Genomic DNA, 275234 nt, shown 5'->3' on the forward strand with positions numbered 1-275234 from the left:
GGGAAGGTGGGTGAATGGCTCTGTTAAAACTTCCCCGAAGGTGGCTGAAGGCAGGGCAGAGCTTTAAAGCACAGTCACACTGTAGGGCTGCCTTTTCCTGTTTTGTTTAACAGCTGCTCGGGAGGAGATGGGTTGTGACCATGGTTTCTGTGCCCTCTCTGCTGGGGAGCACTCAGGGTAACCTGGAGCCACAGATGTTACAGAAACCAGATCATTTCCCTTTTTTTTTTTTTTGAGCAGAAGTCAAGGCTCTTATTGGATGAAAAGGATGAAGGCAAAAGGCTTAAATGCAGGCTGTGCTCTCATTACACAGGGTGAAGCCCCTCTCTTTGTTTCTACATGTAGCAAACTCCTACCCTTACCTGGACTGGAGCAAATCCAGCCTTTTGCTGTGAGCTCCTTCCAGGCAGCTGTGCAGCAGCACTCACCTGCAATGCCCAGGGCACCCTTGGATCTCCAGGTACTTCCCATGCAGGTGGCTGCAGTGCAGGCTGGGTGTGAGCAGCCCTGCTCATCCTCAGAGGCCAATTCCCTCTGGATGGGCCCTGGAGCTGGCTGGGTGGCAGGAATGAAGGCAGGATGCTGTGAGTGTGGGCAGCTCCTGTCACGGCATCCTGCAGGGCTTCAGAGCATCCTCCTGGCTCAGGAGCATTTTGCCACTCTGGTTTGATGGAAGTGCCACCCTGTCAGATTAGCTCTGCTCCTGCAGGGCCCCAGCTTTTCTGTCTTAGCAGATAAACCTCTGCTGGCCAGATCAAGGCGTCTCAAACTCAAGCATAACCCGCCAGAAGGCACTGAGGGCTCGGATCAGCACTGAGTTCAAAGGGGCACTTTGGGCTTAGAACTCACAGTGAGCCCTGATCATGACTTCGACCCGGGATGGGGACAGCAAGGGCCCCAGATGACCAGGGCAGGGCAGGGCTGCAGGGAGAGAACTGGGTTTGTAGGTACAGCCCTGGCTGCTGGCACAGCACAGCATCCTCCTGCATGTGGGGAAGTCAGAAAATGCTTTCATGTTTGGATTTTAAAAAATGAAACCATCATGGTGCATGTCTCCTAATGAAAGGTGATATGGAATGCAATAATATAGCAACCCTATCAGCTTCTCAGGTTGCTATTCCATATTAATGTAAAATGCATTCACACAGCTCCACATGCTAAGACCTGTCTTTGTGCACATAATTACAGCTTCTTGCATAGAGAGTGTGCTTCTACTTTAACCCTGTATTACAGTGTCTTCAATTCAATACAGAGCTCACCCCAGCTTGATTCTCATTCTTCACCTCATCATGGGTCACTGACTTCTGCTCTCCAGAAGCTCAAGGGACAGGGCAGATTATTTGACAGTGGACTACATAAAGTAACTGCTGTCCTAAGCACCAGTTTTCCAAACAGCTCATTCTGGGATCCAAGTACAGTGCATCACATGCCCTTGGTGTGTCCCCACAAAGCATTGATCTTTCCATGCTCCAGTTTGTGGGTTTGCAGGGGTCAGGTTCTGTTGCTCAGGGGTGAGGTGTGACCCTGGGCCAGGTCTGAAGCCCCCGTGCTCTGCTCTGCTCTCCCTGTCCTTTGCTCTGCTCTCCCTGTCCCTGCTGCAGGCAGGAGGTTACTCGAGGTAATTCCATGGGATTGCAGTGGAAATACCCAGGGGTGGCAAGAGTGCAATGCAGGAGAGATCCAGGCTTGCACAACCACCATTCCTATTTGGCTGCCACACTTCAGAGCCTTTGTCAAGCCACAGCTGGGCTGCTGGATGTGCTGCCCCAGCTTTCTGCCATCCCTCCCTGCTTTCACATCCAGCTCCTCTCTTACTGTTGGTTTTCACACTCATTTTGTCACTCTTTGTACAACAGGACCACTAATTGCTGCAGCTAATTAACTGTTAAAAGAAAGTGTCTTGGTCCTGAGATCCAGCTACGGATCTGAGGAAAGCTTTCCTGTGAGACAAAGGCAGTTACAGCTCTGAGCACCCTAAACTCATGGCATTAGAGCTGCACCTGGGACATTCAGCTCCTCACTTCGTTTTTCCTTTGAGGGCCTCAAGCAATGTTTTTTCTTAGTCAGAATTCAGGATGCCTTGCAGTGGACAGATGGTATTTTTCAAGTGGATATGGGATGAATAAAATCAAATATTTGTTTCAATTTGAATAAAAGTAATTTGTCTAATCAGTCTTCCTTCCTCTGGCATCTATCCATGGAAATACAAACCACAAAGTTGCAAACAACAGCTCTGGATTTTACACTGGAATTCCTCCCTAAGAGACTGAATGTCCTGTTCAGCACAGATCTCACTGGGTTCCCAGGGCTTTCTTTATTCAAGGTTTGGTGCAACAGCAAAAACTGCTGCTTTGTTTCTTTTGAAGACTTTAGAACATTCCCTGAGTAACTTTGCATCTTCAGACCTGGTGCTCTATGGGTGTCACCCCACAGAGCCATGCAGAGGGGATGTGTAACACCACTGTGCCCAGCCAGGGCCAGCTGCTGGTAACCAGACCCTTGTTTTTGTCAGCCCAAGATCCCATTTCAGGCAGATCTGTACACAAGCTATAAATCATCAGGTCTTTTCTTTCACTTCCTTTTGCATGTAAGGTAATGGCAGCCCTACTTTCCTTTAACATGCAGTAATTTATCATTTGATGGTGGTTTAATGAAAACCCTGCTGTTCTTCTCCCTGGAATCTGAGAATTGACATTACAAAGAAGTCCTTCCTTGACCTTTCCCTGTTGGCCACTCCTGGAAATTAGAGTGTCTCCATGTTAATGAGCTCAGAGGATTGGGGAGTTGCAAGAAAAGAAAAATCAACTTCAAAAATACCTCACCTCCTCTTGTGAATATGTCAGGACATGTTTTTAGATACAGAACTCTTACCTGAACAGGCTTGTTCTCTCCTCATTCTGTGGCTTCTCCAGGTGAGCTGTTTCTTGGCTCCAGCCTGGGCTTTATGATGCAAGGCCTTGTTTACTTTGCATGAGGTTTGTTGCAACATATAGAGCAGATCTGTAAATCAGCCCAGCTTTTGCTCCTCTCTCTGCCACTTCTGCAGGCAAGTCTGGGTGGCAAAGCAAGGGTGAGCTGCCTCTGTGTGTATAAATCCATGTAAACACACACACAGAATAGAAGAACAATGTAGGAATATATAATTATACAAGATGCAATATAAGAACATCTTTGCAAGGCTTCCAGGAGTTGTGTCTAATCTGGCAGGGCCATCCTACAACTGAAATGGGAGAAAATGAACTGAATGGAAATGACTGAGAATGGAATGAGGTCAGGAGATGCTGATTTTGGGGCTTTCCTCTGCTTGATTCCCTCCCTGTGTGTTCACTCCTTGGCCCTGTGGGTCTGAACAGGTTTGGTCTCCACTGTGCATTTGGGGTTTCTGGTCCTGGAGGTGGTGTGAGCACAGCTGTGGGAGATTCTCTGCAGCTCCATGTCTTAGAACATGTTTGCTGTGGGAACAATTAGGAGTTGTCAAGGTTTGGAAGCTATAAAATTAATAGTCTTTTTTTAGTACTGCACAAGTGCTATCTTGCATACATATTTATTTAGTAGTAGGACCAAAAGCTTGGAAGAGAACTGTGTTTGCAAAGGGCTGTGATGGCAAAGATTTCCTTCTTGTGTCCATGTGCAGCACATAATGGAAACAGATATATAATGGAAAATATGCGGGAAATGTAATTTATTCTATCAATGTCAAATACCCACACAAAGCAGTCCGCCTCTATATTTATATTTGCAGAGTTTAATAGCACAAAATAAACAAAAAATAAACCATAGTGAACATAAACTAAACCACATTGGAATATGTCCTTGCTGCTGCTTCAGTGCATTTATCCAACATTAGTGCTGAGCACTCCCAAAGCAGCACTGAACAGTTTGGCTTCAAGGTGAGCAAAGCAGGAAAAGACAGGGATTGCTGGTTGTGAAATCAGGGTAGAATCTGGAGCAGCCATATGTAAACATGGACATGGTTATGGGAAGGATGAATGTGCAAATACAAAATACCCTCAGGCCTTAAATCACAAGAGTCTTGCAGTGCTGCTGCCCCAGGCCAGGATTGCTCTGCAGGGCAGGACCTGCCACCAGCCAAGGGCTCCTTGATTAAGGTTGGCTTTAGCCTACACTGCTTTTAGCCCATTTTTAATAATAAAAAAGATGAGCTTCACTGCCTCACCTGTGGGGCAGCAGAAGACAGGGTTTGCTCCTCCAGTGCTGCCTGAAAAAAGAATTTCTTTCTTTGTAAGAAAAGTGATTGTAATTTCCTTGATCCCACAGAAAAAAAACCCCAAAGTTTGCCATAGCTGATGTTTTCTCACTGTGGCCTCTCTGGAAAGCTGGGTGGCATTTTTCCAAGTGGAATGGTGAATGGATCCCATCTTTGCCTCTACAAAATGAGAGAAACAGCTGTGGTTTTTGCAGTCAGGTAAATCCTGAGCCTGAGCACGGCCATGCCCGAGTGGGGAGCTGGTGCTGTGGCACAAATCAGCCATGGCTGTGGCACAAATCACCTGGCTGTGACACAAATCAGCCATGCCTGTCTCCCCAGGGATTTCACAGCCACAGAGCTGAGGCACATCAATCACCCTGCCGTCAAAACAAACCTTTCTCCTGCGCTGAGGACAGCGCTGCTGCAGGGAGCTGGGCTGAGCTCCGGAATGGCAGGGCTGTGTGAGGTCAGGCTGGAGGTGAGCTGGCACAGCTCCCCGGCAGGCATGCAGGGTGGCTGCCCACATTCCCACGGGCTTAGCTCAGGCTGTGGCCCCTGCTGGCATGGCCATTTCTGACAACAAATACCAGTGCCTTTGCCACCTCCTCTGTGGGATTGTCCACAGCAGGATGGGCATTGTCCCATTCCCCTCCAAGCTGTGAATTTCCAGCTGACAGACACATCTTCATGATGTTATTCTCCATCCCTTCTCCAGCAAACCCTCAGTGGGTAAATTGTGACCAAAGCAGAGACTCCAAACTGCTTGGGTGTTGTTTTCACATTTCAGGTTAAAAAGCAGGATTTGGGATGGAATAAATGTCCAGAGAGCAGCCCAAGCTCCAGCTGGCTCTGCTGGAGTCACAGCTCCCAAGGCAGGCTGAGGATTTGCCCCCAAGCCAGGCAGAATGGCTGGGTCATTCCTGCCAGGCTGTGTTTGGTGTTGAGGGCAGGACTGCTTTGGGAGGCAGCCACATTCATCACCCACAGCAAAATTTAATGAACAGCCAACCTTTCTTGGCAGGTTTTTATTGCAGGGAGGGCAGAAGGTTTATGTGAACTGGATTTGTGAAGGCAGTTGCACAAATATTTGTTCTTTGCTCCTTAGCAGCGAAGGGATGAGTACAAACAACATCCTTATTTAAGGTCCCTCGCCCTTGTTTCAAAAGAATTGATCCAATTTTGGTTGTGTTATCAGCCTCCAGCTGGATCTGTGGGTTGTGTAAGGTGTAGCTCAGCCTGAGACAGAGTTGTGACAGAGCAGTGCTGCAAGGATGGAAATCCTGCACAAGGATGGAAATCCTCCTGCACAAGGATGGAAATCCTCCTGCACAAGGGTGGAAATCCTCCTGCACAAGGGTAGAAATCCTCCTGCACAAAGATAGAAATCCACCTGCTCAAGAGTGGAAATCCTCCTGCACAAGGAAGAGCTTTGGCCTGGGCAGTGGAAAGAGCACCTTTGGGATCCCCAATTCCTGGTACAATTCCATCTATAGCTCATGTTATCTCAAGCATCCATCTGCTCCCTGGGAAGCCAGGATCAAACCACGAGCATCCAGGTGGTTATTTACTCAGCCAGGCTGTTACCTCCTGCAGGCATTGCAGCAGGTGATTTGTTCTTGCTGCAGGAAAAAGGAATTCTGAAGAAAGAAACACAAGAATATTTTAGCATGTGGATTCGGTGCACAAGTTAGATTAGGGCTGCTCTGAAAATGACCCAGGATCAGATCAGATTATCAGGACTGCAGTGGGTAAGACCTTCTCCTCTCAGCTTGGAATAAACCCTGTGCCACATATGAAAACTGAGATACTGCACACCTGCTCCCAAAGTGAATATAGTCCATTCAGTGTGTCATTTTTCCCACAGGAAAAATACTCTTTGCTTGGGCATTAAATGCTCTGCAATATTAGACAGATACAGACAGGCAATTTTGGTGCTCCCTAATGTCAAGGTCTTTGATTTTGCAATTTCAGTATAACTCTTTCATAGGTGGAGTGATTCTGTGCTTAAAAATGTTTATTTTTAAACCCCTCCTCATGCAGTGGAGAACAAGTCTGTGCTGTGACCATAGAAAAACTGTGAGAAAAAGAGCAGTTTGAACAAACTACCTTGGATGATTCCAAAACCATTTAGACTTGATTTCCTTTGGTGATCTCATATTGGACTTTTATCATCACTGTAATTTGATATTAATAATTTTAAATTGAAGTGCAGGATCATTTCTGGCAGTTGTTTTTGGTAGGTTCCCCATTAATGTCTACTTAACTGGAGACAGAAAGAGTCAAGCACACATTTAATTATGGAGATGTCTGCATGACAGCATAAAAACTCAAATGAAAAAGAAACACTTTTAATATGAATAATCAGCAGACTTAAAAGTCTCAGTCATCTTTAAATAGCAATATATTGATGACTAAAAGCAGCACTAATGTGCAGTGCACTCTACAGCCTGGAAATTAACAACCATTTATTTTAACCTTCTCTGTTGCAGGAGTGCAAGTGGGAGCTCAGCCCATCCCATCCCTCAGTTTGTGTGGGATTAATGTCACCATCAAAAGTTGGGCTTCTGTCCCCCCAAAACTCCAGAACAAAAGGGGAGAGATGAGCTCCTCTGGAGTATCACCTCTGCTCTGCTGAGGGGCATCTTTCCTCAAAGGAGGCATTTTCCCTTTTGTGTCTAAGGGCACTGAGGAGTTTCTAAATGGCTCATATTAGTGCAAATGGACTCAGTACAGCTTTACTGCCAAAATATGGAAATTTGGACTTCCACTGAAAGATTGAAAGTGCCTTTATAAATTTCTGATGGAGACTTTTGTCATTTTGACTAAACCTCCACAGAGGTTCTCCCAGTGCCAAGTTGCTAATAGCTTTGGGGTTGTTTTCTACAATTGAAGTAAAATGCTCTTACAAGACTCCAGTAAAGTTCCAAAGAACTGGAGGCACTTCAGAAACCACCATTCCTATTTATATCAGCTATGAGGCTGTTTGAAATGAGCCTTGGGCAGTGGGCAGGAGCAGGACAGGGCACAGCTGCCAGCAGGGTCAGCCCAGGGCAGATGCCACCAGGGTGGTTTGTCTGGGACACCTGCAGCACTGTGCCCTCGCCATCCCCATCCTCACACCAGGGCTGCATCTCCCCCTGCAATTTGTAAAATTTGGAATTTGTAAAACTGATCCTGCTAAAACCAACCAGAAAGAAGGAGAGTGGTGTGAGCTCAGCCAGGTCTGAGCACAGTGCAGGAATTCCTGGGCTTTGATCTGCTGCCCTGGCGCTGCAGAAGCTGCTGAGGAAACAGAGCCTGAAAGCATGGACCTTCCTCCAAGGCCCTGGGTTGTGTTCCCAAAAATGTGGCCTTGCAATTTAGCACCCACAAGCTGCAGATAAGGAGGCTGTGATGCCCAGTGCAGCAGAACAAGGTCAGGCCATGGTGAGGATTCCTGCTCCCCTCGATGGTAAGCAGCAGCAGCTGAGAAGTGAGAGCCCCAGGGAAGGAGCAGTTTCTGCAAAGATCCAATCTGTGCCCAAAAACACCTCTATTTCAGCTCTTCATCAAGAGCATTGTCTGTTTATTTCTTGATTTTGTTCAACCAGCCTTTCCTTATAAATATTGCTATTGAGCCTCAAGACCCAGGAATCTGGAGGAGAGGAATTTGCTGTCTGAGGGTCCAGTCTTGAAAAACAGGTTGAGGGACTCCTGTGCCCCTCTACATTGTTGTTTACCCACTTGCTGTCCAACTGGCTCCTAAAAACTTCTCAGGTATTAGGGTTTTTTTTCTCCTTTAGTCCTTCCAGCAATTACATGACGGGTCAGAGTCTCATCTATGTCAGTCCAATCCCTCAGTTACATCACTGGAATGCTGCAGACTTTCATCCACCACAGCAGAAAGAGAAGTCAGGTCAGAGTCTGTCTGCAAACTTATCCCTTGCATCAAAGATAACACAATTTATAACTCTAACTCAAGGACAGACTGAAAATTAAGTGGATGGTGGATGTAAGGCCTCACAAAGGTTGCCAATAGCAGGAACACTTGTTTTGCAATCCCTCTGTTTGGAGCAGAGTAGACAAATTTGCACTGGAATCAAACTTCTTGATGTCTCTGTTGCTTGCAAGTCCTCTGACCTCTCAGCAACTTGGCTTGGCCACCAGTGACTAAATGATACATCCCAAGAGTTTCCTGTTGGCCAGAAGGGTTATGGTGAAACAGAACTCCCTTTACTCTTTGTAACACATCATAACCGAGAAAAAGAACATTCGGATTTTTGTCCTTGAATGCCAGACGTTATTTCTGCAAAAGCACTGAGAAAACAGTCTCAGACTTATCAGGGGAATTGCAAGTTAGACGATTGCTCAGATCCTCTTGTCCCTGCCAGACCCTCCTCTCCCTCACCCCAAGGCTAACAAGCATTATTCAGATTAGGAGATACAGCAGGGACAGTGTGTCTGATGTTTGCTGGGTTCTATTAAAGAAAATATCCATTTTGCTCCTGAATTATATCTGTAAACATTTGCAAGCAATAGAGAAAAATGGATTAATATTTTATTGAATCTCTTTACAAAACCTAGAAAACCTGAGACGATGCTGTGCATTGGAATACAGATGTTTTCGCTCTTTCCAAATGTATTTAGGGAACCTAAAAAAAAATAAAACCAAGAGGCTGTCAGCAAGCTGGCAGGAAGGGCAGGGTGAGTTCACAGGCTCTGTGCAGCCCCTGCCAGCGAGGCCAAGCTCCTGTGCAGAAGATGCTCCTCTTCAGTTTCACTGACTTACACTCATCTTGACCTTTCTCTCCTATATTTGTTTTTTTTTAACTATTGAGAAAACTAAGTACCATTTTAAGCTAACTGAGAGACTATCCAACCAGAGTAAAAATTTCAACCATTTAACAACTGACAAGAAATCAATTTGTTTTCTTTTGCTAAATATGCTTAAAATCTCGCAGCAGTCCAAATGGGATGTAGGAATCATTTCCTCTCAGATGACAAATGAGAGGCTAAATTCCATCCACTCTGTTCACTTTGGCCTGACCTAGGGCTGATAGGAAACAATGAGCGTCTTTCCGCTAACTTAAATGGATTTTGTGTCAGCCCCATTAAGTAACAGCTTATTTCCCTTCATTGATTGTGATGTCAAAGATGAGGAATTAAGAGTGATTATGGATGGCAGACACGTTCACAGAGCGAAAACCCAGTGGTGGGGAGAAGAAAGGAGGGGAACAGATTTTGTGTGTCGATTCGATGAGCATCGATTACAGATGGTCCACTCTGGGCAGGGATTCAAACACAGGACTGCTTTATTCTGGCCTTGCTATAAGGGTGAGCATTTCTCACTTGCTTCTGACATGGGAAGAATTTGGGGATATGTTAAAATATTGGGTCCAAAGAGAAATAATTTTGTTCTGCATGGGTAACACACTGCTAAAAAGATTTTGAAAAGCTTCTGCTTTTGGGTGCTAACATCCAACATCTAAGAGAGGCCAATAATGGTCTTTTTTTACCCAAGAGTGGGGTGCAGCTGGTGCTCTTCTTTGCAGGCCACAATAATGAGACAACTGGAGGATAGGGTGAGAGACCTCATCTCCTAGGATCTAATGACACTGAGAGTATGCACTGTTATAACAGAGTAATTCTTTATCCTCTGTTGTAGACATCCTACAAGCAGGCTACAACACAGATCCTCATGACTCTTGTCCCGTTGGTTTAAGACACTGTACTGTGATTTTTCAGGTGTTCTTCAATCTGAAGCTGAAGGCAGTGGCAGCTGCTTAGCTCCTGAGTCAGGTTGTCCTGATTTGGCCTTTCATATAAAATTCTCTTTATGAGTGAATTTTACCTTTAATGACTCCCTCTTTGCCTGTCAGCCAAAATTCCATACTGATTTCTGCTAGAGGAGCTGATAGATGTTCCAAGGGCTATGGGCCACCACCTTTTTTATGTACAATTACTAAAAGCCAAACCCCTCTGACATTTTTTATTTCTAAAAAAGCCTTGAAATCTGGCACCTTTATGACTAAAGCGCCCCAAAGGAAGTGCTACAGAATCGATATCTGAAAGCAGGATTCTTCTGCATTTTTTGAAGTAAAAGTTCTCTGCAGTCATTAACAGACTTGATTCATCTGATGACTCAGAATTTGTGCAGCTGGTCCAAGGCCATTTCAGAGACTGAAAAGTGCTGCTTTTCTCTCCTTCTCTAAAGATGTGATCTTTTCTCAGTTACATGAAGCACCTCCTGCCCTCATGTCAGCTTCTTCGTCTAAGGAGAAGGTTAAATTCAGAACATGCAACAACGAGGAATTTGATTGAAAAGATGAATTAATATAAAATTTGACCTTCTTTGGTTTACCCAATATGCATTTTGAAATCTTTGAAATGTCCTTTTGTTTATGGAAATGCAATACATGGCAGGACTATTGTGATACACAGGCCAAATGACTGTGAAATAATATTTCTCCATTATTTTACTGTAATTAAACTTCATTAGTCACGTAGATAATCATATTATAATTTCATGTTTGTCTCATGTTTTTAGGAGCTTAATGCTTATTGATTTGAAGCTCCTGAATCAGATACATTCTCTCTACATTCTGGTTCAAGTTTTTTCAATGATCAGAGCTTACGTTTTCTATGACACATTTAGATTTTATTTTCATTCTAAAATTCCAGTCTTATACCAGATTTTAAAATGTTAATAATGCAGCCATTGCTTTTAAAGGGGTTCAATGGCTCAATTCACTAATGATTTAAATAGTCAATTTTCAATCATCACTTTCTTCTGTGAGTTTATAGCTGTGCCATTCCTTTCCCATTAACTGCTGTCACAGTAAAGATTCCTATTGACTGGAAGTACTTCCATGTTATTCCCCATGGTAACTCTTTATTATCCTCACAAAATCTTGTGGGTTTGTGGGACGTGAAAAGTACACTTTCCTCAGAAACAGTGACAAAAGAAAAACCTTCATCAGAATTTGACATTTCATTATCCAGGCTAATGTAGTCTAATGCAAGGCCATCCCTGTAAAATCCCTTGTTTCACTTGCAGGAAGTCTTTTTGTGATGTGAATAGCAAAGCTGTAATCCCATGGCAGGTTTAGTGCTGGCAGCAGGAGTTGGGACATCAGGTAAATATTTATGTTTCGACATTTCTGCTGGAAGTGGCTGTCTGTGCCAAGGAGCCAGCCCTTCTTAGATACCTGTGTCACCCTGGAAAAGTTGTCCAGGCCAGAACTAATTCCATTAGTGTTTGGAAAGCTATTTATAAGCCTGCCTTCAGTGGGATGACCTTATTAATTAGATTGAGGGAAGGCTGAGGGAGGGAGAGATGCTCATTTCACATGACCATTGACATGCATTTCCATAAGTGATGCTTCTCCTTCACACTATGCTCAAAAAGACTGTCAAATAAAGTAGAAATCTGGGTCAGTTTGCAGTAAGAAAAAAAAAAAGCTGTATCCATGCTGTCTGCAGGACCCAAAGCATAACTTTTTACAGAGCAGCTCTGCTGCCACGTGTCCTTGGACAAGCTAGCAAAGGCCAAACCCTTTGTTCTCTAAATCCAAGGAAGGGAAAGGGCTTTACCACTAAAGCTTCCAAACCAAACCTTAATGAAAGCACCACCTTCCTCCATTACCATGCACATCCCTAAGAAAGGAAGGCTAAGTCCTCATGTTCTGTTTGTTATGAAGTCAAAAGAAAGCAGAAGGGGCCATTTCTCCACCCTTATTTACCTGAAATGCTTGATTTATTCTCTGGTGTAGACTGGGAGTGGAGTTTCACCCGCCAGACTCGTTTCCTGTGCCTCACTAAGGTCTGTGCTGCTCTGCTCCCTCCCCAGAGCACTGAATTGGCTCCCTGAGCTGTGGTGTCCTGCTCTGCTGCCTCCAGGGCACCACTGCCAGCTCCAAAATTGAGTACCTGCGAGCAGGAGCAGTGTCTTGTCACTAATACATCCGTTCTGGCTGCTGAGGAGCTGCTTCTGTTATCTGTTTAACAGATCAGGGGACTGGTGATTGTGCAGGCTTATTATAAGAACTCATCTGTGCCAAGCTGCCAAAAGAAACTCAGCTTTTGTGTGAGATGTTTACTTTTATCAATATAACCTCCTGACAGAACCTCATTCACCGCTGGCATCCCAAGTGGCAATTAAATTTTTCATCTTGGGTGGGGAAAAGGAAGCTTTCAGCAAATCCTGTCTATTGCTTTGATGGATTTGTGCAACTCAAGACAATTTTGCAATGCAGAGAAAACTCCAGACCCCACTCCAGTGTCCCTCTTTGCATAATCCTATACAGGTATTTAATGTCTCATTCAGAAATTACGTATGTCTTTATGTAACAATTTAATGAAATTACATATGTCTTTATGTGACAATTTAATGCTCATAAACAGTCCAGGAGTACAAACTCTTCCACCCCTGGACAAGTAAACAGAGCTTGTGTAGGGCTGGCAAGAGATTATTTTTAGGTCAAATTTTACCCACATACAATGAGGGCAAACCACATAGCTGATGTACTCCTGACAGCCAAGAATTGTCATTAGTAACAGATTTGCTATGCAAACACCTCGTATGAGATGTCAGATGGGTATCACACTGGGATTGCCTGGTTCACTTTGGACAACCCATTTTCTCTTTGCCCAATGGAAAAGTAATATGTGAAATGTCTTATTAATCAGCCCTTGGCTGTTTATTTTCAATACATTGCTCCTTCCAAGCACACTACATGACTGTTCCCCGAGCAGGGATGCATTCAGTAAGAAAAGTTCTTTCACCCTTCTTGTAACCCTGACTCATTTATTAAAATACATTTCTGGCTGAGTACATGATGACATATTTCTAGTCTTAAGAATGTTTTTAATCAAAACTACTTCAGGTATTTGAAGGTTCTGTTTTTTCTTACTTTGTAAATATGAGTAATCAAACTAACAAGGTTTTTGCTTCCTTGATCTTGTATGCTGAATGCCAATTTTTAGGATTTAGACTTAATGATTCCTTGGTCCACAATAAAGGGTTTCTTTTATTCTGATCTTTTTAAGGCACTCTGATTCATTCAATCATCAAAAGCAATTACAGAGATGAGTTCAACAAGAGTCACTGGTACTAAAATTATTTTATTGGTCAGGACTGCTCTAACAATACCTGTGCTGAGTAATTTAGTGCTCTCCATAAGAGACACAGACTTCCAGTATAAAAATCTTCCAGTTTCATCACCACATGATGGTTGAGGTCTTCTTAACCTGGTTCCAGTCAGACAAGCTTCATGATATGAATTTTCTTATTTTCATTCAAACTGAACAAGTTTGAAGAGTGAATTTTTTTTAACTGTATCTTGGATCTGAACATCTTTGATGCTCCAGCAACAGGAAGTTACACTGGTTTGAGATTTGTGTCCACAGAACAAAGGTGGAAAAACAGGCTTTGAAAACTGAGGAAAAACTCTGTGACGCATTTGCCAGTAGAGTCTAGATCAAATGTCCAAGGCAGCAGGAAAGGAAATGAAACCGACAGTGGCTTGGGAGGAGGCAGAAGAGTCAAAGAGGAGCAGAGGGAACAAGAGGAGATGGAGACAAGATGCAGCACCTCTGTGTGCACCTTTGAAGGTGTCAGCACAATCATTTTATAGGAGTCAGGCCAGCTTTTGGCAGAACCACAAAGCAGCCAGCCTTGCAGTCATGGTGTCCACAACATCACATGTTCCTGATCATCTCTACAACCTGGAAGTGCAAATTACTGGGGCAGTTGCAGAGGAATGCAAGGATGGGGGTGTGGGGCTGAGCAGGAAGGCAGCTGCATCACCACGAAATAAAGCCAGGATATTGGGATACTGCTGACACTTCAGCTGTTCAAATGCAGCTGTGTGCAGGTCTGGGCTCTGCAGCAGCATCCTCAAACTTTGCTCCTTTTGGATTAACAGATGACATGAGCAATATAAAACTTTATTACCGGTGACACTGTTAAATCAGATGACAGATTGTACCAATGTATTAACAGTGATACCTCACTGAGATTAATGGGTGTATTTCTCAGGGAACTAGCTTGGCTCTGCATTTCAGGAGCTCTCCTTTCCAGCAACAAGCTCTGCCCTCCTCTTTCAGCAAAGCCAAGTTGCCAACTGCAGAAGTCTTCTGGCCCAGCCTCAGCTGTGCAAGTCCCTGCTGGAGACCAAAATCTGCAATTTGTACCAGAAGAGCTTATTCTCTACTGGAACTACAGAAACCAAGGGGCAAGTCTTGCCATGGCAGTTTACAAAACTGTTGCCACCTAATCCTTTGCTCACTACAGCACTGGCATGGGGGAGGAGTTGGTAAATGGGACTGAGAGCCATGAAAAGTCAGATAGAGCCTGACATGCAGCCAAGTCATAACTCACACTTCCCTGAGCTGCCTGTGCTGGAGGTGGTTACCTGGCAGAGGTGACACGTTTAGCTTGGGAGATGACTTACAAACCATGGCACAGCTGCCAGCAGATCCCATCTGCCTCAGCCCTACCATGAGAGATGTTGACGCCAGGTATGGTTTATTTGTCTAAACCCGTGGTTTGCTTTGGTGTGCCTCTGCTAATCACTCTGTTGAGGGCTGGAACTGTTCAAAATCCCACTGTAAACAAGATATTACATTAGAAGAATAGTGTGAATAGAACTTAATATTCCCTAATCCATGCCATGATTTCTACTATGCAGGCAACACCACGTTCACCTTACAGAACATGCTTGGCATGGCTCCTTCACTTAGTGAAACAACCCTTGCTTGGTAAATTTCGGTTTTAGCAGGCAAGGTTAGGGCATAGAGACGGGGGAACTCAGGCACCAGGTTATCACAGTGTGGTCACTGTAACTCCGATTTGGAGCGGAATAAATGATGCCATGTGCGGCTTTATGTGCCAGCAGTGCCACATAAAGGCATTTTGCTGAGCTCTCTGTGGGGTGAGGCCCAGGGTGGTGTGCCGAATCCCTCGTGGAAAGGCTCCTCCAGCTCCCAGCCTGGGGATGAGGCCACCGCCGAGCGCTCCTGAGGAACGAGCCGAGACAAGGGCGATTGAACCGCTGCCTCCAGCAGCCACCCAGGGCTGCTCCATCCATCCATCCATCCATCCATCCATCCATCCATCCATCCATCCATCCATCCATCCATCCATCCATCCTCCTGCGGGGCGAGCAGCAGCCGAGGCCTGGCACGGCCAGCCCGGCATTTCCACCGCCGCTGTTTCCTTACAGCCCCCAGGGCAGCCAGGCCGCGGCTCCGCTCCCACCCCGGCGCGGCCTCATCCCCATCTCCCGGCCCACCCCGGCGCTCTCCCCGGCCCCATTCCCGCTCCATCCCCGCTCGCAGGCGGCGATGCCGCGGAGCCCGCGCCGTGCCGGCTCCTCCCGGCCTGTCGGCGGGGCCGTGCGGCGGTGGGCGGGCCGGGGCGGGGGCTGCGCGGAGCCAGGGCCGGTTAAAGCGGCCGCCGCCCGCCCGGCTCCGCGCTCAGCCCGCCCGGCGCCCGCCGTCCTGCGCGCCGCGGCCGCTCGCTCGCCAATGCGGGCCCGGAGCCCGGCCCGAGCCGCCCCCGGAGCCGCCCGCAGCCCCCCGGCCCGACCCCCCGCCCCGGACCCATGCGGCGGCTCCGGGAGCGGTTCCGGAGGTGAGCTCTGCCCGGCCCCGGCGGGGATGGGCTGGGATGGGATGGGATCGCCGTGCTGCCCGAGCTCCCCGCGGGATGGAAGCCCCGGGCGGGGCTGGGCGGGGTGGGGGAGCAGCCGAGGTGTCGCGGCCGGTGCTGGGCGGGAGGGCGGCGGGGTGAGCAGGGGGTGAGCGGGGCTGTGCGGGGTGAGCGGGGCTGCTGGCTCTGGGGTGAGCGGGGCTGCTGGCTCTGCGGGGTGAACAGGGCTGCTGGCTCGGGGCTCTGCGGGGTGAGCAGGGCTGCTGGCTCGGGGCTCTGCGTTGGTTTGTTTCTCGGCGCTCAGTGGGTGAAGGGTCGCGCATCCGGCCGGCTGTCCCCGCCGCTGTGGGTGACCTGTGGCTCCGGCCGGGCTGGGCAGCACCGCCGCTCCCGCTGCCCCGGGGCGATGGAGCTTCTCGGTCTGCTGCCTCCGGGGCCATGGAATATCGCGGAATCTCACAATGGTCTGGGTTGGAAGCGCCTTAAAGCTCATCTCATTCCAACCCCTGCTCCCTTCCACTATCCCAGCTTGCTCCAAGCCCTGTCCAGCCTGGCCTTGGACACCTCCAGGGATGAGGAATCCACAGCTTCTCTGTGCTGTGGCCTCAGCAACCTCACAGGGGAGAATTTCTTCCTAGTATTCAATCTAAATATATGCTCTTTCAGCTTAAAAATCAACCCTCGTTCAGCTTAAGGTGCTGCTCGTGTTCATGGCAGGTCAGTTGGGTAATTGCAGTCGTGGTTCTTGGATAAACATCTGTGGGCTTTGGTTCTTCATTGCCCAAAGTCCAGATGCCAGGCTGATAACAGTGATGGACAGTCCATCTCCTGGGCAAGGCCAGTTTCTACAGTGCCTTCCCTGAGCAGATACCTGCTGTAGGGCTGCCCAGCTCTCCTTTCACCAGCTTGCTCAAGAAATTAAAACCGAAGGTATTAAAAGGGAAATAAAACTGAAAGAGAAAAATACGAATGCGGTCGGACGTGGTTTCTGTGCTAGCCCACACCTCGGCTGGCTGGTCCTTTGCTCCTGAGCTCAGATGTGCTGCAGCACCTGGGATGACTTGTGATTGCTGCCCACTCCTCGCTTGAATTGCAGCCTTTTGTACTTGCCAGAAGGCTGGGGAGGCTTTGGGGAGGTCAGTGGGGTGCACAGACACTTTTTTCCATGACCTGATCTCTGTATGATACCAGAGTTGTTTGTGGATTCTCAGAGTATTGCAGGTTTCCTTTTATCTTTGGTATCGTGCTGCAAGTACATGAACCTTCGCACAGCGTGTGATTCCACTGATATTTCCAAATAAGGGAACTGCTTCTGCACCCATCTGAATTATTTCTGTGCCTCAGACGTTCAGTGATAGTAAAGATTATGTGAGCAGTTACAAACCACAACTAGATACTGTGAAATCCAGGAAGGAAGGTGCCTAGTGCAGAGAAATATGGATCTATTTTTCACTGAATGAATTTGTAAAGAGGAAATATCAGCCAGTTTGGTCAAAGCAAGCAAGCTTTTTATAAACCCTTTAGTTTCTCTTCAAAATCTAATCTAAATGGTCATCATGAAAATGTAGTACAGATCTGTTTTGACCTGCTTGTAATTTTTTTTTTTTTTTGTTGTTTTCCTCTCAGAAACAAAGAGCCCAGATATCATCCTAAATACTGAAGCATATATTTAGATAATGAAGCAATTTTTAAGCCCATTTAATGTATGCTGCTGCTGGTTTTGTGGAGTTACGCCCACCTTGTTGCAGTTTCTCATATGCTGTTATTTGCGGTTTATTAGGTCTAAATGGCTTCTCCTGCTGCTGGAAAGCACAAAGAAAGAAAGACACAAAAAGGGGTAATGTGCTTTTAAGCTGGTCGAAGGAAGTATGAGGCCTTTTGAGCTGAATAAAGGAAATATGCTTCCTGAAAAGACTAAAAAAAATCCAGATCTTCGAGGCCATTATCAGTGCTTGCTGTTTTTACTGACATTTTGCTTCGTGCTTAAAACAGTAATTAATTCAGCAGATGGGAATCATCAATAAGGCAAGATTTGATTTCCCTTCTGCAGTTTGGGGTCTGAGCTTGTTGTGATGCCAGACAAATGCCATACAGATACATGCAATGGATTCAGGATTTTGTAATTTATTTTTCTAAGCTGGATTTGCATGCAAAGACAAAGCATTAAGAAGCCTCGGATTTTCCTTCTGCTTTGTCTCCCAAATACTATCTTCTCTTAATTCCGGAATCTCCATGAAACATATGGCATCTTGGAAGTGAATAGGAGCTTGAGACTGGGGTCTGTCACAAAGGATGGATCAGTCTGTATGTTTAATATTTTAAATATATTTGAAGTATTTCAAGATCAAAGATCATGAAGGGAGGGGTGTCAGTTTCTTCCCTCTGATTTTAAATTGTCATCTGTCTCTCTCAATACCTCTTTTTTGCTTATATTGGCAATGTGTTCATCAAAGGTTGTTTGCTTGCTGTGAAATTCTGAGTTTTGGACTTCCTTGGCCTTGAGTAGATCTTGAGCATTGATAATACATTTAAATTGTAAAAAGGAACTCACAGCTCAGTGAAAGCATTCTGCTCTCCTGGGTGGCTGCAAGCAGTCCTTAGTCTCTTAATTTCAGAAATTTCATATTCTAGTATTAAAGGCATTAATATTTTATCTTGGGTATCTTGGATTGTCAGTATCTTAAATGGAGGAGTATTTGTGCATCCTTGTGAGATGTGCTGCATATCCCCTGATTAAATGACTCTGGTTTCACCAGATCTGCTATTAGAGAATGCATTAGAGATTTGTTAGAGCATCAAAAAGCTTCACTTACAGACATTTCCTGTAAACTGTAGGCCAGTTCAGTTGGACTTTATCAGACTGTCCTGCATCTGATAATAACCTTAATGGCTGTGCTATAGAGAGCCTTTGTTTAGGAGTAAACAGCATCTGAATGCTGTTTATTGAGCTTCCACTTTTAGGAAGGTGAGATTATAATTCCCACAATTATATTTTCCAGAAGAGGCAAACGTGACCTGTAGATAGGAGGAGGAACAATGTCCCTGTGTTGCAGCATTCATGAGGCAGGAAATAAGAAGCATCTATTGTTGGTGGTGGCATGGGGTTTATTTGTTTATCTTTAAGAAAAGAGCAGAGCTGTTTCTGTCTCTTGAATGTGAATAAGTCTTCAACCACATTCTTCTTCCTTGGTGTTGCAATATCATGGATGTCTATAACTACAGGAGTGTAGGACTGACTTTAACAGTATGTGTCAAAATAATGTTTTGTGGTTCTGATGAGCACATCAAGCAGCTCCTTTCAAAATTCATGTCTGTTTCTTATGACATTAAACCTGAGCTGTCAAGCTGGAAATGAACAGAACTCCAGAGAAGCACTGGCTGGCGTTATTGCCCTTTCCACCACCTCGTTAATGATCCTCCCTCTGAAGTTGTTCCTGATAACGTTTATAAATAGTTAGTTATCACAAGGCAGAGGGAAATAACGGAAGGTTTGCTTTACTAAGAGCCTTGCCTGTGAGTAGTGACCTGAGCAAATGTTCTCCAGCCTTTGGCATCAGGGTCTGCAGCCTGTTGCAGGTGGTCTCTTCCAGAAGGGAGAGGTGCAGGTCCATCAGATGGACAGCAGGGTTGGTACTGGAGTGTTGTGAGCCCCATTTCTTCAAGGCAGAGGTAAAGCTGAGCTCTTCCCCTCCTGCCAAAACACCCTGGTGGTGTTGGTGTTATTGGTATAAACACAGAGCTGAAGGGGATGGGTGAGGTGTTGCTCCTGCTGGAGCTCTGGTACAGAATATTTGCATCGTTCCTGTGCTGCCACAAACAAAACAGGGGAAAAAACCCAACTCTTTGTGTAGGTAACAGAGCAAGGAGAGATTTGTTACTGTCTTTGTTCTAATAACTGTCTTTAAATTAGTGAGAGTAAGAGGTCCTAAAGTGTTTGTTCATAGTTCTGTCTAAAATCAGACATTGCCCCTAGATCCAATGTGATTGCTTTAGAAAGATGCAGTGTGTTCTCTACTAAAAAAAAGGAAAAAAAATTAAAAGTAGTCATCTGTCAGATAATAGAAGATCCCATTAGGAAGCTTCAATTATTTATAGATTTTTTTATGACCTTATATAGAAATTTGGAACGACAGGAATTATAAAGCTACTACTAAGTATAAGCATATTCCTTTTGGTTCTTCAGGTTTGGGTTTCTTTGGTTTTTTACTAATTTTGGTTCTTGTGAGACTTCCAAGGTACCACCACAGAGAAATGCAACAATATTCTAGATGTAATAAATGAAAAGTTTCCCGTGACTTTGAATTTATGGAGTTGGACAAGGGCAGTCCAAGCCTGGCCACTCGCTGAGCCAACAGATGCTTTTATTTTTAAACGTTTTCCTAACTTGGAAGCAGAACTGAGTAAACTGAGTGTTCCATCTTTAGAGGATGCAGAGATGGTGTTCAGCAGCTGTTGAAGACCTGTAAGCACTGGGGAAAGAATAATTTTCCAAATGTTCTGCAAGCCTTTGTGATGACAGTGTCATTGTCTTCCTGGAGAGGAGAGCAAGGTGCCATTTGTCAGTGACAAAAGAATTGCCATTTTTAACCATGTATTAACTCCTGCAGGGTTATTAATTTGCTAACAACCATTTATGTTCTGTGCCTGTGAATTAAATCCACATTTTTCTTAGCCTTTGTATTAGTAACAATTGAAACTGCTTCTTGAAATTGCCACAGTCTGGGGAGGGATCATGACACTATTTTCCCAGTGCTGCTGCATTTTCATATATCAGTTTAGAAAGAAATAGTTTACAAGTCACTTAATAAATCAGTCAAGCAAACCAAGTGAAATATGCTAGAAATCTGGAACTGCTTCTGCCAGCTGTAAGATTTGGGTTGGATTCTTTTAGTTGTTTGTTTGTTTTCCCCTGGTTTGAGGTCAGCCAGTATTTTATGGATGTCATAAAAATAGGACTCATTTTGGCTTAAACCATGGGAGACATGGGGAAGGACCTGAGTTTGTCTGACAAGCTTTTTGTATAAATCTAGGTAACAAAGCTGCTCTCAGTTCTGACCATACAGACTTGTTCTGTATTTGTTGTGAAGCTGTTCCTGGCTTCTTGAATACCTGACTAATTGTCAGTGCATAGCTTTAGAGTAGTCTGGAGTAAACTGGAATTATTGGTGAAAGAGAATCACTTTTATAGGACAGTCAGCAGTGCTGGGATGACAGACTGGAGCTGGAGAAGTTCACAGCTTTCATCTGACTGTTGCCCATAGGTGTGTGCTGTCTCGTACAGGTGTTCTACACATTCAAATTGTTGAGTTTCACAGAAACAACTCAAGTGTTTGGGTTTTTTAATATACTTAAATGAAACGTTCGCATTGGCAAGTTCTTCCAAAACTTTCTCAGGTTTCATCATATTCTGTGTTTGGCTTGCACGGACTGTGTTTGATGTGATTGTTTGTTTGTTAGAATGTTTGAAAATTCTTAGAGAAAAAGGTTTCGGAATGCCTATGGTAAACCTCTTGAAATGTTTCCTCTTTGGAGTTGACCATTAGTCTCCTGCCGTGATCCCTGTGTAGTTTGGGTCTTGGTTACAGACACAAGATTGAAAAAAATGAGCCACTTCATGCTCCAAATATTGCTTGCTATAGGAGTCACAAAGTCAGTGTTCAAGTTGGTTTATTCCAAACTGGAATATTGCTTCAGTTTCAAGAACTTAAAAGAAGAGTAACCCCTGACAGCTATGATGAACTCCATATTTCAAGAGTAATTTGAGTTCATGGTATGTAATTTAAAAAAGGAAATAGTTCATTCTTCATCTGACCAAGCTGTCAGAAAAGAGGGAGTCTGACTGCTCTTTGTGAAGTCTTGAGTAAAGATAATCATCCCCTGCACCAGGCAGTCACAGGAATTTATTCAACATGTGCTTCTGGTGAGAGAATTACTGGGCAGAACTCGAAATTTAAATCACAGTTACTTTGAACACGTCTGTTCTTATAATTCTTAACACGACTAGTTTGGAGGTATTCCTTCATGACACTTGGAGAGCTGTTTTAGTAACTTTCCTAAAAATACCTCTTAATTATTCAACAGGTTCATGAACCACCCAGCTCCAGCCAACAGCCGCTACAAACCCACTTGCTACGAACATGCTGCTAACTGTTACACACATGCAGTAAGTACAGCTCTGCTTTGTTTTTCTTGTTTTTTGGTTTGTTTGCTTTTTTTAACCAGATGTTTCAGTAAATTCGTGTGGGTTTGGATTGCTAAATGCTTACCTTTGCCCCTGCTGTGTTCATATCTACAACCTCTCTGGTTTTGTGTATTAAGCTTTAGCTGTAACAGTCTGGAAAACTGGATGTTTCCTAATGTTCTGAATCTCTTGGAGCTCCAGGTACTTCACAAGATTCCTTTTCACCAAAATTCTAGGTCTTTAACTTGATATTTTCCCTCTGTCCCAGTCCAAGGATGCCTGCAGTAAAGGGGGTATAGGCCATTACTAGTTAGCCTGCAAGGTGGATTTCCCAGGTCTGTGCTGACATAATGTGCAAATTGTATACTGCAAGTGCAAGACAGATTTATCCATGTGAGAAGTGGAAGGCTTCATCAGATTCTCATGTGGGTACGAGCTAGAAGAGCTGGAATGGCTTCATTCTGATACTGATTCTTCAAGAAATCTGCTGTTTTGCAAGAGGCCCCAGTGATGCTGAAATTCCAAGTCTGTCCTTAATTTCATAATGTAAGGACTCATTCTAGCTTTGAGTATATGATATACAGAATAAGGAAAGTACTCCCCTTTGATTTTTTTTTTTTGTTTTGTTTTTTCTCTTAGTAATTAGGAAGTTTAATTTGCTGTCTGGCACTTTGAAAAGGGCTTAAAAATGTGTTTGTTTGCTTTTTAAGATAGCATTTGCCCTTTCATAAAAGCAGCTTGTGCTTCTCCTCAATCCCTCAACTCCAAACATCTGAAGTATGTTTGGCTTTGTCCTCAGTCTCTTATCTCCAGCGTGTCTGAGTGAGCTGCAGATAGGAAAACTCAAGGTGGTGCCCAGGACTCTTCAATTCTAGAAGGAGCTCTGCTCTTGAGGATCCTTCATGTGTATTTCATAAATAACCAACACACAGCTCCGTGGTGCTGGTGAAAAACAGAAATCACCTTGGTTTGCATATAGGAAAGTTGACTGAAGCTTCTCTGTTCTTAAGCCAAGGGTCTCATGTACAGCATTATGTAAATATATGCTTATTTGCCTTGGGAATGAAGCAACATTCTGTTAGTTAGCACAAATATGTAGTTTATCTCATAATCCCTGTGCAAATCTTGTTTGCTCTGGCCAAAAAGTTAGGTTTCAAAATATCTGGCAGAAGTTGCTGTGCTCCTTAGCAATTTCAGCTTTCACCTAGTTGAAAAACAGGCATGTCTGACTCCTGCCTGTTAGCAGGAGGTGACAGCCAGGATGGATCAGTGTTTTCTGGTCGGCTGCAGTTTGTGGTGGAGCTGTCTGGTTATTTTCTGAACAGTCAAACTACCTGCTAAAACCTACCATGAACTGCTAAAATAAATATGCAAAAACTTTTGATCAATATTTAAAGCCTTGAAATGGGAGTCTAAGGTGGGAAAGCACAGAAAAAGCTGGGGGGCATGTGTTCATCTCCTTTGTGTTGCAGATTTAGTAAATGTTAGATAGTCAAATGGCTGAGTCTTTGCTGCTAGATTGCAGTGTGAGCTTTCAGTTAAACAGAGTTTAACAATGGTTCTCCTATGTATTTTTATTCCAAACGTTTATTCTTAATTCAGGAAGCAGTCAACTTGTACTTTGAGTGTGGCTGTATTTCTCAGTGGGTATCCCATCTGGTTTTGGATTTGAAAATACACAGGAATCAGTTCAGGCAGCTGCTTAATAAAAAACCAACAAAACAAAACAAAAAAAAAAAACAACCCAAGGATAAAGAAGGGTATAGAATTCCAGGCACAGATTCTTGATGCAATTCTCAAAAGGTAACTTTGTGTGGCATGGTAAGGTATCCTCGAATTTCTGACTTGTAAGGCTATTTTAAATGTCTTTAAATTTACCTTTTTTTAACTTTAAATGTAGCACTAACCTGCCTTCAGACCCTGCGAGACAGGAAGGGCTCAAAGTGGTTGGAAACAGACAGAAAAAGCTGTTCTGTGTGTTTAGAGGAGCAGGAAGGAAACAGTGCATGAGAAAAGCAGGGGTTGTAAGAACTGGGGGAGAGAGATGGCTCTTTCATCATGGAGCTTTCTGCTGTATGTATGGTTTATCACACAAAAGATAAACCTAGTTGGGCTAAAACCTCACAACTCAGACATAGCTTGCTTTGTACTGATCTAAATGTTTCTTCCAGCTGCCCTAAAAGGAGTAACTATTCTTAAAATTTGTTACAATCTGTATTCTGGACTGGGTTTGTGAAGTGCATGGAAAAACAGAAGTAGTATAAATATTTTAAAAAGTGACACTTGGAGCATTTAGCAGGCCATTTGAGCATGGAAGAAGGGGATCATCAAAATTTCAGAAGGACTCTGCTGATGAAGATGTCTCCATTCCCACTGACTGGTGTAAGCAGTTTCTCTGCTCTCCTAAAATTTGGGGAAAACTGAAAAGTAGGGAGAGATGGTAACAGGAGTTCACTCCTGGAACAGGCAGCTGGAGATAGATGCAGTCCTTTGTGGTTTCCTCTGGGTGTCACATGCATTTTTGGCAGTTTTGTTGATCTTTCTGTTGCCTGCCTTTCCAAAAAGGAGGTGCCTGGAGCATCTTTGTGCCTTTAGTGTTTCCCTCATGGTGAGAGGCACGAGAGATTGCAGCAGTGACACCACACTCTGCTGCAGTGGCTCATGCATTGAAGGGCATCATTGCTGCCTGCATGATGTGCAGAGAAATTAACTTCATTTTCCATTAATGTTATATGCAAAGGCAAGATTTCCAGCAGGTTTTTAAAGCTGTCTGTGGCACAGAGAAATATGGAAGAAATGCAGGTAAAATACTGACCAAAGAAGCAGTATCCTGAGCAGCTCCAGGCAGGTGGAAGACATTGTATACTTTGCTGGAAGTTGGTAACCAGAGAGTGGAATTTCCCTGAAGTGACCCTGACAGGTTCACAGCTTATTGTTTCTGCCTCTTCCTTTGTGCTTTGAGGCTTTTTGCTCCTTGTGACAGCAGTTTGTGGTGGTTGGTTTCCCAAAATACATCACACGGGGGTTGAGCCCAAATCTCTTCTGAAAGATTCCTGCCTATAGCTGGAAACAAACATTTTAATCCTTTATCCTCCTCCTTATTTCAAAGAGTTGTTGGCTTCATTCTCTCATTTTGTTCTGGCATTTCTCTAGAAAGCTTCAGGAACTGTTGCCTTCTCTCTTGTTCTGCAGATCTCTTTTCCAGCCCCACTTCTGCTGCAGCCAGGATTAATCAAGGTGCTAAAATTAGTAAATTGGCATATCACAGTTCTGGGTTTGCTCACAGTACATTAAGTTACTGGGTTTGATGATATTCCTTTGGAAGACTTGCACTCCATGATGAAATAGGCAAAGATTTTGTGACTTGTAGCTGGAGTTTTTTTACAAGGAATATTGGCAACTTAGAAATGCTTTGTCATGCTGTAAAATGACACAGCACAATCCCACTCATTCTGTTCATTCTGATTCTCTCACTGCTTTTTTTGGGAAATTCCCCTCCTTTTAAAGGGCTGATTGATGGCTTCTCTATTCTGAAAATTGGAGATTAAGACACAGTTCTTGTGCGAGTGATTTTTTTTTTTTTTTTTTCAAATGAACATGGGAAAATCTTTTTTTTATGATCTAAAGTTCTGTATTTGTTTTGTAGAATGGATGAAGCCCATTGTACCATATGTTATCTGTTATGGCACTGCCATCTAAAGAACTTTTATCCAGTTGGCTGGAACAGCAGGGTATCATTTCTGGATTTTGTATTTAATCTAGCTATTTTTGGCAAAAAAAAGTAATAAAACATCTCTTGTTTCGTCTGACTGTTCCCATGGCGCCTATCAGGCACAGAGGGGAAAGTGTTTCCAAAAAGAACACTCAGAAAATACAATCAGTCCTTCCCATGGAATACAGTGCTGTTCCCTGGGAGAGGTGGAATTGTTCTTTAAAGCCAGGACAAGGCAGAAAAGGGATTAAAGGTCTTCATTCATGCACTTCATTCTGAAGGTGCAAAGGAAGAGGTGATAAGAGAATTGCTTCTTTGTTTTAACCCTATCACTTTATACACAGTAATTACTGGGAAAAGTGGTTGACACTGAATTTGAGCATCTCATGTCACATCTTAGCTTGGGAAATATTTATTTAGCAGATGAGTAAAAAGCAGGGCTATCTGTGTAAGAAAAGCAAATTACTCTGTTTAATATCTAAATCTTGTTTGCAAAGAGGGCTCCCTTCCTATGAAATGGTCACTGTCAGAGTCCCTGAGCAGCTCATGCTCAGGCTGTTACAGGGTAGGAATTTGCTATTTTACATGTTGTTTGTGGGTAGAAATCTGTCTGAAACCTTTTAGTTCTCTGTCAAGTTTAGTCAAAACTGAAATTTGCAAAGAAATTGGGAAGGAAAGTGAAGAATGTGCTTACAGCAGGACTGCACAGCTTAGAGCCATGGCGACACCAGCACTTGTGGAGCTGAGCATCCTCCTGGTCCCTGCAAAAACTGCATCAAACAACTGTCACATCTCATCAGTTCCTGGCTGTCCCAGGGGCTTCAGCCACACTTCACAGTGTGTCATGTGTGGAAAACAGGAGGGATGATCTCCTGAAGAGTGACACACTCCAGCCTTCCCTGGGTTTGAGGCTGGCCAGGATGTGTGCATGGAAACTTAGGGCTGCTGATAAATGACAGGCCAGACTGGCAGCCTATTCCTGGCCTTAAAGTCAACTGCCATAGTTTCATTGCAAAACTCAGGAAGTGTTTTCACCTCTACTCCCATTTCTGGGGATGTATCAATGCCATACTTTTAATTTCCATGGCTCTACAGCTTTTTGGCTTAAATACACTAAATTATGCAAAACATGAGGAAATTTAAAAGAAATGAAGCTACAGCTGATGTGCTTCAAAGCCAGAAGGAAAAGCCACTTGGTTTTTTTATTATTCTCTGGCTCAACCAGCTACTTCTCAGATCCATTCAGTTTGCTCTGCATCCTCTGCCCTGAGCAGAACCTCGATTTCTTCTGCTCTGTAATTAGATAAAGGACAGACAGGTCAGGCTAGACCAGAGCTTTGCACTCTGAGCTATCAAACCTGTAATGCAAAGTGCCCAGATTTGTTTAAACATTGCTTGTTCCTGGCTTTATTGTTTAACATATGAGACTTGGCTTAAATTACCAAGAATTTACCCTAAGAAGCTTATTTGCAATTCAAGGGAACAAATTAACATCTTAAAACACACTGTAGGGCCTGGAAGGGAATTAATGTAACTTAGAAGGCTGACGAAGATGGGCCTTGAGAGTGGAAGGAGATGAGTAGAAATGTCTGAGTCAGTGGGCTCTCTTCTTTAAATACTTGTTGGACATGGGGTGCTTTTGGGGTTTTTTTTGGGTTATTTCCTCCTTCTCCTCTTTTTTCCTGAAGGAGATAGAGATGCATCATGTATTTTATTGTGGAAAGGATTGTAGTTTTAAATGTGTGTGAAGCCAAGATGCAGCATGGTAGCTCCATCATGATGTTTGAACAGGGCTTGTTTGGGAAGAAGTGAATTAAAGATACTTGAGAGGGAAGTGGGAAGGAAAACAGAGTTGGATATGCTGCATTGGAAAAACATCTTTGTGCATTAAAAATCTATTCTTGAGAGAAGTTTGTGGCTAATTTATTTATGATAGCTTAAGCCCAAGTTCTGCGAAACTATTGCTTAATTCTCTCAACTGCACTTTGCTAAATGCTTTGTTTTTTCATTTGGGATTCAAGTTTATTTTGGTCTGTCTTTTGCTCTGTCTCTATGCACAAGAGGTGGCTTAAATCCAAGCCTAGAGTAAGAGCAACATGGTTTTAAAACATGAGGCAGAATGTGAAAATAAAACTACTGCTAATATTTTCAGGATTAGACAAAAGAATTTGCTGTCATGGCTAGAGGATCCAGTAACCTTCCCTGGTACCATGGAGGGAGAAATTTAGCAAAACAGCTCTAAGAATTGTCAAATTCTTGCTGCCAATGCATCAACTCACAACCAAATGACAAAACTTTCTGTGGCTGGGGCCGAGCTCTCTCTGCCTGCTGGTGCTGCTCTGGGGGTGACACCACGGCAAGGAGTGACAATGGCCTTTTGTTCCCCAGTTCCTCATTGTTCCTGCCATCGTGGGCAGCGCCCTCCTGCACCGGCTGTCTGACGACCGCTGGGAGAAGATAACAGCATGGATGTACGGCGTGGGGCTCTGCGCCCTCTTCATCGTCTCCACCGTGTTCCACATCGTTTCCTGGAAAAAGAGTCACTTAAGGTAGCAGCAGAAAGTGTTTCACTTCCGTGGTGTGTTTTCTCATCGTGTTTTGCAGTTAAAAATGATTTTACAGGAGGTTATAGTGGTGCTTTCTGCTGAATCATGAAGACAGCACCCTTGGTTCTGTTGGAAGAAATAGTGAGCCAAGCTCATGTACCGATGAACTTGGGTGTTTGCTGCTTTGTCACAAAGAAAACGTGTGTTTTTGTAAGCTCTAGTGGCTCTTAATCCAGAAGCAGAATGGGAAAAACATAATGTAAGTGGTTGATGGATAATATCCCACTGCAGAAATGAGGACACTGTCTGGGACCATGGCCTGCTCAAATGCTTTGAGGAACACAGCTTTTGCCAAGAGAATTACAACACAATAGCCAGCTAATGAGCAGGAAACCTCCTTGGGAGCAAGGCAGCAACAGCAAAACTGACATGTGATTTATTATTTTTTTTTTATTTTATTTTTTGGTCCCATTTATGACCCCTAAATAATTCTGGGCCATAAATTGGATTTAGCCAGTGGTCACTAATTAGTAACAGTGTCTGGATTAGGCAGAGTTGGTGTGACAGGATGCAAGGTGGGGTGGAGAAGGGGAGAGGACTGGAGGAGTGCTCAGCTCTTTCATGTCTCAGTTCTTCCACATGGTTTTAAGAGGTGTGGAGCTGATGGTATTTCCCCAGTGTAATTGTCAGGAAATGAGGTGATGCAAAAACCTTTCCAAAATGTGCCACAGTGACCTGTTGTCTCTCTCTCTCTCCCTAGGACAATGGAGCATTGCTTTCACATGTGTGACAGAATGATGATCTATGTCTTCATTGCAGCATCCTACGCACCATGGTAAGAATCAGATCAGAATCAAAGCTTTTCCTAAGTAAACAGTTTGTCATTGCAGCTTTCCAAAATCCTTAGGTGCCTTGTTGGATGCAATTGACCACATTCTGTGTTGTGACAGACATTGTAATGTCATCTCCTGGGACTTGCTGGACAGAAAGTGGTGCTAGAAAACATCAGAGTAGTTTATTTGTATTGCAGACACCTCAGTTCATCCTTCCCACCCATCAATGCAAACACCTTCTGCCTCTCTGTGGATAGAGTGTCTGTTCTGCCCTCATGCTGATTGTAAAGCTCTGAGTATTTATTTGGTTCTGTCAAGCCCTACTGTGTTTGTGTCAGTGTTGTCTGTTCAGTCATCACTTTTGTCTCTTGAAATCTTTGTGCCTCCAGGTTGAATCTCCGTGAGCTGGGACCTCTGGCATCTCACATGCGATGGTTTATCTGGCTGATGGCTGCTGGAGGAACCCTTTATGTATTTCTCTACCATGAAAAGTAAGAATCATTCTTTGTGTTTAACTTTAACATTATCCCCAGGGAACAAGACCAAACTTTCTTTGTTTTGGAGATGAGCTACCAACGTTCTCATCAAATAGGAGAATTTAAGTTGCCCCAATATTCTATTCTCACTAGTATTTAATGCAACTGGAGGCACCTAGGCACTATTTAGAGAAGATACTCCCTGTGATGTACAATGCAGAGATAAACACTAGTTTTAATTCTGTCATAAAACATTGGTTATCTATATGCATGAAAAGCGTTTTCAATAGAGTAATGGATGATTAGCAACACATAATTTAAAATATTCTTTTTTACTGTTGAAGGAAGTGTTCATCCTTTTGTACACACCTCCTGAAATGACTGAAATTATTCCTTTTTAGGTATAAGATCGTTGAACTCTTTTTCTACTTAGCGATGGGATTTTCTCCTGCTCTGGTAGTGACATCCATGGTAAGGAATGTGACTCATTAACAGTGCAAACAAACAAATTTGCCTTTTACAACCAGCTTAAATTCCACTGCAGCTCTTTCTTCTGCAAAGATGTTCATTTCAGTACACTGTAATTGTCAGTGTTCTCTGCAGAACAACCAAACACAATCAGTTATAGTCTGGATTTATAGGTTATATTTCAGTGAAATGCTGCCTTGTTTTGTTCAGTCTGGGCTGCATTGTGTAGATAAAGAGAGCTTGGGTGTCTTGGTGCATCTGAAAAGCATCCTACTCCGAACTTATTTATAGTTACACATTTTAAATAATGTTGATTAACCCTCTCTGCTGCTAATATAAACCTGACACCTTTTCAAGTTAATGCTTTAACTGGCTATATCAAAGCCTTGCTGATGGTTCATCCAACTAGGGGGAGTTGCATTAAACTCACATTTCCACAGAGTAATGTGATTTTCTTTGTGTCTGCTCTGCTGATGAAGCAAACTATCACACTTGTTTTAGTTCTTGAGTTATACTGGGATAACTGCTCTAGTGCTATTGGGACAGACTATGTAAACACATTATTGTGCATTTCACAAACTGTGATCCAAATACTCTGCACTTCTCACTTCTCCATCTGTCCCACCCAAGATTTTCTGAGCTGCCACACCCAGCTCCCTTTGCCTGGGGGAGCAAAAGCACTTTGTATTTTGTCCATAACCACCCTTTGCCCCCTTGACACCCCAGCCCTGACCTGTCCTTGTTCCCTGGCAGAGCAACACCGAGGGACTGCAGGAGGTGGCCTGGGGAGGTTTGATCTATTGCCTGGGCGTGGTGTTCTTCAAGAGTGACGGAGTCATCCCCTTTGCCCATGCCATCTGGCACGTCTTCGTGGCCACAGCAGCTGCTGTCCATTACTATGCCATCTGGAAGTACCTTTACAGAAGTCCTGCAGACATCATTCGTCACTTATGAGATGATCTATATCTCTATATATCGCTGTCTGTAGATATATAGATATATAAAAGAAAATAATCTGCATTCGGCCTCTGTAACAGTATTATTTGACTTAAGGAATTTGGGGGGAATTGGAAAAATTGCACAGCAAAACTGCACTGACTTTGGTAGTTCTGTGAACACAATTACTGTGAACTGATGTTTGTGTCCTGCCATTGCCCATCACATGGCAAGTGCTGTAAATAACCAAGATACTGTACCTGCAGTAACCAAGAGTCCATTCCACATTAGCAGAACTGGCTACCTGATGTTTACAAACAAATTTTGTATCCTAGTTTAATTTTACAATTTTTAACTACGTGAATTTTTCTAAATTAGTGATTCAAATGGTGAAGTCAGTGCAATAGTGAAAACGTAATGCTCTTGACCTGAAATTGGTTTCTATCACCTTTCCACGAGTCATTTCTTAAACATGAATCAGAGACAACTAATCTACTTTTACCACCCATTATCTTGGTATAATGTGACTTTTATAGAAACTTTTTTGTGTTTTTTGTAAACTTTAAAAGTACATTTATTGAACTGAAGACACACAACTGTCATCTATGCAGCTACTCATGTTGCAAAATCTTGCAAGAAATGGTTACATTCCACACCCTGTCCTGACGAGCGAGCTTGGTATCTCTTCTGAAGGTTGTGTTGCAGGTGTAACTGTAATAACCACTTTTACCAACTAAAACCTAAATGTGATTCTGCTGAGTTCTAATGGCAGCATTCTGCTCATTTGCAGTACCACTGAGACAGACCTTAGGGTGGCTTTATTTGGGATGAAGAGCTGCAAAAGGAGTAGCTGAGGTGATTTTCTCCTCCAGGCTCCCAGTTGCCCCTGTGCTGCCCAGGGTGAGGACTGTTGTGGGAATATCCCATCCAGCCCAGGTCACTCATTTCCCCAGACCATGAAGCTTGGATTTCCAAAGGGATTTAAATTGACTGATCCACCAGCTCTTGGTGGTTCTGCTGGGAAGTGCTGGTGGCAGCAGCAGGCAGAGCATTGCTGAGCCCCTGCAGCTCAGGGTTCTTCACAAGCACAGCCTGGCAGGGAGCAGAGCTTGGAGAGCTTGGCAGGGTGTCCTTGTCATCCTGGGACTTCCCACCGAGTCCAGCTGGTCTTTCTTGCTGGCTGTCTGTCTGCCCAGGAAATCCAGCTGTGGTAGAGTCTTGATTGTAGAACTTGTGCTTTACTGACCAGTGTAGAAGAGTCATTGTAACCCTGTTGGTCCAATAACTGTATCCTGTCCCACTACGTAATGAATGTCTTATATTAAGATTGACTTTATCCTTTTTCTAATTTACTCAGTTTTTTCATGTCAGTATTTAAAAACAAAACCAAAATGTGTTGCCTTTTTCAGATTTTGTTCTGGATATTGCCTGTCTGCAAACAATAAATAGCAAGGTAGGGATGCTTTAAAGGTCCCATTCCACTCAGATTTGCCAGAGGGTCGCAGGTTTTAGAATATTTACATTTGTGTAGGGAATTTACCAGAGGGACAGACTTTAAATTCAAGACAGGGAAGAATTGCTGTGTGGTGTTAGCAGGTGATCAGAGTGGCAGCACCACAGCAAACTCATGAACTGCCCCAAAAGTGAGCCAAGGGAACAGCTGGGCAGGTGATTCTGCTACAACAGTCTCGCACATCTGGATGCCTCAGTTTTTTAACATTGTCTATTTTAATATTTTCCACTTTTTGTGAGTTCATATATTTTGTTGAAATGCAGTACTGTTAAAACCACTAAAATACATGTAAAGGTTTTCTTGTAGTCAAAAGTGAAATTATTGCTTGACTATGTTTGTTTTAATTTTAAGTTAATTTTTCATGGCATTTGCTTTTTGGAGTGTTTGAAATGGTTTTTAAAAAATTTCAATTCGCCAAAAATATTTTGAATTACTGTATTCTAGTCAATATGATACTGAATGTACTAGACTAACAATAAACATTTGGTGCAATTTGGAAAGTCTTGTATTCTTGGTGGTTGTTTTTTTTTCCCCTCCATCACTTGTGCAGGGCAGTCAGGGACTGACACTGTGGCCACTCTGACATGAGGGATCCCAAGTTGCAGCTGAGGACCCTGCAATCCAAATTATTCAGTTTTTAATATGGAGAAAAATATATTCCTTTCTAAATTTTGGTCAGTATTTAGAACTTGCTTCTTTCCCTTTTGCTGTTCTGGATCAATTTTCTTATACCGTTATATATTAGGATTTCTTTTTTCAGCTTAGAACACTGAAATACATAATTTCATGCCTGTCCCTGGAGCAATATCATTGCATAAAATATAGACAAGCTGAACTAAAAATGTGTTTCTGTCTGGAAAACAAGCATATCAATTAGTCTTTTTTCCCCTTCCATCTAATTACAGCTCTCGAGGCTGATTCCTCTCAGGAGTTAGGATAGTGCTTTTTCCAGTAATGTTTGCTGCAGTACAGAGATGGGATTTCTTTGTCTTCCAGAGCCAAATGTTTTTAAAAGCTTCTGTATTTTCTGTGCCTCTAGGTTTTAGAAGTGCAACAAGTAGGCAGAGTCTAAGTGAAGCAGTGATAGCAAACATTTGGGTTTTGCAGATGGACTTTTCCAGAAGATGTCTGGGCTGCAGCAGGTGCTCTGAATGCTGGAGATACTCTTAGGTCATGTTTTTATAACACAATAGGCTGTGCATCTAAAAATAATTCTATTAAATGAAGGGCTTCATTTAAGGATTTATTTTAGAGTGCTCTGGTTTGAGTTGTATTGGTTTAAATTAAACTGCAAGGAATGCACAAGGACAGCATTAATTTTTCTCCCTGTTAACAAAAACAGGTCTGAAATCAGGCTGCTGTTCCAATCTTGTCTGCTTCACATTCCTCTTAATTATTTGTGATTATGGTAAGAAATTGTGTTGCCATCTCCCAGTTCTAGGTAAGTAAGGAAGTCCTTTCTAAAGAGGCTTGAATAGCCCTGTGAATCCCTTCTGGCTCAGAATATTCTATAAAATGCACATTGTGGGGTTGGAATGAGCAAGTTAAAGAGAAGACACATTTTTCATAGGTTTTTTCCTTGCTTAAATGCCCCTCCTGCTCAGAACCTCTACACAATTCTTTACTTGGGTCTGTTTAGCCATGAGGTGTCCCTGAAGGCCAAGGCTGTCATGGTCACATCATGTGCTTGACTAAATCTTTTCTTCATGCTTTGCTATTTTTACAGAGCGCAGGATGCTGGGCTGTGCTGCTGATTGCTCTCACCCATCAATAGGTGCCATGAGGTTAAAGCTAAAAATAGTTGACAAAAGAGTGATCAGGATGGCACAGCAGGGATGGCTTCAGGCTCTGGGTGCTTTGTGCCTTTCCTTTCTCAGCCTGGGCCATGGAGCACTGAGCTGTTGCTATTCATCATTTGTCTGAATAAATCCACCAACTGCTGCCAAAGCGAAGGGAATGGACTCAAGACACCTGAGATGTTCTCTAGTGGCTGTTTGGAAGTGCTGGGATGCCTTTAGCTTGTCATTTTGGGCTCTCCCCAAGTGGCACAAGCAGCAGGGGTGTGGGAACATCATCTCTGGGGATAAACATCACCAGGTTACTCTGCCTCGAGTTGGGGTGAGCTTTGCTCCTGCTTGGGCAATTCAGCACAGATCATCCATCCCAGGTGCCAGCTGAGCCCACAGCAGTTCCACTCACAGCTCCAACCCCCAGGGAAAGCAGAGCTCTCTGCACAAAAGTTTTCAAATTCCTGTTTGGGTGGTGTTTTGTGGATGCTCTGCTGCTGGAGGCATCTGTGGAGAGCAGTGAGGGTGGGAATTCTTGTGCCCTTAGTAGAACCAGGGTGCTTGCTCCTAAGGAGGCGCTGGGGAACCAAAATCCTGTTGCAAAAGGCTGGCAGAGAGGCCAGTTTTATAACAGAAATGACATCATTGGCTTTTGAAGCTCGTGTGCTCTCAGAGGGATCTGCTCAGATGTCTCTGTTGCTCAGCAGCCCCAGCCCTGCTGCCATGGATTTGAGTGCCCAAACCCTTCAGGTGTCTTTGCAAATCTCCCTTAAATTTTCACAGAGGTGAAAAGCTGTGGGTAGAGGCTGAGTGAGTGGGTTTAGCTCCAGAGGAACCTCCTCACTGCCTGGTAGGTGGTGTTGACCTCCAGCAGAGGCCCAGAGGTGTGGCCAGGCATGGCATGTGGCTCTGTGACACAGCCATGTCCCCAACAGGACACTCAGAGCAGCCCACAGGATGTTTGGATGGAGAGCTGAGTTATTGTGGATGTTGAAACACTGAAACCCAACCCACACCACCTACTGAACATGGAGAACCTGTGGCACTTCTGGCTTCAGCCAGCAAAGATTTAGCAGCATCTTAAATGCTGAATTATTGAACATTGTTGCTGTGGGAACTCGACTGACTTCTCTAATCAGAACCCATGCTCTGGGGAAGCTCAGCATTGATCTAGGAAGAGAATATGGTTTTCATTTGTTTTTAATATGAGTCTTAATATGTGAATGTGTTTGAACGGACATGGCTTTTGTCTTGAAGCTGATGGTGGTGCTGAGGAGCTTCATCAGCCTTCTGCTAAAACAGTGAACAGAAAGCTAGAAGGGACTGTGTGAGATATTTTTAGCCCCTCCTCTGCCTGCAGGCAGGATGGACTCTGCCTGTCATTCCTGACAGGCTTGTTCTGAAAAGCCTCTAACAATGGGCATTTCACAATCCTCCCAGGCAGTTTATTTCAATGTTTCACCCTCTGCCCTCTTGATTTTTATTTTTTTTCCCTGCTGCCCAAGCACTGTTTTCTTTGCTGTACTTTAAGCCTCTTAGTCATTGTGCTCTGCAGCAGCTCAGAGAAGAGCCCTTCCAGGCACTTTTTCTGGAGCTGGAGACTCTCACTTCTTCCTTGCTCTCGTCTCCCCTAAACAATCTCAATCCCTTCACTCTTGATTCCCTGCCACCTTGTTTGAGAGAGCCACGAGGGTGTTCCACACTCCAGACACTTTCCCCAGCTGATGTTGTGACACAGGGACATGAGGAATTAGTGACAGCAGGAGGAGGGAGAGGTGAAAGCAGGAGCTGTAATTCCATGTTTCAGGAGAGAAAATTAACTCTACCCCCCAAACCAGCACACACGGACAATTACTTCATTTATCAAGTTTCTGATTGGGGGATTTGAGACAGATATACTAATTTACAAAGTCCATAGGATTGTATACATGATATTCAGTGTGTGTACAACTCGGTGTGTTCCACCTTTGCAGAGCTGTGCACCTAATATCCTATTAAATACCAAAGTAAAACCCTTTTAGCCCTTTTAACTGTGTCTGCATCATATTTCTACCAACTGAAAGGCAACAATGGTTCTGTCTGAAGGCTGTGGAGGTACAGAGGGAAAAGCAGGAATGAAATAGAGCTGAGAGGAAGGAGCTGCTGAGCCAAAGTGGCTGCAAAAAATCACCTCTGGCTGCTTTCACCCATCCCAGGTGAATCCTGGCTGCTGGCTGCAGGTGGGGCGAGTTCTCACATTTTGATTAAAATCGGGGTTAATTCTCACATTTTGATTAAAATCGTGGCTAATTCTCACATATCAATTAAAATCGGGTCTGTGGATGTGCGCAATGAGGAGCATCACCCTTTTAATCTCGGGTGTTTCACACTCCCAGAGCATCCCAGACACCTCGGCACTTCCAGCCCCCCCGGCACTGCTGGGGTGACACTGACTGTGTCCCCTGCCCATTGGTGACTTGGATCTTCACCTGCACCGAGGGAGAGACGCCCGAGGGAGGAGGATGGAGGGGATTTGAAGAGGAAAAGCTGGCGGAGCTTTGCTCGGAGCTCATCCAGCGCTCGGCTGCTCACAGCTCTTGCGTGACCTCTTGTGTTGGCTGGGAAGGAATTCGGCATTCCCACGGTGGATCTATCTCTGCCTCTTCCCCACCCACATCTGCGTTTAGGGAATGATCCCATGTAAAAATGAAACGCCGATATGTTGGGGACGCAGCCATAAATCCTATTTATTCCTCTTAAATGTAATATTAAGGGTTCTTTTTGCACTGTCCAGGCTCGCCGCGGGTTCGGCTGCATCTTTATTTTGCTCCTGAATATTTTTTTTAAGCAGCTGGGCAGGGGTGATAGAAGATTTAAAGCATCGTAAAGATTCTTAAATTCTCACAGGTTTCATGAAATTAGGTGTTTGAGTGAAAGAAGTTAAAAACAAACAGCAAACACAGCCTAAGGTGACCTGGGATGCTCCAGAGCTGCCGGAGCTCTGCCCAGCCAAGGGAACACCTCGGGAATGGACTTTTCCAGCCTTTTTTTATTTTTAAATCATGGATTTTCTGGGATTGTTTCATCCATGAACGATCCCAGAAATGTTAAATCCACCACATTTATCCTGAGGTCAGAGCAGGTGTATTATTAGGGAAGTGCTAGGATGCCAAAGTGGCAAAAACTCTGGAAAAATTAACCCGAAATGTGACCTTAGCTCCTTATCAAGATGTGTTTGGGGTGGGGTGCAGCTGGTTTATTTTATATACTTACATATTAAATATGTAGTTATGCTATTAACAATGCTATAATAATAATATTTTTAAAAATTTTCTCTGCACATGCAAACGTGTGCTAATAAATACCTCATCATATGTGAAAAATCTTGTCATGTAGTGTATATAAAAATAAAACATCCCCAAAAGCATGTTTTATGTATTATCTGTTCTATACTTTATTTAAAATATAGGAATAAAAGCTGCTGTATGCACACACAGAGGCAGTCCAGGAGGGTTTGGATGTTTCTGCATTGTAATAACAAATTATATCAGAAATATAAATTTATGAATTATTTCTATAGTTACAATTATTAAACTTGTAACTATATAAACCAGAGAGAGAGAAGGAGCCACAAGGATGTGTGTGCCCACACTGATTTGTGTATTTGTGTTTTTATAGCAACTATAGTTTGTGCATAACAGATGGAGCCAAACCAGACCATTATAGCAATAAAATGTGTGTAAAAAAACACAACCCAAGATATAAAGATGCATTAATAAGTGCTGTTAAATATGATTTATTAAAGTATAATTAGCCAATGTATAGCTCTATGGATGCACAGATTTTTGCTTGTGCAGGTGAACACCTGGGTGTGCATTAGAGCAAATATACTTCTGTCTCGTGATCTATATAAAATATTAGATATCAGGGAGAGTAAAATTATTGAGTTATGTTGTATATTATAATAAAAATTACTCCTTAATTTGCAACATTGTAATGAATTTACTGTGTGAATTTACAGCAAATACATGTTCACATCTCATGATATATAAAGTGTATAATGTATATATGTAAATGATACTTACATTGTACCACTTGTTTACAAACACACGTATATATGGATTTAAAATATTCTTGTTAGAATAGTAAATAGCACTAAATAATAGTAAAATTAAAATTATTTCCTCTGGTATAATTTGGTGTCCATTTGCTGTGGTTGTAGCCAACCCTGCAGGCAGCTGGGAAGGTTGGGGGACTTTTGCCAGAGGATGGGGGAGAAAAATCCCCTCCCCAAATCCCCCCTGCCCCAATACACCAAAACAAGCACACAGCTGAGAGAAGAAAAATTTAAAAGTTTATTAAACATTAAGAATAACAGACAAAAAAAAAAAAGATTTGGGCTGAACAGCATACAGGATGCAAACCATTTCTTGTCATACAGATAATTTGATCTATTTGTTAAACTTGTATTTAATGCAGTCTTGTGGTGTTGCCAGAAATACGATGGTTGATCACTTGTAAGTTTTAATATAATTTTTTTTTTCTTCACATAAAATAGAAAGTCAAAAAAATAAAAATAAACTGCACATCTCTATTGTAAAATTACATGCAAAAATAATTTTAAAGCAATAATTAGGGGTATTACAAACCCACAGAGGCAAGATATTCGAATGAGAGGGTCTGAGCCAATCCCACCCCTGCTGCTCGCCCTGACTCCTTCCCTGCATTCCGAATTTCTTGCTTTTGTGGATTCAAGTCAGAACTTATTTCCATGGTGCTTGCTCTAGTGACTTCAGCACCACTCAGAACAGAAAAAGAAATACCCCCTGCCTCCTCTGCCATGGGCTTTCCACAGAGAGCCCCAAGGTGCTCGGATGCACAAATCCATCTGCAGTCCCACTGATTTCTAGAGGGCATTCTTTTGTAAAAAGAAAAAAAAATCCACTCCTAAGTTTCAGCAAAAAACAAAAGAGAAGACAAGCATTTTACCAATGCTTATAGTGTAATAGAGGTCAGTGAATTATTTAGATAAGCTATTAATTATTCTGCAAATATATATATTTCTATTTTTATAAAATTACAATTTCTTATACCTACAAGCTCCTTCATGAGCAACAAAGCCATCAGAGGTGTGATGAGCCCAGCTGAGCTATCCTTGGGAACTGAAAATGAGCCAAACTTCCATTTATTTATTCTTACTGTTATTTTGGGGAGACAACCTGGATAGAGAACCTGGGGATTTTCCAAGTTTTAAGACCACATATTTTGCCTTTTTTTTTTCCCCATTTTTTTTTCCAGGTGAGCTTTCCAGAGCAGCCAGAGTACCTAAGTCCCCCAGTGAGTGGGGAGTACCCAAGTCCCCCAGGCTCCTGGGGAAGTGCTCACCCCAAACGAGAAGCTGCAGCCTGCGACATTCCCAGTCCCTGGGTGGGACAAGGAGGCACCAGAGCAGCTCTGGGACTGCTGGGCAAGGAAACCTCTGTGCTCCTCTGTGGCCATCAATAAACTCTGATATCCACTCTACAAAACCAACCAGCTCCCACCCCTTCCCTGCCCAAAGAAACAAAACAATTCTTTTTTTTTTTTTTTCCTCCAAGCTGCCTTTTGCACGTTATATGAAGTTTTGTGCTCACAACCCACCCTGGCAGTGGCACCACGGACCTCACCCTGCTCTGGGTCACCCCAAAAACCCTCCTGGGGGTTGATTAGAGGCTGCTGCAACGTATTTTGCTGCTGCTAAGGTGTGCTCACAGCATCTCCAAGCCCTGCCAAGGCCACCCTTCTCCCAGAGGGAAAATCAGGGTGTTCCCTGCAGCTGCAGCAGAGCATCTTCTCCTCCAGTGTCTGCTGCTGACCTTTAGGGAATCACTAATTCTTTAGGGAATCACTAATTCTTTAGGGAATCACTAATCTCCCTGCACTTCAGACCCTGCTGTCTTTTAGGGAATCACTCCCTGCACTCCAAACCTTGCTGCAGCACATGGAAACTCAATTTGCTGAACAAATGCTCCACGGGCAGCACTGCATGTGAAGGGACATGGACAAGCCAGGTGTGTTTGTGGAAAAATACTGGGGAAATGCCATCCATGCCAGGGTGTTTTTAATGCTGACCAAAATGCTGAGTTCTCTGCAGCCATCTCCTGAAGCATGAATAATGATTTAATGGAATGAACAACCTTTTTATTTGAAAATAATGTCAGAACGCTTAAAAACCTGTGAGCAAGACATGTAGCACCGTATTTTCCTCGCATGTTGCTAACTGTGTGCAGTACACAGAGCTGTGTACAGGATCTGAGCTGTTTATTAAAAAACAAAAATCAGCTGGAAACAGATTGTAGCAGCAGCAAATGGGAAATGACTATGAGTGGTTTTGTGTTATATATTATCTTTCTTCCGTTACAAAATGTTGTTTTGTCCAATCAATAGTTGACTAAAATCCATGTTGTGCTTTGTCCCTGTTAAACAGTTTCTTTATGTGTTTCTGATGGAAAATAATAAAGTCTCTCTTTTTCAGTAATATGGAACATCCTGGAAAGCCACATTACTCCCATAAAAATTTAATTTAAAGCACTGAGCATGCCGGTGTGCCAGGCTTAAAATATTAAGGATTTTAAAAAAAGAAAAGAAAAAAACAACAACCAACAAACCCCTAAGCATTTCCTTTCTGTACAATAATGGAGAATATATATCTTTGCTATATATTTTAAACATGGAATAGCTTTTCCTTTTTGCTATATATATGTCTTTCAAAATACATTGTCAGTATTTGTACTTGAAAAATACTGTACAAAACGAACATACTATAATTATTCTGTATAAACTTTATACATTTTATAATATCTATCCTTTTGGTCTAGAGTAAACACTTAGATTGATTGGATTAACCACAGTATATGACAACACCATCCCCTTCTGAAATACACCAGTGTCTCTTACATTCATTTTTCAGAAGTCCACTTTATATTAGAACATACACGTTCAAAAGCAGAGAGTTTAAAACAATAAAGTTCAGAACCATCAGTTCATGTCACACTCAAAACAACAATCACTATGGAAAAAACGGGCTTTGCAAACCAGTGACTTCTTCTAACTGAATAAAAGTGATTTTTCTTTTTTTAAACAGCAAGATATAATCCACAGAAAAATATATTACAAAACATGGGGGAGAAAACCAACTGAATTTAGGTGTTTATTCAACTTGTAATCACAAAGTGGAGTAACTAACTGAAAACAGAAAAGCCCCTCTGATTTCGACATCGGATCTGATTTGACGCTACAGAGTTTTGTCCTCGTTGTCCAACTGCTGACCCTGCTCCTTGCCCCATGCTGGGGACACCTCAGCATGCTCTCACTGGGACTTTTGGGAACTCCTGGGAAAGCCATGGAGACTCCTGCAGGGAGGGAATCAGCCCAGGCCCAGGGGAACATCCGGGCAGCATGCAGCAGGATTATTGCTTCGGGGCAGGAGGAACACGCGCTGTGCTCTACCGACAGCTCCTACCTACCTACCTACCTACCTACCTACCTGGGCTCCCTGGGGAAAGGAACCTTGGGAGCTACAGAAGAGCCTTTATGGGATCTATGGTGAGGATAGCTAAACTCAGGCTAACAGCACTTTTATAAATCTGAAGACAATTATCACCAAAACTTAAAAATACAACGAAAGCGATCTATAAATTAATAGTTCTGCAGTGTAGTACTAAATTATTATTTGTGCACTTTATTAGCATGTTAACTCTTCTGATTAGACAGACTTAAAACGATAGCTTGTTACTCTCGGAAAAAAAAAACTGAGATCTACTTTTTTTTTCTTTTTTCTTTTTTTTTTCCTTTTTTTTTTTTTGTAATTTATGCCGGGATCTTTCCAAGTAAATCAGGAGGATGGAACTGATTACGAGAACATAAAAACCCTACTCTGAAGCAGCACTGAAAAAAAAAAAAAAAGGTAATAAAAAGCTTACTATGGCGGTTCTCAACAGTCCAGGTAAAAATGTGGCACCCTTTGAAGAGGGCTGATAAAAATGGGAAGTGCTGAGATGCACACGCACATCCACACCCACATGCACACCCACAGACACAGACCTGGGCACACACGTGTGCACACACACACGCAGGGACACGCACACGCAAACAAAAAGAGAAAAAAAAAACAAACCCAAAAAACAACAAAAAAACCAACGTTAAGTCAGTTTTGTTTCTGCTTCTGGTAAAGTGCTGAAGACAGAAAGGTTGGTTTGGGTGTGGTGCTATCAAACAGGAAACACATTGTCCATCTAGTCAAATGCCAACCCGCGACAAAGAGAAAAAAAAGAAAAAAAAAAAAGGAAAAAGAAAAAAAAAACCCAAAAAAAAAAACCCCAACAAACCAACAAAAACCAACCCCACTTCCCCCCAGCTGGGATTTACAGGGGGCCGTGCCGAGCTTCGTACTTGGCCAGGACGTTCTTGCACTTGCCCAGCTCCTTGCGCAGGTCAGCCACCTCCTGGCGCAGCGCCGAGTTCTCCTTCTCCAGGAAGGATGCGCGGATGGCGATCTGGTTCTCCTTCAGCCGCCGCGCGTCCCGCGAGCGCTTCGCTGCCATGTTGTTCTTTCTGCGCCTCGCCCAGTATTTGTCGTCCTGCTCGGGAGACACACACAGGCCAACAGAGGTGTTAGATTTTGGGGGGAAAGCAGAGCTGCTCCTGCCTGCCCCGTGGCACAGCAGGCTCGGAGCGAGGGCTTTGCTCAGCACAATACGCCCTGGCGGAGCAGATGCCTTCGCGTGTTTCTGTCAAAATGTTTACACTAACCCCCTCATCCTCCTGACAGGGAATTCCTCCAAGGAAAAGTGAAGCAATGCTCTGGAGGTACAACCCATCTCCCGTCCAGGCTGACCTAGTTAGCACATCCACCTTGCTGTGACTCACCCTGCACAGAACAGCATGAATTACCTCTGGCCCTGCTCAGCGCTGCCAGCCAACACCTGGTTCACTCTCTGTGCTGCTATCACCCATTTCATCTACTGCTCAGCTCTTTTTTTCCTGTTCAAAGCACTCTACAGAGCCCCAGAATGTTCCTTGGCTGCGCCACTAAGTCACTGGAAGAGGATTCCTTGGCACAGCGATGATGGCTGCTCTGGCACCAGCCACAGAGATTAGTGCAATAGGCTTTGATTGGGGGAAAAAATAAAGCATTGCCCAGAAATAGGTCCTCTGCCCCCTGAGGCTTCGTAAGCTAACGCATTCCCAAAGTGTTATCCCTGAAGACTTGCCTCTAGGAGATAACCTTACTGCATTGGTGCATCAAAGGCTTGAAGTAACTACTGAAGTTCACCTGATTTTTCCACTCTTCCAAGTGGGGGCTTCAGCAAAATGGCAGCTTTGATATAATTGAATTAAAGTTCTAGAACTTTGGAACAGCTCTGTAAATACAAAGTGGGCAGAACCTCTCATGAAAAGTGAAATTCAGTCCCCTGCAGAGTAAGAGTGATGCAGCCACTCATCCCTCAAACTGCCTGGTCAAGGCACAGAGCTCAAACTTCCTCTCCCTTCATGTTTACATGTTTCCATTTCCCTGTGTGGCTCCCAAGGACCAGTCCAGGGCACTCTGCACTGAGCAGACCCCACCACTCCTGGGTCCTTCAGCCCTAATCCTGCTGCTCTGCACCTTCTGCTGCTGCTCAAGGCAAAGCAGGAGCAAAACAACTGCTGCCAGGAGGGCTCTTGAAGTGCTTTCTATCAGTTTGGCTCAACAGAGTGTGCAGGAATGCTGATCTGGAGCCAGTGTTATCTCTAATGGCTCTTCACCTGTACTTAAATGGGACCCCCCAAAATCCCCCCGCAAAAAACAAGCACGCAGCAAAAAGTTATGACCCAAATCTTGTTTATAATTTCCCATCTCATTCCACTCCATAAAAATCAGCTTTAAGCAATTTATTAGTGTGCCACCTAGGCTTCATCCCTCTTTATTTTAACAAATTGCTATGGCAAATCCCTTAATCCAGGCCTGAAAGAGGTAAGGCTGGCATTTCCAAATCACATGCAGCCCAGAGACGATTGACTGGTCTAATCTGCTTACCCTCCCCCAGAACCCAGAGGCTGCTCCACATGCCAGGGCAGAAGTAGCCCTTGGGTCAAGTGCTCTGCAACGAGTCAAGGGCAGGCGATGGGATTATCCTCAGGGAATGAAGGACCCTGGATTTCTGCTGCACTCCTGTGCTGCACTGCTGCTTCACCCCTTGGCCAAAAGCTTGCTTGGGTGGATAAGGGTCCCTGGGACATGTGACAAAGAGAAATGGCAGCAGGGAGCAAACTCCAGCCACTCCTGGAGGGAACACCTCTCCCTTGGGCACTGCAGCCCATCACAGGCAGCAGAATTTGCCCAGGAAGTGACAAGGTGCAGGCGAACCTCTGCAAAGGAAAGCTGAGTGACAGCAACCTGAGCACGACTGGAATTGTGATTTCTGTGCTTTTCACTTGCACCACAGCATGCTTAGGCATAAAAATAGCTTCTTTCCCTAATGCTATCAATCTGGTGCAAACACATGGCATCCCAGGCTCCCTGCACGTGCAGCCAGGGATTCCCACTGACTCCAACAGGCTCTCAGGCTGTGTCTCGGGGGCAGCAGCAACAGCAGAATGAAAATTCTGCACTGACTGCCTCTGATAGAAGAGATCCTCTTGGAAAGCACATACCAGGAAAACAACTTTGCAATTAATGCTCACAGTGTTTGGTAAACTGGATCAGTTGATCAATTTTCCTGCAATCTTCATGCACTTTGCTCTTCACATCTCAGAAGCAGTGAGCACAGATAGGCTCTTTCTTTTTAAATATTGTTGTAGTATTGCATTTTACATATTGTATTAAAACACACCTCTCAGCAGAAAAATTCTGTTTTCTTCTGTTTTCCTACCACTTGTCTAGGTGGTACCACTTTCACCTGGACCAGTGAATATATACTGGTGAAACACAGTTTTTACTATAGTGTTCTCATTCATCTACACAGAGCTACAGCAACTTCCAAACAAGACAAAATATACTTGTCTGTCATCACAAGGGTTCTCCATAGACTCTGTAAGAGATGGATTCTTCCTTGAAGGATTCACAGCCTACGCTGGATAGACAGAGGATGAAGGAAAACAAAACATGAATAGACAGAGGATGAAGAAAAAGGAAACATGATGAGGCTGTTTCATAAGTGGGAAATATGGGACAAAGCAATCTTGTCCAAGGTCACACAGGAAGTTTCTGGCATACAAAGGAAATGAATATTGAGCTCATGAATTTCAACTGTTGCATAACTAATAAGGGACATCCTCCCATCAGTCTCATTCAGAACCCTGAACAGTTTTATTCCACAGCAAAGTCAGATTTAGATTGAAAGATTTACCTCACATGAGAAAACAGATTCATGCTCCAAACCTGTAGCTCAGAGAGCAAGAGTCAGAAACCCTGCAGGAACCAACTCGTCACCAGTTCCAAATTACCTTCAGGTCATCTGGGATGAAAACTTTGCGAGCTTTCTTAATCATGGGCTGGGGTTTCAGCTCTTCTTCGGAGAACTTGCGCTTGCGAGGATCGAACATCTCCTGGCCAGGAATGCTGGACAGAGCAAGATCTGCAGGGTCAGGTTCATAGCCAACAGGAACTTGGATAGTCTCAGGATCAATGGGGCTCGGCGTGTTCCGGTTTGCTGGCAAGATCTGACCTGCAGAAACACAGGATAAATACAGCTGGGTTAGAAAAATATGTCAATTGTACCAAAGGCCATGGATTTTAGAAGAGCTCTACATACTTTAGGAGAAGTAATTCTTTCAGCTTTCCCTTCAGATTTGGTATCTACTTTTGCTAAATATTAGATGCTCCATTCTGCAGGATGCACATTTGGATCCAGACAAGTTCATGGCCTTTATATTCAGAATCTGCTCCTAATTCTGGTTGCTAGTCTTAGATGCCCATGTAAGATCAGTGAATCCAACACCAAGTTGCACTGGGCTGCAGGTAGAAGATATATTGCTCCAACCTGTGCCATTTCACTAGGATCCCATCCTCAGGAACAAATCCTAAGTACTGTCATTTAGTTCACAGTTATCACTGTAACCTCTCACAATTATCTTGTGTGGATTTTTTCTTGTGGATTTTTCACATATACCTCTGAGGGTATGTTTATCTTACAGTCAAACAATGTACAGTACCTGCCATGAATAGCATCTCATGAAAATATACCTTCAGCTGTGCTGAAGCACTCCAAGGAGATTGCTATTTATTCCCTATGAAATCCTACCAGGGATATTCTAAAAGACAGCGAAGGAAACCAGCAACATGAAAGGCTGCAAGAATTCCTTAAAGATGCTCTGCAAAAATGAAGAAAACACTTATTGATGCTGCATTTCTCTTTTATGGTATATAAAATCTAATAAAAAGGAGCCTATCCCCAGAAAGTGAGTGCTATCACTCCCATTTTTCTTTTTTTGATCTTAGATACAGCCTTCAAGATCCTACAGCATCGTTGGGCACCATTCCCACTTAAAATCCAATTTGAAATCTCAACCAAAGGCTCTAAAAATAGGATCCTGAAGTCAGCTGCCTAAACATGGACTATCCCCGGGGGCAGAATTTTCAGAAGTTTTCACATGCCTCAGAAGTAGAAGCCTCACAGACTTCAGAAGGAGGACTTCTGATTGAAGCAGATATTCTTTTATAATTTTGGCTATTTGCTAATTCACTTTGACTTCTGCGATCCAACAGCTTTCATGATAACTACAAAAACATCCTGTGGCTGCGTAATATTTCCTTATTCGTGTCCACATCTGCAATATTTAGGGTGTAAAGCAGTAAACATTATATGTCATTTCTAATTCCAAGGCCAGCATTAACAATGTAGGTTTTATTTTAATAATATGCGAACCTCACGGAAAACACACCGGGGAATTGCACTGCGCAAACCAGGGAGAGCTTTTGTAATTCCTATTTTAAACTTGATAAAATCAGCTTCCAGGAAAGGCTGGTGAGGGCCGGGGAGAGGAGAAAAGGAGGATCAAAGTTGTTAAAATACAAATGGGGCTGCAGGAGAGGGAGGGAGAGGGAAGGATGCTGCTGCTCGCATTGTGCCGCTGCGGAGCGCTGCCGCGCCTGGCTCGGGATGAGCTGCTGGGAACAGCTTCCCGCTGTCCCCCGTTAATCCAGCCGGGAGCCGGCGGTGCCAGCGGCTTCTCCCCGCTCTCGGGGCTGCGAACGTGACGTTTGCAGCTGTCCCGCGTTAATACAACCGGGAAGCGGCGGCGGCATCCCCGCTCTGCCCGCCCGCGGTGATGGGTGCGCATTGCCAGCGCAGCGCTCCGGGAGCGCCGGGACAGCCGGGGAGCTCTGCCCGGCCGGCAGTGCCTGCGGGGAGGCTTCTCACACCTGCATCCCTCCTGGAGACGGCGGGGCTGAGTCCCCTCCCTGCCCCGGTGTGCGGGGCTGAGTCCCCTCCCTGCTCCCGGTGTCACCTCCCGGCAAGGGACACACAACCCTGCACACCCTGCAGCCCTGCCTTCCGATCCATCGCGGATGGAGGGATGGATGGGTGGATGGAGGGATGGATGGATGGATGGATGGATGGATGGATGGATGGATAGGCTGCCACAACCAGCCTCGTTTAAAGGATGAAACACAGTTTTTCAAGCTCCCTGGGTGAGCGCTTGCTCTTGAGCAACCAGGTGTTCCTCACTGCAGACAAATACACAGATGAATGCACCTACAAATGGTGCACATTCTGTAGTGCAGTTAAAAATGAAGAAAGATATGAGATCTGAGTGCTTTTATAATATTTCTGGTGAGCCTGCAGGGTGTTTCTAAGAGTCATATGGATTGTGAAATCTGGCCCAGCTTTCTAATTGCCCCACGCGAGAGAGCCTGTATTTAAATATTGCTGAAGTTCCTGATATGCAGTATCAGTTTGCATATTATCATTTATCTGTAATGTGCCATATTACACAATCACATGAGCCCTGTAGTCACTTGTCTCAAGAAATGTTACAATATCACTCAGAAAAAAGGCAAAAATGCTCATTTTAAACATGGGAAATCAGTGCATCTCACCTTAGCAATGCAACAGCAAAATAAAGAGCAATGCACCTTCATGGCGATCTGGGAGAAGAACCCATGGCAGCCAAGGTCCTGCCTTGCTCCTTCCATGCACACATTTCCTCTTCCCTGCTCTAGGAAGCTCTCACAGCCACAGATCTGGCCCTTCAGCAAACACAAGATGTCCCAGTGCCAGCGAGAAGCTGCTCACTAAAGCCTGAACAAGCCATGAGCCTAACCACCCTCACTGGGAGCCCCAAGAGTGCTGCCCTGCGAGATACCAACACCCACACGGCACACACACCTCTGCCAGCCTCTGCTCTGTCATGCTCCTGCCAACAATAGGCAACTCCACCAAGAACAACCGAGTTAACAAGGCTGTCTCATGCCTCAGCAGAAGAACCAGATTTGCTTTGTCCAGCATTCTACACTGGGCAACTCCCGGCACTCGGGATCTTTTTATTTATTCTCCCGAGTTTTGCCAACAGTGCAAGCCAGGAACCTGTCTTCGTTAGTTTGCTGGCCAGTGGCCACGCCATCTCTGCGGTGCTGGGGCTTGCGGTAATCCAAGCCGACAGCGTGGGCTGCGCTGGCCTTGGCACCGCTGTCCCTGCCGAGCGTGGCCTCGCGTCACATCGCTCCCCGGGCTCCTCTCCCCGGCTGCGCGCGGCACTTTCGCTCCGCATCCTCCTGCCAAATTTGTTCGGGGTGTTATTTTTATGCATCGAATTCCTCGCAATCAGAGGTAGGTCAAATAAGCACAGCGAGCTGAACGTCATGTGCCCGGCAGCCGACTAATCCTCGCATCAGCAAGCTTCCCAGCTGTCACAACAGCCTCGGCAAGGGCTGCTCGGAGGCTCTGCTGCACGAGGGATCCTCCAAGGAGGAAGCCCAGGCTGCAAGGTGAGGCCCCTCAGTGCCCAGCATCGGGAGCCAGCTGCCTCTGCCAGGCCCTGCATTATTTAAACACTCTGTGCTCACAACGGCAGCCAAATTTTCACAAGAGTGAAGTGGCCTGACTGTTTAATGTGCTTAAGCTTTGTTCTCAATGGGGGCTGACGACTGCCAAGTGTTTTGGAAAGAACTTAGCCCCTCTATTTAAGTTGCTGAAATGAGAGCTCTTGAGCATTAAGCTCTTTTGGAAATCCAGCTGCAGAGCTGCACGGTGGTAGTGGTGGAAGCAAGCCGGGAACAATTGTTAATGGAAACTTCCCCTCATACCACCCCAGTGATGTGTCTCAGCCATGGCCTGGGGAGACCACAACTATGTCAACACTGGCCTTTTGTCTGGAGCCTTTCCCATTTCAGAGCTCCACTCAAGCAAGGAGTGTGCCAGGACAGACACAGCTCCAGGTGTCCCCTGGCAAAGGGACCAGCAGGTTTTGACAACCCCAGCAGTTCTGCTGCCTCAGTATCTTGCCTTTGCTAATGCTCTTGGTGTTGCTCTGGCAGATATTAGCATAGTGGAAAATTTTCCAGAAAGAAGGACTTGAAAGAAATTTGGCTGTTCTAATCCTTTCAGTCCTCCTCCTCCCGGCAGAGACTGCCAGTGAGGAAGTCCAATGTAATGACAATATTTTCAGTGTGGTTCCTTTTTCAGAGAGAAATGGACTGAGGCCATTCCCTTGTGTCATCCAGGCCACCAAATGGCTGGTAAAAAAAAAAATAGCAGCTTTTAATTGCTTGCAATAATTAAAATCCACAACTCAAAAGTATAGTAGCATTTTTATATACCTACAAAAACCCCAAATGCTCATCTGGTATCATGGGGAGTTCAATCACCATATCCTGACTCCTAATTTCCCCTTTTTGAAACATCCCACCTACCAGCTGTGCCTGGGAGAGTGAAGACGGAAATAACCTCTTCAGCTGCACCACTGCTTGGCAGACTTCTTATCTGAAGATAAGATCTGAGAGATCCCTGGTAAATTATGTGGAACACAATTCTGAATCATTCAACTCACAGAGAAATGTGTCTGATTTTCAGAAAATCTCCCTTCTCACAGCCCTTCTACACTCATCAGCTCAACAGCTGGCTGGAGAACAGCACCGAGAAGAAGAAAAGGGAGTGAAAATGTTCTAATCAAAATATTTTTCCCTATTTTTTACACACATTGGAGGGAAATAAAAGAGGAGTTTCTTACTCAATTTATTAGCAGCCCAGAGATAAAACATGTGTTTGCTAATCATTTTTCTTTCTATAAACTGAAGGCACTTTGTGTGTGTCAGTCAGGCTCTGCAGCACAGTGGTTAAACTGACAGATAATCCTCACCCAGAGCTGCTCCAGAGCTCCCTCGGTATGTTTTCCAAGCTGTCTATCCCCTTGGCAGCTGGCCAGCTATTTGGGATAGTTCCCTTACTCCAAATCACAGCCCATCCCAGACTGATCTGTCATCCAGCTCTGCATTAACTCCTTCAGCCTCCAGGAAAAGTTGTCTCACTGCAGAACACACAGCCAAGAGTGCAGGGATGCAGATAGGCAAAAATCCCCACAGGCAGCAAAGTTAAAGGGGTAGTCTGGAGGTCAAGATTTATCTAAGGACAGCATCTTGTCAGGTTATCATTCCTCACTTACAGTATTAAAGCAACCTTTTATCAATCCTATCTTATCCTATCTCATTTCCCTGCTATTAGGATTGTAGTGTCTTCCAGAAATCAAACCTTTTAAGTGCATTGGACTAAAGGCACATGCTGAGATCCTCCTGCCCTCAACTGGAAGGACAAACCCAACCACTCTCTCGGGGTGAAGAAGACACTTCACCTCTGGGTGTGTTTATGCAAGCAGTTATTAGAGCAGCTTTATTTTCTTCCCAAGCAACAGGAGATCTGTGTATTTTGACTCCAACCCGTCACGGACATTCCTCTATTCCTTATCTAACACAAACTTGATTCTGCTGAACATGGGGTGACTGCAAACACTTCCTGCGGAAAGAAGGATCTCGATCCAGCACAACCACAACAGAACTCGCTGCTTTTAACACACGCTAAAAGACTGGCACACGAAAGTGTTTTTAAAATGTGTACTTTTAAAAGATATCGGCATTGTTTACAAACCTTGTGCATTTAATTATGAAAGAATTGTCATTTCCCCTCTCAGCATTGTGTGCCTCCCGCTCCAGGCCTCTACAGTGTTATTCCAGGCAGGACTGGTAGTCTTATTAGGATTGTCTGACACTTCCCATTAGAGGATGCTGTCTTCAGTTCCTTCGGCCTTTGCCGGATTTCAACCATTCTGTTTGGATTTCTCGTGCGCCAACTGCGTTTCTGCCAAAATGGTTCTACAGTTTCCCGACAAAGGTTCCGCAAAAAATACTTTGTTTTGAACCTGTTAAGAATTTCTGTCAGCCTTTTCACTGGAGTGTGCTAGTGGCCTGGGCAGTGGAAGAGAGGGCAGCTCCTGGGTCAGTGTTACTTCAGAGAACCACAGTTTAGATTGGAAAAGCCCTCTAAGATCATCGAGTCCAAGCATTAACCCAGCACTGCCACCTCCACCACGATTCAGTGCCACACCTACACGTTCTTTAAAAACCTCCAGAGCTGTGATGCAACCACTTCCCTGGGCATGGGGGAGAAGGCTGGGGGAGAAGGGGACAATTTCAACAAGGGATTAGGACTCAAAGCTGAGAAGGTGGCAAGGAGGTGAGGAAGGTGAGGATGACAGACTGGCAGCCAAAGATGAGAGGGAGAGGGCCTGGAAGGCTGTTCCAGCTAAGGCTGGGATTAATGCATTCAGGAGAAAAGCACTGCCAAAGGGAACAGAGTGCCTGTGCTGATGGTACAAACACAGCTCTGGATTCCCCAGCCCCACAGATTCCCTTCAACAACAAAACACTGGCAAAGTTCTCTGTCCTCCTTCAGCTCCTTACAGCGAGGGAAAGGTGTCATCCTCGACTCAGTCCCAGCAGCAGGACACTGTGGGCTGCTGCCAGATCCATTCCTACTCATTCCCAATGTGCCTGCTGTAAGAGGGGCACATGAGAAAGTCTAGGTTGTCTTCTCCATTTGTTTTTAAAATTAAGTGCAAGAGCTGTGTTAAGAAGCAGTCATGGCTGCAGCAATATTAAAAGTTTCAATCACAAACTATCCTACCCAGATTCTTTCCTCCTGAAGGAGATACTTGTTTCACTCATTTTGATTTATCCAAATAAACCCATATACTATTTGCCACAAATTATTCCAACCTCCCTTAGAGGAACAAGTTCAGGAGTTTCCTCCAGAACTGACAACTACTGCATCTGTGTGCTTCAGAAACAGCTTTTTCCCCGCAAGACTCCCATGGAAGAGGGACAACACTTCTTTTTGCAGGTAAAGGATTACAGACACTTTGAACCACTTTCCTCACAGAAAAGGAAGCAAACACGTGCTGTGACACATCCACAACATCAAATTAATTGTTCAGAATTCTGCTGAAACTTCATGCAAAGTCCAGTCTCTCCAGACAAAATCCTTCTGTCCTTCCTGCCAGATTTTCCCTTCTCCCGCCGTTCCCTGCATCCTCTCACATCTGCAGCAAATGAGGTCAAGATCCAAGATCCTACAGACAACCACTTCCTTCCTGAAACGGCCAGAGTCAGCCCAGAGCCGGTCTGAGCTCTGCAGGCAGAATGGGGAAAGGGGAAAGAGAGGATATAATGTAATTAAAGCCTGCATTTCCAAGCAAGGGGGTTTGTATCTGAGGCTGCACATGTGTGTTTGCAGATCTTTGAGGGCTTGACTTGCAGCCTGTGGTTAGCATGGAGTGCATGAACACACTGTGACTGCTGGGGCAGCCACGTTCTGCTCTTCAGAAGCAATAAAAAGACAAATAGGAGGCGCCAGCAGGTAGAATTTTTCCACCACGTCTCCTGGACGAAGACTCTCCTGTAAGATCCATACTCTGAAAGCCCTTCCTTGACCTTAGCAGCACTCAATGAGCTCAACAAGGCCCCATCTCTGGAAACAACCAGGAAATCTAACATTTATCCCCTCCCAAACTACCCCTGCAAGATGCCTAACAGTAGTTGCTCCTGTTCTGAACAATTCCCTTGCAGAAGTGCTACATGGAGAAACAGAGGGTTTGATCCTGCTCCCTGGACACTGCACAGGGATTTTCAAACTCTTCAAAAGCATGAAATTCACAGCATTCCTAAATGCCTTTCTGCTTTTTTTTTTTTTTTTGTAGGATGCTGCTTTCCTTACAAAGATTGGCCAAGATGGAATTCAGTGGGGACAGGGCCTGAAGAGGAGCTGCAGGGAAGAACATTCACACTGATATTTAATTTAAATTTACACTTGGCTTAGAAGCATGTCTCAGTTCAAGATGCTCATATTCTCTGGTACACTGGAGTCTCTCGGCATCCTTTGGCACATTTTCATTACCTGGCAATTCACATACAGTGAGGTTCCTTGAAAAGTATTATTAGTTCTTTCTTTACTCAAAGGGAAGGTTCCAGAGAAGCATCAGAACTGTCAACCTGCTCTGAAGGAGACAAAAACATCCATTTTGGACAATTATGTAGTCAGCTTTAACAAACCAATCACCAGAGGGTTATAGATAAGCCTCTGGCATTAGGTAACAGCCTCATATGGCACAATTATAGAATCATTTAGGTTGCAAAAGCCCTCCAGAATCATTCTGTGCTTCATCCCTACCTTGTCCCCAGCCCAGAGCACTGAGTGGCACAGCCAGGCCTTCCTTGGACACCTCCAGGGATGGGGATTCTAAACCTCCTTGGGCAGCCCCTTTCAATGCCAAACCACCCTTCCAGTGAAGAAATTCTTCTGCCATCCAACCTGAACCTCCCCTGGTGTATCTTGAAGCCATTTCCTTGTCCTGTCCCTTGCTCCCTCACCTTGCCTCAGTCTCACCATCCATAAACGTGCCCTCACGTGGAATTCTGCTCAAAACAAAGACAACGCTTGTCCTCAAGACGTGTCTGTGCCACTGCCAATGTGCTCTGCAAGGCTGCAGAGCAAGCCAGTCCCTGTGCCATTGTTGTGTTTATTTGCCTATCTAGGACAGCACACTGCCAGTAAACAGGTCTTGCAAAGAGCCCTCCTGCAATCCTGACAGCACATGCCACCCGTGACTCATGGATGTGCTACCCATTGCTGGTACCCCAGCCCTGCTCTGCCTGGGTGTGTCACCAAAACACGGCCAGGGAGGTTTCAGCTGGCATGGAAGAGCCACGTGAAGCAGGTGCATTTCCTCTGCCTCCCCACGGGCAGCGAATGGGGAGCCCGAGAGACAGACAACAGATGCTATCAGCAGCACTGGAATACATCCCTGAAGGAAAAGAGGTCACTGGGCAGAGTTACAGGAACTTGCAAATCTCCTCTCCTCTTTTGATCTGCTCTCTGCACACAAATCGGAACTGGTTTTATTTTTACTTTTTTTTTTTCCTTTTTACACTTTTTTCATTTTATGTTTCATTGAAACAAAGCACACTCTTTATGTGACAATTTATAGAGGGTGATGTGTATAAAATAATCACGTTTTAAGAATCAGAGCTACCAGAATGGGAACACACTGTTCCCATAACCTTCTAAGGAAGCCTGAGTACATTTTATTTTCTCCCTGCCTTAAATTAGGATCCTCTAATATGTTTTGGAAAAAAAACAACCCCAAACAAACAGCAAAACCTGAAAAATTATACTTGGGTTGTTACAACCCGATAACTGCAGAGGTCTAACTTGCTTTTATATACTAGTTTTATTCTCAAGGAGCACCACAAAGGGTGTGTGGTTGTAGCTTTTTCTCTGTTGATGCATTTATCTCCCTTTATAAACTGCAGAGATGCATCAGGCCTGGGTAGCCTGAAAAAGGGGTCAGAGGAAGGAAGGGAACACATCAACACTCAGGGAAAATTCCAGGAGAACAGGCTGCTGAATATGGATGTTACCTCTGTGTCTGTAGCTACTTCCTTACAGCTGCTGAATAAAACAGGTTTTGGTGGCACGTGAGACACAGGCAAAATCAGGTAACTTCAAAAGGCAAGGACAATGAAAAGAAATTGCAGCACTGAACACTGGGCAGGGCACTGATAAATTCACTTCTAAACGTGAGGGAGTCACTGAGCACCAGAAAATGGCAAGAAATAGCTCTGGTGAGGAAACTCCAACCCCAAACTAATGCCTGCAGAGATTTCTGTGCCTCACAGCAGCACTCACATAGACCAGACAGAGTAACATGCACCAAAACCTGTGGGTTTATCTTTTAAAAACAGAGGCAGTGAAAAAGGATGGTGATGGAAAATCTCTTGAAGAAATCCTGGAATTCTAATACTTATTTTCCTTCTTGTGACCTCCTCTGCAAACTGCCCACAGCCCTGAACTAAGCCTCTGAACACACTGCTATGCATGTTGTCAATGCAACAGGCATGCTGAACCTGTGAAGACTGTGAACTATGTCAAAAATTACATTAAAATGCCCCAAGACACAAAAAGCAAACCTCCTCTCATTTATTAAGCAGTGCTTTACTCTGATGCCTTCAGGAGGCAGCTCAGCAAAAGGGATCAGAAAGACTTGACTCCATATGAGACTGCCCTTTCTTCTAAACTTTTCCTCAAATCCACAAGGAATAAAGATTTTACTTTTGCTATCACACACAGCATGGCTCTCCACTGCCAATTAATGATAAAAAACATTAACATATTAAACTCAATACATTTAAAATTAAAAATAAGAACATATTTTGGTGAAACCTCTAGGCTAATGTGCACTGGCCAATCATTGATCAGTTCACTGCAGATGGGAGCTTTTAACCATGGAAGTCTGCATTTTGTAAATGCAGAGGTATGGAGCACCACTAATTTGGATTTATTTGGGAGGGGGGAAAGTACCCTTTTACCTGAGACCTTCTGTGTCTAAAATAACAATTCATATCAAACACACCAGTGCTTTACAAGCTGAGTCTCACAGAGGTAAACTGACTGCTTGGTTTCCTTTTTACACTGGTGGTTGTCCCATTCTCTGTGGAGACAGCACAGACCTTACAATGTATTGTTGCCCAGAGCTTTTGAGAGGATTTGAGGGAAGGACAGGACAGAACAAAATCCTTCATGTTCTTTCCCTCTTATTCCCAGGTCACCTGCAGAACTCCCACTGTGTGCCCTGCTCAGCTCAGGATGGGCTCTGCAGGAGTTGGCCATGTGGAAAAAGGTGATTATTCTGTGCCCACATGGAAGGAGAAGTACTGGAGAGCTGGAAAGCACTGCAGGCTGAGGGCAGCAGCAATTCATAGGCTTGGAAAATTATGTGGGCTTTACCTTTTACACTCCTGTTAACTCTGATTTTCATGAAGTAGGTGGTGTTGCTACAGCAACTGTCGTATCACATCATTTCTGCTGTCTCTGTCACAGGGATCATCTTATTTTATCTTAAACTCAGATATGCAGCTTTTCTTCATCTATTCTAAAGCCCTCTGTATTTTGGATATGAAAAAATTACACAAAATAGAGCTGTGTCATATAAATGGTATTTCTTTAAAATGTAGCAAAGCTTACAGAACACTTATTTGTTCTTTTACAAATGCAGAAGGAATAAAGAAAACGGCACTGACAGATTTGTGGTGCTCCAGATTTTCAGAAACAAATTAAGAGCTGGTCTCACATAAAGATGTTTCACACCACCTTTAATGTGTCCTCTCTACAGGAGCTAACCCTGTGCGCTTCAGCAGAACTAACTCAGCTATTCATAGGTGAAAATATTTTGCTTCCTCATGCCCAGGCTGTGTGTGCACCTGCATTCCACACCACTCACACCCAGCTCAGGTGCTGCTGCCCACCCACAGCACAGCCCCAGCCCTCACCTGCTTTACCTGCAGCCTGGAAGAATCACCTACTGAAGCAGAAGTCCCAACTGACCCCTACCTGGTCCAGAGGGTTTGTCCAAGCTGCCAGGGACAAGGTGGTCACCCAGCTTTGCACCTGCCGTGCTCAGTAGCCCCAGAATTTGGCTCTACCTCTTTTGCCTCCATTTTGCTGCCTGAAAAAGGTCTTTGAGAGTTCAATGCACCAGCAAAACTCAATAAAATCCTGATGATGGAAAGGCTCTGCTCAATTTTTGTTATTAACATGCATTCCAACTCATGCACTCATGGATCTTCCTTAAAAAAATATAAAAAGCAATGCAGAACAGTAGTAAATATTCAGTTAAACCCTCAGGCTACTCAGGGAACGAAAGAAAAGCCCTACCTATAGTCAAAGGTTATTTCACAGACCTCTGAGCCAGCACAGCTCAGACATCCAGATCAAGCTCTGCCACAGCCTAAGCTGATGAGTATTTTGATCTTCTTTGATACTTCTTCCTGAGCATTTCCAGCCACTTCCAAAGCAATCAGTGCAGTCACCAAATTACACTTCAGTGCTCCAGACAGGTCCTGGGCAGATGGAATCTGCCAGTGTGGATCCAACCTGTGGGCAAGGACTGTGCACCTGGTCAATGGCCATGTACAGAATTAAGATATCAAATGGCCCATCAGTTCCTTCTGTTGCTTTGCAAACCTCATTTCAGTGCCCCCAGTACTTGACAGTTGCTCTTTAGCTCAATTTCCCAAAAATTGGGCACATCTGCCCAGCCCCCTCCCAAAAGCTTGGGAAATCATTGGCCAATTCCCAACAAACCTGGCAGCGAGGCATCCACACGTGCTACCAACAAGCTCTGTGCAAACAATGTGGATAAAAGAAGCTCTTCCCTCCCTGGCTGCAGGAGCCTTGTTACACATGAGAGAAACCATGGAGGTTGTGCTGCTCATGGAGCCAATGCCTTGGGCAGGAGGTAGGAAGGAAAAAAGAAAAACATTCACCAAGTCACTGTTTGTTAATGGCAGTCAGGAAAGCCATTGAATCCTCTTGTTCCCTACTGGAATTGAGAATATCTCTTCACTTTATCCTACCCACTCATTTACTATATTCAGTAATCATGAGCAAAATTATTTGTTTCACAACTGCACTGTCACTTGACAATCCCTCTGAATTCCAAGCAGCCACATCTGGTATTGATAGCCAGCAAGCAGCCATGCACATGGCCTGTCTTAAAAATCAATGCAGAAGACAGTCAGATGTGGACAACCCAGCTGTCTGCTATCATCTGAGCATTTATTTATTCTTATATTATGTACTGAAAACCAGAACTCTACTAGAAAGAGCTTTTTTTATATTATCCCCAGCACTTATTATGCAAGCAATTTAAGTGTTCCAACCAAGACACAGTAGGAGTGTTTGGGAATCAACAAATTTGCTCTGGCAGCGATGAAACATTCATTATTGGGTTTGGAGTAGGGAGGGGCTTGGTTGGAGGGGGGAATTTCTTTTATTTTCTTAAGATTTTGTTAAAATGCGAGACAAAAAGCTGGTTGAGGGACACTGGGTAGGACTCAGCTAAGAATGGGAATGCTGTAGGTTTATGCTGGAGGCTGTCTGTCTGTCCCACCTGAGGGATGCAATCCTGGTGTGTTTTAGTGTGCAAAGTCAGAGATCACCTCTCCCCCAACTCTCCCTGCTGCTATTGCCACGTTACACACCCACAGCTCCTCAGCCTTGGGGAAAAACGCGTTAAACTCAGCGAAGAGAAAACCACAAGCAAGACAAACACCTTTCCTCTTTCTGCTGAACTGGATAATTGGTGAGCAGGAACCTGCTGGATGAGTTTCAGCAGCTCCTCGAGATCAGCCAGGGCTGTTTCTGAGAGCGGCTTGAGCTGCAGAGTAGATAAACACCAACAGGGCACCCCTTGCTAAGCCTTCTGATAACTAAAAATTTCCAGAAGGCAATGAAGCAGTTTGTATTCCAAAGATCCATCCAAACCCAGTAAGAGCAGGGAGATGAAAATGCAAAGTATTTAAGAGATGTTATATACATAAAGATGTCTTATGGTGAGGATAAATAGATGAGTTTAAAGGAAAAAACAAAGACTAAATAATTTTTACTGCAGTGCAGAAAGTGCAACAGTAAAATTAAAATTAATAAATTCACAGGTTCTGTCCTAATAATTTAAGGGGCCAAGAAAATTCTAGTCCTGCTCTGTACAATCCTCTGGGTTTATTACTTGATACCATTTATCTGTAATGCAAAGATTTTATTCAAGTACTTAGTGATTCAGAGTCCAGCTGGCTGAAATAAAAGTACACAAGGATTGATTTTCACATGAGGATTATCTTGTCCTACCTGTATCAGATGTGTGTGCAAGCACGTGAGTTAAACAAACCAAAACAAACAGAACCAAACCCTGGTAAAATCCTGCTGTAATTTCAAACCAGTCCCAGCTGTACAATCACCAAAGCAGACTTATGGCAATCACTTTCCATATTATCTCTTCATTTCTATTTATTCACAATGATGTCTCAATTAACTCAACACTGCAACTGGAAAATAGGCATTGAGACATGCTGAGTTTTCAGATCAACACCCAAAGCTCTGCCTTGCTGAAGCTCTGCCAGTTGACTCCAGATGAGAGTCTCACCACTGGGCTTTCTCCCAGGTTCCCTCCTCTCTGAGGATGCAGGAAAGACTAAGAGGAAGCAAAAACATATTTAGATGCTAAACAACAATGTACAGGTTGGGGAAAAAGTATTTCAGCTTTGTCAGTGTTGATCTGTTCAGAGACAGCTCAAAGTTTTTGATAAAGTCACCAAAACTCCACAATTCAAGGCTCAATACCATCCATCTAAACCAAACTCCTCCACACAAACTGGAAGAGTGATGTCCCTTTGGAAGATGACAGGAACATTGCCTCTTGCCCTCGTGCTTTGAACCTCCTCCCCAAGCATTATGGCTTTTTGTACTGCTTTTTCACACAAGGGTGCCCTCAGAGATGTTGGGGTTTCAAACCCAGAGCCAACTTTCCAAACCACGCTGCACTTTGAAAAGCCCGTTTTTGTTTCATAGAGAAATAAAGGAGTTTGCATCATAAAGCTTTTATCCCCCCAACCCCAAAGCCTCCCATACAGTTAAAAATCAAATCCAGCTTTATTTTCCTGCATGAGTCAGGCTGCATGCAAACAGCTTCTGAGGAAGGCAACTTGGGGTGGAGAACAGAACTGAAGGAAGAAATCCAGAGAGGGATACTTGTTCTTCTAACAGCACACTCCTATTTTCCCAAGACATTTGCGAATATTTTCATTTTAAAGCTAGAGGAAAGCCACCCCCTTCCACCCCAAAAGAAGTTTTAAATATTATAAAGACACACAAGGACACACTTTATTATTTTAACAATTACTGCTATTTTCAGGGCTCCAGCACAGTTACTTCCTTCCATAATTGGACTTCAATCAAACCCTAGTGAAGCTTTTGATCTTGGAAAGAGTAACAACACAGCTCTGTTATCGGCACAGAGGGGGCAAAGAGTAGGACATCCAGCATTTTTCAATAAAAGAAAGTTAATTGCTTTGACTTATATTTATCAAAGGTCACGGCTACACGTTCTGAGTGCACACACATAACGGTGCACACTGAGAAATCTCAGGCAGGCTGGACAAAGTGTTGGGATTATACTATCTGTGTGCATTAAAAAAAAAAAAAGAAAGAAAGAAAAGGAAAAGAAAAAACCAGCAAAACAATGCTAGATTACTATCCAAATATACCCCAGTGGATGTCCTGCCAAATAGCAAATATGTGGCTGTAAGCTCCAAACTGAAATAAAAGCTTGGCCAGCAGCCCAGAGCTTCACTGTATTTTGCTCAGCCAGCCATAATCTGGCAGAACAGAGTGAACACATTTGCAGCCACGTGATGGAGAAGCTCGTCGGGCCAAGCTGATTTCCTTGTGTTGGGTAAATGTGATCTTCAGACTGAGCACACCAGCGGCTTGGGAAAACGTGAGAAAGTGGGAAACAACAAGCCACGGGCTGCTAACTGAAGGGCAGCAAAGGAATTGCTTGAGGAGTTTGCTCAAAGGTTAGAATTGCCAGTGGTGGATTTTAATGAGGTGTTAACTCCACTGGAGTTACACACCACCAGCTCCTGCAAGGATCTGAGAGAGCCTGGTTTGGAAAAAGCGCTGGAAATTCTTCATTGGAGAGGATTGAGAGCTACCCATCAGTGTTTCAAAAATGCAAAATGCTGGGTGATTTTGAGGTCCACACTGAGGAGACTCAGAGGTGCTCAGGCCTGCCAGGATGTGGCTCAGTGCACATCCTCCAGGGTTCAGACTGTGAGATGTGGCTGAACTGTGCAGACAGCCCTGGAACAGCCACTGCTGAACAATGAGAAACACCCATGAAGTGAGACACAACCGGGATTCAACCTGAAAAACGTGGGATAACAGCTGCCCCGTGATCAGGTGCTGTATTTTGATAGCAGTGATAATAATGAAGAGACAAACAGCATCCCCAGAGCTGCACATGATCCCTGAGAGCAGGTTACATGTGGGTGCAGAAAGAAAAGCCCCCAAACACAAGACCTCAGGAGTACATCCCTGCTGCAGATAAGAGCAACTCGTCTGAAGCAGTCACCAGAGTATGTAGGAAAAGTGAGATTTGTTTACTTTCTAACAGAAATAAATGGATAAAGCAGACACGTGCAGCACCTGGTGAAATCAGAGACGCACACGAGTTGACAATTACACCTCCAGCTCTTTCCCTCTCCTTGGCTAATGACTCCTTTTCACGTGTTCAGAACAGCTTCCAGACAGAGACTACCACAATTTCCAACAATGACATCAACCGTGTCGCACTGAGAAAATTGAGCAGATAAGAGACTCTGGAAAAGTGCTTCTTAAACCTGGTGATGAGCCTGGTCCAACTGAAAGGTCAGCCACGTGATTATGGGTGCATCAACACCAGCCCTTGGAGTCTGGACAATCCATGCCCTGATTTTTTAAGTGCCAAGGCACCAACAGCCAAAGCGTTTCAAGCAGACACCCAAACCACAGCTGTCCAACATCTGTTAGTGAAGGCTTGTGGTTTAACCTCCTCAGAAGGTAGATATGCAGGTTAACTTGAAATGTGCTGCACTCTTCCCTAATTCTCTCATGTAAGTACAGAGCTGAGCGATGCAGGTGTTCACAAGGTCAACTTCCTGCTCCATTTTACTGCATTGCTGTTGCTCTCAAAAAAAAGTTCTATCACACCAGAAACAGTTCAAAAATGCTCTACAACTCCAGAAACACCTTCAGCTCGTGAGCAAGCCCTGGGGCTTTTTGCCTTTGTGAATTACTAGAGTAAGGCACGGTAATAACACATGCCTGAGGAGCATGACACAATCTAGATATGTGATTTATTAACCTCATTTGCTATTTACACTCTTCTCTTCCAGGAGAAACAATCTTCACTACAAGCAGAGACAGAACTCCTCAGTTGTCTGTGGACAACTCTTGAAAGAGGGCAGGCCTTGGACAGCTGGTGACAAAGGCCATGCTATGGTCAGTCCCTCGTGACTAACCTGCTCAGGTCCCTGGAAAAGTCTGGAAAACCAGAGTGGGAATTAAACAACAGTGCCCCAAGGCATTTGTAGTTTCACTCCCCAAAATCTGCATGCTCTTTATTAATCAGAGCAGCGATCACCCAGCTGGACAGGGCTGGGATTCTGGCCACCCTTCTTTAGGACTCCACCCTCACCCAGCAATAAGCAGAGAGAATTGGGCTGTTTCACGGGGCAAGCCCAGCGTATAAAAAGTTTACACCAAACTAAATTATCTCAGGATGAATGCAGCACCAAAAACCAAACAAACCCAAAACCATTGAGCAAACAGATACCACTGTGAAAATTTTACTTTGACATTGATACGCTGCTGTGGTGTACTTCAAACAACAGTGAGCTCAGCAGTTGCAGTTATTTCAGATCTGTATCTGCTTTTTCATTCTCCAAAAGCTAAGCTGAAGGCACTGTTTTAGACACATCAGGGGAAAAAAAGGCAGACAAAAAAAATTGCAACATTTCCCAACAAACTTTCTCCAACTTAATCCTGAGGAAGCAGGAAGAGACTCTTGAGTGTCTTTTCAAAGAGTTTTTTTTCTTTTTTAAAGATATCCTCATATTGCATATGCCATGGCCAGACTAAACAGGCTCTTGGGCCTCAGGTAAGTGTTACTTTATCAGAAACGGTACTGAAATGTCTTCATGCTGTGCTGAAAACAGAATGTGGGGACACAGAGATGTTCTCTCAGGTTTGTAAATGCCCTACCAAGGATGTTTTGGGGGAGAGGGAGCAGAAGGGTCCACCCAGCAGTGCTGCATTACACCAAGAGCGAGTTGTGTCACTGCAGCTCCATCCCGACACACCCATATTTTACAGCACACAATGTACTGTACAATTCACAATGCCAAGAAACTCAACATATCTAATCTGGCAGAAAAACAAAGTCATATCAGGTTAATCCAATTCTTAAATTGCACAACTTTGAAAAGCCAATAGGAAAACAAATCTTCCCCCTCGCCCGTGCTCCCCCAGCCCTCCTCCCAGCACTCGTACCCTGCCACGACCTACTTTTCCTCCTTGATCCCTCAACATTTTTAGCCCACTCTCACTGTCCCCTGTTCCTCTGCCACTCCTGACCTCCCTGCAGCCCAGACCCTGGTGGCAGGGTGGAAAGTTTCCCAGATTAGAGGCAGCCAGCTGGGTGTGCAGGGCAGGATGAGCGGCGGGATGCGTGCACAAGGTCACTTGGGCAGCTGCCCGCGTGTGACACTGCAGGAATTGTGGTCAGAGCCATCAAATCTGGAGTCAAATCACTGCAAGGTAGCTTCACACGAGGCAGCAGAGCTAGGGTGGCTCTGCTGCACAAGGAAGAGGATAGAGCAAGATTGCATAAAAGTCCTGAAATTTTTTCGGTAAAATAACTGTGCTTGGCTTCAGAGAGGATCAAGACCATTCCATCATCCAGGATCAGAACTTCCAAGATCTTGCTTACAAACCGCAGAGCTCATTTTCTAAATTCTCTTTTTAAATGAAACCTCTGAGTCTCATCTAATCACTGAACCCGAGAAACTGATGACTTCCAAGGAAGAAGAATGATGGAAAAAGTCTGTGACCCCCTCCCTCCAACACACACTAAACCAATTAAATTTGGTTTCTCACAGATTCTTTTCTCAAAGTGAATTGGCATCTCATGGTGTCTAAAAGGGTGTCAGCTTTTCTAGAAGCACTTCACACAGATCAGGCATTTTAAAGGTCTTATGTAAATTTTCTGATGTAGAAAACGCACATTTGCATTACTCTTCCTGCTCAGCAACACATCCCCATCCTATATCCACTCACACATCCACTCATTTATTTCCATGAAATTTCAGGACTGTAATTATTCTCCAGAATCACAACTTTTTTGCTACACTTCGTTAAAATCAGCCGATATACTCAAAAATCAGCAAGCAGAAACAGGCAAGAGGCCATACACACCTAGCATGACCAGATTTGGGTTGCTTCCATAGAAAAAACCAGGAAAAAAAAATACCCCCCTGTTCATCTCTCCCAGCAAGCAGAAGCTGCAGGAGTTCCATGCCCAGAAGAGTTCCAAAGCCCCACTGAAAGGCTGGAGCTGCAGGGCCCTTCAAATTCAGTTTAACCCTCTCTGTTTTGATGAGGAACAGGATTTGGGGTTGAGTGCTTAGATCCTACTTACTAAGCATTACTGAGCCAAGAGCACAGCTGGTTTTTTAAAGCAGACTTCTTGCTGGAATAAGATTCATTTCCAAATGTTGCAATGATGAGTTTGTAAAAATGACTGAGATGTTTTAAGTCATCTCCTCTGCTTCAGCACTGGCCTTGAGTCTGTGCTTTATGTTCTGCAGCCTTGTGCAATGTGCTCTTCTACAAGAGGGTTTAGGGATGTTATTTCAATAATCTTGCTGTCCAAAAAATATTGATTCCTCCATTAAATGCATTTCTGCAGTATTTTGTGAAGTTTCATGTTGTTCCTTCATTTTTTTCCAAATGCAATTTAGTTTCCTTCCTCTCCACAATTAATTTCTCCAGGTCACCTCAAAGACATTGATGTCCACATAGACATTAAGTGAGCAGGGAGATCTTGCAAGTGTTTTAAATAAAACTTAAGATCCAATCACTGCCACACAAATTAACTGATCTTGCTGTGGACAGAGACCCCTGTTCATTCATTTGTTTATTAAATTCAGAAGGACCAACCAGTTCTGTAATGAATTACTTAATCTTTGACCTATTGTCCATAGCCATGTTCCAGAACAAAGAATTTACAGCAAGCTGAGCTCCCTAAGGCTAATTGGAAAAGAATGCTTTTTTTTTAAAAACCATTCTCCCTCTTCAACAAATCTTTGCCAAACTCTGCATTTTTGCTTCTCTGCCTACACACCTACATTTCTGAGGATGATATTTGGTTACAGGTGAGTTATTGCTCCAGTTCACTGTAGCTTCTGCTTGTAGGAAACACATACTGATGCATCCATCTGTGGGTTCCTGTTTTGAGTAGTAATCTACATTTGTGTTCCAGTTAACAAGGAGCTGAGTTTTCTAGAACCCTAATGCAATTTGGATTTTTTAATTTCCTCCTACAACAGCCACACACCAAAACAAAGAGCTCCAAGATGTTCAGTGCCTGTTCTCATTAAATCCCAAGTCATATGAACAAGAGAATAATGCCAGTGGGATGAAGAGCTAGAGCTGTTTCTCTCAAAGTTGAGCAGAGACCCCCGAAGCAAGAGATTACCACATCAGAGGAGCTAAGCAATGGTGTTGGATGGCACACAATGAAAATCTGGGCCAAATTTAGCCCTGGCAAAACTCACTTGAGAGAATGGGACAGGGGAAGCAGAACTGTACAAGACCTTCAAGTGTGTCAGAAATGTGAGAGCTTGAACAGTAAGTAATATGCATTTGTTTAAAACTTGATGGATAGCACCTCAGTCATGCAAAGCTGAAGAGCTGTGAAGAGCACCAGAATAAAAGAAAATTTAAAAAAAATGTTGCAACACATGATGCCTAACCTACCTGTGTTAGTTCTCCATACTGCAGCTCTCAAGTTCTCAAGACCAAATTCAGCTTTGTGATAAACAGAGAGCTTCTTTGTCACCATTTGTTCATTAAAAAAAAAAGATAAGCTAAAAAATATCTGTTTGTCACACATTCATTTTAACACAGTTGTGCATTTTACACTCATTTTCTATACCAAGTGATTATGTATAATTTAGTCAATTAATTGGAGGTTTAAGGAAATGTTGGTTTTTTTTTCAGAGCTTTTATTGTCTACTTGATGTAGAAGAGATCAACCCACAGTTTTTCTCGAGTATAACTTATTTTTTTCTCATCGCCAGTCTTCTGTGAAATTCAGACAAAATATTGAAAATATACTTTATTTGTTATGAAAGGAAGACTTCAAAAAAAGAGGAAACCTATGCTCATGTTTGTGTGATATAAATACTAAACAGCTCCATAGAGTACTGCCAGGCAACCAAACTTCTGATTTCATAATGCTCTCTACAGTCCTTTTTACTGATGTTGACTAAGTCCTTTCATCCTATAAAAACTCCACCAGCCACTGAGAGCTGCTACCCCCTTTAAAAAAAAATTCCAGAAAGATGAATGACAAGAGAGTGAATGGTGACATTTTGCTGCTCCACCTGGGAGGTGACAGAGAGTAGTCAACAAGCTGCCTGCCTGCTGAGCAATACAGAAATCAGGGAGACCACATGAGGAGCAAAGTACTTATTGCTGAGATTAATTGGCAGAATCTGGCCACTGCAGCTCCCACAACTGCCAATTTGCTGTCATAAGAATATGTAGAGATTGAACAATTTAATGTGTTTCCTAGTAGCTCCATCTAATCAGATAATATCAGTGTCTTTGTATACATCTCCTGATGAGGTCTTCTCTCTTCACTATAATGTATTGTTTTATGAAAGACTTCAGGGTGTACTCACTCCTTAAAAAAATCAGATCACTGCACTGAGAACCATTCAATCACTCTGCAATGCACTTTCGAGATGGGAAGCAAAGCTCTGAAAAAGACATTGTATTTTTCCAAGTAATTGTAAAAAACTTGGCACTCAAGAAATCACTGAAACATCTTTAAGGGGACAAAAAAACCCAAAAACAAATCCTAGTTGTTTCCTCTTCCTAAGTATGGACATGGAGTGAAATGCACTAAGAGATCTGGAGAATCAGGCCAGGGATATTTAAAAGTACAGCCTAACACCCAAGACTATTTCACGCTGTTTACTGTTTGAACTCTGAACTAACTTCAAGCTCTTTCACGCAGTCAAGCAATTATTTAACCAATAATCAACATTTAACTGTGAATATTAAAATTAGCTCTCTCGAAGGCGACACAGTGTTCTTGCTTCCAGCATTAACAAGCCTGTGCGTTCAGCACTTTTTTCCCCCCTGTTATCATGTGACAGGCTATTTTTAATATTTGCCTGAATATATTTCGCATCTTCCTTTGATCCAGAAAGCAGTTTTGCCTGCAGATCGCACTTCCTTGGCAGCGCAGGGCGCAGCTCTTCCATCTCAGCGGGTTTGGGGCGGCAGGAGCGGAGCTGGGCTGAGCTTGGCTGCACAGGGCGAGGACACGTGTGTGGAGCACATGGTCCTGCAGGCAAAGCCAGCCTCACGTGAGGCTCAATGTGAAGAGCAGCTCCTGGTACCAGCCTGCGGATGGTGGAGCTGGTCATTGCCGCCGGCACGTGGGAGAGCAAAGGTCGGGAAATTCCCAGCGCCCTCCTGGTGCTGCAGGTAGAGCGCCCTTGGCCTCTGGGAGACACGCAGGGACTGCTTGTAAACAATGATTAAAGCTTAGGAGAGGATTCCACGCACAAGCTGGCAGCTGGGAATGCTGCCCTGCGCTCTGCCAAGCTGCGCTGGAGGAGGAGCAGGAGGAGGAGGTCACGTTAAGAAAGCAGGGAAGGAAGGCTGCAATCCACACACACCCTTTGGGGGCTGCCCCGGCACCAAGTCATCCCGGGATCAGCCTGCGTGGAGCAAGAACGAGCCTCTCCCAGCTGCTGCTGTGCCTGTCACAAACAAGAGCTCCAAAACCCACCCAAACCCATCCAGTGGTGCCTGCTGTCAGTCACTGCAGCCCGGTGTTTGTGTGAAAAGCCAGAGGTAATGGATACTGCACTCTAGACAGAATATCTGGGCTGATCGAATAAACCGCAGCATTTCATAAAAACATTTCTGTTCTTAGTGGGGTGGGAGGTTTAAGTGCACTTCACATGCAAGCAATTCTCAGCTTTTTAAATAATGTGTCCCTAACTTATGTTTTTTAAGGGAAGGCTTGCAGATATTGCACATAGGTGTATTTCTGCAGCAGATTACAAAGTCTGTTTTTCTTTTTTTTTTTTTTCTTCCCTTAAATGATCTTTGGCAAGTAGTCTAAGGCACCCAGCCATGCAGGCAACCCAGACAGAAAACCACCATCAGAGAACACAAAGGAGGGAAATCTCTCAGAGCCCCCAACAGCCCCATCCTCCTTTGAAGCAGGGCAGAAACACCATCAGGTTATCACAGTGCCAGCAGCATCCCTGTGACACAGCCCCACGACCCAGGCTCTGGTGGCAAACAGAAAATTCAGATCTAAACCGCAAAATCCCCAAAACTTTCTAATTAGGGTCCTCCACCAGACCTAGCTGATGCTTCTCTAATTCCCACCTTTCAAACCCTTCACAGTACCTGCCCCAATCACCTCCATCAGGGCTACACACAGAAAGAGCCAGGTAAAAACCAACTAGTTACCTGCAAAATATCAAACCTCCCTTTACACACAAACAGCGAAAAATTACTCCAAATTTCCTTAAGGACTCCACAATTAAACAGAGATTTAAATTCCACCAAAACACTACACAAGGTGTGCAACAGATGAAGAACCAAAAAATTGTGTTTGCACTAATGGGTTACTTCAAAAGCTTCATGAAAATCTGAAAACCTTTTTCTGAGGAGACCATAGATTTCAACCAACCTACCAACATCCGATACCAAGACAAAACAGAAGTTTTAAATGCATCTGCATGACAATGAATGCTGGTCTGCAATGCCAAAATAAATCAAAATACTGTTTTTATTAACAAACTCAGCACTGGGAAAGATGAATACATGGTTCCACTCTTGCAAGCCATTACCCTGTGTCCCTTGTCAAAACAAAACCAGAAATTGCTGTAACTACATTCCCTAAGCAGAAAGGTCTGGGAAGTAGATGTTTGTTCTTTGGGATGATAAACTGGTGAGCTTGAACGTTTTTCCATTGCCCAGACAATCTGAGCTGGAAATACAGAATTGAGTTATATTCATACAGATCCTTTTTGTTACCATTATATTTTTTTAACGGCGGGGCGGAAAAGAAAAATCAGTGTGGATTTTGGTAACGTCAGGGTCAGCACAGCCTTGCTGAGCCTGATGACACACAGGGAATGCCAGTGCAGATCTCCTGATCCCTTCCAGACACGGCACAAAACACGTTTGGGCAACACCACTCACTCCAACGGGCAGATAAGGCTTGTGCTGGAACACATGCACAAAATTAAATCTCCTTATGCCTCTCTCCCACGGCCCAGCCCCGCTCTGTCCCTGAGTCACAGAGTCCCAGCCGGGGCTCCACGTGCAGGGGGAATGTCCCCCCGGGCAGAGCACAGTCAGGGTGGCACTGTGACCACCTGCAAGTGACCCCCTGGTGCCAAACTGCACAGCCATCTCCAGAGGGGCAGCAGCACGGGTCTGACCCTTCCTGCAGCCCCACAAGCTCACAGAGGCTCCCAGTGCAAGGGAAAACTCAAAAACCACAGCAATGAAGCATTTTTCGGATTGCTACCTAAAACATTCCGTTTTCCTGAAAGTAGTACGGTCACATGGAATTAATTTGTACTGAAATTGTATACTTGCTACTACTGGTTCTTTGCTTTGTTACAGAAGCACAAATCACAACACTATGCATACTGGAATGATAGCTCACTCCAAATAAAAACCTTTCTTTATGTGACAATAAAAAAAAAAAATCTATTTTAAATGTCTTAAGCTATATTAACCAACAGGCTCCATTACAATGATTTTAACATATACCTATTTCAAAGCAGCATCTTTACCTTGGCACTTTCACAACAACTCTTAAGTGCTCCTTTTCACTTTTAGTAAATTTAAAAAAATATATATACTGTTATATTCTCAAACTTGCTCAAATGCTAAACTGTGAGATGATCTCTTCAGCACTGATTGTCAAAGATATTCACATGACAGCACAAAAAAATTTCAATGACCTGATGATAAACCAGACTATTGTTAATTAAGTCACAATTTCTATCTGTAATGGGAGGCAAGAAAATATTATTTAAGAAGTGGAATGAGCTCCCTTTAAAAAAAACCCCAAAACATATTTAAAAAAAAAATTCTATTCTTGTTAGGGCAAAATGGTGGTGGGAAAAATACCTGGAAATGTAGATGTTTTATCCTGCCCCAAGAGACATAACGTCCTTTACAACAGTAAAAAAGTGCACAGCGAGATAAGTTTGTAACCCTGAGCTGCAAATGGCTCAGGAAAAACTGAAAAAAATCAATGAGTTGAAAAGTCACACAGACAGCTGATTACAAATAAATTCTGACAGGTGATCATTAAAAGCCTGGCTCACTACCAGGCTCCTCTGAAAAAAAAAAGAGAATGAGGACAGATTATCTGCTTTTAATTTTGTGTGTGCACAAGCGACAGAAAACGGTGTAGCACATATGCACTATTTTTAAAGCTGGCTCAGAAAAAGCAAGGGGTTTCATGTTCTGCTCTTGCCGACTCCAAATATATTTTAACTTTGGACACCCTTATGAGTTATTAGTTAACCATGAAAAGCCTTGAAACTGAAACACAAAGCAAAGTCAAATCCACACAAAGTAAAAGTAAGTAAATGAAATCCATGACTAAACACACACTTCTGATGGGGGGCCAAGGAGTCAGTTGACAGGTTTGGGGAGCTTTGGGGGGTGTTTTATTTCTTTTTAACATGACAGCAATGTTGCAAACTTGTAAGACATTTCTATTTCATGCTGCTCCACAACTTTTGTCCCTCTATTTATTTATTTTGCCTCCCTATCAGATGATTCTGACAATGACTTCGCACGCTGAGCATGGCAAACGATCAAGCAGAAGGGAGAGGAGTGGTTTCCTGCTGCCAAAAGCACACTTTGCTCCAGCACACCTCGTGTGAGCAGAAGTACTTTTTTTTTTTTTTAAAGAAAAAAGGCAAAGCTCCATGTTTCCCAAACTTCAATGCTGACACTCTTCCACTGCCCATGATCTCAGCCATGCTGGTGTCAAGCCAGAGCAGTTCCTCTGGATTCAGACTGGTGTCTCTAAAGGGATGATCTCAAGTGCTAATAAACTAATAGAAAACTTCCACTGACATCAAACAGGCTGGAATTGTGCATTACAACCAGACCTTGGACTCCATGGTGTTTTCTTAAGCTTAAGGTGACTACAGATGCAAGTTATGAACTCAGGTCAGAGTTACACTCAGTTTATGCCAATTTAAGCAAGATTATAATGTCGTTCCAAAACTCAGTTCCTGTGGCAAATTTTACTTTGCTCAGTAGAGAGTAAGATTACGGCCAAAATTTCAAGTAAGAAGCATTAACCTTTAACTCCAGAATAACTGCCCATTCCTGTGTTCTCACATCAAATATTGGCTGAAGGAATATTTTCTTTCACAGTCCCTTTCCCTGCTCATTTACCATGGCATCTTTGCCATTCTGGCTGTGGTCTTTTTACTTGTTAACAGCTAAGATACCAGCTAAGATACCAACTAAGATAGCCAAGTTTCCTTGGAATTCCCAGAGCTTTCCTTAGATCATTTAAACAAAAATCCTGGTGGAGCAGCTTAGCGATAACTGGAGCTATTGTTTTTATTTTCTGGAGTGTGAGTGACAGGAATCCTCTGGGCTCTAAGCTGCCTGTCAGCTGCACAGGGAGAAGCAGTGATTTACAGTGGGGAGGAGGGGTTCATGCCAAATTCCACAGGGATGTTCTAAGGGCTGATTTACCTGGTCTGACCGGGCTCTGCATGCAGTTCTGAGACACCATGCCTGGATGGACTGAAGTAGAAGCCCTGCTGCTGAGGTCCATGACAGAAGGTGATGCTGAGGTAGCTTGCTGGAGACCTGACTGGTGTGGGCTAGGCTCGTGCTGGTTTGGGCTGGGTGGAATGCCATTTTCTGAGAGGAATTCTTCCAGGTCCATGTATTCCAACTGGAAAGTGTCTCCATCGTATGGCAGTGTCTTGTCCCATAATGTTGGACCCAAGAAAGCTGACTGAGGGACTGTGGTACCGGTGCTGTCATCATCTAACTTCTTCTCTTTGTCTTTTTCTTTACCGAATGCTTAAAACAAAAACACATAATAAAGATGTGAGAGCTCTGTAATTAAAACTTTAGCTACTACAATTTCCATTGTTTCTGCTGTACTCTCAGGTTTAAGAAAGGAATATTCCCTTCAGAAAAATAACTCCTTTGACTCACTCTACTTGGAAGAGAACATAGGGGCCATGCCAGCTGAGCACCTTTACTGGATCCAACCATATTTTTGAGATTTCCCTGTTTTTAGTTACCAATTCCACCCCATGCACGGCTTTGAATGTCAGTTTCAATAAGTACTCAATAGACTTAAAAGCAAACATTTAAGTACTCCAGCAAACTGGAAGCTGTTGATGTATTCTGTTGAAAAGGAACAGTCTTAGCCTAAAATCCCTGGAATCTGATATCCTGTCATTCTTCTAAACCAAGGTCCCGATCTTGCTAGTCTTTGCACAAGCAAAGTTGTCCTCAAATTCTGCACTTCTAAACATTACTAACATACAGTGGCAAAGGCTGACAGAATGCAGTTTTGATGTGCACAAGAGGCAACAAAAAATTCAAAGGCAGAAGCAAAAAAAAAGTTAAACTGAGGCTTCCTCATTTCTACAGCCTCCAGTGATTTCAATGCACAGTTTTGAAGGGAAACGCCTGATTTCTCTGCAAGATCTGCAAGAATCTGAACTCATAAAGCTTCCTGTCAGCTACCGAGCATTGGCAGCGTTTTATTTTTAACCTCATACAACAGCCCCGGTGAAATCCTGCGAGCCGCTTGGCAGTGGGCTCGGAAAGCCGAGGAGACAGGAACTGCCAGCCCTTCGCCCGGTTTCTGCTCTCCGTGCGCGCTCGCTCCGTTCGCGATTCGCGGTGCGGGTATTGCCGGGCTGCCTCCGCTTCCCGGGGAAGCCGCAACTTTCTCCCGTTGAACCGGGGGCCGCGGGCCCGGGAGGGGTTTGCTGTGGGGGCTGGGATGGGGACCCCGGCCCCCTTTACCGAGCCCGTTTACCCGAGGCACCGAGCGCCCTTGGCGTCCCTCCCGCAGGACCGGCGATGGGAGCGCCGAGCGCGTCCCGTTAGCTCGGGCCGGGGCGGCCGCGGCTCCCCGCAGAGCGCTCCGAGCGAGCAGTCCCGGGGCTCCATGGCCGGGGGAGCACGCGGGGGGGGCAAGGGAAGGGAAAAAGGGAGAGCGACGCCGCGGTCCCCGAGTGACGGCGGGACCGGGGAGCGCTGCGAGGGGTCCCGGGGAAGCCTCACCGTCTTCGTGAGCGAGCGGCAGCTTGAGCGGGTTTTCCAGCAGGGACTTCAGCACGCCGTAGGTGGGCGGCAGGAACGGGGGGTTCAGCGGGAGCGGCCGCGACATGGTCGGTGGGGGCTGCCCGCGGCGGCGGGGAGGGGGGCCGGGGGGGCAGCTGCGCGGCGAGCGGTTCCTTCCCCCTTGCTGTGGCCGCTGTCGCGGCGCGGGTGAGCCGGGCGCGGGGCCGGGCCGAGCGCCGGTGGCGAGGGGCGCTGGGGCCGCGGGACAGGCGCGGACCGGGCGCGGGTCGGGCCCCTCCGCCGCGCAGCTGCTCCGCCGCCGCCGCTCCCGCCGCCCGCTCTGCGCCGCTCTGCGCCCGCCCGCCCCGCGCCCACGTGCAGCCGCCGCCGCCGCTGACGTCACGCCCGGTAACGGCACCGCCATTGGCGCGGCGGCCACGCCCCTCCCTGGAACGGCCACGCCCCCCGGTGCGCCCCGCCCCGGCACGCGCGCGGCCGGTACCGGTGGGGGGACCCCGGGACACCCCCCAGCCCCTCCCCGCGGGCCCGCAGCGTCTCCCCGGTAACCGGGAGGAATGTGTTAATGAGATGTTGATGAGCCTGAACGTTTGACCCCGCTCGCGGCATCCGAGCGTGGCAGCTCCCCCGGGCAGCGGGACCCGGCGCTGCCGCGGTGTGAGGGGTCCGGGCTGCGGGGCACGGCGGGCGGGCGATCCCAGAACCGGCCGTGGGGTCTGCGGGTGTTTCCCACGGAGCTCCCACCGCCTCTCTGCCGGTGTCACCCGAGGTGACAGCGCTGGCACCACCACGAGCAGGGTTCCTGCCATCTCACAGAATCCTTCCGGATGGAAGGGATCTCTGGAGATCACCCAGTCCAAGGCAGGGCCACCCGGAGCAGGTGGCACAGGAACGTGTCCAGGTGGGTTTGGAATGTCTCCAGAAAGGGAGACTCCACACCCTCCCTGGGCAGCTGTTCCAGGGCTCTGCCACTCGCCATGGAAAGAAGCTTTTCCTTGTGTTCAGGTGGAAGTTCTTGTGTTTTAGTTTGTGGCCATTTTTCCTCTTCCTGTCTTTGGGCACCACCGAAAAGATTCTGGACCCATCCTCCTGGCCTTGGAGCTATTTATGTGCATTGATGAGATCCACTCTCAGTTGTCTCTTCTCCAGACCAGACAGGCCCAGCTCCCTCACAGTCTCCTTGAAAGAGATGCTCCAGACCCCAAATCATCTCTGTGGCCTCCGCTGGACACTCTCCAGCAGCTCTTTGTTGTCCTGAGCAGACCAAAATGGGACACAGCACTCCAGATGTGCCTCCTCAGGGCTGAGTAGAGGGAGAGCTCACCCTCTTCCCAGTGCCCCCCAGTATCCCATTGTCCTCCTGGCCCCCAGGGCACACTGCCAGCTCATGGTCAACTTGTCCTGCACTAAGACTCCCAGGCCCTGTTTTTTCTTGGAAGGGATTTTCCTCCCCTCTCACCAAGATCCTAATTCAAGCACAGTTGTCTTTCCATCTGCTCAGGCCTTCAGCCCATGCAGGCTGTGCAAGAACTGCACTCTTCCCAGAGTAACTTCACCCTTCAGATGCCTGCAGGCATCTCTATCTCCCTTCTTCTCATCTGGGTTTTTTTTGGGGGGATGGCATATTGCAAAGTGTTACCATCTGTGTTTAGTCATGACTCTTTCTTCAAAAGTCACCTTTTTACCATTAACAAATATAAATAATCATAAATACTCACTAGAAGGAAATAATAGTAAATTATGTGCACAAACTGCCCAGTATTTAGGAAAAAAAAAAGCTGCCTGAGGAACAATTCTTTTCTCCCCTTATGTATCTACTGTATCTGTGTGTATGACCAGGGTCAGGACTCAGGGAATGGCTGGAGCTGGGCCAGAGGAGGGTTAGCCTGGATTTCAGGAAAGGTTCTTCCCCCAGAAGGTGCTGGGCACTGCCCAGGCTCCCCAGTGAATGGTCCCAGCCCCAAGGCTGCCAGAGCTCCAGGAGCGTTTGGACAACACTCTCAGGCACAGGGTACGATAGTCGGAGTGTCTGTGCACGGCCAGGGGTTGGACTCGGTGATCCTTTCCAACTCAGGATATTCTGTAATTTTATGATCTACTATTAGGTGCACTGACCAGTGTCTTGTTAAACGATCTGGCTAGAACAAGCAACTGATGAAAGTCCAAAGTACATTCAAATCAATAAAACTGCACTGGCACAACCAAAAACATGAACAGTGGGGATTGTGACTGTCAGGCATTGCAGAACCAGAAACAAGTGACAGGAACAGACTTAGGGCAGGGCTTGGGAGAACCTTGGGATGCCACAGATGCCACATGGTTCACGACTGGAGCAGGAGTGCGATAGCAGCAGCACAGGAGTTTTTAAGTGTCACCAAAGCCAGAAAAAAAAGCCCTGGATTATTAAATGACTGTACACGTACTAACGTTGCCTCAGACGGCCAAATTGCTGGTTAGTGGAAACCTTTAATTACAGAGCTCCATATGAGTGACACAAAGATTAGGGCGATTGCCAATCCATATGCAGATCTGGTACAGAATGTTTCTTCTATGCTGCATAAAGAAAAATAGATACATTTAGGAGATATAAGCAGCAAAGAAGCGTAAACAGAACAGAAGAGGTAAAAGTACTGGGGATACTGGGAAACACCAACAGCAAGATTAGTTTCGGGTGGAAGCTCAACTCGAGCACAACTATGCGGTTTTATGATTATTGACCCAACTCAACAGAAAGAAACAGCATTTTCAACACCACAGAGGGACAGGAAACCTGCACTGCTTCACTGCTCGACACTGAATGGGGTAAAGTACGGGTAGATCAGTGCAAGTGAGGAACAAAAGGAAGTAACCAGACACTGAGCACTGTGTGGTGTTACAGACCCTGCATTCCCAACACGAAGGAACTGGGAATTTCCTGGATGAGAAAGCCAAAATGACTCTTCTAGATTTATAGAGCAGCCAGCAAGGCTGAGCAGAGTACCTGAGCAGGGTGCTGAAGCTGTTATTTTCAGCCTCACACAACAGGAGCAGCAATTTAACTCCAGCCGTGCCACAGAGGCAGGTTCCATCCCAAATAACCTAAAATCCAGGCTGTCAGGACACCATGCTGTTGTCTATACCTACAAATTACTGATTTTTACTTGCTACACTTTTCCAAAGGTGACCCCCAATTCCTTCATGCTGTTTTGACCACTGGCTGACCCCACATGGTGCACTCCAGGTAAAGCCAAGACAAAACACACCTAATGATACACTACCTGAATTTCTCCATTTTCCAACTCAAATACACTTCTTTTGGCATGTGTTCTTAGCTTCGCATTCACCCATAAATTGTGTATTTTGTGGCTTATGAAGAGCTATGCAGCTGCTTAGTTTTTGTATTAAAAAAATCTTGATGGGTGCCTTACTAAAAAAAAAAAAATTATCTCAGCCCATGTGTATGTTTCTGCTCTTGCTTGTTTCCATCACCGGGATCAGTTACATTGCCTAAAGGTCTGATTCTTTTCAAACCAAATACCCAGTGGTTAATGTACCTTTTTTTTTTTTTTTCTTTAAATGTGATTATTTTCTTTAGCAAAGACAATCTGAACGGCGATTTTAAAGTCGAAAAATCTTCATACTTTTCAGGGGTCCTTCTACCAAGGTGCATTAAGGACATGGCGACGGTCGCCCCGGGGCCATCCCACCCGGGCAGGCTCTGGCTCGGAGGTCCCCGAGCACCCAGGGACACCGATGGCTGCAGCGGGCTGGGCTCGGGGGATGATCAGCCGGAGCCCCACGGGCAGGGCCCGGCTTGGAGCGCTGCGGGTGCCGAGCACCGCGGGGCGGACACCGGGGAGGGAGCCGGGCACCTGCATAGCGCTGGCCGCGGTCCCGAAGGCTCGGCGGGGACGTGGGACCGGCGGGGCCACGAGGAGAGGACACGGACAGGGACAGGGACAGGGTCACGGAGAAGGACACGGACACGACCCCGCTCCCTCCCGCTCCCCTCACGGTCCCCCCAGCCCCTCCCGCCGGTCACGCGGAGCGGGGGGCAGCGCGCGGGGCCGTCACGTGAGCGCGCGCGCCGTGACCTACTTAGGGCCAATGGCGGGGCCCCGCGGGCGGGCGCGCGCTCAGCCCCCTCAGCGCCCTCAGAGCCCCCAGCGCCCCCATCCCCGCCCGCGCCGCAGAGAAACGGCGGGGTCCTGGTGGGGAAATGGCGTGTCCTGCCTCGAGAAGGGATTTCCTGCCGAAATGGGAGGTGTCCTGCTGGCAGGGGTCCTGCCAAGGATGCTGTCCCGCCGGGAGGGATGGGGGTCCGGCCGGGAGGGGTGTCAGGGATGTCCTGCCGGAGGAAGGGGTGTCCACACTGGGGCCGTTGCCCTGCCGTGCGATGTGCTCCTGCCGCCGAGGCGAGCGGCGGCTCCGCTACCGATCCCATCATCGTGTCCCGTGTCCCGTGTCCGGCCCGGGGACCCTGCGGGACGTGCCCTCGGTGTGGCAGGAGCCCCTCGGGGGTCCCTTTGCCGCAGGAGCCGCGCACGGGGCGCTGCGGGTCACAGGCGTGGCTCGGGCTGTGACCTCCCACCGCGGGGACAGCGGGGACAGTTCGGGTCACCCCTGGCCTGGCATGCACCCGCTCCTGCCCTTGGGTCAGAATCTGCTCGTGCCCCTTCGCTGAAAACTCAATAAAGCTCCCCCCGCTCCAAGTTAGTTAAAATGTGTTTTACAAAGGAGGCACTGAAGGTTTTGGGTGAAACTTTCCAGCATGAGATACATTTCCTTCACTGTTCTGCAGCAGTTCTGTTCTCCTACCCATTGCCTTGGCATAGCCTGTAATGGAAACTGGGAATTCTGTTCTGAAATATCTCCTGGAAACATGACTGCAGAGTTTTTTCCTTGTACAGAAAGCTGGAGTGAAAGTTGCTTTTTTAGGGATCCAGCTGACCAGTATGTTCCAAGGGACCTACTTGTGTTTTCTCCATAAACGTGGATAAAAGTGGGGCAGGAAGGCAATGCAGTAATCATGCCTCAGCAGAAATGTGGTCACCGATGGATGGAGACACAGGTACTGTACAGTCAGCTTGTGATCTAGAACTATTTAAATACAGACTGGTCTGAAGAATTCAGGCTTTTCTCTTCCTGTCTCATGGAGCCAGTGCTGTATGTGCAGTGAGAAATTTCTCAAACCTGAGTAAAGTCACAGCTGGACTGCTACTGTCACTTCATTCCTCTGTTAAATATGTTCTGTCTGGAGAGAAGAGTTGCAAAAGTAGGCAAACAGAGAACGAGCTACAAGATGGAGAGGATAAATAATGCAGAACAAGTGTTCGGGTCAAGGCACAGGACAGACTGAAAAAGCAAATGTTTTACAGTACCTTAAATACCCACTGGTTCATCCACTGAGTGGATCTCCACCTCAGCCCTTGGGGAGCCAAAACAATGGATGAAAGATTGAGTGAGATGCACAAAAAAACCCCCAAAAACCCAAACATAAAAAAACCAGAGGAGAGAATTTGCAGAGGCTCATGATTCAGCCTTTGTTTGAGTTCTTTTTTGTCCCAAAGCAGTACAAGGTTCCCCGGCTGGCCTCCTTGCAGGGCAGTGCATTTCCAGCTATGAGGCAGAGCGCCGAGGTCCATGAAAAGCCACATGAGAACGCTCAGATCCCCACACCCAAGCGAGCTGAGAAGCAGCAGCTTTTGAAGAGGAGGTCGAGAGGCACTGAGGAGCAATGCCTGCTCCCCACTTCCCTCCCCTCCACAGAGGTTCTGGCCGGAGCCCTCGCTTGGCTTTCCAAGTGAAAGCTGCTACCCACGGCGCTGAATTACTGAAAAATGGATGTTTATTGTCCCCGTGGGGTGCAGCTGAACGAGCTGCTGCGGCTCCTCACAAGAGGAAAAATGCCTGTTGAATGAACCATGAGCTGCCCCCACCTTTTCTTTTTCATTAGTTTTTAATTTTTTTTTTTTTTTAAGTTTAATTGAATGTGGGAGAGACAGGTTTGGAACTGCTTTTGGGTGATGGCAGAGGAACTTCTCTTAAGTAATCTGGGGTGGTTCCAAATGGCATTCCAATTCTCAGAAAAATAGGCATTACTAGTCATTGCTTATATGCTGCGAGTTGAAAGATTAATAATTTTCTCTGCCAAAGTTTACAGTCAGCCTTTACCATGACAGGGTAGATCAAATGCATGTTCTTGCCTGGGCAGCTGACCTGGTTTGAACTCAGCAAGTGTGGCTCTCAGTGATGACTACAGTTTTGGAACAAATACTCTGCTCTGCTTTTTAAAGCAACATTCCCCTTGTAAAGCATTAACCAGCCTCTCAAGGCCATTCCAGGCACCTCGTGCCTTTGGTGCCTTGGCGAATTATTTAGACCCAGTAGGTGTAAGCAGCCAGATGACAGAACTGGATTGAGACGAGAGATAAGGGATAGCTGGCCTGTTTTGCAGTCAGACCTTCCCCTGAATAAGGACAACTCCCAGCTGGTGCCAATGGGAAAAACAACTTGATCCTTCCATTTATTCCTCTGCACTCCATTCCTCTTCCTTTCTCACTCTTGGCTTGCGTGCAGCAAAAAGACAGTTTAGAAATAGCTGTTCTTACATGCTCAGGCTGTTTGATTTTGGAATTTGGCATTGGTTTTACTGGAGACAGAAGAGCACCCACGAGCACAGAATAAAACAGCCCATCCCCAGGCAGAGCTGCAGCAGAAAGGAGGAGTGAAAGGTGCGGGAGCTGAGCATCCCCTCCTTAATCAGAGTTTCTATTGAAGTCAATGACCCAGATTTCTCTGACTTCAAATGGCTGCTTTCAGAGAGCTTGCCGGAGGCACGGTGCTGGGGAAGGTCAGGCAGAATTTAGCCTGAAGAATTCCGCATGCATAGGCTTATCAGCTCGGGATCTGTACAGCTTGATACTGCAAACCCGTGTTCTCCAACGAGCTCTCTCAAAGTCACTGGAGTGACTGCTGCCCTGGGCTTCAGCCTTGCAGGGCTGCCCTAAACCCGGCATTTCTTCCTGTGATCAGTTCTGTGGCATCCACCTTGCTCACAGGTTTCCCTCTTAAAAAAACAAAACGCAGAAAGCACAGACTAGTTTTTAATCCTATGGGTTTCGATTATTAAGAACCCAGAAATGTGATAAACCTTTCTTATCTTTGGCAAGAAAGCCTGACCTTCTGCAGAAGCCTGGGAAAATTCCCACTGACAAAAATCAGGCTTCTAAACATAAAGGCATTAAAGTCATGCTATGTCTCTTTATGAAAGAATTATTGTAACAGCAGCAACTAGTGCAGAAATGCACATTATTAAGCATATGCAGTTTGTCCTGCAGCTTTAAGTTCATTAAATCTTGTTGATGAGACTGGGGGGTTCTTTTCCCCCTCTTTTTTAATGCACTCCCCCTCTCAGTTCTGTGCAGTACCTGAGAGGGTTCCTGGCACTGCTACCAGCCTTTCCTGGGTACCCCAGGTACCCCCAGCCAGGGCATTCTGCTAAATCCCCACCTCTCTTATGGCCCATTTTATTCTATTTAAATCTCTCATCAGGAATTTCAGTTGGAAACTAGTTGCCATTTCATATCAGAATATGTTAAATACCAGCCTACCAGGCTTCCCAGGTTTTTGGAAACCACTTATGCAAAAGTCAGTGCAACACAGAGACTGAACACTATCTTAAGAGGCAAATGCACCCTGGATTCTGTGTGTGTTTGTATCTCCCTACTTTATTTGATACAGAAAGTCTGATTAGACCTCTAAAGATTACAGTTTTAAAGGGCTTGGAAAAATAGAGTATTAGTAAGTTGGATTTTTTTTTAATGTATATTCCAACCCAGAATCAGCTTTACTGACAGACAGCATCCCAAAGCTGGATTTCAGTGGCTTGGCTGGGTGTTTATCAGAAGGAAAAGGAGGTGGTTTCCCATAATCATATGTTGGCTTTGTCTTACCAGTGTCCAGGGTGACGCAGGACGGAGCAGCTGCACACTGAGGACTGTGCTCCGAGGGACAGGGACAGATCAGAGCCCTCCTGCCTCTCCTGTGCTGGAGCCAGCAGCTCTGCAGAGTCCTGGTGGCTCCTCTGCAAGCCCAGGCTCACTGCTCGTGTCTCCTGCGAGGACAGATGTGCACAGAGACAAAGTGCACTGAAAGAGACACCTCGTGTTTGCCGTTTCAAGCAGCTCTCAGCTTTGTAAAGTTGTTTTTCTGTATTAAAGTGAAATGTTGAAGTTAATTGAGATGAATACAATGATAGCTGGCAGCTGTATCATAACAACCCCTCAACATACACAGGCACAAGGAAGCAGAGCAGCCTTGCTATTGTTTGTTGTTCTATTTTGCCTTTGACTTTTTTTTTATGCCATGATTTCTTTTAAAGTTATCTGCTCTGATCTGCAGCAATGTGGGTGCATAATTGACTGTATTTGGACTAAAGATATTCTTGTCTGTATGTTTGCCTGGCCAGGCATTTAGACTACAAGCTGTATGGAAAGCATCAGGCAGAAAGTTATGCAGAAAACATCAGAGAGAACTGGTATAATATTAAGCCAACGCTGTATTATTTTTATTCCTATTAATTTTTAAAGCCTTTAAAAAACTCTTTGTTTAATTGGCTTGCAGAATAAGTTGGTTTTGAAGGCTTACAGCTGGCATTTTCATAAAAAGTTTCTTGGATTTGGGGGTTTTTGGTTTGTTTTTTCTTTAACTGCCAAAGGACAATAAACATACTAAAAGTTTTCTATAGTACCTGACAGCATTTATGCAGGGAAATAAAGATGTCCTCCTCCTGTATTTTCCCTTAAATGGCTTTGACCTGGAGAATACATTATGTTGATTGGCATGAGAAAGAAGGCTGTGATCTTATTTTTACTGTTTGTTATAGCGGCTTCAAACTTATCAAAGAAAGAAATAGAGGCTTTTTAGATGGCTGCTTGCCAACGGCACTAATCAGAATTTTAATGAGATTTTTCGAGGCCTAAATTAGGTCTAATTAACAATATATAAAGCTAATGTATGATGCCATAGAAGGATGTAGCCTACTGCATATAGAACGGGTTCCGATCTCTTTGCAAATAGAAATGTTGAACAAAATGCACTTTTTTAATGAAGGTTTACATATCTGCAGCTCCCTGGTATTTCTACTGTTATGCCTTAATTAACAAATTGCCTTTGGAAAACGTGGCCCTCGACTTCATAACAACTTTGGCATCCCTGCAGGGGAATAATGCAGGTTCTTCTGGCTGAAGCCCTGTGTGGTTTCCACTGGCTGACACAGACTCCTGGGTCCTACAGTGCTCCCTTTGCCGTGGATGTGTCTCCCTGGGTCCCACGTGTTCCCATTGTTTGTGGGAGAGAACTGGCCTGGGGCTCCCATTTCCCAACCAGCACTAAAGGCAGGGTTATATTTAGTCCACACACACTGTTTTTCTCCAAGCATTTAAGACAGAAAATGATTAACAACTCCAAAATGTCATCCTCAAAGCACAGCCTTGTTTCTGCCCCCAAAGGGTATTTTGTGCAAGGAAGGATGAACCCAAAGGACTTTTCTCTTTCCTCTGTGCAGGAGTTTGTTGTTATTTATGGTAGCACAGTTCAGTTCTCTCCTTGTCTGGCTGAGCTGTTACATACAAACTGTTAAAAAAAAAAACCAACAAAAACTTGAATCCCAGTTGCTCAGATGCAGCTTAATGCAATTAAACACCTCAAAGTACAGAATTTCTGCTCCTGCCTAAGTAAACATTTTTATTCACATACTCAGACCATTAACTGGGAACCCTCTTACAAAGCCTCTTTCCAAATTTCCTGTTTAGTAAACAAATCTCATTTCTCTATGCCAGCTAAATCAATACCTCTTCTGATTCATTTGGCTCATGAGAGATGAGTAACAATGGGGGCAAAGAGCCTCTGAAACAGGACAGAGTAGAAGGAATAGAAACCCCAAAATAAACTCTGCCCCTCTCACAAACTCGAGGTCATCAGTTCTGTGCTGCTGGGCTGAAGTGTTCAGAGTACTTGAGTGGGGCTTTAAGTGTTGCACCAGAACAGGTTTATCTGCAAAGCTGTAACTAGAGCTTACACTAATTAATGGAATCTGTAGTTAATGAGGCAGTCTGTCAACTGACCATCAGCTTTGAACCAACATCACACACACTCCAAGTGAGCTCAAATAGCCATTTCAGATGTGTATTTCTTGAAGTGTTTAAATAAATATATTCACATCAAGTCTAAGGAAAGAGCCAAACCACAGGGCAGAGGGAGCCAGAGTCATTTTGCATCTGTTACAACACTCAGGATAATGTTTGGGTTGATTTATAGGGGAAATATTTGTTTTTGAGCTGGAATTTTGGTAACTCGGAACAGATGTTCACAGCAATGTTGGAATGCTGTCTGCCCATGCAGCTCTGTTAAATCAAATGTTGTTACACATTTAAACTAATCTAGGAAAAAATTAATATACTGTGAAATTGCTAATCTTACAAAAGGAACCTACTAATGGGGTTCCAATTTGATTATCTTTCCATTTTGCAATACACTAACACCTGCAAAAAATTACCAGAGCACTGAGATTTCATCTGTTTTGTGACCCTGAAGGGAGAGGAAGTGCTTGTCTATCCCTATTTTTCTCAAAGAGTTATTCAAAGTGTTGAACCAACTCCTCTTTCTGACTTTTTTCCCACCTTCACCGAGCCAGGGAATATTTAAACACGGGGAGAGAAAGTAGTTCTTGTAATGAGAGTTATTTGTGCCTCCTAAAAATCATCAAGAATTCAGTATATTATTTTTTTTAAAGTCCTATTTCTATCTCTCACAGACCTCTGACTGCAGAGCAGCCGTGAGCGCAGCTCTCTCTCCCCAGCGGTTCACTCACATCCATCAGCACTCAGCCGGAGGAGGAGCGGGAGGACATCTCCACCCTCCTTCCCTTGGCCGGGGGAGCAGCGCTGTCTGAAACCCACAGACGGCTTGTGTTTGCCCAGGGGCTCTGAGCTCGCAGCTCCGAAGCAAATGGCACTTCTCTGCCTTTGGAGAGGCTGCCTTTTCCCCTTTTTTCCTTTTCCCCTTTTTTCCTTTTTCCCTTTTTTCCTGGGGAGGCGAGTTGCAGTCTCCCCGGCAAGCGCAAACATCCAAAACTATTCGCTGATGCGAATTCCAGGCTGCCAGCAGAGCTCTGCCTGATGTCTTTACCTTATGAGGGCTGCGATTTCTTCTAGGAACTTTCAGACAGTCTAGTGCAGTGTTCCTCCTTCCCAGGAGAGATCCAAGCGAGCTGGCACGCAGCTGGTTAATGGTTATCCCATTCGCAGCCACCTTGTCCTGCTGTGCCACCGCTCTGTTCTCAGTGGCCGATGGCACTGCCCGTGCCAGTGCTTTGTTCCTGACTGAAGCAAACCTTTTGAATTACCACAAGCTGAGCTCTTGCAGATGTGCCCAGCCGTGTTCTGTCCCTGCTTTGGTGACCTCACGGCATGGCATGATCCCTCCCTCAGCATGTGCTGCCACTGCCAGGGTGCCATGCGCCTCAGTGCCACCAGCTGGGACAAGGGGCACTGTGGGGTCTCTTGGGGTGTCACCTGCTCCACACCTGAGGGATGCACTGTTAACGCTGGGAGAAGTGGAGCCTCAAGCTTGTTGTGCCAACGCAGTATAAATGCCGATTTTACTCGAGTGTGCTCTTTGCAGGAGAGTTTGTATTTATAGTGGTGCCATGAGTCACTGCCTCAGGTGCCATGGATACAGAGTCCCATCCCTGGCTCCATTCAGCACAACCAGCCTCTCACAATGCTCTGCGTTTGGACTTGTACAACTCGGGATTGTTCTTCTCCTTGGGGAACTCCTTTCTCTTTGTCCTGGAGCCATCGGCAGGGCAATGCCTGCATGGCCAAGAAGCTTCCATGCAACAGAAACAAAGCGTCAGCTGCCGCAGACTTTTAGACCAGATTTTTGGAATATTTCTCTGATGCTTTGCTCAGACATCCAGCATCATTATTTTATCTTGGTCATTATCTAACTGGCTTGTTGACTATTCTGTCATGTAAATTCTTCCCTGGAAAATCTGTCCCTTCTGCAAGAAGCTCATATGGTCTTATTATTTTTATTTTCTTGAGCAGGAGATGAAAAAATTAGCAACCACTCTTTTTTTTAAATATTGTGTTTGAAAAATAAAATTTTCTTATAAAATAAGAAGTCAGTTCAGTGCAGTTTGGTGCTAAATGCAGCTGCTGCAGGTCCAGCCTGAGACAGGGAACCTGTGAGATGCTGTCCTGCATGAAACCACCTTGACTGCTCTGTGTTGTGATAGGTGAGACTGCTTTACTTAGGAGTTGCACTGAGGTCCTTTGGAAGTCAGTCAAAGGCTTTATTATGCCCAGATTAGTAGCTCTTGAGTAATCTCTACTAGAACGATTCACTCTCACTAGGCTGTTGAAACTTCGCAGGTGCTGCAGCTCCCTGCCACACAGACTGGCTGTGAAATTCAAAGAAATCTGTGGAGATGTCATTTTTCTGGCAAAAGGGTCAGAAAAGGGTCCATGGTGGCCATGGCTTTATTATAAATATAGGATTTGTTGTTGTCTGAGTGTGCTGGTAAATTTGAATTAAAAGTAAAACATGCATGAGTTCCTGGGAGAGGATCCTAAACTAACACAAACTGCAGTTGCAGACACAAAATGCTGTGGTTTTGGTTCGTTTAGAGAACAAACTTTTCAGCAGAGACCCCCCTGTGATATGGCAGCAGCACAGACAGCACTGATGGGAGTTTGAAATAAACTAAAAATAAAATCTAAGCTTTCCAGTTTTATAACAGGTAACAGGAGATGTGATTTCTTTTCAACACTTTTAACACTTCCCCTCAAAATTACAAAAATCAGACTGATTTTTATTCCAGGTTTTGGTGCTCCAGGCAGAGGACATTGCACACTAGAACTGAGTACCCTGGCAGGCTGTCCCTGGCTGTCCCTGCTCACGGAACAAGGCTGTGACAGAGGATGGCAGGAGCTATTCTGAGCTCACAAGTCCTCCCCGATGTCCTCCCTAATGTCACTTTCCTTTCATTCAGGCATGGATTTCTTTTATCTGTTCCAATAGCTGCTATTCCCTTTCACAAAGAGAGATCTCAGCTGGGTTTTCTGTAGCAGAGCTTGCTCTGCTCGAGCCATGTGTGCCAGCAGTCCCTGGTTTTTAGGTGCTGTTTTACAGCTGCTGTAAGGACCAGAGGGACAGCCTGGCACCAAGCAAATCCATCAACATATCGCGTTTTTCCAGAGCAGTAAAATCTCACTCCAGCTCTGGATCTCACCAAAGCAGATGAGCTTTAGCGACTTCTTGAGCCTCAATGTTTGGCCAATAAACACAATGTTTGCCTGCCTTGAGAGCTGCAGAGGAACGACAGCATTCCCGTGAGGATCAGCCTGCTTGTGAGCACAAGCGAGGCTTCCCTGGAAATGTGGTACCATTTCAAGTGGAGACTCCGGGGAGAAGTCTGCCAGCAGCCTTTTCATCTTCCCTGCGCCCTGCCTCATGAATAAACATCGGCAGAGAGGGAGGAGATGAAAAGCAGCCAGGACCGTGCTGCTGCAGAGCTGTGCGTCTTCCCGGGCAGTGCCTGTAAAGGCTCCTCTCTTTGGGGCTGCCCTGCCTTTGAGCAGAGGTGTTCCGGTGTCTCTCTGAAGGGAGGCAGAGCAGCCCATGGCACCCACGTGCTCCAGCAGCTCCCACCGATTTTAGGTCACATTAGCAGCAAATCTGGGGATTTGCTCTGCTCCCTCTGCTCCCGCGGCTCCAGGCATCAGCCGCGTCTGATCTACCTTCAAGGGAGGCTGGAATCTGTTTGAATCCCACTGTTATCTACAATTCTAACGCGTACTCCACCTCCCGAAATTGGGTGAACCGGCACAGGGCTATCATGTGCAATAGTCTTAAAAATCTTGGCAGGTTAACTCTGAAGAAAATCTCTGGTTAGGCAGTAGTCCCTGCTAGCAATTACCAGGCTTTTATCTGTAGCTGTCAGTGCACTGTAAAAAGTGGCTGTTACTCCCATTTTATAGAAGAAACAGATGTTCTAGGGACGTCTGAAGAGATTTAATGCAGAAACTGCATGCCTAAAAGGTGTTCTAGAAAATCCCATCATTATCACATGACTGATTTTATTCAGTGCACCCAGGAATTCAGATCTGCTGCCTGTGCTTTGCTTCTCTTCTTGTTTGTTTTAAAGCAATAGTTCTCAAGTTTTCATTTTGCTTCCCTCCTGGGGCAGAGGAGGAGCTGGAGTGAGACTATAGTTGGTTTTTTGTGGGTTTTTTTTTGAGGTGAACTTTCAGGTACGGATTTATTCAAAACTTCTTGAGGTTTAATTTGGTTTTGTGATCAAGAGGCACAGAAGTCACATTTGTGAAATCCAATTAGGCTGCAGCCCTGGCAGAGACACATGACATGAGGCACGTACATCCATCCGAGTCCCTGTGCCTCGCTGCTTTTAAAGCCCTCAGCCTCCATGGCAGAGCTGTGCTTCTTATCTCAGGTATTTGGGATTACTGCAAACTCAATTTACCCACTTGGGAGCTGTCAGAGCTGCAGTCCTTCCCTTGGAAACGTGGTAGTGACAGGGAAAGCTGCAGAGCCCTGTCTGCTCCAGGGAGGGATCAGAACTGGGTAGGGCAGGAGAGCTGCAGATGGATGGATCCAGGAGCGATTTCTGTGGGCACAGAGGGAAGAGGCTGAGCCATGACATTGGCTTTGGCCATGAATTCCAGCCTGCTCTGCAGGCTCTGCTCACTCACCTCCCTGCCTGCAGCTGAGCCTGTCAGTGCCTTCACAGGGCACAGTGGTTTTTGGAGTGAGGGCTCTGCACTGCAAATAGCTAAAAGACCCTGGTAACACTCCCCAGGATCCACCTAGGATCCAGCTCCCGAGCTCAGGGAGGTGGTGATGCTCCTGGCAGGATTCCCCTGTCCTCACTCCAGCCCCAGGGCTCTGGGCATGCCTTTCCCTTCTGGCTGTAGCAAAAAAAGGAACTCAATCATTTTCCTTACCTGGAGAGCTGTAATTTCCCTCAGCCACATCAGAAACTGAATTGTTAATTCCCCTGTGCTCCAGGCAAGTCCCAGGCCTAGAACAGCCCCCTTGGAGCACCCTCTGGTGCTGTACAAAACTTCAGTCATGATGGCTTCTGAGTTTTCTTAGAAATGGGAACCTGCATTTTTATGACTGTGGCCAAGTTACCAAGGCCTTTCCCTCCAGTTCCTGTCAGTGGGTTAAACTGTGTACCCAAAACATCAGGACAGACAACAATAACAAACCTGGTCTGAAACAGACTTCAGGGGTTTGTTCCAAACAACCTCTGAGCACAGCAGTAAAACACTTTTCTGTTATCCTCAGCCAGCCACAAGACTTCCCTGTTAGTGAACATTTACTATTGATTTGGTTTTTGGCTTTTGTGTCATTCACTGTGGGACTCTAAGTGGTTACTGGAAACAGCAGAGCTGCAGGACTGTGCTGCTTCAGCATCTACAGCCACAATGGGTTAAGCACATCCATGGGGAGTTTAGGCTCAGGGGCTGGACTGCATTCCCAAAGGTGAGCAGAGAAAGGAGTATATTGCATTTACACATTTTTAGTTAGCACCAAAATGATTCCTTTTTTTTGCATCTTTCAGTTAGCCAAGTGACAAGAGAGCCATACTTCATCAATTAGGTCCTATTTCCTCATCCTGTGTATCTTCATTATTTTCAACACTTCTGCATGTAATTTAAAGGACTAATATGGTCTGAGAGTGCCAGGCAGGTTCTCACTGGGCCTCTCTGCTCCTGCCCTGCCATCAGGCTGAGCAGTTAGCAGTCTTTGGCCTGGAACATGTAACCCCACAGTGACTAATTGCAGTTCCTAACGAGGAGTCCCCAGGGGCTCAGGCTGGAGATTAAAATGTGCAGCTCAGCCAGTGCCTGAGATCTCCCCTTCCCTGGAGAGCCCTGTGCTCCTGCTGTTCTCAGGAAAGGAACAGGGATGCATCACCAGCCTTTGCAGTGAAAATGAAAACAGCAGGAACCCCAATGCTTTGCTTTCCTGAGATCCTTTCTCTTTCCCATATAAGTGCTGTTATTGTTATATTTCTGGTTTAAGCCACAAGCATAATTTTATTTCTTTTTCCATTTCAATCGTGTTTTAATGAGTTCTCTTCACGTACAAGAGCCAGGATAGTTCTTGATGATAATAATAATTGGACCACAGGGAAATCCTGCCTGTGAGTAGCTGACGGGCAGGGTACTTAAGAGGAGATTAAGACATTTCTGATCAGTGTGTAGCTTTTGGGGGTCAGGGTGAAATAGTGACTTATCTGAAACAGCAGCAAAGCTTCTGATTTTTCGTGGTTTGCTTTTAGAAGCCTAATAATGAAATCAAAATTCCCTGTGGTCACTGTCTGGGTAAACTGGATTCTTCCTCATCAGGATGAGAGATCATCTCAGCAACCTCCCTCCCTGAGCCCTCAGTGAATTATAATGATCATGTAGCTGCAGTTCAATGTCTCCATCTATCAATATCCTTCTTCAGGTGAAGGCAGAACACAGCTTAGGTGTGCTTTGGAAAAATGCTGGACTGAATTCTCTGGAGTCTCGAGCACTGCTGTGAACACCAAACTCATCACTGCCCTGCTGCTGTGCTGAGAATTCCTGAGCTGCGAGAGACAGGCAAGGAAATATCCTTAGACAGCAGTAAACCCTCACATATTTAACCTCAGCTAATCCTGGGAGTTGTAAATGGAGATCCTGATCCTGTTCATCAGATCACACATGGCCTTGTGGCTTCAGGGGCAGAATTTGCAGGGCACAAGCCAACCTCCCAAAATGTACCTGGGAGATTTTCTTACCTACTGTCTTTAAATGATAGTTTAAATTAGTTTGGGTTTGACTGATACTGTACCATGGGGACAGAATCAGCATTGGGTATCAGATTTCAACTTCCCAGCCTCATATTGGGAAACCTGGGGCTCTACTTGTGACAGGTTTTGCCCCATGCCATTTTTTAAAACCATATGACTTAATGAATGATACAAAATTCATTGCACCTATGTGGGAAGTGAATTCAATATTATTACATTGTAATCAAATAAGTTATCTTAAAACAGTGCTGTGAAAATACCAACCTATTAAATCTATGACACTGTTTGTGGAAAAAACTCTAGACTGAGCAATAAATAATGAAGCCACCAGAAGATGAGAGCAGAGCGTGGCTGGCACAACCTGTGAGCTGGCTGGTATTTTTAGTGTTACATGGGAACAATCCCCAGGGAAAGGCAAAGCTGGTTACAGAGGACAAAGGTGAGGCTTTAGTCACTGGTATTTGATTTTTGGTCCACTATCACTGCGAGCAGCCAGGGGAAAGATTTACTAAGGTATTTAGGTACCTAAACATGCCTAGCAGCATTTATAGCAGCATCTAAGTAGGTTAGGTGCCTAATTCCCATTAACTCCACGAAGATTTTTAAGCTGCTAAACATCTTTGCAAAGCTGGCTGCAGTGCCTGGGCTGCCAGGTGCCACTCTGGGCTGGTGTGACTGGGCTGACTCCCTGCAGCCTGGTGGAGAACACACGAGCACCTGGAGCACAGAGCTCAAAAAACCCTCCTGAGCTGACTCAGAACTTTGCTACCAACTTAAAAGTAGAGCCACACAAAAATCACTCAGAGCAGCACTTGCAAAAGGCCCCTGAGTTGTGGTGCTTGGTTTGGGGTGAGCATTAATGCTCCTGCATGGGTACCTTGAGCTGAGGGTTAAGAATCTCATCAGTTCCCAGAAAATGAAACATTTCACAGGCCAAGCCAGAACAGCATTTCCTGAGCTCCTGGAGAGTCTCTCCCACAGTCAGTCCTGCACAGCCCAGCCTGTTCCTCAGCCACAGGTATTTTTCTTAAAGGATTTCCCTTTCCTTACCTCAGTGGCACCAAGCACCTCCTGAGTGTTGGAAACAGGCTGAAATAAATGAGGCATATAAACAGGCATTCCTAAAGCAGCCTGTTATGAAATGCACTTCAGTGGATGGAGAATGTTATGTGATGCAGATTAATTCCTACATAAAGGTGCAGTTTCATTAATCCAAAGGCTATAACATGCACTTTAATATATTTTCCACTTGAATTCTTTAATTCAGGAATAAAAATGGAAAGTTGCTGTTTACAGTGTTCCACATGTTGACAACTGCTCTTTACAAAGTCTGTTCCAACTTACCCTAGAACCATTTTCTCAATATACACAGTTCAGCTTAATCAAAATAATTTCCACAAAACTATTTCACAGAAAGGAAGAGACAAGGGGAGATCAAGAGAAATAACCTAGGAAACAAGTATGCCAGTGTACAAAAATAGACTGGAACATTTGGAGATTGTAGGTATGAAAATGTATTCTCAACCCTGGAGAAAGTGGATTATCTGAGGAGGGAAATGCTCACCGGAGCAGCTGAAGAGATGCAGAGATCTATTTCTAACATCTTTAATGTCTAGGCAAGTTTGTAAGAGAGAGGCAGGAAGAGGCTGCAGTTTGTGCTGGAATCAATGTGCAGGTTGGATATCACTGAAGTATGAACAGAAAGTGCTGTTACAAAACATCCAAATGACTACTAAGGCTACAGCAAACACCACAAGGAATTCAGAACATCACCTGTCCTCTGTGGGTGATGAGTCTGTGCCATTCTGACAAAAGGGATTGAAATAAAAATGCTTCTGGAGTGTCACAGCCTGAAACTGAAGCATTGGCTCTGTCCCTTCAGCCTGGGCTCTCTGGAGCACAAAGGAGGCTGTGGAGCACACAGGAGCCACTGGAGCAAATCTGGCTAAAACATTCGTGTGTTATTGCTAGGAGGTTTCTTAGAAATGAAAGTTACTGTGGATCTGCTGAGCAAGCTTTGCTCTCTAATCCACACCACCTGTGTAGATTCACAGATAATTTGGGTCTGACCTAGTTAAAAGTACAAAACAAATTTTTCCTCTTTGCTTATTCAATACATCCTGACATCCATTTCCTGCAAAGCCTGCAAAGGCCTCTTTTGTGAGCTGCAGGAAGAACATTTGGTGATGTGCTCTCTCCAGCTCTCAGGCCAAGCACAGGAGGTTGCTGGGCTGCTGTTCAGAGACCTGACTTGGATTTCAAAAAAAGGTGAATTATTTTGGTTCAAAGGGATCAACAGTTCCAGTGAGCCTGACCTGGCACAGCTCTGCAGGGCTGAGGACAGAGAGTGGTTGAGGCACCAGAACTGTGAGTGAGTCTGGTTTTGATATTCATTCCTCAGAGGACAAGGATTCTTCACTGCAAAGCCACACCTGCTGAAGAGAGAGCTCTAAAAATGTGATTGCAGCCTGTGCCTTCCTCACACTGCTACAATCCCTTCTCCCTCCTGGCCTGCAGCACAGAGCTAGAGGTTTCCTTTGGCATATCCATCAGTGCTCCTGCAGGTTCAGGTCTGTCTCATCCATTAGCAACACCCACCATTATACACACAACACACACACAAAGAGCCTCCAGGAAAATGCGGCACAGAATCAGACATTTGACAAAGCTGACATCAGGCACTGTGCTGTGCAAAGTGAGATTTAAAATATCCTGTGCTATTGAGGTACACAGAAACCTGTTCATTAACTCGTACCAGCACCCCCCATAATTTTCTTTATCCTCTTTAAAACATCACCAGTGTGTACAAAATGATTTTGTTCTACTTAAAAGACCGCTTCTGAGGAGGTGACTGATTTCTGCTGATCCTGGAGGTGGTTTCACAGGTTTCATTGTACTTGAAACTTCACAGCTTCCACTGAAGTATTTGATGTGTGTCTGTATCGGTTTAGCAGAGTACAAAAGTAGAATAATTTTCATTCTTGCCTCATATTGTTGTCAGAGTATGGTGTCCTCTACCAAAACTTTCTTTTGACTTGACAACTTATCAATGACACATTTTTCTAAAGCTCAACAACCACTCTTAGTGTTTGTCTGAAAAGTGATCAGGGCTCCAATATTTGTAATAATCACTAAATTTCTACTAAAAAAACTGATCTGCAGATTTCTCCTATAAAAATAAGAATTTTCAGTTAAGTCATCTGCATTATACTCACTAGCATTGGTTCAAAAACCAATTTGCATTTCTCAGCCAACCATCAGCTGGAATGCACCACCAATGGTCCCACCTTGAATCTCATGTTGGTCAAAGCTGTGGAAATTTCACTCCAGGTCAGCCAGATCCCTGCACACCAGAATGGGGCAGATGAAGGACTTGTGTGGCAGATGAAGGACTCGTGTGGCACCTGCATCCTTTGTGGCACCCATCAACAAACCACCTCCAACCTGGCAGAACCTCCTCCAGCTCGATGGGGACAAACATCACCAGGAACTACTGCATCACACTAGAAAGGAGGGAGATGAAAACCTGTGCATCTGCTCACTAAGGGACTAAAACCACACAAACTACTCTGTGTCCACAGCCAGCCTCAGCTCTTGGGCCTGGGCAGGTCTCTGATGCCATCCTCCTCCTCCTCGGGGCACAGCAAGCTCAGTGCACTTGTCACAGGGTGGATCCAGGACGTTGTCTGTGTCACATGGCTGAAAACAAACAAGAAATGCTATCAGCAACCCAAAAGAGGTTCCCCCATCCCAAAACAGGGAATTCCAGCTGGAGTCTGGAGTTGAAACGATCATTACAATGCTTTCAAACACAGAATTGTCTTGCTAACTGTGAGATTTTTAGAAACAAGATGTGGAGCCTTCTGAGGGCCAAAACCTGGGCTGGAGGTTCCATTTCCCAATGCAATAAAGAGAATGTTTTCATATGAGACTCCTGATACAGACTGGTGACATTTCTTGTTAATTACTGGAGCTGTAGACAATTAACAGCACAGGGTATTAATGAAGCCATTGCAGCAGTTACAGCCTGAGGGAGGCAGGGTGGTCAAGAGGAAGTTGAGACAATGTGGAATCATCACAGAAATACATTCAGCTCTTCAGAACATGAACCCTGGAAGAGACCAAGGCCAGGGACAGGGCTTGGAGCAACCTGGGACAGTGGAAGGTGTCCCTTTCCACATTCAGGGGGTTGTTCAGGGTTATTTAAGGTTGGTTCCACCCAAACTCTTCTATGATTACTATTCTAGCATCATTAAGTAATTCCTATTCTTGCAGAAAGAATAATTTTAAAAATGATGTTTTTTACCCATCTCCTAGCCCAAATCCTAGATGTGCTCCCACAGCCTTTACACACTAATAAAAGGGCATCAGTGCTGATTTTTAAGGTTTAAACCCCACATCTGACATGCAGGCTAAGCTGCTTTACAGTTTCTGGAAAGGCTCTGTGTGAATGGAAGGAGCCCAGGCAGGGCTCAGCAAGGACAGGGTTTGGTGTCTGTGGTGAGAACAGTGCACACCTTGTGAGTGGTGTGTGCATGTGAGCCATACTGTGTGTGGGCAACACACTGCCTCTTCTCCCTTCTGGAATAATGTGTTCTTGGGAAAGGAAATAGCTTCTTTTCTCTTGAAAAAAAGAAAAAAAAAATCTTGCTAATAAATTCACAGCTTTTATAGTCAAGTCAGTGCAAAGATTAATTTTGTAATATAAGTTCACGACAAGAACAAGTAGAAAAATATTATGTGTAATAAACAGCATGAAGGACAAGCAGCTCTTCTCACATGTTCCAACACAGTGTCCCTAAAGGCCAGGTCTGTTCTCACTTTCCAGGTGCATTGGTTTAATTAAATCTGAAGTGCCATCAAGCAACTACTCTGGATTTACCTTTTCAAGTGAGAACAGGTTTTGTCTCTTTCTGTCTGCAAGAATGCTCTCTTGAATAAGTGATCATGGGAATGGACTATTGAAGTAGGAATTCGAGTCAATTCAGCACTGAGTGATGGGTTTGGGATCACTGCTCCCATCAACAAGATCATCCTCTTCACACCTTCCAGCTGAGTGCACTGAGCTCAGAGCCTGCTGGGTGTGCTGGGGAGGACATTGCTCAGCAAGGGGTAAATGTGATCCTGATGTAAATCCCAGCTGGAGCTCTGCACAGGTGACCTGTGAATTCAGGCACTCCTTCCATTAGAACAATGCCTGAGCAAGGACCACACAAGGACAACAAAGCGTGGAATTTAAAGGGCATACCCTCAGCTCTCATCCATAAAAAGAAAAAAATCAAAGCCCCTGTTATGCATAAAACCAATTAAAAAGTGCTCTTTTGGTGAGAGCAGCACTGGATGGATTCCATTCCTTCTTTTGTTACAAAAATGTGCATTACTGGGGTTGTAGGATGAGTTTCACAGGAGTTAAAACAAAAGGATAAATGAAAAACATGTTCCTACAGAAAATACACTGCAGCAGACACTGACCACTCTCAAGGACAGTAATTGTTTCATTCTAAGAAAGCAAATGTACCATTTTTACCAGGAATAAGAGCAACTTGCCATACATTTTCAGTGTTTACCATTAGAAAGTCAGGTGACAGCCAACATGAAGAACATGAAGAGTTGTTTTACAATGTTTTATGAGAGACTTGTGAATAAAGTCTGTCTAACCAAGAACATTGTTCCCATTATTCCACAACACAGGGAAATGTATGCATTCACATTTATATTATGAATATATTTACATTTGTAAATATACTCAGAAAAATATCTTTGCTGCCTATTTCTGCAATGTTTTCTATAGTGTCAGGAAATGCTTTCTTTCCCAATTAAAATATTCAGTCCATAAGGCTCAGTACTGGAGATGTGTATAACAACACAGAACTTCTAATACCTGCAGAATTACAGGAGCTGAATGAACTGGATTCCATCCATTCCACCTCTGCCAATGCAAGTTTTATGGCCTCCAGCACTATTTTGTGTTTATATTGCCTACTTTCATCAAACCATTTTGGAGCAATCCATTGCTGAATTTAAATAAGAACAAAATTATTTTTTAATTCATTTATTTTCCCATTTGACTGCCTTGTGCAGTGTGCCCTGACCTGCTGCATACTTAACCCCTGATTCCATTTTCTCCTGAACATGCAGTATCAACCCTGTGAAATGGGAGAAACTGCACAGGAGCAGAAGAGCTACATGGAAAAGCATCTACAGGTCTTTGATGTATCTGACTAAAAAATTCTTTGTAAAGTGTTTTTTCTTCAGAAGATTTTCCTCCTACATCCTCCAGGGCCAGGAGGCAAATGACAGCACGCCCAACTTCCTGCTACTGCTGTAAGAACTTCAGTTTGCTCTCACACAAATTAAATGCAAAAAAATTTCTCCAGATCTTGAACAGCGCAGAGTTGTGGCTCTGAAATCTGGGTTACAGATCTCTGCATTCAATGGAACAAGATTGTTTCATCACTGGTCAGAAAGAAAGGAATCAGTTTTCATCCATTTTCAAAACACATGGGGGCCAAACTTGGCTCTGATGTCAATCTGCTGCTGCAAATGCTTCTGATTTGAACCCAGCTCCTTTCAGCTCGCTCTAGACTTTATCCCACGGGCGATTCTCCTAAGACAGTTTGGTTTAAACCCTTTGCCAAAATCCTTCCTAGGAAAAGAGCTCTTATAAATAAACATTAAGTCCAGATACCATGTCTCACATTGTAGACAGACACACACAATACGCGCAGATTATTTAGGTAGAGAATAAATGTATAAACCCCACTGCTATTTATTTTTAGCACTCCAAAAGTGCTGTGACTAAAGAGCTTTGACATAATCAGTCCGAAGAGATAATCCCAGATTTACTGGTTTGCAGAACATTCTTGTATTAGAAATACATCCTCTCTGATTTGTGTGTTAGGGCCAGCAATAAAAAGTGAGAGGGAGTCCAAATCCACCTCTAGGTTTTGCTTCATTGATGCAACTGGTTTGAATATTAAAGGAGTGTTTGGGAAGCCAGCACTGCAAAGTTTAAATGTGCAACGTTTTCCATTTGCAAATGTTCCTGTTCAAAAGTCTAATTTAACATTTTTCAGAGCAATTAGCAACACTTAAAGATTTTTAGGTTTTCAAACAAATCACTGCTAACGGAGGGCAGCCAAATTTATTGTTAGAAAACAGAAACATTTGATCTGGAAATATGTCAGTAAATTAGTCTGTCTTTTTAACATTAGCAAACTGCAGGACAAATTTCAGAGCTTGGGAAAACAAAACATGAGAACAGAGGGATGTTTTGGCAAAGGAACAGTAATGGATTATTTCAAATGCCATTATAATTACTCTCCTTATGGCTCTTCCTTCTTCACATGGAAAATTATTTCTTGTAAAATGACAACCTCAGACAATCTTTTAGGAAAAGAATAACTCAAAGAAAAATTCAGAGAACTAATAATGGAAAAAATATCTGTACCATTTTTTTTGATTTTAAGCATTATCAAGACGTGCTTTTAAATCGTGCTCTCTAGCCAGGGCCAAACTCTCCAGGCTAAAGGGAATTGCAAAGTCTTGCAGACACCACAAATACTGCAGGTCCCAGTGCAGGATGTTGAGCTACAAACCTGTCATGCAGCATTCTTGCAAGTTGGGTTTTTATCCCCTTCTGACATGGGATGACACCCATCACACCTGGCTCAATGCTCCCACTGCAGCAGGGCTGCTGAGCTTTGAAAGAAGCAATCTTGTGCAACACCCATTGGTTTGAGAGCAGCTCAGCAGAGGAGATGCAGCCTTAAGCAATCAGTCAAACTCTCCTAATGAATAGGGACCATTACTCAGCAGGGGCCAAAATGGATTTAGTTGTATCTGAACTTAAAAAGCCAAATTCTGGCCTCAGATAAGCTCTGTTCTTCTCTACCAAACCGAGCAGGGTGGAAGAGGAAACTCTGCTTGTGTAAAACAACACAAACCCCATGATTTCCTCCTTAATGAGCACACCCCATACACTAAACCCATGTAATCCATAGCAGTAATTTTGCTAAACTTTTAATCTGCCCTTACTTTTTGATTTTCCAATCTTCTCCAGCCCTTTAACACACCACAGTGCCCAGCTGAAGAGTACTGATGTTTGGTGGAGCTGTTCCTGACCTGGGCACTAAACCTCTGCTTTGCACACTCTGAGAGCTTCACCCTTTGGAGCTTTCAGTGTTGGCAGTGAAAGTATCATTAAAAAACACAGCAAACAGCACTGCTAGATGGAGATGCAGTGGGTTGGAAGGGGACATGCTCTACATAGAACTCCATTCCACGCTGTGCTTTGGTAGTTTTTAGAGTCACACGCAGCTCCCAGTGGGAAGGTTGGGAGTTCCTGTGAAAGGAGTGTTTGCCATCTGCCAGAGGATCAGGAATGCTGAGACTCCACATCCCCTCCCTCCCCACTGGCATGCAGGCCCTGGGCACTGCTGGCTTGCAGGCTAATGAGGGCCAGAAGAACAGGAAAATAAAGAACAATGCCCCTGAATGAAGATCCTGAAACTTAATCCTTCCTGCAGAGGCTCTGCCATCCTCCCTGCCTGCTCTTGCACAGCTCTGTGCTGAACTCCAGAAAGCTTCACAAGATTTGCTTGAATTACTGCCTTTGCCTTTTGTTTCCAGACCTTTCTGTTCCTGTTCCCCTTGTGCTTGGACAAGAATCCTTTTCTCCCTTTCAAAGCCACTGTCCCAAATCTCACACCTAGCAGAAGGTTTTCAGCTCTTATTTGACTCATGCTGCTCTCACTTGTTAAAGCAACTCTCTTGAGCCATGATCAGTGTTCCTTGGGCTCGTTCGGAAATGGTGCATAATTAGAAAATATCCCCTCAGATATAGATCCTGCACAAAATGGAGCAGTCCCAGCTTGCACCAGCACCTCAAGAACCTTCCCATCCTGAAAGGGAGAGACACAATCACCCTTCCCCATCAGAGCAGGTGGCAATGGAGCATCTGCAGGAGTTCCAGGGAGCTGCTGCTCCCAAAGGCAGCCCATGGGATCATGGCAATAGCTGGCCTTTAGTTACAGCCAGGCTCCCTCACTTGGCTGTGGAATTTAGATAAATGCAGCAAGATTTGGTAGGCAGGATGGTCAAAATGCTGGAATTAGGCTAATTCTGTTGCCCTCAAATCCCCACCTGACAGTGCTTCTAAATCACTCAATAATTCTACTAAACACAACGTGCAGCTGCTGGTGCTGCACTTCACACCTTTTGGAAATGCACTCCTCACCTGAACTATTTCTCAGCTTTCCAGTGCTTTTAGCACTTTGCTGTTGCCCTTTATGAATTTAAACTTGGTATTAATTTTTTGTTTCTCCAGCTCTTGGAGGCAGCAAGACCTGCAGAGGCAGCCAAGGTGTGCCATGGTTGGAATCCCCTTTGGAAAGGCCAGGGGGTGGAAAGCAGATATTAAATGCTGTCAAGCAATGGAGAACTCTTGCTATTTTGAAGAGCGAAGGCTGGGAGGATCTGCAAGGAATAACTTATTCTGAGCTGTAACTAAAGCATTTTAATTTAGCAGGTAAGCAATTAGAGCAAAATAAAACAACTGAGTGACATTGATGCAAGTATAATCTATCAATCAATCAGTCAATCAGTCAATCCTGAGAGCATCTAAGGATGACAGTTTCCAGACACGAATCCTAAAGGCAGTTTGGGAAGGGTTTTTGCACTGCATTTATCAAGATCAGATTATTTGAACTGAAACATTCATTTTTTTCCTTTTCCCTTTTTTGTTAAAATTGTTTGAAGCCTGTGCCCTCTTTCAAGACATTTCAAAAGGAACACAGAACATTTACCAGTACCCCAGGAGATGCTGGGCAGGTCCTGGAAGATGTCATGACCTTAATTTTACTGGCTGTAATAAGATCAAGAGCACTTGTTACCTCATGGAGCTGTGTCCTGAGGCAACATAAATGTTTCTTGTATTTCCCTCAGGGATGGCAGATTTTGCTTGAGTATTAATTAAAGATTGAGGGATATAAAGTGAAACCCCAGAAGACAGTCTTGCTATTTATTCCTTGATTAAACCGATTAAACCCTTGTCTACTCAGAAAAATCTGTGAGCCATTTCGGAGGGCAGTAATCACTAGGAAGAAGATTTATCCAGCCAAACAGTGTGTGCTGCATCATTAAAAACTGTCAACAATAAACAAACGGCCTGAACTAAAATAAAATCAGCAATAACAGCAGGAGCTGAGCCAAGGCTGAATCAGCCCTAAGGTTTGAGTGAAGCACAGGCAGTTTTCAGTCTGAAAGCTCTACCTGGGATGTCTCCCCAGTCCCAGCCAAGTGCTGCTTTGGCCTTTAACAAGTGCAGTCACTCCCAGTCCTGTCTCTAAGTGAGCTGCACAAAAATTCAGGTGCTGTGCATTTGCAAATTCACCAGAGTGTGTTCAGGGCTTTTGTTTAAACTCCTCTTGTACTAAACTGACACAAACCTGGAGCAGTGTTTTTGCTCCGGATGAAGCACATCCTGAAAAACCTTGCTGTGTGCTTTGATCCGCTTCCGACAGCCCTCCCAAAACCCAGGGAGCAGAAATAATTTCACTTTCTTGTATTTTCTCACAGAAGGGATTTTAAAAGCTGCCTCCTGTGACAGGCCAGAACCTGGACAGAGTTTGCAGTATCTGTGGAAGCTGAAAGAATGTTTCTCCATTTTGGTTCTTGATATTAAAAAACAAACAAACCTCTCAGGAAAAAAAAAAAAGATTGCCCAACCAAAAGCAGCTTAAGGTCTTAACATTCTTGTATTACAAGCTCATGTTATCATAAAATCCAATGCCAAGTTTCCTAGTTCAACATCTGAGATTATTTTCCTTATAGTCATGCAAAATGATTTCAGTGAAAATCAGAGAAACTGAACTCCAGAAATCCAAGAGAAACATGTCAGGACTACCCAAATTCACATGGTTACATCTGAAGGTGTGTGAACTGATGCTGAGCTGATAGATGGAGACAGCTTTGGATCCTTATACATTACAGAGAAAGAATTAGTGCTCAGCCAGTTCTATCTAAATATTGCCACTTCTTGTGACTATAGAACTATTCTTTCTTTGTTTTCATCCAGGACAATTTGAGTGTGACAGGTAAAAAGAAACATTTTCCAAAATAACCTCCATTTTTAAAATTTTTTTTTTTTGGTGACATGTGAAATAGGAAAGGCCCAAATTTTAAGAGCTGCAAAGTAACTGCAGCATTCTTTGAACTCAGCATAACCAGCACTGCATGCCTCAAATTGCCCATTCCTACCCACAGAACAGCAGAGTTAAGTTGGGGACACCTACAAAGATGGTTGGTAACTGCTAATTTTGGTGCAATAACTTGCCTACTGCTTTGCAGGGAGCTGGGAGCAGAGCTGGCACTGGATCCAGTCCAGGGGAATTTCAATTCCATGCTGAAATCAGGATGGAATATCACAGGCTTGCTTAGCTTGCTGCTCTGAACTGACTGGAAATTCAGTGGAACATACAGAAGTTTACTTCTGCATCAGCTCTGCTATGATTTGAACTTTATTGATTTCTTCTAGGAAGGGCCACTCCAACCCATGCTGAGATAACCTGCAGGATCAGGATAAATCAGGATATTTTGGTATCAGGAATCAGCTGAGCACACCTCAGTGTGTTGGGCTTTGGGTCCTTCATTTATAAAGCAGTAGAAGTGTGCAGAGTACACTTATAAAAGGAATAAATTTGTTTCTCCAAGTTCCCATGCAGCAAGTAAAATCAACTGTGATTTCTTTTCCTTTTCTGATGATACCTTTAACTCTAGTGCTGTAAAACATCAGTGTTTATACTACAGGAGTTCTTCCTCTATCACACATGCTCTGCTATTCTTAGCTCAGCTGTAAAATCACAAGGAGTTTCTATGAATGCCCAGTGCTCAGTGAATTGAATGGTGGTTCTTTCCCAAGCAAGAACAAACAAAATAGAATTTTATAGAATATCTAAGTGTGATGTGTCTGCTTTCCAAATAGAAACCTGATTTGTTAGGCATGATTTCAAAATCCACCAGAAAACACCATGTGTGGCTTTTATTAGTCTGTATTCTATAAGTATTGACTTCAGGCTTTTACTTAACCTGGAGCAAATTCTCTACCTTCCAATGGAGGCTTCTTTGTCACACTGAAGCACACAATGGGAAACTTCTGAATTTTAGACAAATTGTTGAAAGATAACCCTAAATTAAACATTACTGTTTCCCCCTTGTTATAGGATATAAAAAAAATCACAGGCCCTAATACATTTAAGGGAAAAAAATCAGTTTTAAAATGTTTGGGAACTTCTACTTGTCTTTCACGACAATTTAAGATAAATGCTCTTGAGGAAAATAGCTGTTAATGTGGAATATTTGGAATCTAGTCCTATTAAAACGCTAGAAAAGCAGTGTTTACAGGGGCAAAATTCACAGCTGGTCCTTCCAAACCACATACATATGCAAGGAGTGGGTGGGAGTGGGAGGGAGAATAGCAAGGCCCTACCTAATTTTAGGTGCCAGTCTCATGCTACAGAGCTGCCATATGTTAAAGGTGAACACCGTGGGAGGATGGAGGAGATTAACTAGAATGGGTTTTCTGGGGAAAAATTAGTGTGTCCCAGCTCTGGGGTTTGATGGTGTGTGATTCCAAAGGAGCAGGATGGAAGCATTAATTAGCAGATATGGTGCCTCACTGGGAGGGCAGCTCTGCACAGGCTCTTTCTCCTGGTGGAAAATCAAACGCAGAAATTCCCAATTCACAAAACCAGATCAATGACAGGATGAGCAGACACTTTGCACTGCTGCATTCTGGTGCTGGAGCACACAGCAAAAGTGAGATTTTGTTCTAGTGGTGGTTACAACACTTGGTGAACTCATTCAACACCTAAACCAAGTCTGGGGAAAACCAGCCTCGTGAAAACTTTAAAAGAAGTTGAAGAACATGATGATCTTTCTCTTATTTACAAAACTTTTCCCATCCTAATGCCTCCCAGCTGAGTGGGAAGTGTTCTCACACTCATCTGGCTGTAGGTGATACTTTCTGAGGGCTCATTAGCCCCTTTGTGTTTCTGCAATTTACAGATAAAATGCCTGTGTGGGACAGGAATTTCCATTAGAAAATCTGTAATTAAAAAAAACGCCCTCATCAACCATCTAATAAGTACAATTAATTAATGAACTTCTTTACCTTACTATGTGGAGTCTCTTCAATATTCTGCTCCTCCCAGTTCAAGACAGAGAATGGAATAATGGGGGATGACCCACTGGAGAGTTACCAGGATGGTGAGAGGGTTGGAGAACTTGGCATGCAAAGAAAGGCCAAGTTTCTTTACTTGAAGAACTGGGTGTTTCAATTTCTTCAAATTACTTGAAGGAATTGGGTTTGTTCAGCCCACTCTTCTCACAAAGGTGTTGGGAACAGGCAAGAGGCAATGGGCACAGGTTGCTTCAGGGGAAATTTTGTCTAGATTAACAAAATATTCTTCACTGTGAGAACAACTAAATGGGACAACTGAAATGGGATGCCCAGTCAGTATAAAAAGGATTGAAATTCCCCATGTAGATTGGTGAGGGAAGAGGCACCAGTGCTGTCCTTCTCTTGATGGGGCAGGGATCATGTCTGAATGACTGATTGCCACAGGAAAATACAACAGTGCTTGCATTCTCTGCTATTTTAAAGCACACCAGGTTATCTCAAAACATATCTGGGCCCAAATGCCACCTTTTACTGCCCAGCAGGAGGAAGGTTACATTTGCAATGAAGCTGATCCCTATCTACTGGGGAAACTTCTGTCCTGAGAACTGTCAATTTGTTTTGTATTAGTAAACACTTGAACTTCCTTTATTCCCAGTGCACACTGAGCTTTAACTCAGAGAGGCTTCCATTCCAGTTTCCTATTCCATGGTAAACCTGTACAAATGCCCAGCCCAGACTCAGATCACTTTTTAACAGCCTAAAAGGTGGTTTCTCACACTTGCAGCACTTCGTGACCAATCCTGACAACCTGGCTGACTGAAAATAATTTACTGAGGCTGAAATGATTTGCTGCATAAAAGTGGTGATTTCAAAAACTATCCTGAGGTCAGGATTCATGGACAAGATGCAGCTTTCCCTGGTAGGCTCAGGGAGCTGCTCAGCCCCATGTAAATGTTTTATTCATGTCACTTATTCACATAAGTGGGTTTCACTTTAGTGTGTAACACAAGCCAGCTGGTTTGCTTCTTTTAAACTCTGATTTCTCATGCACCTCATATTGCTACACCCCTTCAGAGATATTTATGGAAATTTCACAGCAAGCTGTCTCAAGCTTATGTGCTATTAAGATTCCATTCTGGGGTGTTTACTGCATTAGATTTATAATGTATAGATTTATGGACTCAGCTACTTGATGGCCCAATAAAGCATGTTGGAACTGAAGGCAACTGCTAATTAAAATAATATTTGATTGTCCTTAGCATATGGTAAAGCTGCTGTGGGTTTAAACAAAGCCATTGCAGCCTCTGTAGATCCTCACAGCTTCAGTGCACAGTAAGAAAAATGGCAATTCACCTGTAGGATCAGTTCAGTTGTGGCCCCACTTTGGGAATACTAATGTTTTCCTGTTTGTAGACAAGGAAGTGGGCTAGTGTTGAAACACTCTTAAGCCCCACATGGCTTTGGCTGGGCTAAAAATGAATGAAAGGATTCTAAAATAGAATAAAAGGATTGACATTCACAGCCAAAGAGAACAAGCAGGTTACAGCATTAGTACTGGGGCTATGAAGTATCAACTATTCTGATAATCCCCATTTAAACAATTAAGATTAAATCCTGCTGGAAAGGATCAGCTGATAAGATGCCCCTCAAGACAAGGTCTTCTGAGAAAAAGAGTATTTTCAATGTTGGTTCTCACCCTGAAATCCCCACCATTTGGTGTTAGAAACAAGGGATTTGTGCCCCAAACAGTTAACTCTGAGAGCTGATTTCATGCCCACTGCACAGTGCAGTCAGAGGTATGGATTGCCAGGCATGCAATCAGCCTGGCTTACCTCTGCAAAGGCACCTGGAAACAGTGATGAAAGCCATCCAAGGAAATAGTTAAAAATAATATTAATTACCATGACGTGGTATTGCAATGCTCAGTTAATTCCATTCTAACGAGCTGCATTAGGAGCTCTAGCACCACTCCAGGGTGGTGACTCCACTCAGGAGAAGTTTTTAGCCAGTGGTCATAAAGGTGGTTTCACACCCTTCTCTGCAATTAAAGGGATAAATTTTCCTTGCCTGCCATGTAAAGACTGACAGGCAGAACTTTTTAGGACAGATTACAGAAGGCAATATCCATGGAAAACCTGGGCAGCATGACCAGGAGCACATGAAGAGAGTCACTAACAATGAGATCTGCAAAAATCCCTCAGAAAGCTTTTCCATGTGAACTCCTGAGTTCCAATCTGTAGTTTCAGCAAGTGGGGATAACATGCAAAACATCTGATGCTTTCTGCAAATTAGGCTTGCACCACCTAGAGTAGCTGAGATTCTACTGTTGCTAATAAGCATCTGCTTGTCACATCTGCAATGGTTCAGCATCCAAGAGCTCAGAGAGAAATCTCTGCACACATCCAGCAAACCCAGCTTTCTGCTGAGTCATTGAGATGTGTCTCTGTATGAGAAACACAGCAACAACCCCAAAAACCCCAGGGGGATGCTTCGAGAATATGACATTTCTTCTATTCTGATTCTAAATTTTATTTGCTGTTATTGATAATGCTATCTTCGAGCTCAGTTTCCAGTTACACAGGCAGAAACCCAGAGTATTACCCAGAAAAGAATCCTGCATCCACCTCAGCTTCCCAAGTGTCCTGTGAAGGCTCCCTGCATGAACAGACAGAGCCCAAGGGAACAGAGCTCTATTTTAATAGTAGCTCTTGTAGTTATTTCCATTGCTATGAAATTGACTTTTAATTCACTTTCATTTCCTAAGCTATTTTCCTACAATTTTTTTTTGTATAAATCTCACGTAGTAACCTACATCTGTCTGCAAATAAAAGGCAGCCTTTGATTAGAGCTGGAATGCAGGATCATATAGAGTGTGTTTGGAAACCTCTGCAGAAAAAAACATGTCTGCTTTAATACATCTCGCTCGAGGCAGCACGGGGTGAGGCAAGGACAACTGAGCAGTGTGCTTGAAAAAAAGGGGAAAAAAAAAATCCCTGCTTTTCTTGGCCAGTTAATGCATCAGCTTCAGTGTTATTTACGTGACTTTTGTAAGAGTTTGGGATAAAAATAATTTATTTGCTGCCTTTCCTCTCTTTTAGGAGACTGCAGAAATCCACCTGCAAGACCCTGTCTTTCTGGCACCTATGAGAATTAAACAATGAGATTTCAGCAGCTACAATAACTTGCTATTAATTAGATCATGATATACATGGAATGGAGATGAATTGTATTTTTCACCATTTCCTTCAATCTTTTAGGGGAATAATGCAATAAACCCCTATTATATAAATTAATTTTCACTATTTTCTAGAAAAAAGCAAACAAAAAACCAGCATACAGTACCACATGCGATAAATTTTCCCATTAATTCTAGGATTAAAAATGTGTTTAGTTTGATGTGCTTCTATTTCAACTGTGCCCCAGAGTTTTCCCCAGATCTACTCACTTGATAAAATATTTGATTCCATCAGCTGTATAAGCTTCTTCCCATCCGTAAGGCAGACCTGAGAGGAGATAAAGAAATAAGAAGTCTCTCAAAGCTCATGTGACACAGAGAACACGGTTTTGAGATAGTGTAAGTTAGAATTTTGCAATTTCAAACCATGTCATCAAAATATTATGAATTAATTCCTGTCTTTGTAACAGGTAATAATACAAACAATACAACTTAACAAATACTTGCAGTGCTACAAAGCTGCTAGCTTTGGTGATTTGATGACACATTTATTACTGGATGATACTTTTGGATAAGTATCATTTGGTGACACTTCTATTATTAAAATGATGAGTAATACTTTTAGTAGGGTACTAATCTATATTCATTTAAAAATAAAATTTCCAAGCGAATCTTTACCTTTTTAATTACTATTTGTTCAAAACTAACTCTTGTAGTGTCTGAAAAGTGCTGGAGAAAGAAGCATCAGTCTCTGTGTAAAAACACTCCTGCTTTTGTGATGCTGTATACTGAATAGAATGGCAAGTGCAAGGTCCTGAAAAACTGCTTTTTTTTGAGACCAGGAATATATATTAAATTTAAACACACAAGAAAAATTGTTCATGAAGTGTTTTGCCTGAAACTCATCTCGAAATGTTAGTGTCTTAGGAGTTAAACTATTTTTGTTCAAGTCCCAGTGTATCTCAAAGACCAGCTCATTAGAACCATCTGTGAGCCTGCTTTGGATTTAAAACTTTTATTTGGAAAATGTGCTGGACTGCACGCACCATCTGAGCTTTGAAAGCTGCTTCCTCCCAAGGACTGCCCTAAGAGAATTTTTTTTTTTATAATTTCTTTTTTAAAAGGCTGATTTTCTTCTGTCGTCACACCTTTGTCTCTAGTGTGGTTCTTAAAAATCTGGAGAGGGATAATGTCAGTTCTCCAATACAAACAGAGTTTATTCCAGCTACTGACTCACTACTGGGCACAGTGGAGCTGGGAAAAACCTCCTGAGAAGGAATTATACCTGCAGGCACCACATGAAGAGCAACAAGCAACCAAAACTGCAGAATTCAGGAAGGGAACTCGAGAATTGGGAATTAGAACAGCTCCATGATCAGTCAGTGCAGCGTGACAAAGAAAAAGCCCTTTGCATTGATTTTTTTTTTTCCCTATCACTTTTACCCCCATTAGTCACTTATCTCAGGCTTCTTCCCTTTTTCAGTTTGGAACAGATCTATACAATCTGTTCCTCAAAACATGCCACCCACCACCTTTCAGAGAGAATAATCCACAGCTACTTCCCTTTAAACACCAGGGAGCTGCTGCGTAGCATTTCTCAGGCTATGACTCCATGATGAAGGGAGGAAGAGATGGATGTTTTAAGTTATAAATATGCTAGACATGCTCACTGGTTCTTCCTTCCTCTCCCTTGCAAGATGGGACTTTTATTCAGCAGGGATATTTTCTAGTGATTTCAATGGCAGTGGGATTCATCCCCCAATTGCTTTCATCTGCCCTGGACTCTCCTCATTCCCAATTTTGTCCAAAATAAATGACAATGGATTTGCTCAATTATGAGTGAAAGTCCAGCACCTGCTCTGTGCTCACATGGATCCCCTGCATCACCTATTTATCAGTGATAATTACACTTTTTTCACTAGTGATTTGATTAAAATTGTGGCTTTTTTCCTCTTCTAAATGAAGAGCTGTACGTAGGTAGCAATAACTGATGCTCTGTATTCTTCCCTTACCCACTGAAGACTTTGCTTTTCAAAAACACTGAATACATTTGTCACCTAGAAGTGAAACTCTGGAGATACCTCCAGAGCTTTATTTGCCTTTTTGACTTTGTGTGCATTAGATTGTATATCCTATCCATTCTTCATATGCTTCCACATTCCACCTACATCTGTAGGTTTTTTAATACTTTTATTTTCCACAGCTTTTACTCACTCTCCACTGGTTTTTCAGTGCTGTTCCTTTTATTACTTTCCTTCCCTTTCAGATTTGTACTTCTATTTCTTGCATTTCCCCTGGTAGCCAGGAGGCTCTCATGTTTTGCATCCCATTTCCCCAGACATCATCTCCACTTCCTCCAAGCTCGCTGTCTCCATGAATCATTCATAAGTTGATCCACTTCCTCCTGCTCTATTTTTTCTCACCCTCCAGGGTCAGATTTGTTGTCTGTCCCAGGACTTGCTTTGAAAGGCTGCTAAGCTCTCACCTGGAGTAAATGGGGGGTAAAGAATCTGAAGAAGTCAGAAAAACAGTCTGAAATAGCCAGGATTTAGCCTACATAAACTCCAGCAATCTCAGGTTTCCTGCATATTTATAATTTCTCGTGTGAACTGCTACAGTCTTTGATGAATCTTCATAAATAATATATTTGGCTGCAGTTGTCTGCATAGATCATCTTAAGCAATGACAGATTTACAGTATTTAAAAACTAGTTCATTTCAGCAGAAAATCCAGGGCTGCTTGCTATTCAAATATTTGTGACTATTTACCTTCTGCAAGGTAAAGAAAAGGTAAACCTGCAGAAGCAATTGTGCATGCAAGAGGAAGAGCAGTCTCCAGAGAGAGAGCACTTTACTCAAAATACACAATAACCCACCAGCATTTTGTTCTGAGTATATGCATTTGATTAGGGTTTTTGCCAAAGAACTATCTGTAATTCCCTGTGAAAAGCACAAGTAAGACACCAGTTGCTTTCCAAACAGAAAATAGAGCTGTTTGTGCCCCAGCAGTGCTGCAGCCAGGCAGAGTCCCTGGGGATTGCTCCTCCTTCCCTGAGGTGCCTGCTGGGATAACCACAGCTCTGCAGTTATATAAAGCTGAGAGGAAATGAAGCCCTGGGGCAAACAGAACCTTCCTGATCCCTGATAAGTGTGGAGCTCATCGATCTTTATCACCTCCTTGGTTTAACAGGACAAAAACCACCAGCACTGACACTGTGGGTTCTGGAAAAAAAGAGATGAGCATCAGCCCGAATTATAAACTTGTAGGAAGTGACAGACATGGAAGATTTTGCCTGCAGCTCCCCAGAGAGAATTGTGTGTTCTCCCTCAGTAACTCTGCACATGGCAGGATCCCTCCTGGCCCTAAAGGAAAAAGGGGAAATACAGGTATTAGGGGAAAGCCTCATGTTCCCTGGCAGTTATCAAAACTAGAAACTGAAGTAATGTAGCTGGGTGACCTTCCCCCCCTCAGTAAGTTAGTTAATAATGATTAAAGCAAAGGATATGTGGAGAGCAGCAGATGAATGCAGTAAAGCAGATACCACAGCAAAATACTCAGTTGACTCAAAAGTGCACTTATTTCTCTAACATGGAAATACTGCAGTCCAAAAATATTCTATATTGCTTATTTTTTTGACAAAATTACTCAAAGGAAATGAGAGATTTAGAAAGTATAGTAAGCATTGTTCAAAAAAATGCACTGTGCTTTAGGATTCTATCTAGATTTGGCCTATTTAGATGCTTCAAGATGGGTTTGTCCTCAAGTACTTTATTTTGGCCTTGAGATCAGAGTTTAAAACCCTCCTTCCTTTACAAGCAGGCACCAAACATCTCTGATGAATTTGGAAGGAGTGCTCAGGGCCAGCTGCCTAGCAGAGGTGCTAATCTCACCCCAAGAACTCTTCTGTGAAGCACAAACTAATTTTCAGCATTGCTCACACCTCTGTTCTCCACCATTAAAAGGATCTCTGGCTGCAATTCCCTTCCTGTCAGGGGTAAACAATCTGTATCTGGAATTAATATCAAGCTGGAATTCTAAAGCCACATTGGACAAGTATTCTGTTTCACAATGAACCATTCTTTGACCCACAACAGAAATAAGGATGTCCTTTTCCCTAGTATGACTTGTCTAGTTGTACATATATTTTTTTTCATATCAAAGTATGGGTCAGCTCATACCCTTTATTTATCTCCTGATAATTTATCTGTATTTAATATCAGAGTCTAAAAATGATGGTTATTTAAGAAACAGGAATTCCCTGCTAAAAGGTTTTCTGACGCAGAAGATTTGCTAAAGGACATTAAACCCAGTTTCCTCTGTCACTTGATAAATGTGGTTTTGAATTCTGATCTCTTTTCTACAGCTAAGGATTTCAGCTCTTATCAACATTTAAACCTTCCCCATGTGCCCTCAATAGTAAAGGAAAATGTTTTAAGATCCTCAATGCCTTTAGCTCTTCTCTCTGAAGCTATTTAGGCAGTGCAGAGGATGGAGGGCTGAAGGTCTGATTTGCTGGTTCTAAACTGCCTGGTTTGGGACTCCTGAGTGCTGCTGGAATATGGGAATATCCTAGAGATGACACCAGAGGGATCCTGGTGTGAAATCAGCAGAGGAACTCCTCTGTGACTTACATAATTTGACAGAGCTAAAGCAAAAAAATTGCGGAGAAATACCCACCCTTGTTTGTTCAGTGTGTTCAGTGGGGTGCAGGCACAAAATGGTCTTTTCTTTTTTGAGGCTATCAATAATATAAACTGTACTTGGCTGCTTTTTTGTGAATAAAATTATAAACACTCAGGTTCAGAAAAACAGCTTTCAGAAGTGAACATGCACTTCTGGCATTTGCTTGTGTGTCACTTCAGATCATTTCAAGTGCTCTTCCCAAAACCAAATATGTTTCCTTTCACAAATAATACTCTACTGAGGGGACATTCCATTCCTTTTTTTTTTTTTCCTTTTCACATATCAAATTCCATTTAAAAGAAGTTGTTCTTTTCTTTTGTTGTCGCTCACTTAATAAAACAAAGATGGACTCAGCAGTCTTCAAGTGGAGACATCTGGGAAATAGTAGCAACTGAAATTTCTGCTAATTTGGGGCATGGCTGGCAGATTGGCTGATCTCCCTTCAGCCTGTTCCTAGAAACCTTCAGGCTTCAGGAACAATATTTGTCTTCCTTTGGACATTAAGGACATGGTGAAAGATGAGCTTGTATTTTCCCCATGCCTATTAATCACAACATATTGACCCATCTATGTAGGCAAACTCATTAATCTTGGATTAAAACAATTACAACTTACAATTTAGAACTGGTTATTAAATAGCTTGTTTTTCATGCTGAAGGATTATATGAACAACTTTTAGAACTGTTTGGTAATTCTGAAATTACAAATTGTTATAAATGTCTTTCTTCTATTCTAACAGTTGTCTGTGAAAAGCTTGGTACAGTTAATTAGAAACAGTTTGAATACAACAGCAATTGCAATTTATGAACAATGACCACTCAACTGACTAAAATTTAGGGAAATAAGAATGACCTCAAATAGCACATGTGGTCAGACATGAATACAGACATTTTCCTCTCCTACCTAACAAGGAATGGAATCCAAAGTTAGAACAAACTCTGCCCAGTGTTAAGTTCTTCAGAAAAGAGTGAGAGCTTCAGTCACCTGAGCAATAAGGTTCTTACTATGTGTCTTTAGGAAGGATAAAGAATTAGCTTTAAAACTGTACCTTTTCAGAAGCTGAATATTGGAAATACAACAGAAAAAACTCTCCAAACTACATATTTTTCAGATAAAGACTAATTTTCTCCTTTCACATAAACGTTTAGGTGCTGCAGGTTCCAAGAAGTTTGGACTGTTATTAAGATGAGAAGCAAACAGATGCTTATTTTAATCAGTGCAGGAGGTTAGTAGTAGTGAAAATAATACAAAATAATCACCTTTCAGAAAATAAGTAATTCTTTAGCAACTTGCATTGAAAAAACCAAGCTTATTTCAATATGCTTCTAATCAATTGGCTTCCAAAGTCTTTCCACATCACACATTTGACAGTCAGATGGTCAGCAAGGGATTTTGAGGAGGCCAAGATCCCACGGAGCTGCTTGTCCCTCAGCATTATCTCATTCCAGTCATGGGTGCAATCCATTTGTTGAGGCATTAGCTCAGGAGAGCACAAACCCTCCCAGGTGAGGGGGCAGGGAAAGCTGGGAGGTGTTTCAGACAAGCTTGCTCTGACCAAGCACTGGATTTTGCAATCTCCTGGCTCTTATTTGCTTTTAAAAATGCATTCAACATGCTGATTATCTGACACTGATTTTTGTACTTTCCACCTACGCTGCTTCTTTCTAAAATGCTACTGTCTGTCCAGTGCAAACACAAAAGGATGCAGTGTCCACCCCCTGCAAATTATTTGGCTTATTGTGGATGAGAATCTGTTGATAAGGTGGAGGTGACAGAGAAAAATCAGAAAAGTGCAGAAATCCATTTCTTTCACGGAAAAGGCTGCAAAGAAAAAAATCCTACCAGTGTTCCTTATCCTCCAGTGGCTCCCATCTGTTTAGTTTGCCAAGTCAAAGATGTTTTGTTTAATTTCAGTGTTAAAGGCTGCAATAGCTGAGCCTCAGTCAGTGACACAGCGAGAGAAACGCAGTACCTGAGATCACAGAGCTGCCAGTGCTCCCTGCTAAGGCTGAAAAATGGTAAAGCATGTTCCCCATTACATTTTCCTCAGCCCTTTCCAGATTTTTAAAAAAATATTCCTTTCTATGAATTAATCACGGGCTTTTTTTGCAGTTTCCCACTCTTGACTGTTAACATGATGCTGTCCATTTGGGATGAGTCAAGAACACAGTATTGCTTCCACTGCTGACTGAACACACTGCAAGTTATAAAGTAATTTTTGAGGAATATTTGCCTATATTAAATTGAAATTAATTTTTGTTTATACCTATGAATCTCGAACTGCTGAAGAGAAGACAGGAAACACATTATTAATTCTCGAATTAGAGAAACACTCCATCACTGGGGAATTTTACACCAATGCCATGTAGGCTAAAAAAAGTTAAATTCATGGAAGTAAGTACCCTCTGGGGGCCATTCTTGTTCTGAACTGGTACAAGCCACTATCAGCTGATTAAAAAGAATCAAATAACCCATTCTTATTCCAGAAATACAAGGCTCTGCACACAGGGCGTTCACCACCAGGACTTGGTAATTAGGAATAACTCATTATATGGCCCAAGAAATCATTTCTTTTTCCCCCAATTTCCCTCCTTTCTTGCTCTCCTGATTCCTCTGTTCCGGAATTCATCCATCTCCTTTCCTTGCTGGATCAAATTCTCTTGTCAGCATCTATTGTGCTTTCCACCCACTTCCATCACTGTCAGCTCACATTGCTCACTGACGCATGTGATCGTTAAATGCAAGTTTAATTAGAAAGCATTCATTGGTAACAAATTAAAATGACTGCCTAAAATTAGAATTGAGCAGAAATTGTCTGAGACTTAAAAAGCAATAGTATTGCATGATATGCCTTTCTTGCTAAGTAATATTTCACTTTTTTTGCACTGATGATGAAATGAAACTGCGCAAGGGGCTGGCATGAACCACCCACAACTGAGAGAGAGAACCACTCTGTGCTCTGCTCATCTCACACAGTACTGACCAAAGTACTTCTTCCTTTTGAAGCAAGAATTGTAAAAATACATCAGCTCCAGCCATCCTTTTAGCCTGAAACAAAAAAGCCTGTAGCTACACAGAAGTAAAAAAAGGGGTTTATTTACAGGAAGGTATGACTTTAAAGGCAGCGTATTTTAAAAGTTCCTAAAATATAGATAGATACCTTTCCTTTATTGTTATAAATCTGAGAGGGGGAAAAAGAATCACAAAGTGCCTTAATTTAGCATATTGAATTTTACCTGAACTGTAAAGGTAGAATTTACAGGTAAAGGAGAATTTGTGTTACCAAACACAAAACCCACAGCAATCACTAATGCAAGGCAAAAATCTCCCTCTTTAACTCCCAGGTAATGATCCACATGCCTCACGCCACCAGGTGACAGATCTAGTCTGAGCCATCCTTACATTTTGTACCTCCTTCAGGTCTCCTTTAGAAGCACCAAGCTATTGTGTTTTCCTCTGGCAAATTCTCCTCCAAACACACATTTTAAAAAGCTTCCTCTCTCCTTCTTGGCAATCAACTTCCCCTGTACTTCTTCCCATTTCAGTTCACACCCTTGTGCACCATGTATGTCTAAGGAACTCTGCTGGCCCTCAACTTCTCACTCCTACCTCCTGAGAAGTGCAAAAATGTGACAAGAGCAGGAGCTGACAGCAAAGCCTGCGAGGCCTCGGAGACAAGATGAGCCCTGATGGCTTCAGCACTCAGTGATTCCCAACAAAGGGCTGTTGTCCCTCTTCCCTTGACAGCCTGGATCCAGATCTCTCCGAGGAGATGAGCTCAGCCCTGGCTGCCAAAAGCACACGCAGGGCTGTGGCTCAGCTCCTCAGCAGTGCTCACTCTGGGTTTGGTCACCTGGAATTGGGACACAGGTGCTCCCTGACACCCAGAGCCACAGGGGATGTTGGGGTATCCAGAGGAAATCTGAGCAAAGTCAGGCTTGGAGCTGGGAATGACCCCTCAGGGTTCAATTCCTGCCTCACCAGGGGATTTTTCTGCCTTTCAGACACTGACTGGGGCCAAAATCAGCTCCTGCCTCTCCTGGGAATTTCCTCCGACTTGGGAGCAATTTGCATCTCTGTGCCACAGAATTTCAAAGTTTATTTCCTCCCTTCTGTCAAAACACCATGCTATAATGAAGGATTAATATATCAAAATTTTAAGCATTATGTCAACAGAAATTAATAGAAAGACAATTCAGGAAGTATTTACCATCCAGTAAATTGTTGAATCTGGAGAGTTTTGACTTCTGTCTCCATAGTTACCAAGAGCAAATAAAACTTCTATGGGAAGAGGCACAAAGTCAATTAATTTTTTCATAGAGGGCCCATGGTCTGAACTAAACAAGTCCATAGACTTTTAAAGGTCTGCTCTTTAATGAAGTTTTTCTTCAGAGATGCTGGAAATTATCCTAATGAGTCTGCACTAATCTTGTTAGGTCATCTGTATTTTAAGATATAATAATATCACTTGTTTTTTCATTATTGAAATGTTTTGATTTGAAAGTCAGGACAGGCAGTGCCTATTCAAAAGCTGACTCATCTTTTCTCATTAAAGGTAAGTGAATGGAGTGAGAATAATTTGCTTTTCTAGCAGCAACAACAGAGTTCTGAAATCTAGGTCACATTAAAGAACTGTCTTGAAATACAAGCTTTAGACACCGAATTGTGTTTTTCCTTGCTGTGAAACGCGGGGATTAACATGCATATTCAACCACCAATAAATCAGCATGCAACTTGTTCATAACTGATATTTAAATATATTTTCTGATTTGATCAGGCTCTAAAATGATTCTGTCCTTATTAGTGTCAGCTTTTCTCTGGCTGCTCTGCTTGTCCATAATTACTGTGATGTTCTGATTCTCGGACACCAAATTAAACAAGCAGGGTCTCGTTCCTTAGGAGAAAACAATGCCATTCCTCACTCACACTCCACAAAAGGTTGGTTTAGTCCAAGGAAGGGGATTTTGGGGATAACTCTGGATTTAAAACCCACTGGTAAACGAACCTTTCTTTGAATTGCCATTGAAAAGCAGGATGAGAATTTGGTAATAACCTGACTGACTGGATCAAATGTCTGAAATAAACAGGGTGCAGCTGAATAAAGACAACAGCCAAGTGCTGTGCCCAGAAGGAAGTGGAGCAGAGGAAAGCTCAGACTTCACTAGGAACCAGAAATGTGGAGCTACTGGGGAAAGGGAACTCCATTTGGGACCTGGGGTGATTTCATATTAAAGCAAACTAGCTTATTCCATTTTGGTCTCCCACAGAAACTCTCAACTACAGAACTCAATACACCTTTGATGAACTGGAGAGCAGTCAGAGAAATACAAAGGTGAGGAAAGGGCCAGCAGAGATGTGGTGGAGAGGAAAATTCAGCAAATTGGTATCATTTCTTTGGGAGAACAGCAAACAGGGTGGAGATGCTCCATGGCTTCCCAATAGGTTAAAAGCTGCCACTAAGAGGAAGCAGTGGGGAGTTCTCCATAACTACAGGGGTCGAGACAAGTAGTAATGGGCTTTTACAACAGTGAAGAGGATTTAGGGCAAAGGAAAAGGTTTCTAGTGGCAAAGATAATCAGAAATGGGACTAGCCAACAGAGGCAGTGGGATATGCTAGACAAATACCTGTTTGAATTAATATACATATAACTGGTGCTGCTGGAGGCACATGGATTCACAACCTGATTGCTGGAGGTTCTTTCCAGCTAAAACTTTTCTGATTCCTTGGTGGCAAAATACTTAGTGCTCCTTTTCTAAACTTTTCTGTAATTTACATTGCATGCAGAAATATTCTGCTTCCCATTTGCAAGGCATTTTTATGTCTCATGTTCACAGAAGTGATACATTTTAATTATATTATGCACCAAAAAACTCTTCTCTTGTCTCCTACTAAGTATTTCTTGTAAACCCAAGGCAATCCTGGCCAGAGAAAGAGGGTTTAGAGAATGTTTTTTGGGCTTGTCAGACAGCACCTGTACTCACAGCCCAGTAATAACACTAAAACCAAACAAAACCACAGCCAAAGGTGAAACAGCAAAAGGGGTTTTTTTGTCTTGTTTTCCTTTTTTTTTTTTTTTTGCTATTCAGCCTTGATTTGGCCACACTGGCATAACTTATTTTTGTAACATTATAGGCACTGCTTTTAAGTACAGATAAGCATTTAAACATTACTATTTCATCAGTGATGATGCTGCAGCTTAGCATACTCTTTTTTTTTCTGAGTCAGGGATCACCACCCAACCTCAAAACCTCTCCCAGATTATCCTAATAAATCTTGCAATTGAAGAGGACATAAAAGAGTCCAGGTTTTGCAGACAAGCTGTAAATCAGTCATGAGAGTTTTGTGGTTCAGTGGCTGACGGCCGAGAACAGCCTGGAAACCACAGCTATAAGTCTAAATTACCTAGAAATATGTGCATAACCAAGCATTCAAAAATCCACGTGGATCCAGCACACAGCACTGAAACTTTGCATCAAATATACACAACCGAACTGTAGCAATTATGATAAAAAAAGGCAAGAAACTCAACCCAGCAAAATGTTGTCAGACTCTGTCAGGGAGGCTATGGCTCTCTCTGTGTTTCCTCAGGAGTCATTCCCTCTCCTAAGGAAGATTTCCAGGAGCTCAGACAAGGAAAAGTTGCTCCCTGACATTGCTCCACAGCCCAGGCAGTTCTGCTCAGTGAATAATCACTGCATAGACATCACACACAGTAATGATAAACCAGAAATGAAGTATTTTTATAAGTCACTAACAAACCTGAGAGTTACCTAAGGATGCTGGGGAATAGCATCTCTAATGTGAAAGATTTTAGTCATTGGAGGTTGCTGTCCAGGAAGGAAAAAAAGCTGCTTTCAGGGTTTCCCACCAACAAGACAATCAGAAAAAAACATAAATCTTAAATTCAGAATACTTTTGTTATATCCTTGCCTTTTTGTCCTTTTTTCTTCTACCTATGAATGAGCAGATCAGCTGCTTCATGACTCAAATTCCTTTTTAAAATTGCGGTAAATATTTTAATCAAGGTGTAGAAATCATATCAATAAAGCTGTTCATATCAGGTGTACAGACTGGAGAGAGAATGGACTTGTCTCACAGGTCTAGTGCTCCCTTTTAAAATTAATTTTTATGCACCCTCATTTTAATTTCATTTATACTGGAATTATTTTCAATACTGTACAGTATTACATTTCTTAAGGGGAACATTTATTTTCTGTTGCAATGAAACATATTCAAATTCTTGGACATTGTATGAGAATGAAACTACCTTCCAAAAACGAAATTATCTTCCCATTAAGCATTTTTGTTTTGAGGGGGAAAAATTCAACCTTCAGGGACTTCCAAAATTGTGAAAAAAATCTTCCTTTGAATAAAACAGTTGATAAATTCTCTTTTGGGAAAACTCACCTATTTTGTTGTGGTTCAAAGTTCCAAAGGAATAATACATATAAATTTCACCAAAATAATATTTTCTAGTGGAAGCACTGTCTCAGCAAATGTTTAGCTGACAAACACAAGTTTTTTACCTTTAAAGCACACAGCACTGATTTTAATTCTTTTGCTTGCAAAAACTATTAAAAAGGGAGCTGTACAGCTGCGTTCAGGATATACTCTGTATAATTTATCAGCTCTCTTCCATTTCTGATTTCAGCAATTCGCTGAAATATTTATGGCCTTGCCAGAACAATGAATACACAGAGTTATCTCTTCAGTTATCATTATGCTGCTCCTTGCCAGGGAGGAAGGGAAGGTACAGTTCTAGTTCATCAGCAGAAAGAATGTCAGAGGTATTCCCTCAATGCAAACTCATCCCCACAAAATGGACCTTGGAGGAAATAATTCTGCCTAATACTAAGAATACAAGAAGACTCAGCATCTTTAATATCAGGAGCCCAGCTACCAGAAGTTAACCAGGACATGCTTGTCCATGCCACAATTCCAGCTGGATTTTGATGCAGAGGTACAAAATAATAAAAAAAAGGAGGGGGAACAGCCCATGTGTATGTGGCAGCTTAATAGAAACTCTCCTGAGGAACTGCAGCCAATTATCTGTACAGAGTTACAGCACTGCTGGGTCCATAAAATACAAGATTCAAGAAAAAAGTAGCAAAACTGTATATGGCATTAATTCTGTTGTAATAAACAAACACACCAGGCCTGCAACAAACAAAAGAAATAGGAATACTTAACAATATTGTCTCTTTCCAAAATAGCAAAATCGTTATTTGTGAAGCCTTGCTCTACTCTACTTTAGAGCTTAGTTCCACCCACACTGTCAGAAGAATGGCAAGGGATAACTGACACTTTCCTGCCTGTGGAATGGCTTTGGCAATTGAACTCAAAATAGTTGAAAAACCCCTAAACTGAAGAAATGTATAGATTCAGTAGTTCAGCTTTTAATGGCATTGCCCAAAAATCCAAAGCAACTTAACCATCAAGAGAACAAGCACTAATGGATGCTGAGCAGCACTTTGTCTTTTATCTAGTCAGCATCCAAGGAAAATGAATATAAAATCCAGGCAACTAAACTTCTTCCTGTAGGATCTTCAAAATCAAACACATAGTGGCTGGCAAGATCAATATGAGTAAGGCAAATAGGATTTTTGGAATCTATTAATTTGGAGATCATTTGAGTGAACTCCAGCATGACTGCCATGTGTCAGACCCCAGGCTGAGGACAGATTAAAGGAACATGATGGGATAAAATAGCTCAAGATTCACTGCTCAAGTTCCTGCTGAGTGGAGAACCTGCCTTTAGAGCACTGCCTGGATATGGGTGGCTGGGATTGCATCAACTACAGCAAGACTGTATTTTTGGACAGAAGTTTCAGAGGCAGAGGGAGGAAATTAGCAGCCAAAATAGTTGAAAGCTGTGTTCTATGAGTGCCCATTTCAAAATGCTGATTGCCTGCTCTTTGATGAGGAGATAAGTGTGTTCCAGGGTTAATCAGATTTTGGCCATTACCAGTACCCAGTGTATTCCTTTTCTAAATTTGTAATAGAAAAGAAGAAAATGCTCTCTCTATTCTTTCTAGCATGATTTGCACCATATGGTCTACTAAGTGCAGGCAGCAACTGCTTTTAAATGCTGCAGTTCTTTCACTGAGGCATTATTATCCTTTGCATGATGAAAGTAATTTCAAGTGTTCAGGAGATGCTTGTATTCTGCAAAGCAGAACGGCCTCTCAAGGCTTAGTTTCCAAAAATAGCTCACAGTCTTTAAAGAAGATGAAGAATGGCTCTTTCAGGGGATGAGCTTGATTATTCTGTTTATTACTTTGTTATTTGCATTTCAGGAGCTGGAGGATCCTGGAGTTGTAAGCCCTGGAAAAGGAACTGTTGGGTTTTTTTTTTCCAGAGTCCTTGCTTGAAGATTTGCCAAAGTGCCTTCACAGAGCTGTCACTCAGCCTGCAGAGCTGAAAGCTGATCTGCAGCTCTATCACAAGGCAATATGTATTGAAGATTTTCAGGAATACACTGAACTTCTTCAAGTCTCTTCCCTCAGGCAAAATGTCAGGCTATTACAGAGGAAGGGGATAGTTTTTGCAGATAATTCATAAATATGTCATTTTGACCTGGTTGTCAAGGAAGATTTTTTTACAAAGGAAGCAGTTTTCTGTTGGAAAAACACTCTACAATCTTGTCTTGGCACGCAGACTTTGTTTCACATGTATTGTAAATGAATCAAAGAGGTATTTTGGCTCCTTTACCTCGTATTGTACATGAAAGAAGCAAATAATGAAAGAGGAGTTCCATTTAGAAGGTAAAACGTATCACAGAGGTTGCCCAGCCAGACATTTTGATCCATCAAAAAATATTACCTCCAGTTCTCTCCCTAAGAATTCAATAACAAATTATTAAGTCGTGGACATTTCTCTGGAAAAAGGAAACCCTTCAGTCTGCACTGTAGTGTTTATTACACTTTTCTCTTTGATGTGTGATATTTATGAAATGCCACATACACAAGAGCTCCCTTTCTGTGACAGCCCATCTGCAAGAAAACTTCGGATCACATGGGAAACATTTAGTGAGGAGCTGGCAGAGAGGACTGCAGACAGAATGCTATTAAATAGTTACTTTGCCTTAACCTTTTTTTTTTTTTTGGAGGGAGAGCGAGAAAGAGAGTGAGGTTTAAAGCTTTAATCTCATACCCAAGCTTGTCAGAGCCCAAATCTATCTGTAATGCTCTCCAAATCAGAATGAACTCAGAAAGATGACGTTCAATCTTTAAATCCTTCTCTGCAGACCTATTTTTAATTCTCAGGTTCATAAAATGGATCCCTGCCGTGGCTCCAGAGCTTTCTAACATGTATTCTACCTATTATGTTTGACATAACCACATGTTAGAATTCAGCTGCATTCAGAACTGAAAGTTTTCTTTGCACAATTTGCTGGGTAGTGTAATAAAACCAATTCAGTGTGACAGAACTATCATTGTCACTGGTGGAAAACCAATTATCTCCTCTCCTGGTCACTGTTATTCTTTTCACTTCCACCAGTAACTGTAATTCTAATATTCTGGACACTTTTAAACAAATTTTATCTTCTTATTTTGCTTTCTTTGCCACAGAGTGAGTAATAAATAAATGCTTCATAAATGACGTCAAAAAAGCTATTTTTCATATTTTCTCAATAAAAATCTTTTCAGTCTCTCTCTGAATTAATTCTAAACAGTCTGAGCTATTCAAATCTTTGATACAATAATTATTGGCAACCATAATTAACCACCTTTCCAAAACCTCCTGTAATGAACCATTTCTGTTCCATTTTTGTAAATCAATCCATTTAAGCTGGATTAGAACTGACACGTCTGCTCAACTACAGGCAAATACCATCAAAATACAAATAATTTCCGTGATCTGAACCAGAAATTCTAAGACAAGTCGAAGTTGTTTCTTAGATTTTCAAGTGCTGCAGTTTATTGCAGTAACTCATGAATTACCATCATTTTCAGCAGTGGGAAGAGATTTCTGTTCATGACCTGAGGACATACATGGATGTCTCCAAATGAAACTGCTGCCTACATTCACTCCCTACAGCAACGACATCTTCATTAAAACACTTTGCTACATGTTCATGTAAATCCAGCAGAAGAACATTTTGCAAATATTCCAGTATGAAAAGCAGAGCATTAAAGTAACGAAATTCTGCTAGTTTTACATGATTCTGGTAATCTTCATATTCCTCATTTTGGCATTCATTTTCTGCTTGAAGTTTTCCTGTGAAGAAATGTACTCTGGAATAACTTTATATTCTAATTATAGTTTGATGAAGATGCATCCTGAGCTGACACTGAACCTGTTCTGTCCTTCCGTGCTAGGAATGATTTATTCTGCCAGTTCCCATCCAATTTTAAATGCAATTATCCATCTTCTTGGCTGCTGAACTGATACCAGATTTCAAAGCACACAGAGATGGACACACTCACTCACAATCCACTTCCAAAATGGCACGGACAGACTTGGCAAGGTCCCTGGCTTCTGCTGCAAGAGCTGCTGTGACTGTAGGTCCAACCCTTCCCAGCCGTGCCAGAAGAGCTTTAGTGGACAATGTTGTCCTCCTGTCACTGAGAGAACAAAGAAGAAGTGGTTATTAGTAAGATGATAAAGGAAACTGTTACTTTTAATAAGGTAGATTTGTTTTTCTAAAGTGGTTTTGGTCTCACTGTATAACAAAAAAGATTTGTGCTACCAAAGCAGTGAGTTTGCCCCAGCAGCAGTCCTGGCTGTGCAATAGAAGTATTTGGGAAATTCAATTCAATTTACATTCCCCACTCAAAATGCAGTGTCAAGAACTCAGTGGGTGTCAGGAAAGGAACTTGAATGGAATTTTCACACTAGGATTTAAGAAGGGACACTGCTTCACGGGACCCAACTCTGCTGTCAGTGAGTCAGTTTGTCACCTTGGCTTTGTGTTTGATAATTAATCCATTTCCTGAAATCAACTCTCTGAACTTTCTAGAACAAGCAACATCACTGTTGTGTGCAGTGCCAAAGGCAACTGCATCTCACTGATTATCTACAATATCACAGTTGCTCTGAGCCAGCACAGGTTATTTTTCTTAAATCAAGTTCCAGCTCACTTCACTTCAATACATTTGATTTCCTTGAGAGCTGTACTGAAAAAAAAACTGCAGGAAAGAGCCTGAACGATTTTACTGTTACATAAATATTAATGGAATGCTATCCGGGATATATAGGCATGATCATGCCAATGCTCTGAAGGACCAAAGGCTGCTTAAATCTTCTTGAATATTCCCAGCACCTCTTTAAACAAGCAAAGTAATAAAATGTAAATGGATACACATTTTATCAATTTATTTATATGCTACTGGATTCATTGTGATGCAAAATCACCTAGGAGAATCTAAAAAAAAAATTTAAAAATTATAACCCACTGTTAAGGTTCCATGCATTTTAACTAATCCTTAGTACATTATAATTACTTTATGGAAACATCCAGACAACCATAGCCATGTAATTACTAACTGTTTTAATTTAATTCAGAGGTTTTTAATGAAGCTGTATCCTGAAAGCCTAATTTATAATTCATGCCATTCCCTCTCCTTCAATAAAATGACACTCAGAACTATACAGCAAAAGTATAGGAAAAAATAGCTACAAGGCAGCTTTTGGAGACTTGGAAACAATAGTAGAGTTTTTCATTATTAATATTGCCATTTCATTACCTTAAAACTGTTGAGGAAGTAGAGTTATCTGAAAGTATTTCATGCACAACCTGTTGGTCATAGTCAAGAAGTTAACAGTTTATAAATCAACACAGTCAAAAAGTTAGCACTTTATAGTTTGATGTTCTGTTTGGGGTTGGGGGATTTGATTTACAATTAAAGTGGCTTGTCTCTCCCAGCTAGATGTGCAAAAGTAAAAACCAAAATATTATAACCCCTTTGAATGAAGTAAATATAACAACATCACTTTCTTTGTTGCTCCATAGCATTCCAAAGTATCACCAAATATTAGCTTTTCTGCCTTTTTCTTCTGAGGAGTTTCACAGAAATGGATCGTTTGTGAAAAATTAGGTGGAAAAAAATTATCTGATCATTTTCATTTGTTCAGTATAGCAAAACAAAGAGTATGTAAATCTCTGGATGGATCTGTACATCCAATCAATCTACATTTCTAGGGTTGAAAGGATCTCTGCAAACCACTTTATAGCCATTTCACTGTGCTCATTCCTCACCAACATCAACACAAATCTTTTCCAAATGAGCTATTTCTAGAAATGAAAGGCAAAGTTACCTCTACAAATTGCAGCAGTTTTTCAGTAGCCACCTCAAAGGTTTTCCTGGCCGACTCTGATTTCCGCAGCTGGCAGTCAAGCACTGTAACTCTCTTTCTCAAGTCTTGAATGTTCTCCTGGGAAAGATATTTTAAGGCTTTTAGTCTAATAATTTTCTCCCATGGCTCACACAGAGACATGGTGTGAACGGAGTGTTTGGAATGTTTAACACACTCTTTCCTACATTTCTGGAAAACACAGAACTGGAATGCCTGACCAGCCGGCAAATCAGCTCCAAACTGCACCAGATTTGGGGAAATGATGGAAAGGTAAATTAAAATCAAAGATAACAACAGGGATAGGGCTGAAAATTATGAGAGTTTGAACTGATTTGGAAATGGATCAAAAATACCAAGCTGACAGCATCTGTCAGCAGGGTGGCACAAACAGCCAGAACAAACTCAGCCCTCGAGTTTGCATCCACACATCCTTCAGCCAACACAGTAATTACAGCTCATCTTGGAGGAAATGACCCCCTAGGGTGCCTCTGCATGCACTTGGATAAGCTATTGATCAGGGTTATGCATCCTTCCTCCCTTCAGGCCAGAGGATGTGAGCCCTGCTACATCCAGTCCTGGGCTCTGGGTTTCATTAGAGTTCCTGTGAGAGGACCACGAGTGAAGTCCTCACATGTACGTGGTGTGTTTGTTTGGCTGAGCTGTCTGCTGGACACAGATCTTTCTGGATCTCTCAAAAATTCAGAAAATATCACTATAGTTAAAAATAAACTCTTACATCACACTGCAGGTGTTCATTCCAAAAACCCACGATCTACTCTAAAACTCTTAGCAAAAAATCACCAAAACCCACTCATTAACTTTAGTGGAAGCAAATAATTTGTTTGTATTCACTGTACAAAGCAACAGAACTATCATCACCTTGAATGTCAAAGAATCTTTTGATTCAAACACCATTTTTGGTAATTTCACTGTCCACTCTGGAGGAGGAGCTGCTGAGGGACCTCACTCTTTGACACTAAAATGGATATAATATGGGGTTGGTATTACTTGATACTGCTGCTTTTGGGTAAGAAATGCAGAGAGTCAAATCTCCACACAGGTATTCAAGTACTCAGTCAGAATTTCAGGAATTCTAGCTAGAATCTCTAGAACAAACCTCCAGGAAAGCAACTCACACACTCTGAATTTCTTAAAATTTGGCTATGCAAGTCCTAGAAAACAAACAGTGCTGCTAGAACACCTGACATAGAAGACGGGGCATCTCACCCAGATGTTCAGAAAGAAGAACTTCCAGGGTATGATTCACCTCATCACTCACAATCAGATGAGAGGAATTCCTCCCTGGCAGCCAAAGGGATTTGCTAAGCTGTTCTCTGCAAGCTTGTTCACCACAGGGCTTGGCTTTACCTTCTAATGCCTTGAAATATTAAATTAATTCTCAGGATAAAATAAGGCAACATTTCAGTAGGTTTCCCTCACCAGGTCATAAGCACATCCATTTTTCATGAGAAAAACAAGGTAACCTCACAAATGCCAACCTGCTTGCACTTGCTCAAACTGTGTCTAGAACACAGGTCCGCAGTTGTGGGGCAAAAATTTTAAGTGCCTCAAATATTTTATTTCTTAGCATGTTCTGAAATGCCTCACTGCAGATGAAGTAGGTTGAAAATATAAGGCTCAATTAAAAAAGAACTTTTTTTGGCAGAATTAGTAGCATTTAAATGATTATCTTGATTAAATCTAAATTTACTTTAGAACAGGACTGGGCTTTATATTGCTGCTATTTGCCTAACAGAAAAATAAACCTGAAGGCCATTTTTACATGAGAACAAAAGCATACAAATACATGCAAGGTGTAGTCTTTAAAAACAGTATATCTGCAGCCCAGAAACCATTCCAGGCTTAATGCTGGACCTATGACCCACATAGGCTGGGAGCTCCTGTTTCTCCAGCCCAAAGATGTCTGGAAAAAGGAAGCCTCATACACTTCACATTGCCCCCTCCACCACACACCATCCCAGTTATTGAATAATACAAGACCAACAGTGACCTACTTTAGAAAAGCAGATGAAAAGAAAATGAAAACAAGATACATGACAACAGCAAGGAAACCATGGTAACTCTGACAGGCTTTGCTTACTTTATTTTGGCCAGAATGCTCAGCGAGCTGAGCCTTCAGCTCTCCAATTTCAGCCTCCAACAGGCGAATCACTTCTTCATAGTCCAGCTCCATTCCCCTGGCCTGTCTCTGTGCAGCCTCTGCCAGGTGAATTCTGCTCCGCAGGGCTCTCGTCTCCTCCACAGCTGCCTTGGCTTCCTGCACATTACACAGTTCAGTGGAAAACTTACAGCTCCACAGAGAAAAAAAGAGCAGATTTAGCTCACAAGTACTGCAGTTGGCATCAAGGCTACCTGGTAGGGTTCATGGTTAGAGGGCTCGATTGCTGATTTTTAATATACGATGTGCAAATGAAAAACACATATGTACAGAGACATAATCTTCCTAATAAATTAAATAATGAGTTCTATAATTGCTGAAAATCTACTTGAATGAAAGGTTTCCTTGAAATGCACCAGATGCTGTTGATCTGCCCCGTTGCTTCCACAGTGAAAAACTACCTTAATGAAATGTTACTTCATTTTATTATTATTGCCTGAATTCACACTCTAGTCACAGCTCACACATCATGCAGATGGACTTTTAACGCAAGTATTCAGTCCACACTCTTCTAGAATCAGTGCTTTTTATAAAATTTATTTTTCTGCCTAGCTCCTGCTCCTATATATGCTCCTAATATCCTGTATTGTCACGAAAGACTGTAAGATAAAACTTATCTATAAATAATGTACAGAAAACAGAAAATCAGAAACTGTCAGCTTTTAATATGGCTAACGCAATCCCTAAATACTGCAAAAATCTCGTTTCAAGAAAGATATTGCTCAGTTCATTTTAGGACTGAATACTAATTCAAGTTTACTTTGATTAGTAAATTAGAAAGCCAGACTAAAGGTCTGGACAACAGATGAGTTTACACACTAGGAATAAAACAAACAAACTGCTCATGCAAAATGTACAGGCTCACTGGCACCAACCAGTAAACCATCTCTCCCTTTAGTTTTTAATTAATCTGTGGGAAAAGTCACTTTGTATCAATTTTCTGAATAATTACAGTTATAAACCTTAAATATACAAATTCACAAAGCTGAAAGTTTTTTGTAGCTCAGTTAAGGATACTTAGGTGAATATTCTATTCCTTATCTACCTATTACATCTTATTATTGCAATTATATCCTGGTTGGAAATGGCACTAGAGGGAAAAAAGGTGGGTGTAGAGGAGAAAAACACTATGACTCTTTAACAAGGAGGAAATAACCTTCCAGAAACTAGGTTTGAAATTACTGTTTCCAGAAAACCTAGATGAACAAATCTTCCTTTTCTTTGTGGAAGAAATGGCACATAATATATAACAAACAGGTGTCATAACAGAAATATCCAGAGAGGTCAGTTAAACTTCCAAATGTAGATTTAATTCTTTCCTAACGTAGAAGCACTTCTGTTTCAATATCCTTCAAATCACGTTTTCCTGTACTTTGTGACAATGCTTTTTCTGCAAAACCATCTTCCAATCTCAGCTTCAGATGACTTTTAACCTCTTTTTAATGAACAATATAGTCCAGGCCATAAATCAGCTAATTTCAGTGACACGTAACCAGGACATCATCATCCTTATCTTTGCAATACAACACCGATTTGGATAAAGGCCAGGCACATCCTGGTCTCTCAGAAAATAGAGCAGCAGCAGAAGTAACCACACATGTAGAACACCAACACCACTAGTGAACATTGCTGTTGTATAATTTGGAAGTTTCTGGTATAGGGCACAACAACAGGAGATCCACTTAAATTGGACAGCAAGCAGAATGGTTTTCCTTTTTCCCTTGGAAGCATGAGGTGATCTACACGAGGATCACCTGGGAACACAAACTCATCCCAAACTGACTGCTCCATGTGAGTTACTCCTCCTGTTGGTGTCACAGTGTTTGCAGCCCTCAGAGCAGTCTGAGTGGTCATTGCTGCTCACACTCCCTGAAAGCACAGCAGAACAATCACCCCTCCTGCAAGCTGCTCATGGCCCTCCTTTTTCCCAGAAACAATTCAGGGACTTCTCAGAATTTATCAATCTGCAGAAGTAGGGGTCAAAACTACTGCCTCTGGAGAGGACACTTTCCTGCCACTGTAAGGAACAAGATGAGTCAAGAGCAAGAGGAGCTCAGCCCTGCTGACAAAGGATGAGCTGGGAGTCTTCAGCAGCTAAGGCATCCTTGGGAAACAGGCTGGGGGTGGGAAAAAGACTCTTGGAGACAAAAGTGAAAAGATGCTCTGACGTTAAGTTTGACTAATCCAAGTGAGCACTGAGGCCTTGGAAAAGGGTGGCATCTTAAAAACCCACACTTAGGAATTATTTAAATAAACCGACACGAGAAAAGTGAAGGGAAAATTGCTATTATGAAAAGGGAGGTCTTCATTTTGAAAGAAGACCTCCTTGAGATAAAGGTTTAATCTCTTATAATCCAGCATTGCCTTTACTCCTCCGTTGTTTTTTCAGAGCCCCAGTTGTTGAATATTAATTTCTCTGTAATAGCAGACTAAGTATGACCAGATTTCAACAGTGAAAGACCTAAAGGAATAATTAAGGAACAATGGCTTCTTACATTACAATGAAACAATTACACACACTACAACTGAATTAGTAAAATCTTCTGACACACCAGAGCTGTTTGCTGGAGCAGGGGGGCACAAAGGGAAACAATTCCATCAGCTTTTCCCCAGTTTTCAGTCACTGGAGTTGGCACAGCAGGGACACAGTGGGTTCTCTCACCTGTGCAGGTAAGAGGTCCCTCCTGTGAGGAGCTGATGGGTAACACCCACTGCACCAACATGAGCTCTTGTCCCACTCAAATATGGGAAAAAAGAGTTTAAGGTCAGGCTGGATGGGGCTTGGAGCAACCTGGGGTAGTGGAAGGTGTCCCTGCCCATGGCAGGGGATGGAATGAGATGAACTCTGATTTCCAATCTAAACCAATCTAAGCTACAACAGAAATGAGATCTGCAGCTGCTAATATTTCATTTATACAAATGCCTCATGGGACCAATTGTCCTGATCTGGTATGAAGCCACTGCAATCAGTAAGGAATTGAAAGCTGGAGGAGAGAAGCTGAATCCTCAAAAAAGCAATTTCAAGGTACAGGTTTCTTCCTAAGCCAGGTTCTATTTCTTCCGTGGATAAATTCAAGTGTCAGAAGGTTTTAATCCAAGTTTCATTCCAGCCACCACAAATACCAGAACTAAGACATTCTTTTAAACCACATGAAAATTGTAGTTACAAATCAATCATGCTTACTGATTAACTTTACAAAAATTATATGCCGAAATCACCCTTTAAAAGAACATTTAATATTTTTACTATGTATTAAAACAAAAAAGCTGATGAAATAAACCCAGTATTTCCTCCAGGCAGGGTGAAATGAATTAGACACTGCTTCCAGTACAACAGCCATTCCAAGCCCCATTTTTCCCCTGCGAGAAAATAACCACAGCATAGCAAACCTCAGCCCTGGGAAGTGAGTCCAGCAGTTTGCACACCACAAACACTACCTTATCTTTACAACCTCTCCCATTTACTATGTTTAGCTGAGTGCTTCAGCTGACAGCAAGTGCCCAGGAAAAGCTGTAGTACAGAAGGGATCATTCAGGCTGAAATCAGCCAGGGCTCTCAGGCAGCACAGCATTCAGTCCAATTCCTCCAGGAAGACAGAAGACATCGTTACAGATTTCACATTCATGCTCTTGGCAAGACTTCAGGTGCTCAAAAGTGCCTTTCTGTGCTTTGTGCCAATTCCAGCTTACAGAGGATTTCAAGGAAGCCCCAGAGATGGAATTCTATATCACAACTTCAAAGTGAAAATAGATCAATTGATGAATTTTAATTGTCACATACCAATATTAGAAAATAATTGCTAGCTCACTGCACGTTTAGCAGCATTTCTAGTCTTAAGAGTTTATTCATGCTGTTAGTTACTGAGCCAAGCACTGTTTAATGAATTGGTACTAACAAAGCATGTTCATTAACCAGAATATTTGTAGCCCTGTCTTAATTAATCTGTAATCTCTGCAATTCACAATTAGTAGAGAATACCACCAAATATACCCCAATACATGACTGGTAACCTATATCCTCATTTAAAACCCATTTTTTTTCAGGAAAGAAGTAATTTTAAAAAAATCAAATTAAGCTGAAGTCAGAAGACCTTAAGCACAGAGTTAAATTGGGTTTTTTTGTTGACTTTGGTTGTTTGTTACCTTTAATCAGGCCATTAGGGCTCAATAACGTACTCATTAACTCCTTTCACTAACTCCAGCTGAAGCAGGAATGCACATCACAAGTTACCTTGTACTTTAAGTAGCCTATTTTTAAAAAAATTTGTAACATCAAGAATCTCAGTGCCAATATTGGTTTGAAACAACAGAAATATGTAAATAATAACATGCATAAAACACTTGAAAATGCACTAAGTATAAACAGAAGAATATGTCCATTAAAATCCCACTTATATGTCCTAAAATAGATCACACAGTGCTATAATTATATATAATTTATTATTTCCCGTTCACTTCACTATATGGAACCCTTTCAATGCCTACAAGAAAATCAGTATTTATCCCTGGGAGGTTTGCAGGGCAAAGCTGAACTTCACCACCACACCACAGTACCTGAGAAAAATAAAAGTGGGAGGACCTCGAGTGGTGGCAAACGGGCACTGCTGCCACTTCAAACATCTTAAACCAGCTTTCCAAGGCTGCCTTCTCAGGAAAAAACAGGTTTGTACTGGGATTTGTACTTTGCTTTAATCCAGATTAATAACCTGAACAAGTGCTCTTGCCTAGAACAACACACTCGACCCATTAGAGAATGCATTCCTGGAACAAATCTTCCAGTTAAATTTGATCCAAAATATAACCCAATTTATTTCCCACAGTGTACAGAAGGAAACATCACAATACTAATGGAAAAGGCTTGCAAGCAGCTCTCTTACATTCGAGGAATAAAAGGTGATAATGAAGTCATGCTCACCAAATCTGAAGAGCAAAAATATAAAATTAATCTTAATATAGTGGATTTTAAAACTGTATTTTGCATTTTTACCTATGATATGTGACACGAGAAACCTGCAAGGAATTGGTGCAGCAGTGCAGAGGGAAGGAAGGCAGGCAGCTCGTGAGAAGGGAAGAACTGACAGGGTGTTCAGGAAAAAGAAGGAACAGGAAAGTTCCTTGGCTTCGAATCCTGGCTATAAATGACATGAGACTTACATAGAATTGGGAATTTCCTTTAAGAGACACAAGGAGGCCAAATGCTCTGATTTATTCTCTCATAATTAGAGATAGATTTGGACACAGACACAAGCATTTCCTCACAAAACCCGGACTGCAACTTTTTTTCCTGGCAATTTTTTCACACTTAAGACTGGCTGACATATAAAGTGGTTAATATTAGGACTGTAAATTAGGCACACTGGTGCCTAAGAACAGCAAAATCTCTTCAGGAATATTTAAGACCAGAAAGGTTCTACTACATCATTATGGCACTTCATTGATCCAGCTTGTCTTAGGGTTGCTATCTCAATTCAACAGCAGAGAAATAAATTACTGCTCTAAAAACTGAAGGATCAATATTCTCTGCTTTTAATCAAAAGCTTTGCAGTAACACAAGAACCACTTTGTGTTGAAATCAGTGTGAAAGTATAGTTTATATGAGCACCAGGAGAGAAATAAGTGCTCTCCTCTCCCTTCCACAATTAAAAAAAAAAAATTAAAAATAATTGTAATTTTTAGAAACTTCAACATACTTGCTTGACTGCTTGTAGCTGCTCTGTCAACTGTTTCTGTAAGTTCACAGATTCAGACAATTCTTCCTGTTAGGGAAAAAAAAAAGAATAAATAATTAATAAGTTTGAAAGCGTTTTTAGTCCTAAAACTCAATTAGATGTTTCAAAACTACAGGTAACGATACTTAACTTCTGTCAACAGCTTTTATAAAACCTGTGCTAAAATCATCTCTAAAAGCTAACTTTCTGCCAGGTCACTGATGCTGTTTAAGTTTCTTGAGTATTTTGGGATTATTTACTGAACATTTCTGGGATATGTGTAAAAGAGTGTAAGAAATCACACAGTTAATTGTAGACTGACCATTATCAGTTTTCCACATCAGCAATTTAGGGACTCATGGTCAGCAGTCACTGTGTTCAATGTAAATTGGGTTCTTTCATCTCAGTACAAAGCTTTCAGAGGAAGAATCCTCGTGCACAGAACAGAGAACAGATTCCTGGCCACATTGACCTAATGTTTCTGTAATTTACAGCAAGAATTTTTTTGGACCAAGTGGCAATTTTTAAAATTGTCTTTATCCCAAGCTCAATATTCCTGTCCAAGAACCAGAGTTATATATGCTGAATACAGAACTTTTTTTTTTTGTTTTGTTTTTTAAATAAGAAATTCAGGACCATGGGACTGTGGTTGCAACCTGTGTTATTAAGAAACAATATTTATTGCTTTAGGTCTTGGGAATTTTGTGATGTCTGGGAAAACATGAATTAATTTGCACACAGATTAATTTCTCCTCCAGTTCTGATTCCTTTCAGAAGTATCAGCACACGCTCAGACTCTGCAGTTACCAGGATCACACGTTTTTAAATAAAATTGCATGCAAATCAGTCATTTCTCCAAATGCACTTCTGTGAAATGTCTGCTTAGTCTCATTTCTCTGTGGATCAGATTTAAAAACATGTTAGCATTCAGTGTAACAGCTAAAATTCACTGTCTCCACAAATAAGCAATCTTCAAACATGATTAGTACTGATTGCACTGTCATTTTATTTATCTATGAAAAACCATGTGAAATTCAAAATAACAGTAAATTACTATACACACACAAAAAAAATAGTCTCTATAATAGTTTAAAGCAAATAAAAATTGTTACCTTTAATTTACTCATTTCTCTTAAAGCTTCATTTCTTTCTTTTAAAGCTTCATTCCTTTCTTTCTTAACTCTTTCCACATCATCCTCCAAGGAATCACAGGTTACAAACTGTGTGTATATAAATACATAAGGTTACAATGTATTGCTAATTGTGCCTTCCATAATCTTTAACATCTTATATTTAAAGTTCTTCAAATGAGATAAAATGAAAATAAAATATTAAGACTATTTATAGATCTGAAAATGCTAAAAACATTTAAGAAAATTTTAACCGACTTATCTTCCAAAGGAACAATTATTTTTCCTTTTAAAATGCATTAGAAAATGTGTTTTTAACAGTATCAAGAATACATCACTAATAGCCCCTGTTTTCTTCAATATCTTAAGTAATAAGCCATTTTATTTTAGTGTTCATATGCTAAAAATGCTCTTTTTAAAAGTCACCTCGAGAAAAAAAGGATTTTCACTGTAGCAGCAGTTCAAATCATTGGGCCCAGAGATTGCTCCTCACTCACACAGGTTGTAGCAATACAAATTTCATTTAGAAAACCTCTGTAAATCAATGTCATCCAGACTTACAACAAACCACAATTTAATTACATCAATTGCTTTCTGCAAATTAGGCTGCTTAAAAAAGCTCACAGAAACTTGGTTATCTTAAAGAACCCCATGATATGGAGTTGTTTTAAACATCTGCCCAAGATTTGGAGTAATTTTCCATGCAATAAACTCTCCAATAATCTCCTCCCAGCTGTTAAAACTGCCCAGGCAGTTGTTCTACCTGTGAGTCCTGAAAGCTGGCAACTTCACTGACCCCAAAGGTTCCAGATTTGTGGCCATCATCTGTTGCACTTGATTGCCCAGACAACAGACTCCTTGAAAGTTCAACGAAATCTAGGAAAAAACCCAGATTCAGATTTTGTTGCTGCAGTAAGAATAAAAATGCCCAAACCACAGTGTGCGATGAAAGGACCTCAAATCAAATTGTGAAGGAGAAAAGGAAACAAAGGTGAAGTTCATCTTCAAAGTACCTGTGATGTTCTACATTTGGCAGTTGTCTGTGAAAAATGAAATAAACCTGCACACCAGGTACACACACCTGCCCTTCCCAAGGAGTTGACTTTACCAGAACAGACAGGAAAAAGGAAGAATTTCGTGGTAGCTCAGAACTCATGGTTTCCTTTAAAGGTTCTTTAAACCCCTGGTGGAGGCTTGGCAAAATTGGTGTTGACCAAGCTGAAGGTTTTAAATACAAACACTCCCTCATTCACAAACCACATGGCTTGGATTACCCATCCATTTTGAATGAAAAGATTCTGCTACCCCATCACAGAAAGACAGAAATATAAAGGGCAGTTTGCTCTACATAAAATCTGATAGAAGATCCAGTATCTATGTCTCTGAGATATTGAAAATCCAGAGTCTTTTTGGATGTTTAAGTACAAAATACTGTTTTTCACACACTAGTGCTTTTCATAAACTTTAGGAAAAGTGAAATTTCCATCAGCTTTAGCATCAGAACCATCATGTCTCACAGTTTCTGAAAAATATTTTTAAATTGTCAGTGTCATCAACCAAAATTGTCAAAACCAACAGAAGCAGCTCATTCCCATCAGAATTAGGTTTAGCTGGAAGAACTGTGATGGTCTCCCTGCAAATCTGTTTCTGTATGCAATAGTTGAAATGTTCTTGCTTCCCACATACTAAAGTTAACTGATCCATCAGTTTAGTAGCTTCAAGAAACCTCTTTAACCATAAAAACTCTCCCAAAAAATTCTTGGAAAAATTACAGTTCCCTATTGTCAAAGCAAAAAATTCAGGATTTTGTGAGCACAAAACAAAATTTTCCCAAGGCTGCTCTTAATTAGATAAATTTGTGAGTTGCATTCCCATTACCTAGTTTCAGAATTTCAAGCTTATTTTCATACAGTAAAATAAGGTTCTCGCCTCAAACTATCATTTTATTTGCAGCAGCAACCCAATGCTCCCAGAAAATATATTAATGGTTATTATCTATAATTTCTGTATTCCTACTTTTCATTATTTTCCATGGTAATTAACAAATTATTACCTCCAAAAGACACTGTTCCTTTAGAATCTTTCTGAAGTTGCTGCCTTAGGGCTTGCTGCTGTTCATCTGTGAGCTGAATCCCAAGATAATTCAGTGCCTGGAAGGAAAAAAAACTTATTTTGGAGTGAAAAAAGAAAGGACTAGGGATAATGACTGCAGGGACATGGGGGGAGTAATTAAAGAGCTCCACTTCAAAGAGCCTTTGTATCCTGGTACACTCTCACTGACAACACTTTTATTCCAGAGCCACTCGGTGACTTTTCCTTCTAATTGAGAGATGTTCAGATATTATTTAACCTTGAATACAGATGAGTGTAATAAGCAAAACCCTTTGTCCTTAATAACTGCCTTAAAAATCTTGAGGGATGTTCTGATTCCCAGAAGAGTTAATCAGTAATTAGATTAACAAAAACAGTAATTTGCCCGATATACAAACCGAAATATTGGCCTGCAACATGAAAGAAGTATCCAAAGAGAAAATTTTGTGTGTCATTTATACCTTACAGTTTATCAGCCTAGAAATATTGATTTACCTGCATCATGAGGGGGAAGGAAGGAAAACTCAAAAAATCCGATTTTAAGTATTTACCCTTTCCAGCTTTTCTGTCTTGAGACGAATACTTGGGCTCCTTCCTTGGGGCTCATAATCATCATTCTGGCTGGGGGCAATCACTAGGAAATAAAAAATAAAGCAATAATGATGTATTGTAACTATTGCTTTGACAAATTTGTTCTGAAGCTCTGCTCATCAAGTCGATCCCAGCTAGATACCCACTTGCCAAAAATACATGTCAATCCTTAGATTGACTTCTTTTTTTAAAGGACATAATTGTAATCAACAAAAATTACGGCTATCAATCACTTCCATGATTTTTTTTTTCACATGAAAGAGTGACAAGTAGCAAATGAACAGAAAATAACCAGGAATAACTTTGAGTGATCCATCAAGCATATGGCTTCTCCTGGTGGTATTTTCTCTTCCCTCAGAGCTACACAGTTACTGGGGAAACAGAAGGGGAAACACACTTGTGAATTCCAAGAGAGACCTCCAAGGCACACCCTGAGCACAACTGACAGTTCCAAGAGCACATGGAGTGAGCTAGAAAACACTTTGGAAAAAGAGGGAATGACCTGTTGCCAAGCATGGGCTGTGTGGAGGGAATTTAGCCTGAACTCCACAGGCTCCTCGGTATTTTTTCTGGGAAGGAAGTCTTTTCCAAGAACTCCTGTCCATTGGGCATCATCCCCTCCTCTCCTCATAGTCAGAAATACAAGTTTCCAAGGTTTTTTTAACTATCTCTTCAGATTTTATATGTATGCAAATAAAAAAAAGTCATTGTTTGTATTCATTATTCATAATTTAGATCTCAATTCATCATTTTATTAACATATTAAAAGGTAATGAAACCAAACCCAGCCTCTGACAAATAAAGGATCTTGCAGTTTGAGATTCTCTCTAAAGGAACAGAAGGAATCGCAGAGAATTCTTTTTTTTAATTTTTTTTTTAGTTTCACAGCATATCTGTTTCCAAGCTCAAAGTAATTTACATTCTCTTTACATGCCAAAAGCATAAACCAAAACATCTTGAAAATCTCTGACACTACCACCTCTCACATGCTATATTAAATTCTGAAGACAGTGGGCTAGAACCTCAGTGGAATTGGCACAACTTCCCCTCAGCTCAGAATGAAAAAGCCTCGTGTGTGAGCTTGTGCAAAAACTTCACTAAACTATGCTGAGTTTTTTCATAAAGTGTTAAAAAAAGGAGGATCTCATCTGAGAGATGCTTTAATTTTTCAAGGTTATCTTTGAAAGTTTATCCTTGAAAAAGGGCAGCATGAAAGAAGTGGCAGGTTTGACAAAGGATGTGCTGTTAAAGAAGAAGAAAATGAAACATGACAAGAAACAAACTGGAGCTGCAAGGATTTGTGCTTTCTGCTCTACTACCTACATTATTCAGATGTGTTCAGAGACTGTGGCCTTCTTGCTGTCTTCAAGCAATGAAACTCCTGGGTACTGAATTATATTAACCAAGAGTCTTATATTCTGAATATATTAAAAATTAAGACTTTTGGGCTTGTTCCTTCGATTTAGTTGTGGTGCTTTTCATGGTTAATATGAAAAAAACTGTGTGATAATTAATATCCAGGTGAATCTACATTAAAACTCTTCCAGTTTCAGCAGTCCACATTTGGTCAGCTCACCCTTCAAGGAAGGGAACCAACTGGTCAGATTTGCAATATGGGAACTGTTTCATTCAAAATTTGAATATCTAATATGGTCTATAAAAAATGCAGGTACAATAGAAATAACATCAGTGGAGAGACATCTGGAATGAATCAGATCCTGGGTATTTGTTCTTCCTCTTCTCAGTACATTAGACATGAAGTTGAGAAGCTCAGCTTATGCTTAATTCTACTGCCTGAAGAAAAAGACTGAAGTTCAGGTGTGCACAGAGAAATACAGAACAGAGTCAGCTCTGTCTCTGTGTCAAAGGAGACTCCCATCATTGTGTCACTCTTGAATTTTCACTGTTTCTAAATACAACACATTTGCTTCCCACAGGAATTGCCATTGTTCAGCCCAAGTTTAGTTCTGATCAAATTTCACAAACTCTGTTTTTCCTTAAATATTGTTTTCAAAACAGGCATTTAGAGACGTGATCAAAGTGACTCTTGTCTTTGTTTGAATGTCATGACTCTCAAACACAAATACACACACAGATACTGGATTTGTTATGAACTGAAAAGCTGTTAGGGCTCTGCATGTTATTTCTATCCTTTCAATCTGCTGCCCTGATTTAAGCAAAAAACCCATGCAAGCAGCATACATCCCCAGAATTTCATCAAATCAAGAAAGCACAGTTTCTATGGCAACCTAATCTTGATCTATATGTGAGTCTTCATTATCTGGTTTCTACTGAGCCTATTATCATTACTGCTGTATAGCAAATGTTGTGATCACTCGTTTTTATTTGGTTTCAGCTGTTTGTTAGAGACAATGCAAGTTATATTTGACAGAAGCTACTAAAAATCCATTGATCTCAGTCCTTTATTTGGGAGCATAAAAACAGTGCAATATTTCTTTTTTTTTTTAAAGACTGTTGAATCTCACTTTGCACTGTGTTCTGTATGGCTGTTTTTGAAGGAAGAAGGAAAAGGGTGGCAGGAATTAAATCAGCACTTACCCGTGGCAGACACATCAGCAGGATTGCTGTCTGGAGCAGTAATTGGAGATTGCTCCCCCATCTTGATTCCAGTTTCCATCTACGAGCGGAAATGAAAAGCCATGAAATACCATTTCTAAAGCAGATCACAAGGCAAACTAGAAATGCACATTAATGAAAAAAGGGACAGGAGGGAAGACCAGGGGGATCAAAAAGGGTTGGGCAGATAAAAAGAACCCCAGGAGAAAATGAAAGGCATGGAGGGAGTGGTGCTGAGAAGGAAGAGCATTGGAATAACTCGGATCAGGGCCTCATCAAAACCTTGGGTTTTGAAAATCTTCACAGATTAAGATAGCACAGTCTCTCTAGGCAACCTGCTTCAATGTTTATATCCCTAATAGGAGAGAAAAATGGGCAAGAATTTTAAGTACAAATATAATAAGATTTGAGAATCACCTGTTTTGACTTTGTGTTTGAGAACATTTTATTCTTCCTTCTTCTAAGGTAATACTTTATTTAGCTTTAAAAATATGATAAACTGACAATATCCTTTCAAAAATTGAAATAATAGTTATAAAATCTTCTTTCTCATGGCCAACAGTATTTCTTTACACCAATAGTGAGCTGTATGAATTAAAACAATTGCTGCTTAGCCTAAAGAATGGGGAAAAACCCCACATCCTTCTGGGAGCTTTTTTTTGAGCAAAAAATCTCATCATCACAGAGCAAGTATAACTTGTGAGACTGTACTGTACTCACACATATGTAGTAAACAGGGAGTGTTTTATCTCTGAAATACATAACTATTTATATCTAATCCCAAAACTTTAGAGAAACAGTAAAGCAGAACTTGGTATCTAAGAACACAGCGAATACTTATTTTAATTCGATTTGTTTTCTTACCCCAAGTCAACTAATTCCTCTCATCAGTGTGGTTTAATCTCCTGTTATACAACATGGTTTTTTTCCAAAAGTTTTGACATTCCAAAGACTTAATATTGTGCAGGAAAAGAGACAGTCATTTTCTTACTAAAACGGAAACTCAATTACAATTAGGGAAAAAACAACCATTTGCTCAGTTTATTGCAAGAGGAGTAGTGAGTTCACTCACAGCATCTGGAGGGATTGTTGAGAGGAGCTTCCCATTGGGGGAGGGAAGAGGACCAGGAGCTGCAGCCTGTTGTTCTCCATGGGCTGCAGAAGATGATAAGAGGCTGAAAGGACGTTGCAGATTCTCTGGATGATTGGGGATGTTTTTCTGCCTAATAAAAGCTATCTCCGAAAAATTTTCAAACCTAGAATTTAAGAAGTTTCAACATATTGTATACTTATGTTAGTCGTGAAATTGTGCTTCTGCAAAAATTACCTGTTTCCAAACACTCACTGTGTGTGATTTTACTTAACTGTATTTCTAAAAGGATCTTCTATTCCCATTATTACAAAGGCAAATAGTGTATTTTTTAAAAAACATTAAAGTATGATAATTTTGCAAGTCTAAAAGGTGCATTTGAGTCTTTTCTATGAAATAACATTCCAACTGAGTATTTCAAAAGAGTAATATCTCTCACCTTTCCTCCAAGTATATGACAAGTCATTTCACATTAATTTGATCATAAATGTCATGTATTAAAGCACTTTGGAGGGTTGGCTGTTTGACAGTAACAGATACCTCATCTTTGTTCTGTTGATTATACTTTTGGCCTCTTCATAGGAGACTCCAATCATGGACTCCTTGTTGACAGACACAAGTTGATCCCCAGGCTTCAATCGTCCATCCTAAAAGAACAAACAGAAAACCAAACCCACAGATTTTCCATTAATTGCTAACACTACAGAAAGAACTGATAATCACAGCACTTGGATATATTCCTCTGGATCTGCTAGGATAAGAAATATAAAGAACAGCTCTGCATTCTGCCTGACAAACTTCCTGAAATGAACAGATTAAACATCAGCAATCACCATCATAAGAGTCATTATAAACACATCAGAAGAACAGACCTCAGAAATTGAGTAAAGTGTACAGAACACGAAACATAGGAAATAAGTAAAAAACCTTCACTCAAGACCAGTATAATTTTCCCTTCTTAACACCCACAAATTATATTTTAGCTGTGCTGTTTCAAACCTATGCCAATACTTTGCTACCTTTTTTTTTGTCACTTAGTGTTTTTGTTTTGGTTAAAGAAAAAAAGCTGTAGACCTTTTATTTTGCTCTCATCCAGCCTGTTCAAAGATATCCATTTCAATGGTGCCCTCATGTGGCAGAGGTTTAAAACATCATTCCTGCTTCAGCTTCCCAAACAGGAAAACCAGGATTGGGAAGTTACCTCTATTATTGAGAATATTAGAGCCTACTGAAAATTAATGTCTCAGCCTCAGTCTATTGATGAAAGGCTTTAAATTTTATGTTCACAATGAGAAAAATGTTTTAGAAGCCACAATAAAATAGAAGAAAGCAAAAGAAGAATGATTAGTATTTGTCTACTGAAAGAGGTATTTGAGGAACATTGCATTTTTACCTTCCAGCTTGGCATTTTAGGATTAAACTTAGTCTACAAAAATTCAGAAACAAATAGTTATAAACTAGGGACTCACTGCTCATGAAATGAGCTCATCCCCTCTTGCTGGGCCAGAGGCAAGAGTTGGATATCTACATTTCCAAATAATAATCATTACTGAGGATGCCAGAGGAGACACCTGGATAAACAGTTCTGTGTACCTGAAACAGGCAATTACTGTATTTATTTACTTTTTACACTGACAAATCCCCCTGATTTACATACTGCATTTGTCATAAATTAAAACAGTAATCAACATCAATTCATATATTTTATTAGTCTGCACTTTCAGAATATTTTTCCTAATTTGCCTACACAACGATTTCCAACTGCAAGGATCCACCTAAATTTAAGTCTCAGGGAAACATGATTTTTTTTAATGTCCAAGAAAATAAAAAAAGCTGCAATCTGTAGCTCTGTCCCATCCTTCCTGATTTATCTTCCATCATGCAATGTCTTATAAAAATTGATTTGTACTTTCCTTGTGAACTGAGGAATAAGATCCTCATTTACCTCAAATGAACTTATGAATAAATGTTCATTACCATGCAACCCTCCTACAGTGCAGTGAGATAATTCTGTTTAAAGAAAGGGCAAAGAGAAATACAAACACATTTTGTATTTAAAATATGACTGTAGATGTGACATACCAAAGCAGGTACTAAATTAAGGCAAAAATACAGGTGTCTGAAGGGGAAGGAAGGGAAAAAAAGGTCTTTACCTTATGACAATCACCACCAGGAACAATTTCTTGAATATACACCAAAGGCCCTTCATTTCTGTTAATTCCTCCCACAATATTCAAACCCAGGCTTGTTCCTTTGCAAACAGAGATAATCTGAAATGCACTATCACTAGAGACACAAAGAGAAAGAACAGTAGAATTACTTCACAGAAGTAGATACTCAATAAAGACTAAAGCAATAACTTTGTCTTACTGGTTTTGCAAATATTATAGCAACAAACACAAATAATGAACATTTAATCTCAGTGTTCAGATATTACATTACCTATTTACTACAAAATCAGCAACCTCAGGCACTTCTGGCAATTACAAAAAGAATTGATAATCTGTTTAGCAAGATTAAAAACTCCTCTCTATCATATATATCCAAGGCTTATGGAAGTACCAGGGTACACCTAAACCTAACATTAATTCATTAGGAGACACTAAAACAATCAACCGGATTAATCTACTTCTAGCCCATAAACAATGACTAAATAGAAAAATAACTTAACAAAACAGAAAATTTGCCATGTTGATGGTATTATAAGATACAGGATTAAAAGTTAAAAAATAAAACCCAAATTTAGCACTTAGTGCTCAACCCAAATTTTCCTGACCAGCCAAGTACAGCATTTCCTGCAGCTGCCACAAGAGAGGTACAGTCACTTTTGGAGATTACTTTGCAGGCTTTGGGGATGGTGCTGGGACAGAATTATTTCTGCTGCTGCTGCTGGTGATGTTATCCTTTGGATGCAACTGAGGACTTGGTGACCTTGAGGATGACCCAGAGGAAAGGCTCTCTATAGATTTTGCTTCAAAAAAAGAAATAATAATTAAAAAAAAAAAAGAAATAAAACACACATTTGGGAAAAAAGCACAGAATTTCTGCTCATGTAAGTAAGTTCAGTTCATGTTAGAAAACAGACAAACTAAACAATCAGATCATCAAAAAAAGTCTACACAGATAAGAACTGAGAGCCACCCAGGGTCCCAGGAATAATTTTTTAAAGCCTAGCAAGTGATGATTTTTTTCAAATTGGGTGCAAAATACAAAATCTCAACTGACTAATCCCCCATGCTATATAAAGGCATCTTAATTAAGCAGCAGTTCCATAAAGATTAGAATTTACAGTGCTCTAGCTCAAATTTTTATCAGCATTTTGTGGCACATATCAGCTACAAATACCAAAAACTTCTCCCATAAATCATTAATTGAAATTTAAAGTAGATGTAAGTATATTTATTTTAAGAGTTGGGGAAACTGCCACATAAACCCCTCAAGGTACAAGAGTGTTTTGTCTGACTTTCAGCCACTCCCTCCAGCATTCCTCCTCTCAAATTAGGAATTTTTAGTGAAAGTTTCTACACCCAAAGCTGATTTTCGTCCCTCAGGATTGTTTCAGACTGGGAAGTGATCTCTCACCAGCTAAGTGATGTGTTGGAGAAGTTCTTGCAGAGTTGTTGTCGCTGTGAGAGCCATACTTATCCATCAGGTCGTGGAATTCCTTCCTGTGGCAAGAAAAAGATTCTTTTTGTCAGGATTTGGTGTGAGTTTGAATGGAGCCTGTGAAACCTGCACTGCTGGTACTGAACAGCTGCTCTTCCTCAGAAAAAGAAGCTCAACCTCAACTGAAAGAGGAACACCCTGACAAATGGTCAGAAAAGGCAAAAAAATATAATGTAATGCAGGATAAAGATGGGAAAACAACAGACTGTGGATGAATAGACTATTGGTTAAAAAGTTTTATTTTTAGCTCTCTTTACCCTGAAGTGCTGAACTTTAAAAACTTGTAATACAATCAGCTACAGATAAGACCTGGCATTACCAAGGTCCAGAACAATTTATTTGTATTAGAGGGACTCAGATTATGCACATATAGCATACCCAGGTTTTTAAAGAATGCTTTTAGTTCAATTATACTGAACAAGAACCAGGAAGAGACTGACAAAAATGTGGCTCCTTAAAAACAAGGGGATAGAAGAAATATTTATTAATATTAACGACTAAAAACCAAAAGCAGAAGTTTTTTGCAGACACCAATCATATTGTAACAGACTGGCCAAGATGTACATTTTGTATGACAGGCATTAAAAAAACCTAAAACACTTGATTCATCTGATATTGAATCCAGCCTGATTTAAAAACCAATTTATAATCTGAGCTCTGATTACCTCAGTGACAACTGTTTAAAAGATATAATCTAGAGCAATGTAAGCCAGAAACATCACCAAATTAATATTATAGAATTAGTCAGAGAGAAAATAAATTAACTGATTGCAAGGAGAGTAATTCCCAGGTAATTCCAGTGGCTGCTAAAGGCTGTTGAAAGCTGCTGGGTGCATTATTTTTTTATAAAAAGGACAAAATTTATTGCACTAATACCAGCCCCAGTTTACACACATAAACACAGCTGAATGCAAATCAAATAATCTTTAAGCACAGAATGTAAAGTCATAAGAAATGAATTCACCAGGTGGCTGGTGGGAGATGGGATGGAATGGCAAATTCTGCCCAGGCCACTGACATCCCCCAAGTGGTTAAAGGACTGATGGATTTTAATTATTCCAGGAGTTTACAGGAACTAGGCCAGTATGCTTTAGATAAAAGCAGATTAAGAGTGGACCTCACATCTATCTAGGCAGTCTGAAAAAAGAGAGATCAGAGGCTGCAGAGTGATTTAAATGTCTGTCAAATACAAAAAAATAAAGGGACAGAAAGAAGAAGCTTAACTCGGACAAAAGGCTAAAGGAATTTAGAGAAAAATCCTTTATGGGGAGATTACTCTGGAAGTGGAACATCCCAGGAAAGGCAAATAACAGCAGATACTCTTGCAACGATTATCAAAAATAGTTACATAACAGCTGTTTTCTCCTGAGATTTAAGTCCAAAGGGGATACAGACCTGATTGTTGCATTCCCCATGATTCTCTGCCAATATTGGTTTATATGCTTAGCTTCCAACAGTCAGGTTAAAGCAATATTTAACGTAAATGTCCTTATAATGGATACATTTTGGACTACCTGCTGCAGTGAACAGTTTAACCTACTTATCCAAATTATTTCAAGGTCATTAGAGATGGAAAAACAAACTTCTGAGGGGAAACAACAACTAAATCTGCCTTTCTTCAGAAGGCAAGACCAGTAAAAATCATCCAAAAGCTCTAAGAGTCCTAACTTTACATTATTTTAAAATGTGAGAAGTATTTCAAAAACTATCGCAGCAGATAATTTTTAATGGGAATTTTATTTCTTTTTAATTTTTTTTTTTAGCTGTGAACATAACATTACAAACCTCCTCTTTAAAATGAAATTGGCCTGGGCTTGCTACTTGAAGTGATGCAAGAGCTCTCAGAATGAACTGGTATCAAATACCACGCAGAAAAATTGATATGTGGTGCAATTCTGCAATTAAAACTAATCTGAAATAAAACCACATGCAAGCCAATCCACCCACCCTGAGATACAGCACTGGATTTTTATTAGTTTTGAGGTTAAAACAATTACTCTCTTACTTTGCTTCTTCATCTCTAGTAATGAGCAGAGACATGTGATTAGAGGCTGAGGCTGTTCTCAAGATGTCAACAGCCCTAGAAGGGGGGAGAAAAAGACCAAATAAATACACCAGGGTGCTGGCAAGAAGTACATGGTGAGCAGTGCTAGAAGAGCAGGAAAATGGACAAATTCCTTAGGTGGTTAATAAGTTTTGCTTCCAGATACAGAGAAAAGAGCTTGGCAGCAGCAAAACCCACAGTGAGCCCTGGGGAAGGAGTGAAAGACAGACTGTGGGACATCTGCTGACAGCAATAACTGGGACTGCCCTGCCCTGCCGTTCCTTTCTGTCCCCATCCCTCCCTGCTCCATCCCGTGCCATCCTGGGCTCCCTGAGCATGAACAGCCACACCAGCAACAGCTCCTGCTCAGCTGTGCCTGGCTCAGCAATTCCCCCAGCAATACACACAGCAAATATTTGAATTTTCAACCTCCATCTCCAGCTCTAAAAGCTGCTCTGATCTCCAGAGATGCAGCTACAGAAACCATCTACAGATTTTTCTTTCCCTGTCATTGTGCCATTACCTGATTGCTGCACCATTTACATTCACCAGTACTGAACCAGCAGATAGTTATAAAAATATTTTAACAGCTTCTACTGCTGTTTTAAATGTGTACTGCTGATTACAATCTGTAATCTATGTCATTAAGAAACCAGCTGATTCTGGTGTTATAGAAGCATATGAAGTCCTTCACTTTTCCACAGCAGTTTTGCTGAATTAGAGTTATAACATAAACTGAACTCCAAGGATCTCAGGGGAGTTGTGCTCTTCCAATCAGTTATTGATAATGTCCCAAATAATCCATGTGCAATATTCCAAGCTCTAATAAACACTCAGGATTAGTACAAACATACCTTTCATTTGTTACTCCAATCAAGTTTTCTCCATTGACATCCAAAATTAGGTCCCCAGTGAGCAAACGACCTTTAAATGAAACCAGCAGTGATTCATAAATCAACAAGAAAATCGTGAACATATTATATTAAACCAGGACTTTGCCTTTCAATTTTCTGTGACCTAATGCTTTGAACAACTTTATGGCTCTTGGCATCTGCCTATATAAGACAGGTTATTGTGATAAGACTAGAAACTGTTAATCAGTCTTATTAACAAGAGAATAACCACTGAAAACAAGTTTTATTTAGCTATTTGTACTATTTACACACAGAACCAATATTTGTGAGACTAGAATTTATATTTTACAGTTGTGGAATTAATTTTTATTTTAATCTTCCTTTTAACATTAATGTAAGTTACCATGTGTACATATATTAATGCTTTATACATTTATAAAGTCAGCTAAAAGATGTTTTAGAACCAATTCTATTTTTTAACCTCCTGAAAACCTGAAGTTTAGGAACTTGAAGTTGATTCAGATTAGTTTAAGTGATCATTTTGTACAAGACAAGATGGAATCTGAAAAAACCCCATACAGAGACCTAGGAGAGAACTCTGTAGCTTAATTATAGCAAACTCTACTGAGTGTAATTTCTTCTTTCCACACTGATCTCAACCACCAGCACCCCACCATTAAAAATAGTAAGAAAAATTATCAGAATGAATTAAAAATATTAGTTCTATACAGGAAACACCACTTTATACCTTACGAATTAGAAGTAACTCAGCATTTCAACATTTAGCAGTGCTGAAAGATTGCCAATTGCCTTCACCAGCCTTATCCAGATTTGAACACATTTTCATCACCTGAATGTGTTAAAATCTTTTTCCATGAAGGGTCCAAGTTTCATTTCTCTACCTTAGAGTAAGCCAAAACTTCATGGATCCTGACCAAACCATACCATTTTAAATATCCTTACCCACAAAGTAAGACTTCTTTTGACAGCATTTTATAGGCAGTGTGTATGTATCAAAAAAAGTTAAAATTACTTACTATCTACAGCAGCAACCCCTCCAGGTAGAATTCTCTTTATGAAAATCCCATAATCTTCTGCTGTTTGTGCCCGATAACCTCCAATAATTTTAACTCCTGCAGAACAAACAGAAAGACTAAAGTGAAAAACTTGCCATTCCACCTACAGTGCTAAATGTATTTACAGCCAAATCCAAAACCACCAAACAAACTTTTCTGATGCCTCTGTGAGCTGGCAAAGCTCCCCAGGTGTTTTTAGGTTTGGTTTAGTCTGAAGAGGAGAATGAGCAATCTGAGTTACCTAATCCATTCTGGCAGTCAGAGAAAGAGAGGCGATGAACAGCTCGGTTGATTCCATGAGGGCCCATAATGGTCCTGAGGAGCAAAATAAATGTCATTAAATTACAGAAACGTAGCTAGAGCTGTGTTAATAGAAAAGAAATTACAGTTTGTATTATGAGTTTTTAACTGTAATACAAACCAAACCCAGTTTTCTCCTCTGATAACTTTATATTGTTTGATACATCTGTGCCACTACCTCACCCAGCCAAAAATCAGTCTCATCACAAATATCAGATGGAAAGGTACAATAAATATACAGAGTTTACTTCCTTTTCCCCTGAAATGTGAATGCCATTTTGTTTAGGCTAAAAGGACTATGATTAAATATAAACAGAATTCCACTTTAACATTTAAGTAGGAAAAACACCATGAAATCAGTCTTCATCAGGTGATGCATATTTGAACAAAAGCACAGCTAAGCCAGTGCATAAAATTATTTTCTAAGATATCTAAAATATAATTTTGTGGCTATTTACGAACATAATTTTTCCCTACAGTCTCTTAATGTCTTCACTCAACATTGATTTCTTTCTCTGTTGTAAAAAAGGCTTCTTGCCAAACTCTTTTGCTTGATCCTCTGTGTACCAAGGGAAATCATCAGGATGGCACTTGGAATTGTCTAAAGGCAGAGGAATATTTTGAAGACAGTTGATCATGCTAAAGAACTCAGAAAGAATACAAAGTAAAATTAGAGTTTTGAAACCCAAATTTCCAGTTCCATTGGACACATGGCCAGCACACTGCTCTGAGAACACAGAACATTAAGAATTCCTATAAATCCAGATTACCCTTCACCAGGTTTTATTTTCATTTAGATGAATTATGGGTAAAAAAAATTGTATCAAGTTGTATCATAGCTCCTTTGTCCTTTCACTGCACCATTTTTGGAGAAGTCTCACCAGATCTCTTCTAGAAAAGAGCAGAAGCACCACTCAGGTTTTTCTGCTTTGACCTACATACTGCTCTACATTAGATAGAACTGTTTTCTAGAGGGTGCTGTTAAAGTGAAATGGAATAACGAGAATTCATTAGCGGGGGGGAAAGAAGATCAAAGTGGAGGACACAGTGACCCAAATCCTTCACACAACCTAATCCAGCACAGCCTGAACTCCATGCCTGAAACTGGGTGTATCTGCAAAAGCCAGAGTACATCATTAAAAGGTGCTGTGCCAGAAGCAAGAGAGAAATCCAGAAGGTAAAAATATTCCTAAAATTCCAGCACCAGCCAAGAGATGCAGCTTCTAAAGAACATCTGCAGTTCTTTTGGTTTTGTAGAAGAAAACTGGATGAGATGTTTTTATCAAGGGATAAGCACTAGCCCTGAAAAGTAGCAGTTTCCCCAAACCTCAAATTCCCAAATATTTGCAAAATTAGCCTTTGCTTTAGAAAGGCTGGCCACAATAACAGACCTAATAATTCCAATAATCTTTAGAAACAAAAAGTGCTTCAAACATTGTACAATTTTTACTGTAGTATTTCTTGAAGTATTTGTTTCATGGGCTAAAAGAAAGAAATAATGGGACCCAGTGTATCTGGTCTGTGTTTGACACAACTGCACATGACCTTGCCATGATATGTCAGAGCATAAAGAACCCTTTGTAAGGCTAAAAGTGAACCAAACTGCTTTTACTGAATCACAGCCTGAAGAGAAGGACAAATCCTCAAGTCTGATATTTCTCTAACAATACTCTTTGGATAACCTACTACATGACAAGAGCAGAGTATTTGGCATTACTATCCAGTACTTTCACTGCAATTATCCCATTAATTTAATTGTTTTGAAGCTGAAAGACAACATATTAGTCATGTTTTGTCCTGACTTGTATCTATGTTTGAAAACTTCACCAAGGTACACTGATCTTTAATTAAGCAATGAATAAATTTTCTTCTCTCTTGCCTTTTGCTACTTCTGCTCTGGGTCTTGCTCTGCCATTTCCTCTCAGCAGCTTTCAAATGGCAGGTTTTTTTGTTAAAATTAAAAAGCAAGAAAAAAAGTTACTCCAACCTCACACAAACCAACACAGAGGTTTACTCTCATGAAGTCTGAAAAGATCAAATCTCAGACTTTTAAGTTTAGAGTTCACCAGAAATTGTGAACATCTTTAAATACAACCATATAAAATAAAAATAAAATATGATCAAATCTAAGCACAGGACACTTAATAGGAAAGGATCTACATTTCCAGAAGTAACAAGGAATACTTTCAATGGAGAGATGCTAACAAATATAAAATGAATTCTGACAAAGAGGATACAGAGACTCTACAAACTAATAATGCACAATGGAGAGGAATAAAACATCTCTGAAACACTGGAATTGTCATGATGCTGTCGTCTACAATTAGAAAGAACTGACCCTTTGAACAGACAACTTTTGTGAGGTACTCAGCTCTGTTTCTGATCTGAAGATTAAATTTCTCCAATATGTGCAGTTTAAATTTACTTTATCACATAAAAGTAAAGACAAGGATGTTCAAATCCCTGAATTTGTTTAGAATATCACATCTAGCTGACTTTCAATGTTAAGTTTCCTTTTCCCATATAACTTAGCTCTTCAAGTCAAGCTATTTGTCATAGTTCCAATATAATAAACAGTTTTAACAATTTCACTGTAAAATGACTTGGATTCAGCACCCATCTAACATCTATTTTATGTCATCATTATTTAATGTTCGTGAAATGTTAGAATACTTCTCCCAGAGCATTAGAAATATACTCTACAGTATAAATAAGGAAATAGGCTCTTAAACCAGTTGGCAATAGTAACAAAAAGTAATTCCATGTTCTTTGTAGAAAAAACCTAAAAAATTCAGATGTTGCTACTCATTTTTTGAGGTCAGGCAAAAGTACTTGTAAGCAAGGTTTTAGCACTCAGAGAAGATGTGAGGTAAGAGATAAAGAAGCAAAACTCACCAAAATGCACACTGTAATTTTCTTACATTAAAAAATACTACACAATCCAACTGAAGCCCTGCAATGCTAACAGAGTAAGTGTAACATTTTGTGTTGATGCTCTAGTGAGGGCAATTAAAATGAACCTGCTTCTATTACTTTGTAGCAGCATATACAAGGAAGTTCAACAGCTTTGGGGTTTACACCTTCTAGTACTTATCAGAACATACAGCTCCAGATACTCTTCTGTTCTCTATTCCTGAGAAATTATTAGTCATTTCTGTGCACAAACAATATATTTACCTAGGTTTATCAATGGCAGAATAACACACTTTGCTCACAAAACACGTATTACTTGACACACAACAATCTAAATTATAATCTCTGGCTGTTTATGAAAAGAAGCTGAAAATGCCCACAGCTTTTAAATTATCTCTCCTGTACTTTGCCCAATTACAGACCAGAGCAATGCCCCCAGAACGGAGAGGTTCAGCATACCAGTAGAGGAGAGAGAGACCATCAAAACGCTCTGGTTCATCTTCAGCCCCCGGTGAGAGCAAGGACATCCTTCAGCACGGCAGGAAAAACAAGGATAACGCAACCAAAACACACAGGAGGTTTCCAGTTCAGCTGGATAAAGGTTATGAGCAGGATGATTTCTGCTCCCAGCTAAAAAACCCAAACACAGAGCTCCAGCTGAGAGTCTCTGCCTACTTAATCTTCTCTGAAAGCCTCTGCGTCACATGCACTAATTCACCTAGAGAGGTAATGTTTACTTTTTCTCTCTTTGAAATGTCATTTATAGCAACTTTCGAGGCTGATAAATGCAAAGGAGAAAATTTACTACACTGTGATTAAGCAGCCTAGATCCAGCAGCCAAAGGCAAGTGACATGATTAAAGGAAATTTATTTCCTCCTGCCCTTCCAATAATTTATTTACATGCTCCCTCCAAACAAGGTCAAAAGCAGTAACTCATGACCTTTCTAAAGCAATCTTCCTAGCAGACTGGATTATGCACAGCCACACAAAAGGGAAAGCCAACAAAGCAGACTGGAAGTATTAATGAAACAAATGCCATTATGCTATTACTTTTCATTCTCAATCATGATACTGGCCAGGGTGATGATCACTGGCTTTTAGACTTTCAATATACAGCAGTCAAAGGTCACCACAGAAACTAGGCTATATATCTTCTCTAGGAATGGAAACTGGCATGTGCTTTTCTGTGAAAGGAAATAAAACTGATGACCTTATACCATTTACACTGAGAATAATCTATCTGAGCAAGGCAAAAATATCACCCCTGTTGCCAGAGGTCAGACCCTGCTGAAAGGCTTGGTCTTGCAGAGGGATGCACATTTTCAGAAGTCCTGAGCACCTGACACCAGTTTGGTTAAAAGCCATTTCCTTCCAGGCTTGCACCAAAAGATGCATCCCTACTACTCCCCCTGTCTCCAAAAGATCATACCAAGACTGCAGCTTGAAATGAAACCCGAATACCCTGTGCTCACTGAGGGCTTTAAGTAGAAAGGTGAATCCTCTCTAGCCAGGAGCAACCCTGTGATCAGACAGCATCTGTCAGGTCTGGAGCTGTGCAGCAGGAGGGCTCAGCTATGCCAGGAATGCAAACGCTTATCTCAGCCACCTTTTTTTTTTTTTTTTTTTTAAAGCTGCAGTGACTGTGGTTTCAGTGGCAGATAATCCTTCTGGGAAAAGGATCTCTTTGCTGAGAGAGAACGTACTGAACAGTGCTTAGATAGAGAGAGGTCAGTCCTGAGAGCCTGCAAGGCACACACAGAAGGGGCAGAGGGGCAATGTGACCCACCAGAGATCAAGGAGAAACACAAAGCAGCCTTCCCAGCTCCCAAAATATGAAAAGCCCCACCGGCACAGTGATTGCATCCATTCAGAGATGAAAATTTGCCCCTTTGTAGTCTTTTCTCAGTCAGTTCACTCTGCTGGTGTTACTGCATTACAGAAAAGCCACTGATATTTTAAGCCTCCTATCAATTAGATTTGCTCTAGGCAAGGTTACAGAAGATAAAATACCAATAGTTTTTCTCCAACAAAACTACCACTGTTCTTAACACCAGTGGAATTCAATTTGTGGTATCAATACCAGAAGCATTTGTCAAAACACATCACTCAGACCAGTATGTCTCATTTCCAGGGTCACATTTTCTGCTACAGAAACCCCCAATTAACACATGGATCAAGGCTCTGCCTTTTCATTGTTAAAAAGCAAAAAGTCACTTTTATTAAACCAGACATGACAAACTTCTGAACAATCTACGCAGATATAAAGTAGTACTAAGCTTATTGCTCCCATTTTATTAGTTATTACTAGCAATACATCATTTGTTCAGACAGTTGCTCCTCCATCCTCCATTCCTTCTTCAAAGTAAACTGCTTTGTTCAGCTTCCTGAACTCATCCCCGAGGCTTCTGTCCCTCTTTGCCTTCAAATTCTGCTGCTGTGCTGCTTTTAATGTTTCTAAAGGATTCATACAGAACAACAGCATCATTGCTTCTCTTGCAAGTCCTCTGCCTTTCAAGAACATGCTCAGGGGAACACAAATTACTTTTTACTTCCAGAAAGATCCAGGAAAATTGTAACAACTCAAAACATCATAAAATTTGGTTTAAATAACCAAGGCTAAATTTTCAAGAGTCATCATTTGTTATTAAGTATAATTCTTTTCCAAACATCTGGAAAACTGTTCTGTTCTGGCAACATTTGTAATTATGACTTGCTTTTCCCAAGGGAAGTTTTGCAATGCTTTAGCATTGGATGGATTACAGGATAATTTAGCAGATGACAAAAAGATCTGCAGAAATTTTGGCAGTTTGACTCACAAGATCTTTTTAAAATAAAACAAAGGCCTTTCACAAAAATCCTATACAAGTCCATTCTGCAACTGTAGCTTTTCAGGTTCACTAACCCCAAATTCAGATTTTAAGGACCACAGCCAAAACAATGCTTGTATCATATAGCATGAAGAAGCACTCACTATGATCCATCCAAACCCACTCATTATTCAAAATACATTTTGCCGATTAGGTTATAAAGATTAAAAGAAAACATATGTCATTATATGGCAATTGTTAAGCCTGAAAAAGCTTGGGCAACATTGTAATTGTGGAGAAGCATGAATGGTTTGAGGCTAACCCCTGTGTAGAGAAGAAAGGTGTGATTAAAGTTTAGGTAAACCTCGGTTAACATATAACCAAGTGCATTCTTGGAACCTTGTGCATCGATACTGCCTCCCAGCAAAAATAAAAGTACACAAAATTACAGTCTGCCATCAGCATGTAGCTGAAGTGCAGTTAGAGGTGCCTTTCCTGTGCATCTCTTATGTGAAAAATTGCCTTTGGAATACAGGAACTACTCATGTAACACAGATTTCACATGACTCTAGCAAGCCACAGCCACCTTAAAGATGTATCTTTGTGATCACACACCCTGAATTTCCATCAGACAAGCAGAGTGTTGGCATCTTCAGGTCCCAGTAAAAAGCAAGTTAGTTTTTTTAAAATTTTGCGGTTTTGTTTTTCAAGACAAATCAAGTTATTTATGAGGTGGCATAATCCTAAATCTGTGCTAAATTGTTTTACTATTCTTTTGAATATTGTTTAGTGGATTCTATTGCACAAACACAGCAAACATGACAGTCCAGCAAGAGCTGCCTGTGCCTGGTTTTAATTCTGGTTTTGCTGACAGCATTGGTGTGGTTACTTGGCAGTTTGGGAAGGGTCTGGAGTTATTTTTCAATTGTGACTGAATCCATGTTTACCATTTAGAATCTGATCAAACTTCTAAGTGGATAACATTATGTTTTATAGAATGAATGTAATTATTATTTTATATCCCACAGCACTGGTAAAAACACGATGATTCCAAAGCACTACACATCAAACATTATAGATACACAGACATAGTGTTCTGAAAGAGTAATGCATTATAACACAAAAACTCCACAGCATGTCTCATGCCACTGCAGGTACCCCAGATGTACAAGGAAGTGATCTGCTACACCCAAGTATGTTTTCACAGTTCAGAAGCATTAAATTAAGGAATCTCTAAGCAGGGTTTTATCTCTACAAAACTGGTCCTATCCACGTACTGATTAACTTAATGAAAACCTTAAGGGACATTTCCTCTCTGAATGTGTAAATTCACTGGTGTTGCTGTCAGCTCTTCTAGGATGTTACTGCAGACTGCTTCAGTATAAAAGTTATTTTTCTTAACACTTCATCAAAACAAGATTCTACTAATGAAACTGCAAGAATTTTCACGTTATAATCCAGTAAGTGTATATCTGCATCTAGGGAAAAAAAAAGTACTTACTCCTTCTCTGTATTTGTGAGGGGATCTGTACTGGACATCTTCTTGGAAGCACTATTTAAATAAAAGTTCAAAATGAAGAGCTCTGACACATGAAGAACTGGCTCCTACCCAGGATGACTGCTGAAACAAAAAGGAGAAACCACTTTCTGAAATTTACATGGCCATGTTTATTTTCAGACACTGAAAACAATTAGTTGAAACCAAACTGGAAAAAGAAAACTGCCATGATAAAACTGATACAATTCATTGATTAAAACAGTTAACAACTTGGACTTTGCTGTCAGTAGTGCCAAAACATTTCACATCCTAATTTCCTCTAAATTTATGAGGTAGGAATTAAGGTAAACCTGAATCTCCTGTGATTAAAATTTTCTAAAAAAGGAAAGAACAGATTACAATTTTAGGATGAAGTACTGTAACTGCTGAAGGCAATATCTTTTTTTTTTTGCACTGAAAATTACTTGGGGAGGGAATGTTGTTTGGAACATGATAAGGTGTTTTGTGTGTCTTGTTTTCTCATGTTTTTTTAACTTACTGTCTGGTGGTTAGTATCTATGGACTTCTCACATTAAGTGTGCAGGACAGGCCCAAACACCCAAAAATGGGGTTACAACCACTAATGTAGCAAAAGCCCAGTAATTCACATTGTATTTTTATCCTTTTGTTTTAGGAGCAAATCTTCCTGACCTTGTGAGGTGCACAGCTGAACCACAATCCAGCACAGGTAATTGCTCCCAAAATATGGTACAAGGAGGACACGAAACTGTGCCAACACCCAGGCAAAGATGGCACAGGTGCTCCTGGCCAAGATAAAGCAGAATCAATCCCCAGCTGCAGTGTCAACCTCCACAAAACCACACAAATTCCCACATTTCTGAGTGAAAAAGAGGTTAAATCCTCTCTGGAATACCACAAATGCTCCTGCAGTGAACATTTTCAGACTGCTCGCCAAAGGACCAAAAAACAACTATCTGAACACACAAATTGCTGCACTCCAGCCTTTACCGTTCTCTTATTCAACATGGAAAATGAAGCAGCACCAGGAGCTGCCGGTCCTTGTGGGTTCATGTTACTGGAAGCAGCACAGGAAAAGAGAAGCGCTGCTCTAAAGTGCTAAACTCAAGTATTGCTGCAGCGAAGTTTATTGCAGCGCATGGCACCAGCCGCGTGAAAAACTACAGTTGGTGAATTTCACCTAACTGTGCCCGTGCTGAGCTCACTGCTGTTTACAAACAGCCCGCTGCCCTTGCAGCGTGTCAATATCTGTGTCTGAACAACAGCAAACCAATTCTTTGTACACCAATGAAACTGGCGTGAAGCAAAGCACCAGCGGGAAATAAACCAACAACCCGCCGGTGTGCAGTGCCCACAGCACGGGAAACAACACGGCCCGGAGCGACCACCGCAGCGACCCGCGCCGCGGAACCTGAGGGACAAAGAGGTACCTGAGGGATAAGCTGTGGTACCAGGGCATCCCTCAGCACCCCGGTGCCAGGTGCCTCCGGAGCGGTGGAGCTGCGGGACACGCACCGCTCCCGTTCCCCGCTCCCGGCCGGCCTCTCGGTGCCGCTCCCGCCCAGCACAGCCCACCCGGAGCAGGACCGGGCTGTACGGACCCCGCCGGGCTGGGGCTGCTCCGGTTACCTCGTACCCAACCTGCGCCTGCCGAGGGACAAAGGGACAAGCACGGGCGGCTCCGCCGGGACCCCCGGGCTCAGCGCGCTCTGAGGGGGCGCGGCGGGCGGGGATGCGATGGCGGCTCGGCCCGCCCGCTCCCGCTACGTTCCACCTCCACTATCGTGCCCTGTTCCCCGCCCATTCCTGCCCCGTTCCCCGCCCTAATCCCGCCCCATTCCCGCCCCGTTGCCCGCCCCCTGTCCCGAGAGCCCCCGGGCTGCGGCATGGCGCTGTGCGGGCGGTGCTGGGCGCGCTATGCCCGCGGGCTGCGGCTCGGCGCCGTGTCCCGGCCCGGGCTGTGGGGAACCCGCGGCGTGCGCGGCTCCAACCCTTACACCCGGCAGCAGGAGGAGGAGTGGCGGCGGCGGAACCGCTCGGCCGTGGGCTACATCGCGGCGGCGGCCGTGGGCATGGTGGGGCTGTCGTACGCGGCCGTGCCGCTCTACCGCCTCTACTGCCAGGTACGGGGGAACCGCGGGCCGCGCCGGTTCGGCGGGCGCGGAGCCCTCACTGCGCTTCCCTGACAGGCCACGGGGCTCGGCGGCACGCTGGGCGCGGGGCGCGGCGCGGAGCGCATCGAGAGCATGCAGCCGGTGCGGGAGCGGCGCGTCAGGGTCACGTTCAACGCCGACACGCACGCCAGCATCCAGTGGAACTTCAGGCCGCAGCAGAGCGAGATCTACGTGAGTCACCGCCCGGCCCTGCCCCAGCGCGGTCAGGGTGGAGGAGGCCTGTAAGGTCATCCAGTCCTGCCGGCATGGCACTGTATGCACTGTGACCCCTAAACCTCATCCCTCAGTGCCAGACGGCTCTGGGACACCTGCAGGGATGGTGACTGAACAGCCTCCCAGGGCAGCTCCTTCCAAACCTGACCACACCAACACTGACAGTCTGTTATAGGAAATCTAAATCTCCTCTCTCTCAGCCTAAGGCCGTTTCCTCTGCTCCTCTCACTGCAGGCAAAGCAGAACAGCCCCATCCCCACCTCCCTGCAGCAGCTCTAGAGAGCACTGATGTTCCCCTTGAGCCTCTCCTCCTGACACTAAACAAGCCCAGCTCCCTCAGTTCCTCACAAGGTGTTTTCTAGACCTTTCACCAGCTTTGTTGCCCTTTCCTGGACCCACTCCAGCACCTCAATGTCCTTTTTGCAGCGGGAGCCCCAAAACTTTAGTTCCCAAGGGTGAATTCAGCAGGTTGTGCCCCAGGCAGTTTTGCCTCCTGCATGAGCACATCAGTCCATTGGCATATCAGATCTCTGATCTGGAAAACACACGAGGTGTGTTGTACTTCTACTGTGTTCTCCTCTTGCCCCTATTCCTTTAGGACTGTTTTTCTATTTAAAAAAAATCACAAATATTTTAATTTAACTTTTCTGTTTCAAATTAGTTCCCAAAATCAAAAAGACTCACTCTGCTTAATAGCTTCCAAGTCCAGTACTGGAAGAATAACCTCAGAAATTAAATGCATACCATATATAAATGTGCTTATTAAAAAAGCTCTGTGTGCTGCTAAACTGCTGAGAATAATAGAAGATGATTCAGGCAAAATGGGTAAGATTAAAAATACATTGAACAATTTTGAAGGTTTTAATTTTGAATATGGGTGAATTGCATGTAAGTAAAAATCATTTGTGGAAAAACCAATTTGAAACAGCAAAAGAGAAAACTAATTCTGCATAAAGTCTAAAGGACTTGGTTTGAGGGGTGGAGGGCTGCAGTGGATATAAAAAAAAAATGAAAATCACTGTACAATTGTGTTACACAGGTGGTACCAGGAGAGACTGCACTGGCATTTTATAAAGCAAAAAATCCTACTGACAAACCAATAATTGGAATCTCCACCTACAACGTTGTCCCCTTTGAAGCAGGACAGTATTTCAATAAAATACAAGTAAGTGTGAACAAAGCAAAGACCACATTTTCCTTTACATGAATGGAAACAGTTACCCATAAATTAACTTTCATTTTAATCCTGGACACCCTTCTTTGTGTACCACCATTTTAAGAAAACACCTTGATTTTTTTTCAAATGATAGAGCGCATCAGTTCATTCTTAGCCTTGCTGCCCTCACCCCAAGCTGTTCATCCCATCAGAGTGGCTCCAAAATCTGTTATTTAGTACCACTTGGAGAGCAGGTGGAAGGATGTGAGCTGGCTTGGCCCATTGCCACTTTTACACACTTCACTAAAACCTAATTAATTTTTTTCCTGTATCACCACATGAACAAAATTGTTGTTTTGTTGCTCATTTTATTGATCCTGGGATTTTAGGGGTATACAGGGAATAAGAGGTGATTTTAAACAATGCAGATTTCTCTCAACATTTGACAGAGATAAAATTTATCATCACTATTCTTGTCTGATTGTGGATTTTTTCCCTCTCCCCTGCAGTGTTTTTGTTTCGAAGAGCAGAGGCTAAATCCTCAGGAGGAAGTGGACATGCCTGTCTTTTTCTACATTGACCCAGAGTTTGCAGAAGACCCTAAAATGGCTAAAGTTGATTTGATCACTCTCTCTTACACCTTCTTTGAAGCTAAGGAAGGACAGAAGTTGCCACTTCCTGGGTATCAGTGATGGGCCTTCTCTACAAAATGTGACTCTGCTCACTTGAGTGCCAGTTTTAAAGCCATTTTTCCTTGGAAGAAAAAACTGCAGGAGTACTGTGCAGTATGAAATGATATTAAACCACCATGGGTACATGCTATTATTAAAGTACATGTATATATATAATTTTTTTAAAACTAACTTCATGGGTCCCTATTTCTTAGGGATAGTATTTCTTCATCAGACAGCGGAAGGGAACACAGTGTTGCTGAAATAGAGAGGGTTTTCTCAGGCCATCTTTTTTAAGATGTTATCTGAATGCTGTGAGGCAAACTTTTATACCCAAGTGTAAATTAAGATACTCATCTAAACAGGAGAAAAAAATCAGTTAATTACACATCTAAAATTCCATTGCTGGCTCCGGAAAATAACTTGCATGTTAAGATACTTTCAAAAAAGTAAAACCCAGATAATAGATTAAGGTAACCTCATAACTAAACAAAGGTGGTGTATTTCTGTGTAATCCTCCGTGGCACAGGAGGATGTGATGATTCAGGAGGTGATGCACCCTCTCATGTTATTACTGAATCAGTAGTTCATTTGGTAAGAGCAGACTGCTCTAAGACTGTTATCATGAGAACAGTAATTTCAGTGTAAGCACACCAGATCTGTGGGATGGTTTCCATTTGGAAACACCATCCTATTTCCATGTTGTGTCCCACTCATTTGTAGGATCTGTGCTGCTAGTGAGTGCTCTTTGCTCTGGGCAGCTCCTCCCAGAGACAAGCTTGGCTTGTGCCTGACGAGCTTTGAAGGGAGGGCAGAGCACTAACAGCTCTGAACTGCAGGAAATGAACAGCCTAGGAGTCTCAAAACCCAAAATCAGCCCATTCAGGGGCTGCCCAGCAGTGCAGCAGCTCTTCAGGGGAATCTGTGTACCATCAGAACACGTAAGCCTGTGTTTATGTCACTTGTCATTATCTGTGGGGTAGGTCTAGTAACACTTTATCACTGCCTTGCAGACCAGGAGCAAGCTGCAGAGCAAGTTCAAGTAACCTCATTTTCAGACAAATTAATCTCAGCCAGTATCTCTTCTGCTGGGCCAGGGCTTTCTATCCCTTCCAGCAGAGAAGATCTAATAAATTAAGGGTAATTAACATTGGATTGCTTGGACTCTGAAAAGGCAATGGGTACTTCAGAAACAACTTTCAGCTACTTTAGTCTCAATTATATTTTGCATACATTAATTCAAAAAGTGCTTTTTAGAAAATAAATGGATGCTACATTTAAAATTCATTCTTTTGCCAGTTACTTGTGTTGGTTAAACAGATTCTGGATGACATACAGTTCTTCTCTGTATATTAAAGACTGAAAACTTTTCATTCTTTCATCTCTCTCATGCATTTTATCCAGCAGAACATGTGGAGCCCACACAAGTGAAATACATCTATATGAAGATAGCAAGGTCTATAATTCCAGTATGCATTAGGAATAAAAAAGTAACATTGAGGCAAATCTTTGAATCCAGACTAGGGAAAAAAAATTCTTACCTCAGTTGCATTTAGTCCATTTTCCTGAAAGCTGAAGTGATTATGGCAATTCTCCACCCATTGCTTTATTCTGGCCCCATTCTTCAGAAAGAAAGGAATAACCCCCTGGCAAGTGCCAATTCCATAGAAATGTGGGTTCTCCCCCTGAGTCTGAAAGCCCAAATCTGCACAGCTGCTGAGCCCATTCCCTCTCTAGCACAGGCTCTGTAACCTGGGTGATTACCCAGCTCCCTCCCCCTGATCTGTGACCACTCTGCTGCTTTAAACACTGAGCTTCCATCAGCAATCACCCATTATGGATTGCACTGAACAGCCCAGTTTGATTTGTTACCCTTCACTGTGGGGGTTCTGCCAATGCATCCCAGCTGGAGGGAAAAGGAAAAAAAAAAATCAATCCACCTCAAATGCTATTTTCAGCTGTTTTCTCAGGCTACTGCAAATGTGCAAGGAAAATCAGAGTAAAGCAACTCACCTTTTCACCTCAGCTTACAAAACCCCCAGATTTCTTCAAGGCTGTGTTTGGGATAGAGGGAAGGTGTTCTAATGGTCCTGCAGCAAACTGCAAAGTGGCTGACTATGCAATGAAACCCCACAGATTCACACTAAAATCCTTCCAATGCTACCTACATTTGGTGTTTCAGGGAACACACAAATAGGGAAAAACTTGGAAGTGATGAGAGTTTATGTCTCAGTAAGCATTTGCTTTTATTTGGAATTGTGCTACAAAAATTGCAAAACCAGCTGAGAACTTATCTCTTAAACAGTTAACATAAGGAATGTTTAAAATGCAGTACTTCACAAAAAATTAGCTTATCTGCTATGAATGTGAGCTAAGTTCTCAAATTTTATATCAGCTATAAATACAGAGAACTATACCTGTTAAAGTGCACAGTTACATTCAGCATTAAAATAGATAAGGCACTTATTAAAAGATAAACCAGTTATTAACAGGGTTAAACAACTTAATTAAAATAAATGGGTAACTATTGCTCATCTGCATTGTAGATGATTAACTTTTCCTTCACCAGAACAATCTCTGCAGGGCAGGAACATGGAAAGAAATAATTGATCCCACTCCAATGTTTACTGAGTAAATAAAAGCAACAACAACACAGGAACAAGCAGGTTTTTTCCTGTTCTGTTAATTAGGGATGACAGCACCTTGTGTCCCAGCTTAGGTTCTTCCCAAGACAAACATCCAACTATACTGTGGGTTTTCAGGAAGTAAATAAAAAAGGAAAATCCATATTAAGGATACAAATGTAGGAAAGTAACACTGTGTGTCTTCAGACATCTAGCAAGAGGCCCAATTTCACAAAAAAAATCCTATATATCAAAACCCCCTTATAGATTTCTAGGGAGTTGAACACACCAGCGAGGCCAAAACAGAAACTGGATTCTGCAGTTTCTGTGAATGTAATGTCTTTTTTTTTTCCACTTGTGCCAGGTGTCAAGTGTTACTTCCTAGGTGAATTTGGAAGTCCCATTTTAAAGGCCTCCAAAACACTAAAATAACCGTGCAAGTGACCTTGAAGAATGCACAGCTGAACACTGAGGACAAATTGTCAGTGTGTAGAGCCAAGCAGCTCTTCAGCTTGCACACAGCTTAGTACTCCAACACTAATTATTTGTTGTGTCAAAATGCAAAACCTCTTGTGTTATTCACTTGTAGTTCCAGGAAGCACTGCACAGCGCCAGCACCAGAGGGTAACTTGCTCAGCAAAGGATTGCACATCCACCTTCAGTCTGTGCTCTTCTTAACTTCTGTCTTCAGCACAACATCAATTTCTTCATAAATAGCTCTGAAAGAAGAGGAGCAGGGTGACTCCTACAGCACATTTCATTTGGATAAAGTGCACCAGGGAAATCCTGCCCGAAGTTTGCAGTGTGGCATCCCTTGCAGGATGCCCAGGTTCCCATGGAAACAGAGCCCAGCCTGTGGTGCTGCTCTGACTGTACATTTAATGAGGAACCTCTGCACACTGTCACTTCAGATCAAACAAGTCTGCAAAGTGCAAATGGCAAGTGCAGCACTGTGCAATTACTGCACTAATTAAAAACAAACAAACAAACAAACAAACAATGAAAGCTTTGTTGAGATTTCCCTACATCAGAATCCAATGGTTCCTTGGAAATAAGTTTTGTATAGATAGCTCAAATTGTTTTGCAATTTACTGGTAGAAAGGGGAGCTCTGTCATCTCTTAAGTTTTGTATTAGTTTGCTGTCTCAGTATTTTGGCCCTCTGGAGAGTCCCAGCATCCATTCCCTTTTGTAATTGATATTTAAATTGAGGATTTTTTTGATATGCAGTATAAAAACATCCTTTAAAAAATATGATTGCTGTGGGCAGGAATTCCTTTGGTTACTCCTTACCATATTTCCTTCACCTTTCTATGTCACTGGATCAGATTTTAGTAGATCTTGACACAGCATTACTCCTCCATTTTTACAGATGCCAGTTAATTAGCACACTACAGTTTATTCCGTAATTGGTTATGCCAGAAATATTGGAAGAAAGGATACAAATGCACTGTCATTTACTTTGGTGACCCAGTGAGTCAGTTAACTCAGCCTAAGTAAAGTGGTCTGTTTTAACTCTCAGAAAAAAACCAAACCATTTTGCCTTTGGAACCTCAGAATTTTAAAGCTGTATTTTAAAATTTACTTACTCAGTGGGAGCCAAGGGATCAAATTCCATTATCTCGTAGTAATGAGGTGACTGTGACTTGCTCTTTGATGCAGCTGAAGAACAAAGACAGGAAGATACATCCAGATTTAAATGAGAATTAAAGAATGATTACTGCACGTTATTTTTTTGTGTCTTGCTGAAAGTAGCACATTACCTGCTACAGAATCAGCTGCTTTAAATGCTAAAATGGACAGACTATGTAAGAGAATCCATGAGCAATGTGATTTTACCAATGCTTGTGGCTGCTGCTAGTCACTGACAGCCATTGTGTAAAGGCCTTAAGTTCTAAAAAAGAAAACATAACTCCACGAAAGAGGTGATTTGCAGTATTTATTACCTGCTGGTGATGGTCCATTTGGCACAGTCTGTCCAGCCTGCAGATTTATTGGGTTCAGAGGCACTGGGCTTAGAAGAGTCGCCAGCTGAGGACATGAAGCAAAACAATGCATGAACAGATTGTTCTACCAGAACTGCCTGGACCTAACTTATGCAATTGCTGACTTATCTTTAAACTCTCTGACTACTGCAGGTAAAATTCCAAGGCCAACAGTTAGCAACCCAATAAATCCTCATTCTCCATAGAAACTTCAAAGCAACTTCTAGTGCTCTACAGCACATTTGTGTAATTTACTTCTGTGTAATTTGTTGCACTACACAGGTTCAAACTGTGCTTTTATTTGGAGTTTAAAATAAGGAGTATGCATGTTTGTTTGGGAGCTGCTTCTCATCTTTTACATTTCATACTGCCTTCACAACATTACCTCAAAGCTCCTTCATACTCTTTCCATTCCTTCTGGAATTCCATTCTCTCCATTCCACCCTTTCCATGGGTGTTTCTCTGCAGCATGACATTTGTCCTGCACTCTACTTGGGGTTTAGGTGTTTGACTTTTTTGGTGGGCTGCATTTTTGTGGGGGCTTTTGGGGTTTTTTTGGCATGTTTGTTTGGTTTTTAATATCTTATTTGAGATAAAAAATACACCAAAGTAACATAATGGCGAAAGGACGAGATCTCAGCTTGCTTCACACAGCAACAAGTCAAACACAAATTATAGAGCAGCTTTGTGCAAATTCCCCTGGGATTGTGCTGGACCCAAAGAAATAGGCTTCCCCATGAGGATCTGTGGTAGTAGAAGAGGAAAGCTGACCTGGTCACCAAGGAAGTCACAAGTTCCCTGAGGTGGAGAAGTGCCACAGAACAGATTTTAGTACCCCTCTGGGATAGCAGTTGGGTAAATCTGAGCAGTGCTCATCTGACAGCTGCCAGCCAACAAGGATCCCCCTGAACACGAGTACTACTCACATTGCTGTAGGTGTGTCCAGCTGGGTTGCTCAAACTATGGTTTTGTGCTTCAGCTGCAAATCTAGGAGAGAGCAAGACATGCAAAGTAACTAAGAAACGATCAAAACTGTTCATTCTGATTGTTCCATGATGTTTTTTGTGGTCTCTCCTGTATGTCACAACTGTGAGCAGCATGGGCAGATGGGCCAGCACGCCACTCACAGCAATTACAAGGACATCTCTCCCATCTTAAACTCTTTACTGACCTGTTCTGTGTTTCTTCCTTTCCCTGCAGAAAGTCAGGCACATTCATGTCTATTTATGACCAAACAGTGCTGCAGGAGTGTATTCTGAACCCTCTTAAGCCATGTCTAGCACAGAGGTAATTTCCACTTGTTTTACTGGACTAATATGTAAAAGTAGTAAATCTGTGTCCTCAGAGCTTCCTACATTCATGAGATGAATTACAGAGCTCTAATACCCCTAAGGATCTGTCATCCATTCTCACTCCTTGGTAAGAGACTACTCACAGGGATTGATGAGCTTTTGGAGGAGCTGCTGCATCCAGCTGTGGGTAAATTGATGGATGAAGCCTGGTTTTATCTTCAGGGTGTGCAGATATACCATCTGAAATTCAAAGCGATAATTAATGATGATTTCAACATTATTATGCAGAAGTAGCTACTTGTGCTTTGAACACTGAAAGAGTAAAGTTTTGTTTGGAGGGCCTGTAAAGAGGCTGAAGTGAATTGCTGCTTATTACATGAAAGGCAAAATTTTAATGACTCTGAAAAGTCTTAGATCCAAGATATTTATCTCTCTATTTACAGCATCAGCAGAGCTCTACATGGTAGATACCTCTTAAAACTCTTTTCACTACTTGTAAAAATTAAAATTGAATTCTAGGCATTTATTCCCAGGGGGACAATTCACACCTTTAGTATATGGACTTCCCTAAAGTGGGTAAACGAGGAGCTTCTGCACACAGTAATTCAGGGTACCTGAAGCCAAGTCTTTTTAACATTCCTGAAAAACTCCTGTTTCTGTCTTTCAAGTCTACAGAACAAGAAACTAAGAAAGTGTTTTACAGGCCCCACTGCAATAGAAAACAGACCCTGTTCTACTGCTCAAATCTATGCCATGGGGGAAAAGATTATTGTAAATAAATTATAGGGAACATTATACTACATTATTTTTGTTCCTATGGACATGTATCAATTCTCCTTTTAAGAAAATTTAAGGAACATCCTTAAAAAGTATATTTTCTTTCTTACAAGGAACACCTTGATTCCTCCACTAAGCTGTGGGTTTGTTTTAGGGAGGCAGAGTGCAAAGGGAAAGGAGAATTCACCACTTACTGGGGGCTGCAGGAGACACTGCAGGGTCACTCTGCACCACTGCTGACACAGGAGATGGAGAATCTATGGACAGCCCAAGGAGATCACTTGAGGGAGCAGATGGCTGTTTCCTGTACAGCTTAACATTTAAAAAAGAATAAGTTGTTTTGGGTTTTTCTTGGTGCTTTTCTTTTTTTTTTTTTTTGTTAAGGAACTTGCGTAGTTTTAAACAAAGTACCCTTCTCACAAAATAGAAACTTTTAAAATCTTAGTATTAAAAATTGGCGAGACAAGATCAGGAGTCTCTTTGTGTGAAATGTAGCTGATAAAACAAAATACATGTTCCAGAAAGGATCAGTTTCAAAAAATAAAAAACCCAGTTCTGCAGTAGAAAATAAAAGAACTCAATTCTATAAAGCCATTCTGAACTTGTTTAGATACAAGTTTGATATTGATCTTATGATTGATCCTGTACAATTTTTTTCATGCTACTGATTTGTCTTAATGAGATTTGATACATACTTAGAAGAGTGATTACTTTCAGTCCCATTTTGGATAGAAAAAATTAAAAATCACAATAATGTTTCCTAGGACACAGAAAAGAGTTCCCTTCCTTTCTCCTGTGAATGTGTTGGAATTAAAAAGGTAGCCACCCAAAGGTTTAATAAAACCACAGGCTTGAATCATACAGGTTTGGTCACACCAGAGGAAAAATAAATAAAAGATGATGCATTTTAAACTCAGAGCCTCCTTAATAACATAAAAATGCACAGACTGCACCATTTGGGCTTTTAACTATTCCAACAGTGCATCCATCAAGCAAAACCATCCACCTACGTAACCAGAATGTAGTAATAATGGCTTTTCAAGGAAAACAAGATCATCTTCAACTGTTTTTTTAATAATTGTCAGCAGTATTTCAGCATTCACAATGTATTTTCATGTCAAGTCCTGGATGACTGCACAATTATGGCTTAGCAGAAGCTGAAACATGTGCAAAACTACTTTGGGCAATATAATTAACAACCATAATTATCAATCAATAAAGGATGGCCATTAAAGATTTGCTACAAGCCATTATTCACAATTCAGAAAAAGCTTTGACTCAGGAAAAAAACCCATCAGCAGCAGTGAATTGTCAAAGTGCAACAATATTTCAGTCTCTAGATGCTTAACAGAGAACAAATGAAAAGAACCTATAGTTTCTCATTTTGTGTATGGCAGATAACTGTGCTTAGCTGGAGAGGCAATAAACCACCATTTGAATAGATCTCCCCCTCAATTTTCTTGCCTAAGCTTCCCCCTTAGCTTTGACATTATTTGCTACTTTAGTTATGCTAATTTTCATGAAATTCTACATGTGAGACTTAAAAAAAAATCTGTAACAGTAGTGTCAGTCTGCTGTCTCCTGTACCTCTCAACTAGAGAAACACAATTCTGCAGGTACCAGAAGTGTATTTCTGCCAAGGAAAAGCCAAAGGGATGTTTGCAGTTCAGGAGTTCATCCCTAATTACCTCTTCTCGCTCCCGCTGGATCCTCTGGTTCTCCAGAAAGCGAACTCTGTTCCGTGAGAACCTGTCGGGGGTGCAGAGTGAAATGGTCATTCTGACATTCCTGTGGTGTCCTTCAGAGGGATAGGAAACCAGTTTTACTCCAAGGATGATTCTCACAAGACTCCAGAGGCACCAAGCAAGCACTGCAGTGTCTGTGGGGCACTTCTCTCTCTAGGGGTGATGTGACTCTCACTCCAGGCTGTGCTGCTGGGATTCCCCACACCAACAGGAGCTGATTGTTCCTGGGATCTCATTTGGACACATTTGCTTGTTCCTGAACAAAACCAGCTCCTCTGATGGTGGTTTGTCTCTGCTCACACCAGACTGGTAACTGTGAACATCCACAGTGCCAAATCTCACCCCTTCTGACCAGAAGACTCTTCCAGCTGAGTCCCAGGAAGTCCTCAGATCTCCCTGCATCCCCTCATGCCATCCCAGGACAAACCACAAACCTACTGTGGTTTCTCATTAGAGCAGGCCTTGGAAATCACTTCTTTAAAAATGGAAACACACAAAAAAGGGATTTTTTTTTGCATAAATGTGTATGTACTGGGAGTGATAACAGTGCTGCTTTGGGTGCAGAGCAGACCCAGGCAGGTGACACTGAGCATCCAGAAGGTCACTGTGCTTCAGCACCAGGAGCCCTGAGTGGTGTGGACAGGAGATTTTATCCAGCTGCATTTGCTGTTCAGAGTCAGTGCATGAGGGAGGCCCAGAAAGAGATTATAGCTGCATGGAGAAACAGCAGGAAAAAAACCTTTCCAACTGCAGAGCACAGAGTTTTATCTGAAATCCAGGAAGAACAAAGAGCTGCAGAGACACTAGAGGGAGGCACTGCTACACACATGAGCTGCTGGTTGCACAATCTGGAGATTGCTCTGGATTGAATTTGGATTCCACATGAATTATCAGAAACAGAGAATGCAGAATGACTCCTCCTCAGACAACACACAGTGTGGAGCAGATGCAGCTCAATCAAATCAGCTGGACCTTTACACATCTCATTGCTCAGAGGGAGATGCAAAGAATAAACCTTCTGCAACACAAAATTACCCAGAGACATTTTCATAATTATGCTCAGAAGTGCAATGGATCTGCACTCAGGAAGAACTTTTACATATAAACCACAACATTATAGTACTAGAATACAGTAGTTTTCTGTCCAAATTCCTCACTCCTTCCATCACCATGACTTTAGTGAGGAATCTGCTGAATTCTACCCACAAGCTCCTATTCACAGTTTGAGGTTCCCAACCTCACCAGCATTCACCATTTGTAACAAAAATGTAAGCCTGCATCTGACTTCAGTGGGTTTACACAAAAGCTGAACAGAATTCCTTTTTTCTTATTAAAATGAAAAACTTTCTAAAGGAAGAAGTGAGCACACAGTTCTCTCAAGGCAGCTGCTGTGAAATACACCAAGACTACTGTAGACATAAGACTTAAGGGTAAATGAAAACTAATTGTTGTCATGATTAGGCCCAAAGTTTGTGCCATGACATTTAGAAGAATGAGGGATATTTTCAGTGCAGCACTCAGGAGAGGATTAAAAAGAAAAGATGACTAAATCCTATAAATTGGCTAAATTTAATAAAGAACAATTGCACTTAATGCATAAAGATTCCTAAAACATTTTCTAGCCAAGGAAGAGATCAGCTACTTAAGATGGACGAGTATCTCCTATTAAATCAGAGCACTCTCCATGAGAACACTCGTGATATTTTATGGAACAACACTGGAATTTTGAGTTGAAAACTGTTCCAGTTTTGACAGCACCCAGGCATGCAACCAGAGCCATAACAGACAAATACCCAGGATGTCAACAGGAGCACTGCTGGGCTCTCATGTGTGACAGAAAGGAACATTTTCTGCTGTAAGACAAGCAGAACAGTGTGTTGCAATCCAGCTGAGAACAGTAAGCAGCTCTCCTAGGCGTGCAGTGAGGCAGAAGGTGCTCCATGGCCAATTCCTGCAGTAAAGCTGTCAACGCTGTTTAGAAAGGAGGACAAGTATTCTTTCCTGGAAGCACAGACACTTAATGGAGATAAGGACCATCACCAGCATCAAAGGATTTGTAGCAGCTGTTGACAAATTCACTGGGCACGACCAAAAAGGGATGTCAAATTCCAGAACGATTTTTGTTTGTGTGCCTCCAGCTGATTTCCTTTCTATGCTGTTAATAACTTGCTTTATTCCACTCCAGTGGTTTTCCATCTACCCTCCTGAACCATTTACGAAGCATTTAGCAGGCAGCAAACACATAGTTTCCTCTTTTTGCAACCGTATTATTTTCTGAATTTAAGGATAAAATCAATCTCTGTGAGGAGAATCAACCCTAGGCATAGGAACCATCTCTCCATCAAGTGCATTTATTCAGGTAGAATTCCAAATGTGAGGAGAGAGGCTCTGCACTTACCTCTCATGTCCCAGGAGGACATTATTGAGATCCTCATTGACTTGTATTAGCTCAACAATCACATCTTCATTCTCCACTGTCACCAGCAGTTCCATGATCCTCTCCTGCATCATCCGACAGGTCTTGTACAGCTTCTGCAAGAGGTGAAAAAACATATAAAACATCATAACTGTGGGCTCTCAGCTCTGGGAATGAATGATAAGACACTCAAACACTGCAGAGTCACAGGTAACATTCCTTAATTTACACAAACCACAGGGGTACTCACCATTCCAAACAGAACAAATAGAAATTCATTCCAAATAGAACAATGTCCATGCCTTTGATCTCTGCAATGCAGGGTCACCCAACCCCTGCCTCTCAACCCACCATCATTTCTGAAGATATATCTGTCTTTAAAGTCTAAATTACAAATTGCAAAATAACAAAAACCCCTCTGGGTGATGTAGAGCCAATGTGATTTGATCCTGCTTGAAGCTGATTAAACTCAGCAGGATACTTGGATGTAATCCTGTTCAACGTCTGCTTGGAGAAAAGGCAATATTAGTCTGAAGGTCAGAAGTGCTCTGTGACAAGTCTCCAGCTCTAACTATTCCTCTGAGTGGGAAGTCTGGAAAAACTTAATCTATGGACTTCTGAGAAAGTAACACAAACCTTACAGAATCAGCTGATGGAGTTTATGAAGCAGAATTTTACATTATTGCTGGGTGAAGCAGGAGGCAGTCTGTTTATATTCCTGCCCTCTGCAGATTTTGCACATTCAAAGAAACAAATTCTTTAGCAACAGGAACTTTAACTCAGCCAACATTTTTTTCCCCTCACACTGCACTTACAAATGGAGGCTGGCTCTGCTTGAGGAAACAAAAAGGAGGGGGAAAGTGACTCTATTTGCACACTGCTATTCAGAAATTGCTCTGATGCTCAAAGTGATCTGATTTTTCCTCAAAAAATACTTCAGGTAAATAAATTATTTATGTAAAACGAATTTTTGCACCCCTTTGCCAAACCTGTGTCAGGATTGCAGAGTGATGTACTTTTCAGTACTGTATCTTCATAGGCCAGGATAAAACATGAAAGAATGGATTCCAGCTTAATGTCTAAATACATTTAAAACCTCCCTAACTCCACACTTGACTAACTGATCCACATTTTAAAAAATTATTATTTCTTACGACTCCATTACACAGGCAGACTGCCTCCTTTGCAAGTGTCAATAACAGAGAAGGAGATTGAGACACTCATTCCAGGATGTGCCTGAAAAGAGGAGTTTTACAAGGATGGAGTAGCAGCTGGAATAACAATCATCAGTGATTCCAATGCATTTGTGCTAATTCTTACCAGCTGCTGATCAGACACAAATTCCTGCACGTCCATCACTATCTGTACACATCCAGAACAAAGGTTTGCTACTCTTCTTGGCTGATCCTGAGCTGCTCTTTAACTCCTGTTCTTGGCCAGCACATTATTTCCCAGGAGATCTGATATCCTAAGCCTTGTCCCAAACAGGGTGGGGAAAGGGAGGAGCCTGGCCACTAATGAGGATAGAGAACTGAAAACACTGAAAACACAAGTTCACCCTGCTGGAGTTTTGATTGAGGGACTCCAGGTGATGTGAAGGACTGAAATCAATGTCTCCAACTCACTCAAAGCCTGAGCAAGCAGCTCTTTCAGTAAAGGATTTTGTTCTGTGACAACAAAAGCCCAATCCAAGCAGTCCAGGTAGCGCCACAAACAAAAGAGAACATCAAACATTGTTCAAAGCACAGGCTGGCCATGCCTGGTGTTTCACACTGCTGGGTGCACAGGGGATAAAGAACGGAAAGAACAACAGGGAAAGGAATGAGTTTTCGTTCACTCTCCCACAGATGGGAACTCCACACCCTGTCCTCAGCCTTTTGCCAACGATTTTATTACTGGGAGTGTCAGTAAGAATCCACTGCTTTTCTGTGGGCAGCTCAATCCCTGCAGCCACATGCAGAAGTGCCACGGCAAGAGATGGGAAATGAAATACAAACTTTTCCTGTTTCCCAACCTTGCCATGGACTGGACAGAGGTGGCCAAAGCATATTAAACTAGTAAGGGTTCATTGGAAAGGAAAATTGCTGCACGGGGCAGAGGAAGTGCACTCAAAGATTGCAAAGATTAGATCAATTTTCCAAAACATTTAATGCTGTAAAATTGCCAAAAATGCTTCCTCATTGTAGCACTTTGGAGATAAGGTTAGAAACAGAAGGATGTGGTAAAAGCTTTTTAAGCTCTTGCAGACAATGTGAAATGGAAAAACTTCCATTACACAGGTCACTACTGCAATGCTTAAGTCAGACTGTACTTTTAATTTCTGAAGTGGAAAATCCAGCATGAGGAAGGGCTAATAGCATAGAAGGGACATGCTCAGGTTCACTGTCACATCCAGCCTGCACTATTGCAATACACTTCCTCCAGGCTACACTTTAGCAGCACATGGATTCCTCTGCAGCACAGCAAGCTCCAACCTCTGAGGTCACACACACAAAACCAACACTTCATGTTCCTGCCTGGCCCTCAGTCTGCCTCTGAGGGACTGCTGATAACAAAGGCAGCTCTGCAAACTGCAGGATGGCTGGGAGAGCCAGACTGTGTCATCATCTGCTGCCCCACAAGGCAACTGCGTTCAGCTGGAATGTTCTCGGGGCTGTTTGACAGAACATGCTCAGCAGAGAACCTCCATTATGAAATTCCTTTGCCCTTGGAACTCCCTAGAGCTTCAATTTGCATTGCAAGCTGTATTGTCCTTTCCTGACAACTGAGATGTCAAGGGAAGGTGAAGGAGAAGAAAGAAAAACCAGAGGTAGAAACCTGTTGTTGGGTTCAATTTGCCAATCTGAATACAGATGTTCAAAGAAAAGACATAACTTATTTTAAAATCGACCACCAAACCAATCCAATAGCCCCCACCAGAGAATTCCCCTGTACCTGTAAAAGAGTCATATCATCTGGGTTTTCAGAGCCAGGAACATTTTCTTTCAATATTGATGACATGACTCTCACGTTCATTTTTGCCATATCCAGCTCACTGTACAGTTTCCCAATCTGTTGAATTCAATAGCAGAGTATTGTGTGGGTGAGCAGAGCAAGCAGAATGATTCTTACCTCTAATTCATACTTTCTTCCCCATTAACTATCACATCAGCCTAATTAACATTATTTTACTGTGGTAATATGCCATGAAAATGAATGGAATTAATTCAGCTTTTCCATGTGCAATCAAACTAAGATTCAAGCCTGATAGTAAGATCTAAGCCTGACAGCACTACTTGTTTTCCTTACAGTTAATCCCACTCACTGATGGTACTGCTCCTCCTTTTATTTACCTACAGGGCAAGCAGGAATGGGAGAGAACTATCCTTTCCTTCCTTCTTTTCATAACACCCTCTTCACACAAGCCTTATGTAAAACTAAATTTGGCTTTCTTGCTTATCTCTGAAGTTTGATCAATCTGCATAACAGCATTATAAAACATGATTAGATATTCATATAATAAATGATTCTCCAAACCTGAGCCCAGGATCCCAGAGCTTCACCCCTGAACTGAGGTCCCTGCAGTGACCCCCAGGCTGCTCAAATCCCACATTCCCAGCACATTTCAGGTGAACCCACCCTCCCCAAACCTGCAGTGCTGCACCTGCTCAGGAGTCAGCAGCAGCGTTGGGCCAGTGGGGAGAGGCAGGAAGGAACGTTTGGCAGGACTGGCAGAGGATGGGGATGACTTTGCAGAAGATCTGGGGGAAATCTGTGAAAACAACAAAAAAAAAAGGCAGAGCTTGGGTTGAACAGATCTGGCATCCTGCTGAGAGAGGAGAAGTTCTCAGGTGAGGCCACTGGGCAGGAGCTTCCTCAACATCAGTGCTCCCAGGGAATTTGTTGAGCAAGGCTTATTTACAAAAAGAAATCTAGTGGCTATTTTGCAATGGAATGAGGCTTGGAAATCAGGGTTTGCAAGTAAATTCCATCACTGGATGAAGTTGGCATGGCTCAAGGAAAGGCTAGCAAGGAACTATTGAGGCATCTAACAGCCAAGAGTCCTTCCCAAAGTGCCACTGCAATTGAGCAGTGAAGGACAGCTTGGAATGTGGTAGAAGGGCTGGGGGCTGAGCTGGGTCTCTGCAGAAAGAGAACTAAAAAGCCTCCTGGACTGAACAGCAGGAACAGCCTGAGAAAGCTTCCCCTGCATTGCATCTGAAATGGCTGCTGAAAAAACATGCAAATGCAAACCTCAGCCTGCACTACACCCAAAAAACACTTCACTTCCTGGAGACTGAGCTAAGAGCTGTGTTCAGCTCTGCTGGGACAAACAGAAGGTTTGCTGCTGGTTTTAACTGGCAAGCACATGAGGCAGACAAAATAATCTCTACTGTTCAAGGTGAGGAAAAAAATTAGTATCTATTGAGAGCATTCTCCACACAGCTTGTTCAAACAACCCTTAAACACATAAGCTTTTGTGCACCTCACTATTCAACCAGCAGGTCAGACTCAGGATAAATCTGAATTATTCCTGTCTGCACTGATTATGGACAATACTTCTAATTCTGTAATTGCAAGTTTCTACCCAGCGGTGGATGGCTTTCACACTGCCCAAAGCTCTTGTGAAAATTCCAATAGAAAAAATAAAATCTGGGAAGGATGTCATTAAACCAGGTACTGTATTTTCAGCTGATGTACAGTGCTCAAGCCATACTTATATTTAATGTCCTAAATGCCACACAGTACTACCTATGACACAGACTTAAAGAACACTTACTGTGTATGGACTGTGCCATGCTGGAGAGATATGCAGACAATAATCTTTTCTTATAGATTTCTACATCTTTCAGTTTAATCTTAAAGACAGATGATGCTCATATTCTGAACAGTATTTGTTTTTGTGAAAACCTTACTCATTTTTGTTGAGGCTTTCAGAAGCTGACAAGTTTGGAGCACTAAGCCCTCATTTATTTTCAAGTAAAGAGCATACAAATCTTTGAAAGTCTCCAAACAGAGATGCTTCATTTCTGAGAATATATCCACACTTGGAAATAAAATAAACTACAGTACAGGTCATGTTTCTTTGTTGTTATCTTAGCTGTTATAATTGAAACTGATTCCTGCTCACGTGCTTAAGTAGCTTCGTCATATTCTGCCCTGGAGCATTTAAATACAAAAAACTCAGATCAAACACACCTTCTGTGTCCCTTACAATTAACACATCCCATTTCTTAGTGTCCTGGTGTATCCTCACCTTAGATCCACCACTGCTGGTGTCACAGGAGGGAAACTCCACTCCTTTCTTCAGCAATTCTAGGTAAACTTCTTTCACTTCGCTCACATCCACCATCCCTTGGAAACCTCGTGCCCACACCTAGTTTGGAAATACCAGGGACAGAAACAGTCACAGAAATGGTCAGACAAATGCTTTCAAAACATGTGGTCCTACAGACAGGTCATTCCCTCTTTCCAATCTGGATATCTCCACTCAGTGCAGCAGGAACCACAGCAGCTGCAAAGGTGAGCTTTAGGAAGAGGTTAAATTAATTAAACCATTAAACATTTACCACAGAGGACAGACACTGTGATCACTCACAGTTAGCTCCAGACTCACCATGATAAAGGTCAGGATTTTCTCCTGCATGTCAATAGGCAGGTTGTACCTCGGGTTCAGCAGCTTCACCAGCTTGTCTTTGCAGAAATCCTTCCTCACAACCAAAGACTGGAATCTTGGGCCACAGTTCTCCATGCACATCTCCAGCAGCTGCACACACACAAAACCTTCTGTTACACAGAGAGGAGGGGGGAAAACACCCAACAGCTTGACTGCTTTGGTTTAATTTGTTTCAAGGAGTTATGGGGAAGAGTAGGAATGGATATGAACAGATTATTGCTCACTGGTGAGGTCACCACAGGGGAGAGCAGCTCTCTGGGTGCTCTCTTAGGTCTGCTCAGTCCAAAGGAGCTGTGCCAGCCAGAGTGACATTGTTTTCACCAGAGAAGCATGGTCACACTTGTCTCCATGTCACAGCACTCCCTGAACACACAGAACCTTAGCAGCAGGGAATCTGCCCAGAGCTTAAAAAATTGTACACAGGAACAGAATTATTTCACTGCCTAGCACATAGGTACGTGGTCTGACAGATTCTGAAGAGCTCTGCAGGAGAAGGAAATCAGATTACTAAATGCCTGTCCTCTAATCTGCCCTGTAAGAGAGACTAACGATGAACTGGGAAAGAACAAATTCACCATCTCGGAGCAGCACTTCTCCACGCGTTTCAAAGGTCACATTGATTTGAAACAGAGAAGCTGAAATGTTCCAACTGTCAGATTCATCTTCATGAAGGGAGTCTACTTCCAAAGCCCTGCTTGCAATGCTCAGAGCAGGATCCCTGCAAGCACTGTGGCAAACACAGCAGGACGTGGTGAGGACCTAACAATTCTCCCTTGTACACCTAGAGGTGGCTGATTACAGCTCCCATTTTTACAGAAGAGATGTCCAAAACTGCCATTACATCCCAGCCACCTGGGGCTTGACAGGAAACTGGGGTCAGTCAGATCAGGTGCAGAACCAGGAATAGAACTCATCTATCCTGGCCCAAATCTGAAGATGGATGATGACCCACAGAGGGAAAAATGGTCACTCTTGTCCTTCTCAACTGTAGCTTCATTTTCCCTCCCATCACAAGAGGGAAGATAGAAAGGTGAAAGCAAAGGGCTGACATTACCAAAAGGCTGCAGAATTTCAGGTGTTTCAAGACAAAACTTCCCCTGAATCATGTAACAGACAAGACATATTCCCTTTTAATGGATGATATTGTGATCTTGATAAAAGTAGGTTAAATATACTTTCCTATTCAGAGAAGACTACATTTGACTAAGTGAAATCACTTTAGTAACTCATTTTCTAGCCTCAGGACTTGGGGATTTTTCTCTCAGGAACTTACAGGAGAACAGGTTTAAGACCAGAAAATATACTCACAAAATGAAAACAGGGCAGAACAAAGAGACACTGGCAGACTGCTGTGCAAAAAAACTAACTGAAAGATAATTACAAAAAAATCTTGGCTCGAAACATTATTTTTCATAGAGAGTACATGAAACATATGCTAATAAGCCAAGTCATTTGCCTGTGCAGTACTTCAAAGATGGTCTGTGTGAAATATTTTCAACCCAGTGCATGGGAAATTTGTTATGCTAGTCCCTATTATTAATCCCCTACTTAAGGGACTGAGTATTTACCAGCTGAATGAAAGTACTGAACTAATGGTCTGGATCCTCCACTCAATTATGCCAGCCCAGCCCACTCACTCAGGGTAAAACTAAGCTGGTATGAGAAAAAGGAGAATTTGACTCAATTATTTTAGCTGGACTATTCATGAACAAGCCACTTTCATGCTAATAATACCTTTCACTGGAATTTCAATATGGGTATTTATTGTGCAAATAGGACTTCACCATCCCAAGCAGTTCCACTGGAAGGAACAGATCCAAGTGGCCAAGGCAATCTCTGCCCCACACAGCACAATGGGAACTCAGTGGAGACATGTTTTAATAACAAAAGTGGCAAATTAACTTCAATCAAACCATTAAACTTCCTGTCAATGACCAACAGGATGTGAGAAGTGTTGGAACTGACAGAGTTGCTGTGCTCCAGGCTGATCCCAGAGATCTGCACTGAGCAAAAAGGAGCACAGACTGGGAAATCCAAGCCCTCTGGTTCACACCACTGAATCCCAAAACCAAAATGATAAAAGACATCTACAGAGAGGTGAAGCCAAACTGTGAGGCAGAAACAAAGAGGGGAGAAGTTGGTGAGTACAGCAGAAAGTCAACTACATTCTCTATCAGTAGAGAGCTCACTCAGAATTCAGGAGGACTCAGAATTCAGGACTCCCTGCTCATCTAAAGCAGCCAGGTTTGGTGCCCAAAGCTGAGCAAGGGGTGCAGCCTGTGATGGACACTTCTCAGAGCTAAGGTGACTGCAAGAAAACCCAGCTTCTTCTCCTTTCTGACTCAGGGGGAACAAGCCATTAATCCAACCCCAGGATTGCTGCACTGAGCACATCCTGCTGGCTGCCCAGCTGAGGTTTGGAGCTGCAGGATGCTCTTTCCAAGGCCAGCATTTAAACCAAACCGGTATGAGCAGCTCCTGGAGCTGCTGCTCACCAATTACAGTGCAGGGATCAAGGTTCAGCATTTCAAAAACACTGAATTGTCAGAAGTCTTGAATTTTTTGGATTTCACACCTCAAACACTGAAATTTGCATTTCTTTTGCTCCCACTCAATGTCCTTTTCTTAAAGTGTAATAAAATTGAGTAGCACTCTTTTAATTGAGGAGCTGGAGGACTCTCTCATGCTTTTGTTTTTTAGATCCTCTGCTTTGTGAAATGTTAATTGAACAAAATAAAATCTGAAGGCCACATTTGCCATGCTAATTTTTTTCTGCATCCGGAAAATTACAGAAGATTAAAAGGAAAAGCAGAAATATTCTTGGAGGAAGAAAACCCTCCAAAATTTAAATCTAAGCAATGATAGAATGGTTTGGGCTGGAAAGGACCTTAAAGATAACTAATTCCAATCCCCCTGTCATTCACTAGATCAGGTTGCTAAGGGCCACATCCAGCCTGGATTGAACACTTCCAGGGATGGGATATCTGCAACTTCTCTGGGAAAATGACTTCCTTTAAAATATTTTCCAACAGCGTGACACAGAAGTGAAACAATAACTTAAATTTCTGCCCTCTGCTTTGAATGTGTTGAGTGAGAAGGACACATTCAATAAACTATTTCCCCAGGTGCTGTTCAGCTCCTAAGACCTTACAGGAAACAGAACTGAGGCACTGCTGCAAATTCTTACAAAACCAAGGATCTCTGGAGATCTATGGAGGCAACTGAACAGCTGCCTCAGCGTTCATTACATAAACAGAATTTATGTATCCAAAGTCTACCAGCAATAAAAACTCAAGTTACACACACATACACACACACAGCTTGTTGGATTGCTGCCTGAAAACTCTAATCCTCTTCCCTCTGATTGCTCAACTGCAGTGCCAGCCCTGATCTGGGTGTTATCAAAGGCTGGGCATGAGGCAACTCCATGGTCTGACACACAAACACCTCCATCCACGTGACAGAAAGGAGCCTCAGCAGCTCAGAGCACCCAGAGCCACACAGCACCCAGCTGGCACTCGCCTTTCCTCCCCCAGGTAAATAGAGAAGCACCCAGGAGCCAGGAGGAGGAAGGCACTGCTGGGATTTAACCCATCCCTGTAACAGAACCAGGGCTGCCTGCATGGAGAATTTCACACTCCACTCTCTGGGTATCCTCTGGGGATGAACTCCTCAAGCAGCTCCATTAGAAATATTAAATTCAAGGATGTCAAGCTTGAGTAGATGGAAGTGGATCAAAGTGCATTTCAAAGGAAATGTGATTTGTAGACCTCAGTTGTACCTAATGTAGGTAGGAGAGACAATCTGACATAGTCCCAAAAGCTGGAGGACCACATTTAGAGTGAGAAATACAGGCAACTAACAGTTCATCCAAAAAGAGCCTTATTTTTGCAAAACTCTGGGATGAAAACAATTTTTAAGAGACAAGAATTGCAGAGGGAGGGAAGGGCTATTGTTTCAGGAATTGAAAATTGTTTCTGCTTTTCCATTTGCAATGTTTTGCTGTTGTAATCTAAGCCTTTCAAAACGGGAAACAGGAACAATTTCATTAGGGCAATTAAGAAGATAAAAACAGAAGATATAGCACATAGGAAGAGTGATTTGGAAAAGTAGGTAAAAGCCCCACATGGCCAGCAATGAGATCACCAAAGGAAAGGTTTTACAGATGTTAAAATTATGGCAAGAAAAAAACCAAACAGAAAAAGGAAAGAAGCCAGGGGCAGAGGGAGAGGCAAAGCATGAAAGATCTTACATAAGAACCAAAGCCAGAAAGAGCAAGAGTTAGAGGAAAGGCTGGAACTTATTTAAATAAAATAAAATAAAAAAAAGAAACAAGATTAAGGAGTACAGGGAGAAGAAACCTGCAGACAGAAAACAGCAGCTGGGCCAAGAGGATGGCACTGCCTGGCAGGAAAGTTCCAGGTGTGGGTGAGGACAAAGAAAGGGGCTGGAACAGGACAGGCACTGCACTCCCTGCTGAATGCTCCATCTGCAACACAAGGAGCTCCCAGGTCAGTGTGATAAAGCTTCCCTTGGACACACCTGGAGCAAGACTTCTCCCACCTGTATGAGCTCAAAAGCTAAGCTATAATGTCACCTTGGCTATATCTGCACTATAAATACCCAAGAGCAGCTCCCAAAGCCTGGGTTATCAGCAGGGACTGCCAGATAATCAGCACAGGAGCTGCAGCAGACCTGACAGGGATTGCAGGCACAGTGCAAACCCAGAGTTTCCATCCTGCAAACACACAGAACACACAAAATGTGACTCATGAGACAGAGCAGGAGGAAGCCAGGGAAGAAGTGTGGAAATGGAGTGAGCTGAAGGTTTATATTGACATGTTTAACACAATTATCTGCATCTCTAGCTTGTCAGGAGACACTTGGGCAATGCTAAGCGACCTACAATTTGGCACTATCCATCCCCCATCTTCCTTAATCACTTCTCTGCACATGGTGATATAGATAATGATTTTGCACAACAAATACCAAAGCCATGAGTAGTTCTCAGAGTGATGCAGACAGGCCTCTAAAACCTCCAAAAAGGAAATGGTGATGAAAATACTTTTAGCCAATTAATGGAAGACAAAAGTCCTCAACAACTTAAAATGCAAAATATGTGAGTCTTGTCACAGTTGCACTGTTGGTAGGAAAGAGTAATCCAAGGCAGAAACTCAGGATTCAGGGCAGTATTAGAACTTCCTGCATTAAAATACTCCAGTAAATGTTAAATTGACTGAAATCACACCATCTCCCCTAACTCTGGGGCAGTTCAGGAGCAATGGGAGATTCTGGAGGTCAGTTTATGTCAAGTGAGGATATTTCCAGACACTCCAACTTTTAGCCATAACATCTGAATTTCACCCAGCTCCCTGCCTCTCTGCCTTGCTTAACTCACCACAGTTACCTTTTCCCTCAAGTTTATCATTCAGCTGTGATAACATTTCCTTTTACCAAGCAGGTGTCACACATTCCACCCCGCTGCACACCGCGCTGAGCTGAACTAAGATCAGCACCACAAGGTGACTAATAGAATGGGCAAATGTAGCTTTTATGTAATACCCCAACCTCTGTGTCATTCACAAACAGGTGGGGCTCTCACAGAGGGACACTCACTGGGGCAAATAAGAACTATGCTAGTTTTACACAGAACAAGTTTAAAAAAAAGAAAACAAAACAACCCCAAACCAGAATTTGCATCATCCACGGAATGCCAGCAAACCATCTGATCTGCACTGTGGCAGTGCTGTACACACAAACAACAAAGGCTGAAAACATCCTGGAGAGTTGTGTCAGGGGTAATTTGCATGCCACCTTATCGTTTAGAATGTTTGCCTCCTTGGTGTCTAATTAATATAAACATAGCTGTACTTACAGACAAGGTAAGCCTGATCTCCTTATGGTTACAGTTTTTTGAAAGCTTCTTCTTCAGGGCTTTAACTGCATCTTTAGGCCTATGACAAGAAATTAAGGAGAAAAAGTTACCAGGGAAGTTTTCCAGTACGTAACTTCATCCAAGAACCAAAAATACCTGCCTGGGATACAGGACCAAATCCATCCCTGTATTTACACCCACATAAAACCAGAGCAATTGCCCCACTGATTTCAGCAAAATCTCTTCAGCACTGAACTAGAGCAACAAAGCAGTGAATCAGGTTTGTTACTGCAGACTGTGCATTACTCCAGAGACTGTGCAGAGAAATAAGGTTGCTCCCCTCTGCAAAGTCTGCTCCAAAATTACATTTTTCCACTGTTGTACAATAGAATTCTTTATCCAGCTTTTGTTGCCATGAAAGGGAATATCAGTTGCAGCTGTATCAAGAGTTGACTGGTATTTTTCATGTATGATGCAATTAGAAAATATTCTCGCGGGAGTAGGGGTGTCATGGATAACTTCCCATCTTCTAATTGCAGGATGCACTTAACTCCTCTGAGTAATTACCATGGATGGATGGACAACCCATTCCAGCCCAGAGACAGGGGCATTTCTAACCCAGCCATTTTCATTTCTATATATACACCCCGTATCTTTGAACTATCTGTGTGGGAGGAAGAGGGTGGAAGATGGTATCGAGCTCATCACACGTGGGAAGTAGTTTTGCCTCATTAATGTGGACTATCTATGGGGTACAATTATTAGGGCCAGCCCAGTGCTCATGATCAACATAAACAAGATGTCCTAACCTCTCTTTAGGATCTCTCCAGAATCTAAGGTGGGGCAACAGGCACAAATACAATGTTTAAATAAGGGCTATTTGTTGAAAATATTTTAAAGTCAATGAAATTAAGTGGGTGTTTACCATTACTGCACTTCTCAGTTTGAAGTGCTTTGCTTCATGAGAAAAAAAAAGAAGATATTTCTCTATTTTTCTGAATCCTATGCTATACCCAGGCACATCAGTAGAGCATCAAGTGATGGATGGGAGTGGAGAAGAAAAGTTTCCCTTGCAGAGAGCTGTACTACAATTCCACTCCTGCTTCTTGCTTCCCTCACTGAAGCATCTGGAAATGCTCTGGTCAGGAGCTGGGTATTGCATTAAAATCACTATTTGCCTAATTAGATGCAGCAGTTCTGCTGTTCCCAGTATCCTGTTACAGACTGTGACTAGCACTAGCTGTCTAGGAGGAAGTTACAAGGAGTTCCCTCTGCAAGCCTAAGCTGCGCACAGGAGGAAACAGTTTATTAAAAAAGGCTCTGTTGCATGGAAACTTTACATAAAAACGAACACTAAGGGTCAGAGCGTGCTGTTGCTTATGGCAATAACCAGAAGGAAGTCATTATTACTGACATTCCAAGCACTGAGAGCCGTGGGTGAGAGTGTGGAATCCAAAACAATGAGAGGAAAGAAAAGTTGATACAGAAAAAAAGACACCTGTGCAGAAAGCAAGCCATACCTCACCATCCTGGAGAAAGCTCTTCAGCTGATATTAAAATATGCCCCTGCCAGAAGTGAGTTCTTGCAATGCAATGCTGAGGCAGATCTCACATGAGAACAAGTTTCCTTTCTTTCCCTTTTACAGGTGGGAACAAGGAAGCTCAGAGCAGCAAGCGAATGAGCAAACCTGGATGTGGCTGTTCAGTGCAAGAGAACAGCTCGGTCCTGGAGCCCTGGGGGCTCACCTGAATGGGATGGATCCCATTGCCCAGGGATCGATCACAGCATCCCTGCTCACCTGGGTGGGATGGATCCCAGTGCCCAGGGATCGATCACAGTATCCCTGCTCACCTGGGTGGGACGGATCCATCCCGCTGCCCAGGTTCCTCACCCCTGCTGCGGCACAGCCTGGCACAGACACTGCACGCTGGGGAACGCGAAGGCAAAACCCCAGAGTTTTAAACAGTGTTGGAGGCACCCAAGTGCTCCCAGCCTTTCTCCAGGTGCCTTTGCAGAGCACAGCGGTGCCCGTTCAGCCTGACGAGCTGAGAACCCCTTGTCACCCCCTTCCTCCAGCGTGCGTCTATGGGGCAAACTCCCGAGTCCAACCCCTCAAAGCCCCGACGGCTCCGCGACAGGCAAAGCTTTTCCTCGGGAACCCAAGCTGTTTTCTCCCCGCGCTATTTAGTTTCGGGTCACTTCCCAGCCCTGCGCTGTCTGTCGCTGCCGCCCGGCGCTCACCCCTCCTCGGTGGCGTTGATCACGTCGCAGATGTGCAGGAACTGTCCCCACTCCTCCGTCTGCAGCGAGCCCAGCGTCGCCCGCTCTGCAAGGCCAAGGGGAGCGGCGGTCAGCGCCCGGCGGGGACAGAGGGACAGAGGGGCGGCCGGAGCTCGGCGCGGGGCTACTCACCGACCAGGCTGCCCACGGCCGTGCCGAACGGGTCCCGCGGAGCCTTTCCGAAAGCCATGGCCGCTGCCGGAGCGTCCCGCGGGCTCTGCAGCCCCAGCCCCGCCGCCGGATCCGGCCGCTCCCTCCCGCCCCGCCGGGCGCTCCCTTCCTGCGCTGGGGCGGAGCTGCTCCAGGTGCGGCCGCGGCCACCGGGACCGGGACGGGACGGGATGGGGTGGGATGGGATGGGATGGGATGGGATGGGATGGGACGGGACGGGACGGGACGGGAAGGGATGGGCAGCACCCACCGCACCGCCCCCGCGGGGCTGGGGCTAGCCGGGCATCCCCCAGGGCAGGGCTACCTCCGGGGCTGGGGTCCCACAGGGGCATCCCCCGGGACAGGGCTGTTCCCTCATCGGGGCATCCCTGGCGATAGGGCTGTTCCTGACATCCGCCGGGGCTGGGGTCCCATCAGGACATCCCCCGGGATAGGGCTGTCCCCCTGTCTGGGCATCCCCCGGGGTAGGGCTGTCCCTACACTCTCCGGGCCGGGCTGGGCTCCCCTCGGGCTGGGCTGGGTTATCCCCCGGCTCCGAGCTCCCCCTTGGCAGGGTCAGCCCTAACTCGTCCCGGCCAGGCTGCCCCATCCGCCCAGCCCCGCTGTCCCCGCGGGTCACACCGCCAGTGCTCATCGTGCTGCCCCACGGCCAGGATTCACCCTGCCAGCCCCGCTGCCGGGCAGCGATCGCTCCGCCGGCTGCCGAGTGGGACTGCACCGCTCAATCCACGGGCAACAAGCTCAGGAACACCCCGAGAGCCCCTTGTGCTGCGGGGATCATGCTGCACCCATGAGCAGACAGAGTCCGAACCTCTGCAGCCGCTCTGCACAGCCCCGGGCTGCTCCTGCAGCCTCCCTGCCGGTGCTCTCAACCCCCTGTTCTTTCTGATCCACACATCTAAAAGGAATACCCACAAAAATCTCAAAAAGACAGGGAAAAAATCCCAACAGCGCGTCCAGGTTACGCTCATAAAATCGTTTTTTTGCATGATGCAGGAACCACTGACACTTTCCTGCTGCCACATGAACCTTTCCACATCTGGGACTCTCCTGCTACATTTGCTATCAACGATTTCCAGTGTGTCACTTCATCACAGGCCTGACTGTATCTCACACCTGGACAGTGCCTGGGAACAAGCGGAGGATGGATGGAAATGAAGATCTCAGCTGTAATTTTTGTTGGCTGAGAGTTGTAATTATTTCAGTATCAAACACACACAAAATGGTATTAACTAGCATTTGAGTGCAGCTTAATGAGTCATACAGTCAGGACATGGTATAAGCAAATAAATTATTTGCCTGACATTAGAATTTAATGGATTAACAAAGCTCTGTTTGCGCTATGAGAGTTTTTCCTAGGAAGAACTAATCTTGATTTCTTTTGCGGTTTGTACAGCTCTGTGGCCCCATCTACTGGATGTTTTTAACGGGAATGCTGGAGAAAACCACATTTTTTGGGCGTACCTGCAAGTATCTCTATGAGAAACAAGTTATCAAAGAACTGTTGGACAAATTGATCATGTACCATGAATATAGGAGTCTCTTTCTTACTATTTATTATAGTAAATGACTGGAATTCACCCTGCAGCCCAGGGAGGCTCCATTTGAGACTGTTCTAATGAACACACCCCAGTTCTCCACACTTCTGTTCTCCTGTCATTGGCTAAAAGCCAGACACCAGCTGTCAAACCCGAGTTTGTTTATTTATTCTTGTTTGCAGAATTTTGAAAGGCATCCTCTGAACTCAGGTGTTTAATTCATTTGCTGTTTAACACTGGAAGTGAAACGAGGGCCTATTTAAATTGGCCTCTGATAAACCTGCAGTGGGAGTCAGATCTTGTTTCAAAGAGCATATTTTATTGAGCTACTCGGGGGAAAAAATTCCAATGAAGCATTTTTTCATCGGAATTTCCTGATAAAAGTTACTCATTGAAATCAGAATATTTGTCTACATCCGTGGACTCCTAGTGGGCTTCAGGTTCTGTCTGGCTCTGGGCTGGAATCCTCAGAATTCATCAGTTTGCGGTCAAAGAATCCCAGGAGAGTCCTACTGCCCTCCTTGCAGTCTTAGTGTTATTGAAGAGAATATTACACTTAGTTATTAATATGATTGTAGATTTTCTGTCTCTTGCAAGCACACAGAATGTGTTACAAAAAGGAAGGAGGAAGAGCTTAAATAACTTCTCTTTGCAAAATGTTTTGACACAAAAATGTTGAGTGGCATAGCTTAGCCTCAGCTCAGCTAAAATGTATTATACCAACATCAAAAGGCTTGTAAATGCAATTTCATGTGCACTAGAGATTTTAATGATATGTCAATTACAAACAAAAAAAATTCCCTAATTGCTATAGCTATGCTGAGACTTTTTTGAATCTAGTGTTGTTAGCTTTAAAGTTCAGAGTTGTATATCATTAATTTAGCTTAAAAAAATCACACCTTTACCTTACTTAGGTTTCAGTCCTGTTTTCACACACAGATGACATTGAGTGAAATACTTAAACAGCTGTCATTCAGAAACTGATTTATGCTATTGACCTCTACCTGCTTTTATTTGTTATATGAAAATTGTGATAAATTTTTGGTTTAGTTTAAAAATGAGAGAGATTCTTAAAAAATCTCTAGAGATCAGGCAAAGAGCTGCAAAGTATTCTCTCCTCCATCTCCCAGGGGTTATATTTCCTCTGTCAGCTTTTACCAGAGCCTGTTTTAGTGTGACTTTCCCTTGTTATCCACTACAGCAGAGCTTCAGTCAGTGGGATTCTCACTGTGGCTCATTAGAGCAGCTGCTGGTTCTGGCCTGAGCTGGGAGCTCGACTTGAACAAACAGCTCCAGGGTTAAATCAAATCCCCTCCATCAGCTCTCTGCCTTCAGATAACAGCAAACCTCATCAGGAGCTATTTGGACAAATTAAATTCATGTTTGGGAGCTGACTGCACTAAGAATGCAGAGCTGTCCCCATATATCTCTTTAAGTAATTACTGATTTATTAAAAAATAAATAAATATCCAAATGCAGTTATGCCAGCAGCACATTTCATTTGCCTGTGTAGAAAAGGAGCAAATCTGGCAGTGCCAGAAGGAGGTGGAGGCCTGCAGAGGGCAAGCTTGGTCAAGGAATCTCCCCATTTTTCATCTGCTGGGAGTGAAGGATGGCTTAGGAAAATTCCCTCTCAGCCATACTGGGTTTTCTCTTTTGCACACTGAGTTTCAGATGCAGCTTGTTGGCATTGCAATGCTCTCCTGCAATTTGGAATAATGAGAACAAGTAGTTCTCATTTCAGCTAACGATAAAGAAGATATGAATTAGCCAAAGTTCTCTTTGCATTAGAGGCTACCTAAAGGAGTTTATTTTGTAGGTTTGTGGGTTTGCACATCTGTAAAACACACTTGTCCAATTGAACCAGGAATGCTGTTTGAGTTCCATGGCATTGGTGCACAGCAGGACACTCAGGTTACACCTGCCACACATTGCTGTGTGCTACAAGTTTAGTTTAATTTTGTTTTCCAATTATTGAAGTTCAAGAGAAGTATTTTCTGTATCTCACTCCAAGCTGCAATACAGATTTCTCTGCCTTCACAATGAGCAAGCTTGACAAAGTTTAATTGGTGCACTTTTTAAAATTAAAAAATTGCTTGATAAATGTTGAAGTTTTCAGATTGATGTTTTCACATTTAGGTGTGTTGTAATGCAACAAAACAACAAGTATTTTTGTCTCCTGTTCTAAAACAAAACAAATCAACCAATCTCCAAATCCTAATGCATCAATGTATGGTATAAGAAATTCAGCCACAGGAATAAACAAGCACCAAACCCGAATCAAGCTGAGATTTTCAGTACCAGGAACAATCTTGATTAGTTGGATGCCACTGCAATGATTGGTGTGGAAATCAGTCCTGGAAGAAGCTAAAATCCTCAATCTCTGTCTGTTAGCAGCAGGTGTGGCCTTTAGCAAGGAGTTCATTTTTCTCTTGGTGACTCTCCCACTGCCACCTCAAGTGCAAAACATCTCTCAGCAAGACCTTAGCTCAGCTCTGCTTCTTCTCATTTTCTCAGAGTTTGGGGAGCAGCATCAACTAAACCCAAATCCATTCAAAATAGACATGCAGAAAATAATTTTTGGGCGCTGCATCCGAATTAAATAATTTCAGCAATATTTGATTGCCCAAACCCAGACATCCTGGCTGCTGGAACAAACATCCAAAAGCTCTGTGGACAGATAGGAAATTGTCACCCACAGAGCTCTGGGTGCAATCCAAGCCATGCAGTGCCACTCTGCTCACATGGCCCCTCCTGGCCTCATTAGCCAGCAGCCTCAGCTGAGCTCTCTGCTTGATTTTAATTACAGCATTATTAATTCATGGGGAAAAAAAACTGACAGATGTTTCAGGTTGGTTGTAGCAAATTAAGAGGCAGGTGCTTGGCAGGAAAACTCAGAAAGGATTGAGCAGTGACTGGTGGAGGTTTAGCTGCTTTACAGTGAGCAGTGGTCATGGTGTCAGTTCCTCTTCTGTATTTCTGCATAAAAATAACAATTGCACCAGGTTTGGCTCTGTCTGGTTTTTAACAACGCTTATAAATATGTGATCTTCATTTGGTTCTTAGCTTTTGCCGGGGTCGTTGTACTCCTATTTTTTCATGGAATATTTTGTCATGAAATCTGAATTTCTTGGTCCCAAATTCCCATCTGCCTTCAGGAGCAGTAAGAAACTGGTGCTCTGCTGTTGCTGTAAGCAGCAGCAGAGGATTCTCCCTGGAAATATGTGGATTTATGCCTTCTTTCACAGAATTGGCTTCCTAAAACACGTAGAAATTCCATGAGGATGCTGAGGGTGCCTCCTTAGCATGCAGCCACAGTGTTTTTAATTCTGCACTCCATCCATTGAGCCTTTCTCTCTCAAGCACCATGTAGGAAGCCTGAGCATCGTTGGGATTTGAACTTTGCTCGATACCTGTAAACCCTTATTTTTATCTAGATAGGAGGAATTTGGCCAAAGTTGCACAAGAGGCCTGTTGTAAATTAGGGAATTGAGCCTAAGCCTCTTATATCTGAGAGGAGCAGCCTGACTGCTGCTTTCAGGAGAGCTTCAGTGCATTACACCAGCTAAGTGTCTGGCTCAATCACTGTTCTGGGGATTACCAGAGGGCAGATTAACTGGAGTCTATTGAATTTTTAAAACGTAAAATAAATACCTCCTATAAGCTCTTAACAGGTTTCTCCTAGCAAGGTTTTGAGGAATTTCCACCTTCCTAATTCTGCACGTCTATAAATGCACGGAAATTGATAGTACATGAACCTACCTAGGAGTAGAGCAAAGCCTCATAACATTATTTAAGGCTAATGAAAGGCAATGGCATTGCTGACACCCCAGATAAATCATGTTTTCCATTGCTATACACAAATGGACTGGAATATAGTTAGCATTTAGTCTGCTAGGCAAGAATAACCTCAGCCCCTTTCAAATTGGAATTCTCTAACCACCCATGAACGCTAAGATGTTGTGCATTTACCATCAATTTTCTGGCTGTGAGGGGAACAGGGGCTGAGAGCAAGGCAGACAGAGCCTCTCCTGCACTGTCTTGTTGCTTGTAATTTATTTGCATTGAGTCCATGCCCACCTCTCAGCTGAACCACATCCCTCTAGCTGCAGCTGATAATGCAACACCCCCAGCTCAGGGTCACTGCCTCCAAATGGGTGTTGGCTTCAAACTGGGCTCACTTGAATGGTGACAGACTCCAAGTGCTGCTCAGCCTTGCCTTTGATTTGGTTCAGAGTGCACCATCACCTTGTGAACTGCACTCCAAGGGCACTCAGCCCCTCATTGCTCCCCTTGCTCAAATCAGCTGCGGGAAACATGCAATATTGGCAGCAGGCTTTGGGATGCAGAGGTGTTTGCCTGCACAGCAGGGAGGTGATTGCTGGTTTCTCAGTGTTTCACATCAGTTCTAGCTTTCTGAGTGAGTCCTGTGGCGATGGAATGCAGATATAATAAGGGAAATGAATTCTCCTGCCACAGCCTGGAGCAGCCAGGCGATGGTGAGAGGTGCCCTGGCACAGAGGCAGCATGCTGGCAGTCCTGCCTGCTCCATGGAAGGCAAAAAAAATAATCCTCCCAGTGCTCTTCTTTTCATCCTTTTCTTTCTGAGGCCTAAAGGCAAGCCCAGTACAGCATAGCTAATGAAACCTCTGCTCTATAGCCACGTGTGGCTGGTGGAGCTCTGACACAGCACCACCCAGGGCAGCTGCCACAGAAAACATCCCCCAAACCTGCTTGTGTTCATTAACACCTGGGCTCATTTAATAATTAATTGGCTTCAAAGCCTCTCTGTTTAACAGAGACCAAGACCTTTATGTCTGCATGCTAAAACTATATTTAAAGCCCCAGCTCAGTTGCAAAGTGAGAGAGGCAAACCCTGTGAGGAAACAGTGATGACCTTTGCTGGTGCATGGTTTGCTTTGCCCAGGGATGTTTAACTTCTCATTTAGTCAGGCAGTTTGGACAACTCAGTTTGCCAAGTCCTTTGTAATTTCCCTCGTCCTTATGAACACATTTAATATTTAGCTATCAGTTGAGTCAATCAATCTTTATTCCCCTGTAATTTTTTCCAGTTCTTTTTGTATTTCTAATGACTGGTTGTAAACATACATGCCACAGAATGATTTCATATTTTTAACCAGAAAATCTTAGCGCTTAGCCCTCTTCCTTTTTAAAAAGAAATGTATGAGGGATTTCATATTGATTAGGATTTTTAATGCACAGGGACTACCTCCAAACATAGACACATTCAACTTCCAATCAGAAATGGTATTTAATGCCCCAAAATTACATATGAAGACTCTGTTAAATCAGAGATAATGCAAGTTATAAAACCAGGATACAGGAGCCAGGACTCTTGGGATCTTCCTTTAAAGCTTGCTGTGGTCTCAGGGAAAATAGAAAAAAAAAATAATCTCACTTCTCTATGATGCAATTCACTCATCTGAAAAAATGAGATAACTTCACTGATCTACTTCACAGGCACTGTGTGAGTCCTCAATAGCACTTGTGAAACTACAGTGATCTCTTGGCAAGAAGGGTTCTGATGGAGCCCAAATGTCAAAAATTGCTTTCAAATCAGAGAGTGAGTGAAAAGACATGGATGGTGCTGTAGTTCATCCACTCTGATGCCTCTCTTGCTGTTTCATCTCCTTTATGACCCATTTCAGGGCCTATTTTGATGAGTTAGCATTGCCTAATACCTTCCCCCGCTCCAAAATTTCATGTGTCCTCCTTAGCCCTGCTCACTTTTCTTTTTTTTCCCCTCACAAGCTGCTCATGAATTGCCTTGGCAGTAGGAGAGTGAAGTGATAAGTACTTCTAGGCTGTGGCTCACGGTTCAGTGGCCATCAGCAAACGCTGTCAGAGCTGATCCCCTTCAGCCAGCAGGGGAGAGCAGCTTCACTCACGCCATCCCTGACCTCCTGCAGGAGCCAGGGTGGAGCATTTCCAGGCCAGGGCACTGCCAGGGAATTTTATTCTTGAGGGTCCCCACCGGACATGAAATTCGAGGAGCCAAATAATTGTGGTGTCACACACTGAGGAAAATAATCAGCTTTTCGAGGAGGCTCAGTGTGGGACTGGAGGAGTTGTGGTTGTCCAGATTTGCTGCCAGAGAGGATGGGGCAGACTTTGGGTGAGGACAGGAAAATGAAGGATCATTACTGCTGTAAAATATGAAAACATGGACAACCATAGCTGTCTGTCTCTATTTCTACAGCATGCTAGGAACTAAGTAGATTAATCTCAGAAGTTTAATATCACACCTATGTGTTGATCTAGAGTCTCCTAAATACAGAAAAAAGTTCCTGTTCTATCATTAGGTATATGATATCACCTTTCCTTAAATATCCTTTATTTTCCAAAAGGCGTTGAGAACTTACCTTCAGCTGTGGTTTAATCCTATTAAAATTCACTGAGTTTAGGCATATAATTTAGTGACTTAGATTCTTAAATGGAAATAAAAAACACCTTAAAAGAAAAGAAAACCAACCCCAAAATGGTTTGTTCTGCTACTTCATCCATATCCAAATGCAAGCTCTAGGTGGCAAAAAACCAATTGCTTCATAAACAGAAACGTCAAAAGGAACTAAAATTCTTTTTAATTAATCTAATGGCACACATTAGACTAATTTCATATGTTTTGTTGCCTTTTCTATTAGGATTAAGCTCCTGGAATATCCACCTCTCTCACATCCATCAGATTGGTCGCTTTCTATGGCCCAATTTTCTTTTTTTTCTCCCACTGCTCTGGATTTCAGCTCAGCCCTTGCCAAGCACAGCTGCCATTCCCACATCATTCCAATGCCACTTGTGCAGAGAGCTCAATCCCTGCTATTTGGCCTCTGTCCTCCCTTGATTTGCTTGACTTCCTTCCTCCCATTCACCCATTTCCATCCACATGCACACACTTTTAGCTTCAGGGGAAAACCCTCGGTGTGGACAGGGATAATGAATGGATCATCACTGAAGGGGACAAGGAGCCAGAGGGTTTGGAAGGCTGAGCTTGGAGCCTGTGGGACATTTAACCAAGCTGGACTTGGTCCCTGCACTGGGATCTGTGATGTGCTCAGGTCCTCCTGATCAAACCAACATTCCCATTCCTACAAACCTCTCTTCCCACAGATCATGATGATTTCAAGTTTGTTGCAGGCATTTCTTCTGCAGATGAACCAGAGTGGAAGGCAGGGTTAATTATACTGCCTCGAGCCACAGAATTTCTCGTTTCAATAACATTTCATTGTCTTGGGCTATTAAATGCTCCTTACAGCTGCTCTCACATTGATTCTTTGGGATGTGATGCTGGAGATGCTTTGCTGGAGCTCTGGCAGCCACAAGAATTGGAGTTGGCCCTTCCAACCTCTGCTGCAGCTGGATGATGGTGCTGGAATGTGAATCACTATTAGCCAGACAATGTGCATATATCCCTCATTAGCTCTTTCTCTAATTGTGATAAATCCTCTTTAAATTAGCTTTAAAATGCCAGTTCTGTAAACATTCCCTGCTCCTGTTTTGTCTCACGGGAGGATGATGTTTTTCCAGCACCAGGAATTACTATTTAATTACTTGGCTATTTAACCAAGATTAAAGTGAAGGCTTGCAGGGATCATGTGCACACAAATATTATTGTAAACAGATTCCTTCCCAGAAATATCCTGAAATTTGCAGAGGAGCACTGTGTCAACAGCCACAGCAGAGTCATGGAGGGGAATCTTTTGTGGTGCTGCATGTAAGGAAGATGTCGTGGCTTGAATACTCTTTGTAATCTAAAAAAAAGGATTATAAGTCCAAGCAGCAGCAGTACCCAGCAATTAATGAAATGGCTCTTTAGGGAGGGCTCAGTGTACATTCTTAAATATGTTGAAAATTAGCCACAGCTCCTGAAGGAGTCCGCTTGGAACAAAAGCCAAATTTAAATCCTGAAGTTAATTTAATAATGTGGAATACATCTTAAGACTGCTGGCCCACCAGTTCCCTCAACTCATTTGGTTTGGGTTTTTTTCAGTGTCTAAAGCTGGCATTTTACCTTGTGCACATGTTTCTTTATCTATTGCATTTAGTTTAATATTTTATTCCCGTTTCCAATGCAATACATTTAAATACCCCAATCTCCCAGGGTGATGGCAGATAAAACAAAAGCTGCACAGAACACAAAATGTGGTTCAGAGCAGCCAGGCACAAAGCTCCTATTGCTGCAAGCAGTGGCAGCTCTGTCCCCAGCTGATTCCTGTGCTGCTGGGAGCTTTTTTGGGCATTCCTGGGAAGAGCAGTTCTGCAGCATCCCTCAAAAGTGCTGGAGCAGCATTTACAGTGGAGAACAGGGACAGATCCTGAGCCAAATCCAAATCCAAGAGCTGTCATTTGGAATCTGTGGTGCTTCCTGACCTTTGGAAAGTGTTCCCTGAGCAGCTGCAGGAGGATTTAGCCAGCAGATCCAAGAACTGTCCTGTCAGCACAGCTCCTCTTCTGCCCTCCGAGAGCTGGGAGTTCTCCTGCTGCCTCCATAAGGATGACAACCCCAAAATCCCTCCCAAAAAATCTTCAGAGAAGGACACTTTTGAGAAAAGAGAAGACATTCCACATATCCTTTCTCTGTATGGCTCATGATGTCCCAAACAGCAGGCTGGCCACTCTCCAGTGCTTCATTGAAATGGCTCTGTGTGCTTCATTAACATCTGCCAGACATGGTTTATTGCTTTTTCTTTCATCCTCTGCAGAGCACTGTGTGAGATGTGCACTGCTCTGCCTTATTTTCATGGGGTGCATGTGGTTTTAGGGTTTTTTTATCCCCTGCTCTGTATTCAGTGAGGAAAGGATATTCAGAGGAGCCTGGTGGGTTTTGATAGGGAAGATGGAAAGGTCTGTGGGAATCTTTCCCTCTCAGCCCAAAAAAGCTCTGCCTCCTGCACCAGTGAGGGGACATTGCCTTGTCCCACAGATGTCAGGAGGAAAAATCCACTCAGGTCAAATTCTCAGGCCCAGGAGCTCAGGATATTCTGTAAGTCATAGCAATGTCTTGCAGCAGTAAAACTAAATGATTTTATGGCTGCTGGAAAAACCTGGGTGTATTGACATGACATCATAAAGGTAAATAACACAGCAGTGCAAAGCCAATTCCAGATAGACAATTGGACCCTGTCTAGACTGATATTCTTCACTTAAACAGCAGCATTTTGTTTGTTTCAGATGCTGCTGACAATGAACTTTGGCTCATCTGTAAAACAAATGGGAGTGAGGAAAGAGAGGAGCTTTTGCCTCACTTTGGATGCTCACTCATATGCCAAAGGCCAAACACCCTTCCAAAACAGATCAAGAACCTTTTATATTTATTAATTTGCCAGGCACTAAAGTTTATATTTTACTTGAATAATGTCAATTATTGCTTTTATGTAGCATCTCCATTTGACAAAGCCAATGAAGGTCAGCCTGTCTAAAAACCAGAAATTGCTGTCACAGGCCACAAGAACATGTGAATTCCTTTAGCTACACTGGAAGTGTATTTCTGTGTTTAGGAAATACCCTGTGCTGGCTGAGGAGTGGAAAGAGAAGAGCCTTAGAACTGGGAAGTAAATTTGGGAAGAAATGAATACAATTAACTGAGTGCTGAGCAGGATAAAATAAAGGCCTGGAAAGATGTCCTGTGTGAGCTCCACTGCTGGCTGGGAAAGGCAGCTCTGCTTGGACTTTAGGGAAGTGTGTGTTCTCTCTAAGGAAAGCCACTGTAAGCTCTGGTGGCTTTTACCACAGAGAAAAAAAATAGAAAAAAATACATAAAAAGCACCAAACCTTTATTGATTTCTATCTTTCCTTGACTAAGGGCTGTGACAGATCTGAGCAGTTCCTTTTTTCCCATTTCCACCCCAAATCCCAAGGAGGGCAGACAGCAGAACACCTGGTGGAGGTGATGGGCTCTGCACCAGAGGCTGCTCACTGTGTGAACCAGGGTGAAATGATCTTGCAGTATTTCAGACTATGACCTTTCCAGCAGACAGACCCAATGATTTTCAGTCAATGCTCCCTCTGCTTGATTTAGAAGCCCATTCAGGAGGTAAAAAGGCCAGTTCATCGTGGCAACTCATTATTCCACTGTGCTGCTACATCCTGATAGATAACAAATGTGACCTTTGCTACAGAAATAGGTTGTTGTGGGCAGTAAAAGTTCACTTTGAGTGACACCATGAATGCTAACTCTCCTGTAGACAAAGATGGCATGGGGCAGAATTTGCAATCAATGCCCAACTTCCCGAGCTCACTGAAAACCTGTGAGAAAACCTGTGAGAAAACCTGTGAGAAAACCTGTGAGAAAACCTCTGCTCTCTTCCTATTCCAACAGCCAGGACTGAGCCTCAGGTCTTAGTTTAGTGTCCTGTAAGCCCAGAAAAACCCCCACAAGTTACTTTACTTTTGTTTAATGAGGTCAGGATCAGTGGAAATTTAAAAAAGACCCAAAAAACCCACAGTGAGCTCCTTCTTAGATCTAGAAATGCACCGTAGCCACTTTCTTCATGTCAATATTGAAATTGTGTCCTCAGAATTCTGCAGCTGATGATGGTGAGCATTTGAAAGTGGAAATGTAAGTTCAGCCCTGAAAACAATGTGCTAATAGGTTTCTAAGGAATGCACTAACTATGGTGATGTGCAATGCTGCCCTACTCAGAAAATTAATTTCAGTCATAAAAATTGATTCTTGCTATTCTTCATCACATCAATTTTATTATAATATTGTCTGACTTGTCCTAATGAGATATTATTTGCTCTCAGGAGACTTTTTTCCAGCCAGGCAATTAAACAAAAGTTTGGATAATCCATGTCCCAAAGTCAGATGGAACAATCATATTATCCAATAACTATCAGAGTCCAGAACATGTAATCTCACAGAAATTGCTTCTCTGTTCCTCATTTCCCTATGAGATCCAGGCACTTCTGTTCCCTGCCTTCCAAAAGAAAACAAACAAATAAATCCCCTGATGAAGCCATGGGAAAAGTGTGACCATAAATTCACCTGCAAGGACTGATGTGCCCAAGAAGACTTCCCAGCTGAAGGATACATTGGCTGCCCAAAAACCCCAATGCACAAACTCATCAGCAAATTAAACACTCTGCCTAAGAGAAAGGTCTTTGGCATTCTGGAGATAATTGCTGGTTTTTGCTCTTTAAGGCTTGTGTGGTTAGTTGAAAGTATCTCTGGCTGCAATTCCACTGCACATTGAGCTGATATTTTCATTGCCACATCAATGGTCTCTGTCTGTTTAGCCCAGCTGCAGAGCTTGGTCAAATCATCTCCTCACTCCACCATTTGGGCAACTTTTTATTTCTGACTGAAGAATCCCTAGCTTTGTGAGCAGCTGAAACACTGCAGCTTGATTTCCAGCAACGTGTGCCTTGAAGTTTGGCCCTTGTTTGGCTCCTGCAAGGGTTAATGAGGATGGTGCTCCTGTGGCAGTGTTGGCTTGGTGGGAAGCGAGTGCCATCGAAGGGCTGAAGTACTGAAAACCCAAAATTACTTGAAAAAGACATCCTTAATGACCACGAGACTCAGTTCTCCTTCCTGACATGGTGTTGGGCTGCTCATTAAGCACTGGTCATTAGAGTAACCCTGCTGCCTTGCTGTAGTACTGATAAAAAAAAATTATTAACTTGGCTTCCTCCCAGCACAGCTTATTCCAGGGAAGTTCCTCCTGTTAGACTTCTTGTTGTGAACAATCCCTTTTAATCTGCTGACTAGCATCTGCTCTAAGGCCACTATTTTGGGGGAAGAAGAAAAAAAAGATGGAATTTTGAGCACTTGTGTTTCACTTGCTGACAGTGCTATTTGAATAGAGCCACAGAGCTCTGGGCAGGATTTTCAGAGGTGTAAGAGTGATTTAGGAACTCAAATCCCCTCACTGCCCAGAGTTTCTCTGTTTCTATCAGAGCCCTGCAGACCCAGCCTTGTTCCCTGCCCTGGTACAGTTGCCCAAACCACTGTGGGAAGCAGGATGTACATTAATTTTGTAGGTTAATGTTGCAAAATGACATCGACTGTGAGCTTAGAGCCTTTTTACTAGAGGAATCTTTATTCCCTGCCCCAATGACTCTTTCTAAGCAGGTATATAAATGTAAAGAGAATTCTAACATAGCCAGCTTTCAGAGGACTCTGTGTAAGGGTTAATGTAATTAAAATAAATTATTATTCATTTGAGCTATTTAGCACAACTTTTTGCAGACACAAAGAGAAAACTGGTGACCATCAGCTGACCCAGGTGAGTAAAACCACCTCTTGAAACAGGACAGGGCAAAAGACCTTCTGAACTCAGTGAAACCCTTCAGACCTCACTCAGCACTCAGTAATTCACCAGTGATGTGCCATGTGTTTGTTAATACCAGTCTTTTAATATTTTCTAATACTGTAAAGAACTGTGAAGCGTTTGCTGTGATTTTAGAGAGAGTTGTTTAACCACTCAGACTCTGGTGAGTAACCAGAATTTCTGGCTGACCAGTAAAAAGACCCAAGGTGTCCCCTGGTTTGTCTGTGGACTCATTCACTGAGGGATAGGTGAGAAAAAAGCCATGAAATCCTGGTTTCCAGGCAGGTGCTCCAAACCACCAGACACTGTTTTTTCCCTTCAGAGGCTGCCAACCAAATGTATGTGTAGGAATGGTTACAAAAATACCTGCAGTGCATTCTCTGGGGTTGTCTCTCTCTTTTTCTCTCTAAAACTCTAAAAGGAAAAATGCATTTGGAAGTGTGATGTGATTATGAAACATGCATTTCTGATGAGAAGTGTAATTACATTCCCTTTTGATGGCAGCCAGTGGTGCTCACACAGTTCAGAGCAGAACATGTGCACTCACAACCTTAAACCTCACCCGTTTCTCAGCTGCCATTTGAAGGTAATAAAGGAAATCCGTGTTTTAATTTTTAATATTTTCAATGCCTGCTCTTGCAGCCATTATATATTTTGGGAATGAACAGCTGAATCCATCATCCTGTCTCCAATTGAATCTCCAGAGGCATTTTACCTGAACCTTGCTGCTTTTTTCTCCCTCCTACACAGACTTGCTCTATTTTATAACCACACTGTATATTAACAATAAGAACATTAACTCATAAAAACATTAACTCATTGGGGGAAAATTATACCATGAAAATGCACCCAACTCCCCACGTATTTTGACATTCCATTTAGCAAATTGTGTTATCATTTTAAGAGTGACTCATCTCAGCTCTGCTGAAGCACTGCAAGGGAAGTAGAAGGCTTGTGAAGAAGAAAATGTAAAGGCAGATATGTGTATTAAGTCTGAGATAAACGTGTTAAATCTGTTTTAAATGATGTTAGGACTGTCAAAGCACAGAGCTTCATCTCCCACATAAAGGACCTGGATGCTGCAATGCCAAGGGTGAACTCTGATTGCAGGGCATTTGGTGGGACAGCAACTGGTGGGGTCTGCATTAGAAATGCACTAGAAATGCCTCAAGAAATGCCAAACTGAAACCAAGGAGCTGTGAACTGGAATATTTATTTTTTTTTATGAAGAAATGAAACAGCAGACACTGCTGGAAGTTTTGCTGTTTCCTCTCCAATCCCATGTTAGCATTAGCACTAAACAGATGTCCCACATTCCAAAGGAATGGCAGGTTTGGCACCTCTTCACGGTTAGCAAATTTAATTATGGCTTCAAATGCAATAATGGAGCAACCTTGCTTGGCTGTAATTGGATCTGCAGCCAGCAGCAGCTTTGCTCCCCTCACTGCCAGATGGGGAGCTGCAGAACAAGGTGCTGCAAAATGTTCCTGCTGGTTTATCCTGGGTCAGATTGGGGTCAGGTTAAAATACTACAGAGAGGATGGGAGGGAAAATAAGGAATTAGAAGTAGGGAAAATATCAGTGTTTTCCTGCAATTCCAGTTTCTCTGGCCAAATTGTTTGGGATTCAGCTGGATGTGAGTTCCAATAAAATAGCTCCTTTAATGAGGAGAACTGCCAGTCTGTCTGAAATAACTCCCTGTTCTGGGCAGGAGATCAGCAGAGGCAGAACTGGCATTGTCTGGGGAGAAGACAGTCCTGAGACAGGCACAAAGAAAGGAAAAAAAACCCTTTAAATATAGCATAGATACTGGGGGAAGAGTTGTCTCCTTTTCCTCTCCTTCCCTGAGCCAAAGAGATTTCAGAAGATTTGGTACAGAGAGGGAAAAATCCCTTCTGTCAACTCACATTACAAGTCTACACCAACATGGCAACTGATAGCAATGAAAAGAAAAACAATGTCTGTGTTGTTTGGATACATAAAATATCCATGTTAGGCAGGTCAGACACTTTCCATTCTATTTTCTGTTGTTAGTAACTTTGCCAGATTTAAACCATTTGGGATGAAATTCCCTTGTTGATTCTGTCCCAGGCTGAGTTTGCCTGCAATGTTCCCCTGCATGTGCATTTATTCCTGATTGGGATAGCTGATTATGATCCAGAGTAACAAAAAGCAATAAAATAATTGCTTTGACAACTTCATATCCCCTGAAAGGAAAAACAAAGGAAAAATGTCTTAAAGTAATCCTTGTGACATTTTTTCCTGCCAGAAGAAGAGGAAAACTCATTATGGGCAAGGTGGATGCTAGTGAAAAAATTATCTGATGGTAATGCAAAAGTGCTTCCCCCAGCCAAAGTCAGCAACAGACACAGGTAATGTCCTTCCACAACTTAATTTTAATTCAGTAATATTCTGACACACAATCATTTTCTTTCTCCTGTTGAAACTAATGGGACTTTTCCATTAAATTTACGGAGCCTCAAAGCCTCTTGTTTGTATTTCTTCAGAATTGCACCCCCCTGTGACATCTCTTAAGGCACCAAGAATTACAACCCACTTATGCTATTTACTATTTGAAAGCTCAGTTTTCATCCCTGACATTGATGAGGAGCTAATTATTCTGATTTTCCTTTCTCTCACTACTCTTTTTTTGCTGTATAATTTGAAATTATAATTATTACCCATTTAGAATAAAGCTGAAATCACCCCCTGATAGTGCAGAGAGCAGAAGGCACAGAGGAACCAGGCCATACTCTAGGAGAGGGACCAGTTGATTCTGCAATTAAATAATGTTGCCATGGTAATTGGGAAGTCCAGGGAATATCTGGGTAACACTAATTAAGGACAGAATGACTAGGAGGCACTCATGGGTGACTGCTGGGCTGGAATCTGAACCAGAAAACAACAAAGCTGCTGATAAATATTAATAACCATTTGCAACACCTGACTGGGAGGAAGAAGGGGAAGAATAAAGAAGGCAGAGGGCTGTGCTTGGTGATGTGTGTGCTACACAGCAAATCCTGGCAGAGACACTGCAGTCTGGGACCTCATCTCTGCTGGAGCCATTGCTCCTCCAGATTTCATCACTGCTGAGGAGAGCAGGAACTTTTGGGGAACCTGGGGCTGGTGTGAGGCTGCTCTTGCTCAGACTCATTCCTTCAAGTGATGCCTGATGATTTTTTGCCTTTCCTTTTTATATACTCTTTTATACATTTTTATACCTTCTTTATATTTTTTGTACCCTTTATAAATCCTTTGTACCCTCAGCCTACATGCTTGTAATTTTTGTACTCTGGTATTCTAGCTTAGCTTTGGGGTTCTGCAAGGCAGAAAGACCAAACAGTCATGGTAAGAAGCCAGAGAGCTCTGTGCTATCAAAAACTTGAGGTTTTAACCTTGGTTGAAACCTCCTCTCTGGAACATGATTTGTAAACTGGGCTCTAGCCTCATTTGGGGGGAATTTTTAGGATAGGGGGACATTACTTCATTTAAGTTTCTTACTGGGGGATTTTAGACAGATATGCTAATTTGCAAGGTCCATAAAATTGTATATGCAATATACTCTGAGTACATCTCGGTGTGTTTCACCTTTAAAGATCTATGCACCTCGGATCCTATTAAAATACCAAAGTAAAACCCTTTTACCCCTTTTAACCATGTCAGCCTCATAATTCTACCAGCTGAAAGACAACACAAGCCAAGCAGAGCACGAGGCCAGACCTGCTGCTCGTTCCATTAACAGCCATTAGGGCTCTGCAACAGCAAAAAGCAAATTTCTCTTCTCCATCTGGCTCGCTGAAGGAGGAGCTGCAGGATGGGACTCAACCTGCACTTCCAGAGGTAATTTGGACTCGGTGACTGAAGCAGTGACACAGAGCCATTTGTCTTTGTGTGTCCCATTTGTATGAGCAGGTCTTACAGAATGAAAAATGATGATTTATTCTCGTTTTAGTAGGATAATTCCCTCTTCTCATCAGTCTTTTATAACACTGGAACAGACCTTCAGGAGATAAAGCTGGGCTAACAGCACCTGGTGGAAGTCCTTCGGTGGAAAGAAATAAGTTGCAGTGGCTTTTTGATTAAATTCTTATGGACAGAAATGAAAAATAATACAGTTTCCTGATACCTTGCTATCAGTAATGGCTGTACTGGTTATTGGAAGGATATTCATGTCAGAAACACTTCTGCAGCTCTAGTGTATGCAACTCATTTTACCTCTCCACTACTCCTCCCAAATGTGAGAGAGCCAGCCTGGATTATTCAAGGATCTTAGTTTTAAAAAATGGGACCTTACAGAGTTTCAGCTCCTGAGCCAGCTCATAAATCCAGTATTTTAGGTGGCAGCCCTTGGCAGGGAACAACCACCCCATTAAATCATGCTGGGCAAGAAACTGTCATTTCAGTGAATCATGAGAATTACTAATTCTATTATAATGTGTGCGAGGAAGGTAATTCAGGGGGAGTTTTAGTTCCATCTTTATGGTGTCCTTCAGCAGATTATGATCCTGGCTGCTTTTCCCTGCTGTCCCTCCAAGTTCCAGAGCGACTGTTAAAAGTTTCACCAGCAGCAGTTAATAAAGACAAGCAAAGGATAAACCTTTGGAAAACTCATTCCTGTTTTGCTGCTCCCCTGGTTGTATTATTTACAGATAAGATTAAGCTAGGACTGTGTTACTATATTATATTATTAAGGCCTCTTTGAATTTTAAATTAGAAGCTGGGTTGTTTTTTTTCCTAATGCATACGATCACAAAAATGAGAGTTAATTAGAGAACAAGCACTATTAACTGGGAACTGAAATTCTCACAGTGCAGTGGCTAAAAAAATTCAAACATCAGTCCACTCTCAGAACAAACTCAAGAGCTGAGCAAACAGTCCTGTCTGAACACTGCACACAGAGCCAAGGTTTTGGTAGGTGCTGGCTGCAAATATTTAATTTTGCACTCAATTGTTATTTGGTGAGAGATGTGGCAGTAACTTCTATTTGACCTTAGTCATTCTGAGAGACATAAATGCATGTGAAAGAGAAATTTTGCCATCTCACCAGTGCACATAAAATACATAAAACTTCTCCCAGATCAGATACATTTGCTCTGTTAAGGAGACACTAAATGGACGCAGACAGATTTGATGTATTAATCCACCTGAAATAATACATTACATAATTCACTATTAGCACATTTAATGGGGAGCAGCACAAGTCCAAAGTGTTGGCAATTTCAGGCCCATAATTTAAAAGTACCTGGTTTAATTCCACGTAAAGGAAGAGATAAAAGGCAAATTTGTTCTTTGCTCCACTAATGAAATAGTACTTCAAGGTGCAATAAAGAAAAAATTTGGCTCCACTCAGTGCAGCCTGTGTTTGGAAGTGGCACACACTGCTCTCGAGTCATAAAGCCTTGCATGTGTTTAGGTGCTAAAGAAGAAGTGAATTCTGGGTTTTGTCACCAGTGTTTGGGAGACAAGTCTATCCCTTCTTGCATTAACAGATGTAAATTGCTGCAGGCAACTATTAAGCCCAAGTAAACATGTGTTGCCTTTAAACACTGCCACTGCTATAACACACCAATGGCATGATTATAAACATGGCCAGTGGGGCTTGCTGTGAATTATTTTAATCCTTTTCCAAATTATTGCTCGTTATGTCCTGTTTTTCTTCCTACAGAGTCCCTTGGCACAATTTTATAGCCCAGTTTAACCAGTGGGGCAGGGAGCTCCTCTCTGGTACATCTTGCTGTGGGTTTCTGTCAACTCCCCCTCACATTGCTTGTGAGACACTTAAATCCCCTTTTACTTCCCTTCTTAACAAACCAGAGGACGAGCAGAACAACCTGAGATGGAGCTGTGCAGAGATGAAAGACTTGCCTGCACTTTGCAGTGGTAAAACCAGTTTTTAGGGAATCTGTGCCAACTAAGCTGCCACAAGTAGCTTGGCCCAGCACATGGTGCTACCTCAAAACACAGCTCAGGTCAAAAAAAACCAAGGGTAATTAGAGATAATTACCCTGGCACAGCTATTTTGCCCCTGGTTTTGGAGCTGACTCACAGCCTCCCCATGGGTTTGCTCAGAACAACGTGCAGAATTACCTGCTCAAGGTCATCCAGAAATCAGTGGCAGCTGCAGGAAAAGCTGTCTTTAATTCAGGCCAGAAACTCAGGGTTCTGTTTCCCAAGAACAGCCACCCCTTTCGCAGCACACAGGAAGTGTTGGAGAAGCTGCACAGAGAAAAAGCAGCACAGGGAAAAGTAAATCACCAGAGCATCTCTCCATCTACAGACTGTCCTGCTCCAGGACTGTGGAAAATCTGTGCCTTTGCCTCTAGCACCGTGCTGGAGCTGCAGGAATAAGTTACACCTGTATTAACCAGGGGAGAATTCTCTTTAATAAATGCAGTTTTTACTTGATCACACACAGCCACCTTTGCTGGTGCCAGAGCCCCGAGGGGCAACCCCTGCTCGGGGTGGAACAGCAATAAATTCCACGTTTCCCTGATCACTGCTGAGTCTCCACTGCAGATCCTTCACTTCTGTGGCAGCAGCAGGATCTGACTCCTAATCCATGAACCAGTGACACTTAATGCCTAGAAGGAGAAATCCAGTTATCTGCAGCCACTAAAATAACACTGTGCAGCTTGTCATACTCAGTCCAATTTGTTCCACAGTCTCTCAGAGACACCAGGGAAATACTTCATTCTCCACTTCAGCAAGCTTCATCTACAGTATATTGCTTCCTAAAGAGTTGCTACAGTGGTGGAGAAAAAGAAAAAGAATAGAGGCTTAAAACAAAACTCCAGGCTCACCACCATGACTGCCACCAACTTCTGTCACTGAATTTAAATCTAAAGCCTTTTTCTTTTTGAGATAATTGCCAGTTTCTTCTGTTTTCTCAAGCTGCTTGCTTTGGTACAATTCTGCTCTGATTTATACTTGCTTTTGACTTCACTTGTTTAGGTGTAAGTGATGGAAAAAATGGCTCTAAATTTCACTGCTTTAAACATTTCTTGAATCCATAGATAACACAGGCAGACTGACTTTCTAAGTTATTGTCATCCTTGTTTCCCCGAACTCACAGTAGTTGAAACCATTATGGGTTTTTTTTTCTCTCCGTGCACAAACAAAATTCATATCCCTTCAGCTTAAATTATTTTTAGATGGCGAGATGCAGGAGTAAATACAATGACAAAGCACAGTGGGTTTCTTTTAATACATTTGGAGCAAAACCAAGATGGAGCTGTTTGCAGCACACAGCAGACTCCCAGAAAATTGCACTCACAGTACATGGCAGATGTAATAAATTTCCATGCCTCCAGCCAGAACATCCAAGCTCTGATTTCTCTGCCCCAAACCAGCAGAGTAAGAGGGAGTTCTGATAAAAGGCTCTTTTTGGGACTGTTTTATTTCGATTCATTGCCACTGACAAAGAATTCCTCCTGATCTTGTAAAAGCTCTTTGTGGGAAGTTTGTTTGGCAGCTGCTGTTGCGGGGGGGGGAACAAGAAAAACTCTCCCATTCCCCAAAAACACCTCAGGGCTCTCCTGAGCAACACCAGGACTTTCTGAAGACAGTTTAAGGATAACAGAGCACTTCCAGGGAACATCACCACAGCAAGAGTGAGCTGGAGGAGCACTCAGAAAGAAACAACCAAAGGAGTCATCCAGCTTTTCTTTTGTGTATTTTGTCTCATAGATCTTCAGACAAGCCATCAACTTTTCCATTTCGGAAATCACATCCTGACTTGTTTCTCCTTGCCAGCACCAAAACAAAAGATGCTCTGTGTCTGCCCACAGAGCTCAGCACATGGCCTGCAGCTATGCCATCTCTTCTGGGTGCTGAGACGGAAAAAGGAAGAATTAGAGCGCAGAAGAAACGCTTTTGATGATGTGTGAGCCCCTGAAGGATCCAGACCACACTAATTGAAGCTCTCTGTGCTCACAAGGAACAGCTCTCAGCTGTGGGTAGTTACACACTGGAAGAAAGGGCTCCTTCAGAGGGAAGAATTCAACAGCTTCTTCCCTGAAGGGTCTTTAAAAATCATGTTAAGGAAAAGGAGGAATCGATAAATGCACTTGTTGGAGGAGCAATTCAGAAGCTGTGGCCCTGCTGAGGCCAGTCCTGCCCCAGGGAGCTGAGAGATGCACCCAAAGTAAGGACTCTGACCTCAGGGATACAGGGAGGTTTGACTTCACTCCTGAAGTCATCTTAAAAAAATAAATAAATTGGAATGTTCCCCATCGTGACTGGATTGCTGGGAACTTGCACTGTCACTGATTGGAAATCTGGAGAGTGGCTTTTTACCTGGCATCAGTCAAAATCCTCATGTGACAGCCTTGCTTTTATTCCTAAAATTCTGCCTGTACTGCTCCTTACAGTGCTGATCCCATGATGAGTATTTCAATACCATTTCTTTTGTTGTTTTTTAAAATTAGATGGAAACATGAAAAAAACACCAAAACCCACAAAACCCCCAGCTTTCCCCCTGTCACAGAGCCCAGTGCTGAGCTGCAAACATCTGGGATGGACTCCTCAAGCCCTCCACATCAGCAGGCAGCAAATGTCCCCTGGATGTGCCACCTGGCATGGCTGCTCCATGCTTTCTAATCCTCCTGGAATAGCATTTTCCAGACAGCTCCTATCACACTGTGAGCAGTCTCCGTATGTTTGCAGAATGAAGTCAAATTGGTTTGACATCTCCTGCAAGGAACCTTTAGCATCAAAATCTGGCAGAAGAAAAAGACAGGGCTTGCTCCTGACCTAATGGTTTCCCTCCCCCTTTCAGGTAAATTCTTACACTGGGAGACATTTGCAGCTCAGAGCTGATTTTTGCTGCATACTGAACCAGCTTTTTGCAAAAAACCATCCAGCAGAGCATTGCATAATAAAGGAGAAAATGTCAGTTTTCTCCTCTACCCAAGCCGTGCTGAAGGCAGCCAAGTTTACAGCAGCTCTGCACCTCTCCAAGTGCCTCCCTGCTTTATGGCACCAAGAAGCTCCAAGTCAGAGCTGATTTAAGTCTCTTTGCTGTGGCAGAGCTGCAGGAGCTCTGGCAGCAGCTGGAGCTGCAGAGCTCCAACCAGGGCTGCTGTTACTCCTCTGTATTTCTGATATTTTCATGCATTGAAGTTGTGTCCTGCTGGGAACATCTGCTGTAGTTTTGGGCTCATTCTACCACCGTGGAGAAGACATTTCTGTGTTTTCCTGAGCAGGAGCTGCTGAGCTCTGACTTTCTGTGCCTTGGAAAGAGAGGGACCTGCTTGGAAACCTGATCCCAGCGAGCTCACAGGGGCTGCAGAGGGAAATCTGGTTGGGAGATTTTGTTATGGAGTCCAATCTAGGAGCAAAGAGTAAGGTGAGATAAAAGTGAGATAAATTTTTGGGTTTCCACAACTGACTGTAGAGTTTTCCTAGACAGCTCAGTTACACAGAGACATCTATTGATGGACATCTTTAATCCTGTACAATTTTACAACAAAAAGCCAGTTTTTTGGAGGCTACAAAGTCCCCACTTTTATCCAGAAGAATTGTACCCCAAGCAGAAGGAACAAAGCAGATCTGGTGGTTAATGTGTCAGGAATTTAATGAGGAAAGCACAGCTCTTGCAAGACCCTTGGCAAGAGTTTTGCCACGTGCCTCAGTTTCCCACCTATACCCTGGCAACTGGAATTTCCCTGTGTCCTGTTGTCAGTGAGGATGGAAACGTCCACACTGCAGGAATTATGCTTTATTTGTGATTATATCACACTGTGCTCTAGGCTGCTCCAGTTTTGGTGGGGTCTGTGCTCTCAGGGATAACACAGCTCCTCCAAGGATGACCTTGCCTTCTCTCCCCCACTTTCCTACTCATCTCAGCAGCATGTTTAAAAGTGACATTTGTGCACTGCGTTGAAGTGTTGTAGGAATTCTTTAATTACTTCTAAGCCCAGCTATTTGCAATTCAGAAGCTGGTGTTAGGACATTAAAAGGCTTTGACAAAGTCATGTGGAATTCCTGGAGTAGGCTCCAACAACAGTTTCTTCTTTTCATCTTCTGTTTCAAGGAAGAGTGACAGCAAAAGTTAAGTGCTGTTTTTATTTAGTGCTGTTTGATTGAGAGATTAAGGGTTGAATTTCTAATTTGAAGAGCAGCTCTCAATGGAGATGCAATATTTGTCTCTATTAAGGACAAGGTGCCCCTGAAATTGCAATCTGCTGCTCTTCAGAAGCTTTAAATTTCAGGAAATTATAGCTTTTTACCTTGTCTACAAAAAAAATATATGTAGTTTTATGATACCAGAAGCGCCTCAAACAGAATATACATATATTTCAAATAAAAAGGTAACCCATATAACCTTCAAGCAAGGCAGCTCTTCCAGCCAGCCAATAAAGCAGCTGCTGATCTTATTTCATGCCACCTCCCTTCACAGCCTGCAAACCCTGTTACATGCAGCTGTATTCCCCATTCCTGAACCAAATCCTTCCCAGCTCCAGATCATCCCAATTCCCCTGTGCAGCAAATGGAATGTGGGGCTAATTGTGAGGCAAACATTTAGAAATGCTCTTAAATCTCCCAGATATCATCTGCACGAGGAAACATCATTCTGCAGCATCCTCATGCCAAAGGACCTCCAGTGCCCAGAAAAATCCCAAATCTCTTCCTGCAGACTCCTGTAGGGGTATTGGAGGTGTGAAAAATGAAATGAGCTCCCCTCACCCAGCAGATTAATTCATTATAAAATAGCTGTACCCTCTCTGATTGTTGCAATTAACTCGTGGAACTCATGCCAGAGCTTTCAGAAACATAAGTCAGGCTAGAGAGGAGAGGAAATGACTGACAACAACAAAACCCCAGGCATTTCAAATGGGAAAAAAAATGTTTCAGCCTTATTCACAATAAAATCATTTCTGCCTGGAAAGCTCTGTGGTTATTTATATTAAATATTGTGTTAAGGTCTGTATAAAGCACCTGCTCCAGGCCATAGCAGCTTGCATCCCAAATTGGGCAAAGGTGCTGGTGTCACCCTCATTCTACAGATGCAAAACACAATTACAAAGAGAAGAGGTGACTTCTAAAAAACGAGCACAACAAACACATGAACTGAATTTGGGCTGAATTTGAGCTCAGACTGTATATGGGAATGTTTTTACTGAAAGACTTCCCTCTCCAGTCAGTGAATTTCCCACATGCATACACCTCAATTCCTGTGGCTTTCACTGGATTCACAGATTTGGATTCCTTCTGTTTCTACCAAATTACCTAGGCTTCCTGCTTACGAGAAAATCCACCAAGGCTCTTCAGCCCTTTCTCTCTCTCTCCATTTCCTTCAGGGAACCTGGCTCCAGGCATCAAATACAAAGGCAGCTCTTGTGGGGACTTTCAAAGTTGCTTTCATGTCTGCTGCTCTTTGTGCTGAAGGCTCAGGCTGAGCTCCTGCTGGCAGGCAGGATGGGCAGAGCCTGGATCTGGAAGTCTGAGGTGTCCTGGGGCAGCAGCCACAGGCACCTTCCCTGCTCAGAGCAGGCAGGAGGCTCCTTGCCCTCAGCTGTCCCAAACCCCTGCTTGCTCCTTCTCTGGGATGTGTTTTTTGGGGGGTATTTCAGTTTTCCTGGCAGGCAGACCTCAAAGCATGTCTGATTTCCACTGCACATCCTGGGCATCACCTCTCCACAGCGACTGCTTGCCCCGTGGAAGCAGAGACAAGAATTACAGCATGGAAATTAGATGAATCCTGTGTTTTTTACTGAGCCAAGGGAAGGAGCAGCTCCATGTGATCCCACTGATGCTGGGTTATGTGGCTGGAGAGCCTGGGCTGCTTTTGAGGGACTCCTCCGTGAGGCATTCCAGGACTGCTGGAGCAGGAACTTTACAGAGCAGGAGCTTTACAGAGCAGGAGCTTTACAGAGCAGGCTCTCCATGCTGAGAAAAATTATAGCAACATCTGGCTTTGTGCCTCCAGCACAACCTGAAAGGAAGCCTCCTAAACTGATGCTTCAGAGGGCAGCAGAATAAATAAAGCCCTTAGCAATAAGTCTAGCCAACCATACAATGCTTTACATGAAGAAAAACATCTTTCCTGAGCCCAATAGGAAATCATTTTGTGCCCTGAAGCGTGAGATTTGTTTACCCTTAACTTAACATGCATAATGCTAGTTTTGTCTTTTTGCAATGAAATTATCCATTCTCTTTATAAATCTGGCTCTTCAGATTCCCCTGAAGAAGCTTATGGCATAAGCTGGAGAAATAAACCACTGGAATGAAACTGTGAGGGAAATTACTGTTGTTCCTCCTAAACTACCTCCACATCTACAGAGGTTGGACAAAAGTTCACTCACACATCCAGCTGAGCACTCTCCTGAGCAATATTTTGCTGCTAAGAGTGGCACATTAAAGCGTTGGCTAAATAACAAGATATATTTCATATTTAATTCCCCTTGAAATGCAGCATGAAAAGTGCAAATAAGGAAGGAAACTGAAGGCACCAGTCTGCATTTAACACTGAGCTATCTGGTTTTTTTGTCTTCTCGTGTTCAAGACGACTTTGGAAGCTGAGGGTAGAAGTACCATGGACATTTGGAATTCCCTTGGTGCAGGGGGACATCCTCACCCCATGGTCAGATCCCACTGCACATTTTAAAGAACTGTATTTTCACAGAGGAGACATTGCTTCTACAGGAGAGTTGAGAGCTTCCACAGCAAGATTCCTTTCCAGAAATGTGGATTTACCCCACAAAGATTAATTTGGTGTGTAATTTGAATTTGAAATTCAGCTCAAATTTGAATCTGTAATTTTGATTTGAAATCAAAACCCATGTGCTCTTTTTCTCTTCTAGAACAAGCTGCTTGCAGAGGTCAAAGATCTTCCTTCTGAAGGCTCTCCAGTGAGAACTGAAAACATTCCTGAGAGGATGAGTGCTGCTAATCCCCAGCTGATACACCCATCAGTATCGACCAGAACAATGTTTGCTGAAGGGCACAACAAACATCTCTCATATTCACATGCAAACAGCAGAGCAGGAGAGTAAACAGCATGGTCAGAGCTTGTTTTTCAGCCTTCCTGTACCTGTGGTGTGCTGTGGTTGGGTATCTCCATACATCCCTGCTATTCAGGCTTGCAGGAACTTGTTGCAGTTCCCAAGTGTGGTGTTGAAGGATGGTATGGTGAAGACAATTGTAAAAATCCAAGGTTCTTAAGCTGTTAGTTTGTTAGGAGTTTCCACACTTGTGAGGGACAACAAATGTACTTAACCAACACCACAGACCACGATAGGAACCTCAGGTGTGACCAACCACAGCCCCATGGTGTGACACTTACTGGTTCTAATAATTGTTTTACAATTGTGTAACTTGTTTTTCACCTCTAGTTCAGCTTAGTCATTTCCAAGGGCATTATTTCCATGACAAGCAGGGAGAGCACTACAGAAAGTCACCCAAAAAAGTAAACTAATCATCAGCTGAGGCAGTGCAGAGACAGGGGATTCACAAGGGCTGCTGCAGCCTGCTGGGGTTAAGCTCTCCAGGCTCCTCTGCACAGTTCATAAAGAAGGAGAGACCCTTCCAGATATAAGTCTGAGCAGCTAAATTAGGTGCTCTGAGGTGCAGCATGTTGATCATTAATTGTAACAGGGTCCAGGTACATCACCTGCAGTGAGCAAGGACCTCACAGCCTTCTCTTGGCTCTGCTCACCCACCAAGTTCAGACCTGGATGCAATTCAGAGCATGCAAAGTTGAGAGTCTGGGTCCTACCTCAGTACTACTGACACCAGTGCTTCTACTTTTGGGGGTTATTTTAAATTTTATTTTTAATTTTTGATTGCTTTTCCCCTGGGCTGAACTGCCCACACAAGCACCCAGGTGACAGCTCTAGCAGATGGTGTTCAGAGCTCCCTAAAGCAGTTCCCAGACTGCAGCCTCAGGTACTAGGAGTCAGATCATATCAATATCCCCCTGCTTTTTCACTGCCAGGATCAGTGGGATCGCTGTGTCCTCAAAGCAGACTCCACCAGTCACCCTGCTGAACCTCACTCCTTGCCAGCACTCAAGGAATTTCAGAGAAAGACAGCTAAAATCAAAAATTCATCATTGCTAGAGGATAAATTCTATAATAAAGGCTCAAGGTAGGATACAAAGCCTGCGTGGGGAGAGAATGTCTCCTGTGCAGAGCCTGTGCACCAGGAAAGCCAGGAAAAGGATGGGAGAAGAACACCTTATCCTCTGCTCAACACAAGGCAAATTCATGGCTTTCCTTCCTCCCCACGTCAGCTTTTACAAAACAACCCAGCCAGCCAAAGCCATACAAAACACCCTCTCACACATGAATTTTTGTTAAAAGTGTTTGTGTGTTTATCCCACTGCAAATCAGCAAGATCACAGCTGAGCTATCACAGCCAGCCAACCCAAATCACAGCTCAGCCACTCACAGGCACCTCAAAGGAGCAAATAAAGACGAATTTCAAAGAATCAGTCATCTAATTAATTCAAGGTTGTTATATTATGTAAATAGGTGAGATATCAGAGAAGAAAAAAGCCTTAAACTTGTTAACATTCACTCATGCAAATATTGACATCAAATCCAACAGGATTACTCCCCTGAGAAATGACAAGTGCACACCTAAGTCTCTGTGGAATTTGGGCTTAGATTTGCTGAATAAATAGCTTTCTGAGAATTACTAATTTTGTTATATATTGCACCATCCATAGGAATACTGACACAGGAATATGAATATTACTGAAATACTGATTTTATCAAATATCTAGCTGCTCTCCTAATACAGGTGAGGGATAAGACAGATACCCACAAAATGAACTCAGGAAAAAAGGACAAACACTCACATTATAACCAACGTTATTCATTCCCTTGGAGTAATCAACCTTATTAAAAACAAAGGCTGGTGAATATTTTATATTTGCAAACATCTTTTCCCACTAACGCCCTAAAGCATTTTGCAAGCTGCATGCAGGCAACATCTTAAGTGCAATCCCTCCTCCTGTGCAGCCCAGTTGCAGAGCTCTCAGCTGAGCACCCAGCTGCCTCCCACACGCTGACAGCCCCTTGCTGAGGCGAAAAATAAACCCATTAAATTCCATCTAAACGCTGCTGCTGACATCCAGGTTAATTCAAAATTTACAGCCTGGTCAAAAATAACCAACCAACCGACTGGGCCTGCTGGAATGGAGGGGAAGCAGGAGGAGTGGATGTGCTGGTTCTGCTCTGGGGAGCACCTGGGGATATCCAAAGTGATGGATGGGGAAACACTGCAGCAGAGGAGCTTTGAAGAAGAGGCAGAGACACATTCAAGCTTTACATTGCTGGACTGGGGCACCTTCCACTAGCCCAGGCTGCTCCAGCATGGCCTTGGACACTTCCAGGGATGGGGCAGCCAGAGCTTCTCTGGGCTCCTTGTGCCTCCACACCCTCCCAGGGAAGGACTTCTACCCAACATCCCATCCAACCCTGCCCTCTGCCCATTTAAAACCATTCCCCACTGTCCTGCCACTCCATCCCTTGTCCAAGGTCCTTTTCCAGCTCTCCTGGAGCCCCTTTAGGCACTGGAAAAGGCTCTGAGATCTCCCTGGATCCTTCTCTTCTCCAGCTGAGCTCATCCTGCCTCCAGAGCTGCTCCACAGGCTCCTCTTATGCTCCTCGAGCATCTTCCTTTTGCAAACAAAGCTCCACTAGAGGACAGTGGAAGCTAAAAAATGCCTGGCAGAGCCCCTGGTGCTGGGAAATAAACGGGAGATCTGGAGAGATTCGCTCCAGGAAATTCGGTCTGTAAATAGCTGCCCACGCCTGCCTCATCCCGGGTGCAGCAGGGACATCCAGCAGGAGAAATCCCCGTGGGGACAGAGGTACAGTGTTACACGGGCTGGGATGAATGGAAATTCTCTGCTGGGGAGCTGCCCCCCACCCCAGCAGTGTTCAGAGCCTGATGGGCATGCCACTGAAATGTAATTGTTGTGAGTCAGGAAAAAAATTAATCAGCTAGCAAAAGAGGTGACAGCTGTTCCTCTGATTCCATTTCCATCTCATTTGTGGTGTTTACCTAATATCTTAGGTGCATTTCCAAGCCCCAGCGTTTCAGTGAGTGGTAAGTAAAAGCAGGTTTCATTTTATGTGGCCAACTCTGCCGTTTCTTCCTAAACAGATAGAGAGAAAAAAATAAACAAACAAAAATGGAAAATAGAAAATCTCTGTTCTGGGTTGCAGAGCATATTGCATAAACACACTGACCATAGCTGTTTGCATGGAAGGTTTTATAAAGGGTTCCTAGGAATTAAAAGGAGTCATAGAAGATGTAAAAAGCTGTTGCCACAGGTCTAAAGACAAGCATATCAATTAACTGTGATCCTGAAGAAAATACTTAGCTAGAAAACACCTCAGATATTGAACTCTCCAGCACAGCAGTGTGGTTATCCCTGGGTTCATCACATACACATCAGCAAGTGACATTCTGCCAGTGGCAGTGTGACATATCCCTTCGCCTTCAGGGTGGTTCCAGCTTGGAACTTCCCATGGTTTTAGCCCAAGTTTGGTGCTGCCTCTACTATAATTTCTATTTCTGCTCACGTTTTTCCCATTAATTTAGGACTAACTTGTTGCTTGCAAAGCAAAATGGGTGTAAGAATACATCCCAGCTTTCCCATTTCAGTGTCCTGGATGACTTTACACCCAGGAGAATAATCCCAGCATCACTAGTGCTGCTGTCAAGGAGTTAATGCCCACAAGGAGGGGCAGAGCTTGTGCTCCCAGCCTGGTGGAGATGGAGCTCTAAAAGATGAACAGAGAAATGCAGCCTCCCTTGATGGCTGCAGATTAAAAGGTGGACTCTATTAAAATTCACATCCTGCAGCTCTCAGGTTTGTTCGTGGGGAAGACAGGAATAAATGCAGGGAAACAAAGCAAACCATAGTGTAAACTGGAGGGAAAATAGACTTTTTTTGTTTTCAAAGCAGTGTTTACAGAGCAGAAGGTCAGAGCTGTGACCTCTTGACAAAAATACCTGCCAGCTGTACCTAGGCAATGGCAATGAGCTTGGTTTTCATCCTGAGTATGGCATGTGAGGGGTGAGGCAAGAGGGAATCACCTGATTCAGGTCAGCCCCTGGCTGTGACCTGCTCTGTGCAGCAGCACTGGAGGAACCTGTTCAGTTCTGCTGCAACATCACCGAGAAAATACCCTGAAAAGTGCAGCATGGGGAACAGGAGCTCTGTATTTTCTCTGCAGAAAGGATTGGATTTTGAGGACCTCTACTCCAAGCAGGGTCATTAAAATCTCAGTCCTTTATGCTGTTAAAACCCACTTCTACTTAAAGCAATGGAAGAAGAATCCACAATGCTCAGTGTGTTGGTTTAAGAAATCTAGACTTAATGGGAACAATGAATTTTGACACTCTGGGCCTGAAACATATGTGCAATGGATTATTTCAGGTGCCTCCCCCAGTGAAGGAATCCCTCTCTCTGGGCTGGGGTCTCAGCTCACTCCTGAAGAAGGAGCTAGCTGTGAAATGCTCAACAGCAGTGGCTTCATGGCTAAGAGAGTGTAAGACTCAGAAAAAAATAAGAATGGAAGGAAAGAGAAATGCAATCTAAGTTCATTTTAACTCCAGTATACTGTTATTAATCAAAATTCCCAAGGTAACCTCTATTTCCACCTATCTGCAATAGTTTTCAATTTCAGCAGGTCTAGCAAGGACTGTGAAACTTCAAGTGGTGACCAGGCAGCCTGGCTGTGTGTCTCACATCACAGCAGACCCTTAATGCTTCAATTTCTGTGACCTTTCCAGCATGCCTATAGATGGGTATTACCCACTGGAGAGAACTGAGTAATGATCCTCCCTCAACCCCATTTTTTTTTTACCCTTGCACAATCATTCCCCAACAAATCCAGGTGGTGCAAAGCAGCCTGATGAGAACGGCCTGGCTCTGAGTGTGGCTGTCAGAGGACATGTCCTGCCTGTCTGTGACACTGCAAATGAGGCAGATGTTTGTCATTATTGCCCACTCTGCAAGCACCAGCATTTCTTCCTCGCTGAGCACATGCAGCAAGCAGCAATCAAGCATCACCTTCTCCTCCTCTCCTGGCTACTCAGGCGTGTAATAAGTTGAATTTCATCTTGCTGATGAATCTTATTTCAGTTGTTGGGCATGACAGGGCAGTTCTTTGTTCCAGAGTGAATGGAGACATCTGGCTTTGGCAGGGTGACTGAAAATCAGCTGTGTCTGACCATTGTCTCTCCTGTCTCACCTTAATTTGCTGACACCAGAGCCAGCCAGGCTTGCAGGCTCAGGCAGCAGAGCAGAGTGCAGCAGTCAGGCTTCACACCTGCCCTGTTCTGCCTTGGACAGCTCTATCTGCTGGGCTGTAAAATGCTTCAGGTGTTCCTTCTGTCACCTGAACGGTGCCAGAGGTGTCTCAACCCTGAACCTGTGAGCACAGGGAGGATATTCCCACCCCAGCTGCCAGCATTCCTGAGAGCCAAACCAGCACTGAGCCCAGCCTTTCCTCACCACTTTTTCTGTAGGTTACTGCAGCAGGTAAAGGGCTGGGAAGCAGCCTCATTATCTGGGGTAAGAGCTGAGAGACTGCTGCTGTTCCCTCCACTCTGTAATAGCTTTCTTCCTTCAGGATGAGTTATTGCACTCCTGGTTTTGGCTCTGTTTCCTTTGGAAAGCTTGGCACACAAGTGTGGGTTGGCAGACACAAGCCTGCCCTGGCAATCTACTGTTTTGGGGGTTGTTTGCTTTTAACTAATTCATTAGAGTGCTGTACTGCAACATACATCACTTGTTTTACCCTCCAGCTCAGAGTGTTTATCACACAACTATTCTCAGGCTCCTTGGGAAGCCTGGCAGTCCTGATTTCCAAACACTAGAAAACAAAAGCAGCTCAAGTATAGTAATGCACACAATTATTAATAATAATATTTTGCTTATTAGTGAACACTTGCACTAACAGCAGTGCTTCCATCCCTGAAGTAACAGGAGCTCATTACAGAGAGATTTTTCAGATTAAGCCTGGGCTTTGCTGGCTTCTCTCTCTCTTGCTTCTCTAATGTGGTTGTTCTCTGTGACCCTAATATATGACAGTCATTTTAATGCTGGTAACTACCCTTTCCATTGCAGAAGGTAATAAATGCCAAAGATATTTAAAGATATCACCAGTCAGCCCCAATTCTGGAGCCTTGAAGCAATTCATGTTCCTTAAAATCCAACTCCAGCAATTTGGTGTTGTGCAGTTCACCAGGGAGGTTTGGTGGGAGGTTTTGGAATAAATGCAGATCCCATTTACTGAGCTCAGAACTACCTGAAGTGTCTGCCAGCTCAGCTGCAGGCTGAGGGGACAAACATTCATCAGAAATACTGGAGAGGCATTAGAACTCCATCTCCACTAGCTGTCACACAGATTGTGTTCACAAATTTAGTCTAACTGCAAGGAACTTCCTGCAGCAATGGTGATTTATGAAGACTTGGTAATGCTAAAGATCCTGGAGAATCACCCCCAAGGTGGGAGCCAAACACTGCAGTTCTGAGCCTGCCAAGTGCCAAATTTCCAGGCTTCCTATGTAACCATGAAATTAAAATTGTTCCCTGAGGACAACTGGCTAGGCTGCATTCCAGCCCAAGCCCAGGCAGTGTGGCCAGAACTGATTTTTTGCCATCTTGCACATCAAATTCTCACCCACAGGAGCACAGAGAGCAGAGAAACATGAAAACAAGAAATACAGTCCAGAATTCCCCCAAACCTTATGTTTTGCCTCAGTTTTAAAACCACACCAACTAATAAAGGGCTGAGCAGGCAAACAGAGCTTTCATCTTTGTGCTGGATCCTTGATTTGTAGGAGTTTTGAGCAAATCTCTTTGGATGGCAAAGAAAAGCCTACAGCCAACCATCTGGGCTTGTGCTGCCTCTCGCCTTTTGTTGACATCAGCAGTCCTTGAAATGTTCCCAACAAAGCATAATCTTTTTATTTTCCACACCTGGGTAATTAAAACAGGTAGGCATCGAACACTGGGGCCCATTTTGAAAAGACATCATTTTCCCAACCCATAAATGTAATTTGCTATCAAATTAAGTATTTCCACACCCCATTTCTCCAGCACTTTAGCATTTTAATTTGAAATACAGTTGATAAAAATGACTGTTTTGCAGCAGCAGCCAGGTTTGGGTACAATTCTGAAGTAAGTACTTGGCTTTTTTTTTTTTTTTTTCTTTTTTTTTTTGCACCTCAGTAGTTTATTGCCTTGGTGTGCAGCAGAGACAGTGAGAAACGGAAGAAAAAGCAATAAGAAGGGGAAAGGTGCCTCATAAAATGGAGAGAGGAGGGCAGGATGATATGATTTGTTTTCCAAGAGAGTTACCACTATAAGCCTTTCTTGGTAAGAAATATCTGCTGCATGAAACTTGATTTTCAGTGCAGCATTCTGAAAGGAAGCCTGGTCAATTCAGGAGAAATAAGACATGATCTCTGCAGCAAAACCATCACCTTAAAAAAAATCATAAGGTAGAATTCTGCACAGCTTGGTTACCTTGGCTTCGTTCACAGATTCCAGCTGAGACCCAAACAGTCAATAATAAATTACACACCAGTGTCACACAAGAAATAATCTCCTCACCAAATTCCAACAATATCCACATCTAGTGTTGCTTAATCAGATGGATTTTTCTGGAGACAAAAGTTAATAATTTAGGCAAAAAGGGCTACAAACCCTGAGTTTGAAGAGTTGATTTTTCCTTTGGGAGTGCAGAACAACAGCAGCACCGTGTTTGGTGTCAGAGTGACTTCTCTCCAGTGATCAAATCACAACGTGCAGCTGAAATTCAGAAATTCTCTTTCTCTGCTTTCGTGGATTGCAGCTCAGCCAGAGCTGTAGCTTAATGCATTTCTTTTTTTCTTTCCCAAAGCACTAACTTCATTAGATTTATTTATGGTTGTGGTGGAATGGTTACAAGTCACTCTATAATTCACAGATCACTCGTGTAATAGGAGCCATTAGCTGTCACATCAGTGCAGATGAAGCCAGCTTTGACCTGTGAATTACTGTCACAATAAACTCCACTCCTGCAGATACCACTGCTCTTCTTGGGGATGTAGTCTGTGTTAATTTGGAGTTAGTATTTTAGTGAGGAATCTGAGAAATTAAAATTGTCTGTCTGCTACCAATCTTTGGCCTTGCTTAGAGAGCTGTACTTCTAATAAACCCATTTGAATATGCAGAAAGTAATGAGTTGCCCAATAAGGAGAGCTGGGGGAGAACAGCAAAGGGAAGGACAATTCCTCGCTTGGCAGATGATTTACTGACAAATAGATATTCATGACAAAGGAGCACAAATGTGAGCTACATTTTTGACACTGGTAAAGAAAGCCAGCAAACAAAAAAGGACAAAGAAAATGTAAAGAATAATTGAAGATAATGATGGTAATTTGTTTCCCTATTCTGAGATAATTGATCCACACTGAAGAGGTAATTATAGAATGTTAAGGAGATTAAACATAAGGTCTGAGGTGCAGAGTGAAGACAAGAGTGAGCTGAGCTACTGTAATTATGACATTTGGGGAGTCATAATATTTTGATGTTGGCCTTTCAAAACTCAGGGACAGCGGCAACACAGCGAGCATCATTTCACTTGTCAGCTGCCTGCAATTCCTCTCCCTTGCCCTGTTTCTCGGGGCTGCAGGCTGTGACAGAGAGGCTGCTGCCAGCACACAGCCAGGGAGATGATGTGACAGTCCATTTGCTTGGGGACAGCAGCTCTGCTGCTCGCCTTGGCTTCTTCTGATCACTAATCACACTTCACAAAAGGCACTTCATTTACTCAAGGGCCTCCTAAACCTTCAAGTCTTTGCCTGTTTGTTTCCAGAGCTCCTTTTTCCCCCCAGATGATCTCGTTTCTTGGCCCTTGTGATAGAGTTCTGAGCTGTTCCTGTTCCACCTGTCAGGTAGGGCACAGTGTGACATGCAGGGCTGGGCTGTGGCAGCAGCCAGCAGATTTCAGCCTTCATTATCCTCTTTGGTTACCAGCCCTGGAAGAGCTCCTGGAGCAGGGAACCCCATCCTGCCTGGAATGGCTCTGGATGCTGCTTGTTAGTGCACTGCAGATGCATGCAGTGACAACTGCTTGAACTGTTAAAAATACACCTTTCCCTGCTGTCAGCCAGGCAGCTCCTAGGAAGGATAGAAGGAATGACTTAAATATAGAAATTCAGATCCTAGGGAGGCAGGAAGAAAAACTCCAACAAATAAACACTCTCTATTTGCTATTAATTCTGTTATTCTGTGTTAGGGTGTTTTTTCTGTGTAACACAACCCCTTTCTTTTCACTTCATTGAATAAAGAATACAGAATGCCAGGTACAGAACACACCTAGGTTTGTTCATTTGATATCATTTTTGGGGTGGTATCTATATTTTACCCTGATCAACTTGCAAGTTCCTTATCCCTCATCTATAAACCAGCCCTTAAATATGTAAAAGTGAAATTATTCTTCTTCTGAGCCTGAACTTTCCCAGCCAACAAATTTCAAAAGGAGGGGGCAGGCTGAAAGGATATAACAGAACTGCTCAGGAAAAGAGAGTAAAACCTGGAAGATCTCCTACAACCAGCACTGACAGACTTGGATCCCACCAATCATTTCAGAAGAGATCAAAAGTATTAAAACACAAACAAACCACAAAGAGATTTAAATGTATTCAACCTGCAGCCAACACCAACAAGTGTAAAGGAGATGTGAAAGCTTTGGTCAATAATCCAAGTGTTGCAGGAGGAATTGTGGAACAAACAAATTCCTGGATCTGCAGCTCCCTCCCACCTCCCCTTGGATAACTTGGTCCTTGAACTAAATTGTCTCAGTGAGGCTTTGAGGAGTTGCTTTGCTGATCACCTTGAAGGCAACTTTCATTCCATTCCATCTGCACTGAATGTTCCTTTGTTAATCTTGGTTCCAATTCCTCTGTCCCTGCCTTTGGGGGCAGCGAGAAGGAAAGAGCAGGAGGGGAAGTTTTAAGCTCCTTTGGAGCTCTTTGGGCATTTGCAGCTCACCTGACCTGCAGATCACACTCTGCTCCCTCTCAGCCCATGGTGTGCTCAGAAAAACCCTCCTAACACACAGAGGGAATGGGACAGACCCCACAATATACAAATATGCACCTCTTGGCTCACATTCATCCTCAGGAAGCTCTTCCCAACCTGCTGAAACCAAACAGCCTCCAAAAGCCTTTCAGGATGAAAGGGCATTGGTACTACAGAGAATAGACAAATAAGTAATAAAGATAGAGCTGAAAAAGAAGCTGAAAATTTGCTTGAGGAGACAGGAGAATCAACTAAATCAAACCCCAGATCTGCTGTTATATTTCCTGCAGAGTCAGTGGAGTAACAACCCTTTAGGATCAATTTTGCCTCCAAACAATCAGGTTGCAGTTGTTTCTGCAATAGCTCCTTCAAATATTTCCTTCCTCCCTTGCCTCAGCCTAGAGATAGCTGAAACTCCCCCAAATTCTCTCTATCTAGGAGTTCCCTAAAACCTATCAAAAAGTCACAATGTTATAAAATCCAATTTGTTAAAAGCAAAGGTTCAGTCCATTGCTCAAGAAAGTGAAAATGTTGTACTTAAGAGAGGGAAAAACAGTTCTGAAATAGATTAATGGAGGAAAGTAATGAAGGCAAGAAACAGCTCAGAACAAAAGGCCAAATGCTTCACATTAGACAGGAGGAGAAAGAAAACTGTAAGGCCATATATAATCTGGTCAGCTGAAAATTGTGAGCAGATGCATAAGTTAAAGACCAGAGAACAGAATCTTAAGAAGTGGCTGCCAACACTGTGAAAAATAAAAACCTTTTTCATGAGCAGTGCAATTCACAAATTCCATTTTCCATTTGTGTTCTGTGAGCCTCCCCTGGCTGCTGCTGTCCCCAGGTCCCTGCCATGGCCACAGCTGGGTTGGCTTTTAATGCCTCAAATGATGGGTGACAACCTGGCTGAGCTCTGTCACCACCTCAGCTACATGAAATCCTGCTGATCATGGATGAAAATGGAGTTAAATCTCAGACAGCCTTCAGCTTTGTTTCCAGAAATGCACATCTGAGCTCGAGAACCAAAGGGAGAGATGAGGAGATGGGAGTTGCATCCACCTCCTCTCCTTGCTTTGCTCCTGAAGCTGCAGGCACTGGTGGGAAGATGCTGCTGAGAACTCCATGAGCACAAATAACATTGCTTTAATCCTCAGCAGGGCCAAGAAGTAATTTGATGCTGGGGGGGGGAGAAAAATCAACATTTGGATTTTGTTGACTTTTATAATCCTGCTCTTGTAAAATTTTATTTTCCCCTTTATTAATAGGGAGAAGAAAGAAGAAGAACTAACTCACCACTGTACTGCACTGATGGATGTGGACACAAACTAACTTTTCTCATCAATGAGAAAATATTACACCATTTCTTTTGGAGAGATCTCAAAATCCCCTTTGATTTTTATTTTTTAGGGAGAGATAAAATTCTCTGAGCACTGTGTAAGTAGTGAAATGGCTTCTTTTGAAATCCTGGAGAGGATAAAACCCTTTTGATACCAGGCATGCATTGCCCCTCTTTTCACCTCTCTGCCAGCTGAGCTTATTCTTGTTAACTGACTAAGAACTGTGTAAAGATCTATTAGAATTTTGCCAATATATTCTTTTTATCATTGCTGTCCAACCATCCTGGCAGTATCTGTGTCTCTGATGCCACACAGGCTCAAGCAGAGATGCACAAAACATTTTATGGTGCAATCTCAGGGATGAGGAGACAAAAAGGGAATCACTAGAGATGTCTCTGCTACTTGTGTTCAAATGTTCAAATTCTTAATAAACTAGGAAACAACAGTTTTGCTTTCCTATGTGCCAGACATGTCTCCATCTTGTGTGAACTGAGTAGTTTGACCTCAACCCTCTAAGGACCCAAAAATCAGGCTTTGCATTGCCTTACAACTAAAATTACTGGCCCTTAGCAGCACTTTCTATAGATACTGGTTTAAACTAGTTTTAAAGTCAAAGACTTTTGATCAAATTTATCCTACAAAATTTCAGTGTGGTTTTTTTCAGAATAAGAGAAAGAAGACAGTAGAGAGACACACTTCTCTCTGGAGGGTGAACTCTCCAACCCTAAAAAATCAAGAGCCAAACTGTATTTCTGGTTATTGTGGGATGCTTTCCTGCTCTCTCTTCAGTCCCTCCACCAGCCAGCAAGCACAGATGCTCACTATCATTTCCTAATTAAAGCCCTGAGGCAGCAAACCAGTTACTGGGTACTATAAACCACCCTGAAAAGCATTTAAATACATATTTAAACTTTAGCATGCGTTCAAGAGCCCTCCTTAACAGGGATGATTCCTTGAACTGCAGTGCTGAGCTGCAGCCTCAATGTCTCCTCAGCTCATTTAAAAGGAGCTCAGAAGAGGAGATGATTATTGCCAGAGGTGACAGGACTCTTGTTAAAACCACACTGCACAGAGAGGTGTTGGTGATGTGCCCCAGCTTGTTAAAACACAAAATAATTCTGTTTATTTCACGAACACTGAGGACTGTCTCATCTCTAGAAGGAATTTCCTCCACCTGTTTTGTCTGAAGCCCAAATTGGTGCTGCAATCCTGCAGGATGCACTGAGCTCTGCTGCTGAACTGGTGCACACTTCAAATACTCCTCACAAAAAATAATAAAACCTGGCTGACTGCTCTGTGGATCTGCAAATAGGTCACTAATTAATCTAAAAATATTTATTCTCAGGTCGGGTCTGTGTGGCTCTCTGCTTTGTGATAAATGCAAGTTCATATTCAAAGGCAATGTTTACATTCATCACATGAGCTAGGACTGTCTGCAGCAATTAACAGTAATTCAGATGCTGCCCATTATTACTCCAAATAGTATTTTTTTCTTTATCATTAGCTAGCTAGGTCAGTGAACACAAGGGCAATGTATATCTTAAAACTCCCAGGAAAGAAGGGATTAGTTCCAAAACACTTAAAAGCCCCTAAATCACTGTCAGCTGCATTACAGATTCCCAGATGTAAGGAAAGAAGGAAAAGTCATAATGGATGAACACACACACAAATAAGGTAATTGCATTTTTCTCCTCTCTCTCTCCCCCAGTGCTTCAAAGAGATCACAGAGAATAATTGTAACTATTTTTTAAATTCTGTCAAATGAACCCAGTTTTGTTTCCAAGAGTCAACTCTGTGCTGCTGCTCTCCCATTAATCTGAGGGATTATTTGGATGAGTGAGGATTGCCTGGGAATGTCAGGGCAGCTGTGCTCTGAATGGGGAGATGGTTTGTGAGCAGGAGAGGTTACTGTGAATGGGGAGATGGTTTGTGAGCAGGAGAGGTTGGACTCCAGACCCTGTGACTGACTGCCTGGTGATGGGATGGTTTGATTTCCTTGGAGATTAAAGACAATGATGTCTTTGGAAAAGTAGGAGAAAATATCCCAGGAATTTGGCACATCCATGTTCTCATCCCAGATGTCCCAAAAGGGGAACTTTTCCTGATTTTCCCCTGCCAGCTCTGGGCTCTGAGGTGTGAGCAGTTTGAATTCCAAAGCTGCTGGTGCAGGCATTGTGGGAGATATTCCTTGTTCTTCTACTATGGACTGTTCTGTTTTTTCTCCCTCAGTTGCAGGAAAAAGAACCCAAATCAGCCCCAAATTAGTGCAGGGAGGAAGACCAAGAAATTTGATTACATTTCCTCCTGTATGAAGCATTTCCTCAATCCTTCAGAGTGATGTGCAGCTCTCTAACTTCTCCAGGGGGCAGAGATTTTGGATTGTTTTTTGGTCAGGACATCCTGTAGGACTAAAATGCAACTTTTAGTCCTCTTTTCACATCTGCTGGGACACTACAGCCCTTCTTCCCCAACACACATCCTGTTCCACCTAAATTCCTGTACTCAACAGGAGCACAGGTCAGTCAAGATGAACTCCTCAGTCTGTGCTTTTACCTCCACTATGGCATTATGGGATTCTCCAGGAATTCCAGGGCAACCTTCTATGCTAGAAGAGCAGAAGACTGTCCTGATGTGACTTAAAATCATGGTATTACAGGCACCTTGTAGGAACATGGAAAATAAACTGCCTCAATATAATTTGATCTATTTTTCCAATAACTTCGCTAATGAATATTTTATTTTCTCTAGTGCTGGACTTAATTTGCTTGGAAGACAATTGTCATTACATTAAGGAACAAACAGTTCACTAGACCTGAGGAGTGCAATAATTGATTTTTCAGCTTGGTGGATGAATTAAGAAATCGTTATTTTTATGTTCCAAGCCACATCCAAAAAAAAAAAACAAAACCAAAACTTGTGTGGGGACTGAAATCCTTCACATGGAAAGAACGGTTTTGATGTTTTCTGGCTCTCCAGGTAATTTTTTCTGTAGGCAATTTGGATCAATGTCACCCTGCTGTGGTCAGTAGGGCTTTTCCATGGAGGTTAAGGTGTTTGTCACTCTCGGGACACTGGGAAGGACAGGCTGGGCAAGTTGCTCTCCCAGAGAGCAAAGCTACTCCTGGTGTCCTTGAAACCATCAATCCTATCATCTGCCTGGACATCCTACATGGCCACTGAATGAGGCATGGCTCAATTTCTCTGGGCTCAGACAGGTGCAGAGCTTTATGCTTGATCCCTACACGTGTAAAACTTGCAGCTTTTAACACCACTCACTTATTTTGATCTCATGGCTGAATGATCCCCTGATTAAAAAATGTGAGTTCTGATCTTTCTGAGCCTCCAGTTCCCGTGCATATGAGAGCAGGATATTCCATGCAGCTTTGCAAGGATCTTTGATGTCTTCAGATGAAGAGCAATGAGCATTAATGTGACTCTATCACCAGCATAAAATTACTGCTGTACCCTCTCTAGCCCTTGAGCTGTGTTCAAGGCAATGACACTCTATTCATTTGATGTAACTATGTAGGAATGATCATATAGATGCAATTAAAAACATAGTTTTTATCAATTATGCAGTAGCATGTCATCTGTACTCTACTAATTAGAAAGGGGAAGAAAAAAGTTGCTGGCTGAAAATTAATTATGACAACATTTCTATAGTGTTTAGAACCTAGTTATCAGAATTAAATATTTATGTCATTATGGCTTTCATTATGAATCCTAATGGGATTGCCTGAGTGAAATCACTGCAAGGTAATCCAGCACTCCCTAAATTCAGAATTTGGATTCTCCCATGAGCTGAAAATGCTGACAAGGTTGTATCTCAAAGTGTCTTCAGACAAGAATCCTCCCTCCACGTGTAAACTTGCACCTCATTTCAAGCTGCTGATGTGTCATATTGATCTCAGCAGATCAGATGTTTTCTATTCAATGAAGGAGTGAAAAGGTAAAGGTACTCAGATTGTTCCAAATCTCAGTTATGGATTATGGGCCAAATCCAGAGTCTCCTCAGACTGGGTGAAATGCTACAGCACTTTGAAAGGAATAAGGGAGTGTCTTTTTGGACATAAACCTCTGGCATTAATCTTCCTGACAATTTCAACATTAAAGGCTTTTTGTATTTAGGAGAACGAAGTAACATCTTTTGAGAATTTTCCGCTCATCTCGTATTCATATTTTTTTACCCTCCCCTTCTAGCTTTTATTTGCCTGGATCCACTTTTCCTCCCTCAATCTCTTTCAGCAGCCAGAACACAACTTTTCAATGGCATCCAACCAGGGCTGTTCCCCTTTCAAGTGCACATCCAGCCCTGGGTGTTCATGCAAAGCAGGTTCAGCTCTGGGCTGGCAAATCCATGATTGTTATTCAAGGTGAGGAAGCTTTGCTCTTTGCAGGTGACAGGGAAAAGGTGAGGCTCTGACCCCACTGATCACACAATGGGTTATGAGCTGCCCTTCACCCCGAGGAGTTCTTCACCTGCAGCTTTTATCACAACCATAAAATGCATTTGCCATCAACTAGGCTCTTCCTCTGCCATTTTTTCCTCCAGAAACTTGCATTCCTCTCTAACTTTCCTAGATTTTTAAGGCTCATCTTCCCCTACATCTGAGTGGAAGCTAATGAGACATATTTAGTTATCCCAGCTTGGCTGTCTCAGATCATCCTGGACCCCACTCAGCATAAACAGCAAACACACACAGATAGAAAGGCTCTCTCCTGAAACAAATTTCACTTAAACACCCAGCAGTTTAGGCTGCCAAAAAGGCACTCGAACATAGAAGATGAAAAGGAAGGATGGTTTCAGAAATTATTTTAGGCTTCAGGAAAACACAGAAGCATATGGTTAGTGCTAAATATTTGTATACATGACGCAGCAAATGGAGATGTCTCACGGGTTTTTGAATTAGATATTTGGAGAGAAAGAGAAGGAAAAAATATTCCATGTTGGGTCCCTTCTTAGTTTAGAAACAGATTATTTTAAGACATGTTTGTCTCATAACCTGGCTATTGGAATCCCAGGTGGAAATGGCCATTTTCAGACACAGCAAAATCCAAATTTGTCCTCCCTCAGTGCCCCATTGCAGTGTTACAACGCTAAGTGTATGGATGAGGTTTAGCTACAAGGCTAAGGACAATGTGCTAAAGCAAGGGGTGAGAGTGGTGAAAATTGGAACATCAAAGAAATGGAAGTGGAATTAGTATTTTGGCCGTATTTAATCAATCCTGAGAAGCAAGGTATTGATGGAGAGGCAGCTGACATATATTGCATTCCATGCACATGCCCACTTTGGTTACTGGGATTTTTTTGGTTACATAAAGATATGTAAACAGCCTGTCCTCACTTCCCCTCTGGAGCTCACTGAGATTCATGTCACTGATTTTTTTTTTGGGTATGCAATGAGTGGAGCCAGGGCTGCCCTGCTGGGAGCATCACACCCTGGCAGCTGCCATGAGCCACTGGTACCCAACTCCTCATTTCCCTGGATGGGACAGAGAGGATGCTGTGACATTGCCCAAAGTGCCCTTCATCCCCACCCCCTGGGCTCGAGATACTCCCTGAGCCATCCTCTTGTATTTCCAGCCCAAGCAAGTTCTAGTATTCCTGTGTGGAAACAGGAGAGAATGATCTTGGGGTTAATTGTGCTTTTTCTTCCCCCCCACCCCCTTTTTAAAAAAAAAATTATTGAGAGACTAATGTTACGGACAGCGAAGAATTTATAATTAAGCAGATGCCCATCGACATTTTTAGAGCAGAGCTTCTATTTGAAAAGCAATGAATATTTTCCCTATCCCACTTCAACAGATGTTCTGCCTAATCTACATTCACTTTACTCCCTGTCTTACCTTTGACCTTTCTTTTGAAGGAATTCAGAGAAGAGAATGTCAGTATTTATCTACCTGCTGTGCTTCCATCTGCCCGTGCAGCGCACGAATAACCACAAATTATATTTTCTTTTGTGAAAATTTGAATGACAGCAGCATTTCTAAGGCTTCATCCCCATGGAATGATCAGATGCTATCTCCTTGTCTTGGAGGAATTATGCATCTCATATCTGGACACGCAAACCAGGAGCAGCTGCCAAATGTGGATTTGTTTCCAGTGTCTTTCTTGGATGATTTTCCAGCACCCTTGTCTTACCCATTTCTCTTGGCAGGGAAAGCGAAGTTGGAAAGTTCATACCCGAGGCTGCTGTGAGGAATGTAGAGCAGCACAAAGCTGTTTTAAAGAGGTGTCCTTTGGGAAGTGTTAGCAGAATAATGACCTGCAAACCTGTGAAACTCTGCAGTTTAAACCCTGAGGAACAAGTCAATATGATTCAAACCATATTGAATCGTGGCATGGTTTGGCACAAATGGTTTTTGCTAAAAGGATCTTGTCATCTAAATTCAGAATCTGTTTCCTTCAGAGCAGTTGTGCACTGCTTTAAGGTTGTCAGAAGAGCCACCCAGGAAGTGACATCTTAATATCTTGGAAATAATTCTGGTGAATGGGGTAGACCTGATCAAGCATTGATTTCATCTTTAAATACTCAATTCTTTTTAAATTTAGGCAAATTAGGCCTGTGCCACACACCAGAGCTGTGCAGTGTTGATAAAAGCTGAATATACAACACAGTGAAGTATAAACAGAGTGCAGAATCTGATCCTGGTGCATTTGCTAAAAGGCAGAAATAATCAAATGAACCCCTCAGCTGGTCCATGCTAGTGGAGAACACGTTCCAGTTTAACCTCTGCCTCTGAGAGGTGATGGAGACTGGTTTTACAGGAGGCAACACTAGCCTCTGAAACCAAGTGTGCCCTGCAACATCTGCTGGGGGAAGCCAGGCTGCAGAGGAGTGGAGAGGAAAAGCCATCATCACATGTTATCTGTGATGCTCCACAGCACATTGGGTGTAAGCACAGCCATCAATTCCTCACCCTGGCCAAATTCCAGGCTTGGCAATTAAATCTTCCTGAATGTCTCCATTACGGTCTGAAGCATATTCCTGGACACAGTGGGACTGTGCAGAATTTTACATATCTATTTCTCTCCACTGACTATAAAAAGAGAGCCTGGTCTAGCCTGGCTCCCTCAAATACAGACATCTCATTTTTATGTGCAAATGTTAGGAGAAATGAATCTCATCCCAAGCTCCTGGGAACAGAAAGGAGGAGAATCATGCCCAACATAATGAAAAGGTTTACCCATAGCTGAGCCTGAAGACTAGAGGGGGAAAATCAGATAGGGGAAACTAGGAAAAGAGAAGAACCCAACATAGAAAAAACCCAGCTTTGGAACTCAGTTGTTATTATCTGCTGCTGATTCATTATCTATTTACAAAAATAGGGAAACATGGACAGTGAACTATGCAATCAATGTTTGCCCAATTAAAACACAAGTACATCTGCTTTTCATCCAATATTTGCCTGGTTTTACAGGAAAAAAATGCAGTTGGTACTAATAGAAGAGCTTGCAAATTAAGGGGTAGGTTAGCCAGTACTTCTGCCCTCGATATCACTAAGAGAATTATAGATATTATGCCAAATTCCTTCCTTTAATCCATTAACAGTACAGGTTCTTGAAGAAGCTCATTTGTTAAGCTCAGGCATATCACAAGACCAAAATATTCATGATTCAATTATCTGAAGAGCTGCTGAAGGTCAGGGTGCCTCAGAAGGATGCACATTAAGGCAGGGAAGTGAGAAGCAGCACCTTTAGGGGTTTTTTTTGCATCTATCACGGGACTGAACTGTGCTGCTTAACTGAGCACGATCTGGACACACTAAAAAATGTAGGGTTTTCCCTACTGTCCTTCAGGGTTGATTTCAGTCTAATTTTCCATTCCCTTCTTTTATAAAAACAAAAGACTCTCTGAATCCTTAAAGTCTCAGTGCTTCCAGATTTCACAGAGCTTGAAATCTTGCCCTGCAGAAAAGGAATCCCTTCCCTGTGACAGCAGTAAATAAAATGCACCCCATAAAGCTCACAATTCAGGGATGCATTATCTGTATCCCACCAAGAAACATATCTCTAACACTTTGACATTATTAAAGGTTTTGAGGATTTTTAAACACTATGGTGTCTAAGGTTGCTTGTGAGAATATCCTCACCAAGACTTGCAGGGATTGTATCAAAGAGAATGCATTAAATTTCTCTGCAGATTAATTCATTACGAAGGAAACTACATGAAAGATGGTATTTCTAATAAGGGTAGAGTTGAACACTATGTCAGAAATTAGTTACGATTTTTGAAAATCAGACTTTTATTTCATTTGCCATCCAATAATTGGTGTTAAGTTCTCCTCCTAGCTGGACTGAACCCTGAAAATCAAGCACTAATGGTGGTTCAGGCCCTCGATGGAAAGTGCATTAAAAATGGTAATTTTGGCCAGGGATGAGCTGCATGGCTTCTGTCAATTCAGGGCTGCTTTTGCTTTTGAAGTCAGTAGTTCTCTTGACTTCAGGGAAAATGAGACTGAACTGCCTTTCCTGGCAATCACATGAATTCAGTTCAAGAAGAAATCAAAGCCCCTGCCAAAAGCTAGTCCGAATTTCTGGAGTAAAACTAATTAGAAGAACATCCTGATATATGCATGTATTCTTTGCATATCCTGGTTTCAGGCAGCTCCAGGAAACAGCAGCATTCAATGGTTGGATATTTATGACCTTTTTATCTTTAGCTGGACATTCCCTGCCAAGGCCTTGGGCTCTCTCTTGGCTTTTCCTCATCCTCAAGCTAATCCCACTCTCTGCCCATTCCCTGCTCCAGAAAAGGGGCAGAAGAAACTCTTATTCAGATTAATTCCATTCTCTCTCTGCCCATTCCCTGCTCCAGAAAAGGGGCAGAAGAGACTCTTTCTTATTCAGATTAATTCCATTCTCTCTCTGCCCATTCCCTGCTCCAGAAAAGGGGCAGAAGAGGCTCTTTCTGATTTAGTTTGCATGAGAGCAGAAGGAGGTGTTGTTCATTGCATTACGCAGCACAACAAATGCTGACATTTATCAAGGCTGCTCCAGGCACAAAAATAAAACCTTCTAGGCAGAGGAGAGAGCTAAAGGGAGTCATGTTTGTGCAACTCCAGCTGGGTGTGACAGAACCAAAGGCTGCTGAGGTGGCTCAGGTGGGAGAATAGAGCTCCTCCAGGCTCATCCCTGCTTTACTCCTCATCCTCTCAACCCCTGGGGAACCCTGCAGCCTGGCCTGGCACCTTAATACTCCCAATTTTCTGAGAGTGGAAGAATAAATCCCCTGCCAACAGAGACACCAGCCCAGGAGAGGGGAGAGGAGCTGCTCTCTCCAAGCCTGAAGCAGCCCCAGCAATCCGAGCTGGAGGTGTGGAAGTGTCCTCAGCTCTGGGAGAATTTTGCCTCTGAATGACTCCAGAGTCTGTGCAGCCACAGGCAGAGCAGCACCTATTTCTGCTGCACAGACACTGCTTCTGACAGGATCACAGCAGCATTTGGGGCTTTCAAAAGGACACATCTGAAAGCCAAAATGGGTCAGAGCTGGTGCACTCAGCACTGCCTCTCCCCAAGGTAATGAAACCCCTGCAGAATTGTTACACTCAGGGATTTTGACAGTGTGGTGATTTTGGATGAACTGGGCTCATTTTGAGAGAGCAGTCAGCTGGAATAATTTGGGATAAAAGGCTCCAGTCCTCAGGGTAATTAAGGGAGGGACAAATGGAAGAGGGTGGCATTCTGAGGGTGTATGAAATGCTGTCTTCACCCTAAAATACACCCTCTGCATGGGCTGACATTCCTGTTGATGCCTGGTGCTAAATGATATGATTCAAGCCAAATGATTCAAGCAAAAACTGACAAGTTACTTGTAGGAGAACACTTGAACATCCCATTTTGAGCAGGATGTCAGGCGTCCCAGAAAGTATCCAGCATGCCCCCAAATTAATATTATTTGCCTCCTGCAGCACTGAAATTCCCTCTTTGCCTGTTTGTCTCTCTCCAGCATCACAACCCAGATTGCTGCCACTGCCCAGGTCATGCATCCTCCCCTGGATATCTCACCTGTAAGATATCCTGCCCAGGGCAGAGAGCACTCAGGTACAACTGCCAGTTTTTCACACAGAAGGTGCTGTCAGCATTATCCCTTCACTCTGAGGACGTTTTTCTGCCCCTGATATCCTCACAACTCCCCTGAGCACCTGCTTTTCCTGGCACAGCCTGCCAGGACCCCACAGCAGGCAAGCACCCTGCACAGGTACAGCAAGACTGGGCAGGTGGGGCTTTTCAAAGCCAAGATTGCTGCTAAAATTTTGCTAAATTCCATATCCTGAATGATGCCAACAAAGAAAAGCCAACAGTGAAGAAACAGAACTAACAGGTTTGCTGTAAATACAAATGGGGTTGTTAAAGGGTGTTTCACAAGGAGAGAAACAAGGTGAGGATAAACACAGTGAAAATATCCCAGGGAAATTATTCTATCCCACTCAATCTTCACGTCAAATTTAAATCAGGCTGATCAAGAGAGTTAATTTTGGAGCACCCTGGCTTAACTTGCAGGTGAGAACTGCCTAGAGGGATTTTCATTAGAGGGAACATTGCAGGTGTCTGGCAAAGCCCAAACCAGCACTCCCTGCAAGCACTTCAGCTGGGACAAAATTTTACTGGCATTGAAAATGAATATAAACTTCAGTTTAAACCATGTAAAACTTCACTAAAATTATATGGAGAAAAGTATTTCTTGTGCTTGGTACTAACAGATCCCTCACCACCTTTTCCCCTTTACTTTTCTCCTTTAGAACTGCATGGCAAATTTCTACACCTTATTTCCTAAAAGAAAGTGTTAGGTGTGTGCCACGGGATTAAAAAAAAAAAAAAAAAAGGGAAAGGTGATAATAAAAGAGCTTAATTCTTATAGACTCCACAAGAGGTTCTTACTCCATCAATTCTGAGTTTAAACAACGTGAAAATGGGTCTAACCCAGGAGTAAATCCCCTCGGAGTGCAGCCTTTGGAGTCAATTTTTCATCTTAGCCTTTCTAGCTGGAGACATCCCACATAAATAAACATGTGCAAGTTATTGCCAGCATGCTCTGCTTTATTAATTTTGTGTAGAGCAAGCTGGCTTTTGGGGAGGTTAATTTCCTGAACTGAGGAGAAAATGGCACTTCACCAATTTGAAAATAAATAATTGTGTGGATACCTCAGTTCATTATTTTTAACTCTGCAGAGCCTTTGCAGGCTCCAGGAGCATGCTGACAGCTCAGAGAAACAGAGCTGTTTGCACTGAGCAGCTGCCCTGTGTGTGGTGTATTATAGCAGGTTACCTGGAAATTAATGGCTGTTTGAAAACAGCAGCACCTTCCCCAGCTCCTTGTCAACACAGCTCAGATAATCCTGGGAATGTCAATTCCAAAGGTGCAGCTCCAGCTGGAGTAAAAACCATTAACATACCACATTGCTTTGGAGAAAATGATCTTAAAATGTGGCGACAAGAGCCTCTGGACCTCATGGAGATCACATTTTTGCTGCCTCTGCTGCTCTTTAACCTTGAAAACCCTTAGCAATGAGAAGCAGACTCCAGTGCCCAGTTTTTCTGTTGATCTACCTGTGAATGTGGAACCAAAGCACAGAGCCCAAAGTGCTGGTTTGGTTTGAAGAAAGAGAAAATGCCACCAGTCCATATGGCCCTGGAAATGCTGCTGCAAACCCCTCTGTTGGTTTGAAGGCATATGGAACTCCAGGGCTCTGACAGCATCACTTGACTGTGGCTATTTGGGAATCCAGGCAAAAACAGATGGCAGCATTGCTGAGGTTTGGAAACATATGCTGGGAAATAGAATTTTTAAGTATATTTACTAAAATAGGGTTAATTTCACTGGAATTCCTACTGATGCTGTTGGTATATTTTTTAGAAAACTAGTGGTGTGAAAACTTAGAGTTGTGCAAATCTGTGACTCCAGAACTGTTTCCCCAGACCAAAAATTTGATAGGAATTCTAAATAACACTCCTTTCAATCTGCATTTCTGTCTGTCTCAGAACAGACAAGATTAGAGAAATAATGTAAATTTGAAATGATTTAAAATTAATGTGTCATTTTGAGTTTGCAATAATCTTTTCATCATCTTAACTAATGTCAGGTGATAGTCAAAAGTACATTAATTTATCTGTCTTACCAAAATGTTTAACACAGATAATGGATGAAAGAGAAAATATTATCTGGCTGACATGATGCAAAAATGTCATTCTGTTCTTCTCTGTACAGATGGTTTTTCACTTCCCACGGTGTTTCTCTGTGGAAAATCTGTTGTGTTCTCGGTATTTAATTTGCCTTTTCGATGCAGTTTTCTCAATTAAACCTCATGCAGATGATGCAGTCATTTATATTCAGAGGATCAGGCTTCCTGCCCTTATTGGATAAACTTTAATGTAATCCACAGGGTTCAGATTTAGCTGCGTGATATTAATTCACTTTAAACTCAGATAAATGTTTCTTTGGCTGAGATCAAAAGGTCAATGTGGTCCCCAAAATGTGGGGAGAGCACATTTTGGATGGCTTGGCTCAGGTTTTACTGAGCCAGGGGGAAGCCAGGTGAGAGAGGGTGGGAGAAGTAATAATTACATAATCAAGTAATGAATGGCTTTGTCCAGCAGCTATTGCTACAGCATCAGCTCCACTTTCTCAGCTGCCACATGCCAGCCCTGCTCCCTGACACTCATTAAGGGGAGGCCAAGCAGGGGGATGTTTCCATGACAAGGACATTTTCATTGAATGCTGACCTGTGGTGAGGCTACAGCAGGGGGATTTTTACCTGCTGGTGCAGGGTATGAAAATGGTGTGGAAAATACAAGTGAATTTGTGATAAAACCTTCATTTTCCACCTTGCAGCTTTTACCTGAATAATTCAGGAACTCCCTCTCCCCCTCCAAGATCTCTCTTCATTCAGGGAAGAGCAGGGAGTAACCAGCAACTTAAACCTTTTGCCTGACCTTGCAACCTAAACTATTGTTTTTAACTCCTTTCTATTTAAAACAAAACTGTCAGCAACTGAAGAGAACCCTGAAACCTGACAGTACATCCTGTACAAAAGCAACGAGCCAATTTAACCTTGGTATTCCCTTGATCAGGCTTTGGATGCCAGGGAATTCAGCTGTGTGTCCTTCACAGAGAGCAGGGAAGGGCTTTGTTCAATTCACCGTCTGGGCCACAGCACCAAGGGCTTTTTTTCCCCATTTCTCTCTAAACCAAGGGAAAAACCTGCCAGCTGCCATCGTGCCTGTGATTTCCATGGCCACAATGAGAAGCAGCAGGGTTGGCTCCATCCTCATTAGGACCGTGGATGGGGATGACACAGCAGGTTAAATATCACACTCCTGACTTTGAAGTTGTGCCTCATCCCCTTCTGAGCCTCGTGAAACAAAAGGTTCAGTGTGAGGATGGGAAAGGGAAAGGTGTCTCTCTCTATTCATTTCCAGAACGTTTGCAAAACGCTGAGCTCCCCCTTTGCCCCTCAAGTACAACGAATTCAAAGGAGATCATCCTAAAAGACATCTTGTAATTTGTTTTATCTATTTACAGAAGGATTTGTTTTTCTCTCTGACTTTGAGTTATTCATAAGATATTCATTTACATGGCTATCTGCATATAAATATTACCACTGGAGAGCAGCGCAGTGGAGAGTGAATATGGATTTCTGAGCCTTATCATTGTATGTCTTTCATATCAGGTGCTCATTTAGACAGAATTCATTGTATATTATTCTCCTGTGACAACATTAACTGGCCTCCAACTTTCCAGTGCTTGTTATCATTTCCAGAGTGTAAAAACCTCAAGGACTTAAAAGGACAGAGAGGAAAGTTTGCAGAACATTTCATTAATTTGTGGGAAATTCTACTTACTGTAAGTGTCATGTCTTTGCTGTGAGGACTGAGAACATCTGCCAAATATAATACCACTTTCTTCCCTCACAGTCTGGCTCCTCTTCTGTTTGACATTGAGGGACTCACCCTTAACTCACACTGCCTCAGCCTGAAGAGGCAACTATGTACATATAGCTAAAGCTTAAATTTCAATTTGTATTGGGATGTCAGTCATCAGATAAATCCAGACACCGAGGAAAGTGAATAATAAATAGCTGTGTGGGCCAAGAGAGAATAGAAAGCGCCAGCAATAACTCCTTTCTAATCTATCCCTGCTCCTGGAATGCTCTGGCTGTTATTTCTAGTGGACTTTCCTGTTCCTTGTAGGCAGAATGACAGCAAATCAGACTGAGGGGTAGTGATGGCTGAATCTTTCATCTGCCCCAGGGAATTGTCTCAGCAAAGCATTCAAATATACAGGTGGCACTTGTTCCAGTGATAAAATAAACTCTGGGATTTGTCAAATTGATGTGCAAATACCCTGGGACCTCTCTTGGCCTGACTCATCATCTCCCCTTCCATTTCAAGCCTCTGTTTGGCTCCCCAAAGACAAATGAGATCTGAAAGTACAGCAGGTGGTTGGAAGGTGTAGCCATCACCTTGAAAATGATATAGACACATCATCCTTTTGTTTGGGTAACAAAATCCCAATCCATGCAGCAAACCATTGGAAAAGCCCCTGTAGTTAACCATGAGCAGCACTGGACTGTGCAGGGTCAGAGGGGAAGTACAGAACACTGCACTCCAGAGTGGATCCAGAGAGACCTGGCCACCTTGGCTGTCCTCAAAAACATCATTTTCCACAGGCTCCCCTGGGATACTTGGACCTCACCTGGAGTAATGTGAATCCAAAAAGATCTGCACTTGGATGGGGATTGAGAAACTCAGGATCAATGGAACCACTCTTGATGCTTCTGGAAATCATTCAGCAGCCTCTTGCATCCCGTTTTCCCCAATTGCAGAGCACATTATAACATCACCATTTTGCTAATTTTCTATTCAGTTTCCTTAAATTAAGTGAATTGCACCATTCTCAGCAATCCTGTTCATGCCTCAGCACCACCCTGATCCTCTGTGCTCTGTTAGGTTTGAGCCTAAGAGAGCTGTTATTTTAAGAATAATTTTATTAAAAAAACACCCCTGGACTGATGATGATCTTTTATCCATTTCATGGCACTCAGAGATTCTTATCTATGGCTTGTTGATTAAATGTGATCAGGAATGTTGAACTATAACATCTCCTTTCGAATTCATTGCAATAAGAACAATGCAAATATGTGCTTAAGGTGTCCCAGCCAGTGAATTACAGCTGTGATAGGCTCTAATGTCTTCTTTAAAGTGATAAAGTGAGTGAGGGAATTAGCAGCAGTGTGAACTTTAAGAAAAGAGCAGCTGTATCACTGTCAGAGCAGAGTTAATTCAACAACAAGGAAGGTGCCCTGGATTCTTTTTAATTTTCTCTGCTCTTTCCAGTGCTCTTTCAAAAAAAAGAAAAAAAATTTCCCCATCTCTTTTGGAGTTGCCTCCCTGTCTCTGCTGCCATTAGAGAGAGCCAGTGGATCAAACTCAGGGTTTGTGCCTCATTTTCCAGCTGTTAGCTCTGAACTGTTCATCTTCAGCAAGAGCATAAAAATCACACTGCAAATTGGTGAGCATGCTCGAGACAGACCTCAGACATGTTTTCAGTTCAAAAATACCAATTTGGACTTTGAGCCAGTAACTTCAGTTAGGAAAGGAACTGTCACAGAGACAAAAACCATGATCTGACCTATTATTTCCTACACAATCCTGTACACTCATCCAGGTGCTGCAGAGGAAGACACAAATAAGCTCCTCAGAGTAGAACTCTATAATAATTCCCTCACACTACTTCTTCCAAAATTCTTCTATTAGCAAGAGCTATATCACCAGAAATAAAGTTTTAAATGTTTTCCAGCTCTCTGATTCCCCTAATTTATATAACACTACAGAGTTTTCCAAAATCTATAGAACACAAATAGTTTTTATAAAATACAGTAAGGTCTAAATGTGGGGGATTTAGAGAATAAAAATACACTTCTGGGCTTGTTCTACCCATAACACACTTACTGTGGAGCAACTCACCTTTAAGTTACACTTGTATTATAAAGATCTCAAAACAGGCTAAAATTGCCACAAGGAGGAAAAAATACCAGAAACAGGAAAAAATACCGAAAATAGGAAAAAAACCCAGGGCCAGTCTTCCCTCAAATGCTGCCACAGGAAGTTTTTAACAACTCTGAGCAGCTGGCAGAGGGAGGTGGAAGGAAATTTGAGGAGGGGACTCAGTGCAGGGCAAGTCCCTTTAACAGTGTCTGACTGAGAATGGCAAACACTCTTTAATTACAATCCTTCATAAGCAACTGTGAAAAGCAGTGATTACCTGAATAAACTCAGGATAATTAATGAATGTTCAAGCTCTAATTATGGCAAAAATCACAGCAAGTGAGCCCCAGACAACGAGGTGTATTTTTGGCTCGTTTTCAGAGTGATCAGCTCACTTTTATCACAGTTATTCCCTCTGTTCTTTCGGACGGTTTGAATTCACAGCCATCAGTTTTGACCAGGCTGGAATATTTGGCTGAAAAATGAAGAATCTGAGGCTTGAGGCACGAGGCTGAGCCAGCAGAGTATCTGCTTGCAACGGAGCTCCTCCATCTGCTCACAGATGACTTGCCTTGGCAGACATATGGTCGCCCCCGGCCGCCTGCCCAGGTCAGCCAGTGTGGGTGGCTGCTGAAATCCAACATCCACCAGCCTCACACACTCAATAGTGACGAGTCCAAGATGAGTAATAGACCAAAGTCCTGCTCCTGCCCCACGGATTTGTGCATCTCTGGTTGTGTTGAAGGAATTTTCACTGCCCTCGGGAGCCACATCTATGATTGTGCACCCAGTGCCTCTGAACACCTGGGGAGGGACTGGCCTTGTGTTTTTAAATATAGACAGGTCTCTTTAATGGCTTAAAAATTAGGATATTCATGCTGGGAATGGGGCTGCCACAATGAAAACGGGGTACATGGACACACAGCAATGTATTACATCATCCTTCAAGTGTTTGTCAACAGAGAAGCGATTTGACAAAAGGAAAAAAGGAAAAAAGGAAAAAAAGGAAAAAAGGAAAAAAGCACTGCAAGGCTCTTGGCACAGTCCCTGCCACCGTGGCTGCTCATGCAGCAAGGCAAGGGAAAAGTTTGGAAAGATCCATTGAGATCTTTGCTCTGACATCACCATATCACCTTCCCACCAGCCACATCTGACAGCAAATTAACCAAATGCCAGCGACCTTTCGTGTGCCAAAATAACAGCTGTGAATCCAATTTCCCCATCTCTGAGCCATCTGAACAGATTTTCCCTGGGAAAACCATAACTAACCCCCCTGGACAAGTGTTTTGCTGGCAGAAAACACATGTGATCATCCCTTCAAAACATGCTGTGTTAATGCAGGCTCTGACTTTTCCTGCTAGGACCAGCTATGGCCATGATTTCCTCTTCCCGAAGGAATTTAACACATGGCCCAGCTTCCTGAATGATTTTTGTTGACAGTCTCACTTCAGGCTGTGAAGAAGCAGGTGATGAAGGCAATACAGGATTATTCTGCAATTTCCCAGTTTCTGTGCTTGTGCAGCTTCTGTGTCAGTCTTTTAGCTCACACTTTTGCATACAACAGCAGGTGCTAGAAAGCACAAAAGGAGCTTAAGAGGAAAAAAAAGCCAAAAATTCAACTACAACCAAACAAGAAATCTCTCTTTGGTGCATGTATAAAGAGTTAATGGTTTTTGGAGGTACAGAAATCCTCCTGCCAGTCTGGGGTTTCTCTGCTGGTGTGCTGAGCTGCCTAATGATCCCTTCCATCAGGTGAAAATGGGTTTTCCCACTCTAACCTGGCTTTCCTTAGGGCTTTAATGGGAGTTAATGGAAGGCACTGCTCTGAGTTTCCTGCTGTGAAAGAAGGGTTCCTCCAACAGGAGACACAGCCAGGCAGGAGAGACCACTCTGTTCTGCTGAGGTGAGAGCAGAGCTTGAGGAGGGAGAATCTCCCAAGACAATGAGGGCTGGGGACACTTAGATCCATCCTGGTGTTGCCTTTTTCAGCCTAGATATGAAACTCGAGATGATTTCGGTATAGGAGGTAACAGAAAAGTGGATCTTGGAGTTCCAGGGGCACTTCTGGAAGAATATCCACAAAAGCTAAACCACACAGAGGTGAATACAGTTTGATAGGTTTGAGGAAATTAGCAGAATTGATCAAAAGCACCAATTTGGAGGACAAGAGCTGATGTGGTTCCCCCCAGGTCAAGCCCCTTCTCTTCTCTGGAGCCTCCCAGCCCTGTTACTAGTTGGTCTTGTTGATGACAATGTCTCTTGAAGAATTTGCTCTCCACCTTGGTTCCCAGGAAGAGCCAAGACAGGAGAGGATCTTATGCCCCCCAGGCTTGGAGCTCTGCAATGGCTTTGCTCTTTCTAGCTGGGGGAAAAGTACTGGGAAGGTTACAAATATATAAAAGAAAAAAGCAAAAATCACTCTGGCATCACTGGCATCCTACTCCTCCTGTAGGGCAGAGCTCCATTCCTGCCTGGCCAAGGAGTTCAGAGAAACAGGGGAAAGAGGCAGTTTGGTGTGAAACAACCCAGTTCAGAGCTGTTAGCCTGGAACAGCCAACAGATTTATTCAGCAGCAGGAGACAGCACAAGGATGCTCAGATTTATCGCTCCAAATACTGTCATTATTTAGTGTGCAGAGAGCCTTCTTGTCTCACAGTTAGCAAAACAAAATTACAAATTAATAGCCATATATTTCCCACCATGCCCTGGATCTATCATCCCGTTCCCCCTGTGTTGTAATTTTATTTTGGTACTTAGCATATGGGGCTCAGAAAAAGGGCAATCTTCGAAATTACACATATTTTATCCACATTCTCCCACATAGATTTCCACCGTGTGTTAATTTATTAAAGGAATATATTTCTTTTTTTTTTTTTTTAAAGAGTCAGCGACATTGAAGAAAACAAGAGGACATTTTGCTTGTACCTTTGAGTCTGGGTTACTTTCTTTTTATCCCTTCAGATAAGCCTTGGATTTGAAGGGGAAGGAACAGCTCCTGCATGGATTTGTAAAAAGCAGCAATCCGAGCTGGAGGATACACAAAAAAGCTCCCATGGGTAGAAATTTGTCTCCTTTCAGGAGCCCATGGGTAAAAGGTAATCCAGGAAATCTGAGTTGTCTAATAAATATAAATGTGTCATGAACTATATAATAATTATGGCAATATTTTAATTGGGTTAAATTAAATTTGGTTAAATTTAAGATCAGATTTAAACCTCTCTGATGGCAGGAATGTAATGGAGAATGAGGTGTGAAATCCCCAGATTCATGTATTCATCTCAAGGCTATCTCCACTGAAAACATTGGGAATCTATCTTGAGAGTAGCTTTCAAAGGTTCAGCAAAACCAGCTTTTGCTGGAGATCAAAAGCCTGATCTCAACCTTTTTTAAATAAAGACAAACTATGACTCACCTCTCCAAAGCCAAGGGGATTACACATAAGAAAACTGAGACAAGAAAGGTGATTTACCTTCAAAACTATTCCCTTTTAAGGTGCACAACCTGTGCCAGAGATCTTTGTAAGCTGCTTTTGGCAATTAATTCCCAGCTGATGGCTCAGAGCCCTTCCCTGTGCACTCACAGGATTTTTGGGAATGTTGTCTGGGAGGTACATCCATGAGCAGGGATGTTCTCAGAGGAGTCTGTCTGTGGTGGAAATGGAATTACAAGAGCTGAATCCCATAGAAAACTTTGCCTTTAAATCCAGCTGTGATGCTTGAGATGCCCATGAGGACACCACCAGCCCTCTGCCTGGCATGAAGAGTCTGGGTGAGGAGAACTTGGAGATGTTTGAGGTGCAAATAGTTCCTTTTGTTCCTACAGAAATTAGGAGAACTGTGAGGAAATCCACTAGCAAAATGACAATGTAACTTAGGGAATTCCCACAGATAATCCAAGAAGCTCTGTGAGCACAGAGCAGGGAATGGAGGTCATGCACTTGGACACTTTTAAGCAGCTCCTCCACAGCCACATCAAAAGGCAAAATCTCAGCTAGGCAGAGGCTGTGCTGCTGTAAATAAAGCTCATTCCTGCAGCTCCAGCAGGCTGAACACGAGAGCAGCTGCGGCAGGGAGCAGGAAGGGCTGCTCTGCCCAGGATGCTGCTTTGGGCAGTGGCCAACACCAGCAGAGCTGCAGATGGCTCATTACAGCCCTGATGGCTCCTCAGGTCCCTCCAGCTCGCAGAACCAGGGCATTTCCAGAGATAACACACACTGAGAAGCATCCTCCTCTGGGGATGGATGCATTGAACATGACCCAGTGGAAAATGCCTTGGGAAGAGCACATGGACAGCAGGAACATGAAGCATTCCCTGCTGCACTCCTTCAGCAGTCTGGAGCTCCAGGGTTTCTGGGATTTTCTGTGCTCACAGTCCAGGTTGGATTATTTTTCTAGAAACTCATGCAGGGCTTGGGGTAAACTGCACACAAAAAGCACAGGCAGTTCAACCCAACATCAGCATTTTGTTGTAAATCTCTGCTTTGCAAACGAGTCCTGCAGTGGAGAGGCTCTCAGTGTCCTGCCAGCCTGGGCTGTCAATAGATGTCACACTTGTGCTTCTGTTCCCTTCTCCTGGAGCACATGGTGCCAGGGGAGCAGCACGGCACAAATGGCTGGAATGCACTGCCTTTATGTAATAAAACCAAATCCAGGAGAGATTTGATCCTCTGTAGGTTTTACACTGTGCTTTCCTGGGAAGGATTGAGCACAGCGAGGGGAAGAAGGAGGAGAGACAGCAGGGATCTTCTCTTGCAAGGCAAAATTTCATTTTGCCCTATAGGTTACTAGTTCATAACTGTACATCTGCTTGTTTTGGAGGGCAAATGAAGTTTAAATGAATTTTTGTATTCTGTGGCTAAATGTGGCTTTTTTTTTTTTCTTTTTTTTCTTTTTTTTTTTTTTTTGTAATAAATACAAGGCTAGGGGGAAGCCAGACTGTGTTGAATGAGCAAACAGCAACAGATGAAGATATTTGCGCTATTTTTTTTTTTTCAGGCAGAGAAATACAGAAAAACAACATAATTTAATGCTTTAGAACAGTAAAAACATGGGGTCTGACTACAGGTGTCCTAATTCTTAAATCTGCATGCAGATCAGCAAAGGGCTATGGCATGATTCATGGGAGAAAACCTAGGACAGGCTTTTACCTGAGCTGTAACTTTTGCTAATAGTCGTGTTAGAAAACCAGCAAGAATGTCTTTAGTCTTATTTTCTATTTGGGGAAAAAAAATAAAAAAAAGAGTTCTCTTTCTACATATCTGTCTGTCAATGCAGATAAATCAACTGGGCATGCCGGAGAAAGTCAGCATTAGCTAGAGTTTGCAAGACGGGAGAAAACCATTGGGTTAGAAATCACCCAGTCAGTATTTGGGGGATTTCAGGTGGCAATGTCACTGCTGGATTTTGAGATGTGGCACTGCCTGTTCAATGGCTGTTGTCACTGGCAGGAGATGCAGAGCAGAGCTCTGGGCTCTCTGGCCAGGATCCCTTTGGGATATAATCAATTCCCTGCTCTGTGTGGAATTCCAGCCCTGGAGCATTTCAGTGGACCCAGCAGTGATTGCTCTGCAGTTACAGAAATCACAGAAATCACAGCTCTCAGCTCCACTGGCTGCAGTGCTCAGCACCTTTTTAATGAGCCAAATTCAGCTGCTGAAACCCTTCAGTGCCACTTTATTCCATAGGCTGGGTGAGGAACAGGTCTGAAACAGGGCTGACTTTTGTACCAAGAGAGATATACCTTATGCTGGAAATCCTTTCAGAAACAGAACCAGGCAGAAATGTTTCAGCCACTAAAACAGTTCTGAAATCTGGTTTTGAGAGACTACGAGGTTTCCTCAACACAGCAGTTTTGGCCAGTTCTGTTCCCTATCAAACAATTCCTCTGGGCAGTAAAGCTCCTGGATATTTACCTAAATTAATTTCTGATTTTCACTCATCAATAGGCTCATTCATTTAGATTAATGATGAATAATTCACCCTTTAATAATTCCCTATCTACCCGTGGAGCAGAGCACAACCCCACTGTGAGGTTACCAGGTTTCTGTGACCATAAAGATGTTTTCTCCTGCAGATAACTCACAAACCCAAACCATGGTGTGGTTCTGGAAATCTCTGGAAATCTCAGTGTTCTGAACTGCCCCACAGGCCAATTTGTGTGAAATGTTTGCAGAAACCAAACTGCTGTATCACTGGAGTGGGAAATACAGACATCTCCCTTACATAACACTTCATAACTCAGGCTGAATCTAATTAATATCACCTGAAAAATAATACAAAACTCCTTCAGGCAAGAATGTGACATATTGGAAGAGAGAGAGCTTTGCTTAATTATTCATCTCTGTGGTGACACAGTTATTCTGGAGGCTATTGTTAGGGAAAACTGCACTTTTCTGCCTTTTTCTACTGCTTTTGATCCTTTCAGCACCAAGGCAGGACCTCCAAGAGTCCTCCCAGGGCTCTGTCACCTGCATGAGCTGAACATGATCATTTCTCACATGTTTCTGGTCACAGGGGTATTATTTGTCTTTCTCACACTGCATTAAAACAACGTCAGAGCTTGGGAAATAATGGGATCCACAACCCCCCAAGTGACTGCAATGTTTCAGTCCCCTGGGATATTTCTGCCCCTTCTTTTTAGAAAACATGGAGAAGGGAGAGCAAACCAGGGAGCTGTGCCTTGCTGCACAGTTTGCAGAGAACCACCAGTGGCATTGCTGTCGATTTTTTAGCAGTTTTAGAAGCCCTGATCTGTGCATCAGCAAAGGCAAAGCTTTCAATAGAACATCCTAAATTCCATTCCCTCCAGGTACTGACAGCACATGTCAGTGTGGGAGAGGAAAAACTTGAGATCACAAGAAAAACAACAGGACTATGAGCAACTTAATGAGGATTTTGCTGCCTACTGCTCTGGTCCCACAGGCTGGTTTATAGGATGACCAGGGATGCCAAAGTATGAAAAGAAACTGAATTCTGCAAGTAGGAAGCTTCCATTCACTCTGTGCTTTATGGACAGCTGTCTCTAGCTTTCTAATTTTTTTTTTCTTTGTTATTTACCCATTTAGAATATTCCATTAGTTAACACTTTTTACAGCTGTCAGCCAGAGGCAAAATTGCAAAACAGAGTTCTGATTGCCCCCAGGCATGTTCTGGGGGCTGCAGTGCCTCCCAGAGCTGATTGAACACAACTCTCACTCTGGAAGGTCAACTCAAGCAAATGCTGAACGGTTTGATCCAGGGCTGCTGTGCTTTAACTCGCTTTTGCCTCTCCTTTGAATAACTCCTAGGAGCAGCAGAGCAGTGACAGCAGCCTCTCAGAGCCTGGAAACCTCTCTCCATCATGCTGGATGAAACATCCTCTGGATTACAGAATTTTATGGGATTTGGCATGTGGCTGGGGCCTGATTTTCTTTTTCCTCCAGAAAACAGGTTAAAAAAAATGGGGAAAAAAAAATCAGCAATGCTGAAATACATCCATCAACAAACTAAATCTTTTCGATGTAAAATTTTGTTTAGGAAAACAGAGAATTCTGGAGGAAATTCTCTGTGAGGAAATATCCCAAGCAGCCTATAAATCTCTGTTCTGGAAGCTCCTTGAGCAGCATTGGGAAACACAAAAGTTTTGGGACAAATCTAACACGAAGAGAAGGGTGAGAGGAAGTTCTCTGCATCCCAGCAGATCTCTGCTTCCTCTGCTGCCATTTCTGGCTGCTAGAAAATGACCTGAACTCCCTGTTTTGGTGGGTTTTGCACAGGGATATTTGCACCACGTGCACCAGGATGCTCCTGGAGTGTGCAGGTGGGAATGGCTGAGAAACCAGAGCATCTGCCAGCCCTGTGATCCTAGAGCTGCAACAGCACAAACTGCTTTTTCTCCATGCAAAATATTCAACAAAGGAAAAGGCCCAACAGCCCAATTGAACAGAAAGAGGGAGCAGTAATTTATTCCAGAAGCCAGGAAACATCATTTGAATCTTGGAGTGAGCTTGGTATTTTTGGAGATAATGGATTTTTTCAGAGAAGAAACAAAGAGCCTCCTTTATGAAACTCCAGAATATGAGTATAGCCCTCCCACACCTCCAAATGATAAATCTATGTCCCTGAAATAGCATCTTTTTGGGTTTAATTTATTTTCTTTAGCCCCACGAAGGCCTTTCAAATTTATATACTTCAGCCTTAAGGACTAATAAATTACTTTCTTTGGCCTCAAGAAGGTCTTCTTCATTTATTTTCAACCTCCTTTGGAGTGAACTTTAAGAAGTGCAGCATGTTGCAGCACTGCCTACAAAATAAATAAAATAGATAAAGGCAGTGATCAGCAGGAAAAAGAGAGAAACCTGGTGGTATCTTTATGAATTTACCAAATCCCTAGAAAACTTAGGAGTAGAGATTTATTTGCCTTTACTGCTATGGTTTAGATATGGCTGTTTATTTTGAGAAAGTAAAATTAAATCAAACAAAAACAAAACAAAAGGACAAGGACTAAAAGCAGCCATGCAGGACCCAGTTATGAAAATACCATTTATAAATCTGGAGGTGTTTATGGGATCAAGGTTCTTTACAAAGACTAATAGAAAAAGCCCATTAATTTATCAAATCAAAGAGTATTCCTGCATTTCCAGAGAAGCCATGAAAATACATTGTTGAAAGAACAAAAGGCACCAGGGCAGAATATTTTATAGTCTGATGGAGTAAATCTCAACATCTCTTTCACACTGACAACCCTCAAACTTGGTGGGAATTCTGCCTTTATTAAAAATTGAATGAGGATTACATCATGTGCCTTAAGGTCACTGCAAGCCATAACTATTAAATATAAGCATTTCTAATGGGAAGTGCATAATGGAGATACAACCTCCTTTTTCTTGCTCTGCTAGACAGAGAGCAAAATAATATGAACGTTCCAGGCAACAGAAATAAAAGAAAAAAAATATAGAAAATTGAAAATGGAAGTTTATAAAAAATAATTTAAAAAATTATAGAAATGCCAGCAACTCTGCTTTGAATCCTCAGGACTTCAGCCCACCCCAGGCACAGTAAGAGAGCAGAGTGAAGGCTGGAGGGGTGAGGAGGAAGGCTGGGCTGTGCAGTGCTTTGCAGAGCTCCCAGAGCAGCCCCAGCAGCATCCTGGCTCCTCTCCCTGCCTCCTCTCCTCAATGCTGCAGCCTTTCCAAAACAGACTAATAAAAGCATTACTGCTGTCGCTCCAGCTCTGCTTATGGATTAGGAAGTCTTTATTTTGAGAGATCTTTTCTTCCTAATCTATACTTTGTTCCAATTATAAATTATTTTACCAGCAGTTCTCTTTCTTCGTTTCCTCTCCTCGAAGCACAATTAGAGAATAATTGTTTTCAAATAATAACCGCTACTTTTCCATTTAATTCTTTTTTAACACTGGTGGCGTCTCCCAGCTGACTCACTCAGCATTAGATGAGGGTTTGCAAGCACTACAGAACAGAGAAACAGCTGTTTCTTTGAGCATTATGAGTTTTATTAATCCCTTCTCGCCCATAAAACATAATCATCCCCTTTATTTCTAGAGGTACTACATACACTTTCCAAATAACCAACAATCAGAAACAAGAGGTTTCCAACCCTTCTATAAAAAAGCTTTTTATAGCATAACATATATATGGCCCTGCAGGGTGCATGCTCCCTCTGATTTCTCTTTGGTTAGTTAATAAAGCAGGGTACTCAGCAAAAATAAACATGTCAGAAAGCTGGGCTTTAGCAAAATCTCTTTTTGATTAACACCTTGCTAAGAGATGTTATCCACAGCAAACAGGAAGCTGTTCATGGATTATATCCACAAAGATTATTTCATGGTGAGAAAACTGCATTTTTGTTTAATATCTTGAGGTTTTTGCTTCAGGCTGGAGTACCATCCTGCAGAACTGCTTGCCTGCACTTCTGATCCCTTTTTTGGAGTTTTCACCTCATCCCTTCCTGTCCTTTCCCTCTCTCTCACTCTTACAGAGCCTTTGAAGCAGCTGCAGCATCTCTGGAGCAGTGCCTGGCAAACACCAAATGAGTTTTCTGTGTGCATGAACAGATTCCTTTATGACTTCACTCATTTTGTTGGCCTCCAATGCAATATCCATATTTTTTTTTGCTCACCACCTGAATAAGATACAAAATGCTCTGTGTTTGTGCTGGGAGAAAGTCAAAGGGGGAAAGTAAAAAGCGGGAGAGGGAACATGGATGTGCTTTAGGGAACAGAAAACTCACAAAGCAGCACAGGGAAGTTCCTGGTAGAAAGGCACCTTTGGCTTTGCTGGGGGTGAATTTCATTTATTTGGATTATTTTACTGTAGATGTTTTAGTAACCATAATAATAATAATAATAAAAATAATAAAAAATAAATTCCAAACCCCAACAAGTGCTGCCCCTCAATTTGGCCATGCTCAGGTGCTGCTCAGGAAGGTGAAACCCCGTGGGGTGACCAGGAGCAGGAATTTTGGGGGATCTCACCAGCTCCCTTCACACTTTCTGCCCACCCTAAGCACACAATCCAAGGCCCTAAATCTCACTGCAACAGATCATGAAAATAAATAAACCTTCCTGCAGGCAGCAGGCTTTTCTAGCAGTAAACAACTACAGCCGGTGACTTTCAGCGTGTTGGAACAAATTTCATTAAGGGAAGGTTTCATGAATTCAAAAGAGAAAGCTATTGTTATTCCATCCAAATTTTCTCTGTTGCTGATGCCCTGAGCTGAAGTAGAGCTTTGTGAATAAAGAAACCAGAGAGGCTTCTGTTTGTTTACAAGACTTCAAGAGTCAAAAGGATCTATTCAGACTAAATTGCTGAGAGGAGAGGAATATATTGCCTGGGGAGTTTGTGTTTGTGGAGCTGCTGAGATTTGGGGTGGGAGAGCTCACGTGTGGAACCATGTGGGGATTTTTGCCTTTTCCCTGATAGCACAGGAATTTATTAATTCACCTTTGCTGCTCAAATGACCTCAGTTTTATCCCCTTGGAACAGAAATTTAGTCTCTCTGTGCAGTCAGATTGGTCCAAATGCAAATAAATTCCTGATTATTTCACTTTCCATATTACATTTAATAAGCTTGTTATTTATTAGTAGCAAGTAGGAAACAATTATTCTCATCCTGTCACCTTTTTCTACACTCTGTCAATTTTTAAACAAACTGACTGGAAGAAGCAGACCTGGTGAAATGAAACATAATGAATAAGCAAATTGAAAGTAAGTAATTTCTATGAACAGATGTTCCTATCTGTCTCATTTTTATATTTATTGATTTTACACACACTGTTCATCATCATACTAGAAAATGCTTTTTAGGGGAAAAAACACATTGGTTTTTAGGGGCAAAAAATAATGGGAAAATACAGATGATTTTACAGAAAGTCAATTAAAGTATTGAAAAGTTGTTGCAAGGAAATTTCTATTCCACCACACCATCGTTTCCAAAGCACAAGAAAAAGCCCTATTAGGACTGAATTTAATATCTTGATACATATTCATGACTGGTATTAGTTTTAGTCTTGGTTTCATGCTGCCAACATTGTTAAAACTCCTGCAGCAGCTGGTCAGAAAGGCAGATAAGATGTGGCCAGGAACCATTTAAGAGCTTGTTGTGACAAAAAGCAGATTTGGAGATTGAAGGACCAAGCAAATTAATGCAGTGTTTGCCTTTCACCCTGGTAGCATAGATGTATGGTAAATATATGGATTTAAATGCAAATAGAGCATGAGGAGCTTTCCTGGGCTCTGGAGATAATGCCAATGACATCTCTCAGTGTCTCCACCACCCTCGTGGTTCTGGCTCTGTCTTGTCCTCACTTTTCCTTCTTCCCACAGTGCAGCAGCACTTCAGCAGCAATAAATAAAGCCACACAAATCTGAGAGGGGAAAACCACCCTAAAGCTTGGGAACACTTCAGTTAGTCCTATTGATGTGGGGCAGAACTTGAGAAGTTTCAGACTTTCATATAAACCACCCAGAGCAAGGTCACAACCCAACAGTGGTTTGAATTTGTAAAAAGTTTAGTCATTCTAGTGATGTATTTGATTTCTGAAGAAGTAATTTGACAAAATTTCAGATCTATCTTTTACCTCTCTGAAGCACAGCCTATACCTGAGAATAGCTGCAAAGGGGACTTTAGTGGGGAAAAAAGATATTTTATGGGGCTCGGCATGACTCTTATTCAGAATCATTGCTATTTTTAAATAATTTATATTCAAGGTACAGTCAAATGACCAGCTTTACATGAGGTCATTAGAAATAACACAAAGAAAGAGAAATAGCTATAGAAAAACACAGCAGCAACGTTGTTGGAAAGTAGGCTAAGCAGCCCTTTGAAGAAATAATGTCTATTATATTAAATTAAGGATACATGCCAGTCAATGACTTCTGTTACCAGTTTGGAGGGCCTAAAATTAGAATTCTTTTCTGCCGTGCTGGGTTTTCAAAGAGAGTGGGCTGTGGGATGTAGAGGTGATCTTAAACCCAAGTAAACAGAAGCTCAGTTCCTAATAAACGATGTGGTTAAAAGCTGGATGTGCTACTGGTTAAAACATTAGAAGCAGCATTAGTTCTACAACACCCAGACTTCAGGGTAGTTCAATAAGAGAGAAAATTCTTGGAAAATCCAAACAAATTAAAGGGAGAGATGAAATTGAATGATCTTAGGTGAAAGATCTTAGCTGAAGCTGAGAAGTCTCAATTTCAACTAAGATTGCTTTACATGGATCTCAAGAGATATCACTGTGCCACTCTCCTGTGAGATGATTTGAACTTGTAGGACAATATTTGCTGCTCATGGATCACCCAATTAGCAACATAAACGAGGTTTGCCTTATGAGGAGACAAACTCCCATGCAGCCAGGCTGATATCCAATGTCAGTCACTTACCAGAAGGTCACCAGAATAGCTGGTTTTTATTTTTCCCTATCCAGGACAGTTAACCATCACTGGAGCTCTGGCCTGCAGGCAGAGGTTGCACACAAAATCAGCCTCAAACAGATCAAACTGCTCAGGCAGACACTGACTACAAAACATACAATTAGAGGCACCCACAACCCTTGAGACTTGATTTGATCCCGAGTGCAGCTTTCAAAACTGAGACAAGGATTAATGCCAACGTCTGGTGACATCACACCAAGAAAATAATAAGAAATATTCCCCTCTCCCTGGGATGGTGTTTAGGTTGTGTTGCTATTTGTCTTTTGTGTAACTCGTCAAATACCTGGTGGGACTTCAACACCAACAAGAGCTTCATTTTCTCCCCCATGATCATGGTGTGAGGAGCATGGGTGTGGTTATTGCTCATTCCTCTCTCCATCCCTTTCTCTCTTCCTAAAAATTGACCACTCAGTGCTGATGCTTCACTCCCTCCTTCCTGTTCCCATTCCTGAGCCTTTCTGAGGATTCCCATCAACCAGAATTCCTCCTGCCCTGACAATGTCACTGCAGCACAGAGGAGACAGCCACTGCTGGCTCTCACCTGGATTCTCCAACAGGCAGCTCAGATTTATTTTCTTGGCGCCTGCAAAATGATTCCACCAGCTGGCAATAAGGGAGTCCTGATAGGAGGAACACATCTGTTTGCCAGGCTGGCTCTTGCCAAGGCAAGTGCATAATTAGTGCTCTAGAAACATCTCAGACCTGGGAGATTTGGCACCTCTTCCTCTCCTTCCCAGCAGAGCAGTTTTTCCTGCAGCAGCAAAGCCCTGCTAACCTGCTGGTTGCACACCAGGGCTTCTGCTCTCTGCATTTTATGAGCACAAGGCAGAGGAGGGCTGCTCCCGATAGATAAAGTGCTTGTCCTGCATAAATTACCACATTTAGATGCCTAATAGTGGCAGAATTTTCTCCAGAATTGATGTCTTCAAGCTGAAAGCCAGCACAGAGCTACAGAGAAACAAGATTCCCTGCCAGGGCTGATCTGCAACATCCAGTTATGGAGATTAAAGAACAAGACTCAGAAGCCAGAAAAGACTTTGTTCTGCTCTATTAGTACCAAGTTCACTATGTTTTCTGTGATTCAATGTGACATAACTGCTAATGACCATCATGAGGGACGTGACATGGCATTTGATGGTACATAATTTTGAAACTGTTGCAGGAATTATGCCATGTACTACAGTTTAGGATAAAACTAAAATTACAGATACACAAAAATTATAGAAGCTAAAAAATCTTAAGGCATCGGTTTAAAGTTGCAATGCACGTCCAACAGATCTTTTATTCTGGTTTTGCAGCCTGCCTTGCACCCATCTGCAGCCCTTCAGTCCCTCCTACACGAGGAGTGTGAGAGGGTGAGTGATCTAAGTGAGTCTCTAGTGGCATCAGGGAGTCTCAATTAAGGCAAAATAACTTCTACCACTTCACCTGTGACCCCTGAGGTGGGTGCTGAATGCTTGGAAACCTGCTCCCAGCAGGCTCTGTCATTTGTCTTACATTTAATCTTCTTTGTGAAACTTTCCCCACCCTCTGGAGGTAACTAAGATTCCTCTTGTTCTCCTGTTCTTTGCACCTCAATGCAGAAATTGATGCTTGAGATAAGATGGCTGGAAAATGCTCACAAATAGCTTCCAAGAGCCTCTTTGGTGTTAAAATAACTTATTTTAAGGTACTTTCTTTTCTGCCTGCTGGGTTTAAAAACTTCCCATGGCACACATAACACAGAGAACTGCAAATTCTTGTTGCATAGTTTCGAGAACAGCTTTTTTAAGCATCAGTGCTATTAAAAATCTTTATCAAGCGTGTTAGAAATTGTTAAAATGATGTAGAAACAGACATTTCCATCACCAGGGACCAACATCCCCTGCACTATCAGTTGAGCAGTGACTAGAGGGTAGGTTTGGCAGGCACCAAGCAAAGGTCACTGAATTAAAACCATGACAAATGTTTCATGCTTCTTCAAATTATATCTTGTAGCAACTTGCTGCTTGTTTCCTTTTGGGGTATAAACAGTCCTTGGGAATCCAGCTGATGGAAACAATGTATCATCTATGAGCAGACAATAATTAATTGCTATAGGAGCTTTTCACTGCACCAGAAGTTAATTCATCACATGTAAAAGTTTCCCTGCCTCACAGTGTGGAGCAGGGGGACCCCAGTTCCCTGACATGAGGGGACACCATTTTAATACAAAATCACCCCCTTGCTCCAGTCTGGCTGAGCTCAGGATGAGGGAATGCTTGGTTAGCACAGCTAAATCCAGAGCTGTTGTTTCTCAGAGGTTTTCAGAGCATGTGGGGAGCAGTGGTTCTTTCTCTGCAGTTGCTCTTTCCAGTTCAGCAGGAGAGGACAAGGCAGCCAGTGGAGAGAAACAGCTCGAGAGAAAGGAGCAGGCAGGAGGGATGCTGAGTCAGGCTTGGGGGGAAAATCCATACTCAGTGCGTGGGAGGGAGAGTGAAGAACATTTAAGGTATCTGGAAAACATTTTGGTTTAGTTTCAGGGACTTAACTGCCTTTCACCTAAGAGAGAAGGGCATTTCAAAATGACAAGGTGTAAGCAAGACTGCCCAAAGGTTTTGTGCTGGAGGGTATTATATTTTGCTGCTACTTCTGTGTTTCCCAATAAGAAAATTTCATCAAAATTGATCCAATTTTGTGAGATATTTTGATGTTTCTGGATCCACAAACCAAAGTGCTCCAGCTGAACGCTGGCACCTTGCACTAGCCATGCTCTGACTCTCTGAGATGCTGCACTGCCCTAAAGAGCAAGGCCTTTTCTTCTTTGTGCAACTCATCCCATTTGGTTCTGGGAGATTTCAGTGTCTGTTATATAAATATATAATGCATCTCCTGCTCCGTGTCAACAAGGATTCATTACAGGGAGGCTCCAGTGCCACTTGCTCTATCTGAACCCACAGTAATTACTCCAGCAAGTGTGCTGGGTGCTCTTATCTTGTTTGGGAATGTATCTATTGATAGGGAAACAAACAACAGTCACCTTTCCTAATGAACACAATCAATCACAGCACACACAGCCAAGGCCAACGTGGGGAGACATCCTGCAGCCCTGCAGAAAAGGAGCCTCCAGCAGTGGCAGAGCAGAAATGCTGGAGGGAAAGACCAAAGGAAAACAAATATAAAATTGAAATCAACAACTGTGGATTGTTTTGCAAAATGAAAGGGCTGCTGTGATTGTGACAGCTTTCTGGGCCATGAGCTTTGGTAGGAAGCCAGGATGAAAGGGGAAGCAAGGAAATTGAGATCTCTAATGCTGCCTGCCTTAGCATCCCTCTCTTTTAATTTCTCCATGTCATTTCCATCTTCAATAGCTAAAAATATATTAGTGAAATATCTGAACTGATCTGAGCAGAACCTTGTGCAAGCAAGCTGTGAGGATGTGGTGCTCTCACCCTGCTCACCTGAATCCTGGATTTCTTTCCCAAGTGTCTGCTGCTGGCTCTGCCAAAGGCTGACTACCTGAGACACTGAGCCCTCTGCTCTGACCCAAGAACAGCACTGATGTTCTCACTCATTGCCAATCAGCTAAACAGGGATTGAGGTTAAAGGCATTGGCTGAGACTTGTGAAGCTGCAAAGAGGCAGCAGAGAGTTTGTACTGCTCCACTTCCCAAAGCAGGCATTAACTCAGGTTAAGCAGGGCAGTGACTCCACATTGTCCTCTGCTCCAACATGCTTCTCCTTCCAAGCCAGGCAAGGAATGAACCCACTTCTGACACCACTGCAGCTTGCAGCTCATCCTCAGGAGGATGGAAAATGTCTCCTCAGTCACCCAGACACTCTCAGCAGCCTCAGCTCGTGTTTGAGAGCCCAACTCATCCCACCCTTGCTGATTCCAAATTCTCAGCTTCATCCTGCAAACAACCTGCCACTTCAGAGCTCACGGTAATTCCTCCTCTCCTTAAGTACACTTAATTACCTGGTGTTAATTATGCTTGTAAACACAGCCACGTGGCCCCATGCATTTCACATCACTTTGATATCAATACCCAGATAAGGAGCTCATTCCCTCTCCTCTCAGCACCCAAACCAGACCAATTCCCACCCAGATAAGGAGCTCATTCCCTCTCCTCTCAGCCCCCAAACCAGACCAATCCCCACCCCTTCCCTGCAGAAAGTCCCTCTGTGAGACATCCACGTCTGCAGACATGATGGAGCCACAAGATCTAACCTGGATCCTGTGCAGGCAGGAGGCTTTTGAGGTTTTGGAGATGAAAAATGCTCCAAATTCTGGGCTTTACATCCCCATGACCATAATATTAAATTGCCTGTTGACTCTGTGCTGTTCTGCTCCATGAAATGTTAACTGATTATGGAAGGAGGGGAGTGAGGCTGCTGTCCTTGTGGACATGGATATTCACAGTGAAGTAGGTTGAAGCTCAGGGCATTACTCCATCCTTGCCTTTATTAAAGTGAGAGAGCATAAATTAATTTTAAAGGCTTGCCATACCCATCCAATTTAGTGAGTCTTAAAACATTAAATATAATTAAACAGTGAAAAATGTCTTAATGACTCAAGACTGCCAGGAAGTTCTGGGAAAAGGCTGAAATTTTCAGCTCTCACTCCAAATTTTATGCCATTCAGGGAAAAAATGGAAAATTGCAGTAATCTACACTTAGGCGTAAGTCTACTCATTTCTCTTCCAATTAAACTGCTTTTATAGGTTTTGCCCAGGGTACTTAAAAAAAAAAAATTCTGTGATTCACATTGCTGGAATTGTGAAAAAATATAGCATGTTCATGCATGTATATGTGTATATACTAACTTATTTATATATGCATAGAATGAAAATATAAAATACAAATATATAAAATATATAAAATATATGAGTTTATGTGGGGAGTGGATATGAACATTTACACATAAGGCTATCCTGAATTTTCATTTGAAAATTTCCTTTGGAAAGGAAAAGTGAGTGATGGGTAGATCCAGTTATGTTTTGCTTACTTTCCCAGCACGTATTTGAAAGATTGTAGGCAGTTTTAATAACATCAGTATTATTGTGAGACCTAGAAATCCCAGCCAAGGTCATCAGCAATGGGCAAATGTAACTACCCAGGAGGGATTTTATCCCCCAGAAAAGGTGTTTATTGCACCTAGGGCTGAAGTGGTGTGACCTGGCTTTGATTCATCCCCAGCCCTGCACTATCACCCTCATCTCTGCACATCCCTGCAGGACAATCACAGCCCAGTGCATTCTCTGGGTCACCTGAGGGTCTCTGTGGCCTTAAAAATGTCCTGTGGCAGTAAACCAGGGGCATTATTGCTGGCTGGGTTGGTTCCTAGGAGCCTCAGGCAGGGATGAGAGTCCCACTGAGCCACGACTGCCCTGAGCAAAGGCAGCAAATCCACCCTCTGAGGGTCTGTAAGCTGTGCTCATCTTTCCAATCCCCACTGTCCTGCCGGGGCAGAGCAGTTGGATACACACCCAGCATATTCCATGGGATTTGCTCAGGTCAGAGGGAATGCATGTGGAGCAGCAGGGAAGCAGAAGCCAGGTTTGCAAAGGGGGGAAAGTTGTGCTCTGTGTCCCAAATTAGCAGCAGTTGCAAATACTTCTGACTATCCCTTTTTTTTAATCACAAGATTACTTTTAAAATGCATCCCTGCTTCATTTGTCCTTCGTTCATGAGCTCACTACAGATCTCACTGCCACCAAACACCTTAACCCACTTTGGGTCCCATCTACAAAAAACCCCACTTATTCCCTCGTACTCTGCTCCATAATAAATATTACTCAGTAATTACTAAGGGACCCATAAAAAGGAATTGGCATCCCAGAGACAGAATATTTGCGCTCCTCATAGATTTGTGGCTTTAATATTGAAGAGATACATTTCTCCTTATAAAATACTCCCCAGGCTGCTTCCTTCCTTGGGCTGAGGACTGAGCAAACACATCAGGGTTTGGAGAGCAATCACAAGGCAGCAGCAAGCAGCATCCCATTTACAAACAGCATCAGTGGCCAAACAAACAAGGGAGGAGGATTTACAGGGACACATTCCTGAGAGCCTGCCGTTGAAATGTGTCAGCAAATCATCCCCGTGCTTAAAGAGATTTGGCAGGAACACCGAGATTCAAACTATATTTTATTATGCTGGTTCACAGCCTAAACTGGCATGGGGATACAGCAGACATGATCATGACTGAGATTTAGTAGGAAATCAGCCTACGTTTATCAAGGGAATCAATGCAGGAATTGTCATGCCTTGATCAAGCAGGGAAATTCATGGTTCCCTCGGTGAGAAACCATCAGAAGAGAATCGCTGCCTGCCCAAACACACTCCCACCAAAGGGGGATACTTTCTATGAAGAGGTGTCTGCAAGCTCCTAAATACTCACATGTGCATGTCCACTGAAATTTAGGATGAGCCAAAACCTCACACCACTATTCAGAGCAGTTCAGCATGTTCTGGACTCAAACATGATAAACCTGAAGTAACCCTTGACTCTGCAAAGCTCCCAACCACTCCACAATAAACACTTCTCAGCCATCATCCTTTCTAAACCCCGATTAAGTATAAATTCCCCTTGAAGTGTTTGACACATTCAAAAGGATGAGGCTGTTCTGGCCCAGCTGGGTTCCTGACATGGCTCTCTACAGAGAATTTCACTCTTGGGTATCTCATTTTCCTGCCTTGGTGCTCCTCAGCCCAGCAGAGCCACTGAGAGGAGCCTCAGGCAGCTCCCAACCCCCTGAGAACTTTACAGACCAATAACCAACAGCTTAAACTCTCCCTAAAAACTGACACAGCCTGAGGATGGACAGCAGTGCACCAGTGAAATGTGTTCAGAGCATGAAGCACCACTCGAGCAGCACCAGACTAAATTACCAACCAGAGCTTACTAGCAAGGAAAAAGCTGTCTCCATGACTTTCCAGGGCATTGGATCATGTCCCTGCCTTACTTTGGATTCACAGGAAAGCGCCCAGAGCACACGTGTGAGCTCAGCAATAAAGGTGAGATACAAATGGAAAGACAGCGATTTATTGCCAAAGAGAGATTAAAAAGTGAACCAAATCCCTACAGAGCTCACATTAAAAAGTAGCAAAGATTTTCCAAAAAGAGCTTGCCAAACCTCACCAAAACTACTGATCAACTATACTGAATAGATCTCTCCATATAAAAATTAAAAAAGAAAGCCCCTACTTTATATATTATATGTAATTGCATTAACTTTTACTTTAAAAGGAAGTGCACTCCTTTGATGAAGGAGATACAGCACCCCTTTCTTCACACCCAGCTGCTGCTTAAATCAGCTCCCTTAAATCAGGAGCATCTCCTTCCACTTCTGCAATCAGCTAAACAAAAGCCTTTTTTGTTTGAAATAAGTAGGGGGGAAAGGAGCTCTGTACCAAAGACTGCTTGAGCTACAATGGATTTGAAAAGAGAATCTGTTCTGTGTCCCTCAGGAAGAAGTGGCCATGCCCTTGCACAGGACACCAGGCTGTCCTAAACATCTTTAATGCTTCCAATCTCCAGTGATTTAGTGAATTTTTAGTCTTTTCCTCTTAAGAGTCTCCTGAAGGAATTCAGCACCTCACAAAAGAAATACAGAGATTGCACTGCCACTGACAGGCTGATTTCACCCACTTGCCATTATAATAAAACTTTAAAATTGTGCTAAACTGACTTAAATACCACATAGGTGCAGCAGAACAAACGGTTATAGGTTGGGAAGATGAATAAGGTGTTAAATTTTGCCTAACCTAGCTGTAACAACCTGCTGGTAGCTAATGAAAAGAACCAGAGGCAATCATGTTGGACTTTGTGAGCTGCTCAGAGCCCACCTGTGTCTGTGCATGAATTGCAGAGTTAATTTGTGTAAATGGGGATCAAGCCTGCACACCTGACTGTGTCCAAGTATTATGCAAATTTGGGGATCATCAGCTTCTTCAAAGCTTAAATGCACTTCATCCTCTCCTTATTTTACAAGTTTCGACCATACTTTATGATAAAGCCAACACCATTAGAGAAAAAATAATATTTAAAACTCAAATTGGCTTCGAAAGGATTATCAAAAATGTGGGGTTTTTTCATTTAAAATGCAAATTTTAATGTCAGTTATCTGGAACCAGAATAAAAGGCTCCTGTGTGATGATTCAGACTGGCTTGTAGGATTCATTTAATGAGAAATGACAAGAACACCCATTCTGCACAGCTGGAGAGACTCCTCTCATGCCAGGCTACTGCAGTTCCAACCCAAACTTTACAATTTCTCTTGCACCTCCCAAGTTTTCAGACCTGCTGGATCAGGCTGGACCAAGCATTTTTGGTGCTAAGGGCAGCAATGAACCTCTTAAGGGGTGTTGCTGTTTAGTCTCTCCTATATGAACATGGGACAAGAATTGTGGCTTCCACACCAGCCTGTGTTATCCACCACAGATTATTATTATTATTACTATTATTATTATTATTATTATTATTGCTTCAATGGGTTTTCTTGCTGCCAATAAAACTGGAGAGCAGAATCACTGCTGCAACTGAAGCCACTCTGTTATTTTGGAATTAAATGCATTTTGGTTGAACTTTAGAGTGTTATGCTCTGTTCTCCCATCTCCCACATCCAACTGAATTAACATTCAATCAACATTTCTCAAAGAATGTGACAAAAACACATGAATGACCTTGATTAAAATTCTGATAGAGTCTGAACTATGATATCAACATCATAGATCAGTAAGATCCAGACAGAAAGGGATTAAAGACAAACATATATATATGTATATGTCCCTCTTTTCCTTAATTTTCTACTGTACTTTTTACTATCTTTCTTCTATGGTTTTTTTCCTGGCAGCACCTACCTCTTTAGAATGACATCTAAAATGATGTGGAAAACCCAATTTGTCATATATATAGCTAGTACTATCATTTGTATTGCAGTTCAAAGCAAAATGCAGGACTAATGGTGGAAAAAAAGCAAAACCTTTATGTGTGGGAAATAACAGAGCAAGAAGAGTCAAAACAGAAGAAAATGCAGTCTTGAAACAAGTGAATCAACTTAAAAAATAAATGGTGAACTCAAGTAGAGCTCATGTTTGATAAGTCACTGGATAAAAAATGAAAAGAACACACTTGGGATGGGGTATTTAGCTGTTTCCCTAAATTATTTAGAACAATTTTTGGCCCAAAGGATGTCAGCCCAGAGTGGCTTGAACCTCTGGGGTAGCAGGAGCTCAGGGAAGTACCCTTTGCAGAATCACCTGCAGAAAGGAGCAGAAAAACAGCAAAACCATGACTAAGAGGCAGTGTTAGGGCAGCTTTGCTGGGGGAAGGAGCAATGTGAGTTGTTTGCTCAGACCTGCCCTGGCTTTCTCTGAGCTCAGGGTGACACCACCCAGCAGCACAGAGCTCTGCCTCTGCAGCACCACTCACCTCTCCTTCATTCCACCCATCAGCTCCAATTCCCAGCAATAAACCCACAGAGCCAGCAGAGGCTTTCAAAACTTAATGAGAAAGATGGAAGGAAAAATCTACGGCTGTTTGTTCCAGAGCTCTGCACTGCTGGTGGCTCTGCTTGTGTCAGTTCCACACCAAGGGCTTTTACTGCCCTGGCAAGGAATCCAGTGTGTCATTAGTAACCAAATCTTTGTGTCCCCAGTGCTGCTTTTGACAATAATGAGGCCTGAGAGGTTCAGGGCTGGCTCTAGGTTCAGTTTTCCAGCACTAAATGAGATCCATAATGAAAGCTATTAATGCAGTTTGAGTTTCAAATAAAGCTTTGTTTATCATGCAGTCCTGCTCTCATGACTTTTCTGTGCTTCTGAGTTTATCAAATGAAGAACAAAGCCAGAAACATTAAGAATGGTTATCATTTCAGCATCAAAGATCCAATGTCTTTCCAAAGGAAACTGTCACAGAGCTGGGTGAAGGTGAAAAACTGGAGAACAATTTTCATTTATCTAAATCAATGTTCTTGTGCTCAGATATTTACCTCCATCACTGACACAAAAGACTCCTAGGGAAAAAAGTCTCCACAGATCCAGCCAACCCAAATAAAAGCTATTATTGAAATAGGCTTTGGGAATAATGAGTTTTGGTCACCACAGGAAAGCATTCTCTACCACACTCACACTCCACTTTCAGTTCCTTTACTACTCAAAGCTCTCTGTTCCTTTAGCATGAAATCAAGAGGATTCAGTTTTAATATAACCTGTAATTTCCTTAAATATTCCAATAATATTTATACTGTACCTTATCCACAAACAAAATTTTTTCTTGGAGCAACATACAACATCCAGGACATCTTTAAATACGGAAATGTTGGGATTCCTCACTTAACATATGGAAAACTTGGTTAAGGTAAGCATGCAGCAACCAGACAGCTCCCATCAGACATGCCAGAGATTTATGTGCTTCATATCAAAATATTAAAACATGTTTAGCTCCTTGTCTTTCAGACAGTGAAAAGATCTGAGAGTAAGAATAAATCAGTCTTGTAAACACACTGTGATTACTCTGTAATCTAGCTGATGACAACCTGTAACTAAAGGTGCAGAAATCCCTTGTTTCTGACTGTATCAAATTAAAATAAATTATGGATATACTGATATGCCACCAAATATTACCATTTACATCAGCAGGGAAAAGGTAGGATCCATGAACACCAGAAGAGGAACCCACTTTCCCACACTTCCAGGTGAATCCCTGTTGTTTGGGATGCACATTATTAATTTCTACTGCTTTACTCTGTATTGTGGTGTGTTTATTCCTCTCCCCTTCCCATCCAAAATGAACAATGGGCTGTTCCTGCCCCTACTGATTTCAATGAAAGTCTCTGTGCTCTGTGTCACACCTCACTGATGCAGGTTTGATTCATACAGATAACAACAGGCAGATTTCATGCCAATTTTCCAAAAGCTGAAAAAAAAAATTCATTTCTAGAGGAATATATTTAAACATGAACTTTGTAACAGTGGTCAAAAAGAATTACAAGATGAAGCAGAGCAGCTATTTATTTTGCTGTAAAGTCCAGTGAATTTAATTCACAGATTCCTGCTGGTTTAAAGAGGTTTTGGATCTGGACCTGGCTGAGATGAAGATTGTGATTTTATTGCTTTCATGGCAACCAATGGCTTTGAATCCCTCTGTTGCTGACATTGAACAGGTAAATGAGGTGGCTCCATTTTGTTTAAAAATACCTATCATTTAGTTCAACTTTTTCCTACAGAAAGAGGCCCAAACTCCACTTAAATAATTAGGAACAATACAAATAGAGAGATGCATACATATAAATGTATATAGGATATGGAGAGATGGATGGATGGATAGATAGAAAGATAGATAACACTGTGGGATTTGATTTGGCTTGTTTTGGGTTTTAAATACTAAATCTGAAATTTGAAAGGGCTCTGAAAGGTTTTAAATTTGAAAGGGCTCAATTCACAGCCACTCCTCTGCAGGACCCAATTTTTCTCTACATCACAAATACTCACTGAAGACGACTGGGGATGATTCATGGCCCATAACAGTGTCCCCATAAAGCTCCCTGCCTGTACAGCAGCGAGATTGTCACCCCAGATAATGACAACTGCAGGCCTGGGAGATTTTCAATCAGCCTTCATGTGCTCTGGATCACCAGCTGGTGACACTTTTACTTGTAGGGCATGGCCACAGTCAGTCAAGCAGTGTCTCTGCACACATCTGTCACTGGGCAAGGCTGGCACACTGCAGGGCTTTGCTCCTTTTCTCAGCTGACACACACAGGGATGCCAAGGACCACAGGGAACCCCCAGGGCTGCTCTTGCCTGAAGTTCCTGTGCTCTCTTGATGCCTTAGGATTTTTAGCTTCTGTATTTTTCATGTGTCTGTAATCCTGTAATTTTTTGGTGGATAACTCTGGGCTCCAGATAGGGTGCTAAGCTGCTGTTCTCAGCATTTTTAGACAAAATAATTCCTCTAAGCTGGGGATCCAAGGACACTTTGCTGCCTCAAGGCCCCAAAATATGTAAACAAGAGTGAATTGGGGAGCAAACTTGGAGTAATTGACTTCACTACCTGAAGCTGTAATTGGAGGATTGAACCTCAATAAATGGACAGAATGGACAAAATTTATGAAGTATAAAAGACCCATGACCCATTGTCCGTTCTGGATGTAGCCCCTGGGTTGGCTTTGCCCTAAATGCACCTGAAGACCTTCAATAAATTTAACTGCTTTTTATTCTCTCAACTTTGTCTATCCTCTGTTCTAGGTAAGCCTGTCTAGGCATCACTCTCCTGAAAAGGCTCAGCCCTACTCCCCTAAATATGTTCCTCCACGAATGCAGCACCTCCAGCCTCCCTCTCCATCCAGGAGGGACAAACCCCATGTCCAGGGCTCCTCACACTGGAGGATTCAGGTGACATGATCTGCATGCACAGAATGATTTTTTTTTTTTTGCTGTTCAACAATCTGTTGCTGAGTTCCTGTAGGAAATGTTTGTATTCCATCATCTCCAGCTTCCACCAGGTGTGAAGATTGTTGTGGGAAGTCCTTTTTGTGGAATGGCAAAGTACAGAACACAAAATGCCTTCAACAGGCACACCAGCACCTCCCTTTTGTCTTTGCTGAAACCATTTTTCTCTCTGTTTTCTAATTTGTGCTTATCTATGCAAGGTATAATACAGGAGATTTGTCTTTTAAATCCAACATGGTTTCACTTCAACTTTTCCCTCACCCCCAATGCAAGTTTATCCTACAGAGCCAATGGGAGGTACAGGATTGGGTGATTTTTCATATGTATAAAGAATTTATGGTCTTGTAACACATGCAGAAATTCACTGAAAAAAGCGAAAACCTCTCCCTTTGATTTCATCCACAAAATGCACTGAAATCTGATTATATTTAACTTCTTTCTACTGCTGTGGAATTGCTCATGGGCATGAAACTAAAGCTGCATTGGGTACGACTGTTTTGCAGGACTACAGTCTGGTTTATAATGTGCATTCTTCCTTTTCTGTGCTGCATCTTCCATTTTCATTCTGCCTCAATTAATGCACTGAAATATGCCAAGTGGTTTCACATGAAATATGTTTCTCATTTTAATCAGTTTAGCATCAAAGGTTTCAGGCTGGCATTTTCTAGGTTAGTGCGTAGGGTGTTTATTAATTTGTCTGTGATGCCTTCTCTCATTAGTGTTTAATGGAATTTCAAGCAATCCCAGCAGCTAGTAGATAATTTATTTTTTAAACACATTTTTATCAGTGTATTAAACAATCAGACTCTCCATTGTTTCTGAATCATCTGGAGTGCTTGTTTCATCTGCAGATTGCAGAGCTGCTGCACTCTGAGCCCTGATTGCACAGGGCTGAAAAAGAACCATTTTTTATTTGAATTTAGAATAACTGGGAAGCAGCTGCCCAGCAAACCCTGGGATTTGGATCTTCCAATATTCCCTTTGCAAAGAATGTGGCTAAAGCAAATGTCACCCAGTCCTGATCCATTTAATCCATTTCCTGGCAGAAAAGGCTTCTGCCACACCCTGAGCAGAGCACAGGACCTTTGTGGGTTGGAAATCTGCTGTAATCAGATTCAAACCAACACCAGTGCTCACCTCCTCTTCCCTCTCACCTTGTTCCAAGGAGAGCTATTTACCGTTATCCCCACTATGTAAATACTCATCAACTGAAATATATCAATGTCTACTAAGTATTGACCCAAGATATTGAGTTTAGGCTGTCCAGAGTTACAGAAGCCATTAAAAATGTCAAAAATTTTAAAAGAAATCAAGTACTCACATCAAGTAAAGCAATAATTCAAACAGGAGCTTGTGTTCCAAGATTTTTCAAGGATCCCATAATAGCCCAAATAGACTTTTCAATACTTTCAATGCTTAAATTAGACATTTAGGGGAAAAAAAAAAAAAAAGCAATGGAATGAATTGTAAGGGCATAATTTTATAGAGAATTTTAAAAAATCTAGTAATAAAGTCTATGGGGAAAACAAACCCGGAGGTTTTATGTTTTCACAAGGGTGAATAAAACCCAAGAAAACAGAACAGGTTTTCCATGGACATGTCCTGTCTGCAGTAATCATGAGGCATGGTTTGGCATATGAAATATGAATTCCAGTGTTTGATGGAGGTGAAAAATAACCATGCAAACAGCTCTGAGGTTGTTTTGTTTTCATTCCTGTGACATCCTCTTCTCTCAAGCCTACATGAATAAAGAACTGTGTCTCCTTGATCACAGTGCCATGAAATCACATTTACATTCTCATTCCCAGCCCATGTTGCTGTTCCCCTTGGTTTCGTGTGCCAGACGAGTCAAACCCTGCCTGCAGCCCCACGTGCTGAAACAAGGCTCAATGAACTCTCAACAAATCTCTCAGCTTTTCAGTGCTCATGTGCTGCTGAGGCTCTGCTAAAGGAGAGAATTCAGCATTTCCCAGGGGATTTTGATCCATTCCTCCTGCTCCAGAAGGCACAGGCTGCAAAAACAGCAGTGCTGACTGGATATTTAACATGGACCTGATATTTGGCGTTGAAAGCAATGAGAAGTAATGAAGTGTCTTTACAAACAAACTGTGAGTCTGCTAGTAAAGTCAGATACTGAGAGACAGAAGAACAATATGGAGGAATTCCGTAGGAATTTCTCTGATTGACTTAGCCAAGACTGTGTTAAATCCCTGGAATTAGCTAAAAGGACAGAGACACAAGGAAAAGAAGAAGGAGGGATGATTATGCAATTTGGGAAGCCTGTACCTCTCGAGTGCCTCAGCCAATGGGGAAAGAGAGAGGGAACTGCAGCAGGGAAATTAGGATAAAAGAGGCTGTGTCCTCTAGCAATTTGAGAGACCCCATAGGAAACGCCCATGGCCTCTCCCTTTATTAATGAATAAAGTTCCAGGACTCCTCTGTCTCCTTTTTGGACATAAACCTCTGGTGTTTGTGGATGAATTTTCCTAACGCAGTGCTCTGTAGCCTCTGCTTTCCTTTGTCCCTCCTGCTCCTGTTTTCCATGAAGGGATTTCCCTTCCAGCACATCACTTTGCACAGCCCTCAGAGATCCTTTTCCCCTGGGTTGGAATTTTTCCCTTCCTGGGGCTACCAGAAATAAAAAACAGCAAAAGAGACATTTCCAGCAGTCCCAGCCATGCTGCTCTCCTGTGGATCACCACAGTTTGAGATCCCAGCCACAGGGAAAGCCCTCCTGTCTCTGGAAGCCTTGAAATCAATACAGAAATCACATCAGCCCTCTCAGAGCTCTGTGCCATGCAGGGGAAACAGCTCCTGTCAGTGGGATGCTCCTAAAAGCAGAAATGGTGAGGACAAAGAGACCCAGCACAATGCTCTGCTTCGGCAAAAACCATCCCAATCTGAACATTTACTGTAATTTTTCAGGATCAAACACTCAACAAGGATGAGCAGTGAGGACAAATGACAGTAAGAAGAAAATCTATCACAGGACTGCCTGAGTAGCTGTTTCTCAGGAAAGTTATTATTTTCTACAACAACAGCTCAGAAAATGTTTAAAATATATTTTTGAAAAATAACTGTAGCTGATTAACCAGCTCATTGCTTTCACTCCATTCTGCCCCTTATCCTATTGCTGAGCATCCCTGAAAAGAGTTTGGCCTCATCCTCTTCACACCCAGACTCTGCTGTCAGTGATTTGCAGCTGCCTCACCCCACGTTCTTTTGTGAAAATAAAAAAAAAAATGCTGTTTTGCTCTGTCTCATTTTGTGATGCTCTTCATCTAAAACAAAAGCAATTCTGTGGGAATGTGACTCCTGTTGGATGGGAGAAATGCAGCATTATCAGTGCAGAAAATGTGTCCTTCGGCGTGGAGTCCTTGAGTTTTTCCTTCAAGGAAAAACAATGAGGCTTGGCACTCAAGGAAGGCTCTCGAAAGGCTAACAAATAGCAGCCTGCATTATTAAAATCACCCTTCTGTTAAACATCAAGATAACATGAATATGAAATGATGCCACATTTATATGCTCAATTAGAGAATTCTGTTTTCTTCAGAATGCTGTTAAAAACAGCAAGGAAAAATCCAGCAGAATGGTAATATATGTTAATTTTTGCTAATTGTATGAACTGTTGGGATCATACCTTATGTAAAGCCCTTCCACGCCTCCCAGATTTGCTTGCAAGCTGCAGCACTAAAATTGAAAAGGTTTCTGAACACATTTTCACAGGGAAGTTACTAATTGCCATGCATTTTGTTCTTTCTCCTACCCCAGCAATGCAAACAGAGCAGGAGTGTGGGTTTACCTGTTCAAACAGAACATCCTCCTCAAGGAGGGCTCTGGGGAGCAGCAGCTACACACTCATTTTGTTGTTATTTCAGATAAATTCAGCACCATTTATCCTCTATGAGTCCAATAACACCACAAGCTGATGAAGCTCCAGGCATGCCCAAATCTCAGGTGGCAATTTTGGGAGGCAACACTGCAGAGCTGCCAAATCCCAACCTCTCCCTGCTCCCTGAGCTGCTCTGGGTTCACCAGCCCAAGGATTATCCTCACTCAACAGGGGGATAAGACATTCTTCCTCTGGCAGCACTAGGAAAAAAGTCTCTCATTTCCTTCGAGCTCAACTCTGATTTAAGGAGTCTGATATAAGAACTGCTGAAATGGAGGACTTAACTCGAGAAAAAGGATCTTTTAAGGTGAAAATTCCTCATTTCTGCAGAAAATATTTGCAGCACCTTAGCAGGCTTACATTGGTTGGTGGATTTCTCAAAGCAGTTGCTGGGCTGTAGATGAAGCTCCCAGAGGATGAGGTTTGAGCACATAAAAAAAAAAATTGAGAACAGACTTGGAAATCCAGACCGCAACTGGAAATTAGAACTTCCATCCCAGTGGAAATAGAGAGAAACTTTGCTGTGTGTCAGATCTGAACAGAACACCGAGTTTCCACGTTTTCAGGTGAGCAGAAATTCTCGGTGAAAAATTCCCAGGAGCACAGAAACATTTCATTGGAAGGATAATAAAAAGGGACAATGTATAAGAGTCCAAGTGGAATGAGATAAAACTCAATGACAAAGTCGAATCTTACACCAACTTACACATTTTTCCCCCTATTATTTTTAAGAAGTCCCTGTCTCCCTGAGAAACCCGTTTTGATTCATCTGTATTTTTTGACAGGACACTGTTGTGTCAAGAATTTTTACTCATGCTACTCATCACATTTTGAAGACTTTGTGACAGTCATAGAAATGTTCCCTACAGTGAGTCAATTCCCTCGGAATGACAAAAAAGGGGAAGAAGATGCTTTCACTAGAATGAGACAAATTGAATGCACTGCAAACTTCCTGGGATTTCTGAGTTTAAATATTAACCCCAGAGATCCTTTTAAAACTTCTTGAATTTCTAGGTATTTGAAGTACATTACATTTATGATCAGGGATAAAATTCTGTGGACAGGAAATAGGGGATCCTCAGTTATACCCTTCAATGTCTCATTTTTCATCAAAATCTCTCTCAAATTACATGTGATCAAGACAGAATCTTCAACTGAGACTGAATTTTTTTACAAGACAAGTACATTTAATTGCCTTTTGCCATGATCAAAGTTGAGTCAGCTTGATTTTACCAATAATTCATGAGCTTCCATGAATATGCATAACATTTTCAGTACAGGTTGGCATTATTAAATTTGACTTTTCCCAAGAGCAGGGAAATTAATTGAATGAAAGGGGAATTAAGAAGAAGAACAGGTGATAAACAAATGGATACAAAGAGAATCCTGTCCCTTCAGCTGGTTTGGCACAAATATCCCCTTCCTGCCCCAAGATTCACTCACTGCCAGGTCCCAAGCTGCTGTTTACTCTGATGTCTTCTGGTGAATGCCTTGATGAAATATATTTTATGAATATCTTGATGAAAGCCTTTCCAGCCAACACTAATGCGAAGAAACTGATGAAGGCAATAGCATTCAATTCCACTGTGCCAAAATGCCCTGACCCTCATCATTTTAAAATAATTCCTTTCTGCTTTCATCAGCTGAAATCACCATAAGTTTGCAGCTCACTGGAAAGTAAAACACTGACTATGCACTTTGTTTCCTTCAAAGAGAAAGCATATCTGTCATTCATGTCATACACAGTTGTCTCCAGAAGTAAAACATTCTGTTCATGCAGGAAAACTGCCTGGAACCACAAAAGACTGATTTTCCTCCCCGAGTCACTCTGACACGTTTGATGCTGGCATCTGCCTTGCTTTACATGCAGCATATGCACCAAGGACCTGATGGGCCATGGCCAAATTGGGCTGAAGCAGCTCGGAAGGAAGATGTCCCTCATCCAGCAAAAATTAGGATGGGTTCCTATTCCATTAAAAATTAGGATGGGTTCTTATTCCATTAAAAATCAGGATGGGTCCCTCATCCAGTAAAAGTTAGGATGGGTTCTTAATTCCATTAAAAATTAGGACAAAACCCCCTGAACAGCCCCTGATTCACTTCAAGACTGGGATCTCAGTCTGCATATCTGCAGACTGACAATTTCAGCCTCCAGGCTCTACTCCCCAGCAGGGAATGAGGCTGGAAAAGCACCAAGCACCCTCAGCTTGGCTTTCCTCTGCTGAATATTTCCTGAACATTCAGCTGTGCTCAGTCTCTGACCTGGGATTCTCTAACGAAAGAATATTTTCAATAGGGAAAATCTTTATCCAGGGTTCAAATCAAATAGATCAATGAGAACATTCTCCACCCCACCACACACCCCCAGCCTTGAAATCGATAAATAAATTATATAATTAAATTATATTATATTAAATTGATAGATAAATTATATTAGTTGACTTCTCAGGTTTACGATACAGAAGGAAACTGAAGTTCATGCTTTTCAGAAACATGGAAGGACAGAAATCAGAGCTCTGAAAATCCTTCAGGAAAGTGAATTGTACATTAGGCAAATAAAGGAGGAAACTAATGCTTGGCAAGAGCAACAAAAGAAACAACAAACAACAAAAAAATTAGGCTGTCAAACATTCAGAATACCAAACTACAAAAAGCTCCATTCAGAATATCAAAGCATCTCCTGCACCCCTGGCTCCTGAGCTGGTGCACACAAAGAGGGTACAAAGAAAAATATCCAACACAAAAATGCAGTTTTCTCTTCAGGGAAACCAATAACTTTAATGGAAGGAAAGTGAGGAGGAAATGCTACATTTAAAAATCTAGTGGCTCACTTGGAAATAACACTCCCTGGTTTTCTTTTGAAATCTCCCCCATACATATGCAGTACAATGAATTATATTGAAATGGATGAGCTCCTGTCATCTATTATTTGAAATGTGAGTTGAGGTTCACTTTAAATCATTGCTCTGCCAGAGAACAGATAAAAAAAGAGGATCCAATAGTTTCTACCCTGAAAGCCATTTCACCATAAATATATGTCTCCTGTTGACAATATATTGGATGAGCTTGTTTACAGATTCCTGTTCCTATGGTCTCAGATTGTCCCCAGCCTCTAAGCTTTATTCTCACCACAGTATGTGTTTTAGGTAGTCATGGATAGTAAAATAATTATGGTTTTAGAAATACATGTACTTTTCCTTGATGAATTATGAAAAAGTAAGAGAAAAGAGCAGATAGCACTTGATACAGAACTCTCATGAGTATCTTTGTTGCTGCACAGACCCTGCTCTGGATGCTGCCTGGGCTTGCAGAAGGACAAATGTTGTGTTTTATGTATATTTTTTCCTAAAAAAACTTGTTATATAAAAATAAACACTGTTCCTGGAGAACTAGACATGTTAATGCACTAAGAAGAACGTCAACCTAATACCAGCTAATTTTCTTTCTTCCTTCCTCCCTTTGTACAGGACAGGTGATGCATCCTGAACATGCAAACACTGGCAGAATTATCTTCTTTCCCCGCCATTTCAGAACTCAGGCCATGCTGATGGTCACCTGTGCAACAGCCTTGAGAAACTGATGCCTCCCTTCCACCAAGGTATGAGCAGTGGAAGTTTTGATAACTCCAAACTGTGCTCAGAACCCATCCATCCCCATTTTCCTAATAACGATCAAGACGTGATGTGTCCAACTGATGGATGGCTCAGGCACTGAGCTGCTTCCTGGCTTTAGCATCACTGTGACAAATAAATATGGATGTGCTGCAGGTGGGTTTGGTGCTTCTGTGTGTTTGGGGTTTTTTTTGGAAAAGAAATACTCAGTCTTCTTCAGTCTTCCTCACAGATATTACCTGATAAAATTAACTTCCAGCGATATCCCTGAATAAACAGTCAAATAACCTAGCAACAATTTTTCCTAGCAAAGCTAGAAAATGATCTTCCCTGCCAGCAAACTGCCTACATTTCCTGCAACAATGCACTCACATATTGGTAGGAAACAATGGAAATTATTCGCCTGAATTTTCAGGTCCCAAGCACTCCATTCAGGCTAGAAACCACATACTAAATATGACAGATATGTGGAGAAAGCAATGGTTGTATATGAAACTGTGTTAGAACAAGGATTAGTATTTTGCATGGTAAAACATGAGCATTTTACATGAACATTTAACAGACTCTGTTTTCATCCATGTTTGAAGGATTATTATACACACATGTACATAAATACACACACATACATTTTAATTCATAAATTTAGCACTTTTTGTCCACCATATTATGGGCAAAATGATAATTTTCCATCTGAAAGCAAACACCTTATTGGAAATCCATTATGCTTTGGAAGCACTGGGAATTTTTAGGCACACTTGCTGTGCAGCATTTCAATTGTGAGGTTTGAATAAAAGTTTAAAAGGAACCCCAAATTCAGGAAAGCATTTAATCCTGAAATAATTTGAATGAAGTCATACCTCTAAATAGCACATTTTATGACAATAGCTCCCCAGAGTGCTTGCCAGAGAGCAGGACCCTGCTTTCCAAGGCTGTCAGACACACAGACTGCAGCTGCAACTGAAAGTTTAGAAGGAAAAAATAAATCTCAAGCGATTTTCTGCACATCTTTCCAGAGCTACTGCTTGAACTTGATATTCTCCTGCTGAATTCTGAGTTCCTTGTAATTAGATTAGACATATTTCTGCCACACATTTGCTTTAAAACACTGAATGCATGTTGGATTACAAGTATGACTTGTTCCAACATATGCTAAGCATTCCATATCTCTTTGAGCGTAAAACAAATAGCTACAGTTCTAACAACACTTATTTTCAGTGGCAGGTTTTAATAACACAGAACTGGAATTCAGAGCACTGCTCAGTCCAGTGAACACTATTAATAGCCATGGATCATGGACATCATCCTACAAATGCAATTTGAAATACTGGTGTGTACAATTCCAATATTATTATTGTTATTCACGGAGGGCTGGTGAACAGATCTTTCTCAATATTGTTTTACTGGTTCAAATCAACTCTAATTAAAATCTGTAAAGCACTTGATCATTCAAGACATTATACGAATGCCAGGGATTTCTGCTGCAATGCAACTTTAACAAGTACTCCTACTATTGATTATTTATGAATCATGAAAAGGTGGTTGATACCTCACAGACATACAAAATGACAGATTTTCTGCTCTCGTGTGCTTAGAAAATAGAGGAATATAAAAATAAGTGTATTGGTTTGCTTTTTGTCAGATTATCTTGACACAGTATCAGCCTTAAGATTTGCATCATCAGAACAAGTTGGTGGATCTAAGCAGAATCTTAAAACCCTTTTGATTTGAAGTGAGCTGTGTTTTGATGCCAAGTACAGAGTCAGCCACTTGATACTTTAAAAGACGTTTAAAGGCTTAGGATAAACAATTCAGAACACCCCAGCTAATTGCAGCAGAAAATATGAGCTTTGCTTTCGAGAATCATCTTTTATTTTTCCTAAGCCAGTAATTCTAGCATTTCTCAGAGGGAGATTTTCTTCCTTTAGGTATGCAAATCAATTTTATACATATCACTAATGAGATTTATAATGAATGTGCATTTGGAGGAGATGGTGGCCTGTTTGCTCATTAACTGAAGGGTGAGAGGCAGCCTCATGATTTTCTCTCTTGGCTCAGCACGTTGCACTCTCAGCCACATGCTGCCCACTCTGGTACTTTCTGCAGGGTGTGAGAATGAGGAGCAAATAGTATTTTAATGCTGAAGAGGGGCTGAACTCCCCACTGCTGTGGTGGAGGCTGCAACCTTCAAAACACCCAGAAAATCTCTTCACAAAGCTCAAGTCACCATTAGTGATCAGGGATACAGTTGCTCCTATAACACACTTTCATAACTGGAGATTACAAAATCACCACTCTTCTTTTGCACACTTGTCAGAGTCCTCCTTGTTCAGTATATTTTATTAGAAGATACTCCCATAAGGCAGATTCTTTATGGGCACTTCATGTGAATGCTAAGTAATCTGCTAAATAACAAAAACACTAGGAAACAGACACTGAAAGACAATATTAAAGGAAAAGAACATGCATGGAAGCAGTTGGCCAAAATCATGAACAGAGGCTACAGCTTCAAGAAGATTCAGGAGTTTCTTATGATAAACTATTTATTTAAAGCACTTGAGCATAACCCCACATGTGCCTCACCAAACCAGGCTGGAAATGGACCTGGCAGATCAATAAATGACAGAAATAAATGACAGGAGCAATCACCAAATAACCTCATGACAGGCTGCACACAGGCTACAAATGTGTATGGCATGATTGCAATGAAAATAATGGAAATCAGCATTCCTTGCTTGAGGATGTAATTTGTTCCTGGGGCTGCCTTCAGTTCCATCTCTACATTCAACTCAACCTTAATTCCCCTCCAGAATGCCCAGCCCTAATTCTCTCCCAAAACCCACTGCTACAATTTCCCATCCAGCACCACTACAACTCTCTGAATAACTGAGGAACTGGTTTGCACTGTAAATACCTGCACCTGAATTAAAAAAAAAAAAATCCCCCAACGAGCTGCAAACTGAGAAAAAAAAATCCTCACACAAAACTATTCAGAAAGAGAAGAAATCTCGAGCTCCCTTACATCAGCTTTTGCAGTCACTTGATGGGAAAGGTACATCTTATCACCTCATTAAAATACAGGCACACGATTCTCCTCTATTACTGTTTAATAAAACAAACCCATGGCTTCATGTTACCAGGCAGGGGCATTAATGCTCTACTCTTTCCCACAGCTTCTCAAGGCACTTCAGCAAGGCAGGTATCACTGCATTCCTACTCCCCATGCAGAGCATAAGGTCATTTGTCCATGGCCCAGCTTGGAGCAGTCAGATGCTCATTTCTCCTTCATTTGTGTACTGCACTCGACTGCCAATGCAAAGCACTCCTGTAATGCACACTGTGACACTGGGAATACAGACATAAAGCTTTTATTGCAGCTCTTTTCCTCAGCTTTTATAATAGGGATGGAGTTGATGGTGAACAGGTCAGACCTTGCTCCATCAATATTCCTTTAGGAATCAGCATTAGTGGTGGGTAACAGCACATCATCATCCCACCACCTCCCAGAGCATCTATTAGGGAAACACAGAGCTCTGCAGCCCCCTCCCTGCCGTCCCATACCGAGCCATTTGCTGCCTTCAGGTGTTTGTGGAGAGGCTGTTTAGCATAATGAGAGCCAGCAACGCTTGCCATGAATTTCA

At 42.6% G+C, this 275234-nt stretch overlaps 5 protein-coding genes and 1 long non-coding RNA gene across 11 annotated transcripts; 3 read left to right on the forward strand and 3 right to left on the reverse strand.

Moving 5' to 3' along the window:
- Positions 1 to 15654: 15654 nt before the first annotated feature.
- MMD (monocyte to macrophage differentiation associated) lies at positions 15655 to 33007 on the forward strand. 2 transcript variants are annotated; one of them, XM_085077602.1, is made up of 7 exons: positions 15655 to 15824; positions 21924 to 22005; positions 28124 to 28284; positions 29042 to 29116; positions 29504 to 29605; positions 29992 to 30061; positions 30812 to 33007. In XM_085077602.1, the coding sequence occupies exons 1-7, from the start codon at positions 15796 to 15798 to the stop codon at positions 31010 to 31012; spliced, it is 720 nt and encodes a 239-aa protein (XP_084933728.1). In that variant the 5' UTR covers positions 15655 to 15795; the 3' UTR covers positions 31013 to 33007. The 2 variants fall into 2 exon arrangements, with proteins under 2 accessions (XP_084933728.1, XP_084933727.1); XM_085077601.1 differs by lacking the exon at positions 15655 to 15824 and adding an exon at positions 20255 to 20304.
- Positions 33008 to 38605: 5598 nt separating this feature from the next.
- HLF (HLF transcription factor, PAR bZIP family member) lies at positions 38606 to 74128 on the reverse strand. 2 transcript variants are annotated; one of them, XR_014855578.1, is made up of 5 exons: positions 73780 to 74128; positions 72220 to 72555; positions 45740 to 45960; positions 40225 to 42891; positions 38606 to 40166 (listed from the first exon to the last, which is right to left on the reverse strand). XR_014855578.1 is itself a non-coding variant. In XM_085077603.1 (4 exons), exons 1-4 carry the CDS (start codon positions 73883 to 73885, stop codon positions 42676 to 42678), a joined length of 879 nt encoding a protein of 292 aa, XP_084933729.1. In that variant the 5' UTR covers positions 73886 to 74128; the 3' UTR covers positions 38606 to 42675. The 2 variants fall into 2 exon arrangements, 1 of the variants encoding a protein (XP_084933729.1); XM_085077603.1 differs by having other exon boundaries at positions 38606 to 42891.
- LOC146429500 (uncharacterized) lies at positions 71261 to 73232 on the forward strand. The gene is made up of 2 exons (XR_014855579.1): positions 71261 to 71383; positions 72646 to 73232. It is a non-coding gene; the product is annotated as an uncharacterized LOC146429500 (long non-coding RNA).
- A 17756-nt stretch (positions 74129 to 91884) lies between the features above and the next one.
- STXBP4 (syntaxin binding protein 4) lies at positions 91885 to 157304 on the reverse strand. Of its 4 annotated transcripts, none has more exons than XM_085077606.1 (23): positions 157163 to 157304; positions 155519 to 155638; positions 148238 to 148311; positions 147958 to 148053; positions 146921 to 146990; positions 146028 to 146102; positions 143939 to 144024; positions 143195 to 143327; positions 142510 to 142642; positions 140897 to 141003; positions 140339 to 140522; positions 139249 to 139327; positions 136650 to 136732; positions 136061 to 136157; positions 134771 to 134883; positions 133990 to 134097; positions 132860 to 132925; positions 127092 to 127268; positions 124952 to 125068; positions 124381 to 124430; positions 123125 to 123258; positions 107278 to 107335; positions 91885 to 94351 (listed from the first exon to the last, which is right to left on the reverse strand). In XM_085077606.1, the coding sequence occupies exons 2-23, from the start codon at positions 155554 to 155556 to the stop codon at positions 94240 to 94242; spliced, it is 2190 nt and encodes a 729-aa protein (XP_084933732.1). In that variant the 5' UTR covers positions 155557 to 155638; positions 157163 to 157304; the 3' UTR covers positions 91885 to 94239. The 4 variants fall into 4 exon arrangements, with proteins under 4 accessions (XP_084933732.1, XP_084933734.1, XP_084933731.1 ...); XM_085077605.1 differs by lacking the exon at positions 91885 to 94351 and adding an exon at positions 95082 to 95275; XM_085077607.1 differs by lacking the exon at positions 91885 to 94351 and adding an exon at positions 106360 to 106487.
- On the forward strand, positions 156997 to 159909 carry COX11 (cytochrome c oxidase copper chaperone COX11). Its single transcript, XM_085077610.1, has 4 exons — positions 156997 to 157656; positions 157723 to 157878; positions 158960 to 159085; positions 159586 to 159909. Exons 1-4 carry the CDS (start codon positions 157420 to 157422, stop codon positions 159766 to 159768), a joined length of 702 nt encoding a protein of 233 aa, XP_084933736.1. The 5' UTR covers positions 156997 to 157419; the 3' UTR covers positions 159769 to 159909.
- A 2059-nt stretch (positions 159910 to 161968) lies between these two features.
- TOM1L1 (target of myb1 like 1 membrane trafficking protein) lies at positions 161969 to 184685 on the reverse strand. The gene is made up of 15 exons (XM_085077609.1): positions 184529 to 184685; positions 184358 to 184442; positions 182116 to 182194; positions 176181 to 176330; positions 175821 to 175940; positions 174228 to 174335; positions 173519 to 173635; positions 170567 to 170700; positions 168112 to 168172; positions 166618 to 166735; positions 165790 to 165886; positions 165281 to 165341; positions 164316 to 164400; positions 163959 to 164031; positions 161969 to 163090 (listed from the first exon to the last, which is right to left on the reverse strand). Exons 1-15 carry the CDS (start codon positions 184584 to 184586, stop codon positions 163030 to 163032), a joined length of 1407 nt encoding a protein of 468 aa, XP_084933735.1. The 5' UTR covers positions 184587 to 184685; the 3' UTR covers positions 161969 to 163029.
- Between the last annotated feature and the right edge of the window lie 90549 nt (positions 184686 to 275234).

The sequence above is a fragment of the Lichenostomus cassidix genome, chromosome 18 (assembly GCF_008360975.1).
Source record: "Lichenostomus cassidix isolate B80296 chromosome 18, HeHo_3.0, whole genome shotgun sequence".
NCBI classification, from domain to species: domain Eukaryota; kingdom Metazoa; phylum Chordata; class Aves; order Passeriformes; family Meliphagidae; genus Lichenostomus; species Lichenostomus cassidix.

What these genes read in the sequence shown, in the direction of transcription:
- COX11 (XM_085077610.1), top strand. Translation starts at nt 157,420, where the DNA reads ATGGCGCTGTGCGGGCGGTGCTGGGCGCGCTATGCCCGCGGGCTGCGG. An exon ending in TCTACCGCCTCTACTGCCAG is followed by an intron (nt 157,657 to 157,722) that starts GTACGGGGGAAC and finishes CTTCCCTGACAG; the next exon opens with GCCACGGGGCTCGGCGGCAC. An exon ending in AGTATTTCAATAAAATACAA is followed by an intron (nt 159,086 to 159,585) that starts GTAAGTGTGAAC and finishes TCTCCCCTGCAG; the next exon opens with TGTTTTTGTTTCGAAGAGCA.
- MMD (XM_085077601.1), top strand. Translation starts at nt 20,270, where the DNA reads ATGCAGAGATGGTGTTCAGCAGCTGTTGAAGACCT. An exon ending in TCAGCAGCTGTTGAAGACCT is followed by an intron (nt 20,305 to 21,923) that starts GTAAGCACTGGG and finishes ATTATTCAACAG; the next exon opens with GTTCATGAACCACCCAGCTC. An exon ending in CTCTGGTAGTGACATCCATG is followed by an intron (nt 30,062 to 30,811) that starts GTAAGGAATGTG and finishes GTTCCCTGGCAG; the next exon opens with AGCAACACCGAGGGACTGCA.
- STXBP4 (XM_085077605.1), bottom strand. Translation starts at nt 155,556, where the DNA reads ATGTCCAGTACAGATCCCCTCACAAATACAGAGAAGGA. An exon ending in AGACAGAAAAGCTGGAAAGG is followed by an intron (nt 136,158 to 136,649) that starts GTAAATACTTAA and finishes TTTTCCTTCCAG; the next exon opens with GCACTGAATTATCTTGGGAT. An exon ending in TGCCATTTTGGAAGTGGATT is followed by an intron (nt 107,336 to 123,124) that starts GTGAGTGAGTGT and finishes ATCTCCTCTCAG; the next exon opens with GTCTGCCTTACGGATGGGAA.
- TOM1L1 (XM_085077609.1), bottom strand. Translation starts at nt 184,586, where the DNA reads ATGGCTTTCGGAAAGGCTCCGCGGGACCCGTTCGGCACGGCCGTGGGC. An exon ending in TGCTGCTGACTCCTGAGCAG is followed by an intron (nt 173,636 to 174,227) that starts GTGCAGCACTGC and finishes TGAATTCAACAG; the next exon opens with ATTGGGAAACTGTACAGTGA. An exon ending in GTCCTCCTGGGACATGAGAG is followed by an intron (nt 168,173 to 170,566) that starts GTAAGTGCAGAG and finishes CACCCCCGACAG; the next exon opens with GTTCTCACGGAACAGAGTTC.
- HLF (XM_085077603.1), bottom strand. Translation starts at nt 73,885, where the DNA reads ATGTCGCGGCCGCTCCCGCTGAACCCCCCGTTCCTGCCGCCCACCTAC. An exon ending in GCCGCTCGCTCACGAAGACG is followed by an intron (nt 72,556 to 73,779) that starts GTGAGGCTTCCC and finishes TTTTGTTTTAAG; the next exon opens with CATTCGGTAAAGAAAAAGAC. An exon ending in TCATCCCAGATGACCTGAAG is followed by an intron (nt 42,892 to 45,739) that starts GTAATTTGGAAC and finishes TCTCCCGAGCAG; the next exon opens with GACGACAAATACTGGGCGAG.